The 233,339-nt window shown below is 46.6% G+C and overlaps 3 protein-coding genes and 3 long non-coding RNA genes across 22 annotated transcripts; 2 read left to right on the top strand and 4 right to left on the bottom strand.

Annotated features, from left to right (window-relative positions):
* Positions 1 to 71,843: 71,843 nt before the first annotated feature.
* On the bottom strand, positions 71,844 to 78,294 carry LOC134144742 (uncharacterized). Of its 6 annotated transcripts, none has more exons than XR_009959474.1 (5): positions 78,220 to 78,294; positions 77,272 to 77,567; positions 75,987 to 76,158; positions 75,602 to 75,851; positions 71,844 to 74,629 (listed from the first exon to the last, which is right to left on the bottom strand). It is a non-coding gene; the product is annotated as an uncharacterized LOC134144742 (long non-coding RNA). The 6 variants fall into 6 exon arrangements; XR_009959476.1 differs by having other exon boundaries at positions 71,844 to 73,086; positions 74,536 to 74,629; positions 75,602 to 76,158; XR_009959475.1 differs by having other exon boundaries at positions 71,844 to 73,086; positions 74,440 to 74,629; positions 75,602 to 76,158.
* A 440-nt stretch (positions 78,295 to 78,734) lies between these two features.
* LOC134144862 (uncharacterized) lies at positions 78,735 to 101,949 on the top strand. The gene is made up of 2 exons (XR_009959497.1): positions 78,735 to 78,873; positions 99,210 to 101,949. It is a non-coding gene; the product is annotated as an uncharacterized LOC134144862 (long non-coding RNA).
* Positions 82,191 to 159,178, bottom strand: IQGAP1 (IQ motif containing GTPase activating protein 1). 4 transcript variants are annotated; one of them, XM_062584113.1, is made up of 38 exons: positions 159,160 to 159,178; positions 156,195 to 156,294; positions 131,789 to 131,945; positions 131,311 to 131,388; positions 129,580 to 129,656; positions 127,598 to 127,665; positions 126,441 to 126,554; positions 125,550 to 125,728; positions 124,753 to 124,843; positions 124,186 to 124,349; positions 121,352 to 121,436; positions 120,336 to 120,499; positions 119,801 to 119,961; positions 119,154 to 119,278; positions 112,002 to 112,165; positions 109,250 to 109,340; positions 106,589 to 106,756; positions 106,061 to 106,203; positions 105,514 to 105,684; positions 104,247 to 104,330; positions 103,552 to 103,623; positions 103,392 to 103,461; positions 102,589 to 102,797; positions 101,259 to 101,414; positions 100,935 to 101,098; positions 99,489 to 99,713; positions 98,226 to 98,366; positions 98,047 to 98,131; positions 95,976 to 96,208; positions 95,061 to 95,193; positions 94,613 to 94,715; positions 92,990 to 93,125; positions 91,053 to 91,140; positions 90,392 to 90,604; positions 89,118 to 89,284; positions 87,375 to 87,497; positions 86,339 to 86,447; positions 82,191 to 84,666 (listed from the first exon to the last, which is right to left on the bottom strand). In XM_062584113.1, exons 2-38 carry the CDS (start codon positions 156,257 to 156,259, stop codon positions 84,553 to 84,555), a joined length of 4,890 nt encoding a protein of 1,629 aa, XP_062440097.1. In that variant the 5' UTR covers positions 156,260 to 156,294; positions 159,160 to 159,178; the 3' UTR covers positions 82,191 to 84,552. The 4 variants fall into 4 exon arrangements, with proteins under 4 accessions (XP_062440097.1, XP_062440093.1, XP_062440095.1 ...); XM_062584109.1 differs by lacking the exon at positions 159,160 to 159,178 and adding an exon at positions 158,538 to 158,674; XM_062584111.1 differs by lacking the exon at positions 159,160 to 159,178 and adding an exon at positions 156,482 to 156,500.
* A 7,266-nt stretch (positions 159,179 to 166,444) lies between these two features.
* TUBGCP4 (tubulin gamma complex component 4) lies at positions 166,445 to 180,180 on the top strand. Of its 2 annotated transcripts, XM_062583951.1 has the most exons (18): positions 166,445 to 166,530; positions 166,601 to 166,729; positions 167,655 to 167,777; positions 168,260 to 168,313; positions 168,796 to 168,852; positions 169,446 to 169,525; positions 170,222 to 170,423; positions 172,356 to 172,521; positions 173,788 to 173,912; positions 174,463 to 174,513; positions 174,919 to 175,024; positions 175,366 to 175,473; positions 175,732 to 175,870; positions 176,361 to 176,538; positions 177,445 to 177,579; positions 178,817 to 178,933; positions 179,364 to 179,503; positions 179,793 to 180,180. In XM_062583951.1, the coding sequence occupies exons 1-18, from the start codon at positions 166,453 to 166,455 to the stop codon at positions 179,803 to 179,805; spliced, it is 2,001 nt and encodes a 666-aa protein (XP_062439935.1). In that variant the 5' UTR covers positions 166,445 to 166,452; the 3' UTR covers positions 179,806 to 180,180. The 2 variants fall into 2 exon arrangements, 1 of the variants encoding a protein (XP_062439935.1); XR_009959483.1 differs by lacking the exons at positions 179,364 to 179,503; positions 179,793 to 180,180 and having other exon boundaries at positions 176,361 to 176,557; positions 178,817 to 178,907.
* On the bottom strand, positions 174,740 to 180,158 carry LOC134144769 (uncharacterized). Its single transcript, XR_009959484.1, has 3 exons — positions 179,232 to 180,158; positions 176,383 to 176,532; positions 174,740 to 175,439 (listed from the first exon to the last, which is right to left on the bottom strand). It is a non-coding gene; the product is annotated as an uncharacterized LOC134144769 (long non-coding RNA).
* A 1,797-nt stretch (positions 180,181 to 181,977) lies between the features above and the next one.
* On the bottom strand, positions 181,978 to 215,453 carry TP53BP1 (tumor protein p53 binding protein 1). Of its 8 annotated transcripts, none has more exons than XM_062583944.1 (27): positions 215,301 to 215,453; positions 215,154 to 215,217; positions 215,000 to 215,087; positions 214,745 to 214,818; positions 214,374 to 214,535; positions 213,976 to 214,057; positions 212,940 to 213,070; positions 211,599 to 211,725; positions 209,092 to 209,183; positions 207,832 to 208,046; positions 205,548 to 206,802; positions 198,480 to 198,599; positions 197,668 to 197,904; positions 197,063 to 197,120; positions 195,712 to 195,804; positions 194,198 to 194,708; positions 192,773 to 192,925; positions 191,907 to 192,196; positions 191,401 to 191,577; positions 190,762 to 191,183; positions 190,439 to 190,630; positions 187,666 to 187,869; positions 186,902 to 187,114; positions 186,248 to 186,342; positions 183,973 to 184,172; positions 182,957 to 183,102; positions 181,978 to 182,314 (listed from the first exon to the last, which is right to left on the bottom strand). In XM_062583944.1, exons 1-27 carry the CDS (start codon positions 215,451 to 215,453, stop codon positions 182,130 to 182,132), a joined length of 5,739 nt encoding a protein of 1,912 aa, XP_062439928.1. In that variant the 3' UTR covers positions 181,978 to 182,129. The 8 variants fall into 8 exon arrangements, with proteins under 8 accessions (XP_062439928.1, XP_062439930.1, XP_062439929.1 ...); XM_062583946.1 differs by having other exon boundaries at positions 207,844 to 208,049; XM_062583945.1 differs by having other exon boundaries at positions 186,902 to 187,111; positions 207,832 to 208,049.
* Positions 215,454 to 233,339: the final 17,886 nt, after the last annotated feature.

A 233,339-nucleotide genomic window follows, 5' to 3' on the forward strand; every position in this document is an offset into this window, starting at 1 on the left:
GTGAGAGTGACGGAGCACTGGAACGGGTTGCCCAGAGAAGTGGCGGAATCTCCTTCTCCGGACCTATTCAAAACCCACCTGGGTGCGATCCTGTCTAACGTGCTCTAGGTGACCCTGCTTGAGCAGGGAGGTTGGACTAGGCGATCCCCAGAATTCCCTTCCAACCTTACCCATTCTGTGATTCTGTGACTGCACCGGCGCCTGCAGGCTCTCCGCAGCCCCACGGACGCCCGCAGCTCTCCCAGCTCCAGGCACGCGGGCCCCGGCCCCAGACAGGCCAGTGAACAGGCCGGTGCCCTCACACGGCCCTGGAGGGGGGGCCCCGGCTGCCCCCACGACGATGGGAACCACCCCCAAGAGTCCCGAGGGTCCAGGCCACGCAAGGGCAACTCCCCACAGCCCCGGGAACAGCACCGCGTCCCCTGGGAACTGCAGGCACTCCAAAGTGCAAGGGGCTCGGCCACCAGCTCCCGGCCCCGGGCGCACAACGTGTAACCTTCTCCCCTGGGCGTCATCTTCAGGCAGGGGGGCGTCCGGAACGACAGACACGACCGCAAAGAATAAAGCGGCTGTTTATTGTTTTACTGGGCAGAAACACCACCTGGGAGCGAGCCTGCCATGGAGCTTGGTGCCGGCACGCTTCCCCTTATCCCGTGACACCTGAAGAGTCATCGCCACGCCAGCGTCCGTCTGTCCGACCGTCCGTCCGTCCGTTGGGGAAGGGTCAGCTCCCGCTGCAGCCCCCGAGGCGGCAGGTAAAACCATCTCTGAAAACCATCTCTTAATTTTACAGTTCGTGCACTTTCTCCCTCTCTCTCTTTCTCCCTCTCTTCTTCAGAAACTTTGGCTACTTCAGTATCATTCCCCAAAGATAATAATTTGCAGTCTCATAGCTTTTAAACTAGGATCTTTCACAAACATGTGAAGTCACACGCACAGAAACACACGTACGTAGCATACTTGCTGTAAGGCGGACAGACCTTCGTTATACGTCTGTGATCTATTATTTCGATAGCTACTAACAGTGAGCCTTCCTAGTCAGGAAGGACGGGCTTTTGTTTGCGGGAGATGGAGACGGCTCTTGGCTGGTTCCACGTGGTTTTTGCACCTCAGCTTGCTTACGTTTTTCTGGTCTCTTCAACTTCAGCCGTGGCAATTCGTCTGAAAGTGTAAGTATTGTATCCTTCCCTTTCTATCTGCACACGTAGGATAACAAGACAAAACACAAACAGCCAAAGCAAAACTAAGGTGGATGCAGTTAACGCTATCCACAGGGCAGGAAAGGGTTGCTTAGCCTTCAGTACTGCCTCTGGGAGGCCGAAATAACAAACAGTCGTTACCAACAGTCACCTTACTTGCCCGTGGCAGAACACTTCCTTCTGCAGCAGTTGCTGGGGATATCAGGAGTCTACTGCATTTTTGCTTCCTCGTTTCGTTCACTTCGTCCCTTAGGTATTAATCACAAAAAGACCGCTTGTCCAGCTTTCCTCTCCGTCAGCATTTACTATCGTTGGTTCTAGCTCTGTAACAGAGAGAAGCTGGCATTTTACTCTCAATGAAAGGCAACGAAAGCATTTACGCATGTTCTTTTTTTCTCTTTCCCATGTTCTTCCCCCTTTTTATACTTTTTTTTTCTTCTCCTCTCCCCTCCTTTCTTAAAGGAAAGGTCTCAATACAGCACTTTACATCATACGTTACAGGGTAAACTGTTTGGAAACATTCCGTACAGCAATTAGGGCTAGGTTATTAGACAGGCAGGCACATCACCTAATGCTTACCTACGCCATCTTCCATGAAGCCTTGTTTTTATCCTGCTTCAGTACTATCGTTACTGTCCTGTACCCTTTCTCAAACCTTCGCACGCACCCGCTTAACCAACAATTCCCTCCGTCTTTAACTACATGGAAGAAGGACAGCACTTGATGTGCATGTCTCTGTTTTTGACCTATCACCTTTTCGATTCACCTCCCAGATTCCTCTTAGCTCAGATGCTTGCCTCATAGGTGATCACCAAATAGCTGGTTCGCTACCTGTAGCCACTTCTCTTCAAGATGTCCCCTTTTACAGCTCAGCTCTCTTGGCTGCCAACACCTTCTTTGGGCACCCTCTATCCACATTCATAACAATGGCGCACGCTGCCTTTCTTGTTCTCTCAGTCCTAACACTGACCCGACCCTAACCCTAACCCTCTAACCCTAACCCTCTAATCCCCTAATCTAACCCTAACCATAACATGGCTCTAACCCTAACCCTAAATGGCTCTAACCCTAACCCCAACCATCTAACCCTAACCCCAACCCCTAACCCTAAACGACCCTAACCCAAACCTTACCCTAACCCTAACCCTAAATGACTCTAACCCTAACCCCTAACCCTAACCCTCTAACCCTAACCCTCTAACCCTAACCCCTAACCCTAACCCCTAACCCTAACGGCGTTTCTAACCCTAACCCTAACCCTCTAACCCTAACCCCTAACCCCTAAACCTAACCCCTAACCCTCTAACCCTAACCCTAAACCCTAACCCTAACTCTCTAACCCTAATCCCTAACTCCTAACCCCTAACGCTAACCCCTAACCCTAACCCTAACGGCGTTTCTAACCCTAACCCTCTAACCCTAACCCTAACCCCTAACCCCTAACCCTAACATTAACCCTAACGGCGTTTCTAACCCTAACCCTCTAACCCTAACCCTAACCATAAACCCTAACCCCTAACCCTAACCCTAACCCTAACCCTAACGGCGTTTCTAACCCTAACCCTAACCCTCTAACCCTAACCCCTAACCCTAAACCCTAACCCCCTAACCCTAACCCCCTAACCCTAACCCTGACCTTAACGCCTGACCCCTGACCCTTGACCCCTGATCCCTGAACCCTGACCCTTGAACCCTGACCCCCGACCTTTAAGCCTTGACCCCTGACCCCAGACCCTTGAACCTTGACCCCTGACCTTTGATCCCCGACCTTCGACCCTTGAACCCTGACCTTTGACCCGACCCTCGACCTTTGATCCTGACCCTTGACCCTTGAACCCTGACTCCCGACCCTTGACCCCCTGACCCTTGATCCCTGACCCCTGACCTGCGACCCTTGACCTGCGACCCTTGCCCCCTGACCTTTGACCCCGTGACCTACGACCCCCAACCTCCGACACCCAGACCCTTGATCCCTGACCCCTGACCTTTGACCCCTGATCTTCAACCCTTGAACCCCGACCCCTAGGCCTTTGACCCCCTGACCTTTGACCCCCGACCTTTGACCCCGACCTTCGACCTCTGGCCCCTGACCTTTGACCCTTGAACCCCGACCCCTGACCTTCGACCCCTGACCCCTGACCTTAGACCCTTGAACCCCGACCCCTGACCTTCGACCCTTGACCTTCAACACCCTGACCCTTGATCCCTGACCCCTGACCTTCGACCCCTGACCTTCAACCCTTGAACCCCGACCCCTGACCTTTGACCCCCTGACCTTTGACCCCCGACCTTCGACCCCGACCTTCAACCCATGGCCCCAGACCTTCGGTCCATGACCTTCGACCCCTGACCTTTGACCCTTGACCCCCGACCTTCGACCCCAGACCTTCGACCTCCGGCCCCTGACCTTCGACCCTTGACCCCTGACCTTTTGTCCCTGACCTCTGACCCTTGAACCCCGACCCCTGACCTTCGACCCCCGACCTTCGACCTCCGGCCCCTGACCTTTGACCCTTGAACCTTGACCCTTGACCCCTGACCTTTGACCCTTTGAACCACGACCTTCGACCCTCGAACCCCGACCTTCGACCCCTGACATTTGACCCTTGACCCCTGACCTCGACCCCCGACCTTTGACCCCTGACCTTTGACCCCCGACCTGCGACCTCTGACCTTCGACCCTTGACCTCTGACCCTTGACCCCTGACCTTTTGTCCCTGACCTCTGACCCTTGAACCCCGACCCCTGACCTTCGACCTCCGGCCCCTGACCTATGACCCTTGAACCTTGACCCTTGACCCCTGACCTTTGACCCTTGACCTTTGAACCATGACCTTCGACCCTTGAACCCCGACCTTCGACCCCCGACCTTTGACCCCTGACCTTTGACCCTTGACCCCCGACCTTTGACCCTCGACCCCTGACCTTTGACCCCCGACCTCCGACCTCCGGCCCCTGACCTTCGACCCTTGACCTCTGACCTTTGACCCCTGACCTTTTGTCCCTGACCTCTGACCCTTGAACCCCGACCCCTGACCTTCGACCCCCGACCTTCGACCTCTGGCCCCTGACCTTTGACCCTTGAACCTTGACCCTTGACCCCTGACCTTTGACCCCCCGACCTTTGACCCCTGACCTCTGACCCTTGACCCCTGACCTTTGACCCCCCCGACCTGCGACCTTTGACCCCCCGACCTGCGACCTCTGACCTTCGACCCTTGACCTCTGACCCTTGACCCCTGACCTTTTGTCCCTGACCTCTGACCCTTGAACCCCGACCCCTGACCTTCGACCTCCGGCCCCTGACCTATGACCCTTGAACCTTGACCCTTGACCCCTGACCTTTGACCCTTGACCTTCGAACCATGACCTTCGACCCTTGAACCCCGACCTTCGACCCCCGACCTTTGACCCCTGACCTTTGACCCTTGACCCCCGACCTTTGACCCTCGACCCCTGACCTTTGACCCCCGACCTCCGACCTCCGGCCCCTGACCTTCGACCCTCGACCTCTGACCCTTGACCCCTGACCTTTGACCCCCGACCTGCAACCTCTGACCTTCGACCCTTGACCTCTGACCCTTGACCCCTGACCTTTTGTCCCTGACCTCTGACCCTTGAACCCCGACCCCTGACCTTCGACCTCCGGCCCCTGACCTATGACCCTTGAACCTTGACCCTTGACCCCTGACCTTTGACCCTTGATCTTTGAACCATGACCTTCGACCCTTGAATCCCGACCTTCGACCCCCGACCTTTGACCCCTGACCTTTGACCCTTGACCCCCGACCTTTGACCCTCGACCCCTGACCTTTGACCCCCGACCTCCGACCTCCGGCCCCTGACCTTCGACCCTTGACCTCTGACCTTTGACCCCTGACCTTTTGTCCCTGACCTCTGACCCTTGAACCCCGACCCCTGACCTTCGACCCCCGACCTTCGACCTCCGGCCCCTGACCTTTGACCCTTGAACCTTGACCCTTGACCCCTGACCTTTGACCCCCCGACCTTTGACCCCTGACCTTCGACCTCTGACCTTTGACCCTTGACCCCTGACCTCGACCCCCGACCTTTGACCCCTGACCTTTTGTCCCTGACCTTTGACCCTTGACCCCTGACCTTTGACCCTTGAACCCGACCCCTGACCTTCGACCCCCGACCTTCGACCTCTGGCCCCTGACCTTTGACCCTTGACATTTGATCCATGACCTTCGACCCTTGAACCCCGACCTTCGACCCCTGACCTTTGACCCTTGACCCCTGACCTCTGACCCTTGAACCCCGACCCCTGACCTTTGACCCTTGACCCCTGACCTTTGACCCCCGACCTCCGACCCCTGATCTTTGACCCCCTGACCTTTGACCCTTGACCCCTGATCTTTGACCCTTGATCCCTGACCTTTGACCCTTGAACCCCGACCCCTGACCTTCGACCTCCGGCCCCTGACCTTTGACCCTTGACCTCTGACCTTCGATCCCCGACCTTTGACCTCTGACTTTTTTGTCCCTGACCTTTGACCCTTGACCCCTGACCTTTGGCCCTTGAACCCCGACCCCTGACCTTCGACCCCTGACCTTCGACCTCCAGCACCTGACCTTTGACCCTTGACCTCTGACCTTCGATCCCCGACCTTTGACCCCTGACCTTCGACCCCCGACCTTCGACCTCCGGCCCCTGACCTTTGACCCTTGAACCCTGACCCTTGATCCCTGACCTTTGACCCTTGACCTTTGATCCATGATCTTCGACCCCTGACCTTTAACCCTTGAACCCCGACCTTCGGCCCCATGACCTTCGACCCCTGACCTTTGACCCCCCGACCTTCGACCTCTGACCCCTGACCTTTGAACCTTGACCCCTGAGCTTTGACCCCTGACCTTTTACCCCCGACCTTCGACCTCTGACCCTGGCCTTTTAACCTTGACCCCTGACCTTTGACCCCTGACATTTGACCCTTGAACCATGACCTTCGACCCCTGGCCCCTGACCTTCGACCCTTGAACCCTGAACCTTGACCCCTGACCCTCACTGCTAACCTTCTAACCCTGGCCCTGACTCTAACCCCTAACTGTGACCCCTAAGCCCCCTGATCCTAAGCCTGTAATCCTGGATGTGTCTGCCTTTCTGACTGTATCCCTGGCTGTATGACCCTGACCTCTAACCTCTAATCACTCATCTTTACCTGCTGACCTGGGGCTGACCTCTCTACTCCTAACCTCTGAACCTTGACCCTGTAGCCTGTGACGCTGAATGGTAGTGACTGTATCCCTATACTGTGGCTGTCACCTGGACCCTCATCTGGATGTGGACCTGGGCCTGGAGCTGTAACTCTGGATTCCTGGCCTGTAACCGTAAGCTCTAACTGTGACTGCAAACCTGACCCTAATGCTAAGGCTGTAACTGTAATTGTAGCCCCTAGCCCTGTGACCCCCAGCTCTGTTACCCTGTAGGGTGGACTGTTTGGCTGAAACTGTTGCTGCAATGTCTCTGCCTTACCTGGGTGTGTGACCCCTGACTGTGGTGTAGGTTTGCCTCTACGGCTGGGCCTGGCCTGAGCTGCTGGATCTGCAGGAGGAGGTGTGGAACTGTTAGCTGTGCCTTGTGCCTGTGGTGCTGCTGGTGCTGGTCCTGGCCTGAGGTCTTCTGGCTGTGAGTCCCCAGCTGTGGTGCTGCTGTGTCCTCTGGCTGTGATCTGCTGGTCCTGTGGCTACTGTTGTGATGTCTGACTGCTGGGTCTGTTAATGCTGCTGGCTCTGGCCTGTGGTTCCTTGCTGTTCCCTTATGCTGTGGGCTGTGGTCCTCTGTTGCCTCCTCCTCTGAGCTGTTTGATTGTGGTGGATGCTCTGTGCTGAGATTTCTGCTGGTGGTGTTGGGTGGTTTGGATGCTTGATTGTGCTGCATATAGGTGTTAGGTGCTGTATGTAAGAGGAAAATGAGGGAGAGGGAGGAAGGGATTAGGGAAATATGGGGGGGAGGGGAAGAAAGAAAGGGGGGGAGGGGAAGCAAAAAAAAAAAGTCCCCCAGCTGCTTGGTGTTTTTTTTTAATAAAAAAAAAATATAATTCAGAATGCTAACTACAACCTAGAGGCAAAAAGAAAAGCATACAACATTAGACCCATCCAACTACCAAACAACTGCCCATTCACACTCACTACAGCCATCCATCCCCTGAGCTAACGTAACTATCTGCTACCGTTCTTCTTAAAGGTAACGCTGCATTGGAATGACCACAAAGCCCCCCAAACTGGAAATTCTAACTAATAGTAAGTAAATAAATAAATACCTCTACCTCTTATTAACCCCCCCCCCCCCAGTAACTAGGATAGCTGCATTACTATATTCTACCCACTACCATAACTACATCCACAGGCAAGGCAGCTCCAAACAAAGACACAGACATACATACAGACACAAACACACACCCTAGCATAGATAAAGGGCAGCAAAGACAATGTTGCCAGCCGGTAAGACCTATGACACTACAGTTGTGCAGCTCAGCTGCTCTGGACAATTCCAGAAAAGAGGGGGAAAGGCCACCGCTCACAATGGAAAGGAGCCGGCAAAGCCGGGAACGCCGAGGAAGAAGAGGCTCGCAAGAAAGACCCGAGCCCGTGACAATGCAGGGAAGAGAACCCTGAAAGGGCACCACAAAGATGCGGAACAAGAGCGGCCTCGGAAGAGGAGCGGACGGCCAGGCCGCGACCGTGGCCTCCGAGACGATCGGCCGTGACGCGAAGCCGGAGCGACGGACCGCCCCTTTTAGTAGGCCGCACGGAATGAAACGAGATTCCCTTGGCACAATGCCGATGACTCGTGCCAGGCAAAGGACAACAGATGCCTGCCACACTACTCCTACACAGCGTGGGCTGTGCTCCCTGAGCACAAGAGCGACGTCAAGACCTCAGCAAAACAGAACACAGCCACAACACACAGACGACACCGGAACACAGACGACACCCTGGAGCTGCCCTGCCTAGCACACCCTCACTTTCTGCCACACACACACACCCCACCATCTCTAGCTCACACACAGCACTCATCCTGAGGAGCCCTCCCCACTACAATGAATGTCAGCACACGTGCACACGCACACACACGCACTGAGCCAACACACCCCAACACCCTTTGCCCTTCAGCTTAGCTTTTAGAGTGCAGAGCCTGCGCGTCATCATCTGTCCTCAGGAGGCACCCGCAACAGCGGCCACATCCTCTCCGGTCTTCCTTCGATCACCGCGTTTGCCTCCAGCACCTGCCAAACCACAGCACAAGCGGTCACCTCTGTGCCAGTCAGCTCCTACCTTATCCGCAACAACACCCTTTCCCAAAGCACCACAGATGCTCTGCTCACCTTCACTACAACACTTCCAAACCCCAACACTGCGGCTGGATGGGCCACCCGCAGCATCTGGAAGAAACAAAAAACAAAATTGCTCTTCACCCAGATGGCGCTCGCCAGCACCGTGATGCCAGACACCAAGCTGCTTCCCTGCGATCCGCAGGCACGCCTCGGAAAGGCCTGCACAGTACCTGCAAAAAAGCAGGGCAAGAGACATCATCGAGGGGCAGCCCAACACCACCCACCACACAATAACATTCTGACACAAACAAGATATGCTCTCACCTGCTCAGGCTCTTGCCAGCACTCAACTTCTCTCCACAGCTTTCTGCAAAACCTGCGAGCACAGAGCAATCATGCACTGAGGTGATGTGTGCAAGACCACAGCCCACCTGCATCAAGCATTTGTGCCCACACCTTTACCTGCTCCTATAACCCCTGCTGACTGCCATGCTACGGTCACAGTGCCAAGGCCTGTCTGTAAAACGAGAACGGCGGTGTGCGACACGGACGGCGCCAACAGGACAACAGCCCACAACACACAGATGACACCCGAACACAGACGACACCCTGGAGCTGCCCTGCCTAGCACACCCTCACTTTCTGCCACACACACACCCCACCATCTCTAGCTCACACACAGCACTCATCCTGAGGAGCCCTCCACACTACAATGAATGTCAGCATATATTCTATTCTATTCTATATATATCCTATATAGCCTCCGCTTCATCTCTTGGACCAACGCTCACCTTGCTGTATTCTGCCTGGGTGCGAGCAATCTGGCCTCCGCATCGCTCCTCATCTACAAGTACAAAGCAAGAATTGATCCGGGAACCGTAGCACAACACCACCCCGTTTCCAACGACAAACCCCTAGATCGCCTTCTAAGACCGTGCCCCTTTCTTCCTCCGTCTCCCTTCGGCCCACTGGGAATGCTGCTCTGCACCTGAACCTAAGAGTGGATATGCCTCTCGCTTCCTTCATCTCCCTTGGGCACGTGGGCTGCTGCAGCACATCTGCAAAACAGCATAAAGGGGAGCACACAGGCTGGCGGATCAATGTTCTGAGCCATCCCTGCCACACTCTACATCCTACCATTCCTAACACCCACAGGCAAGGCAGCTCCAGTCCCAAACGGACAGACACAAACATAAAGCAGAGTCCTACACAAAAAGAAACACACAACTTTGCTAGCCAGAAAGTCCTAGGATGCCACAGCTGTGCAGCTCTGGACAAGTCCACAAGAGAGTCAAATACCACCGTCCATGATGCAAAGGTGCCAACAAAGGCAGGAGAGTTGATGCCAAAGCAGCCGGCCACGGAAGACCCCAAGCTGTGGCTGTACAGGGAAGAGACCCCTGAAAGGGTGCCAGTAAGATGCAAAACAAGAGCGGTCCCAGAAGACGAGAGCTGACAAGGCCTCGATGACAACCACGGACACGATTGGCCGCAAATGACCGGGATGCAGAGCTGGAGCGACGGACCGCCCCTTTTAGCTGGCCACACAGAATGAGACAGGATCCCTTGGCAGGATGTCGATGAGTCACGCCAGGCAAAAGACAATGGATGCCTATCGCTCTACTGCTGCACAGTATGGGCCGTGCTCCTTGAGCACAAAGAACAAGAGTGACATCAAGACCTGAGAAAAAAAAGGTATCACAGCTACACACAACACAGACACAAGCTGCAGCTGCCCTGCCTAGCGCACCCTCGCTTTCTCCCGTACACCCTCTGCGGCACTTGCCTCACACAGGAATCACCAGAAGAACCCTCCGCACTACACTGAATGTCAGTGTGCACATATACACCCCACACGCACTCTTGGCCCCTCAATTTCATTTTTGGAGTACTGCGAGTCACCGTCTGTCCTCAGGAGTCATCCTCGATAACGGTCGCATCCTCTCCGATCTTCCTTCGGTCGCCACGTTCGCCTTCGTCGCTCGCCAAACTGGAGCACGAGCGGTCACCCCTGTGCCGGTCAGCTCCGGCCTCTTCTGCGACGGCACCCTCCCCGCAATAGTTAAAATTGCTCTGTTCACCTGCACCGCACTGATTCTACGCTCCATCGTGGCTGTGAGAACACCCATGGCACCTGGAAAAAAACAAGACAACAAAAGTACTCTTCTGCTAGGCGGCATCGACTTAGCTCTAGAACTGTCACACCATTATACTCACCCATTCTACCTAATCTCAAACACTCAAACATTCCTGGGAAAAGCCCACACAGTACCTCGAAAAGAAAAGAAAAAAATAAATTACTGACCAGCAGCCTGGCATTACCCGACCGGACAGGGGAACTCCAGCCTGACAAGTGCCCCCTCTCACCTGCTCAGCCTTCTTGTTGCCGCTCACATTCTCCTCTCCACAACTTCCTGCAAAACCAGAGAAAAGACTACACCTGGAAGTGATGCCAAAAACCACACACCATCTGCAACCATACCTCACTATAACACTTACCTGCTCCGCTTGCCCATCCTGACTGCCAGGCTATGGGTTGCCATGCCAAGGCATGCCACACACCTGTAAAATCAGAACAGCAGTGGGCAACGGGGACAGCATCGACAAGACAACGGCTCTATACTAGGTTCCGCATCCTCCCTCGGACTGATGCTCGCCTCGCCACGCTCCTCCCAGAGGAGAGGGACCCTCGCTGCACATTGTTCCACACCTACAAGCACAAAGCAAAAGTTAACAAGGGAACCGTTGACCACACTGCTCTCCTTCCAAAAACAACTCTAGCTCATCTTCTTATAGCACAACCCTTTCTTCCTCCATCTCTCTTCAGCCCGCCGGGAAAGCCGCTGCATATCTGCCAAAAATCAAAGCAGAGCACAAGGAGGCCAACCGATCGCCGCTCCGGTCCGTCACCGGCACGCTCTGCACACTACCGTTGCTAACACCCACACGCAAGGCAGCTCCAGCACTAAACAGACAGATAAGAAACATTAGACACAAACATGCAGGAAAGCCCTACGCAAAAAGAACTACTCTCACACATAAGATGCTGTGGGCTAGAAAGCTCTACAACATCACGACCGCACAGCTCTGATGCTCTGCACAAGACCAGAAAGGAACCAAGTGCCACCACTTCTGGTGGCGAGAGCTCTGGCAAAGCCAGAAAGATCGACGCGAGAAAGGTCGGCGAGAAAGATCCGACGCGGCGATGACGCAGGGAAGAAAACCCTGAAAGGACGCCACAAAGACGCAAAACAAGAGCGGCCGATGCTGCCTCGACAATGGCAAAGAGGATTGGCCGCAAATGGCTACGACGCAAAGCCGGAGTGACGGACGGCCCCTTTTAGCTGGCCACACGGAATGAGAGGCAATCTGTCGCCGTGATGCCGATGAGTCACGCCAGGCAAAAGACAATGGATGCCTACCACGCTACTGCTGCGCAGTGTGGACTATGCTCCTTGAGCACAAAGGACAAAAGCAACATCAAGAACGGAACAAAAGATAGCAGAGCTAAAACACACAACACAAACTACACAGGAACATAGACATAGGCTGGAGCTGCCCTGACTAGCTCACTCTTGTTTCCTCCCATCCACTCTCCGCCGCACCTGCCTCACACACAGCACGCACCAGAAGAGCCCTCCACACTGCATTGAATGTCAGCGGGCACACACACACAGCCAAGACACGCCAACACTCTTTGCCCCTCAACTTAGCTTTTGGAGTTCTCAGGGTTGCTATCTGTACTGAAGGAACATCCGCAATGGCAGCTACACGCTCTCTGGTCTTCCTTCAGTCACCACATTCACCTTCATCACCTGCCAAATTGGAACACGAGCGGTCACCCCCATGACAGCTGGCTCCGGTCTCGTCCGCAAGAACGCCCTCCGCCAAAGTGCTGTGCGTGCCGCTCACCTGTGCCACGCCGATTCCGAGCTCCCACAACTTCTCTGCGGTGACGTCCACAGTACCTGGAAAACCAACACAACAAATTACTATGCTGCCAGGCAGTGCTGACCAGCCCTAGAACAACTGAAACACCAGTACGATCACCTGTTCTGCCTCACCAGAAATGCTCAGCCATTTCTTGGAAGGGCCACACAGTACCCGTAAAAACAAAGCGGGCAGCCCCTAAAGCCAGAGTAAGGGTCAGAAGCACAGCCGCGAAACAGTATGCGGCAGTGCATTCAGGGGCACAAATATAAGAAAGGTGCTGGAAGGCAACACTGCCAATCGCTTGCTGCTGGTCCAGAAGAGTCCAGCAGTTTCTTCCTGCTCAGCCCTAATGCTTGGGTAGGAAAAGAGGGGAGTTGATTAGCTATATATAGGTTGATTTGTGAGCTCTTGAAGCACGTATGCTTACTTATGCGGGGGTTGTGTTTCCAATGAGATGACTACATTTCTCATCATACTGCAGTGGTAGGGAGGAAGGGTGCTTCCTTCTCTCTTCATATAAAGTCTACACTCTTCTACAAGTCTACATACTACAAGAATCTCAAACAGTATCTCCCTGATAGGGCTGACAATATTTCTGAGGAGCAGCAAAACATCCAGCAAGTAAGCCGTCAGACTAGCTGACGAGAGCAACAGCTCACATACATCTGAATTACTGGAGATGCTACACAACACACCACCACCTAGGCTGTGAAAGAAGGAGAAAATGCTTTTTGAGAACCTCTGCTGTCTCCTTTTGCCTGCAGTCCAAAAGAGCAGCAAATAATTTCTCAGGTCTCATCATCTGGGAAGAACCCAGTGATGAAGTTGGGACTCTTCCACAATAAACACAGAACCACCAGAACCCAATAATGACACTTAACAGAAGAAATACCTGGAGACCTGGAATTCCTTTTCCACTGCTGAGCATGCCATTCCAAAATACTGACCGAAGAGAAAAAACGCGGGGTACGAGTGGTTTTCTGTCGTACTTGCGTCTCTGCATTCAGCCATCCCATTGCTCTTACTTTAAGACGTAACCCTTGCTATTCTAAATGCAGCAATAAATTTTTGCAGGCAGTTTTATTTCCTCAAACACTGTTATTTACAGCATTTGTTATTTTAAGGCAATTCCAGAACATCACTCCCATGAGAGAGCAAAGCCAGAATGCTCTTCCTGGGCTGAGAGCCTGCCTTTATGTAACTCTAGGCCTGCCCACTGCCCTACCCACAAGCACTTGAAAGGGGAGGAGCAATGCAATGGCGGCCATAAATACATAGGGCTAGGCAGGAGCATGTCTTTCTCTTCTGCTCAGTATGTAGCATGGGGATTTCAAAAAGCATCAACAGACCTTTTTGATAAAAAGAGTCATCTACTTTGTTACTGAGACTTCAAATACTATTTCCATGATACTAGGAGGTATGTTGTTAAATTTCTTTTTACTCTAACTAGCACTAGCCTTTGCATTCAAAAGTAGGAACCGGTTCTGCTTATGTTTTGGAAAGAAACAACATTCTGCATAACCTTTAAAGGGAATGTTATACCACAGTCAATTGGTTCAGACCTGCATATAATTCAGCTCTTTAGGCAGGACACCATTTCCCATAGGGCAAACTGAGTTACCAAAATAAACTCCTGGAACAAGCCTGCTTCTGTAATGTGAGTACTTCCAAAGAGGGATGTTTCTTGTGTAGTATCGAGAGTAATTAAGAAAATACAGTTGCTGGGTGTCATAAGTTACTCTCTTGAAGGTTAATTCATACAGAGAGTTTGTTAAATCATGTGAGTAATTTATTTAATTAAGTAAGCAGCCACAAACAAAACAGCGCTGGGCAGCCGGGGAGTCTTAGCTCCGCCAACAGCACGCGCCTCCTTCACATACAGTCCCCTTTTATAGTCTGCTAGTTTTGGGACGCGTTGTAATATCCTGGTGCGTTTTGCGCATGTGTGAGTTGCTAGGGGGGTCGTCTGAAGCTCTCTGGTGGTCGTGGAGAGGAAGGCCGTAGTCTTCCTCCATCTCTCTATCTTGGCTTGTCTCCTTGTGAGTGATCACAGGTGTTTGCTTATCTGTTGTGTTGACTCCCTTTCGGGATGCTGTCCTGTGAGTAATTACAGGCGCCTGCTTATCTTTTCTTCTTTATCCTTTTGCCTTCAAAGGAATTCCTTCTTGGTGACCTCTAAGCAGCTTGTTGCTTACTTCAGCTCTTTATAGTCCTGCAAGATAGCTAAGGCCCCGACACTGGTTCCACAAGGGGTCATATAAGCTTTTTGTGCTAACCATAGTTTATTTGCCTAACACCATGTCTCAACCCTGGTTGTTGTAAAACCTCATCCTCCCCCTCCACCGGCTTATTCCTCCTTTTAAACAATGAACAAATAGTTACAATTTATTACACTGGGTAGAATAGGTAGGTCCCCAGGGGAATACTAGCTCTGTATCTCAAAGTGGAGGACTCACAGGACACAAGAAAAGTACTAGGAGGGCTGCAAAACTGACATAATGCTCTGGGGCACAACAAAGGGTTCAAGAGGCAGTTCTAAAGGGACTAGAGGAGTCCTACAAGGGCTGAAAGCTCAAAACAGAGTTTGGGGGGAAAAAAAGCTGAAAGAGTAGTCCAGAGTAAAATAAAGGGGTTCCTAAGGGCTTTGCAGGGCCAACAGAGGTGCACGCAGCACAGTAAAGCTCTGAAGAGGAATGCAGAGCACATTACACATCTCTTACGGGGACTAGCAAACAACTAAAAAATGCCAAAAAAGACGAACCAAGGCCTCCCAAAGGGTTCAGAGGAAAAAAGGGGACTCAAGCAGCTGAAGGATAAAAAGATTTCTCTAGGGCATAAGAAGAACCTCTGTAACAGTTTGGAGAACACTGCAGAAACTCTAAAGAAGCAAGAGTGCCAAAAGACAGCTCTAGGGAGGAAGTAAGGCCAACAGTCCAAAGTGCGCTAGGGAGGCCCTAAGGGACCTGCATAGATTAAAAAATGACTCTGGTGCACAGGGAAGATAACTGGAGGGCTACTGAGGAGACTAGACAGTTCCTAAGGTGGCTGGAGGGACAGAGAGAATCTCTGGAGCACAATAAGCACCCCAGCACATGTTCACAGCAGACCAGACAGCTTGTAAGGGGACTAGCTAGCCAAAAATTAACAACTAGCTAACAAGAGCTCTCTAGAGGTGCTCCAAGGGGACAGGAAACATTTTTATGAGATCTCTAGGGTTAAAGGCCTCAGGAGGCCATTTTGACAACTAGACAGCTCTTAAGCAATTTTGAGGGCCAGAACACAGCTGTGGAGCATGAAAAAAGCCTTTAAAAGGGTTTCCAGGGCAGCAGCATGGTGCTGGGGGGGGGTCTAAGCAGACAACGCAAGTCTGTGGGTGGAAAACAAAAGGCCAAAATAGGAGGCCAAAGCAAAGCAGTGGGCTGCTAAAGGGGCTGGACTGCAAAGAGGGCTCCACAGCAGTACGAGCACTCCAGACGGATTCTGAAGGGAATACAGGATCCTAAGGAAGGGGAGGAGGGCCAGACAACAGCTCTGGCAAACAACAAAGGGAAACCACTAGTCTAAAATGTACAACAGAAGTTCAAAAGGAGCCTACGTGGGCAAACAAATGACTGGGGAATACAGAAGAAACCTGAATGGGCTGTCAGAAAATTAAATGCATTATAAGGGGATTCCAGATGACACGTAAAGACCACAAGGAAAACGGAGTCATCCAGAGCAAATTACAACTGCTAAACAGTTGACACAGCAAAAAGAATGACTCTGCGGAACAAGGAAGACAGCTACAGCAAATTCTGAGGAGATTCTGAGTGCTTCAGGGTACAGAAGGCGAGAAGAGAGCTCTGGGGCAGAAGAAAGGCTGGAAGAGTAGTCCAGAGGGCACTGGGGCGAGCCCAAGCTGCCCAGTGGGCCCCCAAAAGACTCTTGGGAACAAGGTAGGAATCCGGAGGGGTTCTGAGAAGACCGGGTGGTTCTGAAGGGGTCCGCAAAGGCAGAAGCCTGCTCTCGGGCCACCATTCCATCCAAAAGGGGTGTCCAGAGAGCACAAGAGGGGTCCCTGGGGCCCTCGGTGCTCTAAAAGGTGCTAAAGCTGAAAGAGTAATCCCAAGTGCGCTAGAGGGTTTCTGAGGGGACACCTAGAGCCAAAGATGACTCTGGAGAAAAAGGAAGATAGCTGGAGGCATTCTGGGGAGACTAGAGGGTTCCTGAGGGAGCTGGGGAGGCCAGAAGACAGCTGTGGGGCACACAGAAGGCTGCAAGGGTAGTGCAGAGCACATGAGAGAGGTGCTAAGGGGTCTAGAAGGACAACAGAGGTCAGCAGATGGAAAATAGAAGGCTAAACCAGAGCAGCAGGCTGCTACAGGGGCCAGAGCAGCAACTGAGGGCTGCAGGGCAAGAAGAAGGGCTCCTGGGGGATTCTAAGCAGGCAAGAGGGAGGCTAATGGGTCTAGAGGGCACCAGGACAAACCCCTGGGGCAGCAGGAAAGCTGAAAGAGTAGTCCCGAGTGCTGTGCAGGGTTTCTGAGGGGACTGCAAGAGGCAAAGATGACTGTGGGGAAGAAGGAAGATAGCTGGAGGCATTCGGAGGAGACTGGAGAGTTCCTGAGGAGTCTGAGGGGGGCCAGAAGACAGCTGTGGGGCACACAGAAGGCTGCAAGGGTAGTGCAGAGTGCACTAGAGTAGTGCTAAGGGGTCTGGAGGGCCAACAGAGGTCTGAGTGTAGAAAATAAATGGCCAAAAGAGGTTGCTAAAGGGCAGCAGCGGGCTGCTGAAGGGACTGGAGCACAAGCAAGGAGGCCCCAAGGCCAGAAGATGACCTCCAGTGGGCTTCTGAGCACATTCCAGGAGTGCTTCAGGGTGCAGAAGACGAGAAGAGAGCTCTGGGGCAGAAGAAAGGCTGGAAGAGTAGTCCAGAGGGCACTGGGGCGAGCCCAAGCTGCCCAGTGGGCCCCCAAAAGACTCTTGGGAACAAGGTAGGAATCCGGAGGGGTTCTGAGAAGACCGGGTGGTTCTGAAGGGGTCCGCAAAGGCAGAAGCCTGCTCTCGGGCCACCATTCCATCCAAAAGGGGTGTCCAGAGAGCACAAGAGGGGTCCTCGGGGCTCTAGAGGGCCAAAGGAAGACTCTGGGGCACCGTGGAGGTCAGAAGAGGGGTGCGGAGCAGAGCAGAGGGTCACAGAGAGGGCTGGAGGACCAAAGGAGTCCTCCGGGGCAGAAGGAAGGCCTGCGGAGGAGCTCTGAGGGAAGTCGAGGGCTGCTAAAGAGGCTGAGGGACTAGGAGACAGCTGTGGGGCCCAAGGAAGGCTGCAAGGGTAGCGCAGAGCGCACGAGAGAGGTGCTAAGGGGTCTAGAGGGACAACAGAGGTCAGCAGATGGAAAATAGAAGGCTAAACCAGAGCAGCAGGCTGCTACAGGGGCCAGAGCAGCAACTGAGGGCTGCAGGGCAAGAAGAAGGGCTCCTGGGGGATTCTAAGCGGGCAAGAGGCAGGCTAATGGGTCTAGAGGGCACCAGGACAAACCCCTGGGGCAGCAGGAAAGCTGAAAGAGTAGTCCCGAGTGCTGTGCAGGGTTTCTGAGGGGACTGCAAGAGGCAAAGATGACTCTGGGGAAGAAGGAAGATAGCTGGAGGCATTCGGAGGAGACTAGAGGGTTCCTGAGGGAGCTGGGGAGGCCAGAAGACAGCTGTGGGGCACACAGAAGGCTGCAAGGGAAGTCCAGAGTGCACTAGAGTGGAGCTAAGGGTTCTGGAGGGCCGACACAGGTCGGTCGATGGAAAATGAAAGGCCAAAGGGGGCTTCTAAAGCAGAGCAGCGGGCTGCTGAAGGGACTGGAGCACCGATCAGAGGGCTCCAGGGCAGGAAGAAGGTGTCGTGGAGGATTCTGAGGGGACTCCAAGTGTGCTCAGTGGTGCAGAAGGCGAGAAGAGAGCTCTGGGGCAGAAGAAAGGCTGGAAGAGTAGTCCAGAGTGCACTAGGGAGAGCCCAAGGTGTCTAGAGGGCCCCCAAAAGACTCTTGGGAACAAGGTAGGAAGAAGGAAGATAGCTGGAGGCATTCTGGGGAGACTAGAGGGTTCCTGAGGGAGCTGGGGAGGCCAGAAGACAGCTGTGGGGCACACAGAAGGCTGAAGGGGAAGTCCAGAGTGCACGAGAGTGGAGCTAAGGGGTCTAGAGGGCCAACACAGGTCAGCAGATGGAAAACAGAAGGCGAAAGGGGCAGGCCAAAGCAGAGCAGGGGGCTGCTGAAGCGGCTAGAGTGCCAACAGAAGGCTCAGGACAGGAGAAGGGTCTTGGGGATTCTGAGGGGACAAGAGCGGGCCTAATGGGTCCAGAGGGCACCGGGACAAACTTCTGGGGCAGCAGGAAAGCTGAAAGAGCAGTCCCGAGTGCTGTGCAGGGTTTCCGAGGGGACACCTAGAGCCAAAGATGACTCTGGAGAAAAAGGAAGATAGCTGGAGGCATTCTGGGGAGACTAGAGGGTTCCTGAGGGAGCTGGGGAGGCCACGAGACAGCTCTGGGGCACACAGAAGGCTGCAAGGGGAAGTCCAGAGTGCCCTAGAGCGGTGCTGAGGGGTCTGGAGGGCCAACAGAGGTGTGCAGATGTGAAGTAATAGGCCAAAGGGGGCTTCTAAAGCAGAGCAGCGGGCTGCTGAAGGGACTGGAGCACCGATCAGAGGGCTCCAGGGCGGGAAGAAGGTGTCATGGGGGATTCTGAGGGGACTCCAAGTGTGCTCAGTGGTGCAGAAGGCGAGAAGAGAGCTCTGGGGCAGAAGAAAGGCTGGAAGAGTAGTCCGGAGGGCACTGGGGCGAGCCCAAGGTGCCCAGAGGGCCCCCAAAAGACTCTTGGGAACAAGGTAGGAATCCGGAGGGGTTCTGAGAAGACCGGGTGGTTCTGAAGGGGTCCGCAAAGGCAGAAGCCTGCTCTCGGGCCACCGTTCCATCCAAAAGGGGTGTCCAGAGAGCACAAGAGGGGTCCTCGGGGCTCTAGAGGGCCAAGGGAAGACTCTGGGGCACCGTGGAGGTCAGAAGAGGGGTGCGGAGCAGAGCAGAGGGTCACAGAGAGGGCTGGAGGACCAAAGGAGTCCTCCGGGACAGAAGGAAGGCCTGCGGAGGAGCTCTGAGGGAAGTCGAGGGCTGCTAAAGAGGCTGAGGGACTAGGAGACAGCTGTGGGGCCCAAGGAAGGCTGCAAGGGTAGCGCAGAGCGCACGAGAGAGGTGCTAAGGGGTCTAGAGGGACAACAGAGGTCAGCAGATGGAAAATAGAAGGCTAAACCAGAGCAGCAGGCTGCTACAGGGGCCAGAGCAGCAACTGAGGGCTGCAGGGCAAGAAGAAGGGCTCCTGGGGGATTCTAAGCGGGCAAGAGGCAGGCTAATGGGTCTAGAGGGCACCAGGACAAACCCCTGGGGCAGCAGGAAAGCTGAAAGAGTAGTCCCGAGTGCTGTGCAGGGTTTCTGAGGGGACTGCAAGAGGCAAAGATGACTCTGGGGAAGAAGGAAGATAGCTGGAGGCATTCGGAGGAGACTAGAGGGTTCCTGAGGGAGCTGGGGAGGCCAGAAGACAGCTGTGGGGCACACAGAAGGCTGAAGGGGAAGTCCAGAGTGCACGAGAGTGGAGCTAAGGGGTCTAGAGGGCCAACACAGGTCAGCAGATGGAAAACAGAAGGCGAAAGGGGCAGGCCAAAGCAGAGCAGGGGGCTGCTGAAGCGGCTAGAGTGCCAACAGAAGGCTCAGGACAGGAAGAAGGGTCTTGGGGATTCTGAGGGGACAAGAGCGGGCCTAATGGGTCCAGAGGGCACCGGGACAAACTTCTGGGGCAGCAGGAAAGCTGAAAGAGCAGTCCCGAGTGCTGTGCAGGGTTTCCGAGGGGACACCTAGAGCAAAAGATGACTCTGGAGAAAAAGGAAGATAGCTGGAGGCATTCTGGGGAGACTAGAGGGTTCCTGAGGGAGCTGGGGAGGCCACGAGACAGCTCTGGGGCACACAGAAGGCTGCAAGGGGAAGTCCAGAGTGCCCTAGAGCGGTGCTGAGGGGTCTGGAGGGCCAACAGAGGTGTGCAGATGTGAAGTAATAGGCCAAAGGGGGCTTCTAAAGCAGAGCAGCGGGCTGCTGAAGGGACTGGAGCACCGATCAGAGGGCTCCAGGGCGGGAAGAAGGTGTCGTGGGGGATTCTGAGGGGACTCCAAGTGTGCTCAGTGGTGCAGAAGGCGAGAAGAGAGCTCTGGGGCAGAAGAAAGGCTGGAAGAGTAGTCCGGAGGGCACTGGGGCGAGCCCAAGGTGCCCAGAGGGCCCCCAAAAGACTCTTGGGAACAAGGTAGGAATCCGGAGGGGTTCTGAGAAGACCGGGTGGTTCTGAAGGGGTCCGCAAAGGCAGAAGCCTGCTCTCGGGCCACCATTCCATCCAAAAGGGGTGTCCAGAGAGCACAAGAGGGGTCCTCGGGGCTCTAGAGGGCCAAGGGAAGACTCTGGGGCACCGTGGAGGTCAGAAGAGGGGTGCGGAGCAGAGCAGAGGGTCACAGAGAGGGCTGGAGGACCAAAGGAGTCCTCCGGGGCAGAAGGAAGGCCTGCGGAGGAGCTCTGAGGGAAGTCGAGGGCTGCTAAAGAGGCTGAGGGACTAGGAGACAGCTGTGGGGCCCAAGGAAGGCTGCAAGGGTAGCGCAGAGCGCACGAGAGAGGTGCTAAGGGGTCTAGAGGGACAACAGAGGTCAGCAGATGGAAAATAGAAGGCTAAACCAGAGCAGCAGGCTGCTACAGGGGCCAGAGCAGCAACTGAGGGCTGCAGGGCAAGAAGAAGGGCTCCTGGGGGATTCTAAGCGGGCAAGAGGCAGGCTAATGGGTCTAGAGGGCACCAGGACAAACCCCTGGGGCAGCAGGAAAGCTGAAAGAGTAGTCCCGAGTGCTGTGCAGGGTTTCTGAGGGGACTGCAAGAGGCAAAGATGACTCTGGGGAAGAAGGAAGATAGCTGGAGGCATTCGGAGGAGACTAGAGGGTTCCTGAGGGAGCTGGGGAGGCCAGAAGACAGCTGTGGGGCACACAGAAGGCTGAAGGGGAAGTCCAGAGTGCACGAGAGTGGAGCTAAGGGGTCTAGAGGGCCAACACAGGTCAGCAGATGGAAAACAGAAGGCGAAAGGGGCAGGCCAAAGCAGAGCAGGGGGCTGCTGAAGCGGCTAGAGTGCCAACAGAAGGCTCAGGACAGGAAGAAGGGTCTTGGGGATTCTGAGGGGACAAGAGCGGGCCTAATGGGTCCAGAGGGCACCGGGACAAACTTCTGGGGCAGCAGGAAAGCTGAAAGAGCAGTCCCGAGTGCTGTGCAGGGTTTCCGAGGGGACACCTAGAGCCAAAGATGACTCTGGAGAAAAAGGAAGATAGCTGGAGGCATTCTGGGGAGACTAGAGGGTTCCTGAGGGAGCTGGGGAGGCCACGAGACAGCTCTGGGGCACACAGAAGGCTGCAAGGGGAAGTCCAGAGTGCCCTAGAGCGGTGCTGAGGGGTCTGGAGGGCCAACAGAGGTGTGCAGATGTGAAGTAATAGGCCAAAGGGGGCTTCTAAAGCAGAGCAGCGGGCTGCTGAAGGGACTGGAGCACCGATCAGAGGGCTCCAGGGCGGGAAGAAGGTGTCGTGGGGGATTCTGAGGGGACTCCAAGTGTGCTCAGTGGTGCAGAAGGCGAGAAGAGAGCTCTGGGGCAGAAGAAAGGCTGGAAGAGTAGTCCGGAGGGCACTGGGGCGAGCCCAAGGTGCCCAGAGGGCCCCCAAAAGACTCTTGGGAACAAGGTAGGAATCCGGAGGGGTTCTGAGAAGACCGGGTGGTTCTGAAGGGGTCCGCAAAGGCAGAAGCCTGCTCTCGGGCCACCATTCCATCCAAAAGGGGTGTCCAGAGAGCACAAGAGGGGTCCCTGGGGCCCTCGGTGCTCTATAAGGTGCTAAAGCTGAAAGAGTAATCCCAAGTGCGCTAGAGGGTTTCTGAGGGGACACCAAGGGGCAAAGATGACTCTGGGGAAGAAGGAAGATAGCTGGAGGCATTCGGAGGAGACTGGAGAGTTCCTGAGGAGTCTGAGGGGGGCCAGAAGACAGCTGTGGGGCACACAGAAGGCTGCAAGGGTAGTGCAGAGTGCACTAGAGTAGTGCTAAGGGGTCTGGAGGGCCAACAGAGGTCTGAGTGTAGAAAATAAATGGCCAAAAGAGGTTGCTAAAGGGCAGCAGCGGGCTGCTGAAGGGACTGGAGCACAAGCAAGGAGGCCCCAAGGCCAGAAGATGACCTCCAGTGGGCTTCTGAGCACATTCCAGGAGTGCTTCAGGGTGCAGAAGGCAAGAAGAGAGCTCTGGGGCAGAAGAAAGGCTGGAAGAGTAGTCCAGAGGGCACTGGGGCGAGCCCAAGCTGCCCAGTGGGCCCCCAAAAGACTCTTGGGAACAAGGTAGGAATCCGGAGGGGTTCTGAGAAGACCGGGTGGTTCTGAAGGGGTCCGCAAAGGCAGAAGCCTGCTCTCGGGCCACCATTCCATCCAAAAGGGGTGTCCAGAGAGCACAAGAGGGGTCCTCGGGGCTCTAGAGGGCCAAGGGAAGACTCTGGGGCACCGTGGAGGTCAGAAGAGGGGTGCGGAGCAGAGCAGAGGGTCACAGAGAGGGCTGGAGGACCAAAGGAGTCCTCCGGGACAGAAGGAAGGCCTGCGGAGGAGCTCTGAGGGAAGTCGAGGGCTGCTAAAGAGGCTGAGGGACTAGGAGACAGCTGTGGGGCCCAAGGAAGGCTGCGAGGGTAGCGCAGAGCGCACGAGAGAGGTGCTAAGGGGTCTAGAGGGACAACAGAGGTCAGCAGATGGAAAATAGAAGGCTAAACCAGAGCAGCAGGCTGCTACAGGGGCCAGAGCAGCAACTGAGGGCTGCAGGGCAAGAAGAAGGGCTCCTGGGGGATTCTAAGCGGGCAAGAGGGAGGCTAATGGGTCTAGAGGGCACCAGGACAAAACCCTGGGGCAGCAGGAAAGCTGAAAGAGTAGTCCCGAGTGCTGTGCAGGGTTTCTGAGGGGACTGCAAGAGGCAAAGATGACTCTGGGGAAGAAGGAAGATAGCTGGAGGCATTCGGAGGAGACTAGAGGGTTCCTGAGGGAGCTGGGGAGGCCAGAAGACAGCTGTGGGGCACACAGAAGGCTGCAAGGGAAGTCCAGAGTGCACTAGAGTGGAGCTAAGGGTTCTGGAGGGCCGACACAGGTCGGTCGATGGAAAATGAAAGGCCAAAGGGGGCTTCTAAAGCAGAGCAGCGGGCTGCTGAAGGGACTGGAGCACCGATCAGAGGGCTCCAGGGCAGGAAGAAGGTGTCGTGGGGGATTCTGAGGGGACTCCAAGTGTGCTCAGTGGTGCAGAAGGCGAGAAGAGAGCTCTGGGGCAGAAGAAAGGCTGGAAGAGTAGTCCAGAGTGCACTAGGGAGAGCCCAAGGTGTCTAGAGGGCCCCCAAAAGACTCTTGGGAACAAGGTAGGAAGAAGGAAGATAGCTGGAGGCATTCTGGGGAGACTAGAGGGTTCCTGAGGGAGCTGGGGAGGCCAGAAGACAGCTGTGGGGCACACAGAAGGCTGAAGGGGAAGTCCAGAGTGCACGAGAGTGGAGCTAAGGGGTCTAGAGGGCCAACACAGGTCAGCAGATGGAAAACAGAAGGCGAAAGGGGCAGGCCAAAGCAGAGCAGGGGGCTGCTGAAGCGGCTAGAGTGCCAACAGAAGGCTCAGGGCAGGAAGAAGGGTCTTGGGGATTCTGAGGGGACAAGAGCGGGCCTAATGGGTCCAGAGGGCACCGGGACAAACTTCTGGGGCAGCAGGAAAGCTGAAAGAGCAGTCCCGAGTGCTGTGCAGGGTTTCCGAGGGGACACCTAGAGCCAAAGATGACTCTGGAGAAAAAGGAAGATAGCTGGAGGCATTCTGGGGAGACTAGAGGGTTCCTGAGGGAGCTGGGGAGGCCACGAGACAGCTCTGGGGCACACAGAATGCTGCAAGGGGAAGTCCAGAGTGCCCTAGAGCGGTGCTGAGGGGTCTGGAGGGCCAACAGAGGTGTGCAGATGTGAAGTAATAGGCCAAAGGGGGCTTCTAAAGCAGAGCAGCGGGCTGCTGAAGGGACTGGAGCACCGATCAGAGGGCTCCAGGGCGGGAAGAAGGTGTCGTGGGGGATTCTGAGGGGACTCCAAGTGTGCTCAGTGGTGCAGAAGGCGAGAAGAGAGCTCTGGGGCAGAAGAAAGGCTGGAAGAGTAGTCCGGAGGGCACTGGGGCGAGCCCAAGCTGCCCAGTGGGCCCCCAAAAGACTCTTGGGAACAAGGTAGGAATCCGGAGGGGTTCTGAGAAGACCGGGTGGTTCTGAAGGGGTCCGCAAAGGCAGAAGCCTGCTCTCGGGCCACCGTTCCATCCAAAAGGGGTGTCCAGAGAGCACAAGAGGGGTCCTCGGGGCTCTAGAGGGCCAAGGGAAGACTCTGGGGCACCGTGGAGGTCAGAAGAGGGGTGCGGAGCAGAGCAGAGGGTCACAGAGAGGGCTGGAGGACCAAAGGAGTCCTCCGGGACAGAAGGAAGGCCTGCGGAGGAGCTCTGAGGGAAGTCGAGGGCTGCTAAAGAGGCTGAGGGACTAGGAGACAGCTGTGGGGCCCAAGGAAGGCTGCGAGGGTAGCGCAGAGCGCACGAGAGAGGTGCTAAGGGGTCTAGAGGGACAACAGAGGTCAGCAGATGGAAAATAGAAGGCTAAACCAGAGCAGCAGGCTGCTACAGGGGCCAGAGCAGCAACTGAGGGCTGCAGGGCAAGAAGAAGGGCTCCTGGGGGATTCTAAGCGGGCAAGAGGCAGGCTAATGGGTCTAGAGGGCACCAGGACAAACCCCTGGGGCAGCAGGAAAGCTGAAAGAGTAGTCCCGAGTGCTGTGCAGGGTTTCTGAGGGGACTGCAAGAGGCAAAGATGACTCTGGGGAAGAAGGAAGATAGCTGGAGGCATTCGGAGGAGACTAGAGGGTTCCTGAGGGAGCTGGGGAGGCCAGAAGACAGCTGTGGGGCACACAGAAGGCTGCAAGGGAAGTCCAGAGTGCACTAGAGTGGAGCTAAGGGTTCTGGAGGGCCGACACAGGTCGGTCGATGGAAAATGAAAGGCCAAAGGGGGCTTCTAAAGCAGAGCAGCGGGCTGCTGAAGGGACTGGAGCACCGATCAGAGGGCTCCAGGGCAGGAAGAAGGTGTCGTGGGGGATTCTGAGGGGACTCCAAGTGTGCTCAGTGGTGCAGAAGGCGAGAAGAGAGCTCTGGGGCAGAAGAAAGGCTGGAAGAGTAGTCCAGAGTGCACTAGGGAGAGCCCAAGGTGTCTAGAGGGCCCCCAAAAGACTCTTGGGAACAAGGTAGGAAGAAGGAAGATAGCTGGAGGCATTCTGGGGAGACTAGAGGGTTCCTGAGGGAGCTGGGGAGGCCAGAAGACAGCTGTGGGGCACACAGAAGGCTGAAGGGGAAGTCCAGAGTGCACGAGAGTGGAGCTAAGGGGTCTAGAGGGCCAACACAGGTCAGCAGATGGAAAACAGAAGGCGAAAGGGGCAGGCCAAAGCAGAGCAGGGGGCTGCTGAAGCGGCTAGAGTGCCAACAGAAGGCTCAGGGCAGGAAGAAGGGTCTTGGGGATTCTGAGGGGACAAGAGCGGGCCTAATGGGTCCAGAGGGCACCGGGACAAACTTCTGGGGCAGCAGAAAAGCTGAAAGAGCAGTCCCGAGTGCTGTGCAGGGTTTCCGAGGGGACACCTAGAGCCAAAGATGACTCTGGAGAAAAAGGAAGATAGCTGGAGGCATTCTGGGGAGACTAGAGGGTTCCTGAGGGAGCTGGGGAGGCCACGAGACAGCTCTGGGGCACACAGAAGGCTGCAAGGGGAAGTCCAGAGTGCCCTAGAGCGGTGCTGAGGGGTCTGGAGGGCCAACAGAGGTGTGCAGATGTGAAGTAATAGGCCAAAGGGGGGCTTCTAAAGCAGAGCAGCGGGCTGCTGAAGGGACTGGAGCACCGATCAGAGGGCTCCAGGGCGGGAAGAAGGTGTCGTGGGGGATTCTGAGGGGACTCCAAGTGTGCTCAGTGGTGCAGAAGGCGAGAAGAGAGCTCTGGGGCAGAAGAAAGGCTGGAAGAGTAGTCCGGAGGGCACTGGGGCGAGCCCAAGGTGCCCAGAGGGCCCCCAAAAGACTCTTGGGAACAAGGTAGGAATCCGGAGGGGTTCTGAGAAGACCGGGTGGTTCTGAAGGGGTCCGCAAAGGCAGAAGCCTGCTCTCGGGCCACCGTTCCATCCAAAAGGGGTGTCCAGAGAGCACAAGAGGGGTCCTCGGGGCTCTAGAGGGCCAAGGGAAGACTCTGGGGCACCGTGGAGGTCAGAAGAGGAGTGCGGAGCAGAGCAGAGGGTCACAGAGAGGGCTGGAGGACCAAAGGAGTCCTCCGGGACAGAAGGAAGGCCTGCGGAGGAGCTCTGAGGGAAGTCGAGGGCTGCTAAAGAGGCTGAGGGACTAGGAGACAGCTGTGGGGCCCAAGGAAGGCTGCGAGGGTAGCGCAGAGCGCACGAGAGAGGTGCTAAGGGGTCTAGAGGGACAACAGAGGTCAGCAGATGGAAAATAGAAGGCTAAACCAGAGCAGCAGGCTGCTACAGGGGCCAGAGCAGCAACTGAGGGCTGCAGGGCAAGAAGAAGGGCTCCTGGGGGATTCTAAGCGGGCAAGAGGGAGGCTAATGGGTCTAGAGGGCACCAGGACAAACCCCTGGGGCAGCAGGAAAGCTGAAAGAGTAGTCCCGAGTGCTGTGCAGGGTTTCTGAGGGGACTGCAAGAGGCAAAGATGACTCTGGGGAAGAAGGAAGATAGCTGGAGGCATTCGGAGGAGACTAGAGGGTTCCTGAGGGAGCTGGGGAGGCCAGAAGACAGCTGTGGGGCACACAGAAGGCTGAAGGGGAAGTCCAGAGTGCACGAGAGTGGAGCTAAGGGGTCTAGAGGGCCAACACAGGTCAGCAGATGGAAAACAGAAGGCGAAAGGGGCAGGCCAAAGCAGAGCAGGGGGCTGCTGAAGCGGCTAGAGTGCCAACAGAAGGCTCAGGACAGGAAGAAGGGTCTTGGGGATTCTGAGGGGACAAGAGCGGGCCTAATGGGTCCAGAGGGCACCGGGACAAACTTCTGGGGCAGCAGGAAAGCTGAAAGAGCAGTCCCGAGTGCTGTGCAGGGTTTCCGAGGGGACACCTAGAGCCAAAGATGACTCTGGAGAAAAAGGAAGATAGCTGGAGGCATTCTGGGGAGACTAGAGGGTTCCTGAGGGAGCTGGGGAGGCCACGAGACAGCTCTGGGGCACACAGAAGGCTGCAAGGGGAAGTCCAGAGTGCCCTAGAGCGGTGCTGAGGGGTCTGGAGGGCCAACAGAGGTGTGCAGATGTGAAGTAATAGGCCAAAGGGGGCTTCTAAAGCAGAGCAGCGGGCTGCTGAAGGGACTGGAGCACCGATCAGAGGGCTCCAGGGCGGGAAGAAGGTGTCGTGGGGGATTCTGAGGGGACTCCAAGTGTGCTCAGTGGTGCAGAAGGCGAGAAGAGAGCTCTGGGGCAGAAGAAAGGCTGGAAGAGTAGTCCGGAGGGCACTGGGGCGAGCCCAAGGTGCCCAGAGGGCCCCCAAAAGACTCTTGGGAACAAGGTAGGAATCCGGAGGGGTTCTGAGAAGACCGGGTGGTTCTGAAGGGGTCCGCAAAGGCAGAAGCCTGCTCTCGGGCCACCATTCCATCCAAAAGGGGTGTCCAGAGAGCACAAGAGGGGTCCTCGGGGCTCTAGAGGGCCAAGGGAAGACTCTGGGGCACCGTGGAGGTCAGAAGAGGGGTGCGGAGCAGAGCAGAGGGTCACAGAGAGGGCTGGAGGACCAAAGGAGTCCTCCGGGGCAGAAGGAAGGCCTGCGGAGGAGCTCTGAGGGAAGTCGAGGGCTGCTAAAGAGGCTGAGGGACTAGGAGACAGCTGTGGGGCCCAAGGAAGGCTGCAAGGGTAGCGCAGAGCGCACGAGAGAGGTGCTAAGGGGTCTAGAGGGACAACAGAGGTCAGCAGATGGAAAATAGAAGGCTAAACCAGAGCAGCAGGCTGCTACAGGGGCCAGAGCAGCAACTGAGGGCTGCAGGGCAAGAAGAAGGGCTCCTGGGGGATTCTAAGCGGGCAAGAGGCAGGCTAATGGGTCTAGAGGGCACCAGGACAAACCCCTGGGGCAGCAGGAAAGCTGAAAGAGTAGTCCCGAGTGCTGTGCAGGGTTTCTGAGGGGACTGCAAGAGGCAAAGATGACTCTGGGGAAGAAGGAAGATAGCTGGAGGCATTCGGAGGAGACTAGAGGGTTCCTGAGGGAGCTGGGGAGGCCAGAAGACAGCTGTGGGGCACACAGAAGGCTGCAAGGGAAGTCCAGAGTGCACTAGAGTGGAGCTAAGGGTTCTGGAGGGCCGACACAGGTCGGTCGATGGAAAATGAAAGGCCAAAGGGGGCTTCTAAAGCAGAGCAGCGGGCTGCTGAAGGGACTGGAGCACCGATCAGAGGGCTCCAGGGCAGGAAGAAGGTGTCGTGGAGGATTCTGAGGGGACTCCAAGTGTGCTCAGTGGTGCAGAAGGCGAGAAGAGAGCTCTGGGGCAGAAGAAAGGCTGGAAGAGTAGTCCAGAGTGCACTAGGGAGAGCCCAAGGTGTCTAGAGGGCCCCCAAAAGACTCTTGGGAACAAGGTAGGAAGAAGGAAGATAGCTGGAGGCATTCTGGGGAGACTAGAGGGTTCCTGAGGGAGCTGGGGAGGCCAGAAGACAGCTGTGGGGCACACAGAAGGCTGAAGGGGAAGTCCAGAGTGCACGAGAGTGGAGCTAAGGGGTCTAGAGGGCCAACACAGGTCAGCAGATGGAAAACAGAAGGCGAAAGGGGCAGGCCAAAGCAGAGCAGGGGGCTGCTGAAGCGGCTAGAGTGCCAACAGAAGGCTCAGGACAGGAGAAGGGTCTTGGGGATTCTGAGGGGACAAGAGCGGGCCTAATGGGTCCAGAGGGCACCGGGACAAACTTCTGGGGCAGCAGGAAAGCTGAAAGAGCAGTCCCGAGTGCTGTGCAGGGTTTCCGAGGGGACACCTAGAGCCAAAGATGACTCTGGAGAAAAAGGAAGATAGCTGGAGGCATTCTGGGGAGACTAGAGGGTTCCTGAGGGAGCTGGGGAGGCCACGAGACAGCTCTGGGGCACACAGAAGGCTGCAAGGGGAAGTCCAGAGTGCCCTAGAGCGGTGCTGAGGGGTCTGGAGGGCCAACAGAGGTGTGCAGATGTGAAGTAATAGGCCAAAGGGGGCTTCTAAAGCAGAGCAGCGGGCTGCTGAAGGGACTGGAGCACCGATCAGAGGGCTCCAGGGCGGGAAGAAGGTGTCATGGGGGATTCTGAGGGGACTCCAAGTGTGCTCAGTGGTGCAGAAGGCGAGAAGAGAGCTCTGGGGCAGAAGAAAGGCTGGAAGAGTAGTCCGGAGGGCACTGGGGCGAGCCCAAGGTGCCCAGAGGGCCCCCAAAAGACTCTTGGGAACAAGGTAGGAATCCGGAGGGGTTCTGAGAAGACCGGGTGGTTCTGAAGGGGTCCGCAAAGGCAGAAGCCTGCTCTCGGGCCACCGTTCCATCCAAAAGGGGTGTCCAGAGAGCACAAGAGGGGTCCTCGGGGCTCTAGAGGGCCAAGGGAAGACTCTGGGGCACCGTGGAGGTCAGAAGAGGGGTGCGGAGCAGAGCAGAGGGTCACAGAGAGGGCTGGAGGACCAAAGGAGTCCTCCGGGACAGAAGGAAGGCCTGCGGAGGAGCTCTGAGGGAAGTCGAGGGCTGCTAAAGAGGCTGAGGGACTAGGAGACAGCTGTGGGGCCCAAGGAAGGCTGCAAGGGTAGCGCAGAGCGCACGAGAGAGGTGCTAAGGGGTCTAGAGGGACAACAGAGGTCAGCAGATGGAAAATAGAAGGCTAAACCAGAGCAGCAGGCTGCTACAGGGGCCAGAGCAGCAACTGAGGGCTGCAGGGCAAGAAGAAGGGCTCCTGGGGGATTCTAAGCGGGCAAGAGGCAGGCTAATGGGTCTAGAGGGCACCAGGACAAACCCCTGGGGCAGCAGGAAAGCTGAAAGAGTAGTCCCGAGTGCTGTGCAGGGTTTCTGAGGGGACTGCAAGAGGCAAAGATGACTCTGGGGAAGAAGGAAGATAGCTGGAGGCATTCGGAGGAGACTAGAGGGTTCCTGAGGGAGCTGGGGAGGCCAGAAGACAGCTGTGGGGCACACAGAAGGCTGAAGGGGAAGTCCAGAGTGCACGAGAGTGGAGCTAAGGGGTCTAGAGGGCCAACACAGGTCAGCAGATGGAAAACAGAAGGCGAAAGGGGCAGGCCAAAGCAGAGCAGGGGGCTGCTGAAGCGGCTAGAGTGCCAACAGAAGGCTCAGGACAGGAAGAAGGGTCTTGGGGATTCTGAGGGGACAAGAGCGGGCCTAATGGGTCCAGAGGGCACCGGGACAAACTTCTGGGGCAGCAGGAAAGCTGAAAGAGCAGTCCCGAGTGCTGTGCAGGGTTTCCGAGGGGACACCTAGAGCAAAAGATGACTCTGGAGAAAAAGGAAGATAGCTGGAGGCATTCTGGGGAGACTAGAGGGTTCCTGAGGGAGCTGGGGAGGCCACGAGACAGCTCTGGGGCACACAGAAGGCTGCAAGGGGAAGTCCAGAGTGCCCTAGAGCGGTGCTGAGGGGTCTGGAGGGCCAACAGAGGTGTGCAGATGTGAAGTAATAGGCCAAAGGGGGCTTCTAAAGCAGAGCAGCGGGCTGCTGAAGGGACTGGAGCACCGATCAGAGGGCTCCAGGGCGGGAAGAAGGTGTCGTGGGGGATTCTGAGGGGACTCCAAGTGTGCTCAGTGGTGCAGAAGGCGAGAAGAGAGCTCTGGGGCAGAAGAAAGGCTGGAAGAGTAGTCCGGAGGGCACTGGGGCGAGCCCAAGGTGCCCAGAGGGCCCCCAAAAGACTCTTGGGAACAAGGTAGGAATCCGGAGGGGTTCTGAGAAGACCGGGTGGTTCTGAAGGGGTCCGCAAAGGCAGAAGCCTGCTCTCGGGCCACCATTCCATCCAAAAGGGGTGTCCAGAGAGCACAAGAGGGGTCCTCGGGGCTCTAGAGGGCCAAGGGAAGACTCTGGGGCACCGTGGAGGTCAGAAGAGGGGTGCGGAGCAGAGCAGAGGGTCACAGAGAGGGCTGGAGGACCAAAGGAGTCCTCCGGGGCAGAAGGAAGGCCTGCGGAGGAGCTCTGAGGGAAGTCGAGGGCTGCTAAAGAGGCTGAGGGACTAGGAGACAGCTGTGGGGCCCAAGGAAGGCTGCAAGGGTAGCGCAGAGCGCACGAGAGAGGTGCTAAGGGGTCTAGAGGGACAACAGAGGTCAGCAGATGGAAAATAGAAGGCTAAACCAGAGCAGCAGGCTGCTACAGGGGCCAGAGCAGCAACTGAGGGCTGCAGGGCAAGAAGAAGGGCTCCTGGGGGATTCTAAGCGGGCAAGAGGCAGGCTAATGGGTCTAGAGGGCACCAGGACAAACCCCTGGGGCAGCAGGAAAGCTGAAAGAGTAGTCCCGAGTGCTGTGCAGGGTTTCTGAGGGGACTGCAAGAGGCAAAGATGACTCTGGGGAAGAAGGAAGATAGCTGGAGGCATTCGGAGGAGACTAGAGGGTTCCTGAGGGAGCTGGGGAGGCCAGAAGACAGCTGTGGGGCACACAGAAGGCTGAAGGGGAAGTCCAGAGTGCACGAGAGTGGAGCTAAGGGGTCTAGAGGGCCAACACAGGTCAGCAGATGGAAAACAGAAGGCGAAAGGGGCAGGCCAAAGCAGAGCAGGGGGCTGCTGAAGCGGCTAGAGTGCCAACAGAAGGCTCAGGACAGGAAGAAGGGTCTTGGGGATTCTGAGGGGACAAGAGCGGGCCTAATGGGTCCAGAGGGCACCGGGACAAACTTCTGGGGCAGCAGGAAAGCTGAAAGAGCAGTCCCGAGTGCTGTGCAGGGTTTCCGAGGGGACACCTAGAGCCAAAGATGACTCTGGAGAAAAAGGAAGATAGCTGGAGGCATTCTGGGGAGACTAGAGGGTTCCTGAGGGAGCTGGGGAGGCCACGAGACAGCTCTGGGGCACACAGAAGGCTGCAAGGGGAAGTCCAGAGTGCCCTAGAGCGGTGCTGAGGGGTCTGGAGGGCCAACAGAGGTGTGCAGATGTGAAGTAATAGGCCAAAGGGGGCTTCTAAAGCAGAGCAGCGGGCTGCTGAAGGGACTGGAGCACCGATCAGAGGGCTCCAGGGCGGGAAGAAGGTGTCGTGGGGGATTCTGAGGGGACTCCAAGTGTGCTCAGTGGTGCAGAAGGCGAGAAGAGAGCTCTGGGGCAGAAGAAAGGCTGGAAGAGTAGTCCGGAGGGCACTGGGGCGAGCCCAAGGTGCCCAGAGGGCCCCCAAAAGACTCTTGGGAACAAGGTAGGAATCCGGAGGGGTTCTGAGAAGACCGGGTGGTTCTGAAGGGGTCCGCAAAGGCAGAAGCCTGCTCTCGGGCCACCATTCCATCCAAAAGGGGTGTCCAGAGAGCACAAGAGGGGTCCCTGGGGCCCTCGGTGCTCTATAAGGTGCTAAAGCTGAAAGAGTAATCCCAAGTGCGCTAGAGGGTTTCTGAGGGGACACCAAGGGGCAAAGATGACTCTGGGGAAGAAGGAAGATAGCTGGAGGCATTCGGAGGAGACTGGAGAGTTCCTGAGGAGTCTGAGGGGGGCCAGAAGACAGCTGTGGGGCACACAGAAGGCTGCAAGGGTAGTGCAGAGTGCACTAGAGTAGTGCTAAGGGGTCTGGAGGGCCAACAGAGGTCTGAGTGTAGAAAATAAATGGCCAAAAGAGGTTGCTAAAGGGCAGCAGCGGGCTGCTGAAGGGACTGGAGCACAAGCAAGGAGGCCCCAAGGCCAGAAGATGACCTCCAGTGGGCTTCTGAGCACATTCCAGGAGTGCTTCAGGGTGCAGAAGGCGAGAAGAGAGCTCTGGGGCAGAAGAAAGGCTGGAAGAGTAGTCCAGAGGGCACTGGGGCGAGCCCAAGCTGCCCAGTGGGCCCCCAAAAGACTCTTGGGAACAAGGTAGGAATCCGGAGGGGTTCTGAGAAGACCGGGTGGTTCTGAAGGGGTCCGCAAAGGCAGAAGCCTGCTCTCGGGCCACCGTTCCATCCAAAAGGGGTGTCCAGAGAGCACAAGAGGGGTCCTCGGGGCTCTAGAGGGCCAAGGGAAGACTCTGGGGCACCGTGGAGGTCAGAAGAGGGGTGCGGAGCAGAGCAGAGGGTCACAGAGAGGGCTGGAGGACCAAAGGAGTCCTCCGGGACAGAAGGAAGGCCTGCGGAGGAGCTCTGAGGGAAGTCGAGGGCTGCTAAAGAGGCTGAGGGACTAGGAGACAGCTGTGGGGCCCAAGGAAGGCTGCGAGGGTAGCGCAGAGCGCACGAGAGAGGTGCTAAGGGGTCTAGAGGGACAACAGAGGTCAGCAGATGGAAAATAGAAGGCTAAACCAGAGCAGCAGGCTGCTACAGGGGCCAGAGCAGCAACTGAGGGCTGCAGGGCAAGAAGAAGGGCTCCTGGGGGATTCTAAGCGGGCAAGAGGGAGGCTAATGGGTCTAGAGGGCACCAGGACAAACCCCTGGGGCAGCAGGAAAGCTGAAAGAGTAGTCCCGAGTGCTGTGCAGGGTTTCTGAGGGGACTGCAAGAGGCAAAGATGACTCTGGGGAAGAAGGAAGATAGCTGGAGGCATTCGGAGGAGACTAGAGGGTTCCTGAGGGAGCTGGGGAGGCCAGAAGACAGCTGTGGGGCACACAGAAGGCTGAAGGGGAAGTCCAGAGTGCACTAGAGTGGAGCTAAGGGTTCTGGAGGGCCGACACAGGTCGGTCGATGGAAAATGAAAGGCCAAAGGGGGCTTCTAAAGCAGAGCAGCGGGCTGCTGAAGGGACTGGAGCACCGATCAGAGGGCTCCAGGGCAGGAAGAAGGTGTCGTGGAGGATTCTGAGGGGACTCCAAGTGTGCTCAGTGGTGCAGAAGGCGAGAAGAGAGCTCTGGGGCAGAAGAAAGGCTGGAAGAGTAGTCCAGAGTGCACTAGGGAGAGCCCAAGGTGTCTAGAGGGCCCCCAAAAGACTCTTGGGAACAAGGTAGGAAGAAGGAAGATAGCTGGAGGCATTCTGGGGAGACTAGAGGGTTCCTGAGGGAGCTGGGGAGGCCAGAAGACAGCTGTGGGGCACACAGAAGGCTGAAGGGGAAGTCCAGAGTGCACGAGAGTGGAGCTAAGGGGTCTAGAGGGCCAACACAGGTCAGCAGATGGAAAACAGAAGGCGAAAGGGGCAGGCCAAAGCAGAGCAGGGGGCTGCTGAAGCGGCTAGAGTGCCAACAGAAGGCTCAGGACAGGAAGAAGGGTCTTGGGGATTCTGAGGGGACAAGAGCGGGCCTAATGGGTCCAGAGGGCACCGGGACAAACTTCTGGGGCAGCAGGAAAGCTGAAAGAGCAGTCCCGAGTGCTGTGCAGGGTTTCCGAGGGGACACCTAGAGCCAAAGATGACTCTGGAGAAAAAGGAAGATAGCTGGAGGCATTCTGGGGAGACTAGAGGGTTCCTGAGGGAGCTGGGGAGGCCACGAGACAGCTCTGGGGCACACAGAAGGCTGCAAGGGGAAGTCCAGAGTGCCCTAGAGCGGTGCTGAGGGGTCTGGAGGGCCAACAGAGGTGTGCAGATGTGAAGTAATAGGCCAAAGGGGGCTTCTAAAGCAGAGCAGCGGGCTGCTGAAGGGACTGGAGCACCGATCAGAGGGCTCCAGGGCGGGAAGAAGGTGTCGTGGGGGATTCTGAGGGGACTCCAAGTGTACTCAGTGGTGCAGAAGGCGAGAAGAGAGCTCTGGGGCAGAAGAAAGGCTGGAAGAGTAGTCCGGAGGGCACTGGGGCGAGCCCAAGGTGCCCAGAGGGCCCCCAAAAGACTCTTGGGAACAAGGTAGGAATCCGGAGGGGTTCTGAGAAGACCGGGTGGTTCTGAAGGGGTCCGCAAAGGCAGAAGCCTGCTCTCGGGCCACCATTCCATCCAAAAGGGGTGTCCAGAGAGCACAAGAGGGGTCCTCGGGGCTCTAGAGGGCCAAGGGAAGACTCTGGGGCACCGTGGAGGTCAGAAGAGGGGTGCGGAGCAGAGCAGAGGGTCACAGAGAGGGCTGGAGGACCAAAGGAGTCCTCCGGGACAGAAGGAAGGCCTGCGGAGGAGCTCTGAGGGAAGTCGAGGGCTGCTAAAGAGGCTGAGGGACTAGGAGACAGCTGTGGGGCCCAAGGAAGGCTGCAAGGGTAGCGCAGAGCGCACGAGAGAGGTGCTAAGGGGTCTAGAGGGACAACAGAGGTCAGCAGATGGAAAATAGAAGGCTAAACCAGAGCAGCAGGCTGCTACAGGGGCCAGAGCAGCAACTGAGGGCTGCAGGGCAAGAAGAAGGGCTCCTGGGGGATTCTAAGCGGGCAAGAGGGAGGCTAATGGGTCTAGAGGGCACCAGGACAAACCCCTGGGGCAGCAGGAAAGCTGAAAGAGTAGTCCCGAGTGCTGTGCAGGGTTTCTGAGGGGACTGCAAGAGGCAAAGATGACTCTGGGGAAGAAGGAAGATAGCTGGAGGCATTCGGAGGAGACTAGAGGGTTCCTGAGGGAGCTGGGGAGGCCAGAAGACAGCTGTGGGGCACACAGAAGGCTGAAGGGGAAGTCCAGAGTGCACGAGAGTGGAGCTAAGGGGTCTAGAGGGCCAACACAGGTCAGCAGATGGAAAACAGAAGGCGAAAGGGGCAGGCCAAAGCAGAGCAGGGGGCTGCTGAAGCGGCTAGAGTGCCAACAGAAGGCTCAGGACAGGAAGAAGGGTCTTGGGGATTCTGAGGGGACAAGAGCGGGCCTAATGGGTCCAGAGGGCACCGGGACAAACTTCTGGGGCAGCAGGAAAGCTGAAAGAGCAGTCCCGAGTGCTGTGCAGGGTTTCCGAGGGGACACCTAGAGCCAAAGATGACTCTGGAGAAAAAGGAAGATAGCTGGAGGCATTCTGGGGAGACTAGAGGGTTCCTGAGGGAGCTGGGGAGGCCACGAGACAGCTCTGGGGCACACAGAAGGCTGCAAGGGGAAGTCCAGAGTGCCCTAGAGCGGTGCTGAGGGGTCTGGAGGGCCAACAGAGGTGTGCAGATGTGAAGTAATAGGCCAAAGGGGGCTTCTAAAGCAGAGCAGCGGGCTGCTGAAGGGACTGGAGCACCGATCAGAGGGCTCCAGGGTGGGAAGAAGGTGTCGTGGGGGATTCTGAGGGGACTCCAAGTGTGCTCAGTGGTGCAGAAGGCGAGAAGAGAGCTCTGGGGCAGAAGAAAGGCTGGAAGAGTAGTCCGGAGGGCACTGGGGCGAGCCCAAGGTGCCCAGAGGGCCCCCAAAAGACTCTTGGGAACAAGGTAGGAATCCGGAGGGGTTCTGAGAAGACCGGGTGGTTCTGAAGGGGTCCGCAAAGGCAGAAGCCTGCTCTCGGGCCACCATTCCATCCAAAAGGGGTGTCCAGAGAGCACAAGAGGGGTCCCTGGGGCCCTCGGTGCTCTATAAGGTGCTAAAGCTGAAAGAGTAATCCCAAGTGCGCTAGAGGGTTTCTGAGGGGACACCAAGGGGCAAAGATGACTCTGGGGAAGAAGGAAGATAGCTGGAGGCATTCGGAGGAGACTGGAGAGTTCCTGAGGAGTCTGAGGGGGGCCAGAAGACAGCTGTGGGGCACACAGAAGGCTGCAAGGGTAGTGCAGAGTGCACTAGAGTAGTGCTAAGGGGTCTGGAGGGCCAACAGAGGTCTGAGTGTAGAAAATAAATGGCCAAAAGAGGTTGCTAAAGGGCAGCAGCGGGCTGCTGAAGGGACTGGAGCACAAGCAAGGAGGCCCCAAGGCCAGAAGATGACCTCCAGTGGGCTTCTGAGCACATTCCAGGAGTGCTTCAGGGTGCAGAAGGCGAGAAGAGAGCTCTGGGGCAGAAGAAAGGCTGGAAGAGTAGTCCAGAGGGCACTGGGGCGAGCCCAAGCTGCCCAGTGGGCCCCCAAAAGACTCTTGGGAACAAGGTAGGAATCCGGAGGGGTTCTGAGAAGACCGGGTGGTTCTGAAGGGGTCCGCAAAGGCAGAAGCCTGCTCTCGGGCCACCATTCCATCCAAAAGGGGTGTCCAGAGAGCACAAGAGGGGTCCTCGGGGCTCTAGAGGGCCAAGGGAAGACTCTGGGGCACCGTGGAGGTCAGAAGAGGGGTGCGGAGCAGAGCAGAGGGTCACAGAGAGGGCTGGAGGACCAAAGGAGTCCTCCGGGGCAGAAGGAAGGCCTGCGGAGGAGCTCTGAGGGAAGTCGAGGGCTGCTAAAGAGGCTGAGGGACTAGGAGACAGCTGTGGGGCCCAAGGAAGGCTGCAAGGGTAGCGCAGAGCGCACGAGAGAGGTGCTAAGGGGTCTAGAGGGACAACAGAGGTCAGCAGATGGAAAATAGAAGGCTAAACCAGAGCAGCAGGCTGCTACAGGGGCCAGAGCAGCAACTGAGGGCTGCAGGGCAAGAAGAAGGGCTCCTGGGGGATTCTAAGCGGGCAAGAGGCAGGCTAATGGGTCTAGAGGGCACCAGGACAAACCCCTGGGGCAGCAGGAAAGCTGAAAGAGTAGTCCCGAGTGCTGTGCAGGGTTTCTGAGGGGACTGCAAGAGGCAAAGATGACTCTGGGGAAGAAGGAAGATAGCTGGAGGCATTCGGAGGAGACTAGAGGGTTCCTGAGGGAGCTGGGGAGGCCAGAAGACAGCTGTGGGGCACACAGAAGGCTGCAAGGGAAGTCCAGAGTGCACTAGAGTGGAGCTAAGGGTTCTGGAGGGCCGACACAGGTCGGTCGATGGAAAATGAAAGGCCAAAGGGGGCTTCTAAAGCAGAGCAGCGGGCTGCTGAAGGGACTGGAGCACCGATCAGAGGGCTCCAGGGCAGGAAGAAGGTGTCGTGGGGGATTCTGAGGGGACTCCAAGTGTGCTCAGTGGTGCAGAAGGCGAGAAGAGAGCTCTGGGGCAGAAGAAAGGCTGGAAGAGTAGTCCAGAGTGCACTAGGGAGAGCCCAAGGTGTCTAGAGGGCCCCCAAAAGACTCTTGGGAACAAGGTAGGAAGAAGGAAGATAGCTGGAGGCATTCTGGGGAGACTAGAGGGTTCCTGAGGGAGCTGGGGAGGCCAGAAGAGAGCTGTGGGGCACACAGAAGGCTGAAGGGGAAGTCCAGAGTGCACGAGAGTGGAGCTAAGGGGTCTAGAGGGCCAACACAGGTCAGCAGATGGAAAACAGAAGGCGAAAGGGGCAGGCCAAAGCAGAGCAGGGGGCTGCTGAAGCGGCTAGAGTGCCAACAGAAGGCTCAGGGCAGGAAGAAGGGTGTTGGGGATTCTGAGGGGACAAGAGCGGGCCTAATGGGTCCAGAGGGCACCGGGACAAACTTCTGGGGCAGCAGAAAAGCTGAAAGAGCAGTCCCGAGTGCTGTGCAGGGTTTCCGAGGGGACACCTAGAGCCAAAGATGACTCTGGAGAAAAAGGAAGATAGCTGGAGGCATTCTGGGGAGACTAGAGGGTTCCTGAGGGAGCTGGGGAGGCCACGAGACAGCTCTGGGGCACACAGAAGGCTGCAAGGGGAAGTCCAGAGTGCCCTAGAGCGGTGCTGAGGGGTCTGGAGGGCCAACAGAGGTGTGCAGATGTGAAGTAATAGGCCAAAGGGGGGCTTCTAAAGCAGAGCAGCGGGCTGCTGAAGGGACTGGAGCACCGATCAGAGGGCTCCAGGGCGGGAAGAAGGTGTCGTGGGGGATTCTGAGGGGACTCCAAGTGTGCTCAGTGGTGCAGAAGGCGAGAAGAGAGCTCTGGGGCAGAAGAAAGGCTGGAAGAGTAGTCCGGAGGGCACTGGGGCGAGCCCAAGGTGCCCAGAGGGCCCCCAAAAGACTCTTGGGAACAAGGTAGGAATCCGGAGGGGTTCTGAGAAGACCGGGTGGTTCTGAAGGGGTCCGCAAAGGCAGAAGCCTGCTCTCGGGCCACCGTTCCATCCAAAAGGGGTGTCCAGAGAGCACAAGAGGGGTCCTCGGGGCTCTAGAGGGCCAAGGGAAGACTCTGGGGCACCGTGGAGGTCAGAAGAGGAGTGCGGAGCAGAGCAGAGGGTCACAGAGAGGGCTGGAGGACCAAAGGAGTCCTCCGGGACAGAAGGAAGGCCTGCGGAGGAGCTCTGAGGGAAGTCGAGGGCTGCTAAAGAGGCTGAGGGACTAGGAGACAGCTGTGGGGCCCAAGGAAGGCTGCGAGGGTAGCGCAGAGCGCACGAGAGAGGTGCTAAGGGGTCTAGAGGGACAACAGAGGTCAGCAGATGGAAAATAGAAGGCTAAACCAGAGCAGCAGGCTGCTACAGGGGCCAGAGCAGCAACTGAGGGCTGCAGGGCAAGAAGAAGGGCTCCTGGGGGATTCTAAGCGGGCAAGAGGGAGGCTAATGGGTCTAGAGGGCACCAGGACAAACCCCTGGGGCAGCAGGAAAGCTGAAAGAGTAGTCCCGAGTGCTGTGCAGGGTTTCTGAGGGGACTGCAAGAGGCAAAGATGACTCTGGGGAAGAAGGAAGATAGCTGGAGGCATTCGGAGGAGACTAGAGGGTTCCTGAGGGAGCTGGGGAGGCCAGAAGACAGCTGTGGGGCACACAGAAGGCTGAAGGGGAAGTCCAGAGTGCACGAGAGTGGAGCTAAGGGGTCTAGAGGGCCAACACAGGTCAGCAGATGGAAAACAGAAGGCGAAAGGGGCAGGCCAAAGCAGAGCAGGGGGCTGCTGAAGCGGCTAGAGTGCCAACAGAAGGCTCAGGACAGGAAGAAGGGTCTTGGGGATTCTGAGGGGACAAGAGCGGGCCTAATGGGTCCAGAGGGCACCGGGACAAACTTCTGGGGCAGCAGGAAAGCTGAAAGAGCAGTCCCGAGTGCTGTGCAGGGTTTCCGAGGGGACACCTAGAGCCAAAGATGACTCTGGAGAAAAAGGAAGATAGCTGGAGGCATTCTGGGGAGACTAGAGGGTTCCTGAGGGAGCTGGGGAGGCCACGAGACAGCTCTGGGGCACACAGAAGGCTGCAAGGGGAAGTCCAGAGTGCCCTAGAGCGGTGCTGAGGGGTCTGGAGGGCCAACAGAGGTGTGCAGATGTGAAGTAATAGGCCAAAGGGGGCTTCTAAAGCAGAGCAGCGGGCTGCTGAAGGGACTGGAGCACCGATCAGAGGGCTCCAGGGCGGGAAGAAGGTGTCGTGGGGGATTCTGAGGGGACTCCAAGTGTGCTCAGTGGTGCAGAAGGCGAGAAGAGAGCTCTGGGGCAGAAGAAAGGCTGGAAGAGTAGTCCGGAGGGCACTGGGGCGAGCCCAAGGTGCCCAGAGGGCCCCCAAAAGACTCTTGGGAACAAGGTAGGAATCCGGAGGGGTTCTGAGAAGACCGGGTGGTTCTGAAGGGGTCCGCAAAGGCAGAAGCCTGCTCTCGGGCCACCATTCCATCCAAAAGGGGTGTCCAGAGAGCACAAGAGGGGTCCTCGGGGCTCTAGAGGGCCAAGGGAAGACTCTGGGGCACCGTGGAGGTCAGAAGAGGGGTGCGGAGCAGAGCAGAGGGTCACAGAGAGGGCTGGAGGACCAAAGGAGTCCTCCGGGGCAGAAGGAAGGCCTGCGGAGGAGCTCTGAGGGAAGTCGAGGGCTGCTAAAGAGGCTGAGGGACTAGGAGACAGCTGTGGGGCCCAAGGAAGGCTGCAAGGGTAGCGCAGAGCGCACGAGAGAGGTGCTAAGGGGTCTAGAGGGACAACAGAGGTCAGCAGATGGAAAATAGAAGGCTAAACCAGAGCAGCAGGCTGCTACAGGGGCCAGAGCAGCAACTGAGGGCTGCAGGGCAAGAAGAAGGGCTCCTGGGGGATTCTAAGCGGGCAAGAGGCAGGCTAATGGGTCTAGAGGGCACCAGGACAAACCCCTGGGGCAGCAGGAAAGCTGAAAGAGTAGTCCCGAGTGCTGTGCAGGGTTTCTGAGGGGACTGCAAGAGGCAAAGATGACTCTGGGGAAGAAGGAAGATAGCTGGAGGCATTCGGAGGAGACTAGAGGGTTCCTGAGGGAGCTGGGGAGGCCAGAAGACAGCTGTGGGGCACACAGAAGGCTGAAGGGGAAGTCCAGAGTGCACGAGAGTGGAGCTAAGGGGTCTAGAGGGCCAACACAGGTCAGCAGATGGAAAACAGAAGGCGAAAGGGGCAGGCCAAAGCAGAGCAGGGGGCTGCTGAAGCGGCTAGAGTGCCAACAGAAGGCTCAGGACAGGAAGAAGGGTCTTGGGGATTCTGAGGGGACAAGAGCGGGCCTAATGGGTCCAGAGGGCACCGGGACAAACTTCTGGGGCAGCAGGAAAGCTGAAAGAGCAGTCCCGAGTGCTGTGCAGGGTTTCCGAGGGGACACCTAGAGCCAAAGATGACTCTGGAGAAAAAGGAAGATAGCTGGAGGCATTCTGGGGAGACTAGAGGGTTCCTGAGGGAGCTGGGGAGGCCACGAGACAGCTCTGGGGCACACAGAAGGCTGCAAGGGGAAGTCCAGAGTGCCCTAGAGCGGTGCTGAGGGGTCTGGAGGGCCAACAGAGGTGTGCAGATGTGAAGTAATAGGCCAAAGGGGGCTTCTAAAGCAGAGCAGCGGGCTGCTGAAGGGACTGGAGCACCGATCAGAGGGCTCCAGGGCGGGAAGAAGGTGTCGTGGGGGATTCTGAGGGGACTCCAAGTGTGCTCAGTGGTGCAGAAGGCGAGAAGAGAGCTCTGGGGCAGAAGAAAGGCTGGAAGAGTAGTCCGGAGGGCACTGGGGCGAGCCCAAGGTGCCCAGAGGGCCCCCAAAAGACTCTTGGGAACAAGGTAGGAATCCGGAGGGGTTCTGAGAAGACCGGGTGGTTCTGAAGGGGTCCGCAAAGGCAGAAGCCTGCTCTCGGGCCACCATTCCATCCAAAAGGGGTGTCCAGAGAGCACAAGAGGGGTCCCTGGGGCCCTCGGTGCTCTATAAGGTGCTAAAGCTGAAAGAGTAATCCCAAGTGCGCTAGAGGGTTTCTGAGGGGACACCAAGGGGCAAAGATGACTCTGGGGAAGAAGGAAGATAGCTGGAGGCATTCGGAGGAGACTGGAGAGTTCCTGAGGAGTCTGAGGGGGGCCAGAAGACAGCTGTGGGGCACACAGAAGGCTGCAAGGGTAGTGCAGAGTGCACTAGAGTAGTGCTAAGGGGTCTGGAGGGCCAACAGAGGTCTGAGTGTAGAAAATAAATGGCCAAAAGAGGTTGCTAAAGGGCAGCAGCGGGCTGCTGAAGGGACTGGAGCACAAGCAAGGAGGCCCCAAGGCCAGAAGATGACCTCCAGTGGGCTTCTGAGCACATTCCAGGAGTGCTTCAGGGTGCAGAAGGCAAGAAGAGAGCTCTGGGGCAGAAGAAAGGCTGGAAGAGTAGTCCAGAGGGCACTGGGGCGAGCCCAAGCTGCCCAGTGGGCCCCCAAAAGACTCTTGGGAACAAGGTAGGAATCCGGAGGGGTTCTGAGAAGACCGGGTGGTTCTGAAGGGGTCCGCAAAGGCAGAAGCCTGCTCTCGGGCCACCATTCCATCCAAAAGGGGTGTCCAGAGAGCACAAGAGGGGTCCTCGGGGCTCTAGAGGGCCAAGGGAAGACTCTGGGGCACCGTGGAGGTCAGAAGAGGGGTGCGGAGCAGAGCAGAGGGTCACAGAGAGGGCTGGAGGACCAAAGGAGTCCTCCGGGACAGAAGGAAGGCCTGCGGAGGAGCTCTGAGGGAAGTCGAGGGCTGCTAAAGAGGCTGAGGGACTAGGAGACAGCTGTGGGGCCCAAGGAAGGCTGCGAGGGTAGCGCAGAGCGCACGAGAGAGGTGCTAAGGGGTCTAGAGGGACAACAGAGGTCAGCAGATGGAAAATAGAAGGCTAAACCAGAGCAGCAGGCTGCTACAGGGGCCAGAGCAGCAACTGAGGGCTGCAGGGCAAGAAGAAGGGCTCCTGGGGGATTCTAAGCGGGCAAGAGGGAGGCTAATGGGTCTAGAGGGCACCAGGACAAAACCCTGGGGCAGCAGGAAAGCTGAAAGAGTAGTCCCGAGTGCTGTGCAGGGTTTCTGAGGGGACTGCAAGAGGCAAAGATGACTCTGGGGAAGAAGGAAGATAGCTGGAGGCATTCGGAGGAGACTAGAGGGTTCCTGAGGGAGCTGGGGAGGCCAGAAGACAGCTGTGGGGCACACAGAAGGCTGCAAGGGAAGTCCAGAGTGCACTAGAGTGGAGCTAAGGGTTCTGGAGGGCCGACACAGGTCGGTCGATGGAAAATGAAAGGCCAAAGGGGGCTTCTAAAGCAGAGCAGCGGGCTGCTGAAGGGACTGGAGCACCGATCAGAGGGCTCCAGGGCAGGAAGAAGGTGTCGTGGGGGATTCTGAGGGGACTCCAAGTGTGCTCAGTGGTGCAGAAGGCGAGAAGAGAGCTCTGGGGCAGAAGAAAGGCTGGAAGAGTAGTCCAGAGTGCACTAGGGAGAGCCCAAGGTGTCTAGAGGGCCCCCAAAAGACTCTTGGGAACAAGGTAGGAAGAAGGAAGATAGCTGGAGGCATTCTGGGGAGACTAGAGGGTTCCTGAGGGAGCTGGGGAGGCCAGAAGACAGCTGTGGGGCACACAGAAGGCTGAAGGGGAAGTCCAGAGTGCACGAGAGTGGAGCTAAGGGGTCTAGAGGGCCAACACAGGTCAGCAGATGGAAAACAGAAGGCGAAAGGGGCAGGCCAAAGCAGAGCAGGGGGCTGCTGAAGCGGCTAGAGTGCCAACAGAAGGCTCAGGGCAGGAAGAAGGGTCTTGGGGATTCTGAGGGGACAAGAGCGGGCCTAATGGGTCCAGAGGGCACCGGGACAAACTTCTGGGGCAGCAGGAAAGCTGAAAGAGCAGTCCCGAGTGCTGTGCAGGGTTTCCGAGGGGACACCTAGAGCCAAAGATGACTCTGGAGAAAAAGGAAGATAGCTGGAGGCATTCTGGGGAGACTAGAGGGTTCCTGAGGGAGCTGGGGAGGCCACGAGACAGCTCTGGGGCACACAGAATGCTGCAAGGGGAAGTCCAGAGTGCCCTAGAGCGGTGCTGAGGGGTCTGGAGGGCCAACAGAGGTGTGCAGATGTGAAGTAATAGGCCAAAGGGGGCTTCTAAAGCAGAGCAGCGGGCTGCTGAAGGGACTGGAGCACCGATCAGAGGGCTCCAGGGCGGGAAGAAGGTGTCGTGGGGGATTCTGAGGGGACTCCAAGTGTGCTCAGTGGTGCAGAAGGCGAGAAGAGAGCTCTGGGGCAGAAGAAAGGCTGGAAGAGTAGTCCGGAGGGCACTGGGGCGAGCCCAAGCTGCCCAGTGGGCCCCCAAAAGACTCTTGGGAACAAGGTAGGAATCCGGAGGGGTTCTGAGAAGACCGGGTGGTTCTGAAGGGGTCCGCAAAGGCAGAAGCCTGCTCTCGGGCCACCGTTCCATCCAAAAGGGGTGTCCAGAGAGCACAAGAGGGGTCCTCGGGGCTCTAGAGGGCCAAGGGAAGACTCTGGGGCACCGTGGAGGTCAGAAGAGGGGTGCGGAGCAGAGCAGAGGGTCACAGAGAGGGCTGGAGGACCAAAGGAGTCCTCCGGGACAGAAGGAAGGCCTGCGGAGGAGCTCTGAGGGAAGTCGAGGGCTGCTAAAGAGGCTGAGGGACTAGGAGACAGCTGTGGGGCCCAAGGAAGGCTGCGAGGGTAGCGCAGAGCGCACGAGAGAGGTGCTAAGGGGTCTAGAGGGACAACAGAGGTCAGCAGATGGAAAATAGAAGGCTAAACCAGAGCAGCAGGCTGCTACAGGGGCCAGAGCAGCAACTGAGGGCTGCAGGGCAAGAAGAAGGGCTCCTGGGGGATTCTAAGCGGGCAAGAGGCAGGCTAATGGGTCTAGAGGGCACCAGGACAAACCCCTGGGGCAGCAGGAAAGCTGAAAGAGTAGTCCCGAGTGCTGTGCAGGGTTTCTGAGGGGACTGCAAGAGGCAAAGATGACTCTGGGGAAGAAGGAAGATAGCTGGAGGCATTCGGAGGAGACTAGAGGGTTCCTGAGGGAGCTGGGGAGGCCAGAAGACAGCTGTGGGGCACACAGAAGGCTGCAAGGGAAGTCCAGAGTGCACTAGAGTGGAGCTAAGGGTTCTGGAGGGCCGACACAGGTCGGTCGATGGAAAATGAAAGGCCAAAGGGGGCTTCTAAAGCAGAGCAGCGGGCTGCTGAAGGGACTGGAGCACCGATCAGAGGGCTCCAGGGCAGGAAGAAGGTGTCGTGGGGGATTCTGAGGGGACTCCAAGTGTGCTCAGTGGTGCAGAAGGCGAGAAGAGAGCTCTGGGGCAGAAGAAAGGCTGGAAGAGTAGTCCAGAGTGCACTAGGGAGAGCCCAAGGTGTCTAGAGGGCCCCCAAAAGACTCTTGGGAACAAGGTAGGAAGAAGGAAGATAGCTGGAGGCATTCTGGGGAGACTAGAGGGTTCCTGAGGGAGCTGGGGAGGCCAGAAGACAGCTGTGGGGCACACAGAAGGCTGAAGGGGAAGTCCAGAGTGCACGAGAGTGGAGCTAAGGGGTCTAGAGGGCCAACACAGGTCAGCAGATGGAAAACAGAAGGCGAAAGGGGCAGGCCAAAGCAGAGCAGGGGGCTGCTGAAGCGGCTAGAGTGCCAACAGAAGGCTCAGGGCAGGAAGAAGGGTCTTGGGGATTCTGAGGGGACAAGAGCGGGCCTAATGGGTCCAGAGGGCACCGGGACAAACTTCTGGGGCAGCAGGAAAGCTGAAAGAGCAGTCCCGAGTGCTGTGCAGGGTTTCCGAGGGGACACCTAGAGCCAAAGATGACTCTGGAGAAAAAGGAAGATAGCTGGAGGCATTCTGGGGAGACTAGAGGGTTCCTGAGGGAGCTGGGGAGGCCACGAGACAGCTCTGGGGCACACAGAATGCTGCAAGGGGAAGTCCAGAGTGCCCTAGAGCGGTGCTGAGGGGTCTGGAGGGCCAACAGAGGTGTGCAGATGTGAAGTAATAGGCCAAAGGGGGCTTCTAAAGCAGAGCAGCGGGCTGCTGAAGGGACTGGAGCACCGATCAGAGGGCTCCAGGGCGGGAAGAAGGTGTCGTGGGGGATTCTGAGGGGACTCCAAGTGTGCTCAGTGGTGCAGAAGGCGAGAAGAGAGCTCTGGGGCAGAAGAAAGGCTGGAAGAGTAGTCCGGAGGGCACTGGGGCGAGCCCAAGGTGCCCAGAGGGCCCCCAAAAGACTCTTGGGAACAAGGTAGGAATCCGGAGGGGTTCTGAGAAGACCGGGTGGTTCTGAAGGGGTCCGCAAAGGCAGAAGCCTGCTCTCGGGCCACCGTTCCATCCAAAAGGGGTGTCCAGAGAGCACAAGAGGGGTCCTCGGGGCTCTAGAGGGCCAAGGGAAGACTCTGGGGCACCGTGGAGGTCAGAAGAGGGGTGCGGAGCAGAGCAGAGGGTCACAGAGAGGGCTGGAGGACCAAAGGAGTCCTCCGGGACAGAAGGAAGGCCTGCGGAGGAGCTCTGAGGGAAGTCGAGGGCTGCTAAAGAGGCTGAGGGACTAGGAGACAGCTGTGGGGCCCAAGGAAGGCTGCAAGGGTAGCGCAGAGCGCACGAGAGAGGTGCTAAGGGGTCTAGAGGGACAACAGAGGTCAGCAGATGGAAAATAGAAGGCTAAACCAGAGCAGCAGGCTGCTACAGGGGCCAGAGCAGCAACTGAGGGCTGCAGGGCAAGAAGAAGGGCTCCTGGGGGATTCTAAGCGGGCAAGAGGGAGGCTAATGGGTCTAGAGGGCACCAGGACAAACCCCTGGGGCAGCAGGAAAGCTGAAAGAGTAGTCCCGAGTGCTGTGCAGGGTTTCTGAGGGGACTGCAAGAGGCAAAGATGACTCTGGGGAAGAAGGAAGATAGCTGGAGGCATTCGGAGGAGACTAGAGGGTTCCTGAGGGAGCTGGGGAGGCCAGAAGACAGCTGTGGGGCACACAGAAGGCTGAAGGGGAAGTCCAGAGTGCACGAGAGTGGAGCTAAGGGGTCTAGAGGGCCAACACAGGTCAGCAGATGGAAAACAGAAGGCGAAAGGGGCAGGCCAAAGCAGAGCAGGGGGCTGCTGAAGCGGCTAGAGTGCCAACAGAAGGCTCAGGACAGGAAGAAGGGTCTTGGGGATTCTGAGGGGACAAGAGCGGGCCTAATGGGTCCAGAGGGCACCGGGACAAACTTCTGGGGCAGCAGGAAAGCTGAAAGAGCAGTCCCGAGTGCTGTGCAGGGTTTCCGAGGGGACACCTAGAGCCAAAGATGACTCTGGAGAAAAAGGAAGATAGCTGGAGGCATTCTGGGGAGACTAGAGGGTTCCTGAGGGAGCTGGGGAGGCCACGAGACAGCTCTGGGGCACACAGAAGGCTGCAAGGGGAAGTCCAGAGTGCCCTAGAGCGGTGCTGAGGGGTCTGGAGGGCCAACAGAGGTGTGCAGATGTGAAGTAATAGGCCAAAGGGGGCTTCTAAAGCAGAGCAGCGGGCTGCTGAAGGGACTGGAGCACCGATCAGAGGGCTCCAGGGCGGGAAGAAGGTGTCGTGGGGGATTCTGAGGGGACTCCAAGTGTGCTCAGTGGTGCAGAAGGCGAGAAGAGAGCTCTGGGGCAGAAGAAAGGCTGGAAGAGTAGTCCGGAGGGCACTGGGGCGAGCCCAAGGTGCCCAGAGGGCCCCCAAAAGACTCTTGGGAACAAGGTAGGAATCCGGAGGGGTTCTGAGAAGACCGGGTGGTTCTGAAGGGGTCCGCAAAGGCAGAAGCCTGCTCTCGGGCCACCATTCCATCCAAAAGGGGTGTCCAGAGAGCACAAGAGGGGTCCTCGGGGCTCTAGAGGGCCAAGGGAAGACTCTGGGGCACCGTGGAGGTCAGAAGAGGGGTGCGGAGCAGAGCAGAGGGTCACAGAGAGGGCTGGAGGACCAAAGGAGTCCTCCGGGACAGAAGGAAGGCCTGCGGAGGAGCTCTGAGGGAAGTCGAGGGCTGCTAAAGAGGCTGAGGGACTAGGAGACAGCTGTGGGGCCCAAGGAAGGCTGCAAGGGTAGCGCAGAGCGCACGAGAGAGGTGCTAAGGGGTCTAGAGGGACAACAGAGGTCAGCAGATGGAAAATAGAAGGCTAAACCAGAGCAGCAGGCTGCTACAGGGGCCAGAGCAGCAACTGAGGGCTGCAGGGCAAGAAGAAGGGCTCCTGGGGGATTCTAAGCGGGCAAGAGGCAGGCTAATGGGTCTAGAGGGCACCAGGACAAACCCCTGGGGCAGCAGGAAAGCTGAAAGAGTAGTCCCGAGTGCTGTGCAGGGTTTCTGAGGGGACTGCAAGAGGCAAAGATGACTCTGGGGAAGAAGGAAGATAGCTGGAGGCATTCGGAGGAGACTAGAGGGTTCCTGAGGGAGCTGGGGAGGCCAGAAGACAGCTGTGGGGCACACAGAAGGCTGCAAGGGAAGTCCAGAGTGCACTAGAGTGGAGCTAAGGGTTCTGGAGGGCCGACACAGGTCGGTCGATGGAAAATGAAAGGCCAAAGGGGGCTTCTAAAGCAGAGCAGCGGGCTGCTGAAGGGACTGGAGCACCGATCAGAGGGCTCCAGGGCAGGAAGAAGGTGTCGTGGGGGATTCTGAGGGGACTCCAAGTGTGCTCAGTGGTGCAGAAGGCGAGAAGAGAGCTCTGGGGCAGAAGAAAGGCTGGAAGAGTAGTCCAGAGTGCACTAGGGAGAGCCCAAGGTGTCTAGAGGGCCCCCAAAAGACTCTTGGGAACAAGGTAGGAAGAAGGAAGATAGCTGGAGGCATTCTGGGGAGACTAGAGGGTTCCTGAGGGAGCTGGGGAGGCCAGAAGACAGCTGTGGGGCACACAGAAGGCTGAAGGGGAAGTCCAGAGTGCACGAGAGTGGAGCTAAGGGGTCTAGAGGGCCAACACAGGTCAGCAGATGGAAAACAGAAGGCGAAAGGGGCAGGCCAAAGCAGAGCAGGGGGCTGCTGAAGCGGCTAGAGTGCCAACAGAAGGCTCAGGGCAGGAAGAAGGGTCTTGGGGATTCTGAGGGGACAAGAGCGGGCCTAATGGGTCCAGAGGGCACCGGGACAAACTTCTGGGGCAGCAGGAAAGCTGAAAGAGCAGTCCCGAGTGCTGTGCAGGGTTTCCGAGGGGACACCTAGAGCCAAAGATGACTCTGGAGAAAAAGGAAGATAGCTGGAGGCATTCTGGGGAGACTAGAGGGTTCCTGAGGGAGCTGGGGAGGCCACGAGACAGCTCTGGGGCACACAGAATGCTGCAAGGGGAAGTCCAGAGTGCCCTAGAGCGGTGCTGAGGGGTCTGGAGGGCCAACAGAGGTGTGCAGATGTGAAGTAATAGGCCAAAGGGGGCTTCTAAAGCAGAGCAGCGGGCTGCTGAAGGGACTGGAGCACCGATCAGAGGGCTCCAGGGCGGGAAGAAGGTGTCGTGGGGGATTCTGAGGGGACTCCAAGTGTGCTCAGTGGTGCAGAAGGCGAGAAGAGAGCTCTGGGGCAGAAGAAAGGCTGGAAGAGTAGTCCGGAGGGCACTGGGGCGAGCCCAAGCTGCCCAGTGGGCCCCCAAAAGACTCTTGGGAACAAGGTAGGAATCCGGAGGGGTTCTGAGAAGACCGGGTGGTTCTGAAGGGGTCCGCAAAGGCAGAAGCCTGCTCTCGGGCCACCGTTCCATCCAAAAGGGGTGTCCAGAGAGCACAAGAGGGGTCCTCGGGGCTCTAGAGGGCCAAGGGAAGACTCTGGGGCACCGTGGAGGTCAGAAGAGGGGTGCGGAGCAGAGCAGAGGGTCACAGAGAGGGCTGGAGGACCAAAGGAGTCCTCCGGGACAGAAGGAAGGCCTGCGGAGGAGCTCTGAGGGAAGTCGAGGGCTGCTAAAGAGGCTGAGGGACTAGGAGACAGCTGTGGGGCCCAAGGAAGGCTGCGAGGGTAGCGCAGAGCGCACGAGAGAGGTGCTAAGGGGTCTAGAGGGACAACAGAGGTCAGCAGATGGAAAATAGAAGGCTAAACCAGAGCAGCAGGCTGCTACAGGGGCCAGAGCAGCAACTGAGGGCTGCAGGGCAAGAAGAAGGGCTCCTGGGGGATTCTAAGCGGGCAAGAGGCAGGCTAATGGGTCTAGAGGGCACCAGGACAAACCCCTGGGGCAGCAGGAAAGCTGAAAGAGTAGTCCCGAGTGCTGTGCAGGGTTTCTGAGGGGACTGCAAGAGGCAAAGATGACTCTGGGGAAGAAGGAAGATAGCTGGAGGCATTCGGAGGAGACTAGAGGGTTCCTGAGGGAGCTGGGGAGGCCAGAAGACAGCTGTGGGGCACACAGAAGGCTGCAAGGGAAGTCCAGAGTGCACTAGAGTGGAGCTAAGGGTTCTGGAGGGCCGACACAGGTCGGTCGATGGAAAATGAAAGGCCAAAGGGGGCTTCTAAAGCAGAGCAGCGGGCTGCTGAAGGGACTGGAGCACCGATCAGAGGGCTCCAGGGCAGGAAGAAGGTGTCGTGGGGGATTCTGAGGGGACTCCAAGTGTGCTCAGTGGTGCAGAAGGCGAGAAGAGAGCTCTGGGGCAGAAGAAAGGCTGGAAGAGTAGTCCAGAGTGCACTAGGGAGAGCCCAAGGTGTCTAGAGGGCCCCCAAAAGACTCTTGGGAACAAGGTAGGAAGAAGGAAGATAGCTGGAGGCATTCTGGGGAGACTAGAGGGTTCCTGAGGGAGCTGGGGAGGCCAGAAGACAGCTGTGGGGCACACAGAAGGCTGAAGGGGAAGTCCAGAGTGCACGAGAGTGGAGCTAAGGGGTCTAGAGGGCCAACACAGGTCAGCAGATGGAAAACAGAAGGCGAAAGGGGCAGGCCAAAGCAGAGCAGGGGGCTGCTGAAGCGGCTAGAGTGCCAACAGAAGGCTCAGGGCAGGAAGAAGGGTCTTGGGGATTCTGAGGGGACAAGAGCGGGCCTAATGGGTCCAGAGGGCACCGGGACAAACTTCTGGGGCAGCAGGAAAGCTGAAAGAGCAGTCCCGAGTGCTGTGCAGGGTTTCCGAGGGGACACCTAGAGCCAAAGATGACTCTGGAGAAAAAGGAAGATAGCTGGAGGCATTCTGGGGAGACTAGAGGGTTCCTGAGGGAGCTGGGGAGGCCACGAGACAGCTCTGGGGCACACAGAATGCTGCAAGGGGAAGTCCAGAGTGCCCTAGAGCGGTGCTGAGGGGTCTGGAGGGCCAACAGAGGTGTGCAGATGTGAAGTAATAGGCCAAAGGGGGCTTCTAAAGCAGAGCAGCGGGCTGCTGAAGGGACTGGAGCACCGATCAGAGGGCTCCAGGGCGGGAAGAAGGTGTCGTGGGGGATTCTGAGGGGACTCCAAGTGTGCTCAGTGGTGCAGAAGGCGAGAAGAGAGCTCTGGGGCAGAAGAAAGGCTGGAAGAGTAGTCCGGAGGGCACTGGGGCGAGCCCAAGGTGCCCAGAGGGCCCCCAAAAGACTCTTGGGAACAAGGTAGGAATCCGGAGGGGTTCTGAGAAGACCGGGTGGTTCTGAAGGGGTCCGCAAAGGCAGAAGCCTGCTCTCGGGCCACCGTTCCATCCAAAAGGGGTGTCCAGAGAGCACAAGAGGGGTCCTCGGGGCTCTAGAGGGCCAAGGGAAGACTCTGGGGCACCGTGGAGGTCAGAAGAGGGGTGCGGAGCAGAGCAGAGGGTCACAGAGAGGGCTGGAGGACCAAAGGAGTCCTCCGGGACAGAAGGAAGGCCTGCGGAGGAGCTCTGAGGGAAGTCGAGGGCTGCTAAAGAGGCTGAGGGACTAGGAGACAGCTGTGGGGCCCAAGGAAGGCTGCAAGGGTAGCGCAGAGCGCACGAGAGAGGTGCTAAGGGGTCTAGAGGGACAACAGAGGTCAGCAGATGGAAAATAGAAGGCTAAACCAGAGCAGCAGGCTGCTACAGGGGCCAGAGCAGCAACTGAGGGCTGCAGGGCAAGAAGAAGGGCTCCTGGGGGATTCTAAGCGGGCAAGAGGCAGGCTAATGGGTCTAGAGGGCACCAGGACAAACCCCTGGGGCAGCAGGAAAGCTGAAAGAGTAGTCCCGAGTGCTGTGCAGGGTTTCTGAGGGGACTGCAAGAGGCAAAGATGACTCTGGGGAAGAAGGAAGATAGCTGGAGGCATTCGGAGGAGACTAGAGGGTTCCTGAGGGAGCTGGGGAGGCCAGAAGACAGCTGTGGGGCACACAGAAGGCTGCAAGGGAAGTCCAGAGTGCACTAGAGTGGAGCTAAGGGTTCTGGAGGGCCGACACAGGTCGGTCGATGGAAAATGAAAGGCCAAAGGGGGCTTCTAAAGCAGAGCAGCGGGCTGCTGAAGGGACTGGAGCACCGATCAGAGGGCTCCAGGGCAGGAAGAAGGTGTCGTGGGGGATTCTGAGGGGACTCCAAGTGTGCTCAGTGGTGCAGAAGGCGAGAAGAGAGCTCTGGGGCAGAAGAAAGGCTGGAAGAGTAGTCCAGAGTGCACTAGGGAGAGCCCAAGGTGTCTAGAGGGCCCCCAAAAGACTCTTGGGAACAAGGTAGGAAGAAGGAAGATAGCTGGAGGCATTCTGGGGAGACTAGAGGGTTCCTGAGGGAGCTGGGGAGGCCAGAAGACAGCTGTGGGGCACACAGAAGGCTGAAGGGGAAGTCCAGAGTGCACGAGAGTGGAGCTAAGGGGTCTAGAGGGCCAACACAGGTCAGCAGATGGAAAACAGAAGGCGAAAGGGGCAGGCCAAAGCAGAGCAGGGGGCTGCTGAAGCGGCTAGAGTGCCAACAGAAGGCTCAGGGCAGGAAGAAGGGTCTTGGGGATTCTGAGGGGACAAGAGCGGGCCTAATGGGTCCAGAGGGCACCGGGACAAACTTCTGGGGCAGCAGGAAAGCTGAAAGAGCAGTCCCGAGTGCTGTGCAGGGTTTCCGAGGGGACACCTAGAGCCAAAGATGACTCTGGAGAAAAAGGAAGATAGCTGGAGGCATTCTGGGGAGACTAGAGGGTTCCTGAGGGAGCTGGGGAGGCCACGAGACAGCTCTGGGGCACACAGAAGGCTGCAAGGGGAAGTCCAGAGTGCCCTAGAGCGGTGCTGAGGGGTCTGGAGGGCCAACAGAGGTGTGCAGATGTGAAGTAATAGGCCAAAGGGGGGCTTCTAAAGCAGAGCAGCGGGCTGCTGAAGGGACTGGAGCACCGATCAGAGGGCTCCAGGGTGGGAAGAAGGTGTCGTGGGGGATTCTGAGGGGACTCCAAGTGTGCTCAGTGGTGCAGAAGGCGAGAAGAGAGCTCTGGGGCAGAAGAAAGGCTGGAAGAGTAGTCCGGAGGGCACTGGGGCGAGCCCAAGGTGCCCAGAGGGCCCCCAAAAGACTCTTGGGAACAAGGTAGGAATCCGGAGGGGTTCTGAGAAGACCGGGTGGTTCTGAAGGGGTCCGCAAAGGCAGAAGCCTGCTCTCGGGCCACCGTTCCATCCAAAAGGGGTGTCCAGAGAGCACAAGAGGGGTCCTCGGGGCTCTAGAGGGCCAAGGGAAGACTCTGGGGCACCGTGGAGGTCAGAAGAGGGGTGCGGAGCAGAGCAGAGGGTCACAGAGAGGGCTGGAGGACCAAAGGAGTCCTCCGGGACAGAAGGAAGGCCTGCGGAGGAGCTCTGAGGGAAGTCGAGGGCTGCTAAAGAGGCTGAGGGACTAGGAGACAGCTGTGGGGCCCAAGGAAGGCTGCAAGGGTAGCGCAGAGCGCACGAGAGAGGTGCTAAGGGGTCTAGAGGGACAACAGAGGTCAGCAGATGGAAAATAGAAGGCTAAACCAGAGCAGCAGGCTGCTACAGGGGCCAGAGCAGCAACTGAGGGCTGCAGGGCAAGAAGAAGGGCTCCTGGGGGATTCTAAGCGGGCAAGAGGGAGGCTAATGGGTCTAGAGGGCACCAGGACAAACCCCTGGGGCAGCAGGAAAGCTGAAAGAGTAGTCCCGAGTGCTGTGCAGGGTTTCTGAGGGGACTGCAAGAGGCAAAGATGACTCTGGGGAAGAAGGAAGATAGCTGGAGGCATTCGGAGGAGACTAGAGGGTTCCTGAGGGAGCTGGGGAGGCCAGAAGACAGCTGTGGGGCACACAGAAGGCTGAAGGGGAAGTCCAGAGTGCACGAGAGTGGAGCTAAGGGGTCTAGAGGGCCAACACAGGTCAGCAGATGGAAAACAGAAGGCGAAAGGGGCAGGCCAAAGCAGAGCAGGGGGCTGCTGAAGCGGCTAGAGTGCCAACAGAAGGCTCAGGACAGGAAGAAGGGTCTTGGGGATTCTGAGGGGACAAGAGCGGGCCTAATGGGTCCAGAGGGCACCGGGACAAACTTCTGGGGCAGCAGGAAAGCTGAAAGAGCAGTCCCGAGTGCTGTGCAGGGTTTCCGAGGGGACACCTAGAGCCAAAGATGACTCTGGAGAAAAAGGAAGATAGCTGGAGGCATTCTGGGGAGACTAGAGGGTTCCTGAGGGAGCTGGGGAGGCCACGAGACAGCTCTGGGGCACACAGAAGGCTGCAAGGGGAAGTCCAGAGTGCCCTAGAGCGGTGCTGAGGGGTCTGGAGGGCCAACAGAGGTGTGCAGATGTGAAGTAATAGGCCAAAGGGGGCTTCTAAAGCAGAGCAGCGGGCTGCTGAAGGGACTGGAGCACCGATCAGAGGGCTCCAGGGCGGGAAGAAGGTGTCGTGGGGGATTCTGAGGGGACTCCAAGTGTGCTCAGTGGTGCAGAAGGCGAGAAGAGAGCTCTGGGGCAGAAGAAAGGCTGGAAGAGTAGTCCGGAGGGCACTGGGGCGAGCCCAAGGTGCCCAGAGGGCCCCCAAAAGACTCTTGGGAACAAGGTAGGAATCCGGAGGGGTTCTGAGAAGACCGGGTGGTTCTGAAGGGGTCCGCAAAGGCAGAAGCCTGCTCTCGGGCCACCATTCCATCCAAAAGGGGTGTCCAGAGAGCACAAGAGGGGTCCCTGGGGCCCTCGGTGCTCTATAAGGTGCTAAAGCTGAAAGAGTAATCCCAAGTGCGCTAGAGGGTTTCTGAGGGGACACCAAGGGGCAAAGATGACTCTGGGGAAGAAGGAAGATAGCTGGAGGCATTCGGAGGAGACTGGAGAGTTCCTGAGGAGTCTGAGGGGGGCCAGAAGACAGCTGTGGGGCACACAGAAGGCTGCAAGGGTAGTGCAGAGTGCACTAGAGTAGTGCTAAGGGGTCTGGAGGGCCAACAGAGGTCTGAGTGTAGAAAATAAATGGCCAAAAGAGGTTGCTAAAGGGCAGCAGCGGGCTGCTGAAGGGACTGGAGCACAAGCAAGGAGGCCCCAAGGCCAGAAGATGACCTCCAGTGGGCTTCTGAGCACATTCCAGGAGTGCTTCAGGGTGCAGAAGGCGAGAAGAGAGCTCTGGGGCAGAAGAAAGGCTGGAAGAGTAGTCCAGAGGGCACTGGGGCGAGCCCAAGCTGCCCAGTGGGCCCCCAAAAGACTCTTGGGAACAAGGTAGGAATCCGGAGGGGTTCTGAGAAGACCGGGTGGTTCTGAAGGGGTCCGCAAAGGCAGAAGCCTGCTCTCGGGCCACCGTTCCATCCAAAAGGGGTGTCCAGAGAGCACAAGAGGGGTCCTCGGGGCTCTAGAGGGCCAAGGGAAGACTCTGGGGCACCGTGGAGGTCAGAAGAGGGGTGCGGAGCAGAGCAGAGGGTCACAGAGAGGGCTGGAGGACCAAAGGAGTCCTCCGGGGCAGAAGGAAGGCCTGCGGAGGAGCTCTGAGGGAAGTCGAGGGCTGCTAAAGAGGCTGAGGGACTAGGAGACAGCTGTGGGGCCCAAGGAAGGCTGCGAGGGTAGCGCAGAGCGCACGAGAGAGGTGCTAAGGGGTCTAGAGGGACAACAGAGGTCAGCAGATGGAAAATAGAAGGCTAAACCAGAGCAGCAGGCTGCTACAGGGGCCAGAGCAGCAACTGAGGGCTGCAGGGCAAGAAGAAGGGCTCCTGGGGGATTCTAAGCGGGCAAGAGGGAGGCTAATGGGTCTAGAGGGCACCAGGACAAAACCCTGGGGCAGCAGGAAAGCTGAAAGAGTAGTCCCGAGTGCTGTGCAGGGTTTCTGAGGGGACTGCAAGAGGCAAAGATGACTCTGGGGAAGAAGGAAGATAGCTGGAGGCATTCGGAGGAGACTAGAGGGTTCCTGAGGGAGCTGGGGAGGCCAGAAGACAGCTGTGGGGCACACAGAAGGCTGCAAGGGAAGTCCAGAGTGCACTAGAGTGGAGCTAAGGGTTCTGGAGGGCCGACACAGGTCGGTCGATGGAAAATGAAAGGCCAAAGGGGGCTTCTAAAGCAGAGCAGCGGGCTGCTGAAGGGACTGGAGCACCGATCAGAGGGCTCCAGGGCAGGAAGAAGGTGTCGTGGGGGATTCTGAGGGGACTCCAAGTGTGCTCAGTGGTGCAGAAGGCGAGAAGAGAGCTCTGGGGCAGAAGAAAGGCTGGAAGAGTAGTCCAGAGTGCACTAGGGAGAGCCCAAGGTGTCTAGAGGGCCCCCAAAAGACTCTTGGGAACAAGGTAGGAAGAAGGAAGATAGCTGGAGGCATTCTGGGGAGACTAGAGGGTTCCTGAGGGAGCTGGGGAGGCCAGAAGACAGCTGTGGGGCACACAGAAGGCTGAAGGGGAAGTCCAGAGTGCACGAGAGTGGAGCTAAGGGGTCTAGAGGGCCAACACAGGTCAGCAGATGGAAAACAGAAGGCGAAAGGGGCAGGCCAAAGCAGAGCAGGGGGCTGCTGAAGCGGCTAGAGTGCCAACAGAAGGCTCAGGGCAGGAAGAAGGGTCTTGGGGATTCTGAGGGGACAAGAGCGGGCCTAATGGGTCCAGAGGGCACCGGGACAAACTTCTGGGGCAGCAGGAAAGCTGAAAGAGCAGTCCCGAGTGCTGTGCAGGGTTTCCGAGGGGACACCTAGAGCCAAAGATGACTCTGGAGAAAAAGGAAGATAGCTGGAGGCATTCTGGGGAGACTAGAGGGTTCCTGAGGGAGCTGGGGAGGCCACGAGACAGCTCTGGGGCACACAGAAGGCTGCAAGGGGAAGTCCAGAGTGCCCTAGAGCGGTGCTGAGGGGTCTGGAGGGCCAACAGAGGTGTGCAGATGTGAAGTAATAGGCCAAAGGGGGCTTCTAAAGCAGAGCAGCGGGCTGCTGAAGGGACTGGAGCACCGATCAGAGGGCTCCAGGGCGGGAAGAAGGTGTCGTGGGGGATTCTGAGGGGACTCCAAGTGTGCTCAGTGGTGCAGAAGGCGAGAAGAGAGCTCTGGGGCAGAAGAAAGGCTGGAAGAGTAGTCCGGAGGGCACTGGGGCGAGCCCAAGGTGCCCAGAGGGCCCCCAAAAGACTCTTGGGAACAAGGTAGGAATCCGGAGGGGTTCTGAGAAGACCGGGTGGTTCTGAAGGGGTCCGCAAAGGCAGAAGCCTGCTCTCGGGCCACCGTTCCATCCAAAAGGGGTGTCCAGAGAGCACAAGAGGGGTCCTCGGGGCTCTAGAGGGCCAAGGGAAGACTCTGGGGCACCGTGGAGGTCAGAAGAGGGGTGCGGAGCAGAGCAGAGGGTCACAGAGAGGGCTGGAGGACCAAAGGAGTCCTCCGGGACAGAAGGAAGGCCTGCGGAGGAGCTCTGAGGGAAGTCGAGGGCTGCTAAAGAGGCTGAGGGACTAGGAGACAGCTGTGGGGCCCAAGGAAGGCTGCAAGGGTAGCGCAGAGCGCACGAGAGAGGTGCTAAGGGGTCTAGAGGGACAACAGAGGTCAGCAGATGGAAAATAGAAGGCTAAACCAGAGCAGCAGGCTGCTACAGGGGCCAGAGCAGCAACTGAGGGCTGCAGGGCAAGAAGAAGGGCTCCTGGGGGATTCTAAGTGGGCAAGAGGCAGGCTAATGGGTCTAGAGGGCACCAGGACAAACCCCTGGGGCAGCAGGAAAGCTGAAAGAGTAGTCCCGAGTGCTGTGCAGGGTTTCTGAGGGGACTGCAAGAGGCAAAGATGACTCTGGGGAAGAAGGAAGATAGCTGGAGGCATTCGGAGGAGACTAGAGGGTTCCTGAGGGAGCTGGGGAGGCCAGAAGACAGCTGTGGGGCACACAGAAGGCTGCAAGGGAAGTCCAGAGTGCACTAGAGTGGAGCTAAGGGTTCTGGAGGGCCGACACAGGTCGGTCGATGGAAAATGAAAGGCCAAAGGGGGCTTCTAAAGCAGAGCAGCGGGCTGCTGAAGGGACTGGAGCACCGATCAGAGGGCTCCAGGGCAGGAAGAAGGTGTCGTGGAGGATTCTGAGGGGACTCCAAGTGTGCTCAGTGGTGCAGAAGGCGAGAAGAGAGCTCTGGGGCAGAAGAAAGGCTGGAAGAGTAGTCCCGAGTGCACTAGGGAGAGCCCAAGGTGTCTAGAGGGCCCCCAAAAGACTCTTGGGAACAAGGTAGGAAGAAGGAAGATAGCTGGAGGCATTCTGGGGAGACTAGAGGGTTCCTGAGGGAGCTGGGGAGGCCAGAAGACAGCTGTGGGGCACACAGAAGGCTGAAGGGGAAGTCCAGAGTGCACGAGAGTGGAGCTAAGGGGTCTAGAGGGCCAACACAGGTCAGCAGATGGAAAACAGAAGGCGAAAGGGGCAGGCCAAAGCAGAGCAGGGGGCTGCTGAAGCGGCTAGAGTGCCAACAGAAGGCTCAGGACAGGAAGAAGGGTCTTGGGGATTCTGAGGGGACAAGAGCGGGCCTAATGGGTCCAGAGGGCACCGGGACAAACTTCTGGGGCAGCAGGAAAGCTGAAAGAGCAGTCCCGAGTGCTGTGCAGGGTTTCCGAGGGGACACCTAGAGCAAAAGATGACTCTGGAGAAAAAGGAAGATAGCTGGAGGCATTCTGGGGAGACTAGAGGGTTCCTGAGGGAGCTGGGGAGGCCACGAGACAGCTCTGGGGCACACAGAAGGCTGCAAGGGGAAGTCCAGAGTGCCCTAGAGCGGTGCTGAGGGGTCTGGAGGGCCAACAGAGGTGTGCAGATGTGAAGTAATAGGCCAAAGGGGGCTTCTAAAGCAGAGCAGCGGGCTGCTGAAGGGACTGGAGCACCGATCAGAGGGCTCCAGGGCGGGAAGAAGGTGTCGTGGGGGATTCTGAGGGGACTCCAAGTGTGCTCAGTGGTGCAGAAGGCGAGAAGAGAGCTCTGGGGCAGAAGAAAGGCTGGAAGAGTAGTCCGGAGGGCACTGGGGCGAGCCCAAGGTGCCCAGAGGGCCCCCAAAAGACTCTTGGGAACAAGGTAGGAATCCGGAGGGGTTCTGAGAAGACCGGGTGGTTCTGAAGGGGTCCGCAAAGGCAGAAGCCTGCTCTCGGGCCACCGTTCCATCCAAAAGGGGTGTCCAGAGAGCACAAGAGGGGTCCTCGGGGCTCTAGAGGGCCAAGGGAAGACTCTGGGGCACCGTGGAGGTCAGAAGAGGGGTGCGGAGCAGAGCAGAGGGTCACAGAGAGGGCTGGAGGACCAAAGGAGTCCTCCGGGACAGAAGGAAGGCCTGCGGAGGAGCTCTGAGGGAAGTCGAGGGCTGCTAAAGAGGCTGAGGGACTAGGAGACAGCTGTGGGGCCCAAGGAAGGCTGCAAGGGTAGCGCAGAGCGCACGAGAGAGGTGCTAAGGGGTCTAGAGGGACAACAGAGGTCAGCAGATGGAAAATAGAAGGCTAAACCAGAGCAGCAGGCTGCTACAGGGGCCAGAGCAGCAACTGAGGGCTGCAGGGCAAGAAGAAGGGCTCCTGGGGGATTCTAAGTGGGCAAGAGGCAGGCTAATGGGTCTAGAGGGCACCAGGACAAACCCCTGGGGCAGCAGGAAAGCTGAAAGAGTAGTCCCGAGTGCTGTGCAGGGTTTCTGAGGGGACTGCAAGAGGCAAAGATGACTCTGGGGAAGAAGGAAGATAGCTGGAGGCATTCGGAGGAGACTAGAGGGTTCCTGAGGGAGCTGGGGAGGCCAGAAGACAGCTGTGGGGCACACAGAAGGCTGCAAGGGAAGTCCAGAGTGCACTAGAGTGGAGCTAAGGGTTCTGGAGGGCCGACACAGGTCGGTCGATGGAAAATGAAAGGCCAAAGGGGGCTTCTAAAGCAGAGCAGCGGGCTGCTGAAGGGACTGGAGCACCGATCAGAGGGCTCCAGGGCAGGAAGAAGGTGTCGTGGAGGATTCTGAGGGGACTCCAAGTGTGCTCAGTGGTGCAGAAGGCGAGAAGAGAGCTCTGGGGCAGAAGAAAGGCTGGAAGAGTAGTCCCGAGTGCACTAGGGAGAGCCCAAGGTGTCTAGAGGGCCCCCAAAAGACTCTTGGGAACAAGGTAGGAAGAAGGAAGATAGCTGGAGGCATTCTGGGGAGACTAGAGGGTTCCTGAGGGAGCTGGGGAGGCCAGAAGACAGCTGTGGGGCACACAGAAGGCTGAAGGGGAAGTCCAGAGTGCACGAGAGTGGAGCTAAGGGGTCTAGAGGGCCAACACAGGTCAGCAGATGGAAAACAGAAGGCGAAAGGGGCAGGCCAAAGCAGAGCAGGGGGCTGCTGAAGCGGCTAGAGTGCCAACAGAAGGCTCAGGACAGGAAGAAGGGTCTTGGGGATTCTGAGGGGACAAGAGCGGGCCTAATGGGTCCAGAGGGCACCAGGACAAACTTCTGGGGCAGCAGGAAAGCTGAAAGAGCAGTCCCGAGTGCTGTGCAGGGTTTCCGAGGGGACACCTAGAGCAAAAGATGACTCTGGAGAAAAAGGAAGATAGCTGGAGGCATTCTGGGGAGACTAGAGGGTTCCTGAGGGAGCTGGGGAGGCCACGAGACAGCTCTGGGGCACACAGAAGGCTGCAAGGGGAAGTCCAGAGTGCCCTAGAGCGGTGCTGAGGGGTCTGGAGGGCCAACAGAGGTGTGCAGATGTGAAGTAATAGGCCAAAGGGGGCTTCTAAAGCAGAGCAGCGGGCTGCTGAAGGGACTGGAGCACCGATCAGAGGGCTCCAGGGCGGGAAGAAGGTGTCGTGGGGGATTCTGAGGGGACTCCAAGTGTGCTCAGTGGTGCAGAAGGCGAGAAGAGAGCTCTGGGGCAGAAGAAAGGCTGGAAGAGTAGTCCGGAGGGCACTGGGGCGAGCCCAAGGTGCCCAGAGGGCCCCCAAAAGACTCTTGGGAACAAGGTAGGAATCCGGAGGGGTTCTGAGAAGACCGGGTGCCCAGAGGGCCCCCAAAAGACTCTTGGGAACAAGGTAGGAATCCGGAGGGGTTCTGAGAAGACCGGGTGGTTCTGAAGGGGTCCGCAAAGGCAGAAGCCTGCTCTCGGGCCACCATTCCATCCAAAAGGGGTGTCCAGAGAGCACAAGAGGGGTCCCTGGGGCCCTCGGTGCTCTATAAGGTGCTAAAGCTGAAAGAGTAATCCCAAGTGCGCTAGAGGGTTTCTGAGGGGACACCAAGGGGCAAAGATGACTCTGGGGAAGAAGGAAGATAGCTGGAGGCATTCGGAGGAGACTGGAGAGTTCCTGAGGAGTCTGAGGGGGGCCAGAAGACAGCTGTGGGGCACACAGAAGGCTGCAAGGGTAGTGCAGAGTGCACTAGAGTAGTGCTAAGGGGTCTGGAGGGCCAACAGAGGTCTGAGTGTAGAAAATAAATGGCCAAAAGAGGTTGCTAAAGGGCAGCAGCGGGCTGCTGAAGGGACTGGAGCACAAGCAAGGAGGCCCCAAGGCCAGAAGATGACCTCCAGTGGGCTTCTGAGCACATTCCAGGAGTGCTTCAGGGTGCAGAAGGCGAGAAGAGAGCTCTGGGGCAGAAGAAAGGCTGGAAGAGTAGTCCAGAGGGCACTGGGGCGAGCCCAAGCTGCCCAGTGGGCCCCCAAAAGACTCTTGGGAACAAGGTAGGAATCCGGAGGGGTTCTGAGAAGACCGGGTGGTTCTGAAGGGGTCCGCAAAGGCAGAAGCCTGCTCTCGGGCCACCGTTCCATCCAAAAGGGGTGTCCAGAGAGCACAAGAGGGGTCCTCGGGGCTCTAGAGGGCCAAGGGAAGACTCTGGGGCACCGTGGAGGTCAGAAGAGGGGTGCGGAGCAGAGCAGAGGGTCACAGAGAGGGCTGGAGGACCAAAGGAGTCCTCCGGGGCAGAAGGAAGGCCTGCGGAGGAGCTCTGAGGGAAGTCGAGGGCTGCTAAAGAGGCTGAGGGACTAGGAGACAGCTGTGGGGCCCAAGGAAGGCTGCGAGGGTAGCGCAGAGCGCACGAGAGAGGTGCTAAGGGGTCTAGAGGGACAACAGAGGTCAGCAGATGGAAAATAGAAGGCTAAACCAGAGCAGCAGGCTGCTACAGGGGCCAGAGCAGCAACTGAGGGCTGCAGGGCAAGAAGAAGGGCTCCTGGGGGATTCTAAGCGGGCAAGAGGCAGGCTAATGGGTCTAGAGGGCACCAGGACAAACCCCTGGGGCAGCAGGAAAGCTGAAAGAGTAGTCCCGAGTGCTGTGCAGGGTTTCTGAGGGGACTGCAAGAGGCAAAGATGACTCTGGGGAAGAAGGAAGATAGCTGGAGGCATTCGGAGGAGACTAGAGGGTTCCTGAGGGAGCTGGGGAGGCCAGAAGACAGCTGTGGGGCACACAGAAGGCTGCAAGGGAAGTCCAGAGTGCACTAGAGTGGAGCTAAGGGTTCTGGAGGGCCAACACAGGTGAGTCGCAGGAAAATAAAAGGCCAAAGGGGCAGGCCAAAGCAGAGCAGTGGCCTGCTGAAGCGGCTGGAGTTCCAACAGAAGGCTCAGGACAGGAAGAAGGGTCTTGGGGATTCTGAGGGGACAAGAGCGGGCCTAATGGGTCCAGAGGGCACCGGGACAAACCCCTGGGGCAGCAGGAAAGCTGAAAGAGCAGTCCCGAGTGCTGTGCAGGGTTTCCGAGGGGACACCTAGAGCCAAAGATGACTCTGGAGAAAAAGGAAGATAGCTGGAGGCATTCTGGGGAGACTAGAGGGTTCCTGAGGGAGCTGGGGAGGCCACGAGACAGCTCTGGGGCACACAGAAGGCTGAAGGGGAAGTCCAGAGTGCACTAGAGCAGTGCTAAGGGATCTAGAGGGCCAACAGAGGTGTGCAGATGTGAAGTAATAGGCCAAAGAGGGTTTCTAAAGCAGAGCAGCGGGCTGCTGAAGGGACTGGAGCACCGATCAGAGGGCTGCACGGCAGGAAGAAGGATCCCCCTCATGCAGTATTCTGAGGAGACTCCAAGTGTGCTCAGTGGTGCAGAAGGCGAGAAGAGAGCTCTGGGGCAGAAGAAAGGCTGGAAGAGTAGTCCAGAGTGCACTAGGGTGATCCTAAGTTGTCCAGGGGACCCCCAAGAGACTCTTGGGACTAGAAGACAGCTGTAGGGCACAAGGAAAAGCAGTAGCCCAGAGTGCTTTAAAGGGGTGCTAAGAGGTCTAGATGACCAAAAAAATTGTCTGAGAAACAAGAAAGAGATCTGGAGAGTTTCTTTGGAGACTGGATGGCTCCTAAGGCGGCTGGAGTGGCAGAAGTGAGCTCTGGGAAGCAAGAAATACTGAAAGAGTCATCCAGAGCACTGTGCAGCATTGCTAAGGTATCTAGGGGGCGAACAGAGGTCTGCAGGTGAAAGATGAAATGTGAAAAGAAGAGGCCAAAGCAGAAGAGAAGACTGTTAAAGGGGCTCCAGGGCAGGAAGGGTAGTTCCAGAGGGATTGTGAGGTCACTACAGCTGTCCTAATTGGGCTGGAAGACCTGAAGGCAGTTCTGGGGCACAAAGAAGCCTAAAAGAGTAGTCAAGAGTGCACTAGAGGGGTGCAGTGGTGCCTACATGGTGCAAAAAACTCTAGGGAACAAGCAATAAATCTGGGGAAATTCTGATGAGATTAGATGATGCCTAATAGGGTTGGGGGATCACAGGACAGCTCTGGAGCACAACAAGCACCCAGGAAGTGTTCTGAGTAGACCAGAGGACTCTTAAGGGGAAGAGGAGGCCAAGAAATAAAAAACTGGTTAACGAGACAGAAGTCAGGAGGTGCTCTAAGGGAACAGGAGGGGATCCTATGAGATGCAGATAGCCAACAGAGGGTGCCAGGGCACAAAGGCCTCAGGAGGGCTTCTGAGCAGACTACATGAGTCCTAAGGGGTCTAGAGGACCAAGACAGAGCTCTAGGGCACAAAGTCGACTTGGATAGTCATCCAGAGTGCACTAGAGAGGTGCTAAGGAGTCTAGAGGGTGAGAAAAATGACTCTGGGGAAGAAGAAAGATAGCTGGAAGCGTTCTGAGGAGGCTAGAGGGTTCCTAAGGGGTCTGAGGGGCCAGAAGACAGCTTTGGGGCACACAGAAGGCTGAAAGGGTAGTGCAGAGTGCACAAGAGGGGTGCCAAGGGGTCTAGAGGGCCAACAGAGGTCGGGGGGTCAAAACAGGAGGCCAAAACATAGCAGAGGGCCGCTAAAGTAGCTGGTGCACTAACAGAGGGCTCTAGGGCAGCTTGAAAGGGTTTCTGAGGCAACTACAAGGGTGTTAAGGGGTCTAGAGAGACATAAAAGAGATCTGAGGCACAGGGAAGCCTAAAAGAATAGTTAAGAGCACATTAGAGGGGTACAAAGCAGTCGACTTGGCCGAAAAAGTAACTATAGAGAAGAAGCAACAAATCTAGGGAGGTTCAGAGGAGACTAGATGATTTCTAATGGAGCTGAGGAGTGGGCACAGTACAGCTCCGGGGCACAACAAGCACTCAGAAGGTGTTCTGAGCATACCAGAGGGCTCCTAAGGGAACCTGGAGGCCAAAAAAATATAAACTGGGTAACAAGACAGGATTTGAAGGATCCTATGGGATGTGGATGGCCCAAAAGAAGGCTTCAAGGTATAACAAAGGTCTTAGGAGGGCCTCTGAGCAGACAAGATGAATCTTAAGTGGACTTCAGGCCAGAAGACATCCTTGGGGCATGACAAAGCCCTTTGGAAGGGTTCTGAGGGGGACTAGAAGGGTGCTAAGGGGACTAGAGGTCTGCAGGTGAAAAAGGAAAGGCCAAATAGAAGGACAAAGCACAGCAGAGGACTGCCAAAGGGACTGAAGCACCAACAGAGGTCTCCAGAGCAGAAGAGGAGCTCTGGAGGGATTCTAAGGGAACTACAGGAGTCGTAAGGGGTCTAGAGGGTCAAGACAGAGCTGTAGGGCACAAAGATTCCAGGAAGAGTCATCCAGAGTGCACTAGAGGGGTGCTAAGAGGTCTACCTGGCCAAAAAAAAAAAAAAAAAAATCTGGGGAAGAAGGAAGAAATCTGGGGGATCTGGGGGGATTCTGAGACTGGACAGTTTCTAAGGAGCCCAGGGTCCAAAAGATAACTCTGGAGTACAACAAGTACCTAGATTGTGTTCTGAGCTGAGCAGCGCAGAGGGCTCCTGAGGGGACTAGGCGGCCAAAAAATAAAAACTGGTTACCAAGACAGAAGTCAGTGCTCTGAGGGGCAGAAGAGGGTCCTATGGGATGTGGATGGCCAAAAGAGGGCTCCAGGGCACAATAAAAGCCTCGGGAGGTCTTCTGAGTGGACTAGATGGGTCCTAAGAGGACACAAGGGCCAGAAGACAGCTCTGGTGCACGAAGAACACAGAGAGAGTCATCCAGAGCACACTAGAGAGGTGCTAAGGGGTCTTGAGGGTCAGAAAAATGACTCTGAGGAACAAGGAAGATAGCTAGAGGGGTTCTGAGGAGACTAGGGAGCCAGAAGACAGCTCTGGGGCACAACAAAGGTCTTGAGGGATTTGGAGGTAACTACAGGGTCCTAATGGTTCTAGAGAGCCCAAATAGGCCTCTGGGGCACAAGGAAGGCCAAAAGAGGGGTCCAGGGTTCACTAGAGGTATCCTAAGAAGTTCAGAGGACCAAGAGAAGGCTCTAGGGTATATTGGTCCCAAAGGGTCCTAAGGCAAAAGAGAGGTCTTAAGAGAGCTAGCAGGCCAAAAGAGGGCTCTAGCCACAATTTTGGCCACAAGAGGCATCTAGAGTGGACTAGGGGACTTGTAAGGGGCCTAGGAGGCCAAAAAGAAAAGAAAAGGAGCTATAAGGCACAATGAAGGCAAAAGGAGGGGTCCTGATAGAAGTAGAGGGACTAGCAAAGGGCTTCTGCCTAATGAAGGCCAAAAGAGAGGTATTGAGAGAATTAGATAGGTCCTTCAAGAGGTGTTGGACCAAAAGAGGGCTCTAGAGGCACTAGGAAAGCTGCAGGAGGGCTTCCAAGAGTACTAGAGGGATCCTAAGGATTCTACATGCCCAAGAGAGACTCTGGTGCACAGTGAAGGCCAATGGAGGACTTCTGAGAGGACTGGAGCAGTCCAAGAGAACTAGACATCATAGGCCTGTAGGGCACAGTGAAGACTTTGGGAGCAGTTTTAAGTTCATTTGATTGGAAAATGGAAGAGTCTTGAGAAGATCAGAGGGCACGCATTTGGTTCTAGAATGGCTTTTCTCTAGTACACACCAAAGGCTCATGGCAGGGGTGGAGGAGGGTTGTTAGGGAGCCAAGGGACAAAAGGAAGCATTCTGTAAGGATTAGAGAGCAAATGTGGGAGTCCTGAGGGGAAGAGAGAGCACATAGTGGGCACCAGGGCACACCAAAATGGAAAAGGATGGGTCCTGATAGGATTAGGGTGCAGAGGCCTGGAGCACAACAGGAGAACACAAGGGTTCTGAAGGGAGCAGAGAGCAATTGAGAGGATGTGAGGCACACTGAAAGGAAATGGATATGGTGTGTGCTAAGAGGCAAAACAAAGATATCAGAGAGAAACAGAGAACTCCCAAGTAGGAGCTGAGGTAGGATTTGAGGGCATTTCAGGGGCACTGGAGCACAATGAAGGCCCACCATTTTGAGACTACATGCCACATGGATCAATTCTGACCAGACTAGAGGACATATGGAGTGTTCTGAGGGACAACAAAGGAAGACAGAGGAGTCTTGAAGGGATTAGAAGGAAGGGGGTCCTGATGAGAAAGAAGGCACACAAAATGGTCATAGGGATAGGTCATAGAGAGAACTCTGTAGTCAATGGAAAAGGAGAACTCTAGGGCACACTGAAAGGGTGCAATGAACGCATAGGATTTTGGGGTGTCCCCAATGCAAAACCAGGTGTCCCAAGGGGAGCGTGTAACAATCCGAGGAGTTCTGATGGGACTAAAGGGCAGTGAGATGGGCCCTAAGAGGCTCAGAGAGCAGAGGCATGCTGAGAGGACTAGAGGGAAAAACAAAGGCTCTGGGATGCACCAACAGCAAACAGAGAGGTTTTGAGGGGACTAAAGGAAAAAGAAAGAGGACTTAATAGGACAAGAGGACAAACATAGCAGTCTTGATGCTACTAGAAGGTAAATAGCAGAGTAATCTTGCAGGAACTAGAAAGAAACAAAGCATTTTGAAGGGACAAGAGAACTAATGGAGTGCCTTAGAGCACACCTAAAAGCAAACAGATAGGTGTTGAGGGACGTAGGGAGTAAATGGATGAGTCCTGAGGAGACAAGGGGGAAAATCTGAAGAATCTGGGGCATTAACTCATCTGCTGTAATCTTCCTACTTGAACGCTGCCTCTTACCTCTGAGAAGCTGGCTTTTGCTTTCATTCCACAGGCAGCTGTCAGCTGTTGGGCAGTCTTAGCAGGCAAGTTGGGGCTCGCTGCCCAAGTAGTTGTGACCTGCAACACCACGTGTTGAGAACAGTTCTCAGGGAATCATGCAGATCCATAACCTGAAGGGTAAGAAACAAGTATCTCTTAAGGATAGTTTTTATTTCATCATAGGAACAATTTTTTCCCTCTTTTCTCCACTGTACTGCCTCTAACAACACACCTTGTCATCATTATTTTCTGCTGCTACTTCCACTGCTCTCAGTTGCCCCGCATTTTAGTCCTCTAAAGCGGCTGTTTTTCATCCACATGTATTTTCATATCTGGTCACTGCTGATTCCCCCTTCCATTTGTCCTATAGCAGGCAGCTAAGACACCCTGGCCTAGTTCTTAGCTGCACATCCCTTCTAGTCAGGCCAGCAGCTCTGATAGAGCAGAGGGCAACAAGAAGAGTGGATCTAAATGTAGTAGTCCTGGGCACCAAGCAACACAGAAGCAGCAGCAAAGCATCCAAGAGATCACATCTTTCTAAAGAAAATACATATAGCTCCAAGTGACTGAGGATTCCCTTTATCTGTACCCAGGGCTCCTGCAGGTTCTTTCCACACAGTTAGAAGTACCTGAATGTGGCTGTTCCAGGGTCTCTCAGGCTGTTCAAGGATCCTTGGACAGAAACAGCACTGATCACATTTCCCTGAGGATTTTGCCTTGTGCTTCATAACAGGACAGCTCTGCACCAAGCCTTCCCAGCACCACCGCTGTCTAAGAGGCCCCAATCCTGAGCAAAGCTATGACTACCAGGAGCCCACACCACCCCTTGCACTCCTGCTTGCCTCCCCCACTGCCAAGAGGGAAGGCCTCAGCCCCTGGGACAACCTGCCTGCTTGCACCAGAGATGGAAAACACTTTCTGCCCTGCACCAGGGAAAATAGGAAAATTCCACTGGCCCCAGTGACCTACAGGGACTCTTGTATGAGTAGCACTTATCCAGTAAGGAGTAGACACAGCAGGCTTCTGCTGCAGGGCTGAGAAGGCAGAGGAACCTGGAGCTACAGCTCCTGATTGCCACCAAGCACAACATGGCTGGCTGTTAGGAGCCCCACTGGCAGAGAACCACACCTTCCAGTACCTCGAGAGGCACAACATGATCCCCCAGAAGCCCAGTATGGGAATGTTGTCCCAAAATTGGGTTCTGTTACACAGTGTGCAAGGAACCAAAAGACACACAGGGTTGAGATATTTGTTTATTTCCTTTCCCTGCAGAGATGGGTGCTAAGTGGTAGATCCACAAAGGTAGCACCCCTTCTCCTTTCCTCACTCTTTATTTATATATGTGTTTTTCAGGGAGTACTTTATATGATTTTTGCTATTGGTTACAATTTTATCACATCATCCATTAACTCCATGCTTGCACTTTAACATTCCTGTTAATTAGCATAATACACAGAGAAAAAGACAGTAATATATTAGTATGTTAATAAGCCTTAATGAACTTATAGGTTACTCTCTGTTGTTCTGCTGTTTTTGTCTTGTCGACTCCTCACACTGTTAAGTGTTGTGGTTTCCTTGAGGTTATTCTGCTGGAACCGACTGTCTTTCGCATTACTGTTTTACGATATCCTCTCTTCCTTCTCCCAGGATTTGCACAGCCGCGTTCCAACAGGAAGACTATATCTCCCAGCATGCGTGGCAGACTAAAATGGCCTCCCGGAAGCCCCGTGCCGGAGGAACACACCTCCCGACAGGCCGCGCGAAACAACATGGCTTCCCGGAAGCCCGGTGCCGGAAGACTACCGCTCCCGGCAGGCCGCGCGAAACAAGATGGCCTCCCCGGAAGCCCGGTGCCGGAAGACTACCGCTCCCGGCAGGCCGCGCGAAACAAGATGGCCTCCCCGGAAGCCCGGTGCCGGAAGACTACCGCTCCCGGCAGGCCGCGCGAAAAAAGATGGCCTCCCCGGAAGCCCGGTGCCGGAAGACTACCGCTCCCGGCAGGCCGCGCGAAAAAAGATGGCCTCCCCGGAAGCCCGGTGCCGGAAGACTACCGCTCCCGGCAGGCCGCGCGAAAAAAGATGGCCTCCCCGGAAGCCCGGTGCCGGAAGACTACCGCTCCCGGCAGGCCGCGCGAAAAAAGATGGCCTCCCCGGAAGCCCGGTGCCGGAAGACTACCGCTCCCGGCAGGCCGCGCGAAACAAGATGGCCTCCCCGGAAGCCCGGTGCCGGAAGACTACCGCTCCCGGCAGGCCGCGCGAAACAAGATTCCTCCCCCCCCCCCCCCCCCCGGAAGCCCAGTGCCGGAAGACTACATGCCGGGGGACCGCAGTGCTCGGTGAGGTCTCAACCTGTGACGGCTGCTTTGCCCCCCTCCCCCATCCCAAACACACACCCACACGCACACGACCCGGAAACCGCCGCAGAGCCCAGATCACAGCTTCGCGCTCCCCAGCACCGGCCCCGGCTCCCCAACACCGCCACGACCGGCTCCAGGTCAGCTCTGACACTGCCCCTGCCCCCACACGACCCTCTCTAGAGCTTCTCTGGGGATCTCTCCTGCCCCTCCCTGACACGGCCCCGATCTGACCCCGGACCCCTCCCCGCGCTAATCTGACTGCTCATTAAACTCCACCACAGCCTCAGTGCAACCCCTTCCTCCAGCGCACCCTCAGCCCCGGTGCAAGCCCTTTGTCTTCCTCCTCCAGCCCCAGCACACTGCCTTCCTCCCCCTACTCCACAGCCCTGGTGCACTGCTCTTCCCCACCTTGTCCTTGGTCCCCACTGCATGGCCATCCCCAGCCCCAGTGCAGTTTTCCCTGGCCTAGAGTGCCTCAGTTGTGCCATGTTGCCCAGGATGCTTCTGTCACTGAAACCTCCAGCATGTGCAGGACCTGCAGCCCAGCCCCCTCCCTCCCCCCCAGCCCTGCTCACCTCCTCTGTGGTGCAGCTGCTGTTCCAGTCCCAGTAGGCACTGCTCAGCAGCAGCTCCATTGTGCCAGACTGCCCCCAGCATGAGCTTCTCCCAAATGCACACCCTGCTCCCAGAGTGTGCCCACTTCCTGCCTTTGCAATCAACCCAACACGTCCCACTTGGGACTCGTCCCAGCCTCAGGGTGCACAGCTGCAACCTGTCAGGGACAGCTGGGGTTGCCAGGGCACCAGAGGCACCCTGGCTCCTCAGAGCACTTTCCTGAAAGCTCAATGGAGAGCCCTGGGGTGCACAGAGAGGAAAAGAGTATTCAGAGGACAAGAGAAAAAAAAATGAGAGCTATGGGTGCAATAAAAGTTAAAAAAGGCAATGAAAAAGCAAACAAACAGAGTGACTCTGGGGGCACCAAAAGACAAAGGGAGAGCCCTGGGGCACACTCAGAGGCACCCAGAAAACTCTGGGAGAGAGGGAGAGTAAAAAGCTAAACAGAACGTTGTGGCATGCTGCAAAGCAAATACAGGGCCCAGGGGCACACCATAAGGTACATGGGTGTGTTGGGGGCAACCCAAAACGTGAATTGAGGGGTTCTGAGGGCATCAGAGGATTAACACAGGACTCTGAGGCAAACCAAAATACAAATTGTGTGCACCAGTGGGGCCATAAGGCACATCACAGGGCTCAATGCAGCTGACAGACTGGGACGGTGCCTGCAGGCTCCCCCCATCCACATGGGGACTCCCAGCTCCAAGCAGACAGGCCCCGGCCCCAGGCACACGAGGGATGTTGCAGAGTGCAGAAAGCAAATTTGGGATCAGTCTGGGCACCTTACACAACCCTGAAGGGGCCCTGGCTTCCCCCAGGATGATGGGAATCACACCCAAGTAGTGCAAGGGAAATTCCCCATAGTCCTGTGAACAGCACTGAGTTCCCTGGGAACCACACAGGCACTCCAAAGTACAAGGGACTTGGGCACTAGGTACTGGCCCCAGGCGCAACATGTAGCCTCCTTCCCTGGGTATCATCTTCAGGAAAAGGCACATCCAGAACCAGAGACGCGAGTGCAAAGAATAAAACAACTATTTATTGTTTTACTGTGCAGAAACGTGACCTGGAAGTGAGTCTGCCACGGAGCTGGGTGCCAGCATGCTTCCCCTTACCCTGTGACACCTGAAGAGTCATCACCAGCATCCGTCCGTCCGTCAGGGAAGGGTCAGCTCCTGCTGCTGCCCTTGACGTGGCAGGTGTCTGCGTAGCTGACGGCCTACCCCTTCTGCTTTTTCCTTTTCTGCATTTTCCTTCAGGGATAGGATTCAACTCTGAGAATTTAGAAGACTATGCCTGATCTCACCTGTCTGTGCTTTTGCCTTGCCCCAGATTAGAGCCCTGCAGGACACTTCCACAGCAATCAGCTTGCCTGTCGCATCACCAGTCCCAATGGATGGGCCTGGACCACACGAAACCCAGACCTTGTGTCAGTGCACAGAATTGAACGCTGGGTACAGGGGAAGATGAGAAACCTCGAACGAGGGTTTGCAGCCTTAGGCTGCCTAGGCTTCAGGGCTTACAGGTTATTATCTATGGATTTTTCATTAATCAGTAAGCCCTAAGCCCTGAACCTTAAGTGACAAACTGCACATGTTGGCACCCAAATGGTGGCTGAGGCTGTAAAATCTAGGGATGAGGTTGGATTTTAAATCCTGCACCCTGATCGCTAGATGAGCGACCTGTGAACTGTGACTGCTAAAGGCTAAACCCCACAAAATAAAGTAAGAAACCATAACCCCTGTGTAAGAGACCCTCAACAACAAAATAAATAAACCTCAAGTGAAAAAGTCCAAACCCTTAGCTTTAAGCAAGGAAAGATGTTTCCCCTTCATTTAGAAGGGCAGCAGAACAGGAAGATGTGCACCAGAATCCTGTTACTGTTGCTGTTTATAGGCTAGCTTTTAGCCACTGTTCAAATGTGAGCACGTGCAAGAATCATGTCACTGGACTGCACTAAGCTGTGCTAACACCAAACATACCTAAACACCGCAAGCAATAATTCCTCTCTGTTACAGACCATTAATATTTTTGCTTATCTCAGCTCCATGGGCAACCATCCACAGCCAGTGACAACTGTAACCACTAAGGGCCAAACCACCTGCAGCTTCCCAGCCCTGCTCACATACAGCGCAGCCCCAGGACTTAGCTGTGTCCATGCTGCAAGTCAGGGCTCATCTTCTGCAGCCAGCCACAGATCTCTGTAGAGAGCTCCCAGCTGTGACAATGCTCTTTCAACTGCCAGACAATGCTTCAGCACCTGTAAAGAGGCCAGAACAGTTACTGAGAGGCCAGGCAACTGCACAGCCCTCCTAGAACTACTCCCTAGTCCACAACTAGGGCTGACTGTAACCGACCAATAACCCCTTTAAATGAAAGAAGGCTCAGAGGAGATGAACACAGGCAAGATGCCCTGATGCTCAGGAATGGTATAAGATGCAACTTGGTAATCCCAACTGTTGCACGGAGAATTGACTTGATCTTAGCACAAAGGGGGGCAGAGGATAACCTTTGCTTTAGATAAGTAATCATATATTGGTGAAAACGTTTCTATCTAAATTCAGCAAAGGATGTGAATGTGTCTCTGAGATTAGCCAGACCAGCATGAGAGAAGTGCATACATGGCTCAGCCCAATACAGATCATGAAGCCTGAACAACTAACGAAGAAATTTTTGAAGAGAGCAACTGGCCGGAGCTGGCTTCAACCCACATATTCTTTCCTTGAAAGTGGGGGTGACCAGCGTCATGATGATGAGCACATTGTAGAGACTGGTAATACCAATTACACTTGTATTGTGATTTCAGTTTATTACTTTATCACTCCTCTTAAAAAAAAAATAACATCAAATACCTTTAAATGAAATCTTTATATCAAACATTGTGCTCTCCATATGCATGGAATATCTAAGGGAACCTCGTCAGAGACTACTAGACCCTGACACTGACCCTCTATGTGAATCAAACCACCAAGGTCCCTGGGAGACTCTCAGTTTAGAGATTTTTCCCTCCCAGAGCTTTAATGATAGTTCCCTAACCTGGGCAAATGCAGATCTCTCCCCTCCCCGAAGCACTGTAACAGTTTTTATCCTGGAGTCCCAAGTTGCTATTATGACACAAAGCAGCAAAGCAAGGCAAAGACACGTGAGGTCACAGCTTACTCATCTAGCCACAAAAATTCTTACTTTAGACCTCACTGCTTCCTCCAGGTAAACAAACCTCCAAAGAGGCAGCTGAGGCTTCACACAGACCTGGTGGCCCTGCTAGCAAGAGCAATGCCACAATGACTGGGCTACCCATTGCTATTCCCCCTTTCCTTTCCTGGTCTGTGAATTGTGGCTTATTACCCACAATTCAGGTAAGGACACTGCCAGCCTTACTACTGCCAAAGGCTCCTTTGTCAGCACCTGGCAGAGAACCTTCCAAAATTGGCATTCAGATTCTCCCGGCTGCTCTTGACACACAAGTTACACAGGTCTGAAAGCAGTAGCCTGTAGTTCTTCATGGCAGCATATAGTCGTTCCCAGCTGTTCTGAATGCCAAGGATTAACACAATTTATAAACACAAAAATACTACCACTATACAGCATAAAGCCAAGCTAAAATATCTGCAACCTCTTTGTGTCCAACAGAATGAGCCGCGTGCATCAGCGCCTACAGCTCAAGGCCAGCAACACCTCCCGGGCAACGTTCTTCTGGCAGGCTCTCTACCTGAACGCCTCCGCCTTGCCTAGGAGTCTCCACTGGGACGTTATAACTTTGTCAGCCAGCACTTGTTAATGGAGGCACAGTGAAATCCTTCACCCTACAAAAGTACAGGGTGAATTAAATCAATCAAAGCTCTTCAGAAAACCGTAAGAATCCAAAGTTGTTTATAAGCACAAAAGCAGCTCTAACACACACACACAAGCAAGGTAAACAGGGAATATGCAACTCACAAAAAACGCTTCCCCCAACTCTGCTTTGGAAACGATGACAACACTTAAGTTTGCTGCAAAAGGGAAGTTAGACTAAGCAGCTGCTAGAGAATAATCCTTCAGAAGCCTTCTGCACCTGCATTTTTGGCTCTGCCGTGCTCTGCCCCTCAGTCAGTTCAGACAGGCACAAGATCCCTGTCCCGTAACACTGGCACAGTAACCCCCCGCTTGTTAAGATGAGTGCCCACTGAACCACCTGGATAGATGATCCCCTGCTGTCTATTCCTATGCCTGATGTTACTACTTTAGAAGGACCTGCGCACATTGGATTGCCTCTGTGCTATCAAAGGGAGAAGTCTCAGAGACAGTTACAGCCCAGAGTGCTGCTAAACAGTCTTTCTCATAGCCAGATTCTGGCCCCAAAGGGGATGCGAGGATGATGCTACCGGCTCCCGCTTTCCCTTGCTGCTGTTTTCTAAGGGTGCTACTCCCCTAGAGTCAGCAGATGTGCAAAGCATTACTGAGAAGGCTTGCCTTGTCCTGGGAATTTGAGGGCAGGAAATGTTAATTAATTCCACGAGGCTTTAATGTTTCCTCTATCTGCTGTCTTCCTCTTTCCCCAAATACCACTGCCAGGTAACTAAGTGGGGGCTGCACTAACTGAATGCCTCTGAAAACGATCTCTTAATTTTACAGTTCACATGCTTTCTCCCTCTCTCTCCCCCTCTCCTTCTTCAGTAACTCTGGCCACTTGACTATCATTCTCTTAAGATAATAATTTGCTGCCTTGTAGCTTTTAAAATAGGATCTTTTGTAGGCACGTAAAGTCACACACACAGAAATACACGTACGTAGCTTACTTGTTGTAAGGCAGAGCGACCTTCCGTTATACATCGGTGATCTGTTATTCCGATCGCTCTTAATGGTGAGCCTTCCTAGTCAGGAAGGATGGTCTTTCCTTTGCAGTAGACAGAGACAGCTCTCAGTTGGTTCCATTTGGTTTTCTCACTTCAGCTCGCTTATGTTTTTCTGGTCTCTTCAACTTCAGCCGCGACAATTCGTCTGAAAGGGTAAGTACTGTATCCTTCCCTTTCTATCTACGCGTGTCCGCTAACAAAACAGAACAGCCGAAGCAAAATTAAGGCAGATGCAGTTAACAATATTCACAGGGCAGAAATGGGTTGCTTAGCCCTCAGCACTGCCTCTGGGAGGCCGAAATAACAAACAGTCGTTACCAGCAGTCACCTTACTTGCCCACGGCAGAACACCTCCTTCCGCAGCAGTTGCTGGGGATATCAGAGGTCTGCTGTGCTTTTGATTTCTTGTCTCATTCACTTCATCCCTTAGATATTAATCTCAAAAAGACCGTTTGTCCAGCTTTCCTCTCCGTCAGCAATTGGTATCGTTGGTTCCAGCTCTGTAACAAAGAGAGAAGCTGCATTTTACTCTCAATGAGAGGCAACAAAAGCCTTATACATGTACTTTTTCTCTTCCCCATGTTCTTTTCCCTTTTCCTTCTTTCCTTTTTTTTTTTTCTTCCTCCTCTCCTTTCACTTTACCTCAGACGTTACAGGGTAAACTGTCGAGAAACTCTGCGTACAGCAATTAGGGCTAGGTTATTAGACAGGCAGACGCATCACCTAATGCTTACCTATGCCATCTTCAGCGAAGCCTTGTTTTTATCTTGCTTCGGTACTATCGTTACTGTTCCATACTCTTTCTCAAACCCTTGCACATGCCCGCTTAACTGACAATTCCCTCAGTCTTTAACTACACCGAAGAAGGACAGCACTTGGTGCGCCCATCTCTGTTTCAGACCTATCACCTTTTCAATTCAGCTCCCAGATTCCCCTTACGCTCGGATGCTTGTCTCACGGGTGATGACCAAAGCGAACAGCTGGACCACTAGGTCTAGCCGCTTCTCTTCAAGATGTCCCCTTTCGGGGGACTACCCTGCCAAACAAATCCAAGACAACTCATGAGGCCACTAGGTTTTAGACACAGCCTCCTCGAGGCTTTCTGCATGATGGACAAAACTGCTTCTCTTCATACTGCTCGCAGCTATGCTCATCTATTACTTAGGCTAAACTGGTTCTACTTTAAGAGGGGATTCTTGTTTGTTGCAACTTTGTGTAGAGTCCGTAACTTGCTACACATCCTCTCCAGTCCCTTCTGCTTTCACAAGGCTTTCTGTAACAAAAGGTGGTAATTAGTCGCAGCCATTCTCTCACAGGCTGGATTAAGACATTCCTCCTGCTCTGAGGAGGTGCCTGAAAGCCAGGCTCTTTTCTGTAGCATCCCTGGGGCTTCCCAGGGCCCATCAGTGTTCTTAGGCTTCTCCCAGAGCCTTCTATTTTTTTAAGTGACTCCTTAGCCTGCCATTTTATGTTAGTGTTCCCCTTAAGCATTGGGCACAGCACAGTTATCCCAGACCAGCCACCTCTTGCACGTACAGAGGCTTCTGAGAGTTGGCTCAGAAGAAAAGAGAGAAAGATCGGTTTGCCATCTGTGCCTCCACTCACCAACTTACTTCAGGCTGTGCCTGGCGGCAGAGAACCCTTCAGGGCGTCCGGGGACATCTTTCTTCTATACGTCCGCTCGCTCGGCCTGGCCACACTTCTTAAGGGAACAACTCCGGGCTGCGCTAACCGTACCTGACTGGTACGGTTCTCCTTCAGCTGGTTTGCTCCAGAGGGTAGAAGCTTCCCGTGACTCACCAGCGCTCCAGGCCACACCTGCCGACGCCGTGCAGAACCCCGCTCTGGGACCCCACTCATCCGGGCTGTGTTCGCATGGGCGAGCGCACACCGGGCAGGAGCCAGGGCCCTAAAGGCGAAGCCAAAGTCAGACCCGTGCCGCGGCAAACGGGATGCCGCGCAGGCAGCCTCCATGCAGCGACGGCCTCAGCGGACAGGCGGCAGCCCGCGGCCACACGAAGGGACACGCTCGCCTCACGGCCGCCCCTAGATCCTCCACCTCAGGCGGCCTCGGCCCTCACCCGCCGCCGCCACCGCGGGAAAGCTCCGCCCCTGCTCGCCGCCATACTGCTCCCTGCCGCCGCCCGCGAATGCGGCACAGCCGCAGCAGCAGCAGCCGCCCGGCGGCCGAGCAGCGCGCCGGGCCGAGGGCGCGGCAGGCGAGACCCAGGGGGAGCGGGGCGGGGGGGCAGGCGAGACCTGGGGAGGCGCCCTCGCGTGCTCGCGGCGCGGCGCTGCTTCCGGGCGGCTCCCGCGTGCGAACCGCAGTCCGCTGCGGCCCCGCGGGGCTCGCCCCGAGGCTGCTCTGCCCGTGCCCGAGAGACCGGCGGCGATCAGCGGGCAAGCTCTGGGGCTGCCCCAGAGCGAGAGTCGCGCGGAGCCGCTCCGGGACGGCACTGTCCGTCCCCGCGGCACCCGGGAAGCAGCGATAAGGAAGAGTTCTCTGCGCTACCGGCCCGAGCGCGCCGGGAAAGGGCGAGGAGCAGGGCCCATGCGCTTACCCGTGAGCGAAACAGCGGAGAGGAGCGGTGAACACGGCGAGCGGCGCTGTGCGCGTGTGCGACGGCTGCCGGCCGTATTCTCCGGTCGCGGCCGCAGTACTGGCTAGTGGACACGCGAGGGCAGCAGTGAGCGCGGCGGAGCGAAGTGTGCCTGCGGCAGGCGCGTTCTGGTGCAATACCGCCTGTTGAACACGCGGTGGCAACAAGGAGCACGGCGGAACGCCGTCCGCATGCGCCTGCTGTTTCGGTGGCAGACGACCGAGATGGCCGCCCGGAAGCCCAGTGTGGAAGACTACCGCTCCCGGCATGCCGCGCGAAACAGACATGGCCGCCCGGAAACCCAGTGACGGAAGACTACCGCTCCCGGCATGACGCGCGAAACAGACATGGTCGCCCGGAAGCCCGGTGCCGGAAGACTACCGCTCCCGGCATGCCGCACGAAACAGACATGGCCGCCCGGAAACCCAGTGCCGGAAGACTACCGCTCCCGGCATGCCGCGGGGGTGCTCCGCCGCGCTCGAATTACTTTGACCCTAGGGCGATTCCGTTCCGTCTCGACCCACAATACTGCCCGGGGCCCCTCCCCCGACCAGCCGTCCCGCCGAAGTACTGCTCTGTGGGCATACTGGAGCAGGAGCCTTTTCTGCGATACAGGTTCGTTATCAGGAGAGCAACAGGGAGCATAGCGGGGACCGCGTCCATATTCCAGAACATTGGGTTGTGGTACCGCTTTCTGGTGACACGAGGGCTGTTGTGAGTACTGCGACGCCAGGGCGCTCGCGCGGCACACTTCCTTGCTGTGCGCGTTCACAGGAGGAGGGCAGCCGTAAGCCCGGTGGCGCCACGGCGCATGCGCAGGACGAGTGGCTGTAGTAGCGCACACGGTGTGGTCACACGAGAGCCCACGAAGCCACTGTGCACCCGTAGAATTCTTGCTGCAGCTCTGCACTGTGATCGCAGGAGAGCAGCAGTGAGCAAATAAGCGCTGGGCGCTTGCGCCGGACCCTTCGCTGCAGTACCGCACTGCGATCACGTGAGGGCAGGAGTGACCCCGGTGGAGTCATAGCGCATGCGCGGGACGCCGGGCTGTAGTACCGTGGTTACCACGCGGCAGGAGTATGGACGTGCAAGTGCGCATACGTAGCACTTCTGCAGCAATACCTTTAGAGAACAGGGGCGCAGTGAGGCTTGCGGCGCCATGGCGCATGCCTGCCAACATCACGCACTGGAGTCGGGCTGCGGTACGCAGTGCGGTGCGCTCAAAAAACAATCCCGCCAACCTGGGCGCCATGCGCGGCTCAGCCTTAGCTCCGCGGGGACGCAGGCTTAGCACCCTTTTTTTTTGGCATTGCTGCTTTCTCTGAGGGAAGAAAAGCGCACACAGCAGAGGAAGACGGACTGGAGCCCTTAGGAGCGGGACCCAACCTCTGCCCAGCCCTGCAGCACACAAGGACCCGGGGGGGGGGGGGGAAGACACCGTTATTACCCCCCCCACACACACACAGAACCCCCTGCAGCAGCCCACGTTTATTACTCCCCGAGAAACCCTCGCAGCCCATGAACATCCCCTCCCCAACTGGCTCCAGCACCTGCAGACCAGTCATCCTCCAAGCTCTGACTACTCCAGCCCCATCACTCTCTGGGGTCAGGGTCATAGCAGGTCTGAAGGGATGGGTGGAGAGACAGGGATGGGCAGAGGAAATAAATGGTTGTGGAGAGAGAAAAGGAATGGATAGAGGGGGTGGAGAGAAGGGGGGTTAGAGGGGCATGAGAAGAATGAGCAAAGGGATAGGATCCAGCAAGAGAAATGAATAGAGATGGGTTGGGGAGAGAGATGAAGGAGGCACATGGAACAAGGGGGGGGCTGGAAAGAGAAAGGGATGGGAGACATGCAGAGGCACAGGGAGCTGGGCAGAGTGACGATACAAGAAGGGTAAGGATAAAGAGCTGGACAAAGGAATGGAAAAAGGAAGAGAAGGACAGAGACCTGGACAGAGGAACAAGGAGCTAGACAGAGGGACTGAAAGTTTGTGCTCGAGGAGCAGAATAGAGGAAAAGTGGGATGCAAATGTGACAGAGGAAGAGAAACAGGAAAGGGGAGCTGGACAGAGGAATGGAAAACTCAAAGATGGGGAGATAGACAATGGGTTGGGGAGTGAAGCAAACAAAAAGAGGACTGAAGAGCCAGGTAGATGACAGGAAGGATGCACAAACCCTAGGAGGGAGGGAGGTGCGATGAAGAGAGATGAAGCTGTAAGGGATAGACAACTAGAACCACTGTGAGAGGGATGAGGGAGAAAAGGTGGAGGGATGAAGAGCATGACAGAGATGGAGGCATGGACACGGGGGAGGCAGGTGGGGATGGGGGGAGTGGGAGTGCACTGGGGTGGAAGGATAGAAGGAGGGAGGAGCAGCAGGGAGGGACAAGCAGAGAGAGGGAAGGAGCAACAGAGACTCACCATGGTCTCTGCTCTCCACCATCCAGATGCTGGGTCCCCCTGCTCAGCACCAGTATTCCTCTTTCAGAGCCCCTGGAGGGGGGTGCCCCCTGAGAACCCTGGATCTGCTACTCATCTCCCACCTCTGCCAGCCCTGGGGCTGGGTCTGTTTTGGGGGCCCTGGGCAGGGTTAGGATATCTCAGGTCAAGTTTAGGGGTGCTTGGGGACACCTGGGCATGGCTTGGAGGGTGTTTGGGGACCCTGCAGCAGTTTTGAGAGGAGGCAGTAGGACCTTTGGTGTGGCAGTCAGTGCAGGGTGTTTGGCAGTCAGAGGGAGTTTTGGGGAAGGGTTTGGTGTGCATAAAGACCAGTAGGAATTTTGGGGCACTATTTTGGTGTCCTGGGGCAGGGCTTGAGGATATTTGAGGTTTGTGAGGCCACCACACTCCCAGTGAAAGTGGCAAGGAGGACCCTGGTCCAGTACAATGCCTGTGGGAGTAATGCCAGGGTACAGTAGTGCTGGAACTGAGCAGCCTGCAGGACGATACGACAGGGCCTTGCCTGTTTAATCAAATCTAAAAACATCCGTGCTGATTGAGAATAAAGGGCAGTTGTAGGCTGCCTTGTGCTTTTCTTACTGGGGCAGAGCTGGACAGTGCTGAGAAGGATCTTCTAAGAGTACTATAGGGCTGCAGAGGGGACCTTGGTGGTATCTGAGACTGTGCCAGGTCCATGAGAAGTCTGCAGCTCCACCAGCAGTGCCAGGGCATCTGTCCCGCTCCGCCAGAGCATGGGACATAAGGTATACAAGCCATCCCAGCCAGCACTGGGAGTATTTGTACTGTTCAGGCAGGATGTAGGGGTTCAGTCGCTTTAGGGATGGTGGTGATGGGCAAGGTTATGGAACTGGGGATTTTGGGGGCTGCTTTGCAGGGGACATTCACTGTGCTCTTGGGAGGGTTGGATTTGCACGCAGGAACCTGGGCATTGGGAATTGCATCCCAGTGGGGTGCTAGTGCCTTGGGTACTGTGTGTGGGTCTCCCCATGGGAGACCCCAGAGGAGAAGGAAGCCCTCAGAGACCTTGTCAGGGATGAGGAGCTTATACCTCATATTCCTTCAAAATCTCTTCCGTTATCCTTCTGCCCATATTTGCCACATTGCACTCTTAGGCACCCAGAAAGGGAGATGGAGGGCCACAGGGATTCCGGAGAGGTTCTGCAGGCAGGCAGCTCACACATGTGCACTGCTGCCCACTCTCCTTGCTGCTGGGAGCCCGTGCTCTGGGCACAGGCCATGCAGCCTTGCTGCTGCTCTCCAACATCCTGGGAATGGGCAGTCCAGCCCACCATGGCTGCTGCTCCCTTCAGTTTCCATGGCAGCCACTTAGCCTTCCTGTGATTGCCGGTACTCCCCCGTGCAATGGGGGCAGTTGCCCCTGTCATGCTTCCTGGAGTAGAAGTAGAGCTCTGTGGCTTTTGCTGCCAGGTCACCACTGCCCCCCTGCAATCACAGTTCAAATAATAGCACCCATGGGGACAAATGATTTTTTTTTATTTTGATGTGAGTTACAAAGGCAAATTTTACCAGCAAAGAAAGAAGACATGCCTTCTATTTCTAGTTACTCCCATGGTAAATACAATGGTGCAAGGGAGTAAGCAAAGCTAAACGACCAATAAATTACAAAATACATATATTCAGTGCTGAGACTGCATATTTCATCAGAGCTTTTCTTTTTTAAAAAAACTCCACCATTTCATACTGTTACTCAGCTAAAATGAGTAGACTCCCATTTTTTTTATGATTATTTTCAAACAACCAATTTGGTTTCTTTTTTTAATTTTTGCCAAAAGCCTGATTTTTTGATATGTGTAGACAATAAGGCAAATCTTGTAAAGCAACTGTGAGGATGCTTTCCTCATGGGTACTATACTTGATTAGTAGAAGACCACTACTAACACCTCATTACCTCATCCCATCCTTGGGTTACCTCATCCTCTCTTGCGTTATAGTTTAAAGGGTTTTAGCAGACATTGGAAAGTGTTGTTTTTTATTACTTCCCTCAAAGGGGTAGGGATTAATCTCTTGTGGTTTGAAAGCTTGCAGAGTATAGCTGTATTTCCTTAGTGATCGTTCCATAATGTTCTACTATGATTTTCATCATCCTCAATACGAAGAATTAAAGTTAAGTCCTTCTGTTATACATCAAATTCAGAGACAGCTAAAAATCTATGCAAGACATACTCCTAATTCTCACCTCCTCTTCAGATACCACTGGAAGAGAAATCCAATTCTAAGGTTTCTCTCTTTCAGAAGATGATCTACACAATGTTTCTTGGTTTTGGTATGTAAAAGGAGGAATTTTTGGTATTGGGAGTAACATGCATCAGTATTAAAATATATTTAAATACATTTAGACATTGCCAGGCTGAAATACATATTTAACTCTTAAAGGATTACAGAAAAGTTATCCTCAGACATGCGGCATTTCAAATACTGAGTGGCTTTCATTAGAAAAAGATCTGAACTGGCATTACTAACTCAGTGCAGATCAGAGAGATAAGGCAGCTCAACTAAACCCAGTTATCTGAAAGAATAGCACAAGTGACCTAAGAGTAACTTAAAATTTGCATTTCAGAGAGATCTTTTGCCCTTTTTTCTTTTTATTTCTTCTTCTTCTTTTTTTATTCTTAAAAAGTGGTGGCGTGGAGTGTCTTTCTGGGGCAAGCATCTTTAGCCTACAAGCAATTTTAAGGCCAGATGTTTTTATGAGTCTCTCTGCATTTCTGTTGGATATGGCAGAACAGCCAGCACCACCACCAAAACTGAATTAAAAAAAAAAAATCTAAGTAGTTAAAAAAGGGGGGGGGGGCTTAGGTATAGCTAGCAAATTGAAACTTTTTAACAGCTGACCTACTTAAGACAGTCATCTTCCTTTGACAACTCTACAGGTAGAGCCTAGCGTTTATTGCATCAGATACAGATACATGGAGCATTGTTCTAAATTGGAAAAAAGCAAATTTTTATATTTCAAATGCTGTGCAAGCAACACTGAAAATTAACATCTCATATTTTTTAAATTTCCCTACCATTCTCCAAAAAGCTTTCCCCCTCCCTCCTTATGCACTAGTAAATACGTTCCACAGTCCCTCTATGTAAGGGGCCACCTGTAAATTATTACAGTGTCATTAAGAGAAATAAATTTGAGAAAAATGAGCCACTAAAACTGTTCTATCTGCCTATCGTACGTATATACGAATCATTCAGCGACTATTCTTGACACTTAACAATTCCCTAGTCTCTAATGGTTCTATTTCAGCAATTGGCTGCCACCACCACCACAAGCTCACGTACAAATGGGTAACCTAGACCTTGACCATTTTTTATTTCATTCCTTGCAGTTAAGAGAATAACCAAAACCTGAATACAATCTGTAACCTTTTTTGCTTTTAGAAAGAAGCAGACCGATTGCTCTGTAGTGCCATCTTTCTCTTCATACAAGCAACAAGAATTCAAGCCTTACAAAGCACATGCTTAGGCAAATAAAGCACACAGATGCCCTATGTATACTCTAACACTAGTTTAATCCCCAGTGCTCTGTAAAAATACATTCTAAATTAACCTCCTCTCAAGGAACCTTCAAAGTAGACGATACAGATCATAAAGACAGAAGAAACCAACTCCCTGCAGACTCAGTCAGGGTCAATTCACTGAGGTTCTCATTCTTCCTTCATGATACATATGATATACTCTAGCAGGGCATGGGCATATATTGATACACATAGCTATAGCCTTTCAAGATAATGTCCTCTATTCTGAGAGCTAGAGGAGACGTTAAAAGATGTGCAGATTTTTCTTTTATCTCCCCTTTCACAGACTTGCTGGCAGAGGTTAGTTATTTCCCATAAAATTTCTTATTCAGAAGGAAGATCAGAAGGTTGACATTTACTTTTGCTCTGTCAAACAACTTCATGACTGCAACGCCTTCATACTGCAGCTGCAAAAGATCCTACCAAAGAAAATACATTTATCAGTGAGAAATCCTCCAGGGCTAATCAAGAATCTGTAAGACCCTAGGATACAAGGGGCTTTTGAGGACGATCTCATGAAATATATGGCATAAGTTAGGAAAATGAGTGGCTTAAAGATCTACCAGCACTGCTAAAACCACTCTAAGACAAAAGATCTTCATCTTTTTTAAATGTTTATGAAAACGTTTCATTGAAAACTGTGAAAGAGAGCAGAAAACAGTTCTAAGAAAGCCAAATTTCAAATCTAGACATCTCCAGGCTTTTCACTTCCTCAATTGCCATAAGGTCGTCATAATTTTTAAAGCGCGTTTCTCTATATGCCTAACCATATTAGGTACCCGTGAAACATTATATTCCACAGCATGACTTTATAAAAAGCTGAGCGGCCACAGGCCTTACAGAGGCAGTTTAGGGCACTGCGATCTAAGGCAGTCCTTCACGAGGACTAGAAACAAAATGCTGATTCAGTGATGCATCAGAGAGGGGAACAAAAAGACTCTCCTGATCTGTCTCATCAGTGGACTTATGTCAGCAGCCCCACTCTTGAATACCAAATACTGGAGGAGGCATTCATCCAGTGCTACTGGAGGGAATAATCTGTCTCCTGCTGCTGTCCAGTCTAGGTGACACTGGAATAAGTAATTATAAAACTACTACTCCTGTTTTCCATAAAAATTTTGACAACGACAATGCAACTCTTTTTACTGATGCCATTGTTAATGCTATACTTGGATTAGTGCAGTCAGATTCCCCGCTCTCAGAACATTTGCATTTTCTGCAAAGCAGCGCTACAGAGGAGTAGTGGTACAGCAATCTGTATGTATTAAGGGTGAATGACCTGGGGTAACCAAATGAACCAAGAAGTTCACAAACAGCTCCAACAGATTAGAACTGAAATGAACTAGAAGAGTCCTCTGAGCACTTATAGGGGACATGCACTGCAGCGGTGCCTCCTAGCAGCCAATTAGGGAACATGTGAAGGAGAGGAGATACAGACTTATCACGATGCACAGCGCTCCTGCACATAATCTATTTCAAGACCCCTGAGGCACTAGAGATCAAAAAACCTAGTGATGCCTAGGGAGCAAATTTTGGGGGACACCCAGAAGTAGAAGGAGTGGACAGAGATGTCAGGCATAACAGTACCAGTGTAGGAGGCACAATGGAGACTGTTTGGAAAAAGTTAGGTCTGCGTGCCTTTTCCAGTGGCCTGGAGTAACTAAAAGCTGAGGACTCCCAAGAAGTCGGCAGCTAAAGAAGCCAGTTAACTGCAGGGTGGCAGGAAAAACACCAGTACGCAATGAGTGGCAGAAGCCAACATGCCCAAGCCCAGCTGACCACTGCAGCAGACTCCTGATCTCTTTGCTGTAATGGAAAGTTGTGAAGCGCACACATGCGTGGATGTGTGTAACTATGAACACAGATCGGTATCAGGAAACAAACAAATTAGTCTGAATCTCCCACTTGCATTACATCCGTTTCGCCTGCAAAAGGGTTGTTTTTAAGTGCATTTTTCACACTGCCCAGGCAGAAAAATATGTGATTAATATTACAATAGTGTCTGGCAAGCAGAAAAAGTATTTGCCGGCCGCATGCAGCCACAGAACTTACAGATCATACATTTTCAATGTTAAACAGGACAGTTCTCACCTGGTAATGTAACATAAAGGTTTCCATCTGTACTCCCATGAATTTTGCTTTTACCTCAAAATCTCCTACTTCCTCTGTTGGACTGATTTCAAATATCACATTTTTAAACCTATGAAATTTGAAAAATGGAAACAGTTCATTACTGAACACACAATTCCTAATGAAACAAGAAGGGAATACACCAGGTGAACTCAGAAGAAAAATTTCCAAGAATCTCATTCTTAACTCTAATTCTCTCTCCCTATTTAGAATGAGACCATAAAACCAAACCAGACTCAGGAGAATAATGAACGGAAACACAGTCTATGTCTACCAGAGCACATCTTTATGAAAGCAGTAATATCCTATCATAGGAAACAGGATACTTTAGCACTTGCATATCAACACCCTCTTTAGTGTGCAAAGCACAAAACAGCATTCAGAGTTGGAAAAATTCTTGAAGCAGGTAGCTTTTAAATATTCCACAAAAGACATGACAAATTCTCAAGGCTAACACAATGCAGTTGGACAAATCCAAACTAACAATAAGTTGATTTTTTTTTTTCAACAGTGAGAGTTCTAACTATTGGAGCAATTCACTAATTCACTTGAGGAGGTACCCTTCCCTGACTGCAGGGGTGGGGGGGAGAGAGGGGAAGCGATCATCTTTAAATTTTGCCAAACCTCTCTATCAAAGATCCACTTCAGTTCACCCAGAAATAACAGAACTGAAAAGAGATCACTATGTAAGGTTTCCTGGCCCTTGCTACACAGGGATGCCAGCCTAGATAATTAAAACAATTTGTTCAGCTTTGATAGCTAAGGCTACAAACAATGCTGAATTTCAAGAGTTCAACCGTAAAGCAATCTGTCATGATCTCAGACAAATATCAAGATCAATAGAACACAAACACTACTTGCAGCCCCCCAAAGGGATTATGTTCCTCAAGTCTGTGCAAGTTACAAGTAAGAGACAACAGAATTTAACATACCTGTTTCCCTCTTCCCCCAGAGAGCTTACTTACCTCTTAAGGTTAGATTTTAAAGAGAAACTCACTGGTTAACTTGCAGGTCTTCAATCTCTAATAGCACTCCCTTCTCATGAAGTCGAGCTGCCGTATATTTTAGAGATATCTTTTTACTATTTTTGCCTTTCATCTCTCGAGGTTTCTTAGAGACCCTGTGACAAATAGATGATGAGTCAATGAGTAGGGAAATCCAATTTGGGCAAGTAGCTAGAACCAGTATAGCTAATAAACTGTAACTAACACTGCTGATAAACTGACTAGAAGAAATACATCATCCACCTACATCACATTTGTAGCTTGGATGTTATCTGGGGCAAAAGCCATGTCTTTGTACGCTAGAAAATGAGAACAGGAGCATGTGACTCGCCTAATGCATGAAATCTTTAATTTCCTACTACTTCCCCAAACTCTTACACAACAGGAGGAAAAAAAAAAGAAAAGAAAAGAAAAGACATGGTACTTTATAGGAAGCAGTTCCATTTATCATTAGGCAAAAGTGAATCTTCTTAAGGTTAACAAGGCATTTTATTCGTATTCTGAAAATGGACCAGCAACAGCAATTTCTACACAAACAGAAGTTAAAAAAGTAAGTGTAGCTGATTAATTCGATGATCCAAAATTACACACATCAGATATACTTACGCGTGACCTATGGCCCTGACTGGTTTACACTGTTTAAAATCTTCCTCTTCAATCTCAGTGTTCCTACTGCATGTCCAAGGGGAAAACCATTACAGTTGTCCTCCTTACCCGTTAGACTAATCTCTCCCTCACTGTCCATCCTTAACTGCTGCCCTAGGGTTTGACTTTCTCCATGTCTATTTGAGAAAACACAAAGACCCATTCTATCTTACAGTTCAAGTTCTACTTTAAAGTAGGTCTGCTTATCATGCCAGTAGTTACAGGCTTAAATTCCCCTACATCCCCCTGTTTCACATCTCTATGCTTCACCCTTTCCAGTAACAATTCACAAGGGCCAAAAAGCCACCTCTGAAATCTCTTCAAAACAGAAAATTCTTTCTGCAGCATGTTCAGATGAAAAATGTAACAGAAGAACATCAAAGGAACTGCTGCTTTATATCAGAATGACACAAAGTGGGATTTCTCTCACTTATATCAGCTGTCAGAAAATTAGGAGAATATGCCAAACTTTCTCTATGGCCAATTGCCAGAAATAGGCACCTCCAAGAGGGCACGCAAACCCATTCCCCCCCCCCCCCCCCCAAAAATAATCTCAGCCTAAAATGGACAACAGTTCACTGCCCGTCAAAGCAAAAGGAAGTGATGAATTTAGGAGGAAGATATCACTTTTTGTCAGGAAAACCTCAGCACCTGAATTGGCTTCCATTGAAATAAACAACTCAGGACAAAAAATAAGACAAATCTTAATCAATGCTTGTAAGTAATCAAAATAGAGAACTTAAAAGTTAGATTAGCTTCATTCTCTGCTTTTAGAAAGAACGACAGGACAGACTGAGCAGCAGATGTGTTATTTGGGCACCTCACTTTATTCCCCCTGCTTCTATGTTCCCCTCTCCCAGAAGGACAAAAAATATTTTAATATGTCTTTTTGACCTCATTCAGGGCACTGCCCTCTCCCTGGTATTTTCACACCATTGGTATGATCCTTCTGCAGGATCATTAGTTTGGTAAAGTGCTTAGACCAGAATCTCTGAGCAGATGGCAGTCCCATTCTTCTTAGCATTGACATATAACTTTATTCTTTAAGGAGTGCTTCTAGAGCCACAGCTCCAAGGTCCCAAGATACTTACTTGCCCTTGCTTGCCAGGTTATCCAAGCAGGTTTTGATGTAGCTTTTGTAATAATCCACTTGTTCCCCATAAAAGGTAGCTTTGGAGTTCAAGGCACTGTACGTCTGCTGCAGCTTCACCAGCTCTGCCTTTCTTCTCTGACGGTATCTACGCTGATTTCGGATATCCTACAGCACAGAACGACTTAGCAGCCACTGCTGGATGCTCTCTGGCAGTTGCTCAAGCCCAGCACATTGAGACAGACTATTTGAAATGCACTATTTTGATTTGGCTTAGCCTTGCTTTAGGCTACAAGCTGTAGCGAGATTCCCCAGTCATACTTGCCCCAGTTTAAGCTTCACCACCTCTTCTGTGTGTTGACTATTTATGGAACTAACCAACTCCCTCCCCACAGCAGTTTATTTGAATGCGTTTTTGCTTTCTCCAACTTAGATGCTGCCAGAGCTGCAGTGACTAGAGCGGGCACTAGCAGTAGGGGAATCTAAGGGTTGCGTCAACTTCTACCTTCTCTGAGTAAAAAAGAAATCCTACAAACGCTATAATCATACCAACGCACAAAATTTCCTCATCTTTCTTTGTCAGCCAGCCATTTTAAAGCATATGTTACATTAATAACTGAGCAAAAAAGTGTCACACAGTCAAATCAACTTCCTTTTTCTTTTCTGATGCTTATTAACTACTTGATGATTGATTCCAACATAAATAAATAATCACCTTTAGAAGTCATGTTATGTACATAATCTTTCTCACACATTACCTCGGTGAATTTGTGGTACAAAATACATCCTCGCCATAGTAATGAACAACAGTATGATACCAATTTTGAAAGATTTTTTGTCTCCTGCTTTGCATTTTAGGAATTGTTGGATGGGTATGTTTAAATACAAATACTGCTTAGGATTTCTTTTAAGTTATGTGCAAGGTTTTCTTGTGTGACTAAGTTTGTAGAGGCACTATTTAAACTAGTGAACAGCAATAGGGGGAGGAAAAAAAACCTCAACAGATTAGGGTTTCCCCCAAGCCACAGTATTTTTCCTTATAAAGTGCCCGAGATCCTACCAGCACAAGCATTTGAGAAGATATGAATTTCTCATTAAGATAAATGACTTTCTAAACACAAAGAGGTGAAAACTCAGCAACAAAGAAGTATGTTTCATGTTTCTAAAGTAACTAATGCAAAACTTACTCCTGAAAACTCCATAGACTAGTTTCACAACACTGCAAATTGTGGAAAATCATAATCACGACTACTAGGAAACCACTGATGGAAATACCTTTGCAATATCATTGATTAGTTCCTGGTATTTATTTTCTGCATTCACAGTCCCCAGTTCTGTCAGCTTCTTCAAGCCTGTCTTGATTTTCTCTTTTTTTTCTTGAAGATTTAAATTGCTGTCTTCCTTTACGGATATAGACTTTTTCATCTTATCAGGAGTTTTAGCATCACGAATGGCCCGTTTCTGCATAGCTCTTTGATGCTCTGCTTCCTAGGGAAAAAAAAAAGCAACAAAGCTACAAGTTCACAAACAGATTGATTTTAAGGTGATTGGGAACCACTCTGACTTCCAGCATAACACAGGATAGAAAATTTTGTTCAGATATTCCTTTACTGAAGCCAGTGAATGCATTTTTGGCAAACGCATTCATGTATAGGAACCAGCACTAGCCCACCTGCTGTTTAAAACAGCCTTCTAGATAGACAGACAGACAGACATTTAGCAGCTATCAAAAATGTTAAGTTTATGCATACAATGTATTTCCATTATATTCCCTTCCCATCGTTGTGACACGCATTTCCATCATCAACATGTCACAGCCCCACTGTAATACACAACCTCTAGGCTTCGATGCAGATTCCCAAGTATACCCGCATATGTCTGGATAGACAATAATTTCTCAGTCCAAAAAGAACGTAAGGAAGCAAATTCTTCATACTTGCTCTGAAGTAGCTGGAGTTTCTAAGATTTCAGTCAGGGTTTCTCCTGGTTGGAAGCGGATTACATCAACAATTAAACGCTTTGTACTGCAAAGAAATCAAGGAGAATAGGCGAGAACATTTAAGGCTGAAAGACCTTCAATATTCTTGCTTTGCAACAATGACAAAGCATCACCAATTTCTCTAGTCACATTTTCACTGGATGCACACTTGGCCTATCATAAACCAGACCAGATCCCTGATAACTCAGTGTCAAAAAGTAAATTACTTTTCAGAAACTAGTTCCCTGCGAGGTGCTCTTATGCAGTACACCGGTTTGCTCCCCAGCACCTTCGTAAGCACTGGGAACATTACCCTCTATATTCCAAGGCAGCCCCAGTACTGCTATCTGGACCACAGAGGCTGCAATTCTAAGGTGAAAGGCAGAACAGGTAGCAGCAACAGCAATCTCATGTAGCCAGAAAAAGTCTAAAATAATACCTATCCATAAGTGCACTTTAGTGCTTTGTAATAGGTATCAAACATCTCCATAGGGACTATTTTTTTACGTATAGAGTAATTGAGCCCAACTGGGTATCTGTCTCCAATCTGGAGCAAGACAGTGTTGTTCCTTGACCTCGGTTACGATTTAATCACAATCAGTGCCCAGTCCGATGCAATCTGTCCCTGAAGCAGATGATGAAACCAAAGCGTACTTTCAATACTTTGTAGTGAGGTTGTCATTATTTCTGGCATCACACAAAGTCTGTCAACACCTTTCTTTATCATCAATATCTTTGATTACTACAGGCACAGGCCCAAAATCTTTTCTGTTGTAATCAGTGTTAGATTCTTTTGGTGGGTGGGGAAAATACTGATATATCTTTTGAGAAACCCAGTTAATGTAAGTTATTCTTGGAAGGGTGACTTTTTTTCGGGAGGTCACTGCTCCGGCAAGACCCAGTGTAAACCAACCTGAAGACTTCTCAGTTTAACTATCTAGCATCTGAGTAAGAATGTGTATTCACCAGAGCAGGTGAATATGCAACTGAATGCCAGATAGCTGCTCTACACATCTCAGCAATAGGGGCTTGCTTAAAACTGGCCAAGAGATAGGAAATAGTACTAAGTCCTCCCAGATGAAGAGTTTGGTAATAATGAAATCCTGACTGTTCATTGCTCTCTTTCAATTAGGCTCACATCGCTTCTTTTCCCAAAAAGCTATTAGGCTTCATTGGATAGAGTCAGATTTGAGGAATACAGAATCTAGAGAGAAGGGGACCACATCAATTAAATAAACCAAAAAAAGGACAAGAACAACAGCAAAGATATCTGAAGGAGATACTTTCCCCAATTAGGGGAAAAGCTACATAGAAAGAAGCTAATTCTGTAAGAACTGGCTAATTTAGCAGTACAGTACAATATTACTCATATGTACTAGACTTTTGGTTACTCACAGATTTTCCATATGTTCCTCATTTTGTATTAAAAATATTTGCATAAGGCATTATATAGGCAACACAAATATCAATACATCTAAATTTTAGATCTGCAGACTTCAGGGTTAAATTGTGATAAACACAATGAATTACTTCAGAGAGCCTTTATGAATTATTCACATACAGGTAAATTTGCCTGCTTTGGTCTCACTCACATCCAGAAGCTTTTTCTGACAGTTTTCCCCTCCAGAACCAGCAAAAAACAACAACAAAAGCCAAAACAAAAACTTTTAAAGGAAGCTAAATTCTACTGTGACAGAGAACAAAACAGAACAAATTTAACAGCCACAGAATTTCAAGGACATGGCTATAAGCTCACTGTATTCTGAGTATCAGCCCCACCTTAGCTTAAATTAAATTTCGATTCTTTTATTTTCACATACAGATTAGCTGTAAAGATTCAGCTTCTACCCTGCGCATTGTCTGAGATATGTGCCAGGCAGTTACCCCTCACTTACTTCAGCAGAATTGTCCTTGCATCCATCTCTGCGTTCTCATCACCAGGAACATCAAATTTATTAGTGAGCGTGAGAGAAACTTCAGTCTTTGCTAGCATTTCCTTGCTGGGGTCATTAACATTGCCAGATCCTTCCCCTGCCAAGTAGAAAAAGGTGTTATACATTTGATTGTATTCTTCTCATTCTTGACTGCTAGAGCTTTGTAATTTTTCCTACTTAACAGACCACAGAAAAATAACACTGAGCTTCCCACACTGTTAAAATGATATTTCATATGCCAATAATGGATTTTTAAAACATTATCTTGAATATGTCAGAGGATTTTTCTTCACAAAACTGACAATGAATGGGCCACGAAGAGAAAGGTAGCAAGTAATCTCAAGTCTGTAGACCTTACAAACGGGGTATATCTTGCACACTATATCTCAGCCTCTCTTTCTCTATAATGAGAAGTCTACCTGGCCAGCCAAAAATATGTTAAATAGAAGTATCGGTCTGCTTTATTGCCCGTGTCATCATTAGAATGAATTTTTAAAGCAAAGAGTAAAACGCTTATTAGAAACCAACCTTGTAATCTTCTATTAAACAAACTAAACTATCCTGTCAAAAGGAATTTCAGCTGCTCTAATTGTATCTGAGCTTTCTGTCAGAACACTTGTTAGGATGTGTTTTTCCAAACATTTGTCCCCCTTTTCCAGAGAGCTAGAAAAAGATAAAACTGAAATATTAACCACACCAATACAGTATATAAAGAAAAATGAAATGAAGGGGCACTTTCTAGTTAAACTCAAAATCTAGGTTCTCTCAGATAACACCTTCCTCTGTTGTTCATGAGCGCTTGGAAGAAAACAATCATTCCTTTAAAAGGCTCTAACCTTTCTCATCAATCAATTTATAAGTAAACATTTTGCTGGCAAACCATCTTCTCCAAAACATCCTCACCCCCAAATGGCAGACTTCACGCTCCCAATAGCTGCAACATGAAAAATCAAGGAAGGAGAAAAGCTCATGCGACTTTCCAGTGTTTGTCATCTCATGGAGCAGTGAACTGTAGGGTCAGATCCAGTTTTCAGAAAACTGTCACAGATTAGCAACAGTAGTGTTAGCTTCTTCCTCCTCCATTAGAAGAGGGTAAAATTCTCTCCTTTATCAGATATTCATTAATGTATAGAAATAATTGAATAGGAGGGAAGCAGTTACCCTACCAACCATACCAAAGATCTTTATAGGAACACACGTTCCTTTCAAAGTTCAGTAATATATGTAAGTATTTTACATTACAAATACAGATCTCTAGAATGAAGAACAAATCCTTTCAAGTAAGCTGGGGCAGAGCGGGGAGATCCAATATAAGGGAAGAAATAAAACATTTCAAAATTTATTTCTTCTAGAAATTCAGGGAAGTGGAGGAGAATGGGGCAGAAAGAAATGAGGCTAGTGAGGTTGTTCTTCCAGTGTAACAAATTCTGTTGTGAGAAAGAACAAACGAAAAAATTTGTTGCTGCTCTCTTAGAGCACCTGCTTTCAAATGACCTATGACGACTCCTTATATAGCTTCTTTACTGTATTTCGGATCATTTACGGCAATATCACATATTTCTTAAGTAAAATAAAACAGATCACCTATTAAGGACTCAATTGTAGGAACCTCTCCCAGATCATCCAGCAACTCATGGATCGGATCATTGTGCTCTGGAGCAATTGCATCTTGATGGTCTAAGAGCAACTAGATGAACAGACAGAATTTGTTTATTTTTTTTAACCACAGATCCTTTTCTAGCCAATGAAATGATCTCACTCAGAGCTGGTTTCTTTTAGAAAGAGACCTTATTTCATCCCAGTCCAAAGCAGCAATATCAACATTATCATATACGTTATTATACACTTACACACTTTCAAAACAACTTAGAAAAAATCATAAGGAAATTACTGAATTCTATAAATTGACAAGCTTTTACACACTAATGACAGTTTTTACCTTTAAATTTGGTAACCTGGATTTCAACTCAAAAGTAGAATTTTCTTTGTGAGCATTGCTTATAAAGAGCAAATGTAACCAATGCATACTTACAGTATGTGTATTGATGATTTCACCAATGGAAATATAAATAATTGGTTTAGTGAGAGTAACTAAGTCAGAATATTCATCAATATTAAATTTATCTTGCAATTCAGGGACCTCACAGGCAGCCTGAAAAAAACGTCTTTGAAAAAAGGAGGAGAAAAGAATCAGTATAACTCTATGAGTCACATGACATATCAAGAGCATTAACTCCCTGTGACAATCCCAAGCAAAACCACTGTTCTATAATCTTCTGTACATCACAGCATGCTACAATTTGTCGACTTTAGTGTACCACAAAGTAAACTCAAAAATTTAATTATTGTCATTGAGCATGTTGACATTCGCTCATTTTCAGCATCCACAGCACAGGTCTGTGACTCAAGGGACTCTGTTCACGCATCCTCCTGCCTTCAGTGCAAGAACAACTCCTCCTTCCCCCCTTCCCCCACCCTGCTCCCAGCTGCCTTTGGTTTTCCTTATTACAAAACATGAAAGGTTGAAAACAAGAGTTCTGGAATGAACATTTGATTTTACTACATAAACAGCAAAACACCAACCCTCTTCAATTTCTGAGCACCAGTTAGCTTTTACATGAAGGCAGGGTTCATACAGGAAAAAAGAATGGGGTATGTCCGTATTAGCTGTCTATGTCCATAGTATCACGATAAATACAGAGAAAGTCAACCTTAATATTGACTTGTCATAAATCAGAATACTTGACTTGGCAATCTCATTAATATACTACGCATGGTTTGTGAATTCTGGGTACGCATTGTATTTGCCATTGTCACCGATGTTTATGTAACTCTGGGAGTGCAAACTCTTATTTTCAATAGGCTACTTATTTAACAGAGATGGAAGTTATATTTACAATTTATTATTATCCCTGTCAAACCTCCCGACTTAGTTACGGTCTTCTACCTGAATTTCTGATATGACTGTGAAAGGTATTCATTAATGATGCTTAGATGCGCATTGTCTCCCATGAACATCTTATTGGATGCAGCATGCTGTAACATCTTTGCAATGGAACCAAGGTTTCTGCGTTGATCTGTAGTCAGCTGACCTCCAGCTGAAAGATCAATGATGTCAAACGCATCTGGTGCAACAATGGCCGGATTCATGTAGCGATAATAGAGTAAGTTGCCAACAATCTGGGAAAAGTTGAGTAGAGAAACATGTCAATAAACAGAGGTATAGATCACAACTACATTTTCCTGAAACTATTCTGACTGTGCTTTGATTAATTATTTTTGTGCAAGCTGTAGGCCCATTTCAAGATTAAAGTTCCACTGTCCTGTCAAATACAAGCATATGCTATCCCAAGAATCTACAGCGTAAAGAAGATTAAGATGCAGTAGGATGTTAATCACAAAGAGGGAAAAACGAGCATGACTAGCTACAGGAATATAAGGCTACAGATATGCCTATGTATAAAGATTTAAATTTTTAATCTATAAAATGTATGGACAGGAGATATTATCAAGTTATCAACGCACTACTTACGTGATCATGAGAAAATTTACCATGGGAATTAAACAGAAATGAGTTAGTCTGACAGAGGGCAGAACAATGACTGTACAGACAGAGGAAGCTAAGATTGTAGTCCAAATATAAGACAAGAGCTAGTTCTTGGAGAAGTGTGCAAAACAGGCCGCCATCTCCAATAAAGCAAAAATGGTGAAGCATGGCAAAACAAGGAGCCAAACTGAGAAAACTAGTGGCTGTTTTCCATTCTTTCTCCAAACCCCTTTTCTTTTTCAAAATAACTCAGGAAGCCAGCAACAATTTCAGACACAGTCCCCCAGTTAAAAAGAAGCTAGTGTAACTGAGAAACCATTTAATCCAGAGATAATAAATGCAGAAGCACAAAAGATTAGTGTTATTCACTCGAAACACTGTTGTACTCCCTCAGGTTATGTCACAGGATTACAGCAGTCAAAGCTGTTTCATGGAAGGCAATAAGAAAATGCATCTGTGAGAAAAATCATATTAATAACATCCAAACTTAGGAGATGGGAGAACAGAATAAAAGGTACTACCCAGGTAGCTTTTGTTCCTAAAAATTTACTTGTACTCATTGCACACACTGCAGTTTTGATTTTCCTGTGGACAGTTACACTGTTTCCACAAGGACTAATGAAAAATGCAGTTTTCCACCTAAATTTACAGATGGAAAAAATTAATTCACCTGCATAGAAAGAATCGATGCCTCAGAATGGGAAAGCACAGAACTAGAAGAGAGAAGAAAACAGCATTCAGATTGGTAAATATAATTTAATGAAGTAGAGGGCAGAAAAGTTTAAAGAGACATTGTCAAGTATTCTAAGATAAAAAGTTTATTTAATTAACAAGCAAAGGATTTATGGACATAAAGGCCACAAAAAGCTATTAAAAAAAAAAAAGAAAAAGGAAAAGGAAAGAAATTTCAGTGAAAACCAAAAAGCTATACTCATTTGAGTGCCTACTCTGAGCATACTTCTAGTTCTCCAAACATACTGGAATGCAAAATACAAAATGGACTAGAAATCATGAGCAATTGTTGCTGTTTAAATGTTCAGGACTGTTACAAAGTATGGGAATTAGGAACATCAGAATTTTTAGTACAGAGTTTTTTTACTTGACATTGTCTCTTTAAGAAAAGACCAGCTAGCTGTGATCACTCCAGCAAAAACAAGGTTTACTTCCTAGAAGGAAGAGTACCCCAAGTCCAGAAACCTAAAGGACCAAATATACAAAATATTACAAGCAAAGCAGAAGCAAGAGAATGCGTCCTTTTGAGCACTGTATTACATCTCAGGTGTTGTATATGAAGCTAACAGTCAAACACCCAATGTGAAACATTTTACGTAAGTTAAAAAGTAATATATACAGCTGTACATACACTCCTATACACATGTGTGTGCATGCGCATGTACACAGGCGAAGAACAGGATACCCTTGCCACAGCCAAGCTGCTGGCAGTTATTCCCAAAGGTGCTCAGGTCCTTACCTTCAGAAGTTCATCCTCACCAGCATCAGGGAATTTCTCATGCAGAGAGTCTTTTAGCACTTTGGCAATGAAGCGCATTCCATAACTTTGGAAGAAAGAAAAGGCAAATAAAACTGTTGCTAGCATTTTTATTACATCAGCAATTTCTTCAGAACAGTACTGCAGTACACCAGACTCACGGGATTTTATCCACTGAACTAACAATAGCAGACAGGAATTTGTCCGTCACTGTCCTCATGTTTCTGATTGAGGCATCCAGGCGCGTCCTCACCTCTTCATGAGTTAGCGCTTGTTCAGGTGTAACATCATATGGCAGTTTGCTATTTGAAAAAGATCAAACCTATGAAGTATTTGTCAGGCCAGCATTTTTCAGAAACAGAGCTAGACAGAATTTCTAGGTAGAAACAGAAACAAACTAGCTTACATTCACTTGGTTGCCAAGGGCTGAGCATTGCCTTCAATCCACATTTTAGGCACTAGAAGAGTTGAAGATTTCTTGCTTTTACTTTTGCTGCTTGCCTTGCTCTGGACATTGTTAGAATAAGACTCAGCTAACTCAAAATTGTACCTTTTGTACAGCATAAAGACATACAGTCCAGGCAAAAAAAGGTGCTGTCTGCGGCATGTAGTGTTTCAGGCTACATAAAAGTCAGTGAAACAGCAAACTACTCATTTCAACATTGAGCTGATAAAAACTTGGGTATAAACCACAAGTTAAAGCAATTTCTAGAAAAACTGACATCACCTGCTATCTGCAGGAAGTGGTGCCAAATAAGTGGGTATGTTTTTTCTATAAGCTAAATTTACTTCATTTTGTATGGTTTTTTTTAAGTGCATTTAAAAAAAATTAAAAAAAAAAAAAGAATCCTCAAGATTTAGCACAGTCTCATGCATTGAAGTAAAGAATCCAGAACAACTCTCTTGAACAAATAAGCAAAAATCATCTAGCACACAGAGGTCCTGCAATCTAATTCTCATCAGCAGCTGACATGAATTTGAAAGATGTTATGACTAAGAATTTCAATATTGTGCTTTTGCTCCAATAAAGGAGGCTTTGTATGCTTGCAGATAGTATTTAAAGCTTGCACAGGGTATATAAGAAAAGAACAAGGGCTAATATGGAACTGATTCCCAAGTACTTTTTCTCCCGTGATCTCTTCTAGGTTACACGGCATCTCACAGCTAACTTTCAATTCAGCACAGTTCAGTGCACAAAGAGCATTTTCTCTTCCATTTCCTAATGAGATCTTCCAACACCCTCGGCACCGCTGTCAAAACATGATCTTTCTCACTCTCTGATGAAAGCTGATTCGAGGAGAAAAAGCCAGTATCAGCTGGACAGATGCATGCAGCGAAGCCAAGAATAGTCTGAGAGGATTAGCAGAGCAGCACAAAGGAGCCAAGAAATGTTTAGAAAAACATAATAGTAACGGTTCTCATACCTGGCCTCACCAGTTTGAGACTCCATCTGGTTAACCCAAGACTTGTAAATATCCACAGGATCAGTTTTGATATTGAGTGATTTGTCATCAATGATTTCCTTCACAACCGGTGCCAGGATCTGCCTCAAGGCATTCTGACCACGGGCACCACGGTTGAAACTCACCACCATTTTAATAACGGTAGGATTCCCAGTCACAATCTCATGTATTTGATCTACTTTTGATCTGCAGAAGAAAGAATCTGAATGAAATATGAAGTACACATAATTCTATCTGTTATACATAGACTTCTCAGCATAAAGGAAAGCGTTACAGTGTTACCATCAGGAAACATGCATTTGTACTAAAATCTTTATACAGCAATAATCTGCAACACTGTATAAGAGTAATATTGGAATATTTTTCAAAATAGATGAGATAAGGAACTTATGCCTTTTGCTTGGGAATTGCAACACAGTCTGCCAGTAGCCAGCCTGATGTCAATTAATTATAATCCAATTGTACACTCCATTTGACAATGTGATTCAAAAACACGAAGGTAACAGAGAGTGGTTGATGTAGAGAGAAGAAAAAGAACTGTACGTTTCTTCCAGTACTCAAAATAAGTAAGCTACACCAACAAAAGCCATTCCTAGTATTCCACCCCAGGGAATATAGCAGCAGAGGAAAAAGCATCTGCATTTCCCCAGACCATTCCGAACATGAAGAAAAGAAAAAAAAAAAAAAAAGAAAAAAACACCCTCTTTCAGCAGTTGTTGCTTGCTTCGGGGCATACACTATCTTCATGGTTAAAACACATTCTAAAGAAATGTTAGAAGAATAGTCCTCCCAAATTTTACTACACATTGTTCTTCAGCAAGTTGTGCAACTCCGCATTATAAAGAACTGCAGTCATGTAACATCAAGTTCCTAAGGCTCAACTGACCAAACAAAATGCACCTAAGGATAGCCAGGTTTCCTAAGACTGACATTCAATAAGATGACCAAATAATACAGCTTCTTGGTTTCAGTATCCTCATCATTAGTTTTTGGAAATCTAGTTAAAAAAACAAAAACAAAGACACGCTTACTGTCAGCTTTCTCCCTGGCTGGCAAAGCTTGAGTTGCTCTAGACAAAAGAGCAGTTTATTAGAGGTTTTTATAATCAAACATTAGAGAATTGAGGTTAGACTGAATTTTAGGATGACTTTGCATTATATCAAAGGAAATTGCCTTATTGTGTAGCAAAGTCTTGACTGCAGTGAAGAGCCATCATCCTTAATGGACAGACTCAACTCCTCCCTTCTAGATTGCATTAAGAACAGATATGAAATGGAAAGAGCAGAAAGAATGGTCAGTTCAGTATTACCTGCATACTAGCATGAGACACCATGGGAAATCTGCCTTAGTTCTAGAAATTCCCAGAACTGATTCAACAACAAGGCTATACTATATGCTACCACATACTTGATCTCTTCCTGCAATGCTGTTTGGAAAAGCCTCAACAACAGGTATTCCTCTCTCTGGTTGGATGCATAGTTATACAGTGTGAAGATCACAGAATCCATGAACTTTGTGGATTTGTTCTGAGGCATCTGAAAAATCAGCTTGGCCAAGTAGGTGGGATTAGTCTGCAACAAGAAGGAAAATTCAGTGTGCATTCCCCCACTATCACTGGGAACTAAGATGGCTCAAAAATATAACACATAAGCAAGGACTAGGCCAAAACATATAAGCCTCTAAGACAATAGGTCACTGAATGCTTTAAGAGCAGCATTAAAAGCTGTGTACCTGAAGTAAGTAAAACAGATGTTGATAGGCTTCCAGCTTTTCTCTCTTCTCCTTGCTCAAAGCTTTCAGACCTCCCCTTTGTTTATTCAGCATCATCATGTCAGAGAGCTGTTCCTTGTTCTTCTTGGTAAGCTTTTTGCTATGAGAAACAACATCCTAGAACGAAAGAATACAGGATAGCTTTCACTCTAAATATTTAGTAGCATGCAGTACTGGAGAACAGTTGCATCTGAGAGCCCGCTTTTCTTGCACATGGAAAGGCAGAGTCAAGGTATGCATGATGCCTTTAAAGTGGAGCATGATATGTTAGGTCAGTGATTTCTTTGTACTTTATGTCTGACTTCCTGAATTTGTCATGTGCTCCTAGAAGGGTTAGCCACTCTTGACAGTAATTAGTATCAGAGCTGACAGCATCCTGAAGATGTCTGAAAATGTTTTCTTTTAAATTGGGCTTGAACCCTCAAAATCCTGTCCTACATTCCGCTACCTCACTATCTCTACATACTCTGTGAACAATAGTTCTTTTCACTGCAGACACCTACCCAAAAGGTGCAGCCTCTATCACAAATGAAATTTTACTAAACTAATCCAGATCTTACATGGAGACCAGATTCATGTCATGCCGCCCAGGACCAAATCAAAAGCTGACTAGAACTTCAGCTTGAATAAAGACACTGCTGTATCTGCAAGAGATTGCTTTTCCGTTGTTGTTGTTTTTGTGGGGGAGGGGGGAGAGGGAGGGAAGACTGTTTTCCGCTTTTTCTGTGGAATTAATTACATCAGCCAAGTGATAGACTGGGCCTCCTTTAGCCTAAAAGCAGGCATATGTCTCCTGCCTCGGAAATCATCTCTCTCTCTGTTACAGCATCCCAAAATAAGAGCAACTAAAATGTGCGAGCTTGTGTGTCACTTGTTCAACCACAAAGGAACAACAAAGCAGAGTTCTCAAAGCCTTCAAACACAGAAACTCCTGCTCTCATTAGGTCAAGATAGTCTGATGTGGGTTTTCTTAGTTTATGCTTTTGTTCTGTTTTTAAAGCTTCAGGTCCCTTCTCCTCCCACAGTTTTGTTTCTGGCACTTCGCATTAAATGAGTGGACTGGAATAAGAACTTACAGGAAGATAGTTTTAAGTTGACATCTGGAAAGGCGAATAGAATAGCTAATTAAAAATTATCATATTTGCTTATCTTTGCAGATCTAGGGCAATAGATATGCCCTAGATTAGATAGTCCCAGAGCAACTGAGCAACCAAGGCCAAGAGTTCTCCCTGCTAACTGCCACTCAGCTCAGTTCAATCTGTAGCTGGTCTCTTTCTGGCATATTTCCTACCTGCAATGTAATTTTGTTTTTCACTAGCAGCCCAATTTTGATGTCCATCAGATTGAGGTCATTTTCCAGTTGCTGATTGGATCGGATCAAAGTTACAACTTCCTCGCGCAGTTTCATTAGCTCAAGCTCCTCCTGAAAATCTTGGTCACTTTGATCGAGCAAGTGGACAAACTTCCGTACCACAGCCATAGGTGGGTTTTCAGCATTAACTAAAAATAGGTGAGAAAACATCAGGGGATAGAATCACAGAATGGTTGAGGTTGGAAGGGATCTCTGCAGACTATCTAGCCAACCCCCCCTGCTCAAGCAGGGTCACCTAGAGCACATTGTTGAGGAAGCACTCTGTCCAGATGGCTTTGGATTATCTCCAAGAATGAAGACTTCACAACTTCTCTGGGCAACAGACAACAGAAATTAATATGTGCTTCATCAGTGTTTAAATAGCACATGAGGGAGCAGTCTGGTCAAAACAAAATTAACACCACCAATTCTGAACAACTTCTGGCAACATTTGAAATTTCCTGTTTTGGTTAAATCATGAGAGAAAAGGAACTGCAAAGAATCAAGCAAATATCAACCTAAGATAGTCCACACTGCTGAAGCTGATTAGAAAGTTGCAGTTCTATTTCTCAGCAACAAAAGCAATGTCTGGAATCAAGTTTTCCTTCAGCCTCAAGAGCACCCTACTCATTGCACTCTTGCTGCTTCTTCAAAATTGTCCTGATGTTACAAAATACAATAGCAACATCCCTTGCAAATACAGATGCAAGGCACGTAAGTTTTACTCTTTCGGTAATACTTACTTAGGGTTTTGTAGTCTTCTCGTGCTTTATTTGCTCGAATAAAGGCTTGAATTTTTATAACATCATTTATCTAGGATATAAAAAATATGAGCACTTGAACTCGTTCACGGCACAGTGCAAAAGTCAGATACTGCATTGATTTAACAGAACAGCCTCTTACATGGTCTCTGAAATACTGCAGACGGTCTCTGTAACGCCTTCTGGCTTGGTACATTCTGGTCATTGATTGAATCTATGGAAAAATAACCATATTCTCAGATAAAAACTTTCTACAAAATGTTTTTTACAAAATAAAACAGCAGGGATTCAGAGAAATACAACTATAACAATTAGCGAAGAGTGGGAAAGAGTGAGAAAGAGTTAAGAAAACCAAGGCTAAACAAAACATTAAAGCAACAACTATATACTTTTTGCCTCAAGTACCTGAGTTGTAAACACCTGGTAAATCCCAATAATTTACAAATTTTACAAAAATTAACAATTATAATTTTGAGAGGGTAAATAGATTAGTACAATGAAAGAAGAGGGCAATTCTGAGTGATGGGCTGAACTGTACAGAAAGGAGGTTGTAGTCAAAGTTAGGAAACACTTCTTGAAAAATAGAAGACTATTATATTCCTCTTCCCTCCTATCCACCCTCCTCCCCAAAAAAGGAACAAATGTCTCTCCTAGTAACTTTAATAGACAAAAGTTCTTACACTATCTGGACTGTGATAAGGGATGATTAATAATCCTGATATCTGAAATAATCCAGACAGTGAATAAGTCTGTAGGTCATCTTATATAACCTGAATATTATTTTCTATTAGTAACTGTTTTATGGCATTTGGAATAGGCTCCCCCTCAGAATCATACCTTCACTACTTGGTCCTTGTGTGCTCGTAAGTAATCCAAACGAATTTGATATGCCTTCCTCTGCTTGTAGCCACGCCACTGGGACTGAAAACAAAAAACATGCTCACCTGCTTTGCTTTTCAGAGTAAAGCAAGGTAATTATAATTCTGAGATTCTTTCTGCTCCTCAGTTTTAAAGTTGCCTTTTGGCTGAACGTAAAACGTGACAGAGACATACTTATCTTATCAAACAAACTGTAGGAGACATACAGTGAATCATTAACTACTTATTTCACCAGCTGTAATAATGAGAGACTTCAAATTACCTCATGAAGGGCCCAGACCTCCAGAAGCAGAGTTAGAGAATAAAGGTAGAGCTAAATAGGCAAACTGACATAAACTATTCTACTGGGGCCACATGGTAGATGCTGCTGCTGGAGAGAAGCGATGTAAAATTACAAGTCTTCTGAGCAGACTGGCTGCTACTAATACTTGGAACAAAAGTTAAACAAGTGTTTGGAAAGACCTAATCACTACGCTTAAAGGGAGAGGATGTTATTTTAATCAATCGGAAGGTTTTATTTTTATATATACATATGTATGTATACAAACACATACATGTGTGTGTAACACAAGTGTGTGTGTGTGTTAAATGTACGTGTTACTTAGGCAGGAAAGAAAACACATATACCACTCAGATAATAAAGTCATGATAATGTACAAAGCACATACTTCATTTATACATATTCCAGTCATAACATTGGCAAAAGATTTGTTTGTTGTTCTCCTACAAGCGCCCAACCTCACCCTGAATACCCTACCATCTCCTTTCATCTCCTCAATCCTCCAAATCCCTGGAGGAATTAAAACAGGAGGACAGAAGGGGAATCTTAGTCTGGAATACTGAAAAATATATTGCTTCTTTTCAATTTGTCATGAATCACATTAGTAACTCATCACACTGTATTATCAGCATAAAGACAGGATATAATTGATACCGCCCTATTCTCAAAACACTGAACTGGTTAATAAAACGATGGAAAGATCTTCCTCATTTGTTCTTCTCCCTGCAATTCTGTCTGAGGATAATTTATTCATTTTATATCACATGCAAAAGCAAATCATATGCAAAAACTCATTGGGAAAAGGAAATATCTTTAGAAAACTTGCAAAATGAGGCGGAAATCACTGAGCACTATAATTGAATTGAACAGAAACAGTCAAAATGTGCACGTATAGAGAGCATCTGCAGAGTACAAGCCTCAAACAGAATTAAAGGACATCATTACCTGGATGCAAGTGATTGCTGGGACTTGTTTCTTCAAAAAATTCATTCTTGAGTTGAATTCCTGGCGAACAAGATATCCTCGACAGCAAGCCTGAAGTTTTGTAATCAGATTCTCATTGGCCAGCCACAGTTGTTCTCGGTTGTATGCAGCAGTGACTCCAGAGATAGTGCTCTAGATTAGTATTATGACAGGAAGAAGCAGCAGTTAAAAAAAAGAGAGAGAGAGAGAGAGAGAGAACTGGAACACAAGGAAAGTCGGGTTATATTAGCTTTCTGTACTGGGTACAAGAGAAACTTCCAAGTTGCTTTTTAGTGAACAGCAGCATCATGGTCATTTACCAAAAAGATTAATTTTCTGATATGAGACATGGAATTTTGACACAAAGTCTGATGATGCAAAATGAAAAAAAAATGAGTTACTAAGCTCGCTGACATTACATAGAAGACAATCTATTGCGTTAAAGCATTAGCTTTTCCAAGTTGCATTGAAGACTAGAAGGATGGGAACTTCAACTTTTCAGAGAAAGAATCTGTATTATCTACCCTACCTGTATCTCCTCCCGCAACAGCTGTGTATCATTTTGTACAAATCCGTCTGGTTCATCCCATCCTCCCTCTTTGGTCTGCAGGTTATGGTAATAATGATAGCCTCCTCTCACCCAATGTTTAACCCATTCACTGCTATTGCCCCCTAAGAACAGAAACCGCAGTGTAAGTCTCAAAAACAAATGTATTGTTTTTCCAGCTTACAAATATTACAATTAGGAAGTAAACATATGCAGATGCACCTTTCCCCAAACAAGAGGACATGCGTTTTTCTGAGATCCCAATGAACTAATATGGCAACTACCTAATGCAATACATTCTACAAATGGAAAAGATTCTACTATTTATTACTAGTGATATGTACTAGTAATATCTACTATTATTTTTTACTTTAGCTTACAAAGAAACCCCAATTTCCACCTAAAACACAAGACTTCTCCCAAGAGACTGATTTTTCTCTGGCTCCTGTTCTGCATGCAGTAATCTTGGATTTATTTGCTCTCACCAACAATAAGCTATTTGAGGTTCACCTGCTGCCCTTTTTCTTCTCTTGACTTCTGCCAGCTCTCGATGGTACGTCTCAGCACATTCAGGAGTGACTCCGTATAACCCAACATCCGGTGAGCGCAAAGCACTCAGGGTCAGGCTAATATCACCACGGTCTACTGCTTCATTAATGGCCAGAATTCCTAAGGAAACTGACAACACAAGGAAGCAGGTTACCTTGGCATTCAGGGGCTCAGTGATTCACAGCAAACAAAACAACGGAATGGAGGAAGGCAGTATGCACATGTGCACACACTAACAGTGTGCGTGTGCACTGCTGCATACAGGTGTGCCCGTGTTTGTGTACATGCAAATATAAATAAAATGCACACACACATAAGAGTGAGACATCTTGCAGTATAGAGGCATCTTGAGTATAGTGCATCCAGTCATACACAGCATGGTACCTCTGAGCACATTATTTGTGGGCCCTTCCATGTCCTGGTGTGATGCAAATTTAGCCACAATGTTTTGCTACATTTCATCCTTCCACCTAGCTCTACTCTGACAACAGTTTTAGTTGAGACAGCTTCTCCTGGCAGAGCCAAGCCACATTGCCTAACTGAATAAAAGGGTTTCTTTCAACGACTAGTACCATCCCCAGCAGTAACAGCAGCAGCGTGAATAAGTCGTAGATTGTAAACAAGTCAAAATCTGAAAAACTGGGGGCAGAGAAGGGCAAGAGATGAAGACGTAGGAAAGATGCAGTTTCATGGGTACTCAAGAACTGACTCAAAACCCAATATATTCGCAAGAGAAAAATGAGCAAAGGAATTAAACTATCACAGCAAAGATGAGCTATAGTAACTTTCAACATTAGATAATACTGCAAAAATGCCTGTTCAAGTATGGAAAACTACAGGTATTTGAAGTTTTTATTCAAGTTTAAGGGAACACAAGTAATCCTGCATTTGACCAAATGTTCCTTGGTATGATACTCAAGCTGCTGCCTTGCCCAGGTGCTCATGAGGGTGGGGAAATAGTGCGTTATACTGGTACTGCTGGGAACAAATACTAAGATGAAAAGGTAAAGCTCTGCTCTATCTCTTTTTTAGACAGTTAACAGCAGAATTCACTGACCAAATATTGGCATCAAAAACAAGTGAACCAGGCCATGTAGTAGGATAAAAACTGATAAAAACTAATTACTTTCATTTGAAACACAACATACCCACAGCTTTCTGTGCACCTGTTGTTTTTGCTCCCTTCTAGAACATCTATAAACAAAAAGGGACAAGGCACAAATATAAAAGCAAACTCATTTCTGAGTTAACAGAGTGAGGATGGGAGGAATCAACTGTGTTACAAAACCTACATAACTGACACACTGATGCATGAAGTACTTGGAGGGATCTCGGAGGTACTACAGTCCAACCTTCTGCTCAAAACAGCTAACTACAACACTGGATCAAGTTGCTCAGGGCCTTGCCTGAAAATTTGAATTTTGAAAAATGTCAAAGGACAGAGATTCCACAACTTCTCTGAACCAGCTGTTCAAGAAGGAAGATAGCACCATCTCCAAAACAATTCCAGACTCAGATTAAACTTTTCAGTTTCCAGTACAGTTAGATGCCTAGACGAAGCAAAATTGGAAGGGAATAATCATGCATCTTTGGAAAACTTTAAGCATCAGTGTAATATCAAATTAGAAGTCTAGAAAATGGAAAATAAAGAATCTTATCAACACACCAGAGATGAAGATGCAGAATAAAGAAAAATAAGGTCACTATAAAGAAAGAAAACAATCAGTTCACTAATGCTGCACAAATCAAGCAAAGCAAGCTAGCAGGTACAGATATTAAATGGAACAGCAAATTAGAGATTTAGGATAAATAGAATAATATCATATTGGAAAAACATATAAAAATAAGCTGTCTGAAACAAGTGGTACCCAGCAAACAAACAGCATTCACAGGGAACAGATGAGCAGAAAGAGGGCGGAAATTAAAACCAAACAGACCGCAACAAAAAACCTCATCTTATTACGAAGAAAACTTCCATCAGGAACAACAACAAAATTAGTTTATTGCTTCTGGAGGCAGAAAATAATATTATAATAAGACTAGGATGTAATGATAGGTTGGTCAGTTCACCACAAACTGCAATAAGGAGGAAAGGTGGATATCACTGATGTGTACAGTGGTCTGTATTTTAAAAAGGTCTGATGTAGTCTAGAAACACTTGATAGAACTGAGACAAAACAACAATACACCACACAAATAATAAGCTAATGTGCAGCAGACAATAACATGTAAGTTGTGCACATGCACATTCTCACCACTTAGCTACCAACCCACAGGAGATACACAATTAGCTACAAACACTAATCTTCTTCACAGAGATTTGTCCAATGAGCTAACATGCTCACAGGCAAAACCAGAAAAATGATATATATATTAAAAAAATAAATAAATTAATAAAAAAAAAGAGAGAGAGAGAGAGAGAGAGAGAAGTTGAGTGAGAAATTCAACATATAAAGAATTTGACATCCATTCCTCAAAGAAAAATTACCACATCCAAAGCACAAAAGTGTAATCGACTTCCTTTGCCTATTTACATGGCATTTTTAGCTCTGAACCTTTCCCTAGGTAACTAGTATTTGGTTGATAGCAGGGATGAATTGAAATATTTACTACAATACTTACATCTCTGGGACTCCTCTGTGTCCTTGTTAGCCCTATGAATCCCATCCTGAATTTCATCTAGCCAAAGTACAGCTGTCTCATCCTGAGTGTCCTAAAGAGAATTATGAGGAAAAAAGCAGTCATCTTCACTGTATTTTTGTGAAGTGGAATAATCTATACTCAGTAACAGACAATACATCAGTTTTCAGTATCAAAGGGAAAGAGAAGCATTTCAATATCTTTCTAATTGATTTCACCACAAAGACATCATGTGTTTTTGTGACCAGCAAAGACTACTACAGCATTACCAGACCCAATACCGCCTCTCAGACAAAAACCAGTCCTAAAGCCATATTTACTAATAAGATATGACCTTTCAGGAAAATAAGTTAGCTCTTTTACCAGAACACAGATACAAAGAGTTCTTAGAACAAAAAGGTACCAATTTGTGCGCAGCAGCTGAAAGCTCTGGGTAACTAGTGACACATTAGACTGTTCTGGTCTCTATCCATAAAAATTCACATCATTGTACAAACTGGAGGACCAAAAAGCATTGTACATATTGTGGCTGGATGTAAATATATAACACTAAAAGCTACGCTACAAGTCTGTTTTAACAGATTGCTCATTATGGAATAGTTATTACACAGTATCCTGTATTTTGTCAGAGTGTCGAAGAAACCCAATAAACTAAGCTTACATGCAGAAGTTTGAGAAAAAGAAAAGAGACAAAAGTTTGGCAAGTCCCAAAACATACAAAAAGAACAATGATTCAGCAGTTGCCAAGCATAGCTTGTCTCCACCCATTGTTGCTTCCTGTAGGTAATTACTATAAGAAATCATAATAAGCAACTGCGACCCTCTCTAACAACAGTTGTTGTACAAACAGAACACAGGAAACATTTGCTTCTGGTACGCAGTAATAACCACACAGCATGAAAAAACACTATTTGGAGTATTAAAGAGCTTTAGGGCCAGACTGAACATAAGCATTTCCTAAACACATTCTCTACATTTTTCCCATCATATCTGTGGGTTTGAAATTGATATCCTTAATGATCTTTCATTCAAGAGACGAATGTATCCGATACAGGAAGATTTCATACGAAAGCCCAGATAGTCCCAAGAGAGTATCAGGAAGACAAAATTCTGGGCTGAGGTGGGGTGGGGGGAATCATCAAAGAAACAGCTTTCTCTATTGTAGTCTCTACTCACAGAAGTCAACTCACAGACCATCAAAACCATCCTGTGCTTTTCCACTCTTTTTCTGCTGAAGGCTTTCAGGCAGGTGCACACAGCACATCATATCACAGGGTCTACCTTTTTTGTACTTAGCCCATGAAAAACATGTATCATACAACGCTCCACCGCTCACACAAGGAGCTGAGGAGTGCCTTCACTGCCAACTATAATCCTTCCCAGTCTTGAGGTTCAGAAATTACTAGTTGGTAAGTAACTTAAGATTGACTTAAGGTTGATTCAAGATTGTGACCATTTTCTCCAAAACATCTTTTGGTAAAATAATCTCAGAGTTTCTGAAACTACTGCAATGCTGCTGGGAGGAGCCCTGAATTTAACATATGCCTAAATAAGGTAATTTCACACCAACTGACATTCCCAGCCCCCAGCAAAAACCTGAGTGCACACTTTAAAAAGTTCATTATTTCATTCTGACTCAGCAGGAAGAAATGCTTCAGCACAAAATGGGTTCCTGAGGAACATTAACCCTTTCAAGTCCCTTTTTAAGGAAGCTGCTCAGTGATCTTCATCAGTAATGTATTCAGTTTTCAGCTATTGCCATTATGTGAGTTTACATTTACTGAAAAAAAGAAAGATCAGCCCAAGATAGCTCTTAGTCTAAATGTAGAATTCTGTACAAGCTCAAAGCAGAAAAGGCTACCGAAAGCAGAAAAGTTGGCTACTTCTTTGGAATTAGATGAGTAAAATAAAAATTAGCCTTTCATCCACACTACTCAAAAATTAGCAGTGCATATGTATGCGTGCACACACACACACGATCATCCTCCTTCCTAAATCCAGTAAGATGAGACATGCTCTTCTTTTCCCTATCTCCACCTTAATATTTAGCCAGTTACCCAATAGCAACTCTTTAGAAAAGGATAGCCACTCTCAGCTAACAATATAGACAACTACCACCAAAATTATCCTTATCAAGAAAAGCCTCACCAGGTGAACAGTAAGGATTGGTATACTTTTGGCCAGTAGCACTATATCTGCCTCACTTCTTTCTCCAAACTCATCACTAAATAGATTCTTCATTTTCAGAAACTTACCCCCCCCCCATAAAAGTGTATACAACAATTCCTCCAGACAACATCTTACATAAAGGACTCTCTAAAAAAACAAAACAAAATAAAAAAGTTTTAAGGTTGCAAGGGAGTTATTTTCAGAAGTTCAGATCTACTAGAATTAACATGATCTCCCTGTGAATATAGAAGAGGCAGTCATTAATTACATATTATTTCTCTCCAAACAAGATCTTTCTCTCATTGGGATTGTAGCAAAATATTTCATGCAGTTAATATCCTTACAGTCATCTCCATAGTTCGTGAACATGCACAGAATCTGCCTGCAAATCTCTTTTTCTCTAGCATAGAAAGTTCTAGACTGACTGGGTGAGATCTGTTAAACACATGCAGAAGGCCCAGCTCTCCACTTCCAGTTTTGTTTCCTGGATTTCTGGACTCCTGCTGCGATAATCACACCACATAGATAGCAAGGCTTTTCATGAGATGCATTTAATTTCACTCACCTGTGCTTTCTCTCTCTTGGCTCGAAGTAGTGTATCCTGATAGTGCTGTGCTACTTTTGGGGTTACACCCTCCAATTTTGCTGCAGGAATCTGTAAGGCTTGAATTGTCTTTTTGGTGTCTCCCTCATCTAGAGCTTCATTGATAAGTCCAATTGCCAAAATCCCTGGGGATGAAAGGGTGGGGGGAGAAGTATAAAGATCCATTTCTAGTTAACAAAAAGAATCACAAGCAATGCTCCAAAAAGTGCAATTAAGTCTTTCAAAACCAAATATCAGCCAAGAACTATAACATTGTTAATAGAAAACAATTTTTACTAGTTAAGAAAGCAAGACTATTTTTTCACTTTAAAGTGGCCATTAAATGTATGGGCACTGTAATAAAAACCTAATCACTCAGGGAGACCATATGAAGGGTCATAACAGAGTCCTCAGGCATTCAGCTCAGAATTGTGAGAAGAGACAACTATCAAACCCCCAAATGGCTAAAGTTCACAGGTTACAGGTTTCCAAGATACTGGCTTCTCTGAAGAGAAATCTACACAGCTGAAGACTTGCATGAAATACAATTTAAAAATACAGTAACTTCACATTTTAGAAATCTACTTTACTGACTATATATAGCGTTAATTATGTTACTAGAGATGCAGATACTATTCAAGTACAGTTCCATTCAGCTAAATAAATAGCTTATGGTTAGTTACATGGGAACAGAGTCTACATCATCCATGCCCTATTAACAGCAACTGACAGTAATTTAGGTTGGAACAGACCACTGGAGGTCATCTAGTTCAATTCCCTGCTCACACCAAATCATGGTTTGATCACTGCGAAACAAAGAGGTCTTTAACAGAAAAGAAAGTAAGGAACTCAGCGTGGTGTTTTTCAACTTTCGTCAATTCGTCCAAGGACCATGACTTTGTTCTACACATGGAGAGAGAATCACAGAACTAGCACTTACATGAAAAACAGAACATTTTAGCATAGAATGGCTATTTGGATGGAGATGAGATTAAGAAAAACAATAAATTGAGAACACTACAAGAACCAGGAGTACTAATACACTGGCATGGTTGCCTGTCAAACAGCATCATTTAAACATTTAATCTCCTTCAGATCCCAGGGAAGTGCTTCATGAAAACAAAATTAATTTGAAAGGAATAACAGGAAGACACATAGCCCAGAACTTCACCAACTGTGATATTTTTCATCAGTTCTCACCAAATTTCAGGTAACTTTTTAACTGGATATGACATGCAGCTCATTTGACCACAGACACAAGACGAGATAAATAGAACAGACACAAGATGAGATAAACAGATGTAGGGGGATAAACATTATTGGAGATCCACTGAAACCTTCAGTGCAAGAGTCTAGTCTGACCACTCACACAGCGCAAGTCACGGGTTCTCAGATCTGTCCCCTATCTGGGTATGCTTCTAAGAACTAATCTGAGTGCACTCTTCAGTAAAATTCTGTATGACAGAACTCACTACAGTTCCCAATCAGCTGTCTCAAGTGGTTAACTAACTTCAAAACAAAAAATTCCATCAAGCTTTTTTCTCACTTTAATTTCTCTAGTTTCAGTTTCCAGACTGGTACAAATTTACTTGTGGGAAGACCTCTTTTAGAGAACTGGGACACAAACTTCTAGCACTTACTGCTTCCAAAATGCCTAGCTTTTATGCTAAAACGAGAGCACACTTTGTCATCATCACAATGTGACTATCACCCACTTTTCTCCGATCAGAATTACTTAGAGATGTCAATAATACAGAAAAAGAAGAAATGTTAACTACCTGGTAGCAAACAGAGGCTACCAGTAGAATTCTTTTGCTATTAATTTACTTCATCCCCTTCCAATTACCCTCCACTTCCTTCTTTTGCATACTCTTTTTTAATACACTCTTTTACTTTTCCTGTGAGGCTGGGTTGCTAGTGAAATATTTTTATTTCATTCTCAATTACCCTTATTCTTCTAATTCATTTTGTTCTTTCATGTAAATTATTTGTTTTGTAAAACTCAGCCCTGTAAAAACCCCACATATCCATGCTACCATACTACAGCTAATTCTGTGCTCACAGACATGTTAGTGAACCATAATCATCTGCAAAGACTTCCATGATAAGCTTCTTATTGATCAAGATGAGAAAGATTGCAGACAGAAATCTTTGGTTTTGTTATAGAAAACCATAGGATAGGACTGGATGGAGCATCTACGTATCCTCTGATTTATTCGCTGCTCCACTGTTTTTGGCAGCAAAGTAAGTTAAAAATTCCAAGGACGTCTGAGTAGAGAATAGTACCACAGAGGCCACTTAAAGTGACATCCCTTTCTTCCTCCTCCTCAATTCTATAGTGGATTTCTTCCGTAATTTCTCTACTGTTCTTTATTATGATTTGACTGCCTATCACATATATAAACAAATACCTGATTGTATGCTTTCTCTTGGAGCATCAAATAATATCTATTATTTGCTCTCAAAATTGCTAATAACTCAGATCTTCCAATTACATTTCCATATTACTAACTAGATAAAATTTGTCCAATCTGACCTGTTAACCAGTTTCTCGGAACTGATGCATAGGCCATAACAGAATTTCTTTTCTCTGCATCTCTTGGATATAGCCTCTTCTTTATTCCTCTCTATATTATCTTAGATTTTAAAATGTTTTCATTTTGCTTTCTTTGTTCTTAATTTGACAGCCTTCCAGGTCACGTAGGCAGACAATGGTACAGACTGCTTGCTCCCTCTCACAGCTTGCATACATTCATCTTAAAACATACTCTTCTCCCTAGAAACCCCCAGAAAACCTGGGATTACTTGCTCTGAGGAAGACTAAGGAAGAGCAGATATCATATCTGTTCAACCTAGGAAAGGGAACAGAAGATAAACAGGAATTTTATTTGATTTGTTTGCTAATGTGGGCAAGAGAAGACTACTCCATGATACAGTAATATGTTAGAGCTCCTCACTAGAAAGTAACTACTGAATTTGAAATCATTTACCAGGATAATGGAAGGGGAAAAACATATGCTTGTATGGTTTCAGAACTTTCTCAAATTTATGCATAGACAGGAGATAAAAGTGTCCTTGCATGAGGGTATATACCAAGCACCAAAAGATGAAAGAATTAAGACATTTCCCATGAGAATAGCTTTTGTCATTACAGGACTTCCTGTAACTTTCATTAAAGAATATGGAGTGCTATAAGAAGCAGGATATTGGACTACATGAACTTTTATGCTTCTGCAGTGATCTCTTATATGCACAAAATACTGTAGAGCTACTGTCTTGGTGCGTGCATATGCCTATCTCAGTCTACGTGCATGTGTGGTTTCAACATATCTGCTCACATGACCCAAACAGGAAACCCAGAGCCTATTGGAGATCCAGGAAGCAAGCTAATCAAGACAGCAAGTTCTTAAATTAAAATCTAATTCTCTCTAGATTATAAGAAGTCTTTTCAAAGTGAAACAAAGCTCAGCAACTATGCAACGAGCAATATCAGAAGATACTCGCTTGTCTCAGCATCCACTGATGAGCTTAATCTTCATCTCCACATTCGCGACAAACCTTTTCCCTCCTATCACATAAGGCATTGAGTTAAATATTAAGAAGACAGCTTGAATGTCTAGATTATACTACTTGCATATACAGGATGTTTTCAGGACTAGTTATAATCGAAAATTACAGTTCCTTTATGGAACTCAACAAAAATTAATAGAAAATGACACTAGGTAGTACAGAACCTCACAAGGAGCTACCTGAGAATAGCTTACTTAATTGTGCTAGGACTCCTCTATTTCCATTCTGGATTTCAGTCAACTAAAACTGTCTTGGAGAACAGAAAGTTTACCCCATTTTCTGTTTTGCTGGTATTTTCACCATTATGCCCAATGTCAGTCTTTCATCACTGCTAAAAAGAGAGACACTTAATAGCGTAAGCAGTACCTTAAGTACTTAAACTGAAATTTAAAAAATGTAGAAATAGAAGTAGAAATTAGGTAAACACCAACTCACATTTCTCAGTTTGCAGCAGGAATTCCCTTCTTGATTATTTTAGTTAAGAAATCTAATACTGGCACTTGCTGGTGTGTTTAAAATTGTTATAAAGGTTTTGTTTATACATGCTCTTTCTCTACTCATCAACAGGTCAGTTACCAGGCAATTCAGCTTTTGTAGACCCTAGTTCTAACAACTAGCAGTCATACACAGCTTTAAAACAGAAAATAAAGGCTTCTAAATTTCTTTACAGAACTAGTTGCAAACAAACAACTTTTGAAATGAGCAAAACTTTCCATTTCAATTCTGACTTGAGATTTGAATCCCAACACCTGGAACATAAACTTTTTAGTAAGGACAAAGATTTGAATACATAAGTGAAAAATCAACATTTTAAACCCAACTTTTTTGGTTATTGCTGTTTGAGTTATGACTTAACTAATATGAAAAAACATATTTCTTTGATGCTGTTTTTGCCTCACTGATCTTCAAAGAAGCTGTAGCTTGGAAGCAGTGTTAATACAGCCAGGAGTTAAAGGACTGCAAATAAAACCTGGAAGTGTATTCATTTCTCTGTTGTTTATTCAAGCTCCTTATCCACCATACAAATGCATCTGAAAGACCATTAGATCTAAGAGTCATTGACACAGAGATGACTTGCAGATAGAGTAGGGAAAGAGGAGAGGGGGATCCTGGACTGAGTTTGTGGAACTTTTACTAAATACTGGAGAGGGAAAAAAGGCCCATTCAAAAGAGGGATCAGAAGAGAGAAGAAAACCTGTACAGGGCAGAAATTATAGCCAAAGAGTACAAGATTGCAAGAAAAATAACTTCTACTGAAGGCAGCATATAAAGGCGAAGGAACATGGAGTACTTCAAGATTTGGCTACAATGAACTCATTAGAGATTTTGGCAATACTAGTTTTAATTAAGTTTGAGGGATAGAGGCCAAATTTAAAAATATTTGAGACTAATGCTAGACACTGATGGCAGACAGCAGATGTCTATAGAAAGGATAGCAAAATGCATTGGAGCAATTCATAGGATCAGTACGGTTGGAAGGGACCTCTGGAGATCATCTAGCCCAACCTCCCCGCTCAGCAGAGTCACCTAGAGCATGTTAGACAGGGTCGCGTCCAGGCAGGCCTTGAAGATCTCCAGAGAAGGAGACTCCACATCCTCTCTGGGCAACCTGTGCCAGTGCTCCGTCACTCTCACAGTGAAGAAATTCCCCCTCGCATTCAGGCAGAACTTCCTGTGCTTCAATTTCTGCCCATTGCCTCCTGTCCTGTCACATGGGGCAACTGAAAGGAGTTTGTCCCCATCCTCTTGACACCCTCCCTTCAGGTACTTAGACACATTGATAAGATCCCCCCTCAGTCTTCTCCTCCCCAGGCTGAAGAGGCCCAGCTCTCGCAGCCTTTCCTCGTAGGGCAGGTGCTCCAGCCCTCTGATCATCTTTGTAGCCCTCCGCTAGACTCTCTCCAGTAGATCCAGGTCTCTCTTGTAGTGGGGAGCCCAGAACTGGAGGCAGTACTCGAGATGAGGCCTCAGCAGGGCTGAGTAGAAGGGCAGGATCACCTCCCTCAACCTGCTGGCAACACTCTTCCTAGTGCACCCCAGGATACCGTTGGCCGCCTTGGCCACAAGGGCCCATTGCAGGCTCATGGTCAGCTTGTCCAACAGCACTCCCAGGTCTTTCTCCGCAGAGCTGCTCTCCAGAAGGTCAGCCCCCAGCTTGTACTGGTGCCTAGGGTTATGTTTCCCTAGGTGCAGGACTCTGCACTTGCCCTTGTTGAACCTCGTGAGGTTCGTCTCCGCCCAGCTCTCCAGCCTGTCCAGGTCTCTCTGAAGGGCAGCACAGCCTTCAGGTCTATCAGCCACTCCTTCCAGCTTGGTATCATCAGCAAACTTGCTGAGGAGGCACTCCATCCCCTCATCCAGGTCACTGATGAAAAAGTTGAACAGGATGGGACCCAGCACCGAGCCCTGGGGGATGCCACTAGCCACAGGCCTCCAACTAGACTGCACGCCACTGATGACGACCCTCTGAGCTCCGCCTTTCAGCCAGTTCTCAATCCACCTCACTGGCCACTCGTCTAACCCACACTTCCTGAGCTTACGTAAGAGGATGTTATGGGAGACAGTGTCTAAAGCCTTGCTGAAGTCAAGGTACACAACGTTCACTGCTCTCCCCTCATCTACCCAGCCAGTCATTCCATCATAGAAGGCTATCAGATTGGTTAAGCAGGATTTCCCCTTGGTGAATTCATGTTGGCTACTCCTGATCACCTTCTTTTCCTCCATATGTCTGGAGATGACGTCCAGAATGAGCTGTTCCATCACCTTTCCAGGGATGGAGGTGAGGCTGACCGGCCTGTAGTTGCCTGGGTCTTCCTTCTTGAAGACTGGAGTGACACTGGCTTTCCTCCAGTCCTCAGGCACCTCTGCAGTTCTCCACGACCTTTCAAAGATGATGGAGAGCGGCTTGGCAACAACACCCGCCAGCTCCCTCAGTACCCGTGGGTGCATCCCATCCGGGCCCACGAATTTGTGGATTTCTAGCCTGCCCAGAAGGTCTCTAATCATATCCTCCTCAACCAAAGGAAAGTCTTCCCTTCTCTCGACTTTCTCCCTCACATCCAGGCTGCAGGATTCATGAGGGCTGCCCTTAGCAGTGAAGACTGAAGCAAAGAAGGCATGCAGTAATTCTGCCTTCTCTGCATCCCTTGTCACCAGGGGCCCTGCCCCATTCAGTAGCGGGCCCACATTTTCCCCAGTCCTCCTCTTGCTGCTGATGTATTTGAAGAAGCCCTTCCTATTGTCCTTGACATCCCTTGCCAGATTTAATTCCAACTGGGCCTTAGCCTTCCTCGCAGCAGCTCTACATACTGACGAACATGCTGTTTTAAGATACAGATGGCAACACTAAAAATACTCCTGAATGCTTTATCTATCAACAGTTCTGCTACAGGACTCCGTTAACAACAGACCATCAAATCTTTCTCATACTAGGTTCTTCCCAGATATACAGTGTATGATACAACTGCGAGTCCATCATCAACAACTTTTGGTATTGATGCACCTAGGTTTAACGCTCTTTAAAATCTCAAGTCAATCTAGCATGAATTAAGCAGAACAACTTACTTTCATGTTCTTCGTGCACTACTATGTTCACACGATCAACACATGACTGGATATCATTCCATGTGATAAATTCGTTTCCTTCTATACGTGTCTGAGCTTTTAGCTTCATCAAATCATCAATGTATCTGTCAAAGAAAAAACAAAAACAGCAACAAACATCACACCCGAGCAAGCCGGACAGGGACCACACAATACAGTGTGAAGACCATACACAAAATGGAAGAGGTAACATAAGGGTTGAAATGAAGCAAATGCAAAAAGAGGGAAGAAAACAAAGATGAAAGGCTGTATACAGGATAGGACAGCCCAAACAAATGCAAGAAGAGTGAAATAAGCGACAAAAGCACTAAAACACCAAATGAGGGATCAGGGTAAAGGATTCTGTGGGTTGAACTGGGTGAGTACCAGTGACAACCAAAAAGTATTTGAACACAACTTTAGTGTGAAATCTGAGAGGAGGCTTCACGAGAGAGCAGAGAAATCAGACCAATATGAAGTGATAACAGCAAAAACAAGACAAAAGGACTAAAAAAGATGAAATCAAAGCTGTGACAAATAATGTATAAAGAACCTAAAGGGTAAGAAAAAAAATCAAAAAGTCAGATATTAAAATATTAAAGGCAGATATGACTCTTGGAAATACCCACCTCTGGGAGTTTTCATCCTCAATGTTAGTGAGTCCTGTGACTGGACTGCTCAGCTGTTTCCAGGCTGTATTCACATCCCCTGAATCCAAAGCCCTATTAATGAGGGCCACAGAAGACAGCATCTCTACAGCAACAGATAGTTCTGGATGGGTGAGGTTACCCTGCATACAAAGAGGACAACAAATTCATTATACTCACCTGTCACAAACTACTGCTGTATGTAAAACACAAGAGAGTAGTTGTCAGAATAGGGATGTAAGAGACAAAACAGAAGGACAACCAGTATGATGCTGAAGTGGAAAAGTGAGTATCATGAACAAAACCAGAATGCCAAGCAAGAGAGTAAAACAGAATCTTACAGTGCTGAATAGCTCAAGACATATGGATTAAACACCACATCGAAAAAGACTGAACATCAGTGCAGCTCTATGAATCCTCAAAATGGGTTTGTTCCAGAGAACGTTTAACAAGCCAGACAAGGTGGCCCCTATGATCCACATCTATTTCTAGAAATAAGTGAGAATGTGGTACTTACTTCAGGGCTCTGTTGCTGCAAGGTGGCCAGCTCCTTTTGGTAAAGGTCTGCAGCAAATGGATAAACCTCTGGTAGCTGGGCCTCTGGATTCATTAACTCTGCCACAGTCTTCTCAGCATCACCCGTTCGAATTGCAGAATTAATTCTGGCCACTGCTGCCAGCCCTAGAAGTTCAAAGAAGAGGCAGCACAAAGAATCAGGAAAGCGAATTCCCTAATAATGAGAGTACTTTTACTCCACTTAGTAGTCAGATACCTGATAACAATAATAAAATCCCTTAGCTATAGGAAATGACTGACATTCTTTGATCTGTGCTTCCCAAGTTAGCCTTCCATTGCTGCAGACAAATAGACCACATAATCCTTTCTTTAAATGATTATTTTTTAAAACCTGTTCACCTTTTTGCTTGGCTAATCTATCAGAGGATTGTTTTTCTATTTCAGTCTTCTGATAGTCAGAAGCCTCTGAATTGCCAATATTTTCCATGGACAGTTAATAACAACTTTTCTCTCTCTGTCTTGTGTCTATACTCATCAAAGCTATAAGGGGTACTTTGTAGCATATACACTTTGGCTACCATTAAACTAGCTGAGGTAGGTAAACAAATGCTGAGCAAGTGAGGTATTTCAAAGATAGTTTCCAGTTATTAAACATCCACTATTTTCCTTGTGTAATCTAAACACTGTATCCCTGGATCTCTAATAGCCTTATTTCTACCTATTGCAAATTGAACCAATCACTCTTGGGCAGCCAGAACTGAGATAACTCAACAATTTAGCATACAGAAACAGCTAAAAGTTCTGTAGATCAACCCAAATAATAGCTGGAGAAAAAACACTAAAATAATCATGGAAACTATATCTATTTAATGTTCTTAGTAGCCAAGATACTTGAAGAACATTCATAATGGTCTGAGACCTGATATATCCCCACACAGACACAAATTGTTGTGCTGTCTCATCTTTCTGATCATATCCCATAATTACTTTGCTGCAGCAATTTCTGCTGATGCTTACTTTGCTGATACTGTTGTGCTGCACTGTTAGCAGCATCCACTCCCAACTGCAACTCTTCCTTCTGCAGAGGACCTGTAAGGCCAGCCTGGGAAAAAACAAACCACAGACCAGGGAAGGGAAATGTCAGCTCATTCACACAGGTCAGAGAAAAAGAGAGGGGGGGAAAAAAAGCAGCTTTTCCTTAGAGTACTTTAGTGTCACAGCCTCTGCACAGAATGCCACACATATGCTGGAGACAGAAATTCCACACTAGATACTCTATATAGATACTATAGTGAAAGACCATGTGGCTACAACCTAATGCCATTTAGAGTATTAGAAGTACAGTCCCACAAACACACCAATTGTTAAATGAAAGACCTGACTTCCAAAATTATGGAACATTTAATACAAAGGGGACAACTATGTGAGAAAAGGCTCACTGAAATGAGGTGTGTGCTGGAGAAAAGTTAGCACTTACATAGTTTTGCCATGAATCCAAACATCAGTTAGTGTTCTGTTTTTTCTCTGAGCAAAAGAAGCTATTGTAACATCAAAAACTGACATTGTGTAGTTTTGGCTTTATATATATATATGTATATATGTATGTGTATATATACACACACACACATATACATACATATATACACACACATATATGTGTATGTATATACACAAACACACACACACCCCTTCTTGGACTGTATAGTACCACATGAACACAAACAGAAAACGAGATTGAACAATATAAGAGCAGGAGGACTTTCAGAACCTAAGTACTAGCTGTACAGGCAACAACCTTTTGTAACATAGAGTAAAGATGATTATTCTCCAGAAACAGCAAGAGACCAGATTTATATTTTGAGATATTTCAACTGTTTTTTGAAGAATTTGCAATCTGGCTTTGCAGTTTAGAAAACAGCTGCCTAAACTAAAATGTTTGGTAAAAACATTCACAGTCTTATTTCATGACTAGAGGCATCTTTGAACAACTAGAGAGTGCTTCCTATGTCAAAGCTTGACAGTACATTTAAAAAAGCCCACATTTGTCCTATCTTGTCTGAACTGTAGGTCTCAAGGAACATCACTTTTTAAGACCTTCCTTCAGAGATAAGTGACAAATCTTCTGACTAGCAGGAGCTGCTGAGCTATGTCCATGCTGTACAAAAGGCCGTCACTTAATTGCATTACAGCAACAAACACATCATTCAGCTTCTTCATTAATGTAAAGTCCCAAGTAAGGGACAACCACAAAGCATGGCAGTGGATTCTGGCTGATGAAATCATCATTCCAAAACAACATTATTTTAACAAATTATATTTGAGGAAAATTATTCAGCTATCAATCAACTGAATCTAACATCATTTAAAAAAAAAAAAAAAAAACCCACTCTACACACACACACACAAAAGCATGGTTCTGACTTTGTTTCAGATTCGAGGAGCCTGCTGAACACAAAAGTCAATCTGCACTCTAGTGGAAAAAGCTGTAACATTCTGGGGAAGAAGTGTATCAGACATGCAATAGATTGATCGACTTAAGCAGACACAGATTTTGGGGGGGGGGGGGGGCAAGGAGGAGAACATGTTAAGTTAATTGGGCTGTTCATCTCAATGAGCCCAGTGCAGACCTTCTCCAAAGTCAGTATATGTCAGATCACATGAGGCAGGTACAGTCACACAGCTGTGTAGGTCTCATACCCCTCCTCATCGCAACTGTATCTAGTCCTGTGCTGAAACAAATTCAGAAATTGTATGACAGGAGCTGAATCGACTGAACTGCACCTAAGTTTTCCAACAAAAAGATAGGGACTCTGTCTGAAGGCTGTTGCCTAGGTAAGTATTGCAATCAAGTCCCAGAAACATTAAGGTGGAAAGTTTCTTCCCTTCCCAGGAAAGCTTAAGTTTTAAACAACACTGCCTAAAATCACAGAAAAATTGAGGTTGGAAGGGATCTCTGGAGATCACCTAGTCCAAACCCCCTGCTCAAAGCAGGATCAAGTAGAACATGTCACCCAGGACAATGTCCAGTTGAGTTTTGAATATCTCCAAGGACAGAGACTCTGCAACCTCTCTGGGCAACTTGTTCCAGTGTTTGACTACCCCCACGGTAAAACAAAGTTTCTTCTTATGTTTAAATGGAATTTCCTGAATTTCAGTCTGTGCCAATACTTCCTGTCCTCTCACTGGGCACCACTGACAAGCTGTCTGGTTCCATCTTCTTTATTCCCTTCCATCAGATATTTATACACATCGATAAGATCCCTCCAATGCCCCTCTCCCCAAGCCAGCTCTTCTCAAGGCTGAACACTCCCAGCTTTTTCAGCTTGCCCTTGTGTGTCAGACACTGCAGTCCCTTAATCAGTTTCTCAGCCCTTCAGTAGACTTGCTTCAATATGCCCATGTCTCTCTTGTACTAGGCAGCTCAGCACTGGTCACAGTACTCCAGATGTGGTCTCACTAGTGCCTTGACCTGCTGGCAACATTACCCCTAGTGCAGCCAAGATGCTTTTGGCCTTCTTTGCCACAATGTCACTTTGTTGGCTCACAGTCAACTTGTCCACCAAGTGCCACCAAGTCCTTCTCTGCAAAGTTATTTTCCAGAGGATCAGTCCTCAGTTTGTACTTGTACATATGCATAAGCACTGTATTTGCATTTCATATGCAGAGGTTAAAACTAAATGACAAGTACATTTACTGTATGCTTTTCACTGTTTGCATTACACATTACATTTTTCAAAGTAGCAGTAAATTGTATGCAGATATATTGTGAATAATTATTACACAACGGTATGGTGAAAGGACCAAAAAAAAAAAAAAAATTAGGAATCATGGTGATCAAGACTTTTCCATACCTCCTGTTTCTGCTGTCTATCACTCAAAAATTGCTTGAGATACCAGTCACAGTTTTCTCGTAGTAATCCTCGGAGTCCCAGGGCTGGTGTTGCCAAAGCTTCATATAATGCTAATGCATTTCCTTGTTCCAAAGCTAGACCAATCTTTGATATAGCTGAATGTGCTAGTAACAAAGCAAAGCAGAGTTTTGAGAAAAAAAATTATATAACCTACTGTTCAGAAAAAAAATACGCTTAGACTTGATGGTTGACGAGTTAGCTATGGAACCTGAACAGAAGTCTTCCAAAGTCAATTTCAAACTAGCACTTTAACAAGTGGTTGAAGAACAGAAATAACATGTATTACTCAAGGAAGATAATTTAGTGAAAAATCATTCAGTTCCCCAAAGACTGGGCACCAGAAGTCAAAATGAATTCAGTTTATAACTATGTACGAATAACATATAAAACAAAAAGAACAGGAAAACTGCCTTCCACTTCTGTTAGCATTGTAGCAAGTGAGGAGCAGGAGAGGTTTTGCTTTCAAGTATTCTTTAACTAGGACTATAAATTTAGCATGATACCTACTGTTCACTTTATTGATGTTGCCCTGAATCTCAGCTTGAGTCAGAAGTTCTTCATAGACATCTCTCTCTCTTTCTGAATTTTCAGAGGCAATCTGAAGATAAAATAAAAACTTATCAGTCTGTTTGTACAATTTCTTTGGCATTCATAGGTTTTTTATGGTCCTCTCATGGAAAAAGACAGGGAGTAAAACTCTCTATCTATATAGAGCTGTGACAGGGTGTTTAAGACATGATCTTTACACATGCAAAAAGAAGCCCTAGAAGTAAAAACATATAAAATAAGTATACTTATACTCACTCTCTGATACAGACAGCCAAGAGCCTTATTTCAATGTAATGGTTCTAAAGAAACACGCAGTACAGCTCCAGAACATATAGAGCAGTAGATATAGCTAGGCATTAGAGATGTAGAGTTCTAAAACTGCAATTCCCCCTTCTGAGAGAGTCAGATGGCCTGCTATGCACATCATTTCATTATTTGAAAGAAGTATCGGTACTGTCTGAAAATAAAGGGATACCATTTCTAATAAATAAAGGCTGACGTGAAGGCTGTTCATTAATGAGATCCATATTTTAGACAGCTAAATACAGTAATGTAGTTATGGCTACCTATCTTCTGCTGTAAGGAAACAGGTTACTGGGGGCCACAGTAAAATATCAATAGAAATAAATCCACCCAACACCATACACAGGGGACTGTCCAACACATACACTGTTGATTCCTCAGTTTACTCTGCAGGATAAAAGAATCTACTGCAATGCACACAAATAGATGGATTGAAAGAGGGATGGATTTACCCTATTTTTCGCATTCTCCATCTTGTCTTGCTTTGCTCTGTAGAGTGTGTCTTGGTAAGCAGATGCCAATAGGTCATCGAGATTTACTAGCATGGCATTAGGATTCTTCATTGCCATAAGAGTGTCAGCAGGAATTTGATGGTCAATTGCTTCATTAATGGCAATAACAGCAGCATGTACTGAAAAACAAGTCACATCCTACCAGTTAGTCACCAACACAATAGCTCTAACCGTAACAAGTTTAGAACAGACTGAGGGGGGATCTTATCAATACGTATAAGTATCTGAAAGGAGGGTGTCAAGGGGACGGGGACAAACTCCTTTCATTTGCCCCGTGTGACAGGACAGGAGGCAATGGGCAGAAATTGAAGCACAGGAAGTTCCGCCCGAACAAGAGGGGGGAGCACTGGCACAGGTTGCCCAGAGAGGATGTAGAGTCTCCCTCTCTGGAGATCTTCAAGGCCCTCTAAGGTCACCTCTAGGTGACCCTGCTGAGCAAGGAGGTTGGACTAGATGATCTCCAGAAGTCCCTTCCAACCTTACTGATTCTATGATTATCCGGAAATAACTCCACAGAAAAAGAATCTGATAATAGCTTTGGCAACAACAGAATAATTATCAACACATCTTCCATTCTAGCATGACTTCATATTCTGCACATAAATGGTGGCACATTTCCTAGTACTACTTCTATCTAATAAAATCAAGATGTCCCAGCAAAAATACCCTACCCACCAACCCCACCAAAAAAAAAGCACTCTTCCTCATCTTCCAAAAAGACTATCAAAAGAATTATATTGTCTCACAACAAAGAATACTACAACCAACACACAGTATCTAATCTACCAACATGAAAAGAATCACAGAAAATGAAACTCCATTTTTCCTTACACGCTGCTTCATCCACAGAGAGTTCGTTCGCTAGAATTCCTCCAATCTTGCTGAAGGCAGGCATCTGAATACCATACTTCTCCAGTTCAAGCCTCATATTACTGATTTCCTCCTCTGAAACATACATAAAAACATATACCGTTTCTGCATAAAAACTTAGGACAGTCACATTATGTTACAAATTACTGTTTCATTAATACTTTGAATCTAATCCAGCAAAACTAAATGAGGCTTAAAACAAGTGGAAACTATAGGTATTTCGTATACCTTCCTAAAATCTAAGTTCATCCCAGGAATTCATACAGGAGAATTCCATAGTCTTCCTCACAAGAAAACATCACACAGTTCATGTGAAGAGCCTGAAAGAGACTCCATCATTGTGAGATGTTTTGGTTATGACTGCCAACAGGTCAGGAAAATGTACAGGCAGTATTTCAGCTTTTTAAGAGAGACTATGTTGAAAAGGAGATGGAGAATATGGAGATGTGCTATAGTCTCCATATATTGAGTTGTTAGTTAAACCTCTTAGGTACAATCAATAACTTGTTTGCAGGAAAATAAAATAAAAGTTAGACAGCTTTCAAATCAGGCATCTGCATTTGGGCAGTAACCCTGCTAATGCAAAAAGCAAACAGACAAACAAAAAATTTTGAAAAAAAACACAAGTAACTGAAATTTTGAGGAGTCATGTGGACATAAATAATTCAGTGTTGAGTTCTTCTACAGCAAACCATTTGGTCAACTTTCTTCTTCAGTTGATGGTAACTCTATTTTAAGCAGTTCTGATTTCCCTTAACAGTTTACCAAGTTCCTAACTGATGGGGTGTTCATACGTAACATATGAAATTCCCTCAGATGGATGAAGGGAAGGCTAAAGCACCTTACAACAATGATAGAAAGGTAAAGTATGTTATTAGTGAAAGTAATAATTAGTGAACTGATAACAATGCATCAGCCCTGCTCAGAAGTACCCAAAACAAACCTTTTCCTTAAGCTACTGGAACTCCTCAGAGCCATTAATCTTTAACTACAGTAAAGTCTTTTTTCAGCTGATCATTACAGTGTCTAGCAGAGTATGAGAAAAGACAGCACAAGTATCAACAAAAACAAAAACTGTGTTTCAGAGGTTTTTTCTGTTTTTATTTTTTGGTTTTTACCTGTGAAGTCCACCTTCCCATATAAATCCTGAATTTGTGGGGCAAGTCCCAGTTTAAACAGGTACAGGCTAAAAAAGATGACAAAGATGATAAGCATCAGTATTTTTTCCTTGTGCTCCTGATGATGACCCAGAATTTAGAAAAAATATAGATTCAGGGAGTCATTCAGATTAAAAAAAAAAAAAAAAAAAAAAAAAGCTCATTGCCACCAAAACAGCTGGCTCCCTTCTTCCTCCCGACAGTCATACATTGCTGGCCCACCACTCTCTGAAGTCTTCACTGAGCTGATGATTAGACTCGCTAAAATTACAATAAAGTATTTATTTGGTTATTTTTCCATCATTTCAGTGATTTTTTCTAAAAGGCCACTATTAAAAAAAAATGAAAAACTAGATAACTTGCCCGGAAAAAGAGCATAGAGAATTCCTCCTTTATACATGACCAAAACAGGTCAAATCTAGAGCTCTAGTCTTTAAAGATCTAAGCAGGTTTTTTATTAAATAATAAAATCTTGAGGAGGCTGACTCTGCAGAGGAATCAGTTATGGAATACCTCACCCCAAAACGATAACAACTGAAAAAAACTAAGATGCATTGAAAAGAGATCATTAGATGAAAGCTTGTAACTTCTACAGCTTTAGCATAACTACCTGGACTGTTTGCATCTATTCATTCCCTGAACTCATTTTCTTTACCTAAAATGTAATCGAAAAGGAGTTCAACAACAACAAATTTAATTTTCTTAGAAAATAAGAGTTATTGTCCACATATCAGCCTGCAGTAGGAAAAAAAAAAAAAAAAGAAAACAACCCCCCCCCCCATCCTAAAAACAGGCCATGCTGTCATAAACAATGTAACAAGAATATATCCCAGCCAACTCCAGGCACAGAGTAGCTACAATAACTGTAACAAAGCGGCCACTAAGGTAAGAACTTCGCTATAACCCATATGACAGGGAACATTGCTCTTGGTAGCGCAATGTACCCCACCACTGGTCTACTCCAGACTGCTATATAAATTCCAAATGACCCATTCTCCAGTTATGATTCATTTTGAGATCCAAGTTGGAATCACACTATTTCTATAAATAATAATTTGTTCCAAAACAGTCTGAAATCTTTTAACATTCTGCTAAGTGCCATTCATCTATATGGATTTCGCACTGGCAACAAATTAGAGAGCAGAACAAGCTGTTCTTGAGAACCGATACTGAGCAAGCAACAAAGACACAAATTTATACAATCCAGCATTCAATAAATTCTGCAAAAGGAGTCCTCTTGATATAAAAATCTACACACATTTCAAAAGCCACACTGGAAATTTGCATTCAAACCAGCCTGTCAGGAAAAAAAAAAAAAAAAAAAAAAAAAAAAAAAAAAAAAAAACTCCAGTCTGTGCAACATGCCATCCCATCAGACTGAACACAGCACAAACAAATCCTCCTAGTTTTCTCAAGAACTGAAATTGTCCTACTCAATCTACACAAGATTTTAAGATATTTTTAAAGACCTTTCAGCAATAGTTCCTGCTTGATCATTCTTACTGTGATCATCTCAAGTTATTCATGCTACAGTACATTACAGTGATCACACTGGCTCTCATACAGTGGTAACGCTGATCCCTGGATACACTCACACTTTCTTTCTCATAAGCACTTTCTATGGCTTCAAGATTTTCCTTTGTATTCCAGAGTATTAGCTCTGGCTCAGACAGCAGAGACGAAGGGTGAAAACTGGGATGGCAAGGGAGTATGTGCAACATGCTTCTCTGGTTTCTGTTTCCTCAGCATCTGCTTTGGCCACTGTCCAATACAAAACAGTGGCTAAACGGATCTCTGCTCTGACTTAGTATGACTATTACTCTGTTAGTAAATTCATCCCATCCATCCCTCGGCTCCAAGTCACTCTGTGTACTCCTTTCTTCAGCTTTTAGCTTTCCAGACAGATTTCAGAAGCAATTAGATTTCTGCCTAGCATGCCTTACCTGAGCGCATGAATACAATAGATACAGCGTGGCATGTTCTTGCGATCGTAGATGTCTGTAGTTTCTGGGTAGAAAATCTAAAGATAAAATAAAGTTAGCAGTCTGAACGATACTCACTCTTCATATCCAAATTGGCATAACTGTGGTAAGCCTGAATTTCTGCAGTACTTTTATGAAATGGCCTACAGAACAAAACTCTCCTGTGAGCTTCCCTGCCTTCCTAGTTGAAGTGCCAAACCTTCCTTTTGTGTCTACTACCCAAACCAGGGCTCCCTCTTCCTGCTCTAGTTCTACACACTCGGAAGCAGCCATCCTTTCTTTTGGGCTCCCACTAAGATGCTCAGTCAGGAAGTCTTTGTGGGGACCTCAGGAAAAGCCAAGAGATGCAGAAAAGTATTTACAGCAGAAGAAAGAAAAGATGATTTTGTTCAGACTAAATGGGGATGGAGAGGAAGAGAAGAGATAGTGACAAAAAACGACAGAGAGTAACACTGAGATGATAGGCGGTATGCACATTTTCAGTCACCTAGGCCCAAAAGATCTCAGACAGTCTCAAATGAAAAATTCTTCAAAATGTATCCCAAGGAGTTAATGCTGCAAATGTGTCTTCATTCAGAAGTGCTTGCAAGGTACACTACTTTTAAGTTAATTGTGCATTCCTTGCACAAAATAATATTGCTCTTTCTATAAAGACAAGAACAACTGAAGGATCCTCACAACTTTAAAGCATCTTGGCATCTCCTGGCACTTCTGCATGGAAAGTACTTAAATCACTAATGTCTCATTGTCAACATATTGGGCTCCTGTCCAGTTCCCTCAGCACCTCTTTACACAGTTGTTTCCCCCAAAACCTCATTTATATCTGAAAATCTTAATCCATTTCTCACACTCAACTCTCTCTGCCTAGCACTCTATTTATTTTCCTTTCACCTAACCACCTTCACAGTGTATTTCAGTATCTTCTGCTCCCAAATGTAAACATGTTCCTGTAAGATCATCATAAACCTAAGCAAGGCTCAACTAGTAAATATCATCAGCTGTTTGTAAAACTTAGACAAAAACAGTGTGTCCAATTTGCAAGCATGTATCCAGACAAAACAAACAACAGACTAACTATGCAGCGCTGGTTTTGGTGGTACTGAGCATAATGAGGGTTACATTAACACATGAGGAAAATCTACTTTGGGTACTAATTCATATATGCGACTTGACTATTGGCATAGCACTTCTCATAGTTTCATATACTTTAAGTTCACACTATTTATTAGCTCAGAGGATTTTATCTGGCCATTACTCTAGTGAAGCCAATAATACATGCTTGATTAGAGCACACCATGAACATATTCCAACTCGATGTAAAAACTCCATGTTGTGCTAATCCTTTTATCACAGATGTGTAAAAACTGCGACAAACAAACTATAGCTCAGATATTGCTCAACAGGATGCAGAGTAAAAACTATGTAACACAGACACCATGCAAGATTAGAAATATTAAGCATATGGTACAGAAGGAAGAATTATTTCACTCCTAATCATTCATACACACACGTGCATGAAGCAGAATGAAATATTTCAGCAAATTTTAGGAGAGTATTTCTACCGAGAAGCAACTTTAGGAAATGAGGAATAACTAGATAAAAACTGCTGATTCTTGCACAGCAGCAAATGTTTTCGTGGAGTGCAAAACTTTGAGATTATGTATTTGTTTGCACGTACAACAAAGAAATTACCTTGGGAAGACCAATCTCAGCCATTGCATTCAGCCACTGAATTACATTATCAGTGTGCCGGAAGTGGAGACCAGTTGCCTGAAATAAAGATAGTTAGAAAGAAAGGGAAAGTGGTAAGACAAAATGTAACTGCTGCCCAGATGCTAGGGAGCTTCACTAAGACAGTGAAAACTGTCCTTTTACTGAAAAGATGGTGTCAAAAGTCTTTATATACAATTATATTGTTTATAACAAGGCAAGTTTTGCACTCGTAAGTGCAAGCTTTATCTCACATGAAATAAAGTGGAGAGTCCACCTCTCTCACTCTAAAGCCAAGAAGGAGTTTCTCAGATAACATTAGCATAAATTAACACTGCTTATTCAGATAACATTAGCATAAATTAACACTGCTTATTCACTCATAGTTCCTCTGCGTACACATTTTCTTTCTTATTTTAGGCCTCCACCTACTCCAGTCTCTATAGCCAACAGCTCTCACCTTATATCTAGTCTGTTCCCTATCATAGATTTTCTTCACAGAAACCACTTTAGGGGAGAAAAAGTTTCCAAGTTTGGCCAGATAGACTCCATTTCTCAAGCCTTCTTCCAGCTCTGTTGTGGGAGGCAGTTCCTCATTCAGACAGGCTTCCATCCATCTGGAAGTGCAAGAATAACAAAGCAGGTCACGTAAGTGCATTTCCAATAAGTAAACACAGCCTCCTGCTAAAAAAGTTTCATGTTGCTACTGCTATGCCATTCTTCAGCACAGTATTCAGTTAGCATTAGAGGCTGATAACGGTTACAGCATTATCAGACAATCTGCACCATTAAGACAGTACTCAATAATGCTTCAGATAAAATATTAAACAGAAGTACAGAGTCCAGTAATCAAACTTTCACAAGTTACTAAAATATCATCTCACCACTCTGTTTCTCCTTCAGCCCATGATTTAGCTTGTACTAGTCCAAACACAGTAGCCAACTTGTATTTAAATCTTCCTCTTGACCACAGACTCATCTCACAAGTATCTCTTCATTCTACTTTCATTAAATTTTTCATTAAAAGTTATTTCATGACTTTGTGCCACTGATGCAAGAGCAGTCCACCTCATAGAGATGCCTTAAAATGCCATTGAGTTTACATTCCTTTCCTATATTTTCCCCTCATTCCTGCACAATTTAAACAAAACAAAAAAATGGAATAGACTTTCACTGCCACAGCTTCTACTTTTCCCTCCTCATATTAGCTGATTTTCATTTATATCCTGTCCCTGTCTCATGTAATGGTGTTATTCATTCCTCATGACAAAAATAAAGATTACAGCAGCAAAAAAAATTGAAAAGCCTCTGTCCTCACAACAAAGGTTCACCTAGATATTTCTTCTTTAGCAAAGCTGCCACAAGATGTATACTGCAAGATTGGCTGTACAGCTTGTTCTGGAGGAGATGTGTTCCCTGTCTGTTCTGTTCTCTGCAGGAGCGAGTTCCAATGCCAAAGGCCACTTTCTGAAGAACATCATTCTTACCTCTGGAGACCATGCCTCACTCCCACCTGAACTTCAAAGCACCTAAAGAGCGCATCAGCCCTGAATCAATGAAAGCCATAGAAAAGTGACTTTCAATACAACAGTGACCTAGAACAGCAGCAGCCCATGTTATAACACAGATCTGACACTGTACATGAGCAAGGTTAACAATCTGGGCCACAGAGATGATAGGTCCTCATTACTGGGACCGAGTCTAAAGACAGTCAAGCAAAGGATACTACTGAAACAACTGGGGGGGAGGGTTTATTTTTTAGGAAATCCAGATATTTTAATCCCAGAGAAATTCCACAGAGCCAGAATTCTAATATAAAAATATTGTTTTACATGAATACATAATTGTAGACTATTTAGCTCTATATTAATTCAGGCAAAATAACAGGAAAACATCATGCCCGATGCAAATGATAAAGGATTAAATATGTATTTGTGGTAAATTTACACTGTTTCACAGAAAACAGATCCTGTAAAACACACCTCAAAAAATTATGCAATTCTGCTTACCACTTAAAATAGCAGACATTTCATTTCTGTGAGGGCTTCATGCCTCTCAATATTCTGATTAAAATCTTGCACTGCATATACATACAAAAAAAAAAAAAAAGCTCACACATACTAAGAACTAACAGACACCTCAAAGTAACATTTTTTTTATGTGGAATGACAGTTGAGAGTGCAGCTAACAGAGGCAGCAAACAGATGTAACACTTTGCACAGCAGTGCCTGGGTTCCATTTCAAACAAGGTCCACAAAAGTTCTAAGTTGTGGGGGCTTTCTAATGACCCCCAAGAAACTAGAGTGTGATTGCTGCTAACAGGAAATAGGAACTAGGCAAAGAGAACTACAAGAGGCCTTAACTTCTGGGAGAAGCTTTAGCTAGGCGTAGTTGCCGCTAACAAGCTCTCTTAGTTGCCTCGGGGGGGGGGGGGGGGGGGTGGAGTCTTTGATCCAGGTGGCCCTTGATTAGGGTGCATCAAGCACCCTATGGGTCAGTGCTAGGGAAAGGCCTATATAAAAGCTATGCCTAGAGCACTGTTTACAGAGGCAGTGAATACAGATACAGCAGTTTGTGCAGAAGGGTGCAAGACGACACCTTCATTTCCAGTTCTAGGACTGCAAGCTTCCCCAGATATGGTTGTGACATGCTGCAGAGCACATTCCCCAGTAGCTGTTGGATTTGCTGCATCACCTGTGTCAGAGGCTTCAACCCAGACAGATCCTCTGACAACAGATGCAGCTCTGCAGTTCTCAGGCTGCCGGAAGTGCTCAAGGCCTCTCTGCAAGGCCTAGGCTGATAGTCAGCTCTCCTGCAGAAGGTGGGTTGCTGTTGATGAGTTGTGTCATCAGGTAAAGGAGTTACAGGAGGTAGTCAGTAGGCTGCATAGCATCTGTGAAGATGAGCGAGAGACCATACATCTCCAGAAGTCCCAAGCCCACAGCACTGGAGCTGCTGGAAGTGATGTGTGAAACAGTGCATCATACCACTGTAGAAGGAGGCTGGAAACTGGTCACTTCTCACAAGAGGAGAAAGGCTCTTACTCTTGCTGAAGACTTGCAATTGAGGAACATGTTTGGTGCCCTCCAGACTGAGGAGGAGCTGGGCATGGCTTCAAGGGAAGCGGGGGGGGGGGGGGGGGGGGCTGACAGACCCTGTGCCTTGTGGGAACACCTGACAAGTGGTGAGTGATTGCTGCAGGTGACTCCCTGCTGCAGGGGGACAGAGGCACCTATCTGCTGACCTGACCTCTCGCCTACAGAGGTTTGTTGCCTGCCAGAGGCTTGAATACAAAATGTCACGGAAAAATTGCCAAGGCTGATCCATGCATCAGACTATCACCCTCTTATGCTCTTCCATGCAGGCACTAATGATACTAAAGGCAAATTGGAAACGAAACAGAATTTCAGAGCTTTGAGGATGGTTGTCAAAGGTCTGGGAGCCCAGGTCATTTTCTCCTCTATCCAGCCAAGGAGGAGGAAGGATGAGAGAAGGAATGGACAGATTTTCCAAGTTAAAAACTGGCTGAGCCACAGGTGTTGGCAACAAGGTTTGGGTTTCTGTGATCATGGGACTTTCTTTGAAGATCGACAACTAATGGGGAGAAATGGGATCTGCCTCACTAAGTGGGGCATGTGCATCTTTGCCAACAGGTTGGCCAGCTTGGTAAGGAGAGCTTTAAACTAGAAAAGATAGGGGAAGAGGAGAGTTATAGAGACAAGGTAGTCAGTAAAATGCAGCTCAAGTTGGGATGCCTCCAGCAGGTGCATGCAGCCAAGGAAGCGCACACAGGACATAACTATGGAGGATCCTCTTGCACCCCTCCTGGGAAACCTGCATCTCAATTACCTCTCTGAAGTGCTTGTACACCAATGCACATAGCACAGGGAATCAACAGGAAGAATTAGAGAGCTGTGTGCAGTCGCAGGACCATAATTTCACTGTAATTACAGAGACACAGTGGGACAGCTCGCATAACTGGCATACTGTCATGGATGGCTACATGATTTTTAGGAAAGATAGGCCAGGAAGGTGAGGTGGTGAAGCTGCACTTTATGTGAGAGCAACTGAAAGGTATTGAGCTCTGCCTGTGGATGGAGGAAGAGTGAGTCAAGAGCTTAAGGGTAAGGATTAAAGGGCAGGCTAACATGGGTGACACTGTTGTGGGTGACACTGTTGTGGGTGTTTACTACAGGCCAGGTGGCCTTCATGATCAGAAAGAGGAAGTCAATGAGGCCTTCTACAGACAGCTGGAAGCAGCCTCACAATCACAGGCTCTGGTTCTCATAGGGGCCTTCAGCCATCCCAGTATCTGCTGGAAGGAAAACACAGTTAGGCACAAACAGTCCAGGAGGTTCCTGCAGAGCACTGATAACATGCTGACACAGGTGGTGGAGGAGCCAAGGAGGAGAGGTGTATTGCTGCACTTTGTACTAATAAAGAAGGACTGGTTAGAGATGTGAAGGCTGGAGGCAGCCTTGGTTGCAGTGACCATGAGACAGTAGAGTTCAGGATCCTGCATGGAAGAAGCAGGGCAATAGGTAGGATTGCAACCCTGAACTTCAGGAGAGCAAACTTCAGCCTCCTCAGTGACCTACTTGGAGGAATCCCAGAGGTTAGGGCCCTAGAAAGAAAGGCTGTCCAAGAGAGATGGTTAACATTCAAGCATCATTTCCTCTAAACTCAAGATTAGTGCATCCCTATGAGTAAGAAGTCAAGCAAAGGGGACAAGAAATCTGCACGGATGAGCAAGGAACTCCTGGCAAAACTCAAACAGAAGAAAGTATACAGAATGTGGAAAAAAAGGGACAGAGCTCTTGGGAGGAATATAGGAACATCGTCAGAGTATGCAGGGATGCAATGAGGAAGGTTAAGGCCCTTAAATCTGGCAAGAGATGTCAAGGACAACAAGAAGGACTTCTTCAAATACAGCAGCAGCAAAAGGACAACTAGGGAAAATGCAGGCCTGCTGCTGAATGGAGTGGGTGCCCTACCAATGAAGGATACAGAGAAGGCAGAGTTACTGAATGCCTTTTGCTTCAGTCTTTACTGCTAAGGACAGCTCTCAGGAACCTTAGGGACAGGAGACAAGAGAGGGAGTCTGGAGAAAGGAAGACTTTCTCTTGGTCGAGGATGATTGAGCGAGAGATCATTTAGGCAAACTTGACATTCACAGATCCACGGGCCTCAATGGAATGCGCCTACAAGTGCTGAGGGAGCTGGTGGATGTTGGAAAGCAGCTCTGCAGAGAAGGACCTGGAAGTGCTGGTGGACAACAAGTTGACCATGAGCCTGCAATGGGCCCTTGTGGCCAAGGCGGCCAATGGTATCCTGGGGTGCATTAGGAAGAGTGTTGCCAGCAGGTCGAGGGAGGTGATCCTGCCCCTCTACTCAGACCTGCTGAGGCCTCATCTCGAGTACTGTGCCCAGTTCTGGGCTCCCCACTACAAGAGAGACCTGGATCTACTGGAGAGAGTCCAGTGTAGGGCTACAAAGATGATCAGAGGGTGGAACACCTGCCCTACAAGGAAAGGCTGTGAGAGTGGGGCCTGTTTAGCCTTGAGAAGAGAAGACAGAGGGGATCTTATCAGTATCTACAAGTTTCTTGAGGGGCAGTGCCAAGACGATGGGGCCAGACTTTTTTTAGTGGTGCCCAGCGACAGGACAAGAGGTAACAGGTGAGAACTCAAACACAGGAAGTTCCATCTGAATGGGGAAAAGCTTCTTTCCTGTGAGAGTGACAGAGCACTGGCACAGGTTGCCCAGAGAGGTTGTAGAGTCTCCTTCTCTGGAGATATTCAAAACATGCCTGAATGCAATCCTGTCTAACATGCTCTAGATGAGCCTGCTTGAGCAGGGGGGGTTGAGCTAGATCATCTCCAGAGGTCCCTACCAACCTCAGCCATTCTGTGAGTCTATAATTATTAAATGGGACTATTTCTAATACATTTTGCCACACTATGCCCTACTCTGTTTTCCAGGAAGTTTATATATATTTATATATATAAAATCAAGGCCGACAAAATTAGATTATATCTACGTATCAGATGGTTATAATATGCAGTATGACCATAACTGCAAACTATAAATTAGCACATGTGTGGTCATAGCTCCATTAGAATGGAATTGTTCATATAACCCAGACTTTACTAATTGTTAAGTATTAAGTCACTGATTGAGCATATCTACAGACTGGGGACCATATCCTAAAAAGACAGTCTGTAACAGCAAAAAATATGTAGTGAATACAATACAAATAATGAATTCAAAGTTTAAAGCTTTTAGAAAACCTAATGCTATCCTGGGGTACATACCAAGGGGAACAGTCAAGAAGGTGCTATTTTCCCTTTGTGTCTGATGCTGATGAGTAAATAAATCACTTAAAAAACCACACACGCACACAAATTGGAGAGAAGGAAGACAGCAGGAAAGAAGTTTTTTGATTAGCTGAGATAATTCTTCACAATGAGAAGCTTAAACAGTGCAATGCATTCAGTTTGCAATAAAGTGAGAAGCAGCAGGGTGCTCTGACAGTCATGATAGCAAACTGAAATCAGATGACTGAAGCTACAGTTATCACCAGCAGCCTGCTCCACCATTTTTGGTGAATAGCACCAAAGTAAGGCAAGAACATATGATCCGCATCCACTTCTGAACCACCGATTTTCAGCCCAATACATAAGACTCAGTGGAAAGAACTAAAAGTTTTAGAACCTGCAGTATCTGAGAAGATAAAGTAAATGATCCATCTTTCCGGCCTCAGAAAGAAAATATGATCTGTGACAATTCCATTAATTTAGAAAAGAAACTGCTACACATGCAAAAAAAATTCCCCAAATTGAAGTTTTGGATAATTTACTGTTTATATCAGATACAGAACACTGTAGAAGTAAACTAAGGGGATGAGCTACTTCCAAATTCATCATGGCCAGTTTCTTATCTTTCCCAAGACCACCAGGAAGAGATAGCAAACTGCATTTCTATTCAGAGGAGGCTGGTAGGTGTTGGTGAAAACAAGAATTCTGACAGGCTGTTGTCATTACTATAACGATCAAAGGAAAGACAGCTGTGACTAGTGCAGACACAGTCTTAGAAAATTCTTCTAATGGTCTTGCCTGTGCATAGTTCCAACTATCTCTAGGTTTCTCTTTTTTAACCTGTTACATACCCAATCTGTTGCTCTGTGACAGCTGGGCCATTTTTAAGTGGGTTAACTTAAACAGAACTAAATATACTTCAGAGAATACACAGAAACCATTTCAAATGAACACGAATCTTCATTGCTCAGGGGGACTGCTAGTCAAGTACTGGCATCCAAATCCGTTACTTGTCCATGTATTTCTACTTGGAATGTTGTTAGTACACAGTATGGCCATCTGCCTTTTAAGATAAAAAAAAAAATCCATGTTTCTAAAACAAAAGAGTACAACACTAGTGCTTTCTTGTTTGCCTTAATTCCGCATTTGCTTAAAGGTACAGTTCAAACAAGTCTACTTAGCTTGGCTGCCATTGCTCCTCAGATGGCTTTTTCTATTTACAGTACTTAAAATTATCTGTAGCAAGTCAGTTGCCTATATGCAAGAAGATCTAAAATCTGACTAAGGAGTAAATGCAGCATAAAATTCTCAGCTTTTAAAGCCATCCCTCTTGCATTTTTTTGTGTTTCTTTTTTTAAAAAAAAAAAAAGTTTTCCAATCTGTGGATTTTCTATCAGAGAATTATACTAAACCTCATTTGGAAAAAAGTTACTCAGTAGAGACTTCAGAAAGAGATAGACTTTACTATTGTTTCTTTAGTTGTTCATATTATTTTAGGTATCTGTATTCCTCTCCAGATACCATAGAAAAATATGAAAAATTAAAAAAAAAAGGAAAAGGAAAAAAGGAAAAAAGAAAAAAACCCCACAACTATTCCTTAGCTGCTCATCACAAAGTACCTAGAATTAGCCACTATTACCAGTGCCCAAGTCTCAGTTCTATTGATTTTTCTATCTGAATGCAAACAACTACTCAAATTAAAGGCTCTCTCCCTTTGCACAGGAAAGCCTTTTCCTCACACTTGGCTTCTCTAAAGCCCCAAGCAGCAGAGGCAATACCTCCAAAAAGCTAACAGAGGCAAGAAGGTGCCAAGAAGCTTTTCACTGAGGTTGCCAAAAGTAACTAAACTGCTCACAGAAATGGAACAGTAACCAAGTGCTTCCAGCAGACCTGCATGTAGACATTTTATCAGAGCCTGAAAGGAAGATGAGAAAGAAAGGAAGTTACCTTTGCCAGGAACCAGCATTCATCAAAGGAAAAAAAAAAAAAAAACAAAACAAAAAAAAAAAAAAAAAAAAAAAAAAAAAAAAACCACACACACACAGCTGCAAGAAAGCAGCTGTATGTACCTGGTGACAACCTTCCCTTTCCACAGTAGTCAGCAGTTCGGCTTCTGCCACCTTCTCATTCCCCAGCTTCCTCACTCACCTCTTGCCTTTTCCAGCCCCCCCAAACCTAGAATAAGATTCTTAATTTGCAACTCTCACACAAAACTTTACAAAATGTACAATATGGCAAATGTAGTCTCTGTTCAGAACATCCAGAGTACAAAAAGCTTTGCGTGTACAAACTTTCAATCCAGGGGAAAAAAAAAGAAAAGAAAAGAAAAAGAAAAGAAAAGCTGGTTGGAATGGCTGAGGCAAAGCTCACACAAAAATGACAGCTAGGCTCTAGCACTGTTTGAAGGAAGTTTGAGACAAGTCACTGCAACACCACATCCAGCAGTAAAAGAGTAAGAGCTTTTTTTTTTTTTTTTTAATTGAGTTGAAAAGCTGTAGAAATCAAGAAATAACCTTTGTACTCTGGAGAAAAAGTAAAATAGTATTAGTACTTGCAAAGATATATAAAACAATGACATTTCTTCCAAGTCTCATCTCTCTCACATTCTTTGTGGGTTTTAATCTCCTCAAGCTGTTAAAAGACAGAGGACTGTTTTGCATGCCCTTTGATAGCTCCTGACCAACTGGAAATGATGAATTTCACTGCCTTGTTTATTCATATATGAGAAAGTCACCAGCTAGCCTCCAAACACCAGATGACTTATAACCACGATCTCTCATCTTGCCTTTGAACTCCTCACCATCTGACTTGGGAAAACAAAGGGAGGACTGTTTATGCAGAACCTGTAAGGTACAGAAAACAAATACAAACCAAAGGATATGTTAAGGGAGTAAAGAATTGAGTCAAAGCACAAGCTACAGAAAGCAACGAGCTTTGACAAATTCAAATCATAGATGGTAGTGACTGCATGTCAGAAGAGTTCCAAATAAGCCATAAATCAAAATATCCTGCATTAGAAAAACTCACAATTCAAGTAATTTGGACTAGAGAGACTTAAGAATAAGGGCAATATTAATACCTTAAGGTCTCATGTTCCTTATATTCAGTACTCCATGTACAGTGCACTTGATAAATTACAAGTAACATTCCTGAAGGAGAAAAAAAGAGAAGTATATACAGGAAGTTGCTTAGTTGTGCCTAGTTTACTCTGGAAAGCTACCACATGCAAGCTTCTGAACAAACTCCTGTAGTAAAAGACAGTATCACGCTTTCCTTTCTAACAAGGAATGCAATGTTTTGTGACTTGGACTAACAAATTTTCTCAGATTTATGTAAATAAGGGTGCAAACAAGCTCCCTACTAGAGAGATTAAAAACACATTGATTGCTACAGCTTCTTGAACAGAATGTTCTCAGAGAAGCTTTCAGTCACAAATAAAGAATTGAGGATTATTCTAAAACTAGGAGAGCACTGAAAATTATTTGAAATGCCAATGTAAGAAACCAACACACCACATTTTCTATTTTTATAAGCAGCTACTATCAACTCATATAGATTAAGGCAAGCCACCATACACTCACTCCTCAAATATTACCTCATCGTTCACTTAATCATTATTAAGCCTATTCCTACTCAAATTCTAATTAAAAACCTGCAGTGAAATTAGATCTCAAGTATAGCATCTGCTCTTCATGCTGGCAACAGTAAGTCTAGTCATCCTTCCTAACTAGGATCAACCAATCCTGCCATGACATTTTGGAGTACAGCCTGAGCCCAAGAGAAAGAAGACTTGCAACCATAATAGGATGGGAGAGCCTGGAAAAGCAACAAGAATAGTGTTATCAGAAAGAAAATTTATGGAAACCCCCAGGCAATTTCTGTACATGGAATTACAGCCACAAGAGAGAAACTCATTCCTCTGCAGCTACCATTTTCATGTGCCTAACTGCTTTCTTCTCAAAAACTTTGTTCTTCTTGAACTTCATGTTCTGGGAAATGCAGAAGGGCAACTAAATACGAATGATTGACAGAAAACATTAAATTTAAAAATTCTGGACCATTACCCAAATGAGTCATTAAGCCAAAGATACTGTACAGCAAATGAAATATTACCATTCAAACCACACTCTTTCCATTTGCCAAACCACACGGCTATTCTTTCTGTGCTACTCCTCAACCCAACCTTCTCCCCTATTCCTTCCTAATGGTGCAAGAGCTTTCTGAACTCTTGCCTACATGCCTAAAATCATTACAGCTGAAGACTCTTGAGAAGACCTGAAACTACTCAAACCCTGGAAGACACTCAAATGATAGCAGTAAGGTTAACAATTCCCTTCCCAGCAGCCTTATTAGAGCAACAAAAACACCCACTTTGTTCAGCCCTAGAAAGACCAAAAGTGAAAGTAGAAGGCACATGGAACCGCACCATATAATACCTTACTGAAGGACACAGAGATGGTGAGCTTTGTTTAAGCATCTCCACAGAGTTAAAACACACACACACACACACACACACACACAAATAAATAGAACATAAGCTGTCTCAATGTACTCATACCTGTTTCAACAGGTTCCTAAGTGGGTGTTAATGCAACTACAAAACCAGGGCAATTTAGATACAATAAAACTTCTCCTTCTTGCAGCACAGCATAACTGTTTGCTAGACCAGAGGACAGTCATGTTTTTGAAAGGTATTACACAACAGCTTTTTTATTTAAAACCTTGTGTAAGAAATAGCATAGACTTTCAGTAGCTAAACAGGGGATTTCCAAATGAGAGAGAGGCAAGAATTTCTCAAATCTTACCAAAATCAAACTGAGTCACATGAGCAGCAGCTCCATCACTCAACTGATGATGATGAGCAGCAACTCACTCATTTGCAAATTCCGACCTCTGCATTTGTACCTAACCTAAAGCATCCCTCTAAAGGCCTATCAAACAGAAGGCATTAGAACAATAAGCCATTAATAATATTTCCACAGAAACCCTGAACTTTCTTTTCGTTTTTTGTTTTTGCTATTTAAGGCATAGTTTGACAGTTTTTCAGTGGCATTGCAGGCTCATGCAGCTTCCACTATGCGCTCCCCCTCTCCCTAGCACACAAAGAAAAAGATCATTTTCAACTAGAACTAATTCCCTGACTTTCATGACATGACTGCATAAGCAATATAGGAGACTCCAATTTTACTGAAGCTAGTTCAGATTAAAGAAATAATTTCAACTTTCTAATCAGTCAGTCATATTGCCAAATCAGACACTCACAGATAAGATCTCTGAATATCTACATGCAGCTGGTGCCATCAGTTGCAACTCATAGGATCAGTACAGTTGGAAGGGACCTCTGGAGATCATCTAGCCCAACCTCCCCGCTCAGCAGAGTCACCTAGAGCATGTTAGACAGGGTCGCGTCCAGGCAGGCCTTGAAGATCTCCAGAGAAGGAGACTCCACATCCTCTCTGGGCAACCTGTGCCAGTGCTCCGTCACTCTCACAGTGAAGAAATTCCCCCTCGCATTCAGGCAGAACTTCCTGTGCTTCAATTTCTGCCCATTGCCTCCTGTCCTGTCACATGGGGCAACTGAAAGGAGTTTGTCCCCATCCTCTTGACACCCTCCCTTCAGGTACTTAGACACATTGATAAGATCCCCCCTCAGTCTTCTCCTCCCCAGGCTGAAGAGGCCCAGCTCTCGCAGCCTTTCCTCGTAGGGCAGGTGCTCCAGCCCTCTGATCATCTTTGTAGCCCTCCGCTAGACTCTCTCCAGTAGATCCAGGTCTCTCTTGTAGTGGGGAGCCCAGAACTGGAGGCAGTACTCGAGATGAGGCCTCAGCAGGGCTGAGTAGAAGGGCAGGATCACCTCCCTCAACCTGCTGGCAACACTCTTCCTAGTGCACCCCAGGATACCGTTGGCCGCCTTGGCCACAAGGGCCCATTGCAGGCTCATGGTCAGCTTGTCCAACAGCACTCCCAGGTCTTTCTCCGCAGAGCTGCTCTCCAGAAGGTCAGCCCCCAGCTTGTACTGGTGCCTAGGGTTATGTTTCCCTAGGTGCAGGACTCTGCACTTGCCCTTGTTGAACCTCGTGAGGTTCGTCTCCGCCCAGCTCTCCAGCCTGTCCAGGTCTCTCTGAAGGGCAGCACAGCCCTCAGGTGCATCAGCCACTCCTTCCAGCTTGGTATCATCAGCAAACTTGCTGAGGAGGCACTCCATCCCCTCATCCAGGTCACTGATGAAAAAGTTGAACAGGATGGGACCCAGCACCGAGCCCTGGGGGATGCCACTAGCCACAGGCCTCCAACTAGACTGCACGCCACTGATGACGACCCTCTGAGCTCCGCCTTTCAGCCAGTTCTCAATCCACCTCACTGGCCACTCGTCTAACCCACACTTCCTGAGCTTACGTAAGAGGATGTTATGGGAGACAGTGTCTAAAGCCTTGCTGAAGTCAAGGTACACAACGTTCACTGCTCTCCCCTCATCTACCCAGCCAGTCATTCCATCATAGAAGGCTATCAGATTGGTTAAGCAGGATTTCCCCTTGGTGAATTCATGTTGGCTACTCCTGATCACCTTCTTTTCCTCCATATGTCTGGAGATGACGTCCAGAATGAGCTGTTCCATCACCTTTCCAGGGATGGAGGTGAGGCTGACCGGCCTGTAGTTGCCTGGGTCCTCCTTCTTGAAGACTGGAGTGACACTGGCTTTCCTCCAGTCCTCAGGCACCTCTGCAGTTCTCCACGACCTTTCAAAGATGATGGAGAGCGGCTTGGCAACAACACCCGCCAGCTCCCTCAGTACCCGTGGGTGCATCCCATCCGGGCCCACGAATTTGTGGATGTCTAGCCTGCCCAGAAGGTCTCTAATCATATCCTCCTCAACCAAAGGAAAGTCTTCCCTTCTCTCGACTTTCTCCCTCACATCCAGGCTGCAGGATTCATGAGGGCTGCCCTTAGCAGTGAAGACTGAAGCAAAGAAGGCATGCAGTAATTCTGCCTTCTCTGCATCCCTTGTCACCAGGGGCCCTGCCCCATTCAGTAGCGGGCCCACATTTTCCCCAGTCCTCCTCTTGCTGCTGATGTATTTGAAGAAGCCCTTCCTATTGTCCTTGACATCCCTTGCCAGATTTAATTCCAACTGGGCCTTAGCCTTCCTCGCAGCAGCTCTACATACTCTGACTGCATTCCTATAATTCTCCCAAGTAGCCTGTCCCCTCTTCCACATTCTGTGTATTTTCTTCTTCTGTCTGAATTTGGCCAAGAGCTCCTTGCTGACTCATGAAGGTCTCCTGCCCCTTTTGCTGCACTTCTTACTCACAGGGATGCACCGCTCTTGAGCTTGGAGGATATGATGTTTGAATACTAGCCAGTTCTCCTGGACCCCTCTTCCTTCTAGGGCCTTAACCCATGAGACTCCACCAATTAGGTCTCTGAAGAGCCCTAAGTCCGCTCTCCTAAAGTCATTTAGAAGTAGGCCTTCCTTGAGAAGAAAAGAAAAGAGGAGAAATGGGGGGTGGGTGAAAACACATTAGCAAACATCAGGTTTTGTCAAACTTCTTTTTTGAAGTATTGCTCCATTAGCAACAACAAGGAAAAAAAAAGTCACACCTCAATTATTGGCCTGTTTTTTTCTTCCTCGACATAGCATTATCAAGGACTGTGACAAGTTACCCATAGGTCTATTTTAACCAGAGCAGGAATTCAAAGATGACAGAAATGTAACACTGGTCATATATGCGCACATCTTGCTCTTACTCTCGTGAAAAGGCCTGAAGTCTGGCTAATCTTAGCAATTTCATCCTCTGTTTTTGCCCTGACCTGAAGAAAATGTTCTCCTAACCCCCAAACACTGGAAAAGTGGGGAAAAGAAGAAAAAAAAGTCACTTCTCTCTCTCATACTGATTACTGCTAAGCCTGAGAAATTTAACTACTTACTATATAAACTTCCCAGGAAATTTTTGTAAGGGTATCCAATTTAATACACAAAGACAGTAGAACAGCTGCAAAATTTGAGGGGAAAAAATATATATATATATGCACACACACACATATACATACACACATACATATACTGGATATTTATATATATATAAAAGTGTATATATTGTGTGTACAGAGGGAACACCACTCATTTCAGGATTGGATTACCATACAGGATGTTCGAGCACAAAAACGAAATGGAAAGTTTTATGGAAAACACAGAAGCCAAAATTCAAGTGATATTAACATACAAGAAAACCAGTCCTGATCAGCCAAACATTAAGGAGTGCTATATGTTTCATCATCACTAAGCAGTGGGGCAATTTGAGGGAAAATTAACTAGTTGCAGAGGCCAGAAATACTTTTTCTAACATTTGGCTGACCTAGAATTTCAGAACAACGGCTCTTCCTTTTGTACACAGACCTAGCCAGTGATTTTTTTTTCTGCTTCAAGACTGAACTGTTACATGACACACAGTCTTAGTACACACCTGGAGGTCACTTCCCCTGTTCTGGCCCCAAATGCAGCACTTCAGTACTCTAGCGAGTACTCTGCCCAGAAAACAGAAGGAGACAAAGTACTAGCAGTACTGTGATGAAGAACGACCAGCATCACTCACAGCAGAGTCTGGTACTAATGCTGAGTGTTGGCCGAGGCTCAGCTGTCCACAAAATCACTCCTCATTTCACTCATTACACAACTTCAACAATTTCATTAGTAGAGAAGCTGCAGAGAGAACTTCATTGCAAACTTCCGACCCTTTGTTCTGGGACGCTGACTGCAGAATTCAGTACAATGGGACAGTATGCCAGTCTTGTGTGTATTAACTCATTAGTGCCATTGCACTCCTTGCTTTTTTTCTAGTTGTCCCCTAGCAACTACATTAGGGAAGGGTGTTGGCTCCTTATTCAGGAAGGCTGAGTATGCATTATTTCCTGCTGAAGGAGGTCCAGTCATGGAAAGAAGGGGCAAAGAACTTGTTCCTCTTTCCAGAGGCACATGATGATATCCTCCAGTTTTTGAAACTGTGTCTATATCTATATACTATACCAACGTTTCAATTAGCAAAAAGAAGTCTGTCTAAATTTGTGCTCTACTAAAAAAAGCACAAGTGTTAGCATGCTTATACATTTAGAACCTCTTATCCATCTCCCATTCATGACCAAGGAATAGGAATGCTACTTACCAAAAAAAGAAGTTTTAAGATGTGATCTTCATGTGCATGCTCCCACTGTCGGTACAAATACTAGCAACAGGGATATCTTTTTGCCTTGGAAGCAATTATAGGCTATTCACTCATTGCCTTTTGGTGTACCCATATACAGACAAAAAGAGGGAGAAATGCATCTTATATCGCTGGCCTCTCCAAACCTCAGAATACCCAAAATTAAGCAGAAGAGAAAATAAGCAGGGTGCAGTTCGAGTAGAAACACTGAAAAACTTGAAAAGTTATGTCCAGTAGCTTTTTCTTCTGAGTGATTTCATGCAAATTCTTCTAAAGTGCAAGCAACTCCAAGCAGCACTGTACAGCCTACGCAGAAATACAGAGGGTTATCTGAGTATCATTAGAAGAGTGACTGAAAAGCTGCTCAACTACTAACCATCATCTGGAAGCTATGTAAAAGCTGCATGCAGTGGTTAGTGAAACTGCAGACAAATGTCAGAGAGTCTTTTCACAGAGCCATTTGAGCTCTCAGAAGACATCCATAGCACAATGAATAGCAGCACTCTTGTAGAAGGTTAAGAGTCCACTGTTGAGCCCAACAACTTGTGTGTCAACAGAGCAATATTCTAGGTGCCATCTGCTATGGAAAGAGAGGCAAGGGACTACCCTAAAGCCTTTCAGCCTGTTCAAGACAAAGTATGCGTGCTGCCCAAGAGAATGAACTTGTTTATAAATCCGAACTGCATATAGTTCAGGAAAAAGTGATTAACAGTACTCTGTGTAAAAAACACAGCTTAGAAATGCAGATTTTAAACAGAAAGAGCCTTACAATCCATCCCCTTGTTGAAAGTGACATGTTCTTGACCTCAGACAGAGGCTCCTACTCTGAATCCGCCCAGCACTCATAGTCTGATATGGGACTATCAAAACATCCCCTAAGAATATCAGCTGTCCATCTCCTTGATCTTGAGCAGAGGTGAGTAGTACAACAGAGCATGAATTTGGTGATACACCAAGTTCAGGACCTTTCACGTAACACAATACTCCAGGCTGGGACTCTACACATGCTCTTGTGGGAACAGGCCTTTGAGTGATGGCTGGCAGAGCTAATTCCAGAACATCAGTGGCAAAGGCTGAGATCACTGGAGCTGCAATTGTCTCACAGGGAACCAAAACAGTACTTTAAACACAGTTATCTACAGCAAGACTGTAAAGTCCATCTTCAAAGTAACACAGTATAGTATGTCTTGAAATAAACTCCTGTAATCTCAAGCTCTACACTGAACTTACAGCACTATATTTTGCCACTTTATCAGAATAAAAGAAATAGCTTTCTGCTCACTGCATCTTCAAGAAAATGATTCCTGCAGGAATCATTTTTTGGTTACACCCAAATAACAGCTAGTAAAGAATACCGAATCATAACTCCATTCACTCAGTACAGCTACCACCATGTCAAAATAGGCTTCACCTATTCACTCCTTCCTCTCCTCTCACACTGAAACACACCAGGCAAGCTGTCAAAACTACAAAGCAAGTCAGATGACATACCCAGGCAGTTACTACAGCTTAACATTTTCATGCTCGTAGCGAATTTCCATGGGCGGTGGTGATCTTTGGGATTTGTTTCCATTTGCACTGCATTCCCAATTGCATTACAGAAGTTACAAAACAAATCAAAGCCTGTCAACTGGACACCAGAAATAAAGACCTTAAAAAAAAAAATTCTCAACCCTCCCAAACTGCCTTAGAGTAATTCACCTTTCCTCTATGCAACTGCTCCATGCCTACTAACACAAAACCAAGAAAAACAGAAGCATCTGCCAGAACTTTCTGAAGGCTATCCAGTTTAGGACTCTGGCAAACACAGTTGCTGACAATGCTTTCCAACTACCTCAATCATATTTCAACCAGGAAATTAAGACTGGGGAAAAAAAAAAAAAAAAAAAAAAAAAAAAAAAACACATTCCACTTACTTTGGTTTTGTATTTTTTAAAATAATTACTTTCCTCTGGAAAGTAACAAGTGGTTGGTATAATCACTAAAACATCATGATTGCAAACAAATGGAACTTTTCATTAGATTAGGTAACTTCTTGCTCCATCAAATACGCGATACCTATTCATATTTATCTAAGTTATTATACAGAGCACATAGAGAATTAGCTGATGAAATTTTATTTTGTGATAGAAAGTTTTGAATGTCATATTTGTAAGTTTTTATTTGATGTGCCACAATGTATTTGGGAATCACTGCATTACTAAAAATGCATCAAAAATGGGCTTTAGATTTGCCTTTATTAGCTGTTTCTCACGCTCAGAAAGTCCATAGAGCTTAACAAGTAGATTTTGCACTAAAATCCAGGCAACAGTAGTATTAACCCTAGTGAACAAGCCAATGGATTGGTTTTAGTAACCCTAAATCAGACTTAACTGAAGTTATGTGACCAAAGATGTCCATAAGTATCTAGCAAAACCTTCAGAAGTACTTAAGCACACTAACTTCTAACTCCTACAAAAATCAATGAATATAAGCTGTTAACTTGCAAGCATACTTCTTAAATAATACTAGACCTTTATGTACATCTTTGAAGCTGCCACTCTATGTCATTTTTAATGGAAAAAAAAATCTTATTCTTCCCCTCCTGGACTTAAACATCAGCTTTCTTGGCTTCCCCACCACACCAAACTCTGTATCATTTATACAACTCTGAACATAGCATTCCAAGCAAAGACCATATCCTGTACACTGCTGGCTGAGTTTAAGTGAAAAGCAATTAAAGCAAAACTTCTTCTACCCAAATGAAACAAAGTTAGATATCTGTCTCCTGAATCAAAGTTTAAAACACAATTAAAAAAGAAAAAGCAGCAGCTTAAAACAGATCTTATCAATGCAGTATATTTTGTCTTAAGTGTTTTCAATAGACTACAAAGAGCAAAGGCTAGAAAGACAGCTGATCGCTGATAAGATTTAATTTCATATTGGTATACTTAGAAAGAAGAAAAGCTTAGATAATTTTAAGACTTACTTTTAAACTTTTTTAAAGCTGTTAGCCATATACTCTTAAATTTCACTCTGAAACTGACAGCCAGGGCACATGAAGTAGCACTAGAAGTTGAGGCTTCAAGTGAAGTGTACTGCAGTAATTCAAAAAAGGAGCAGCGTTCCTTCATTTCTGTAGACACAGACAACACACAACAAACAGAATCCAATCTTGCTTTTCTATTCTGCCTTTAGCACTCTATCCAGATGCAAAATAAGCCTAGTGCATCCAGACAGGGCAATTATCCTAGTACATTCAGACTGCTGCATAAGCACACAATGTATTCACATATATGCAAATAACTTGTTCAGTTTTGAGAGAGATTCTCTATGTACCAGTACAGGTGAGCCTAATAAGAGCCTTAATATCCCCTCCAGCCAGGAAAAGCCTAGTGTCCTTGTATGACATGCCTACACAGGAAAAGAACCTTCTTTGAAGCCCCCTCTCACACATTAGGCGTATGAAGTGGTCCTTCAGAGCAGCCAGACAAGGAAATTTACTGTAGTACAGAGAAACCTCAGTTATGCACAAAACATTCTCCATACTGAAGCACACTACTGTTTAAGTCAGCACTTGCCCCAGAGCTTAAAAATGACATACAGCATGCAACAGAACAGAAAACAAGGATAAGCACTGGATGAAGAAATTAGTGCATACTCAAAAACATGACTCATTCTATCCTCAGAGCTTTTCCAGGACACAGTAGTGACCATCAATTATCAAAAAGGGGACTATTATAATCCATTAGTCCTATGGATTAAATACAGATGCAAGCTGACCTGTATCATGCAAAACAATATTAACATAACTACAGGACACATTTCATTTCTTCTTTGTGTACAGCTTAACAACTACTGCATTTTCTTCTCATTCTTTTCCTTTTATTTGCAAAGTTGCATATTCACAATAATTTCCTGTGCTTTTGAGGTAATACAATAAATTGCTCATAAATCACTGAAGTACACCATAAACTGTAGTTGGGCTGCATACCTCTGGACATTAGAATGCAAACAAATAGAAATATTTTTAGATCTAAAACAGTCAGATTTGCATAGAGCTGAAAGATGAGCTCAGAAATACAAACGTAAAACAACCCTCAGCCTTCTTCTGATTTGAAGGGCTCTTAAGGTATGTTGTGTGTCATGTTCTCTTGAGATTTACTCTGAAGCAAAGAGACCTAAAACCTTCAGCTGTAACTGTGGTCCACTCCACCAGGCTTCCAGCACTCCAAGCTGGATTCCTTATACTGCTGTTACCATTGTCTTCAGAATCCTCCACAAGGTAGTGAGCTAACTCTACAGCTTCAAAGCTCATTGTAAACTTTCTTAAACTTACTAATTTGCAGATTAACCTAAACGGAATTTAAATCAGAATCCGCACACATCTTGCTTATTTTAGAATGTATTTGCTACAGAATACATGCAACAGAAAGACAAGTCACTCAGAACTGTACAAAAATAGGTGAGGAAAAACTAATTCTGCTTTTCTCAAACCACCTTCCTAGTATAGCTCTCCTGTGGTGTCTCACTGTTTAATGAAGGCTCATAAGCCACATATTCTACCTGAACTGCCTCAACTTTTCAAAATTCAGGTTGATGATCTGAAACAATGCAAAACGCTATCATCTTTCTGAAAACCTCCAATTTGCAATGGAGAAACATCCTGAGACTAATTCACCATGTAAAAGAGTAACTACTGTACTTCTTCCAGAAGATTTAAGCTGCAGTGTAATATTTTAATACTGTATCTGCAGACAAAAGCTCCCTCAACACCGGGTATCTTCACCTTCACAGGCATTGTTGAGCCAGCTTTACAAAGTTATACACAAAATAAGCACGAAGAGAGCTTCTCATTTAGCAATAGCTCTATATTTATTCAATCTTTATGGAAACCAATGCCTTCTATACTTCTCTCTATTCCTTGCTTTTGGTACTCTGTCTCCAGGGAGAGGGGTAAAAAGTTCTCACAGGTTGCTTCTATTTTGGATAAAAATCTTTTTACACTTCTGTGAGCATGCACTGTCACATCATGATAGAATAGGGTATTTCTTTACTCAGTTTCATCTGACCCGCTACAGTTTTTCTGTATAGACTACAGTGATTTGGGAACAGAAAGTAAATATAAATGCAAAAGACAGTTATTCAGGAAGCTATTTTTATTCATGAAACACATATTTGGTCCAAGTATAGTACTGCAACTCCTTCATTCATAATCTTTAGCTTAGCACCAGTGCTTGTCTCAATTTCCTTCATGATTTCAGGCAATGTCTTTGTTGCTTACTGTGTCCCTTTCTTCAAGGGGCAAAACAACCCTTGTCTCAGAAGACTATTGCAAATTATTAGCTGAGGTCAAAAAGTGCTAAAAGTGCTAATTACAATGGAAGAACGCTGACTTCAAGAAAGAATAAAGGCAAAAGAGAGTGGAGTACCATTAAATAACTATAAGCTACTCATATTCAGTTAATGTCTCTGGTATATGCTCCTTAGGAAATAGCTACTCAAAGCAACATTTTGTCAAACATTCAAAGCTGTTGTGCATACACTGTTGTGTTTCAGTTCAGAAACCCTGAGCTTCTACTTTAGCATGAAACTGAACACTAGCCAATTTTCACATTACCCTTTTTTAATATTTAGAGGAAAAAAATAGTTTCTACTTCTAGGTACAGTATCCGTTGGTTACAGGGACAGCAAACCCATGATAATGTTGATGCAATGCAAATTAACATGGCATTCAAATAATTTTAGTTGCCCTTTAGATGCACTCCTGTTCTAGAAACTTCCTATTCTAGTTTGAATATAAGCTACAGTATCTGAGTAGTATATCATGATGTATAGCATATGATAGAAGGGAGGAGAAGGGGATTTGTACTTCAGGTGCTTACTATTCCACACCCAGTGCTGTCAACTTTACAAAACTCACCTTTTCGACTTCCAAAAGAGAATCATCAAATATCTTGCTCTGCTAATAGGTCTTCTTCCTCTTCTTACAGATATAGCTCCCAACTCCCAATCTGAAAATCTCTCACTATGCACAGACGAGGAACTCCCCTATCCATACCCATAGCTCTGAGGCACTGTCATCAATAGCACAAGCAAGATGCTACAGTACTTAGTTCACATGTTACGTATCAATTACCTTACTGGTAAAGAAGTTGAATACAGAGAACCCCAGACCAACAGCATTAACAAAAGCAACTAAAACAGAACTCTAAGAGATCATTACTTTTGAAAGTAAACAAACTCCCTGCCAACAATGTAGCTGAAAGCCCTTTTCTGCCTGTACTTATAGTAAGAGATAAAACAAGCAAACAAAAAAAAGAAAGCTAAAAAGCAAAAGAACAATTTACACACCAGCTGCTTAGTGAGGAAGAAAAGTTAACACGTATAGACCATGAACCCAAGCATTTTTGCTCTCATGAGAGTCTCTAATGATTAAACTAATGAAGTTGCTCTCCTCCTTTTGGTCACTTAATCCTTGTCTTAGCATATCTCAGCAGTCAGAGCACTTGTCTGGTGAGTGGAAGCTCTGCTCAAAGAGGTTCAAATACCATTTCCCAGTCCCCAAACAATGTTTGATTAGTGGCCTGTAAGCTACTTGTACTTACTTGAAAGGGAATTTCTGATTCTCAAAGCTGAAGCTGTGCACAGGAGTTAAAGATTAACTCCTGTTACAGGATACACAGTGATACAAAGGATACAGGTGATACAAAGGCTGTATCACCACTAGTGTTTTAAAGACACAATTCATTCTTCAGAAAACATACTGGCAATTACTAGGCATTGTCTCAAATATCTGAAGACTTGTTTTGAAAACAATGAGGAAACACATCTTGCCTCTGACAAAGAGCAGGGAAATCTAATGCCTAGCCTTGTCAATACTGAGGCAATATTCAGCAGCAAACATGAGGTGGCCAAGAAATTTTATTGTCAAAGATTAGTTACCTAAGACTTGAAATCTCCAGGACTAACTAATAGCTGAATGAATATATTAAACCTGTTGCCACTTTAGACATTTTTGCCCAAACCCTCCTGCAAATTTGAACATAGAATCATAGAATAGAATCATAGAATCAGTAAGGTTGGAAGGGACCTCTGGAGATCACCTAGTCCAACCTCCCTGCTCAGCAGGGTCACCTAGAGCATGTTAGACAGCATTGCGTCCAGGCAGGCCTTGATATTTCATGATATTTCACAGAGTATGAATGCTTCAGAAAGCATTTATTCTGAAGTCAATAACCAAAAGAGTCCATAATAGATGCCTTTGGCCCTTCAAGCACCAAAGGTGACTATAATGGAACTCACTTCTCCCTGCTGCCAAACATTAGATCCTGAAGATTCAAAGGGAAGGAGTGGAGGAGGGAAGGAGGATTCAAAGGAGGATTCTGAGATGAATCTGGATCTTTCTCAGTACTTCAAACCTCATCCAAATCTGTATGAATAGTTATTAGCAGACAGTAACTTCCTTAGTGTCCTCTCTGAGGTGATAGTAGTGACAACTGTTATGAAGCACCTAAGCAGAGGGATTCAGTTTATGGCATAGTTTCTTACCTCCTTCAAAAATATGCTATACATTCTTGGTAATAAAGCATAAGCTATTAGAATTTTGGAATGAAATACTGCAAAAGAGTCCCTTAAGCTCTGCCAACAGCGATTTTGTACAAATGCTCCATTTCCTCCTCCGTAACATCACTTCAGTAAAACATGTCCGTCTTCTTGGGGCAAACTTATAGAAATGCTCAGAAATTTATCATCAGTTAATTAAGAAACAAAATTTTTTGGTTCTTACTCCACATCATCTTTTGAAGGATAAAGGCAGACTCGAGTATTCAGTGAACCTTGACAAAGCATGTTGTTGACTTCTTAGAACTTTTTTAAACACATCCTCCTTATTTTTCTACTGCATCGGAAGTTCTTTTCTGTGGCATACCTCTTGACCAGTTTGCTGGAGTCTAAGCTAATGATCAGTGTCATTACTAATTACAAAACGCAAACAACCCAAACGCAGGCATTATTTTAAAAAGTGTATGTGTGTGACATATCACCTATAACATCACTTCTTCAATCTTATTCTTTAAAGTTTGTCTCTGTTGAAGCTGCTCTGTCGAAGCATGCAAGATTTCAAGTAAAAGCTCAAGTTGTGCTAAGTTGTGAGAAGAGATGACTGCCATGAATGGAAGCACTAAACAAACTAATCCATTTCATTCTTGTTCTTCACTTACAGCATATAAAACTGGTTATCCTCAAAAGATTTAAAACTAGCAACAATAAGAGTTTACACATTCACTTTTAATAATTCCCTTTTCCTGACATAGCAGATATAGGAATCTGCCCCCATACACTGCATGTTCAGATCATACTTTCATCATTGTCTGAATGAAGAAATACAACATGCTTTCACACTGTATAAATATGGAGATAACACAGAAGGAGGAGGGGGCTACATGTATGCTGGAAGACAGGAATAAATTCAAAATTATTTCAATACATTAAACAAAAAGGTCATGAAAAACAGAGTAATATTCAGAGTCAAGTAAGTGGTAATACATTTAAGAAAATGTAATTGGCTGCACAAACATAGAACGAGGAACAAACTTCAGCAGCATACCTTCAAGGAAAAGGATGGCAAGTCAGCAAAACTCTACCACATCATGCCATTATGAAAACAGAGATACCATGCTGGAATGTATGAATAACAGCATACCTAGCAGGATACACGAAATAATCCTTATGCTCTTATCAGCATGTTAATGCCCCAGGTGGAAAACTTCTTCCTGTTTTGGCAGTGCACTTCCAGAAAGACATGGAGTAAGTGGAGAGATGTCAAAACAATCCAGGAACAATGACCTCATCTATTAAATAGGACCCACAGGGAAACATGAAAGAATTGGGTTTTTTTAGTCTAAGAGAAAAGAGCAAGGAAATACGTTGTAACAATTCAGATTTTTAAAAGGCTGCAGTTACAAGAATAACCTGTTTTCCACGTCTGTCAGTAAGAATGCGGTAATACTGCAGCAAGATATACACAAGTTGGATACCAGGGGATCCTTCCAGTGTTAAGAATACTGACGCACCAGAACAATTGCTGAGGAGTAGCTATGGAATCCCTGTCACAGAAGTCCTTAAGAAGGTTTTATGCAAGTGCACCAGGAAAAAGCTAGGCAAAGCTTCATTTCCTCTGTCAGGCAGAAAAGTAGAGGTAGCTGCTAAAGGTCCCTACAAACTTTCTTTTTTCTTTTTTTTTTTTTTTTAATTAATCTATATAGCTGCTCAGAAACACAGTCAAAAAATAAATTACATAGAAATTATTCCATTTACAAAGTATCACAACTCCCTTTAATACATCAGCAGTTTCAAACCCACATAGTCTTACCTCTTGGCTTCCTCCAAATGACAAAGATATTCATAAGCCACGTTCTGGCGCCGTCTTTCATCCATCTCCTCTGCTGTTAACCTCTCATTATCCAGGACAGCTGCAAACAATCAAACAGATTCTCAGGTTCTTGAGGACTGAATTCAACCGAACAGACAAACCAAAATCAGACCCAGCCTTTCCCATAGGAGTTCACTCTTATTTGATTCAGAAAAATGAAGAATCAAATAGACCTGTTCTTCACAAAAAATAGAAAAAGTAAAGTTGAAGTTATCCCATTTCCTTACCCTTCCTCCCTTGTCACATATATTTGTCTCTTTCATTCTTTGATTTCTCCATTTGCTTCTGACTTCTTTTAAAAAAAAATCTTCTACTTTCTTATAAACAGTCCCTTATTTTCTTCTAGCTTTGCCTTTCTCTTCAAGCATCACTGACCATGTCCCTCCCTCTAGCTTCTGATTTTGGTAAATAAAGATTAAAGGACAATAATACATCATCACAATATAAAATCCCTTTTATATAGTTACACTTCATCTTTTAGGGACCCTAAAAGAGTCAGAAATGGTACTCATAATTCTCACATGGAAAGGAACTGTTCAGACCCACAACCTGCACATCATGTTTAGATCAGCCTGAGGATCTGTAAAGGAACATACCCCGAAGTCTTTCAGACTATGTTCAGAATCTCACTGATGCAACCTTTTCTTTTCCACTCTTAGAACTAAATACCTCAACCACGCTCTTAGGGTGTGGGGGGCGGGGGGAAGGGAGGAAGGAGGAGAAAAAAAAAAGCGCATTCTTCAGGTTTCAAGCAGTAGTTTGACAAATAGGAAATGTTTCATACCATCATTAATCAAAGGTTAACTTGCCCCTATAATACCTTCATGAAATAAGTATAGCAAAAAAGGCATCAACTGCAGTACTGGGTATCAAACAAGATTTTGCTTCAAAACGCCACAGGTCTCAGAACTGGCTCAGAGTATCTCAGAAGATTATTATTACTTCAACCTTTCCCAAAGTTACAAGAGCTGAAAGCTGTGACAAATCACTTAGTAAAGCCCACCAGTAGGGAAATTTCTCTCTCCTCTGGACTCTCCCACCTCAATACTTCCTCCTCACTTCAAGCCAACAGCACGGAGCACATGGTCCTTCCTGCAGGTCCCACCTGCCGCAAGCCGCCTGCACGGCGGCCAACACGCAGCCCCACGCTGCCGCCGCTGCGTCCACAAAACGCATCACCGCGGCACTGCAGTCTCTCCCCTTGCTTATTTTTGACGTGACATCAGAGCACAAACTCAAATGTTCGTCGCAAACTCCAAACGCGAGCTTAAACTGGGGCTTCCCTCACAAACCCTATTTCCTAGGGGGTGAATTCCTCCAGTCGCCCACAGGTCTGAACACGTTTCACCCGGGAACCGCAGATGCCTCGGCCCACAGGCACCGCAGGGGAAGAGGAAGGGCCGCCCCGCGGCAGCAGGACGCCCGCGCCCTCCTGGGGCTTCCCTCCTCCGCCGCACCCCCACGCCGGGAGCATCCCCACGCCCCGCCGCGCCGCCCCTCCCGTGGCCGGGGGGGGGGGGGGGATCCACCCCCCGCCGCGCCGCCCCTCCCGTGGCCGGGGGGGGGGGGGGGGAACCACCCCCCGCCGCGCCGCCCCTCCCGTGGCCGGGGGGGGGGGGGGGGAACCACCCCCCGCCGCGCCGCCCCTCCCGTGGCCGGGGGGGGGGGGGGGGGAACCACCCCCCGCCGCGCCGCCCCTCCCGTGGCCGGGGGGGGGGGGGGGGGGGAACCACCCCCCGCCGCGCCGCCCCTCCCGTGGCCGGGGGGGGGGGGGGGGGGAACCACCCCCCGCCGCGCCGCCCCTCCCGTGGCCGGGGGGGGGGGGGGGGATCCACCCCCCGCCGCGCCGCCCCTCCCGTGGCCGGGGGGGGGGGGGATCCACCCCCCGCCGCGCCGCCCCTCCCGGGCGGCCGCGCGCCACCTCCCCGCCGCGCCCGGCCGCGCCCGCCCATCGCGGCGGACATCTTGGGCGCGGCCCGCGCCCCGCGAGGCGGCGGCGCGGGAGCGGTGGCGGCTGCCCCGCGCCTGCTGCCCGCGCTCTTCGCTAGCACCAGGGACGCCGGGCTCGGCGGAGCTCCCGTGCGGGCCGGACCGGCCGCCCCCGCAGCCCTGCCCGCGGACGAAGCCCCGCGGCGCCCTCTGTGCCCGCCGCGTCCCGGCCTCCGCTTTCAGCATCGGCCCCAGGGCACAGACAAGCAGCGCGGGCCGGCGGGGCGTCGCCGGGCAGGATACTCCTTGGCGGCCGCCTGGCTCCGCCGGACGCGGCCGCCGCTCCGTACTCACAGCCGTAGTGGGGCCGGGACATGGCGAGCCCGTCTACCTCCTCGGCCGCCGCCATGGTGCTGCGCTGGGCCGCGGCCGCCCGGAGCTGGGTGCGGGCGCGGCGGTTCCTCTTCCTGCCGCGCCGGGTGTGGCGGAGGAGGAGCCGCCGCTCCGCGCTCGCTCCCCGCCCCACCCCGGCCGCGCCCGGCCGCCTCCGCCGCCGCGGGGGCGAGGCTCCGCCGCGCCCGGCCTTTCCGCGACACAGCTCGGCCTCGGGGCGCCGCCGGGCAGTTTCTCCCGCCCGCCCCAGCCCCGCGGCGCTGGCCGCACTCAGCGCCCGGCTCCGCACCGTCCCGCTTCCCTCAGCCCGGCCGCGCACAGCGCGCCGCCAGCCTCGGGCACAGGGCCCTTCCCCACGCGGGGCGCTGTCATCGCCCGCCCCGCCCCACGCGGGGCGCTGCTGCTGCCCCTCCACCTCCACCTCACGCGAGGCGCTTCCAGCGTCCCCCCCGCACCGCCCCTTCCCGTCACACCGCCCCACGTGAGGCGCTGCCGCCGTCCACCCCCACCTTGCACCGCCCCACGCGCAGCGCTTCCAGCACCCCCCCGCACTGCCCCACGCGGGGCGCTGCACCCCCTGCACCTGGTGCCACCTGCACTCTGTGTCTGTCACACGTGCTGGATCCCGCATCCCGAACACCCAGGGGAGCTCTGACCCTGCCCTGCCCACTGCCTCCGTCCAGCCCCACGCAGGGCCTCACGCAGCTCCCGCAGGGGGGAAGCAGCCAGGCCCAGCCCTTACAGGCGTCCTGCAGCAGTGCACTCCTGCAGCCCTCTGCTCTTGGCAGGCTTCCCAAGCGTGTCCATCCTCCTCTATCACAGACCCCAGCCCTGCTGGACATGGCCATGCCCTTCCTCTCTGCAGCCAGCCCAGCTATGCCGACCACACCACTGTCACTCACCCAAAACACCAGCCGCAAGCTGAAGCAGGCTGCTCCGCAACACCAGCCTGCTGCCAACAGCCACGCGCACCAGCGTGGTCACGGAGCCAGCCATGCCCCAACAGTCCCTTTCTCTTCACATGTGTTAGGCTCTGCTATTACTGTTCTTACAGAACTTGTTCAAGAGTCAGACTGTAGAAGATGCCACTAGATGTCCATTTTGATTTGTCCCATGAATTTTGCTGCCAGGACATAAGCTTACTAAGTAAGAAAAATTAAATATGCCAGTAACATCTTGGGCTGTATTAGGAAGAGCATCACAAGTAGGTCAAGGGAGGTGAAATTCAGGAAATTCCACTTAAACATAAGAAGAAACTTTCTTTTACCGTGGGGGCAGTCAAACACTGGAACAAGTGGCCCAGAGGGGTTGCGGAGTCTCCGTCCTTGGAGATATTCAAAATTCAACTGGACATGGTCCTGGGTGACATGTTCTACCTGATCCTGCTTTAAGCAGGGGGTTTGGACTAGATGATCTCTAGAGATCCCTTCCAATCACAACTTTTCTGTGATTCTTTGAAAAAGTATATTTACATAAAAGTTTAAAAGTGTCTCTGTGAAAGGGAGACTAAGTGAAAAAGGGTTTTGCCAATAGTAAGGGTTAAAAATGCCATGGCTGAACAATTACAGAAGTGATGACAAAGGTGAATGTCAGACATCAATTACAAAACCTTCAACTTTTCTATGAAAGCAGCATTACAAAGTTGTTCTTCACAGGCACTGGAGCAAGCAATATGCCCGGGGAATTACAGAGAAGTCTGATTTTCACTTTCAGGTTCCTAATTTAGTTGAACATAATTACTTTACTGTCTGTAGCACGCTACCTCTAAAAAGCCCCAAAGCTATGGACTATTTTTTAATGAAAAAGATGCCAGCTAGTATGTGGATTAGATAGAAAGAATAATGTTTCCTTGTTTCTGTTTTCCCTCTGTACCTTCTTGATTTTACCCCAAGCTTCCTTCATCTCTTAATCACTCTATTTTTTTTTCTTGGTTGTAATTGTTCTTGCATATATCAGCTAGAATCCATTTGCATCAGGACTGGTGTCTCATAGTGCTGGGTACTGTAGAAAAGTGAAAAAGGAGACAGTTCTTATGTTAGAAAGTTTGTGCTCTTTGTTAGAAAAAGTGTGCTCCAGTATACTAATATAAATGGAACTGTTTATTGTAATTGTACTCTGGAGACTCGTGGGAGGACTTCTTAAGGCAAGATCATTCCTACTAATTTTGAATCAGCTTTAAAATTGAACATGCCACAGTAAGTCAGTAAAGGAAGGAAGGTAGACAGTTGTGAATCTGTGGGGTAAAAAAGGAGAGACTGAATGGCAAGGAACCATTTGCCAGTTCCTCTTGCTGCCAAGAGCCACTTTGCAGTACGAGGGAGGAAAAAAGCAGGAAGAAGCAATCCCTCTCCAGCTAAGCCAGATCCAATCTGTTGGTTGCACATGCACCTGCAGAAGTACATGACTGACAAACAACTCACAGAGATGGAGAAGGATATCACAGTATTAAGTAATTTGTCCATAAAACAACAAATGGAAATCAATGTTAAAGCAACATAGTGAACATTAGCAAAACAGTACTGGCTGTATGTATACAATGACAGGTTCTAATTTACCAGTAGCAGACCCTGGAGCTGAAAACTTCAACTCAGTGCTTAGGAATTTCCAAAGCCAAAGATAATCTTGGAAACTATTAATAGTAGTATCTTGCAGCTAAGATGGTCTAACGATATTCATGTGGTAAAATTACTTGCCTGACCAGTTATATCAGTTGGTCTCCCTGCAGTCATTCTCCCTGCAAGCCTTATTGCATAGTATTAAGAAAGAAAAGCAGTAGTACAGACTACGAAACTTCATTAAGCCAGTGCATTCTGAATTCTGACTGAGCCACTTGAATAGAGATGTACCCACAACGTGAATTATACCTCACCTTCAGTCATCCCTTCTTAAAAAAGGGATATAATCGAACAAAAATAGGTACAGATAAAGGCAACAATGATTATCAGAACTACAGAAAGACTTTAATGTGAGAAGAGACTAACCGAACTTGGACACTCAGTTAACAAGAGAGAAAAGGGGGTTGATAGAGGGGTATAGGACATGAGAAGGAAACTAGGGAATGTTTTCATTCCTTCTGACAAAACACAAGTCTCAAATTTAACCATAAGCACTTTTAATCCAAACAAAAGGAAATGCCTTTTTGTAAAGCATAACACTAAAGTACAGAAATTGATATGACATTATTTTGAAGACCAGAAGAATATACACACTCAAAAAGGAGTTAGATAAATTCAGAGAAGTTCATCAAAGGCTACTAAACAAATAGTTCTAGATGAAAACTCAGGAAGATTACACATCACTGGATATTAGCGTAAGAAGTGTTCTCTTTCTATGCACGCCTTATTTGTGCTCTCTATCTATTAGTATTCTCAACTGATCAATATCAGACACAGGGCCCCAGACTAAAGGGATCTGTGACCTGTGATTTGATTCTGTGAGGCTGTTTTGTTTCTTTTTTTCCTAATGAAAACACACACAGCTAGTCATCCAGAGGAAAAACAAATTTTCCCATTAAGTAATGTTGAAAGAGACAGTAACGAATGTAAGTAGTGGCTATAATGATGATAACAGTAATAATATACGATGCCAACAATTTTGTAAGACCATAACATCTGTCAGCTCTAAGTCAAAATGCTTGATAGCAGTTATAATTCTAACTATTAATATTTATTTACATTACTTAATACGGGACCACTCTGCAGTTATACAATGAGAAGATATTTTAAACAATGTTTATATATAGACTGTGGAGTGCAGAACTGGTTTTGTTCCCCTAAAATCCCAAATAATTTTTGCACAGCCCCATAATCCTAGTGAAAAAAAAAATCATAAACTTAGTATTTTTCTATAGGACCCATTCCAGTAAGAATAAAACATGATTATCACACATTTGTAGTTTCAGTGTTTGTGGTTGGACCTCTTCAAGGTTATAATTGGATGGTTGCTGCTGTAATGGCCCCACTGATCATTGTCTCAAAAATTTCTGGTCTTTGTTACTGTCTCTACTAACTGCTGCTTGTTAAGGTTTGTGTATCTGTCTGTTTAATTTATTACCTCTCCTGTTTCTTGTCTTTTTTTTTTTTTTTAATGTTGAATAGCCACTAGCCAGATAGTCTTACACAAAGCACTACAGAGATACCTATTTTTCTCTAGTTTCACAGTTTTAGTTTGTAATTCTGTACAAAATTTAAGTATTCTTTATTTGGCCTTCACTGCCTAATCACCAGGCTTCCCTGAGAAAACAAGAGCTGCATACTCAATCTTTTATTTAAACCACTACTATTTGTTTCTTTGCAAGTATTCATTGGCCACTTTCTTTATCAAGAAAAAAATATTTCTGTGAATGGTGCTGGAAAAAAAAAAAAAAAAAAAAAAAAGATTACTGGAAGATTCTGAAACTGCCATTCTGCACTCACTTCAAAATAGCCTAGCTGCAGGCCATCCCTGAGGCAGAGAGAATTTTTCATCTCTTCTATCCTCCTCCAAATATTATAGTATATACAACTACTCTGCCTAGCTTTCCAAAAAATCACATAGTCTCTCAGTCCAAAAAAAATATTTTGAAATAATAGCATATTCAAACAACCTTACAGTGAAGGATTTTTCATGTGCATCCTCTTTTCTGCTGAAGTAAAAGCTGCAGTAGAATCTGCTCTAGGGCCCATTTAGCACTAAAAACTCCAAGCTGTCACTTATCCTATGACGCACACAAAACCCTTGGAAAGCTGAGATAACAGACGTCTACTGCCATTCTACACTTAACATACTTCATTCTCATGACTCACTTCATCCCTAACAGTCATTCCTTAACAATGTTCTTTGCAGTTCAAGTATTCATAGACAATTGAGACCTTTCCCTTTAGATCTTTATCCAGAATAGGTTTATTCAGGTCCGTAACAAGATTTATATCCCTATTCGTTTCTATTGTCTTCTCTAATTACCCAGTTTAGCTACATGTTCTGCGTTAATGAGCCCAGACTGGCCTGTAGGAATCCAGATGCAGTTGCCTCCATTGAAAATCTCTACGACTCCTACCCCTCACAGATTCCATGATACTGTTTTGTATACGGTCACATGTTAGGCTGTGGCTTGCCGAAAGTGAAAGCTTGCTTTCTGTCTCCCAACACTAGATCAGAAACATAGTGGTCAAATGAGACAGGTTACTGACATGGTCTAGAAATGCAGCGCTGTTTCAAAACTATGATCTTCTCTCAGCCCTGACCCTCCCACCCTTGTGGCAGGGAACTTCATAAGAGGCTCTGGGAAAGCTGCAGAGGAAATGTCTCCACACCTGGGAAAAGAGAATATAGCCAGCCCCATACCACTTGCTCCTGCAGTGCCAGGCAAGGCAGGGTAGTCTGGCTTACGATACGGGATCTCCCACATCCCCTTTGCTTCCAGACTTCCTTTTGCATCCTGACCTCGCTTCACATGGCCCAGCAGCTACCTGCGACACAGCCCTGCATGCTTACTCTTGCTGCAGGACTCTACAGGGTAGCCTGGAAGTAATATAACATAAAAGCACGGTGCCCAAGAACACTGCCCACAGTCACAGCACAGAGCTAGGATAAAGCCAGAGGCTGCTGGGATGGCAGAGGAGCCCTTACTCTTCGGAGGTAAGGGAGATACCTCTGATCCCATCATAGAACATTCTCCTTTTTCCCTGAAGCAGTACAAGATCAGCAAGCTTTGTACTGGAAAAAGACTTCCTGAATTGTAATACTGTGCACTTACCCCCAAGCAGAGGTACACTTTCTTTCTCTTGAAGTGTTTGTAATATCCACGGAAGCTTCAAAGTTACAAGAGAAAACAACCCCCATTGGACAATTCTCAGATACATTTGTCTGTGTGTGGTACAGACTCCATGTCTTTGTATCTACTTTGCTTCCTCTATATTGGTTCTCACACAGGACTACCTATAAAGACATTTGGATTAAAATCTTGAGCAGACCGCAATATCTAGCTGCAAGTAAACAAGTAGGAGTGGGCTGCAGATTTACAGATTGTAAAGAGAAAAGAGACAGTGAGGCATCTAGTTTGACCTGTTCTGCAACACTAGCCATAGTACCTTACCAAACACTGTATCAAATCTGTAACTGTTGGCATTCAAAAGGACTCCAATGATTAAAAAAACTCAACACTGTATCTCTATTCTATTCACATTCCTTTAATGGCAATGTGAATCTTATCTCAAGTATGATTCATTTCCAACAATACACTAGCTTCATGGCACAAGTGGCACAAGTGTTAGTGCTTTTTCACACCTTTACTAAAGGAAAGTTCCTTCTGCTTTTATACCAGTTTACTTTTATATCCAGTTTACTTCTCCCCTGTCTCACAGAAGACTCTTAGAAGATTATCACTTTTTGTGGAGGAATGCTACTGTAAGCTTAGTTTCTGTCCGTATAAGATTGCTATATTTAGATTCAAGATTTCTGTATCAGATTACAAACCTAATATCTGCATAAATAAAACATAAGCATCATGTTAACAGTACTGCACAAACACACTAGATAATGTATTTAACATTTACAGGCACACTATTTTGGGGTAAATTAGCTCTCTATGAATTAAACTATCTATAAACTATCCACAGCATGTTTAGCTTCACAATCTTTGAAAACTATTTATATTTAGTACTGATCAAATCGCACCTGTTAGTGCAGAAGTTTTGGCCAGCAGCATGGGATTGAACCAAAGCCTGCTATACATGAAGGAAAGACTGCCACTAATTGCAAGACTGATGTTGGCAAAGCTAAACCTCAGATATAACTTCCTAAAGGCAGGAGCACCGTGTAGTTTTACCAGCCCAATTGTATACTGTTACTGATATCAATGATAAAAAACAAATGCCTAGCCAAATCCATCCTTGGTCAGACAAGGGATAGTTTGTCAATGTAACAAAGAATTATTTTCTTATACCGATAGGTGAGAGACTGATACTCTCTGGGGGCTCTTAAGTTATGCACGAAGACAGGTATAGGAATATATATGCATACATGTCAGAGAGACAGGATTAAAAGACAAAATCCTATTCCTTAAATGATGGGGTTGGATATGTACTAGGAATTTATTCTCCCCACAAGCTTTGCTACCTATGTTTTAGACCTTATAAGGACAAATAAATCAATGATGAACCAACTACATGTTTTTTTAAAAGGAGAGTTAACAGACACCAGTTCCAAGCCACAAAATCTATGCTTAACACTGATTTTCCCTAGATGAAGAAGTAATGAAAAAAACTGCACAAAAAGACACAGCCAAAAATAAGAAAATGAAAAAAAATCATTAAAGAAGAATTTATTAGACAATGCAAATCTGAAAGAGGGTAGTTTTAGTTGAAATATTACCTGGCTTAAGAGACAAAGTGAAGGAAAGCAATATATAATACACGAGAAATAGAGAACTATGAAGGTAAAGCTGATAAAGAAAATATTGATTAAAAAAACCTGAGGAACTGATAAAAAATCTGATAAAGAACACTAAAAATAAAGACAAGAATGAAACTGGAGAACTGAAGGAGTGTTTTTTTTTTTTGTTAACTATCTTAGACGAGACCTTCCGGATCAGCTTTTGCCATCGCAGGCGCCGCGTTACTCAGCCCTCCTCCCGCCGAACCAACCAACCAACCAACCAACCGCCGAGGCGGCGCGGCGCGGCGCAGCCTGCCGCTTCCCCCGGTGCCCGGCCCGGCCCGGCCCAGCGCTCCTCCTCACGGCCCGGCCGCTGACGACACGAGGAGCCGCACCCACCCCAGCGGCCGACTCGTCCCCGCGCCCGGCGACGACCCACGCCTGCGCGGTGGGGGAGCGGCGCGCGCTTCCCGGCGGCCCCCGCGCGCGCTTCCCGGCAGCCCTGGCGGCGGCGCGCAGCAGGATGATCCACGAGCTGCTGCTGGCGCTGAGCGGGTACCCGGGGGCCGCCTTCACCTGGAGCAAGCGCAGCGGCCTGCAGGTGCGGCCCGGCCCGGCCCGGCCCGGCCCCCGGCCCGCCCCCCCCGCCCTCACGCTGTCTCCTGCTGCAGGTGTCCCAGGAACTGCCGTTCCTCCACCCCAGCGAGACCAGCGTCCTGAACCGGCTCTGCCGCCTCGGCACCGACTACATCCGCTTCGCCGAGTTCGTGGAGCAGTACACGGGGCACGTGCAGCAGCAGGTGGGAGCCGCAGCCGGACCGCGGCGGGGGCAGCTGGGCCCCGGCGGTGCGGGTGTCCTGCAGCACCGATCTGTGCTGGCACAAGCAAATGCGCTGCCCTGAGCAGAGCTCCAGAAAACGCTGTGTGATTCTGACAAGGTCTAGGGCAGTGAATATTAAAAGATGCTAAGCTTATTCTTGCACGTGCAAGTTGTAGTAATTTGTGGTCACTGCAGAGCGGCCTGTTTGTGAACCATGCAGGAAGTTCAGCCCTTGAGTGCTGTGAGCATTTGTTGTGGTCTGTGAAGAGGTTTGAGACCAAAGAGATGTGCATAATCACAAAGAAACACTAGTGCTCACTTGTACTTGGATAGCTATTTGTGAAACACTTAGCCCTTGCATGTGTCCACGGAAGGGCTAAATATGACTTTGCTCAAGCAACTCTCCTTGTGAATGAACAGTGTTTGTTGTTGTTGTTTTTTCTTTTCCCTGGGTGCTTTCCAGTGGTTTAAGGTGTATTTCAGGATGTTTGGACTGTTGACTGCTGGTGTACTGCTCTTAGAATCATAGAATCAGTAAGGTTGGAAGGGACCTCTGGAGATGATCTAGTCCAACCTCCCTGTTCAGCAGGGTCACCTAGAGCATGTTAGACAAGGTTGCAGCCAGGCGGGCCTTGAAGATCTCCAGAGAAGGAGACTCCACATCCTCTCTGGGCAACCTGTGCCAGTGCTCCGTCACTCTCACAGTGAAGAAATTCCCCCTCACGGTCAGGCGGAACTTCCTGTGCTTCAGTTTCTGCCCATTGCCTCTTGTCCTGTCACACGGGGCAACTGAAAGGAGTTTGTCCCCATCCTCTTGACACCCTCCCTTCAGGTGCTTATACACAGGGTCCGTTATTCTAGGTCTATGCTCAGGAGCTGATGTAGACTTTATTGTTTGGTTTCAGGACCATCATCCATCTCAGCAAAACCAGGGTGGATTACATGGGATTTATTTGCGAGCCTTCTGCACAGGTCTTGATTCAGTTCTGCAGCCATATCGACAGGCACTACTTGATCTTGAGCAAGAGGTAAAGAGAGACTTGAAGGAAGAGGCTCTCCTGTTGCTGACAGTCTGTGGAAACTTGTAATTTCTGCAATTATTAAGTGATGATGCCTAAAAAAGTGACAGAATATTTTTCTTTCCTCTTCAGGGACATCTTCCAAATTATTCCTATGAGGGACCACTGTAAATGACCTTTCATCCTAAGTAATAAGTCTCTGCTATATTAAATCCAGTGGGTGTCCCATCTGCTTCGGAACCCTGTGTTTTCTCAGGCTATTTTGACTTCTCTTTTCAGCTGTGAACATTCTGAATTACACCTGGCATATTAGTAGCTGTTGTGTCTTCGGTACTATCACTGTCCAATAGTTTCTTTGTAAGCTATAGGCTAAAATGAGATATGACCCAAAAATCTACCTTCTAAAGGTAGAGGGTGTAGAGCCAAACCTGCTTTTTTACTTACCTGTATCCTTATATTAATTTTTATTAACTGTTTTGTTGTTGTTACAGTTTCTGGCTGACCCTCATCTTTCTATCTCCCATGTTAATTATTCACTGGATCAGGTATGTCATGGTGGTTAACAGGTTAGTGTTCTTTGGTGGCTTTTATTCTCTGATCTTTAAATTGCTCTTTTGAGTCTCTTGAGAAAATATATGGAATATATATTTGTTTTGAACTCCTCTGAAACTGTAGACACTTAATCATGCTGAGAGGATTACTTGCATGTTGACCAAAAGCTTGGGTCCTCCACCTTTTACTGTTGCACCTTCCTCACTAAATACTGAGGAAGTAAACTGTTGTTTAGCCTGAACAGCTACTAGGATATAGTAACTTCATGCATCTTGACCCAGTGGAAGGAGAACATTCTTTCCAGAGATCTCCAAGTCACTGAACAAGAATAGTTTTCATTTATGGGGAAAGTGAGATGGGATGATGGTTTGATTAAACTATTGTACTCAGCTACTGTCTACACTGGCCCAAGCATAGTTTGCATCTTCCCCGTGCACAGCAACCTCATTCAACATTTTTACTCCTTGTTCTGTAGTTCCAGTTACTCTTCCCCTCTGTGATGGTTGTGGTGGAACAGATCAAGACTCAGAAGGTACAATGAAATTGCAGTTAGTTTCTCTTAACAAGATTATTCTTTAGCTGATAAAGTATTCTCTGCTCTCACCCCAGAACTGGATGTTAGGAAATAATCTGCCTTCAATAACATATGTCCTATTCCTAGTACTATTTTAAATATTGAATAACTTTATTTCATAAATCCGTTTACACTGAATTTGACTTCCTGTTCTTTTTCATTATAATATGATCTTTGATTTGCCTTTTGTAATTGCAATACACTTCATTAATTACCATATGCTGCCTGTTGGATTCTTTTTTTTTTGAATCTGATTTCTCCCATCCTGCCCTGAAAGAAAAAGGCCAAAGCTAATGTTTTCAGAATCCAGAGTTATTTCCTAATTGCTAAGCAAGATTTTTGAGAGAAGCTTGGGTGTAGAACTGCACATAGGCATTTTTCTCCACTCATAGAGTATGTTTCATCTCCCTTTCTGCGGGCATTGTAGAGCTTGCAAGGGCATTTCTTATTAGCTGAATGTGTAGTGTTTCAGTGCCTGAAAAAATCAGTTCAAATGACAGACCTAGTCTGACCACTTTTTTCTTTTCTTTCTTTCTTTTTTTTCCTTGTAGATTCACGGATGTCAGATCCTGGAGACCGTTCACAAGCACAGCTGTGGAGGGTTGCCTCCTGTTCGCAGTGCTCTTGAGAAGTATGTGGATGCATTAATATTATTATTTCATTCTTATGTAACAACTAGTGTTAGTGTCAAACTGTTTTACTTATGAGAGCAGGTAATGTCTTTGAGTAGGAGTGTCATGGAGGGCAAACTGTACCCATTGTTTATCTCTAGAGGTTTACAGCAGCCATTCAGGCTTTCTCCATGCTTTGGATTGCAAAGGTCTTACTAGACTTGTGAGGCATCTCTAGCCTTATGAGGCTGAGTAAATTTCAGATCCTATGGTTTCTCTTCTTGTTGAGGTCCACCTGACAGTTTTGGATATCTGAGGCCTACTAATGTTTCTTAATTTCCTCAGAAAGATAAATTTGAGTGGGTGAATGTTACTAAGTTTGTATGTCCATGGGGAGAAACACAGACCACTGGATCTTAAAAGATAATTTATGGTCATGCTGAAATGGTAATTAAGTAGAAACAGTAGGACTGGGAAGTCACTGCAAACGTATACCTCTGGTATGCTAGCAGATCTCCCTGGAGAAGCCACAGAATCATTGGCTATGTTAAGTTTGGTCTTGCAAGTGGTTTATGTGCTTTTTCTCTGTAAGTAAATTCCTCATTAGCTATTTAGTTGTCACCACACTGGCTGGATGACTTACTGAACTTTCCAGAATGATGTACGTTGAGGTTACTACATGCAGATGCCCCACTGTCTGTTTCTCTTGAACTCAGGATTTTGGCTGTGTGTCATGGAGTCATGTATAAGCAGCTCTCCGCCTGGATGCTACATGGATTGCTACTAGATCAGCATGAAGAGTTCTTTATCAAACAGGGCCCATCCTCTGGGAATGTCCCTGGCCAGCCTGAAGAAGACGATGATGACCTAGGAATTGGGGGACTAACAGGAAAACAGCTACGAGAGCTGCAGGACCTGGTAAGACTGCCAGTCATCACTTGGCATCCTCTGGTCCTTACAGAACCAAAGAAGAAATACTTTGTCTTCTGCTTCAGTGAAAGCTATGCTAGACTGGACATTACTGAGCCCTGGTAGGATGGCACATCAATGGAATATTGCAATAGGTTGCAGCTAGGCATAAAGAACAAAGCCATAAAGCTGGGCACAGCTGGATAATTTTGGGGTAGAAAGGCCTACTGATAAAATCCATTTAGATGCTTATGTCAAATAGTAGTACCAACTGAGCAGCTTCAGGATTTGCAGTGATATACTCACCCTGCTCTTGACTGTCTTCCAACTCCTAACAGTCACCACTGCAACCTGCTCAACATGGACATACATAGTGGCATCAGCAGTTGCAGGGGAAAAGGTGTGGGGAGCTTGGGTGTTGACTTGATTTGTACTTCTTCCATTGGTAGTTCAGCTGGTTACCTTTCTTGCACAATCCTTGGTGCGGATTAGAATGCAAATATTACTAACAGGGTAATAGGGTAATACTACTGACTTTTTCATTGGGGAGGAATGTGTTATGGGGGAGTCGAGAGACTGCAAGGGAGCAACATGCCAATATATTGGCTAAGTGTATTAATTCTTCATGTAGACAGTATACCATTAGAGTGCCTTTGTGCAAATCAGCTTTCTCAGTGGAGTACATTTCAACACTTTGTGCATCTGAAAAGTGTTCACCTCAGGGATTAGTGAGGAACAACTGCAACACTGTTAGGTTCACATTGTAGCTGACTGTGAGGAAACACTTCTTGTGCATTAATGGTGTTAGTTACATGGTGTTACATAACTCCAGCTCTGAATACACGGAAAATTTGCACTCAAAAGACCCCATGTTGTACACCAAGTGCCCTGTATAACCACGCTGTGCTGAGGATAGGTTACACGTGGGCAAAAACATAGACGATGTTCTAAAGGCAGTTAAGGAAAAAAACTTATTTCAATACATTGGATGTAGGCAGTCTGTAAAAATTGGTACGTCTTCTAGATCCCTAGTGGAAAATTCAGGCATTAAGAAGATTAGGATGCTGAGAAAGCCTAATTAAATCCATTCTTCAATTATATTGACTAACAACATTGGCAATAGTTTTATCAGACTCATCAAACTTTATCAAACTCTTAATGAACTTTAGTATTAAATTGAAGAATTCTGCAGATAACATTCTCAGAAATTTGGTAGCATGGTTTTTGGATAATGGACCAATGAACCTAATTCTTCAATAACAAGAAAACAGGATTAAAACATCAGTATTGCTTCTCTGAAAGAAAATCTTGCCTCTCTACTTGGAGTTCTTTTCTTTATTAATACATCAAGAATAAAGTTAATAACTTATGGTATTTTTGAAAAAAACATTCACAGGAATTAACCAAGGAAAAGCGGTATTTGCTAATTGATGTCATCAAACCTTCAGATCTTTAAACTAGTTGCTCACTAGTAGAGGTGTTTACATCTGACCTGCACCACAAGTACTCTAGCTGTGCTAAAACACATAGAATGAAGGTAGGGGGAAGATTATGTTTGGTACTGCTAATTAACATTGTTATGGCAGTGAAAACTAATGTGACGTAGTTGCAACAAAAAACTTCTTTTGCTGGTATGATATTTTCCTTTGGGAGAGCTAATTTGCCACTACTCCACAAATGCTTACCCTGTCTGTCTTTTCCCTCTATCCCCTTCCTGGTGAAAGCAACATCTTAGGTAGGTTTGTTAGCAAGCCAGACCTATAAATAAATTTGGAGGCTTGCTTAAATGATGCAAATCAGGTTTGCTATCTCTCCACTTACTTTTAATGTTGCGTTTTGATTTTTTGCCCCTTGTTATACCTCTTTTTGTCTGTTTTTCTTAGTTACTTATTTATTTTTTAATCTTGTGTTGTCTTTCTTTTCCATGGGGTCTCTTGACAGCGCTTGATTGAGGAGGAGAACATGTTAGCTCCATCTCTAAAACAGTTTTCTTTGCGAGTAGAAATGCTGCCATCGTACATTCCTGTGCGGGTTGCTGAGAAAATCCTTTTTGTGGGAGAATCTGTACAGATGTTTGAGAATCAAAATGTTAACCTGACCAGGAAAGGTAAGAAACATCTTTCTTGCGGCCTTTGCTCAGTTACGAGTGACTGACAAGTATCTTCCAAAATGCTGCATTACGAATTCTTCAACAGGCATTGCCGGCCAGCTGATGTTCTTCAGAACTATAGATGACTGTGCCAGCTCAGACCAATGGTCCCAGTATTCTGTTTCTGAATAATTCCTAGGGAAGAGTGTAAGAGCAGAATGAATAAATAATACTTTCCAAACACAGCCTCCAAGTTTTCAGCAACAAATCACGGTGTGATTTACTCTTGGATAAGTGAAGCTATCAGATAGGTCGTGTGTGGCATGTGCAGCTTTTTCTTTCTTTTTTCCAGTTTGCATCCTTGTCCCTGAAAGGTGCAAATGGACACAAGGGCAAATCTTGCTCTGAGTCTGTATTTTGAATAATAGTGTCATGGGATTAGAATGCATCCATCAACAGGAGAGATTCAGTACAAGGCAGTCCCAAAGATGGCTGTGAAAGATAAATGATCAAGGTGGAGCCCTGAAGACAGCAAAGCAAAGATAATTTCAGCTGATGGTGCTGAGTGCCTGTTACATTTACACTGTAGGTAGTTTTGGAAGTCTATACCTAAGCCAATTGGTTAAGACTGCCGTAGAGACTGGTAGAGACTGCGTGTTGAGCTTGTTAATGTGTAAACCACTCGAATGACTTGCATGACATTGCACAGAACAAAGGACCAGTTAAACTGGACTGTTTTCTCCCCCTTGGAGAAAGGGAGAGAAGAAAAACCTGTCTTTCAGCTTAGTTTTTTTTAAAAACAACTAAACAAAAACCCCCACGTTCAAGTTTAAGAAGTATGATAGATTTGAGGATGGGGTGGAGAAGGGAACCCAACCTAAACCTGAACCAACAACTAGTTAAGTGGGCAGAAAAGTTGAAAAGTTGTGGGTTCAATCTAACAGCACAGTGCTAATCCTGTGCTGTTTAGTGCTAAGCCTAGGAGAAAGCTGTTATTAGTGATAATTTACTTTTTAAATTTGTGATGCCTATTGTTGTTTAGTCTATTAGTGGCAAACAGCAAACTAATACCAAGGCATTATCATGTTAGGTGTCTATACTGTCATGGTATTTGCAATACGAATCTTGTACCTACTTTGAGGCTTTAAGTTCACACTTCTCTTGTCAGACCTGAGATGCTGCTCCCTGGATGACCGTCTGCCCCACTGTGTTGGAAGTGGGCTGCACTTCTCCTAATGGTATTCCTTGTTATTCTTCCCAAATGCTTTTCTCCTTGCTGCATAGGCTCCATTTTAAAAAACCAGGAGGACACTTTTGCAGCAGAGCTACATCGACTCAAGCAACAACCACTCTTTAGTTTGGTGGACTTTGAATCTGTGGTTGACTGGATACGGAGCACTGTTGCGGAGGTAAGGATCCAAAGAAGGATAAGGATATGGACTGAGAAGCTTTTGAGTTTTGTAAATGGCCAGGACAAGAGGCAGGCTCTTCAGAATCCATGTTTAAACAGGAGAGTGAAGGCCACAGATTGCATTCATGTTGTTGTGGGACTCAGAGCTTCATGTTACCTCAACTTCTAACATCATACAGACATTAATGAATACTGTCATCCTCTATGGATGCTTTAGAAGAGTCTTGTTTATTACTTGAAGAAAATCAGACTGGCACTTGATGAAAGAGGTAAGGAAAGGTTACAGAAGTGAACAAAGGTAGAGTGGAGTTAATTTGGATATTTTTTTCTCAAGGGTCTTCATTGCTGCTATAGTTCAAGAATGTTCTAACTAATGGCATGGACTGCCTGCACACAGGAGTTACTGTGTGCCTCCTATGCTGTATATAGCATTTTCTGTAGATTCTCTGTAAACATGTTGACAGCTACATAATACAGCTACTGTTCTGACTGAATGAGCTTAATGAAGCTTGAGGAGAGGTTTATTTTGTTTTTTGTTTCCTCTCCAGCATCTTTGGAAGTTGATGGTGGAAGAATCTGACTTACTAGGACAACTGAAGGTAATGCAACTGCTAGCTTGTTTTCTCTAAAGAAGATTAAAGAGATTTTCTTTTTTATTTTTTTGGTAATGTCTCTTTCCTGTTAAATGCTTCATTGTCTTAGGATCTGTATTTTCTTCTTTTAGGTAAAACTATTTTCATTTTTCCAGATCTCAAGAAAGAACACAAAGTGTTAGAATTTGTCAGACACAGAGGGGTGTGTGTGTGTGTGTAGCTTGGTGGTTGTATTCTGAAGCAAGGCATCACAGATGTTCTGGGTGCAGGATGAAATTATGAGCTTTCCAGATATGTTTTGAAGTAGCACAAGTTGTCTAAGCAGTAATAAAAATGGATGTTGTAAACTAGGATGCATAAGATTTCTGCTCAGTTTTTGACATGCTTATATCCAAAAACTTACTTCCACAGATTATTAAAGATTTTTACCTTTTGGGAAGAGGTGAGCTGTTTCAAGCCTTCATTGACACTGCACAGCACATGTTAAAAACACCACCTACAGCTGTAACTGAACATGGTGAGTGTTCCTCAGTCACTCATGAAATTGTCCTTACTCTGCTATGGCAGGAAGATGGTTAACGATGTTCAGTACAGAAGAGCTCTAGCTTATGTATCTTCATTAATCTTGAAAGAGCAGCACATATGGATTAGAATCACTCACAGCATGGGTGAAAACATCTTCCAGAAACTTGCAGATGACAGGTTTTTCTCCATATTCAAGACAGGGATTAAATAAAAATGGTGGAAATGGTGTGCCAATTTTGTCTTGAATTGTCCAGCATAAATAAGTAGTGGGTGCCAAATTGTCATTAATGTAGCATCTTCAGTAATCTGACATCTGTGCTCTCTCCTTGTCAGATGTCAATGTTGCATTTCAGCAGTCTGCTCATAAGGTACTGTTAGATGATGACAATCTTCTCCCTCTGCTCCACCTGACCATTGAGTACCATGGAAAGGACCACAAAGGTATTTACTTACATTTTTTTGTATACATACTTGTATTTATATATATATATATATATATATATAGCGAGGTAAGAAGGGGAGAGATTTTGGCCTTATTTTAAAATCCTATTACTTCTCCTTTTCTAGAGTGAAGAAATACTAACTTGGCTCCCTTCCTAGCCCTGTGCCTCATTTGGCTGTTCTCATTCTATTTCCTCTTTTCTTTCTTACCATGTGACTGAGAGGATGACTGAATTCAGCACCCTAATTTTTTTTCAGATACTTCTCAGATTCGTGAAGGGCCCTCCCGAGAGTTATCTCCTCGTGAAGCTCCTGCATCTGGATGGGCAGCTCTGGGCCTGTCTTACAAAGTTCAATGGCCACTGCACATTCTCTTTACTCCTGCTGTTTTGGAAAAGTAAGTACAAGGTAGGGTCATTGTCTGTCTGCCTGTATGCTCCTAGATCTCAGACACTCACTGATTTTTATTTTGTTACTTTTTAATCTTTTTTCCCCTCCTTTGAAGAGGAAGGGTAGAGCTATAATAATTTAGCTGACTCCCTGAACCATAAAATTATTCTTTCTCCTTATTCATATTGAGGGCACTTGTTGCTAATGACAGTGTAAGGCCTGTAAGAGGCTGACAGATCTCCCCTGTTTTATCAACAGTACTTAGACAAAACACTGTAAGCTCCTCCCTCCTTACAGTGAAATGACTTAATATTTTTCAGGTCAACTCCCAGTAAAAGCAGAAACCAGTTACTCAGATGGGCTTTCAACTGACCTACCCTGTCTGTTGGCAAACAGCCACCTCCTGTTTCTCCCCCTCACCCAGTCTTACATTGTTACTAGGTTCTGGGGTACCTGTACCCAAGGAACATTTGCATCCTATTATTTTTTGACTGTAGGTACAATGTCGTGTTTAAGTACCTCCTGAGCGTACGGCGGGTTCAAGCTGAGCTACAACACTGCTGGGCTCTCCAGATGCAGCGGAAGCACCTGAAATCTAACAGAACTGATGCTATCAAGTGGCGTCTGAGGGATCACATGGCTTTCCTTGTGGACAATCTTCAGTATTACCTGCAGGTCAGGATTATAGAGAAAGGTAAACTGCATCAATTAATCAGGCTGGTAGAAATTCATGGCAGGAGCGCTAAATTCGTGTCTCTCAAGATCCAGATTCTTTATACCTTAGGGAAATTAGCCTAGAGAACTTGGAACAAGTGTCTAGAACTTTCCGAGTTCCTAGACTCAGCACTACAGTTTATAATGCTTTTGGACATGTGAAGCAGCAGTTTTGAGTGCTGTTGGAAATGAAGAAGTTCTGTCTCTCTAGTATTACTAAGCCTTCATGAGAAGCCACAGTCATCCCTGAAGTAACATCATTAGGATACCATTCTGTCTTCCTCCCTTGCCCCTTCAAGTGAGCTCCAATTTGAGTCTAGTAAGAAGTTACTTTCTAGAAACTGCAAGAAGCCATAATCTGACCATTTTAAGTTAAAAAAAAAATCAAATGTAAACATGAGTTACTAGTAGCATAATTTTGTGAGAATTAGAGATCAATCTGGTAATAGCCATAGCAGCTGAACTGAGAGGGCCTGGTTTGCTGGCTTTCTAGGTTCTCTTAGAGTAATCTGGCTGGAGCTTTTGCACTGCAGCTTTGCCTGAGACTCCAGACAGCATCTCCCAGTGTAAAATTCAGAGGTGGCTACAGTCACTTTGTTTACATCTTAGCTCTATACTTTATTTTTAGTTATTCTTAAAGGCAGTGAACCACTTGCCTTTCTACTTAGGCATCAACAACTGTTTCTTTTCCCTATATTACATAGTGCTGTTATATATAGTTACCCATTCAGGAGGCAGAAAGAAAGTGATGCTCAGCTTCTAAGGTAGGAGTAGCAATAGGGAAGGTAACTTTCCTACATGAAACTTCTAGCTATTTCTGTCCCTCACGAAGAAAATACTAGTAAGATTTGTTTACATACTCCTCAGGTGGATGTACTGGAATCTCAGTTCTCACAGCTTCTGCAGCAGATAAACTCCACCCGAGATTTTGAAAGTATACGTTTGGCTCATGATCATTTCTTAAGCAATCTGTTGGCTCAGTCTTTCATCCTCCTAAAACCTGTAAGTATGTCTTGTTTTCATGCTTCCACAAATTTTCCAACTGCCCTGAGATTATACAGAGCTTTGGAACAGCTATGATAATCACTGATCTATTTCAGAAGAAATTGTTTATCTCCAGCACAGCATAGGCTACAATTCCAGGAATAAAATAGGAGTATAAAGTAGAGCAGATCAGTTAAGTTATCAGTAAGGGGGATGCATGCTGCATTTCTGGCAATTTTTAAATGAGGTTTGCTCTAGTCATTATCTGTGGTGTTAGTTAGAAAATTTGTTACTGTGTTTTTCTCCCAGTCAATTTATTAAGAAGTACGAACTAGCATAGAGTTAGGAACGCTGTTCTCAGGGACACATTCAGAAATGCATTAGTTTAGTAAAAATTCCTTCAATTATAATTTGAGGATAAGCGTAGTTGAGGTACTTCAGAGTTGCTTTAGTATTGTTGTTTTTGTCAAAAGTATGTTAAATGATTGCTGTTAGCTTTATCAAACACGTAGCCTCAAAAAACACTTAGCAAGAAGGTTGGTATCAATGAAACAGTGATATCATGGGTCCTGTCTGTTCCATTATTTTGCTCAGTCTATGAGGCTGCAGCATAAAGGCAGTAAAATACTAACTTTACAGTCTGGAACCTTCCAAGCATTCCAGTATTTGTGTCTGTGACATATCTGGGCAGCTCTGTTAACGTTCTTGAGTGCAAATTACCTTGATCAATTGATCCTCCCAAAATCCCAAGTTTTGTGAACAGAACAACTGAAACCTTGAACCTTATCTCTGCAGCTGTGGCCTGCTGGTTGGATAGGAAAGCCAGTTCTCACCTTCTGTGCCTATGTTGACAGCTGGTCAGCTGATGCTAGTCAGTGTTTCAGATGAGCGTTTTCTGCTTTTCTGTGCGAGGGAGGCATACTGCAGGATCTGTCCTGCTTAGCCTTTGATCCTTTTTTTAGTGAAACTTGCGGAATGTTCATTTCCTTAAAGCTTCTACTCCCCTTCAAAATAATGTCCTTGGAATTTTGGGGTGGGGGGATGCAGAATGCAGCATAATCTTTTAAGTCCTATCTTAGAAAACCCTACCAAAAATGCTACAGATACTTTAACATCTTCCTTACTAATTGTTGGAAAACATGATGTCAGCAATACCTTGATATATGAATGCTACAACTTCTCTGATTCTAGAAAGTCTTTCTCTGTGGTTGATTGCTCTATTTGTTAACTACAATCTTTTTTTAATTTAATGCAGGTTTTCCACTGCTTGAATGAAATTCTGGATCTTTGTCATAGCTTTTGTTCTCTGGTCAGTCAAAATCTGGGTCCACTAGATGAGCGGGGAGCTGCACAACTCAGTATTTTGGTCAAGGTGAATCTTTGTTTAAACAGACCTTTTCATCTCCCATGCAAATAACTGCTGTAGCAGTCATATTGGTTTTTAACAGCTGTAGAGCAGGAATGAGATTAAACTGAGATGAGACCTTCTATATGAGCGCTTGCAATGATTTTAATTATTCTGCAGCTACACAGAGGGCAGGAAGAATGTGGTGAGATGCAGAAACTACTTCACTGGTATAAGAAAGGTTGTAGAAGTAGACATCAGTTTGTGCTTCTAACTATACTTTCACATACCTAACATCAACTAATTATTGTGGCTGACAGCTTACCTTATCATGAGTCATAAGCATCGCTTCTCTTGCAGTGATTCTCTTCTTCAGGTTGTTAAAGGATTGTTTAGGCAGGAACTGATGAAAGTGTTTTACTGAGAGAGCCTAAAGCTGACTTCCTCTACTTTGTAGGGATTCAGTCGACAGTCATCACTTCTCTTCAAGATTCTCTCTAGTGTTCGCAACCATCAGATAAACTCTGACTTAGCTCAGCTGCTGCTACGTTTGGATTATAACAAATACTACACTCAGGCTGGAGGAACCTTGGGCAGGTAGGAGTATCTTCAGGGTTGCTTGTAGCAGTATCCCGAGGTACTTGAAACAGGGAATTATCAAAATGATCTGAAGTGACTTTAGTAATTGTGTAAGCCAAAATTGTTTATTAGAAGCAGAATGCTAATACTATGACAGAAGAGTAACAAAACCAGCATGATTATTTTTGGTTTTCGTATACTCTCTCCTCTCGAAGATTGCTGCTAGTTAATGTTGGTTGAAAAAGTTGATGTGTGTTGGTAGAAGTTCCTCTTAACATGTAGTTAATAGTGTATTCTTCTCTTGCAGTTTTGGAGTTTGAGCACTAAAGCCTTTTCTTCAGGTTATGGCTGACAGCACTGCAAATAGCAAAGACTGGTGCTTTGAGAGAATTTGCACTCATGTGAGTTCTTTGTAGCTGGCTCTGCCTGATGAACCACTGTTTCAGAAAGAAGGGACAGCAAGTGCATCTTATGTGAGACCGCTTAAGTAATTTGTGGAAAGCTACTCCATTTACTCTGAACAATTGTGAACATGCTTTCTGCAGCACTGTATATACTTCTAAGCACTTCTTGGAAGGAGGTCTATGCCTCTTCTGAAAGTGAAAAAAATACAAGGATTACGATGTCTTGGCTCTTCACCTGGACTATAACCCTTTACAAGCTGGAGTATGGAATAAATGGTCCATTATTTTTGACTATGGCTCAAGTTCTGGCAGTGTCTGAAACTTCTACTTAACTGATTTACAGTTAACTATGTCTGCTACTCAGTTGTTTCATGTACCTATAGGTGTATTTGAGTTTTTAATAGCAACATGATGTATGTGGGCGGGGGGGGGAAGACAGGATAAATTGTCATAAAGTCATAAAATGCACTAGTTGTCCACATGAGGATAGGTAAGGAATCCACTAAATGTCACATACTTTTTGTATATTAACTTAATACATCTTATTTCCTCAATAAGGCAGAGCTCTTTCTGTCTTAAAGTAAATAAATTCAAAGCGTGAAGTCTGTTATGTGGGAGAAAAACATGCTAGAACTAAAGTAAGGCAAAACTCAGCTATGGTGTCTACTGTAGCTATACCCTGTTTTCATTCAAGACTATTTATAATGACACTAGCGACTATCATACCGAATCAAAATAAATACATAGTGCAGACACAATATGTAAAATACTGTCAATGTCTGCACTAAAGAGCAAGAGGTGCTAGAGTGGCACAGTGTAGGATTTCAGTGGAAAGCAATAGCTGGAAGAAACTTTTTGCAGGTAAGAAAAACAGATTTACTAGCTTTAGCATAATAGAGAGACTATCTTGACTAAAATCTGCTTGGGCCAGTGGCACAAAAGAACAATCCAGGCAGGTAATATGTTTTCTGATTTTGAACACGAAGGGACACAGAAACAGGTTTTCCTCTCAAGGAGTTGGTATTTTCACAATAGCTTCAGAAAAGCCAGGTGCCCTTGAGGGAAAATCAACTATGCTCATTAGAAAGAAGCAGTAACAGAAAGTCAAATAAAAGGTCTGTCAGCTTCCCTACGCTATAATCGTTCATGATAGGACTGTACACTCATAGGCTTTTGTATAAAGTTTAAAATCCTAAGGCCATGAAAAAATCTTAAAATTGGAGAAAGGATGTTGAAGTTAAGAGGCAGAAAAAAAAATCACACTGGATTTACAGGCCTGCTTACTGAAAAAGTCAGTCACTCAAATGATGACAGATCTGGGAAGTGATTGGAGGAGCCTAGATCAAGAAAATCTAGCCTTTTGAAATAGAGGAATAAAGGTTGTGTTCAAGGCTGGATAGAGGCCTGAGTACACCTCTAGCAACAGTACCCGTAGGATGAAGAGTTCTCAGACTGAGCTCTTGCCTTACAACAATTGACTGATGTTTATCTTAAATGCTTGACTCTGAATGCAGCAGCTCAAAATCAGACAGTTTACCCCATTACCTACACCCATTGTAACAAATACACATGGCACTTACGCTTAAATACTTTTTGACCTCAGTCTCCCATCAGTTTAGTTGTTCTGGGTCACTGTGTTTATATCTCCACTTAGTGCCAGTCTGCACTCAGACAGGTTAATACCTATAAAGCCAGGATAGGAAAAAAGAAAGGTAGCCAGATGAAATAGCACTTTGTCCTAGAAATTCCTACCAGTCACTTCAGTAAAATCTTGCTGAAATTACTGGAAAATAACAAAACATAAGCTGGAGGAGTTACTAAACATACCACTCTTTCAACCAAGAAAGAGAAGTGCTGCTGTTGCCCCACACTTGGTCATAGGTACACACTTCTGCACAAACAGCCTGTCAGATAAGACCATCTTTCCTTCCATTCATAATTGCTTTTGTGTTGCTGTCTACCTTTGTAGAAAATAGTAGAATATTTGTGTTATTCAGCCCAGAAGAATGTAAAGTGCTTCTTTCCCCCTGCCTCCTCCTCTGGGCAAGACCCTGGGACAAGTTCAGATAAGTCAGGAGGCCCAGCAGCTACCACAAGAGATTCAACATTTATTTCATCATAAAAGTCCAGCAAATAAAACTATATACAGTAATCCATGCACATCGTTCAATTACACAAACATTTAAAACCTGATTAAAACACAGTCTGCACAACAGAGGGTGGGCAGGGCAAAGGGCAGTTTAGTGGGGGACATAGTCATGTTTATATTTTGGATGCTTGTAGCCTACTCTCTCCCCAGCAATAAGGCTCTGGATCACCCACTCTTGCGACACAACTGGCAGCCGTAATGCTTCTGCACACTTCAGGAGACCAGCTGGGCAGGAAAAATCAGTCACCACCACATCATAAACACCCAGAGCAATATCTGCACAGGAGGAAACACAAGCATCTGTCAGGTGAGAAAAAGAAAAGGACCTTCCCAGCTGCAGATGATCAGTTACTTCACTTCTCTGAATCTCTAGTCATCTCCTCTCATTCCAGTGAATTCTCTTTGTCCAGACATGCTCTACAGCAAAACTGCACCTTGTAATTAAAGGACTCCCTCTAGTCCAGATAGAAATTGCCCAACAGAAATCCAGTAGCCAACGTTACAGGCAGTAGATAATGAGCCTGACCTCAGGCTATGAGTACCAGGAACTACATAACATATGGAGAGGGAGAGAGCGTTGAATGTGCACACAGGCAAGAGAAATTCTAGGGCCTACAGAAAGTCTGGAAGCAATTCATGACTAAGTTTCCCCCTTTTAACATAGACTGGAGGCTGACTGCTCATGTCCTGAATTACTGCAGCATACGTTTATCTGGAAGAAGAAGCATCTCCTAGATGACATTCAAGCAGAGAACTAGTATATGCCCTTTGTTCCACACTTTGTCTTCCTTTATTCTTAAAGACATCCTCACAAGCCATTCTAAATGGTTTCAGAATTATACTAGAGACCACAGCGATACAGGATTCCCAGCTACTATGCATGAGACTGGGAGAGGGGGGAGACTGGCCAATGAGTACCTTTGTTGTGAGCATTTGAGTAATGCTGTTTAACAGATGCTGCTCCCCCTGTCATGAGGATTTCAGACCACAGGTCAAGGAAGTTCTGCTGCTGGTCTGACACCAGGAGAACCTTCAAGTTATGGAATGGGTTTTCTCGGGGGTGCCTGGAAAAAGACGAAAAAGAGAGACCACTAGGAACTTGGATAATCTGGAACTTCATTTAGGGACCATTATCTCATCGGTTGATTGGCTCCCATATGGTTTCTTGAATATTTTGCAGACGATGACTTGTCTTCCTACCAAGCCCCTGAAATATCTGGAACAACTATCCTCTGTTTATAGATAGGAAAACACAGCTAGACCCAAAATACATATGGAGGGGATGCAGGGACCAAAAATTCAGTTAGGCTAAGCTCCTCTCCAAATCCTGAGTGACCTTTTCTATATGTATCCAGAATGCCTTAGCTTTGACAGGGCTGAGCAGGCAGGCATCAGTCTCTGCACAAAACCCCACGGGGATTTACAAACTTTGCAAACTTCCCTTACCTTGCCTCCTGAGCTTGCCTGCTTGATCATAGAATCATAGAACTGATGTGACAAATGTTCTCCCAGAGCAAACCTGCTGGATTAGATTCCATGGAAAATGCAGAAACTGGTTTCAAAATATGCAAGAGGAGAAGGAAGTGACATCTCCTCTGTTCCAAATCAGAGCAATTAGAAGAGTCAGGCAAGGATGTGGCAAGTCTTGCCTGAATTAAGTCTTTCTCATGAGGAGATTGAAATCCCCCTCTCATATGCCCTAGGAGATTGCCTTATTTGTATATGGCACCCAATTCTACCTTTGCATTAGCTGTCACTATAATACCAAGAAAGAGGTGGCAGTGCTGTTCCCATATGGAAAAGAAAATACGGGGAGCAGTACGAGAGACACCTTCAGTCCTTGCAAGTATTCAAGAGACTTCCAAGCTAACAGCTCTCTCTCCTTACTTAAATCCTCAGCCTGTGCACTCAGATCATGGTCATCTGGCACTTACCATTCTAGCAACTTTTGCTCCTGGAGGCTATAACCAGCTGGCAAAAGGTAATTCCGATAGTTCTGAAGCTGGTTAGCATGACAGCTGTCATGGACCCAGATATGAGACACACAAGGGATCCCTCTGGCAAGGCACAGTAAATACTTCCGAGTTCGACAATGCTGGTCCGCAATTAAAAGACACTGATATGCTGCATTACACTAGAGGAGAGAGAAAAGACATGTAAACAGGAGACAGTGCTTGCACTTAAAGTATTCTGCCAGTAAACCCTTTAAAGAAGAAAATTATCAAAATTAGTTTTACAGTCATATTACGTGAAAAAAAATGAATTAGATTAACAGATCCTGAAATCAGAAGCAACTGTAATGACCACCTATTCTAAGCCATGCAGTACACAGGCAAAAAACTCTGCCTAGTAATTTTTGTTTCAGGTCTATCTCTTCCAGGTGAAAGAGAGGAGGAGATTCGTCTTTTACGCTGGGACTAATCACTAGAGAATCTTTTATATCCTCAGGCAAGTTGCCCTGAGGGTAATTTATTCTGTTAAAAATTTGAATCTTACCTTCCGATTTGGAGACAAAAGCGAAAAAAAAACCCAAAACACGCCCCCCCCCCCCCAAAAAAAAAAAAAACCCACAAAACTTAAATCTGTCATCTGCATTGCAGTCTGTAGGATGTTGTTCTGGTTCTGCCTGCTGTTATATACCTTCTTTATATAGCTAGAGTAAAAGAAAGCCATCATCTTTACTTGTAAATTTGAAGCCATCAATCATTACTTGTAAATTCTTGCATCATATGGAGTTTCTGTACATCTGTGCCTATATTCTTCACATCTCCATGCATCATATTCTATCTAATCTGTTACCTTGTATTTCAAATGAGCATAGAGAATCAAACTATCTAGATTTGTCCATAACAATGAGAACATACTTTAGTATTTTCCTGTTCTATATTACTTCCAAATGTTATTGACTACCTTAAATTCCTTATGGTATTTTCTCTAGGTTTTGACTATTTTTTTTTTTTTTAAAAAAAAAAGTCCACACAGAGCCATGAATGAATGTTTGTATATTTGCAGATAGAACTTTTCACCTACCAGATTTATTTGGACCCAATAATTTCATTTAGTGTCACTTTTACTTAAATTTACAATTTTGCCAAAGACTAGGTCAAATTATTTGTATACACTTAAGGATCGTCGATTCCAGTTATTAGACAAATTGGATTGTTCTTACAAAGACAGCAGCCCATTTGAAAAAACTTGTTTTATAGAAAACAATATTATTGATTGCAGCTGGTGAAGAATTTAATGATGATATTTTAGTTACACCAATGTGGCTCAGTCTTCTATCAGAGTTATTTGGGATCTTTCAGATTAACTGGCTCATATTCTTTTTAAAATCTTTTTAATAGAGGTCATTTGAGTTTATCGCAAATATATCTTCTTCACTGCCGTTTTGTATGACAATTAACTACTGGGTTAGGCAGGCCCCCCACAAGTTGCAAAAGCAGCTGAAATTAAATTTTGATAGTAAATTGCCATATCATATATGTATATGTATGTATGTGTATAGGTATGTGTGAGTGGGCATGTATGTGTATCCACCAAGTCCTCATAGATGACCAGTTGACCACAAGCCTGCAAAACGCTGTTGTAGCAGAGAAGGCCAAAGCATCCTGGGCTGCATTAGGAAGAGTGCTTACAGCAGGTCAAGGGAGGTGATCTCTCCCCTCTGCACAGCACTGGTGAGACCACATCTGGAGTACTGCATTATTCTACGGGAAAACCCAGAGCGAAAGACAGGTCCAGCAAAGGGCCACTGAGATGATTAAGGGATTTGAGCATCTGGCATGTGAGAAGTAGCTGAGAGCACCAGGATTTTTGAGTCTCGAGAAGAGAAAGCCAAAGGGAATCTTATCAATGCATGTAAACATCTGATGGGAGGACACAGAGAAGATGGATCCATACTCTTCTCAGTGGTATCCAGTAAAAGGACAAGAAGCAATAGGCACAGATTGAAATACAAAAAACCCATTCAAACATAATAAAAAACCTTCTTACTGAGGATGATCAAACACTGAGACAAGCTGCCCAGAGAGGCTGCGGAGCCCTCATTCCTGGGCATACTCAAAAAAATGGTTGGAAAAGGTCCTGAGCAACTTGTTCTAAAAAACTCTGCTTTGAGCAGGGGTGTTGGACTAGATCTCCAGAAGTTCCATCTAACCTCTACTAATCTGTGATTCTATGACTCTAAGTCACTCTGCAAGCTCTTACCTGTGTTTCATTGAAGTCTTCCAGGATATAGCCAGCTCCTGCTCGCAGTTGCTGTGCTATGTAATGTTTGTTGTATGGAGTCATCTCTAAAAATTCTAGAGCAGAAATAGAAAGTTAAGTCTGTGGTTGTAAGATGCTCATACCCATACCAAGACGGACTCCAGCCTTTTCATCTTGATGAAACCCTCAGGAGAATCCAGAAAAGGCAGCAGCAAGGGGAGCACAACACCGGCCAAGCTAGCCAAGTGAATGTGTTGTGGCTTTTATCATGCTGCAGTTCATTGCATGAAACACCATCGTAGCAAAATCAAACTAGAACTACCTATCCATTTTAAGTCCTGTGGTTCTTAGCTCTTAGCATTATCTTGTATCTCTGATAACCTTCCTTCTCATATTATACTACTCCAAGTCTTCTTATCTCACTAATTTTCACTTTTTTTTTTTTTTAACTTCCTGAACAGCCCTGTGATCATCATCAATGCTTGCTACATTTTAATCTGAGTTTTAGTTCCTTTCTTCAAAGTGCCTAATATATCTTGGACTAAGCAGCATGAAAAACCAGCACTCACAGAAATGCCTGATCAGACAGAATCCAGCCTTTTTCCTAAAGCCACATGGTTCCACTTCGAAATGCAATGGGGAGACTGATCTCACCTTCTTCCTCTTCACTACTCCCTGCAGGACCATCTGATGGCTTCTGGCGATCAACCAATTTGTCGCTCGGTGTTGCCATGGTGAGAAGAAAGGCATAGCCCAAAAAGAGGGTCTTGTTGTGAGGCAATGGGCCATGATGGTCCTCCAGTACTGGAGGATCTATAGCATCTACACTTTCACAGGTGCTCACAAACTCTGCTGCTCTCACAGCTACTGTGGAGAGAGAGAGAAAAGGACCATGAGTCCCAAAAGCCAGGCTCAACAGAAAGACCCTGGGAAAAATTAGATTATGTTCAATTTTGGTTATTTCACTAGCAGAAACAGAGAGAGACAAAATCAAGTCAGCCTTAAGCTAGGTCAGGTGGGGATCTTTTACCCTTATGGTTGTAAAGAATCTTCAAATCATAGTCTGAATGACTAACGGGACAGTGTTTGCCAGGCCCTTCCGACCAGTAAATGTTAGAAGTCTGACTAAACAGATAAACAAGGAGAGAGGCAAATCACACATCAAAGTCAGAACAATGTGTCGCAAAGCACACTTCCAAAAGACAAAACTGAGAACACTGCAGATTAATATTCAAACTACGATAAAAGTAACTCTGGTTGTTGAATGCATCCAAGGAGAATCAGTCTCAAACCCTGCCAAGCAAAGAGGTAATCTCACCTGCTTTTTGCTTATGGTAAGTGGAAAGATCAATTACAGAAATATCAGGGAGGAAATAAAGGCTGATGGCAAGTTTAAAAGCAGAAAACGAGGTTCTCACCAGGCTTTACTATTGCTGACTTGCGCCCACGTTTAGCTGGGGATCTCTCATCTTCAGAAGCAACAAGTTTCCTCTTCCCAGATAGCATTCCCAGTGGGATGCGCGGACTCTCCAGTCCTTTACGAGTAGGAGTTGTGCTAATGCTGGAAGTGCTGGGAGACCCAAGGTTACTACGTCGCTTCCGCTTCCCCTCCACGAGGTTATCTATAACACAGTATGTCAGAGACTAGTCACCAGCTGTCACATAACTCCATAATCTTTCATGCTACATATCAGTCCAGAGATGGACAAATTTAAAAAGTACCTAGAAGGTATGTACTATCACCCTCTGACAGAAAAGAGCAAAAAAACTCTTGCATGGACATCCTTCTTCTCAGGTTCCATGTCTTACCAGTCTCTCTTCCTCCCAATACTGCCAAACAGTCAGTCAGTATCACAGCAGCCACCAACCAACTGTAAGCGAGCACAGCAACCACCATCTTGGAAGTACACCACTCTCAGTCATCTATCTGCAAGCATCTGTGTTCCCTCTTAAAGAAAATACCCACACTTCTTACTCATAGTTTCACTTAAAAAGCAGCCATACACAGCACGTGGCCTATGACACAATTTGCTTGACTTACACGGCCAGCCATTTGATAGAGACACAAGCAAACATCTACACATCGGTTGCTCCAAGAAAACTATCAACATAAGTATTTTCATTAGCAGCAAACCCAACGCAGTTCAATTATTTAACGAACAAGGACTAAACTGAATAATGTTGACTTCAAGGTAAGAGCTTGAATGTGGGAAAGAATTACAGTGCAACCAACATCCTAAAACTTGCTTCTGTGGCTTTCACTCTTAGTGAGGCACCTGCCTGTGGCTCCTCAAGCTCAGCAACTCTCTGTATAGAGGCTGAATGAGTGACATTATATGAATTTGTGAGTGAGAACACAGGAAAAGTTAAGTTGAAACAGGAAGTCAAGAAAGTCTAGGTGATATTTTAGAAAGCCAAAGCTGACTCTGCTGTGATGTCACAGAAATCAGGCCAGGAAAACTTAGCTACAAGAAGTTTGGCTAACCTGCTGTATCAGTAGACCGATATGTAGAAAATACTTCATTATCCAGAATGATTGTTAATGTCACTTCTTTTTTCCTGCTTTTGTTCCTGTCTTGATTTGCTCCTGTTTGAGCAAATCTTTGACTTCCTTTAACACTCTAGATTTCTTTCAGCCCAGTCACATTAATGTGACAGAACAATTTCAATCTAAACTGCTAAGAGATGTGCTAAGAGAGGTGTGAAGTTGAGAAATGTGGGAGTAGGGGAAGAAGATGGAGGAATAGAAGACTTGAATTGGAAAGGGGATTTAGAGTCGAAGAAAACAGGGACTAGAACTGTGCTTAAAGTAACTACAAAGCTGTGGTGGTTATACATGGAGAGGAATTTGAGGCTAAGGACACTTCAGTATTATCAGACACCAAGAACTGCAGGATCAAAGTATTTGTCACAAAATAACCCATAACAGTGCATGAAGGCACTGGTGCCAGCACTTGGGAAGAAGTACCCGTTGACCACCCCCTACTGGCGGTGGTGGATATTAGCCAGTCAAAATTTCAGCTCCAATGCAATCCAGGATCCTTCACACAGACTGTAGATAGAAGAAAGGCCCAGTCTGTCTTCAGGGACACATTATTATTGCGTTTGACAGTATTCTAGTAACACATACAAATGACAACATGTAGTTTTCAGTCAAAAGCTGATTCAGCAGTTGCACTGCTCAGTGCACTAGAGTGCCCTAAAGACTTAATGAAACAAAGTTTGTATGTCACAACGTATGGCACATGGATTACCACACACACCAAAAGATTTTAAGGATCTGCAGAAGAGGTAAGCAGGAAAAGGGCCAGGCCCTGAAATAAACAATCACATTAAGCTTTCCTGTGGGAAGGCAACACAGGCAGTATAACCCCGGAAAGAACCAGCAGTGAAGAAGAAACAACCTCAAGTATAATGCAAAGGCACAACTCATGGCTTAAATCTAGAGGAAGAGCCTGAAGACTGTATGATAAGTTTGAAGAAGAAAGAGTAAAACCCCAAGTAAGGTGGTAAGGTTGCATGTGAAAACTAAGTCAACACCACAAGCTAGCCAACACCATTAACTCTCTGGGCAAGACAAACAATAAGGAAAGGATCTCAAAGATCTCATTATGAAGTCTAGACTACACAGCACATTAGATTTTGTTTTGCTCTCAATTTTGTATTTATACTCACCTGAGTTTTTCCCTTAAAATTTATTTTATTTTATTTTATTTTAGAGCACAGAAGAGTCCAACTAAGGCTTAGCTCAGCTGGTTAGAGTGTGGGAGTGTGGTGCTGCTAATGCCAAGGTCGCGAGTTCAATCCCCGTACGGGCCACGCTGAGGGTTGGACTAGATGATCTCCAGAGGTCCCTTCCAACCTTACCCTTATGATTAGAATCATAGAATTCTATGATTCTAATGAGCCATAGCCAGAGGAACTAGGTTTCCCTGTGCTCTCTGTTCAATCTCCCCCAGTAACCTCAGAAAAGCTGTGGTCTGAGGCAGTGTGCAGAGCTAGATGGACCTTTGATCTGGCTCAGCTCAATTCTTAAGTAGTTCCCACTCAACTCTGAAAGCATTACTGAACACCCAGAAAGATCTAGATATGAATAATTCAGACCAGGAAACAGAAATATCTCAGAGGCATAAGATGCAGAACGGGAGGTCTTCAAATCACATACAGGAGCTCACTGCAGTCTCCCCTTACCGAGGCTGATGTCAGCTGCCTTGGTCAGGGGGGTGACAGGTTCATAAGGACCTAGCCCAAACTGCTCCCGGAGCTTATTTCCTTGTTCCAGAGACAGGATAACAGCCATCCTCTTGTACCACTTCCTCTGGCCTTCCTTTTCAATGCAATAATACAGCTCACCAGATTCCTTCCGATGTCCTTTCACTACACCTGACAAGACAGCAAATGACAGTTGTTAACCAACTGTATCCAGGCTTCTCATCCTCCTGGACAAGCACGCATCTCCCATTAGATCCAGCAGCTTAGAGATGCCAAGGATTGAGCTTCAGTACTGCTCTTACCTGCACTGAAGTACTCATCCTCTGAAAGTGCAGTCACCTCAGTCTCCAGTGGGATAGGGTCACAGAGTAAAATATCTTTTCCTAGCACATCACATTCATACCCATCATCAAAGAGCAGCTTGTACTTTCCTGCCCCAACATCTTGGGTAATCATCCCAGAATAGAAGTAACCATTTGAGGACCACTTTGCTACAACCCTGAGGCCCACAAAGCTGCTTCCAGAGGATGAGTCTGTGCAGTCTGAAGGACCAGCCAGCACTTGTAATGGAATTTCTGGAGAGTCACTTCGACGTAAGGCACAAAAGCCAGCAGTGTCAGATTTCTCCCCTCCATCTGGCAGGCGAACTGTACGAATAAACGATTTCTCCTCAGGTGATGCTGTAGTAGAGAGATCCTCCACACCAGGCAATCCAGTTAAATCTCTGTAGGAAAGAGAAAAGTAGCCCCAGAAAGATCAAGAAAAGCAGCTACTAGGCATAGAACATCTGGGTGAGATGTGTGCAGCTGCTATATGCTACTTCTGAAAACTAGCTCTTGAAATACTCTGTACTCCTTTTTTTCCTGTCACATTAAGACAACAGCTCCCTATTCTCTTCCTTGACAATACAGTTTAGATTACAGTCTCCTTTTTTGGGGTACCTTGTTCCAGTTGCTCGAGATGGTGGACGGCCTCTTCTTCCTCGCCCACGAGGTGTCACAGGTGCTCTTCCACCCTGACGAGCGCCAAGCATAGAGTCCTCATCTTCCTCACAAGGAAGTGCTCCCATCTGGCTTACCCTGAGAGGAGATGCTGGCTGACCAGCTCCTTTCCTAGGACTAGAGAATTAATTAGTTCAGTTAATTGTTTGAAAAAGAGCTGCCAGCTCGTTAGATCCCCACAGTTTTAATTGCAGTTTGACAACTGGACAAAAAATTTGCCTCATCACGGCTAAATTGTCAAGAACTTAAGAGAAGCAATGCATCACAAGGAAACAACCCTACCCCTTCAGGAAGAAGAGACAAGAAAACAAAGACTATTTCCTCATTTCTTCATATCAAGCCAAAAAATTCTTGGTTTAAGGTCTACCCTGCTTCACATTCAACCCAAGTCAGCTGTTCACTTCTACAAAATATCTACTCTTCTTTTCCCAAAGCTCTGCTGGTACCTTAGTTTTCCTAAGATGCCTCTGCCCATGGGTAAAGCAAACTCTCCAGTTTCCATCCCGCATGCTTTCCCTTTAATAATTCCAGTTCCTCGCACTGAGCTGCTGCTGCTGTGTGTGGCAGAGTGACCACTACTTGCTCCACTGGATGTACGGTGGAGGCTTGAAGCCTTGGATGAGAAGGAGCTGACATCACCAAGATCCCCTGATGTCAGTGATGAGCCCACTGCAGTTCTAGAGGAGGATGTGTCAGTCTCGCACTCCTGGCACTCCACTACAGGCTCCTCAGTCTCCTAATGAGAAAAGAGAGGGACAAATGGTTGCTAGATGGAGGCACTATAATCACCATGCAACAAAATGGAGAAGTTGAAACCACATTCATGAAATAGAAGATAATCACCCAGAGAGTGTCTAGGCTGATCAAACGTAGAGAGGGCATTCTCAGTGCCACAGAGTTGTGGAACAGGCTAGGAGGCAAAATTACCTTACATAGCTTGATTAAAAAGGTGGAAGTGATTTTTGCTGACCAAACGGAATTTCTGCTATTTCTGAAATCTCTTTTCTGACAACCTCCCCAAGAATTTTAAAATAACTAGAAGAGGATAAAGTCTTCTTCAAGAAGAAAAAAAGACAACAGAATGTCTTCTGAATACAGTAACAAGTAAACAAGAAATACATCAGCAACATATACATAGCTTTCAACATGCACTACACACTCTACATGTTCACTGATGGAGAAGTTACCCCCTCAGCAGGTTGACTTGTTCACTCAATTCTTGTTTTCTGCAGCCACAACACATTCTCATTTGAATTCATTTTGTTTTTCAGCTAATATATCTTTACATTTAGCCCTGGGAACAAGAACCTACCTCAACTACCTTTCGTTCAACCTCTGCACCATTTATGTAGTAAACGTCTGTGATGACGCGCGTAACAACAGTGCGTACTTCTCGAATAGTTCGTATGTGGCGATGTTGAACTCGGCCTCTGGGTGGATGAAGAAGGTTAAATTCCTCCTCTCCCTGTAACAACAGGATAAATCAAGAACAGACCATAAACAAAAGCAAAATTTCCTCTGGGTAGAGATACCTTTGCAACACAGTTTTTTTCCATGATGTATTATCAAGAGATAGCTACATTCAAACAGGATCTGCCTGGTAGTCCAGTTCTCATACGACAATTTCTTTTAGTTTCTCACATATAAAATGTTACCATTCCTAAACTCCAATTACTTTTGGAAAAATTGTGCAGAAACACCTACACTGGATGTCAAAGGAAACAGATTTAAGTCAGCAAGCACTAGATACTAGATACAAACAGTTCAAACGGTACTGCTAAAGTACTGCGGCAAAGAACCTTTCAGCATCTGCATTTTGTTGCACATTAAAAGCAACAAAATGAAAGACCCTGAATGGGGGAAAAACTGTTTAAAGTTTACCAGACAACACATTTTGATGACTACCTTGGGGAGGAGGGGAGAAAACGAGGTTGGAAGAGGGGAGAAAAAAAATCTCAATTGTCTAAGGAGGAAACAGCAAAGTTGCTTAGTATGGCTTCTGATACTGCTTTCACTCAGTAGACCCTCAGACATATCACACCACTGTTGCAGTGTACATCAGCTGCCCTGCTAATCTCAAATTTTCCAAAGAATGCACTATTCCTAATTCAAGTTTAAAAACAACTATTTTTCTTGTCCTTATGGTTACATGGAAATATGCAAATTGCAACTTTGAAGCAGTGATTTTTCTCAAGCATGCAAACTTTCTGACATATTAACTTGAAGTTATTCTCCTTGTTAGAATGCTCTGTATTTTTTTCAAGATGACAATTTATTATGGACACTTTCAAGTGATTTCTCTGGAAGAGCTCTTCCCTAGTGTGTTTATTCATCAGATGGAGTGACAGAATAAGGTGCCAAAAGTTGGTTGGTGCAAAGTAAGAGACATCAAATCCTTCATTCAAAATCTCCTGCAACTTCTACCTCCATTCAACAGAAGGTGACTTTTTTTAAAAAAAATTCATAGCTTTAACCATATCTGGACCTCCCCCCAAAAAAATCACCTACCACGTTTCTCCAGAAAACAAATACAGAGACTTTTACCTCCCAAACTCACTATCTTAGCATTTGTGTAAAGTTCACACAGAAAAGCTTGTGACACTAACATTTTTAAGTGGCATTGTTGCTTTTTGTTTTTTTCTTGTCAGAAAAAAACAACCCAAAGTGATTTACTGACTGAAGGAATATTCAACTGGTCTAAAGCAGTAAAATTAAACACAAGCAGCCTTCATCCCACCTGACTGTGCAGAGAGTCTGTGTCCTCTCCAGAGGCATTCACGAGCTTTTCCCCATTCTCCTCAGTTTGGATGCTTGCATCTTGTCGGTCAGGTCTTTGTCCAGACATACTAGTTCCCACTTCCACCTGACCATAAAGCTCTTGTGCTGTTTGTGTGGCTGTTGTAACAGTTGTCGGGGCAAAAATACAATCTGCTGCAGTTTGAATCCCTTTATTATTGGTGTTTGCCCACTTCTCTTGGCCTTCGGCCCTCTCTTCAGTTGTCACAGCCTTACTTGATTTCTTTGGCATTCTTTCCCCTTCTTCGGTCTGACTCCTTATAGTGCCAGTCTCCACAAATTCAACTTCCTCTGCATGAGAAGACTGTTGATTGCAGTCCTGCTGCAACCGCTGAGGAACTTGGACCTGTCCAGCACTGTCCTCTGCCTTGTGCTGCTGGCATTGCCAGTCACCAGGATTTTTACACAGTTCCTTATCTTCTTGTGTGCCAGGAAAACTGAACAGATTCCCCCTGCAAATCAGTTACATACAGATCAACATTAATGATCAAAAAGGGAAGAATTCCAATATTCTGCCACTCAAGTGAAAACATTTTTTTAAAAAATGGCAGTCATTCAAATGCTTTGTAGAACTGTACTGAACTCACTTGGTGAGCTTTCAAAGTATAAAATAAACTTTTGACATCTCTCAACTGATTCAGCCGCCTGCAAGGAGAATGGCTGACACCTATACAGAACTAGGAATTCTAAAGCTTTTGCAAACATTATTAAAGCAACCCAAGCTCCACATATCAGGCACCAACTACGCAAAATGCTTCTGGAAGTCGTGCCATCCTTGAAGCTGCTACAGTCTGCTCCACCATTCCATTGGCTTGAAGCAATGATAACCAGACCTGGGGAAAAAAGGCAGGAGCATAAACATGAATGCCACCTCATGTTTTCACTAGAATTTCTCTGCCCAGTCACAGCATTATCAGATATTACACGGGATCATATAATGAGCCTTACTAAGAAGCATCCATTTGGCTTCCCTCACGTACTTAAGAGACTTGGACGAGTCTGAAGATTCCTGCACCTAATACTCCAGCCAGCAACCTTATCCCCATCAGCTATGCAACAGTACAGTCCTTTTAAAAGCAACCATACACAGTGAAAACAGACAGACTTGGAGAAGAGACAACAGCAGAAATAGCAACAAGTAGAACAAGTCAGAAGATCTGGGGACAGGAGCAAGAGAAGGCATGGAAGGAGCTCTATATATGCTGTCAAGCTCTTTCAAGACCCAGATTTCACCTAAGCACGTTAACTAGCTGCAGTCATGTCACCTCTCAGTCAAAAAGATGAGTCTGATTACCATATGAGGTAAACATACAGCACTTATTCTACTTACCGTATTGTCTCCAACCTTCTAAGTCACTGAAATGCTGTGACCTAGCAGAGCTTCTTTGACATAGGAAATGCACATGTGCATTTAAGTCCTATCAGGACTGGCAGGCAAAGATTAAGAGTAGTTACCTAAATGGAGAAGTGGAAAGACCATGGCCTCTGGCCTCATCCTCTCGTCGAACTTCACAAACACGATTAAACACAGATGATGACTTCTGGGAGCTAGTAGTGCAGATTAAGAAAGCAAACAAACAAAAACCACACAAATCAGGGAAGAGAAAAATTCCTTGACAGAAAAATAAAATTCTCTAGCCACTTGGAAAAAAAGAAATCCAACTGGTACTAAAATTGAGTTTGGTGACCTATACAGCCACGGAATAAAGACTGAGATGGTCAGTCTCAAAGGTCAAGAAACAATTTGCAATTACATAAGCATTTCTGTCATTTCTTCAGAAACCCTCACAGCCAAAAGCAACTGAGCAATTCCAGGAAATGTAGGGTGGAAAATGTCAGCATTTTCATAAATTTCACCAATCACTACCTTTCATAACCATCAGGAAACACCATTAAATCATTTATGGCTTGTCAGGATCCTCATGACACTGCAAAAATATTGTGAATGACAGCTATAAAGCAGACCCCGAGAGATCAAATTCAACCTGCACCTACAAAGGCCATCCATTTTCAACAGTGAGGCATGATTACCACCCAGCATGCAATCCTGTGACAAAAGATATTGAGTTTATTTCAGAATGTTATCATTGCTTCAAACCATTATATTTCAGTCAGATGACTATAGGTCCCTATCTTCTGACTCAAATTATTAGTACTTACAAACCATATTTCTCAAAACCAGCAGTTTTCTGCACTGTATTTGCACAATGCCTTGCAATCAGCCTGTCCCCAAAACCTTATTTCTTAAGTGCAATGTAACAGATACAAAAATACACATGAAAAGAACAAGGGAAACACTTAAATGTTGGTCAATACGTTAACCGTGATTTCAGTATACCACTGACTTGGTTAGTTATGTTTCTATCAGCCTCACATCAGAAAGAATATTTTCTTTCAAAACCCTCCTCAACAGTTGAGATTCTTTCCATAATATTGTGCAGCACAGAAAGAAAGAAAAAAAACCACTTATTTGAAATTTAAGGTGCGTAGTGTGGATTGCATTTTGGACCGAATGAGACATGACTTTCTGCTTTGACTATAGATCAAAAGGGGCAAAATAAAGGTGTTAGTAGGAAGGCACAAAGTCTATAGCAGAACAGCATGCGTGGCACTAACCTCATATCCATGCCCATGTATACAAAACACACTGCAAGAGCTAAGGAGTGAATGCCATGGCTACTGTTAAAAGAGCTCCCTGCTTACATGTCTCGTTTTATTTTTTTCCCCTGCTGTTGGTAATGAGCAGAGAAAGATCTACAAAGACCTTTGTATTCAACCTTTCTGCATAGCAACAAGCCTCAGTTACCTGGCAACAGCCCCAGCAACAGCAGAGGACCCACTTTTCCTTTCACTGGCTGTAGGCTCTGAAACAAGAGGGGGAAGGGAGGAAGAATTCAGTGTCACCCCTGAACAGCCTCCTCTTCCCATTTTCAGACCCCCCATGTACTTCCAGCAACTAGAGAGGCTGACTGTCATGGGAAGAAAGGTATCTACGCTTCCCCTCCCAACTTCTCATCATTGTCCTGGGCTTGTACAAGTTTTAGAATACTACACTGAATGTTACTCTTCACTATCAAAACTTTTTTTCTCCAGATTATATTTTTCATGTCTTTTCCCTCCTCAATATAGACAAACTCAGTTCCTGTCCAGGAATGCTGCCAGCCACTGTACATCATAATCTTTCGTCTACTGGAAATACCTTTCCTCACAATAGAGGCCTCCTCCCACTCCATGCTTGCTTAGAGCATTGCAGAAACAGAGAAACAAACTTAAGTGACACTGCCCAGAAAGAAAAACGAGAAAGATTTCAGAAGCTGATTCTGAGACAGTCTCAGGGAATGCCACTGAACGATTTTCAGTCACGGCTGAGATATGGCAAAATGTCTATGTTCCCAGGTTCCATTCTCTTACTTTCCAAGCTGAATGGCAGGGACTCCTCACTCTCATCATTCAAAGGGGTTATAAGGTTCATTCGCAGAGAGAGTTTCCCATCAGCATCAGGAGCTACATCGGAATCTCCTTTCTCGCACACTTCCAACACATCTGCTGATACTATTGCACTTTCTACTGTGACACTGTTGGTCCCCATTGTGCCCTCTGCTGTTACATCACTAGTTGCTATAGTGCTGTCTGGACAACTATCATCCACTGAAAACAGAAAAAAGTAAAAATGAGAGTAGCTGTTGTAGCCCACCACACCAGGGTTCAGGTCCCAATTGTGTTTTGAAGATGCTTCACTGTATGCATTACTAGCAATGGTGCAGTAGTGGATATCATTTTTAGCTTGTAACCAGCATATATTACTATTACTAAAGCAAAAATATACAGCTTCTTTTATTCAGCAAGCCCAGACTGCTGTTCTGGGAACCTGACAAGGTCCTGCAAAAAGATAATGAGTACTGGAAACAATCATCTTTTAATTTAAAACTCTTTCTTTTCACTAATCACAGAGGTCTTTTGCATTGTTTAATAGAGGTGTATTTGGGAGTGCAATGAGTTCAAGGGAGACATGTTCCATACTATCCTATTACTCAGGGAGCAAACCCCTTCACTAGACAACAAGGAGTGAACATGAAGAGGAAACAGTGGAAAATGACAACCCCCTTCTCAAAGGACAGCAATGTTTTCTGCCTAGCTAGGTTTAAGTTATCCTCCTGCATCAAGAATCAAAAGTTTCCAAACAGGCTTCCACTGCAGAACAGGGCCATTTAGGTCAAACTCACCAATTGGTGTGCTGTGTCTTCTGGGGCCCATTTTAAGCTGGCCAATAAGAGGTGGTGTTATGCTCATCAAGGGCTGAATGACATCACCCTCCTTTGGCAAAGTAAAATGAAACGGGGTTCCTAAAAGACAGGGAGAGCCAGGATTAGTAATCTGATGGGAGCCCCCTCCACAAATACCAAAAACACAGGGCTCACTGGAAATGGTGAGAAACATAACCCCAGTGCTGCACTACAGTAGAACCAGAAGAGCTACTAGTCTCAGGATGGCTTCTCTAACTGATCTTGCTCACATTTTTGTGACGTGCATCGTAAATTATCTCAGGAACTCTCTTAGTGAAATTCAGGCTGTGGTCAACTTGATGCAGTTGTCCCCAGGTGCTAAATAAATTAAGGCTAAATGTCCTGACATGGATAAGTCCCACTTCCCTTTTTGCACACAACTCTGATGCTTCTAGGATACGACCACTACAACAATGGCCAGTCTGCAGCTCTCAAGCAGTTCAAGTGCAGCTCCCTCTACTCCACCTCTTCTCCCTATCCATTCCCTCTACTAGAGGTGTGCCACATGTAACTGGGGCTCTTGTAACACAACACATACAGAGTTTCCCAAACAAAACAAGAATTGTAAAACTGCCTTCCCAAGTAAACAAAGTTTAGAGAGAGCTATGGCTCCACAAACTGTGTCAAAAGTACTGTGGTTTGCACGGATTTCAGTGGTGAAAACACAGGCCCTAAAAAGGGAGCTCTGAACAACTTAATGTTCAGAGGTAATCTCAAAAGCAAAACAAATATTAATAATTATCAGGAAAGTAAAACAAAACCTGAGTTTTGAATACAGAGTACACTTCTTCTCAGAAGACACAAAGAATATTAGAGTCTCAAGGGAAGGACGAACAGAATGATTGCAGCTATGGAACACACTCTGCACAAGGAACAATTAATAAAGCCTAGACTCTTCGGCTCAAAAAAAAATAAAGTGACTGAGAGGAGATATAACAGAAGCCTGTAACATAGGAGCACCATGAAGAGGAGTTATGGCCAATTACCTTTTCACTGAGTTCCACTGTCAGAATTAGGAGGCATCAAATAAAACACCTCAAGACAAGTTCAGATCAAAAGAAGATAATACATCTACAAGCAACACACAACGAAACTAGAATTCTTTGCCCTAGGATGATGCAAATGCTAGAAGTTAATACAGCTGCAAGAGGAAACTGAATAGATTAATTGTTAAGAAATCATTTACTGTAAACTAAAAAGGTACTTGGGAAAAAGTTGATTATGTGCTTGCCTATTCTTACGCTATTCTTAAGCTTCTGCTTTCGACTATGCTGAGGAAATTGGGATGCGATAGATCTTTAGTCTGTCCCAACATGGCTACTCTTAAGTTCAGAACAGTCATTCTAACAACAGCATTAACAGGTAATCAAATTTGTGCTGACAAAAGTAAACTCAGAAAATGTTCCCTCTGTTTTTAAGACTCTTTACAGTTAATACAAACTGTCAAAATGCCTTAAGTCCAAACACAGTAAAACTCACAGCAAGTAATGGAGAAAGGTTGCACAACCTTCTGCTGCACTTGACATCTTACCTGAGACAAAGCTACTGGATATGAACACAGAAATAGACTAATTATTTTCTCAACAAGACACCTTCATATTGCCAGAAGCTATTTCTCTGGCTGAAGCAAAACATTTCATAGTTTTGCAAAATGGGATAAATAAGAGAAACAGCTGTTTCTCTCATGTGGAAGCTGCAAGACAAATAGAGACTCTACTTAGACCAAGAATCTAAAATTTGAAAGATTCTGAAGTTCAATGAAACATTCAGAAAAAGAAAAATGTACATCAGTATTGGTTAGCTCAAACAGCACCAACATTATTTCCTAATTGCCAGTGGAAGGAAGGAGCTTGTGAACCTCTGACAGAAAATAACTGCTCCTTAAGAAAGAAAGGCCAGTAGTAGTCAACTTTCTGTATTACTCTCACAAAAAAAAAAAAAAAAAAAAAAAAAAAAAAAAAAAAAAGCCTGAGCTCAGAGACAGTTTTGCTATGGACCTCCGACCACAAATCCACCCTGACTCCATCAGAGACCCTTCATGCTGATTAAGATATTTATAAGAGACTATCAAGAAAGTCCAGATGGTGGCTGGTTACCAGTGGCATTTCTCAGGGGCTGATATTGGGGAAAATACTGCTTAATATCTTCATTCATGACCTGAATGATAATATAGAATGCAACCTCAGCAAGTTCATGGATGATACCAATTTAGGAGAAGCAATCCATATGCTGGAGAGTAAAAATGCTATTCTGACTGATTTCAACAAACTAAATAAATGGTCTGATGGAAACCTCATAAAGTTCAAAGGCAAATATAAAACTCAGTATAAGATAGATGCTGACATAATGAACTGAGTCCAGCGGAGAGCTGTCAGAATAATTACGGGTCTGAAGCACACAGTGTATAAGTAGTGGCTAATATGTTCCATCTTCAAATGAGAAATTAAGTAAGTGGAAGTATCAGGAGGGTACAGAGAAGAACCAGACTTTCCTCAGAGATGTGCAGTGATAAGGTGAAAAGCAACAGATGGAAAATTCATATAAAATTCCAATTAAATGCTAAGGAAAAAAAAACTTGTGTAATCTCCATCTTTGGAGATACGTAAAACTTGACTGGATAAAGCCCTGACCAATCTTCTAAGTTGGTTTTGCTTTGAACAGAGAGCTGGGCCCAAATGACCTACAGAGTTTCCCTCCAATCTGAATTATTCCACAATTCTATGATTCCAAGAACTATCCAAGAACTAAAACATTTTAGAAGAGAAGAGCAAAAAATACACTTGTTTTGTCCATCTACTGTGCGGAATGAATTCACCATGGGATAATATAGTTTTGAGATCTGAACACTTCAAGTCCACTGCGCTAAGTATCACTGGCAAGGGTACATATATAATTCATTTATCTCAACTGAATAGTCATACTTTCCTTCTGAAATGCTGGGTGGTTGGTTGGGGATTTTTCTTTTTTTCTTTTTAAGATTTAAGAAGTTTTAACTAAAACTAACACTAAGTCAAAATGAAAACTTAACAAATTCCTTTTCAGTATCATGGCTGGCAAAATGGAACCAGAACATAACAATTACTTGCTATTTTAAACTGTCAAATGTGAACAAAAGGAACAAAACTGCATCCATGATCCTGAAATACACTGGTATGCAAACAGTCTCCAGTCCCCACTTTCTAATCACAGAGTAGATAGGAACTACAAAACAGCTAGCATTATGCAATGGATGTCCCTAATACATTTCATGCAATGTAAAATGTACTTGGGTAAAATGTATCCCAAAAGAATGACTATTTCATAAACAGATGCTTTGCCAGGCAGTAGAAAATATAGGGTACCTGCAACAGTTCCTAAAAATTAAAGGAAAGATCATTTTGCACTCAGATACTTCAAATGGGACTTCAGCAAGGAATGGTAAGAGCAGATCTAGCAGAGGAAATAACAGAGTTTGACACTGTTTTAATGGATCTTAACAGTACCATGTATCTTGGTTAGTATCAATTCCAGAGCCTGATGAGTTTCAAGAGAACATGAAGAATTCAAATAAGAATATGCTAAAAGCTACCTTTCTGATACAATGGTGAAACTCATTTATTTGCTTTTCTTTTTTTCTTTTTCTTTCTTCTTCTTCTTTTTTTTTTTTTTTTTTTTTTTTTTTTTTTTTTTTTTTCTTAAGAGGGGAGGAGGGGAATTCAAACATGTCTGGGAGGGGGAAGGAGGAGGAGGAGGAGGAGGAGGGTGGAAGGTATCTTCCATAAAAATATACTCCTTAATTAATGCTTTAATAGTATATACTTTATCTAGTCAATTTTATTTCATTTCTGTGCAGTATCATGCTTTTTACTACATGCTACTTTCTTTCCCAATTCAACTTCACGTTAAGTAATATTTGAACTCCTGGCATTTCTGGCCAACTTAATACTTAATATCTCAACATCTAAAGAGTTTGCTTTAAGATTCAGAACTAAACTGATGGTCACTAGTTATGGGATGTGAAAAAAAAAAAAAAAAGAAAGAAAATCCCAAACATTTGACCTGTCCTGCCACATTCAGAAGAACAGGTTTAATTATTTGTATAGGTATGAATAAACACACTGGGAAAGTGGAATTTTTAAATCTAAAGCAAGGAGGAATCAGATCCACTAACGCAAGGGAATTTTTTATAAGGCTAAATCTATGCTTAGCTCAAAATGAAGACTCTATGGCCACAAGGCTCCACACTTCTTGACAATAATTTGAGCTTTGTTTGTTTTTTTTAAAAAAAAGATCATGAGGTACTGACAAAGTCTAGCTTGAAAACTGCTATTATCTTGTGCTGGAAGTCCTTCCAAAACTGATTACCTGCATAAGCATTCAAATTTCTTTTCCATACCTCACTGTAATCTAACTTCTACAGAAATCAATATTTACCTGTCATTCTTGTCTCACTAAACAAGATATCCTCATCCTGCTTTTGAATACTTCAAGTTTCCTCTCATTAGCCAGCTCCATACTATTAATATTTATGTTTCTCAAACTTGCCAGAAAATTTGGTATCAAAAACACACACAAGTACTGTACTCATACCCTTTTCATCCAAATCTCCATCTAGCACTTCAAATTCATCTCACCTACTTCTGTTCAGACATAAAGAAGAAAGCTCTTCCTCTTGCTCCTTTTTGAAATCTGCCATTTTGACCTTTCCAAACAGGATCACATGTTCCAGAAGTCAGGACGGTTCAAGGTCATAAGAACTGAAGAAAAGGGGAGGGAATCAAGTAAGAATGAGCTCAAAAGCTATCAGAAAGAAACAGCCAAAGCTGCCATAAACAGCAGTGAAGATCAGTTCATAACTGCAAAAAGTAAATAAGTAGTTCAGAAAACAGAAATAAAAATATCAGATGAGTGAGGCTGATCAGAGAAGTTCTGAAGAACTCCACAGCTCTTAAAAAATGCCAGAAGAAACAAGAGAGATGTCCCTCACTGAGAAAGAGCAGGAAATTTTTCAGGGTAGTTAGCAACTAGGAGCATGTAAAGGGAAAAATTAGACTGAGCATGAGGGTATGTTTTTAAACAGTATTTCTTACACTAATTTCTCAAATGGAAAACTAGAAAACAGGATCACTTGTACAACGCTCTACAGAATGGACTATAGGACTATGTAACAATGTTATAACCTTCAAGTGAAAAGAGAAATTCTACTTAGCCTATGACTTTTTAGATTCCACAAACCAAAATCCCAGACTGGAGATTTTGTATCTGCTAGTTGGTCCAAGAGCATCTTCCCTGCTAAACATCTCATTTAATTCTAACAGCACTGCGCAACTCTGTTGATCTTCCATATTACTCTAACTGAAGGTCCCAAATAACTCATAGTGAACAGAATACCCAGCAAATCAGTGTAATGGGTTAAATGAGCCTCTAATAGCATACTAGTCAGTTCAGAGAACATAAAGACAACAATTACTTATTGACAACTAGCGTTGCCAGACTCAACTGTCGTGTTCTCCTACTTCAGAGACAGGAAGTTGCCTACTGCCATCACAAGAAGGGGGAACACATTCAATCTATCTGCAAATACAGAACAAACTCATTGCTTTTATGAACTTAAAAAGACAAAACTTAATAGCCGGTTGAAAGAAAATTTGCACCAGGACACACTAAGATTCACTCCCTCCCTTCTGTAAAAACCATCTACGTTATCAGAACGGCCTCTCTCTCTGCCTATATTCTTATACGTATAAATTTCCACAAACGGAGGCAAGAACTATGTGGAATGTTCATAGTTAATTAATTCCTCATCTTCTGTCAAATTTCTGTTAGAAAAAAAAAATCACACATTATGCCAACTCTGCAAAACTCCAAAGTATCATTTCTAATAGAAAGATTGCTTACATCTCAGAAGTTTGTATGCTACAATACAAAGTTCTAATGAAACTTTGTTTTATGATACTTTTTCATTTGAGTTCCACATTCTATGTTTTAAAACACCACCAACTAAGAGGCAAAATCTTCACAAAATTCAGAGACAGCATCCTAGTTTTCTTATTTAACTACACAATAGCATGTTAAAAAGGATTTTAACACTGAAGTACAATCACAGTAACAATACATAGAGCTGATGCACATAGGCATAAGGCTCTAGTCAGATCAACATTTTAAGGCAGCATTGTTGGGATCATTCCTAGAGCGGTCCCATTCTTTCCTTCTATCATCACTTCTAGCCACTTATTTCTGATCCTTGGCCAGCAGAGCTACCCAGAGAGGCACGGTAAATGAGCTTGGGGAAATGATCCAGAAAGACAATCTTTTTTTTTAATTTGTTGTTGGTTAAGATTCAGCCAGAACCTTTCCTTATTTTAACTCACTGCATAAAATCTCATCCCAGCTCAAGAAAAGGGGTGTAAAAGGACAGACTGAGAAAGGGCTGGTCTGCTTCTTTCCATGTTGCCTTCTGCTTCCTAGAAAGTTTGTTGAACTTTTAAGTTCAAGTTTAAGCACGAGTGCAAAGCCATTCAATTTAAAAACAATCTCAAGATAAATTTGCTAGACAAGTGTCTGGCTCAAAGATGCTCTAAACCCCCACCAAGAAAATTCACCCTCTGAAAATACAGAAAAGAAAGAGTATGGAACCTGAAAGAGGGAAAGTAGACTACCACATACACATTGTCCTTCAAGGACACTACTGTTGTTACTTCTCACAAAAATAAGTAAATAAATAAATAAATTCTTGAGCATTGTCAAGGTCAGAATATTCTGCGTTTTTAAAGTTGCTCTGTCAGAGTCCTGCCATAAAATAGTGAGAGGGTGTTAGGAAAAAGAACTACCTATCACACTTGCCTGTTGTAGTGTTACAGAGGGGGAAAAAAAGAGTAAAAGCATAGTACACATGCAGTGCTGCTCTTATATACAGTAGTCAACATACATCCTAGATCAGTGCTTCTGAAAACATTGAGGATTGTACACTGCTGTCCTTGACATTATTCAAAATATACACCTCTGAACTACTAACCTGAATTCACTTACCACTGGAAGGACTAGGGGACTTAGCAGCTGCCTTCTCCTGTGGCTGCATCTGCTCTTCCTGCTCCAGATTCCTTGCCATAACAGTATCTTCTGTACTCTTTGACACTTGATTCTCTTGCTGAGTCACCAGCATATCAGCCCCTTCCTCCTGAAGCAGTGGCCGATTCCCTTTTACCATTATCTGGCTTAATCCTGAACCATCACAATGGTTTTTGGCACACAGTGCCACTTCTGAGGAAATGTCTGTCTTTAACTTAGGAGATAAATTGTTGTGCTGTTCCAATAACTCTCCTACAGAAGGTGGAGATAAAAGTTTACTGAACTTTGGCATGTTTTCTGAAGCAGCCCTAAAGGACAGTTTTTCCATGTTTGTCACCACTACATTGCCCGAAGTGCAACCTTTTGAAGTTTCTTTTGCCCAGTTTTCTGGTCCAGCCTTTTCTAATTCTTGAGTCTGATCTGGTAAGTTTTTGCTTTTTTTACATGAATCATCAGCAAATTCCACTTCCATACCTTCATGACACTGTATTTTCTTTTCAAGAATAAACTTCTGAGTATGTGTTATGTTGATAAGAGACTCATCTTCATTTACTTGCTTCACTTTTACCTGCAGCTTTTCTTGTTCTTCACACTGAGTCTCAGGAACTGCCTCAGGTTCAGAATTCTCTTCTAATGGATTATCCTCCAACTGTGCTTCTTTACCCGAAGTATATAACAAAATCTCAGGCTGCTCAGACAGATCTGCAGCAGCCTGACTTCCAGAATTACAGTCATGACCACTGTAAACTGTAGGGGCCAATGACCCATCACCTGCTATGCCTTCCACAACTAACTGCATTACAGGCTTTCTTGCAGCCTGAACATCCTCCTTTTTTGCTTTTTCACAGTTCTCAACAGAGAAGGCTTGGTGGTCTGCATTCAGCTTCAGTGGTACATTGTCATTCTCCATGGAACTCGGTCTCAAGTCTGAGGTCTTGCATTCAGAAACCATCTCTATCTGTGTGGTTTCACCATCTCGGTCAGTCTTCAGAGAGCCTGAACTGTCTTCTGCATTCGTGGGCTGGCTACATTCACTGACAGAAAGCATCAGCTTAGAGGAATCAGAAGGCTGTGACACAGAGTCCCCTGCAGGCATCTTTGACAAAGCACCTGTGGGTCTGGAGAGATCTCCAGGCAAGCATGAATGGGATAAAACAGCAGCTTTTTCTTCTCCCTTATGCCTCTCCTCTGGACTCGGAGTTGGAATAAAGATATCCTAAAATGAAAAAAGTGGGAAATAAGAGTTCCATGAACTACCTTCTGGGAATGTCATGTGCCCCATCAAGCAACAAGGTGTCCAGAGTAGGGCTAGTTTTAGTCATAGAACATGACATTGGATTCCAGAACACAGCAAGTTCAGCACAAAACTACTTTAAGAAAACCTTTTCCCTCATTTACATGCGTCACAACTGCCACCTTCTTGCAGAGGAAAAGTGATCATCATCCATTATTTCTTAGCATCTCTGTGGCAGAATCAGAAATGATCCTCGGTTAGCCCCTCCAAATACCAAATCGTGAAGTATGAGGCAAGTATTGCAATTCTGTTGCTGTTATCAATCAAACAACCAAGGGTTCTGTAAAGAGTCTCTGGAAGATCTATTACATTAACATGAAAGCCACTTTTAGCTAAGAGGAGGCTACTTGCTTCTACTACTGCAGTCTCCAGTAAAACCTTTCTCCTCTGCCTTGACCTTATGAAATTCATTATTTTAAGCTTTAACATCACCAGCTGGCTGTTCAATCCCTTTGAATAGTAACTACCATAATCAAGAAACAAAAGAAACAACCAATAATAAGACCACCTAACTTAACAGAAAAATGTGCTGAGTCAATTTCTTTTACTACCAAACAGTTATCACAGAGAAAGTGAAGATGATGCTAAGGTCTACCCTAGTAAAAATCTAACTTACAACATGGTTTGAGACACAGGATGCATATGTGTATCTGGAAACAACAGCCTTTCAAAAAAACAAAGAAAGAGCACAAAAAAATTCTAGTATAAATTAAAAGACAACAAATCATATATTGAATAACTCATTGTGCCCTCTTAAGTTGTTCTGCATTTTCTCTCTACGAATAAACTGCTATGCTTAGAGAAGAGTATGATCAACACATAAAAGGGACCAGTGGGAACAGGGAAGCTCACGAGAATCAGCTTAGTTGGGAAGCCCAACACAGAAGCACAGAGACCAACTTAAAACATCTTCTGCAACAGCCATACAAAAACCTCAGAAAAAATATTTACATGAACCCTCACATGAGAGAACTCTGGTTGTGATGGTATAGGTAAAGACCCAGGAATGAAGGCTGGGGCACTCAGGGATACTGGAGTTGAAGCCTGTGGCAGGACAGGAGGTTCTGGTAGGATACTTGGCATGGTGATCTCCACTAGCACATCTCCTCTCTGCTTCTCCTTTATCAAATCTCTTCCTTCTTCTGGGAGAGATATATCCATCTGTTCTTCTAGTTTGAAAGAGAAGAGAATAAACTACTGGCAGATTCCTTTGTAGTACTTAAAAGTTTCCACCATTCTATTAAAAGATCTTTGTCTTCAGTGGCTTATAAAAACTTTCTGATACTTTAACTGGTGAACCTACAATCTTCTCTCTAAGTGAATTATTTTAGAAAGAATCAACAGAAATATCTGTATCCTTAGTTTTAGGCTGGGAGAAAATGTTTTGTTAAAGAATTCCTGTAACCATTTTGCTACATAAGTTCTAGAACTTCCACAATTAGAAAAAGAGGTCTGAGATCTACTAAAAGTTTTTCTATGAGATCATTTTTTTTTCCTTTAGCTGCCTCTATTAAAACACAGTCAAATTCAGAATTAAAAAATCTCATTGACTAAACATTTGTTTTAAAGGTACCTTGCCTTTTGTGCAGTGAATGAGACAGGAATCTTGCAGAAAGGAATAGTGATTTTGTGCAATAGTAAAGGTCTGCATGGATATCTTCTCTCTGACACGAATAGCATTAGGTGCTTAGAGGAAATGCACAAGAGGCAAGGTATGGTATAGAACAAACCCTCTCTTGGCATAACCTTTCAGAATATACATATAATACATGAACTTTGTTTGTTTAACATAGTGTAAGGCATCTAAGTCAAGGCAGAGAATTGTTAACAATGCAATTTTCTGTCCCTACTATTATCCTAATAGCACATATTTAATACAAGGATCACCTCTAGCAAAAGAATGGCTTGCCTCCAAGAAAGGAGGACAATTGCAAGTATTTCTGTATCTGATACAAAGTACATCTACCACCTTTCATCCCAGGGAGACCTAGCCAACAGTACCGATTTTATTATGATAGCCAAGCAGAAAATGTCAATAGCACACCAGGATCTGAGTCAAATACATATCTTCCCATGTCTACCTCTTTCAGTGCTCTCAATAATGTTTTATTCCTTAAGCATAACTTAAGTAGGGTTTGAGAAAAGACAGCATACTCAGACTGAAGAACAGAGCATAGAAAAACTACCACAGGCTAGTATGCAGACATTTACCTTTTGCTTCCTCCTGTTCAGTAGGACTGCCAGGGACAAGACTGTTGGATCCAAAGGCATCAGGAGAAGGAACAACTAGGCCTGAAGAACCACTGCGGACCCAGAAAAAGGAACATGGAAAAGGACTTATCTGCAGAAAATTTATTAGCTTCTCCCCAAATGTAGCTCCAGCTTATCACTGCAACTCTTCTCACACAGAGTGTCAGGTGTTTGCTAGCAAGAGACTTGAAACATAGTTATTAATCACATGAGCACTGTTCATTCCATTGCAAAAATAGTCATGCTCCTCCAACAGTGCAAAATGAAAACATTGTCTACTTAAGCTGAAACAAAATCAGCCCTTTCACAAGGTCAGTTATGATGTCCCAGTAAGAAGAAAGGGTAAGGGCAGCACCTTCTTAGACAACTGTGTGCTTCTGCAAACAGACTGAGTACGAATAGACTGAGTACACATTAAAAGAACCAAGATACTCAGCCCAAACCTCTCAAAGGTCAATAGATCGGCACAGAGCACCAACAACTCAGCTCCTTGGAGGCACATGCCTGCAGATCACAATGAGAAGCCATGAAGCAGCAACAACCTAGCCAGCTTAGGATACTTTTATGGCCAATAACAGTAACAAGCAAGTAAACAAATGTACTACCAAAAAAAAAAACCCCCCAAAAAAAATACAACTCCCCCCCACACACACATTTTCAGATGTTTTGGGAATCCCTCATTCAAGTACCCAATACATTAAGTTTTGATTTAATAAACGGCACCATAGCTATGGAAATCTCAAAAAATAATGAGATTTATCATATAAACCTTTGCAGATTACTGTTTAAGTACTGTCTCTGAACTACTGTCCTCCTATAAGTGAGACACAGCTTTCTTATTCTTCACTCTTCCATATGCCTCTGTCTTACATCAAAAGGATGACGTACTGGTTTTTGAGCCCTGGCTGGGAAAACATGACTGGGAACTCCTCTGACAACACAGATTTAACTGGAAATTAAGGAGACCATAGCACATTCTTCACTGCCTCCAGGTGCACTAAGTGAGCTGGTCACAACTACACCCAGCCCTGTTATTTTGACAGCACCTCCTTGCTTTCCACATTACAGAGAGTGAAATGAAAGAGCTAATTACAGACAGTTGATACAGTATAGTCAATCAGCTTAAAGATAAATAGTGAATTAGATGAGAAAAGTAAAAGGCTCAAGGGTATGGTATTAAGATGGGAGACATAAAAACATACATTGATAAAAAAGAGAGTGACAGGGAAATCAAAAGATGAGGATCCCTCATCAGAGTGGGCAGGGGTAGAAAACATGGGGCTTCTGTGTTGTTGGTGGAGGGGGAAGGAACCAGGAAACAGTGTTCAGAACAGTCTTCTCTAAAGCATAGTAAGCAAGTCAGGCTCAAAGAATCAGAGAATCCTTGCTAGAACAAAAGCAGAACTGGAGAAAAAAGAACCTGCAGCCGAGAAACCTATTCTACTTTCAGAATTTCTATCTAAAACAACCTAAAGCAAGTAGAGGAAGTAGACAACAAAAAGAACTAGTATGAACTGTGAGACTACATGAAAAGAGTCACAAGTGGGATAAAGCACATAGCATCCAGGATCATTAAAAGACAAAGAAAAGGCAAGAGCCATCACAACATCAAAAGTCAGAAAACGACCTATCAGTAAATAAACTGTGCTGGAAGAGACCTGATAAGCTCAAAAGGAGCTTTGTTTAGACAAAACCAGCTAAATAAACACCTCTTTATGAGAGCTAGCCCAAGTTTACAGACTAGAATCAGCAACCTAATTCCCTATGCAGCTGTATTTATCCTTTTATCAAAGGACATTATCAAGGACACCCCAATAATGATCTCTGAATTCTCTCCTAAATTATATACTAGCCAAAAGATCCTTATGCCACCCCCACCCTCCCCAGCAAAAATCCCTCTGAATTATAACAAAGAACACACCATCATTCACTATACCATAAATACAGTGGTTCTTTAAATAACATGGAGCCTCCTCCCTTTGTATACAATCTCCTCTCAAACACATCTTCTCTGTGAAATAAGTAAGATCTGCTTCTTTACACTAAAATTTTCCTACGTGAAGCATCCCTTGCTTAGAAAAGGTGTATATGCACGTATACACATTTTTTGTCAGAAAGATGCTAGGAGTCTAAGAAGCTGGTGCAAGCCAAACATTCTTTGCTCTAAAGACTCAGACAAGGGGTCTTAAAAATCCTGTCAGTCCCTAATTTAATACCATCCTAAATAAAGCAAAGATATAATGTGTAATTCCCATTCAAACCGTGTGAATGGAAGTTCACATTTAATTCAGTGGTTATTCCAAATTCTAAGATACAAAACATGAATGGGTGGAGCCCAAACTAAGATAACTTGTGCTGATTGTATGAGCAAAGGTGAATAGATACCATCAGGAATCCTTGAATAAAGAAAGATGGTGGAAATGGTACAGAAACTATTAAAATACAGAGTTTGGGAACTCTGTGCTTACATGGAGTGACTTTCTGGCACAAGGGATCCCTGTCCAGAGAGCTGTAGGAGGTGCAGACTGCGAGCAGGGGTGCATGCCAGAGATCTTTCTTCTTCCGCTCTGGTTATGATGCAGCCATTCCCAGAAGCTATTTTAAACAAAAGAAAACATTAATAGGAATTTGGCCATAAGACAAGTTGATCAGAAACTATGAGGCATGATATTCACACTACTGCAAAATTTTTGATTTTCACACAGAGCCGGAAAAGGACAGCAAAGTCTAGTGTGCAGAATTTGAACATGATACAGTTAAGATGAAAAGGTAAGTTTGTAACCATAGAATGGACTTGTTAATAAGGCCAAACAATAGAAGCCTTTGCGCTTGGGAATTTTTTCAAGAAAACTCTCTAATGATGCCACAATCAGCTCATTTGATCCAGCACTACAATGCAAATATAGGCAAGGCTCTTACAAGCAAATACACATTGCAAGGACCACTGTCTCAGTTTTAGTAAGACATTATTTAACTTTATGGTTACAGAGTGTTCACATGCAAGAGCATATTGGTGCACAAATTAAAACTAAACGAAGTGAGTGACAAAAAACATACTAAGTGAGACTTCATCTAGCTCATGCTTTGTAGACCAATCAAGCTGCCTTTCAAAATGTTATTTTTCAGAAGTTTATTTTCTAGACCTCTCAGTATTAATTTTTCAAGAACCTCTGCAGTTCTTCATTAGACTTTTTACTTGCAGACACCAAAACCAGACAGACATCTTCCCAGCATCATGTATAGATATAACCTCTTTCCTGATCCTATTTCATGCAACCTCCTCTCTTATAGGGAAGGAAAGCTACCCTAGATGGCAAACAAGGCCAAATGAAATTGTAGTAAAGAGATTTTGGTTGCACGATCCTGTCCCTTCCCTAACATGAATGTCAACTCAGATGACTAAACTGGAATGTTTTGCCCAAGTTAACCACCATAAGCAAGCCTACAATATTTATCCACACTTTAGGCTGTGCATCACAAGAAAGCATCAGCATTATTATTACCAGTTTCAGAAGCAGGAAGCAAGTTTATTTTTGTTTTTCAATGGACAGAGAAAGAAAAAAAAATGTATTTAACAAACCAGTCTCACTGTACAATCAAGAACTGCCATTTGGCATTGCTCCAAAGTATAGTAAAAGAGGTTGTAGCTTTTTGTTTCCAAAGTGCTTTCAATTTTAGCAGCAATTATGTGAAAAATAATCAAATACTCTGCACACCCCAGGATATTAAATGTCTGTTCATACTAAAAGATCAAACAGAGATAGTTATGACCACTGGCATGGACATTTTGGCCGTTTGTCTATTGTTACCTGTTGCATTATCCTCAGGAAACATCTCTTCCTGAGTTGAGAAGATTTGATGACCAGAGGATTTCTCAGTTTTAAGCAGATCAGAGACATGCATTTGTTTCCTGATAACCTCTGGTCCCTCCTGAAGAGTTCTAGAAAAGCAAGACATAGCCACTGACTTGAGAAATTCAATGCATCAAACAGTACCACAAAACTGTAAAGAAAATTTATCAGTGCAGACATAATCTATTCGCTTGTGTATACCACAGTAAGGAAAGCTGGGGTGTGAGGAGGGAACAGATTCTCTCATTTGACAAAAAATATGTTCATCCTGTTGTTTTGTAAGTTTTCTACTAATAAACATGAGGCTTGAAACCGTGCAGATTGTTCTACTGACTTCTACTCAATGTGGTGTCTAAGGATTTTGTTTCACCTGCTTTTAAATACTACTTCGTGAGAGTTTGACAATATGAGATAAACTAAAAATTTCACATAAAAGAAAGATTCAAACTATAAACCTTACAAGAGCAAGTACTCAACAATATCCAACATATAACTCCTTACATCAGAATTAACAGAGTCCTGTGATAAACATCATTTAGCACCAAGGTTTCTCCCGTAGCGAAAGGCCTATACTGCAGCAGTTAAGATTTTGACATAGCTTCAACTAAAGGTTCAATATAAACTGAAACTTTATATATTTACCTAGATATATTTGACTTTCTAAACTTTGAGAAAATCATTAGTATATTTTTCTATAATCCAATGCACTCACAATTTAAAAATAAACTTTTTGGTATCTTTAGCTTTGTAACACCTTGACACCTCTTTTCTCAACCAGGAAGGATGAAAGCACTTCTCCTTCTCTGTCAGTATTGCTGTATCAATCCCTTCAGCACTTTTCCTGCAGAAATGTCTCATTGGTACATCACCCTTCTCTTCACTTTTCTCTTTTGCTTTGAAGCCTGGTCCCTCCTACTCCTAAAAATCTAGTAATAAATCACAAAATCAACTTACAGAATTTCAGTAAGAGATCTACTAAGGGGGACTGTTTTACCTTTCAGACTCCTCTGGCTGGCACTCCAAAGCAGTATGTGTTTCCCTGCTGGAGACTGTTTCACTGCTACCTACATTTAGTTCTAGCAAGATAGAGGAAAAAAATATTTTTTTGTTACTGAGATCATCTGGATTACTATGTAGTCAGAAGCATATGCAGCTCTGTAAGTTATACAAATACCAAGACGAGCCTTATGTTTAAAAATTTAGTCTCAAAGCATCAAAGAGGCCCAAAGGAAAGAGAAGGTAAAATTCATTTCAACTACCAATGCCCTGTAAACTCATTTCTAAAAGCTGCTAATCCTGCCCTTCTTGCCAACAGAAGGTAACATCTACAAGTCAAAGAAAGCAGAGAATTAACAGAGCAACAAAAGAATATCTAAGCTCATTTTCACATACCATCTTTAGTATCATTCTTCACAAGTCTGAGAGAAGAAGGGACAGCATCTCCAGGCTGAAACCGATGCCCATCATCTCCTTCATTGGGCACAAAGTCACTCTCAAAATCCTGGCTCTGTGAGAGCTCTAAAGCTCCAAACTGCAGCTGTGATGTGCCTGTATCTAATAGAAAATATCTATAACTAGTATATACATGAAAAAAAAGGTCACCTTTGCAAGCAAAAATACACTCACTAACAAAAGAAAAAGTATCACAGCAATTGATGAAAGTTTGAACAAACCAGACTCTCTTCTCAGCCTCACTAATGGAAAACACAATAACAGTACAGACACAGTGGACACTATGTCAGACACCTGAACCAGAAAGTTACCTTCTATGCATGGGGAAGCAGTGCAGTCCTCGACATCACCCCCATCTCCTCCTCCTCCGGTCTTTCCAAGGACGCTGCAACAGAGTTATTCTCACTGCTCCCAGCCGCCGCCTCACAATTCGCTTTGCACCGAGCAGTGGCGCCCAAGCCCTCCCCGGGACTGCCGCGGGCCAGGGCCGGCCCGGAGCCCGCCGCGCCCCACCGCTCCAGAGGGGCCCGGGCGCCCGTGGAGGCCCCGCCGCGCCCGCCGCGCACCTGCTCTCCCCGCCGGGCGGGGGCTCCTCCTCAGCGACGCAGCTGCGCGGGCCCGCGGCCTCCGGGCGGGCGGCGGTCGCCATGGGCCCTGCAAGCAGAGCGGCGTTAGCGCGGCTGCGGCCCGCGCGCCGCGGCCCCCACGCCCAGCTCTTACCTGTGCGCTGCGCCCGGTCCGCGCCGCCGCCCGCGCGGCTCCCGCGGCGGCCGCACACGAGCTCCTGCAAGACACAGGCACGGGCGCGTGAGGGGAGGGGAGCGCCGCGCCGCGCCGCCGCGGGCCGCCCCGGCGCCGGGCACCCACCAGCACGGGGCTCGGGCTCCGCGGCGCCGGCAGCCGACGGCGCAGCAGGGCGAGGCAGGCCGCCTCCGCCGCGCCCTGGGAGTCCTCCACGATCAGGCAGGGAGTATCCTGCTGCGAAAAGCCGGGCTCCAGCTGGCTGCCGCCCGGCTCCATGCGGCCCCGGCGGGGGGCGGCGCGCTCGGCCGCGCCCCAGCCGCCGCGGCCTACGGCGCCGGCCCCGGCGGGCGGGCGGCCGCCGCGCCGCCCCGCGCTTCCCGCGGCCGCCATGTTGCGGCGCGCGGATGGCGGCGCGGCGCCGCCCGGGCCCGCCCCGCGGGGGGGGGGCGGTGCCGCGGGAGGCCGCTCCGCGGCGGCTGCGCGGCCCGGCGCGAGCGGCCGGGGCGGCAGATGCGCTTCGCTTAACGGAGGACGGAGAACCGCCCGCTTGGCTTCGCCAGGCGGAAGAGGAAGGGGCGCGGCGGGCTCGCCGCGCCGCCGTCGAGGCCGCAGCCGGGCTCGCTTCGAGCCCCTTTCACAGGCTGTGTAAAGTGACTCTCACAGATTTGCACAGAAAATACGCAAAGGCATTTCCGCATTTTGCAAACTCCATCGGAAAAGAGGAGTGCTGCTTCCCGCTGGAATACAGTATCTCACCCTGCCCTCGGCCCCTTTTTGATTACACACGCACAGAGAGCACTAGCTCAGTCTCTGGAGCTGAAACAAACATTGCTTACCCTGGCAATCACAGTATTGTAGGTAAACTTTAGGTATCATAGGAAATGTGATTAATTGCCTTGTGTTCATATGCATAAATGGCAGCTGCTGAAGGCGGCTTCGGCCGAATTTGTGGCGGAGTTGTTGTAGTTCAGCATGAGATTTAAATTTTTAGCCTGAAAACTAGTAAGTTTAAATCCTCTTTTGCAACTTCTCTTTGTATTTTATACATGAGAACTCTTCGTATTTTATTTTAAAGGCTGCTGTAGAACCAAAATGACAGAAGACTGTAAAATTATACTTGGTGTGGAAAAACAATAGTTACAGGCAAAAAGTTGTACACGATAAAGACTTGCAATTAAGACTTTGTGTGTAACAAGTTTTGTGTGTGAAGTCTAAGTTTGCACATGCATGTTAAGAACATTAAACAGGCTATAAATATTTACAATTCCTACATTGAAAGGATGCTTTAGTGCTAGTCCACCTCCAAAAGATGCTCCTTCAGCACATATTAAATTGTATTATTAAAGGTCTTTCTAGTATACTAGTTGCAAAAATAGGTAAAACTTTGTATATTTTGTGAAATTTGCTCCAATACTAAAGAACAACATAAGGCCTATGATTACTAAATCTTTTTTTTTTTTTTTTTTTTTTGAAAGCTTAAATTGTTCACAGACTTTTGCTAGCCACCTGGAGAAGCCAGAGTTCATCTTCATAAAATATTTTATTCCTGAGAGCTGAGAAGGACTCTGAGATCCTAAAGAGGCAGTTGGCCGTCTACGACCCCCAAGTAGCTCAGAAGTTTCAGAGCTGGCTCTTCCGGTCTGTTCAATTCTCTTCAAGCAGAATTCTGCTTCGTTCAGAATGAAAGCATTTCAGATGGTCTTCCCTTATGCTTACTCTCAAAATTAAATGAAATTTTAAAATTCCCCAATTTTTTGATAAAATAGAAAGTAAATTTGCCTTTTAAGCACAGGTATTTAGTATGAGCCAGCATTTTTGGAACAAGTTTATAGTGTTCCATTACTAATCATCACTGGACTTACTAGTGTGTTTCCAAGCTTGCTACTATCTTTCCCTCTCTTTATTTTCACATAGAGTGTATGAGAATAAAGTAATTTTTCTTACAGGCAGAACACTACACAACTATATCCTTCCTCACCTCGTCTATCATACTTATGCCAGCAGCACCTTTTCTTTTCATTAGTTTGTTCTAGTTACTACATGTTCTTCTTTACTGCTGTTGAAATATCTACTGCTAAACAAAGCAGTTCTTCAAAATCCAGATTTTCATCTGAAGGTGTTTCTGTAATAAATCCAGTTAACTAAGCTATGTATTTTTTACTTCACATAGCTCACTTTATAATAAAGAGAGCAACACTATTATCTTACTGAATTCAACAAACATCTCTTTGTCTCTCAACTGTTACAACTGTTCTAAAATTCTGTTTTAAAAAACTGTTTTAAAATTTTGAGGCACTTGTTGCATCTTTCTGTACTAGAAGATGTCTGCATGCTCAAATGCAGTGAAAAGCTATGATAATGCATATCTCAGGCTGCAGGTTTCACACTATATGGGTGAAAAAAGGCAAAAGATTATCTTTATAGCAACATGACAGATACAGGCAAGCAGGCAGATGCTGGCCATGCATAATGTAGTTCATGATCTTTCGAAAGAAAGTAAGAGAGAGAACAAAAACAACTGTGCTTTGAGAAGAAGGTTTCAATAAACTCTGATAATTGGCAGGTAAGATCTTATGCAGCAAAAGGAGTTAGAAAAAGATAGAAACATTACTTGCTGTTTATGCGAAGAAGGCCAAGGCATTTAATGGTCTCTTTGTGGTCTTCTCTAAAAAGATTAACAGAAAACAGGAACTAGCGCAATTAAATAACAATGCCAAATGCCAAGATTTCAGCCTTGAAACAGGTTAAAGAGTGCTTATCTAAGCCAGATGTTTTAGTATCTGTTGAGTCTAGACTTCACCGTAGAAAACTTATGTAACTGGCTGATGGTCTTTTACACGTGTTAACAGTTACCTTTGAAAACTCATGGAGGACAAGGAGTGTCCTACGAGTGGCAGATGTGCCAATCGCTCAAAATTCCCTTGAATTCCCTCAAAACTTCTATAACAAATAATCAAACAAATTACTAGTTTGTACCTAGAACATAACAAGGAGATGAGTTAGCAGCAACACAGATTTGTAAACACAAGTAACATTAAATTGTTCTGATTTCTTTTCACATCAGAGTAATAGGCCTTATAGACAGAAGAAAAGTCGCAGATACAGCCTGGCTACAGTAAGACTTTTAGCAATACCTACAGAGCATTCTCATAAGCAAACAGGAAGCATGGCTGTAATGAAATTTCAATAAGATAGGTATAAAACCTGTTGAATAACTATCCCCATAAAGTAGTCATTGGCAGCTCTATGTCAAAACAAAGTATGTTTGAGTGAGGGTTCAAACATAAATGTCCTAGGTCCTGTTCTGCTCAATATTTTCTTTAATCACCTTGTTTACAAAATAGGGAGTATACTTATTAAAACCACAAACAATGTGAAGCAGAGAGGGACTATAAGTAGTAGAAGACAAATTCAAAAATAGTCTGAAAAACAGACAAAATTCAATGCAGATTAAGAACAAAGTTCTACAAAGAGAATTCTCTGCATAAATTCAGGATAGGGCTGCTAGGCTATGCAGCATTACTGTAGCACCAAGCTATCGGGGGTCAGAGTGCCTGATAATCTCATCACAAGTCAGTGTCATGCTGCTGCCAAAAAAAGGTGCAAGACACACATTACACCCCTGTACGATGTGCATGTATGTAAGATGCATGAAATAGTTCTCATACTCTACACTGATAAGGCCTAAGCTAAGCACTACATCCAGTGAGAAGATGGGAAAGGAAATGGTTATCATAAATGCCTTCAAATAGAATAAAGTCTGTGGGAAATAATTTGTTTTGCACATTCGCAGTGTAGAGGTCACTTGTAGATAGGTTTAAATTAAGTAAGAAAGATTCAAAGCAGAAATAAGTAAAATGTTTTAAAAAGGTAAGGATAACATTTCAGATTTTTAGAAATGGTAACACAGAGATCTAGTTGATCCTGGTTTGAAATAGGAGATTGGTCTAGACGTCCAAGATTCCCTTCCAGTCTCTTTTTTTTCTATAATTCAATGTATTTGTATGAACCAGGATGGGAGAAAATTCAGTTCAGGTGGTCAAGTCAGTAAATGCCAAATCTAAGTGTAACAACATTTTTTTTGCATTAAATCTGAAATCTCATTTTTCTGAAATTTTTCTGAATATTTTTTATGCTATGAAACAGCATGCTTTATTTATAATATAGAAATCTTTCATCTAAATATCCCTCCTCATTCTGCAAACAGTCGTTTTCTGAATCATATCACAAATTATGGCTAGGGTATAAGGACAACTTTAGGACAAGTTTACAACAAAAGTCACGCCAATTTTATTTAAGCAAAGAGGATAAAAGAACAAAATTAATCTTTGCTTATGTTCCCTCCAAACAAAACATGTCTAGCACCAGACTCTCTGTGAATGAAGGTATGAAGGCTGTCTGATTTTTCATTTTTGGAGTATTTTCTCTGAAGTGTTGTATCTTACAGAATTTGCAATATATAGTGAAACTATAATTTATTTTGTTCTGAACAGCCCTTTCTAATGTAGTCAAATATTAGGATGGGCAACTGGGAATCAGGACTCCTCATACTCATCCTCATTTCTTCCACTGTGAATCCATTTTTCTGTGTCTTAGTGCAGCCCAAGTCCTATCTTTGAAATGAGAATTCAACATATAAGATAACATTCATATAAAAGGCACCACATTCTGGATCCTGTTTTCAAGTGGGAATTAGATACCTGAATAGAAGTAGGGTTGTCACCAGTTTTTGAGAATCTAGTTTTAAGTATTCTACTGTTTTAATACAACTTCTATTATTTACAGGGGAGGCACATCCAAAAGCTACCTGGTTGATTTCTGTATGCATTGTCTTCTGCACCTACTCGTTTGGGAATAAATGCTGCATAGCATTAACCATTCCCAGGGCCTGTGAGTCCAGTGGCAAATAAGAATGCCTAGTATGCTACAGATTGAAGGTCGTTATAAGCTGATGTGCTTTATAAAATGGAAAGTGCACAGAGATAACTGAGAACAGTTGTCCTTGCTTGTGCTTACAGCGGTCCTGAGACAGCAGCAGACTTGGCGTGACCACAGCGATCCGTATTTGCACATCTGAAACTTTGCTACCGACAGTGAGGAAGAAAGCCCTGGTTCTCACGAAGAGAAGAGGCATTTGCATAGCTCAGTCACCCCCGGGCCGCTTCACCGGCGGCCTGCGGTCTCCCTCGGGGGACGCCCCGTCTGCGCTCCCACCTCACCGTGTTCTTGCCCCCGAGCCGCCGCTGCAGCCGCTCGGCCCCGCCGCCAAGGCGGCGGGCGGGAGCGCCCCAGGCGGGTCTGCGCCAGGCAGAGCCGCTCCCGCTCCCGCCCGCCGCCTGCGCGCCGCCCCGGCCGTCGCTCCCGCGGGCCCCGCGGGCGGGCCGGGGCCGGGCCGGGGCCGGGGCCGGCAGGGGCGGGCCGGGGCCGGGGCCGGCAGGGGCCGCCCGGCCGGTTCCCGTGGGCGGGCCTGGGCCGGGGCCGGGGCCGCCCGGCCGGTTCCCGCGATCGGTCTGCGCCGAGCGGAGCACAAAGGACAACGTGGCCGCATGCGGGGGAGGCGGCGGAAGAGGGAGCCCGCGGCCCCGGCGCGCTTTACCTGGTCTCAGGCGGGAGCCGGCGAGCAGAGCCGGCGTCGGCGCTCGGGGCTGGGGCCGCGGCGCTACGGCGACACCCCCGCCCCCGCCGCTCGCTGACATCAGGCGGGCGGCAGCGGCCCGGGCCCGCCCGCCGGCCGCGGAGGCGCGGCTGCCGCGGGGCCGCTCCGCCCAGGCCCCGGGCGGCGCGGGGGGCGGCGGCGGCGCGGGCAGGCCTGGCCCGCCGAGGGCTCTGCTGCACCAGAGCCCGGGCGAGCGGCGGGGCCGGGGCCCTCCCTGAGCTCCAGCGGAGGTCGCCAAGCTGGCACAGGCTGCCTGCGGCGCAGGCGGCCCTGCCGACCCTCGCCTCGGCCACGAGGCAGGCAGCCCTGTCACCTCCGCCCGCAAGCAGGCCCAGGTGCGGGGGCCACAGCTGCACGCGGCAGGGCGCCTGCTGGGCCGCTGGGACTGCCGCGGTGCCAGGGTGCCCGGGCTGCTGGGGCTGCCGGACTGCCGGGGTGCCAGGGTGCCAGGGTGCCCGGGCTCCTGGGGTGCTGCGCTGTCAGGGTGCCCAGGCTGCTGGGGCTGCCGGACTGCCGGGACTGCCGGGGTGCCAGGGTGCCCGGGCTCCTGGGGTGCTGGGCTGCCAGGGTGCCCAGGCTGCTGGGTCTGCCCAGGCTGCTGGGGCTGCCGGACTGCCGGGACTGCCGGGGTGCCAGGGTGCCCGGGCTGCTGGGGTGCTGCGCTGTCAGGGTGCCCAGGCTGCTGGGGCTGCCGGACTGCCGGGACTGCCGGGGTGCCAGGGTGCCCGGGCTCCTGGGGTGCTGGGCTGCCAGGGTGCCCAGGCTGCTGGGTCTGCCCAGGCTGCTGGGGCTGCCGGACTGCCGGGACTGCCGGGGTGCCAGGGTGCCCGGGCTGCTGGGGTGCTGCGCTGTCAGGGTGCCCGGGCTGCTGGGGCTGCCGGACTGCCGGGGTGCCAGGGTGCCCGGGCTGCTGGGGTGCTGCGCTGTCAGGGTGCCCAGGCTGCTGGGTCTGCCCAGGCTGCAAGGGCTGCCAGGGGTGCTGGACTGCCAGGATGCCCGGGTTGCCGGGGTGCCATGGTGCAGGGCGCAGGCCTGCAGCACAGCGCCACAAACAGCACCCCCCCTCCTGTAAGGCCTAGCACCATCCTGCCTGGTGCTGGCTCTCCCCTCCACATGGCACTATGCTCAACCTCCTTGTAATCTGCTAGGAGAGAAGGGAAGGACCAGATCCTGCATTTCTCTCGTTACCTTGCTTGAGACATTGTTAAGTCAGCTGGCTTTTGATCAACTGAGATACCTAGGGCTTCTGCCTCCTCAGTCACTTCCAGGTGATTAGCCCCAAATGGTAACAGAAATTCTTGTTCTTAGTCACCAAATACACAATCATACTCTCTGTAATATTAGATTTCATCCTGCTTTCATTTTTTCTCGTCCTCAAGGTCATTCAATTATTGCTGTATAGCATTCGCCTTCTCCTCTGTAATGGCAATACTTTTACCTGTATTCTTATGACATAACAGCTAATGATGGATAATCTGAAGTTAAAATTCAGCAAAAGCAAATCCCTTGTACTCATAAGAAAAAGTCAGAATTAAAGTCGCAAAGCTTTGGGGAACCTCAGCTTACTCAAGCCGGCTAACTCTTGTTAAAACTGCCTGCTTTGCATGAAGATTTTTCTTTGTACTGACTACCAAGTGCTGACGGAGACATTGTACTTCACTGTGACAGGAATACAACTTTTCCCTAAAGTAGAACAGCTTTGTAGCATTGTCTATGGGCTATCTCCACAGCCCTTTCAAAGCAATCACAACAGCCTCTCTATTTTTAAATAAATACCCATTTGATTTCTAGTACAAGAGGCGATACTCTGAAGAAGTTTTTTGAAGCAACTTCCAGCAGATGCAAACTACCTGGAACTTTAACTGTTAGTTTTAACATGAACAGACAGAATGAAAACAGAATGAATGGACACCTGCAAAAGTTGTTTTTCCTATCTTGAAGAAAGCATGAGAGACAGCAGGACTAACAGAGGGAACCAGCCACAGTTTTAAGAAAAGGAAAACAAGAAAATAGGCATCACATTTTTAAAAGATTTTTAAAAATAAGTGCATTACACTTATTTATCAATTGTTTTACTTCATTTTTGTTATCTTGATAAGATGTGGAAGTTCAGACATGGTTTATTAGATTCCTGTTTGACATAAACACAAAGTATATTTTTATTTTTATTGGACTTGAGAACATTTGGGGTTTACCCAGTATGGAACATAGAAACATTTTCTGCTTCTCATTCACAGTATCATTAAACCATTTTCAGAAGTCGTCAGTATATAAACAATTACCCTATGGCCCCTAGAGGGTGTCCAGATGACATTGATATGTTTTTCTTAGAAAAAGATAAATTGTGGATGCTGGGAAACAACTTGTAAAGCTCCACTAAGCTGACCTAAGAATAATATATATGCAACTGACACTGTGTTTCTATCATAGTTTAAAGGTAAACTAAGAAATTTTTTAATAAGCAGTGTACAGATGCATGCGTAAGTATAGGGTATAAAGGTATAGGGTACTGTGCATCATGCTATAGAAAAAATACATTTAAGTAGGAGATTTGCTTATTTTACCCCTTGAAACATGAAGGTGGAGGTGTCTGTTTCTCTTGATGCAGCTGGTAATATCACAGACTCCTTAAGTAGCAGAGCAGAGGCTTCTTAGGTGACAGTAATGCCAGCTCCTGCAGGACAAACACATTTATAAATCAGTTCTACAGAGCAAGTGAAACAGCATTTTTTTTTAATACAGTGTTCTAAAACTCTGGTTCTAATGTCTAAGTACACTTCTTTGTTAAATCTTTTAGTCAGACAGTCATCTGAAAGTTGATTTTTCATTAATGTTGAATTTTAGTGCAAACAAAGGATTGAAATATTACAAGATTTGTAAATTATTTGTTCACTTAGCCATTATTCAGAGACTACAGTGTGTTCCAGAAGTGTTAGAACGCTGAAAAACATACTAGCATCAAACATGGAAGACAATGTAATTTATTAATCTCTTGTGACCTTCATATAAAGGCTCTTGAAGTTTTCTGTCCACTGATGTAATACAGCGATATCTTGATTTATGATAGAGTGACCACAAATAAGCAGTCAATATATGCCCAAAAGCAGATAAACGTAACCAAAAAGGGACAGATATTTAATTGTGCAGCCTTACATTTGCCACAGCAAATAAACTTTCTTCTTGGGCATACTTTTCACTTACTGGCTTATATGTCATTTCTTCGAACACTCTTAACATATTCAGTAACAAAATGCACTAAGTAACATTCAATTTAATTATAAGCCGGGATCACATAGTGTGTCTGTGCTTTGGAGAAATCTGAAAATTACTTCATGGCTTTATTGAGCAAGGAAAGACATGATAGACATGCACACAGTTACGGTGGAAAGTGTAAATTTGTAGCCTCTTTGAACTGTTCAGTGGGGTTGCTGGCAACCTGTACAGTTCAGATTGCAAAATTCTTCATAATATTCAAATTTTTTGCTCATTTTTATGCTTGTGCTTTGCCTGAAATTATTGCACATAATGACTATGCGTGATAATCCTTAGATCCTATTCTTGATCAGAACTGCAACTATCCCAAATTTCACAGGAGACATTTAGTATCTTGCAAAGCCTTCTCTAAGATAGTGGAAAGAGTGCTGCTGTGATAGATCATCGGCAGGTTACAGAACAAAATAATAAAAAAAAAGAAGTGGTTTGGTCAAACTGAATGCCTTAGCCTTCTGTTTCTCTTTCTTTGAATATTTTACAATGCACCCTAAAAACTGCAGTATAAATGGCAACATAACTCCAACTATCTCTACATGGAAGCATTATCAAAGTTGATGCCACAAGTGAGGATGGGTGTGATCTCACCACAATGTTTATCAAGGACATGTGTGTGAAAAGAACAAAGTCAATTTAGAAATTCACCTATTTTTCTCATCGACTTAGCAAGTGTCACAACCAAAATGAAATTATGTTTTACTTCGATTAAAGGCCTCTTTACTTTATTCAGATACTGGCATAGGCTGCTAGTTTCCAAAATGAAATTTATTCATAAGGATGTTTGTATTTTCTTTTAGTTAAGAAGGACAGAATGTCACCATTCCAAGCAGAAGGACTGAGAAATTGAAATTGTGTAATTGATCTTCCTCTGATATTCTGAATATCTTTTTCCTTCTATTTTGAGCCTACTTGTTTAATCCAATTTTATGATGGTTGTTTACCTGTGATTCATAGCTTCTCACTGTTGAGAGGTACTCCTTTTGTCTACTTTTGCAGCCTCTCTTCCTGTAACGTTTGTCAGAACCAGTAATGCCTGTACTCAGCCCAGTCAGCTCATGATACTTCATGAAGGTGCTCGCTACTGCTGCAATGCATGGAAGCAGAAATTTGCACAGTAATTGCTGTAAAGATCTATCATATAGATCCAAAGTATGGATTTATATGGGAAAGGAGGAACTCAGCAGGCTGAAAATCCCTCCTTTCGCCAGTGCACACATTCTAGGACTTATGAAATATAACAAACTCATGGCTGCACAGCTATCCCATTCCTTCTGTGACCACAGATAAACCTGAACACATCAGCAAACAATAGAAATTTAATGATTCTGCCATTTGCTGGTACTGTAGAGGAGCACAAGCTATCAAAATAAGACATTTCTAATTGCAAACAGTCTTCCCTAGAGGTTCTAGTCCCTATGGAACAAAACCAGGCTGGGATATTCTTTTAAAGCTTCCACTCCAGTTTGCATGCATCCTGTTTCTTTTTCCCATGGCAGAAAGCCAGCTGGAAGAGCCTCTCTGCACTGCAGTGAAAAGCTGCAGCTCTGGGAAGCTATGATGTCAAAAATAAGCAGCAAGTATTAAGAATGAATCATCTGAAAACACAAGGTATTTCTACCAGCTGGTATGAAAAAATTGAAAATCTTTTATCTTCATGTTTTCCATCCACAATCTGCAATCCTACTTTCAAGCTAGAATTTATCAAACACTGGTATTTATCTGCAGCTTCACCTCTTTATTCATGTATTTACCTGTTTCAAAGCAGTCCCTTGAGATAAACTAAATAAATGCAAATTTAAACTCACAAAAATAAATTAAACTCTTTTTCAACCCTAGTTCTCTGTGTTTATAAGATTTATTTCATAAAGATCATACCCAGTGTTGTCACCACCATTTTAAATGAGACCTATTGTATCACATCCTATTTTGTCTATTTAGAGTTAGGGTACCTTCTGATTATGGCTCTGAGGTTCAGAATGCTCTATAAGCTAGTAACATCAGTAGTAGCCTGCAGAGAAAATTATTCTAGATTGTTCCCCCTTTCTGTGGTTGTTTTCTTTTCCTTGATTATCTTACTGTCAGAGTCTCATGATACTACAGATTTTCAGATTCATATATGCCTGCCAAAATGCTGACTCTCTGAACCTCCTGAGGTTTCAATCGTGTCCTCGCTGCAGGCTTGGTAGGTCACAACAAAACAAAACAAAACAAAAACAAGACAAGTGCCCCCCTCCGCCATAAGTGAAGACACTGGTTTCTCCACCCATCATGCATCCTAAACTGTAACTCATCTCCATGGGAATCTTGCAGACTGCAGGGGCAGAACCTGACATTGTTTCAGGAAATACTGCAGATTATTATGGACTTAGATCTTATTACACAATAGCTGTAGAGCTTTTTCTCTTAGCTGCATCAACACAGAACAGATCTCCATTTCTTTTTCAGAATAAACCTGGATTTTTCTGTTTGAAACTATGCCTTGATGGATTTCCCTTGTTCAGCATTCAGAAGGCCGATGCTATGGGCTTGCTCAGCTATTCCAGATGCTGCATTGAAGTATTTGAAGATGTGGATAGCTAAACTGTTGGTGGTACAGGCTTGTGGCTTGAATTAAGGCTCTGGCACCTTTTCTGTTTTTAGCTTCTCTGGTTATCCTGAATGTTAAGAACTTCTGTCTACACAGCAGTTGACAGCTCACAACAGTTTTATACTGGATACTAGCCAAGATCAGAGATTTTTCCTGTATATCATGTTTCTGGAATCTAGGAAGTATCAGCACTTACCATTGGAAAATCCAGAATATTTTGGCTAGACAGATAAATCACTTCCAAGTTCTTTTCACAGGATGGTTGAGGTTGGAAGGGACCCCTGGAGATTATCTAGCCTAACCCCCCCTGCTCAAGCAGGGTCACTTAGAACATATTGCACAGGATCACAATCACATCCAGGTGGGTTTTAAACATCTCCAGGGATGGAGACTCCACAACCACCCTGGGCAACCTGCTCAGTCACCCCCAAAGGCTGCGATGAGAGTGGGATCATTACACTTCTTTTTAATTCAACAGAGAAAAGAACAGTCAGGAAGAGATGAACATTTAATTGTTCTGCTTACTACAAAGTGATAGAGAAGGAAGATGAAACTTCAGTGATGACTCCAAATCTCAGCATCTTTCAGCATTGCCAGTTTCTATGATTTTAAGGCAGATATTGCAATAACCTGATATCAGACACTAAAAAATCTCTGTGGATTTCTATGTTTAAGTAATTCCTAGCAATTTTGGTGACCGGGGGAAAAAAAAAAGTCCAAGACAATCTGGTGGCTCAAATTCAGGAAGGTAAACTACCCACACCTCCAAATTATTCTTTTAAAGCCCTAGGGCCTGGCTCACGGTTTTGAGCATCTGAGCTGGCAGCTGCGCTGCCGTTTCTCCTCCTGTTGAAAGGAGGGAGGGCAACTCCCGCCGGGGACCCGAGCCGAGCTCTGCTCTCCAGCCTCGCTGGTCTAAGGCCGGCTGGAGCTCCCTGGCAGCCGGCTGGCCGCGCTCCGCGCCTGAGAGCAGCTCACTGCCCGCCAGGCCGCGCAGCCGGCACCGGGACCCCCCGAGCCGCGGCGGTGTGGAGCCGAGACCGGGCGCGGGCGCCGCCTCTCAGCCCCCCGGCCCGGCGGCGCCAGGCGCGCAGCGGCTCGGCGGGGGCGGGACTGCCGCCCGGAGACCCCGCCCCGCCGCGTCGCGTCGCCTCCGCAGTCGCGCGGGACCACGTGCCGGCGCAGCCAATCGAGGAGGAGCCCAGGGCTCTTTAAGAGCCGTGCGCCAGTCGCCGCGCGCTGCAGCGGCGGCAGCCGGAGGTTGCCATGGAGACGGCGGCCGGGCCGGTTGCCATGGAGACGGCAGCGCCCTGGCTGCCGGGCGGGCGGCGCGGCCGGGAGCCGCGGAGACACGCGCTGCTCGTGGTGATCGGGGAGATCGGGACGGAGCCGGAGCGAGGGGCGCTGCGCAGCGCCCTGGAGCGCGGTAAGCGGCGGCGGGGCGGCGCGGGGCGCCCGCTGCCGCGGCCCGGAGCGGGGAAGGAGCGCGTGAGGCAAGGGCCGCCCGCGCGGGCGGTGTTTGCCTCCCGCCGCAGCGAGTGCTGCGGCCGCGCCGCAGGGCTGGGGGGCCGCGAGCCCGCGCGCCGCGCCGCGCCCGCTCCCGGCCCGAGAGGCCCGGGCAGGGGCGTTGCTGCCGCCCGCCCGCCGCTCTCCCCGGCCGCGGGCAGGGCCGGTGCTCTGCCCAGGTGTCTGCGCCGAGGAGCGTGTGGGCGAGGGAGCTGGTGGCTCTTCCGAGAGCGGGTCATGGAACCGGGGGCATAGCGACGGGTGGAGGTCTCTCGGGCTGATGAAGATGATCCCTGCTTGGTCAAGAAACCTGTTGGACGTTGGGCAGCCCCCTGAGGAGCTGGCTGCAGAGTTAACGTGAGAGAGTTACTGATCCCTTGCAGCGGCTGGAGTCTCAAGGGAGGAAGACCCCAATGAAAGATGGCATGATTAAATGTTAATTGTGGTTCTGTTCTTGGAGGTTGGCATACCTGCAAACATTCAGGGCATAAATTACTGTGTCTCTCCCCCCCCCCAACCCCCCAAGATTCCTTTATTACCATTTGTGGGATGCAGTTAACACTGGTTTTGAATGTCAAAGCTTGAAGACATTTTATGGTTCAAAACTGAGATTCTCATCTTATCACTAGGATTGTTTGTCTGGTGAAACTGGTTACTGCAGCACTAAGGAACAGCTGCAAACAGGCCTACCCGTGTCTGAGGAGCTAGCTGTGTGGACCAGAGAGGTTGAGGGAGGGCAAAACAGAACAGTGACTTTAACTGCTTCAGGAATGACAGAGCAAGAAGTGACTGCCATAACATTTCGCCTTTTTGTTATTGTCTGTGTTGTGGTAGTGCCCAGAGGCCTTCGTAAAGAATCTCTCTGTGCATACTAAATGCAGTGCAACCTAAAATGAGATGGAGAGGGAAAGAAGGGCAGTTCTTACTTTCTGGCAATTTCTGATATTTCCTAAGGAAAATGATAAAGCAGATTACATCAGCTGCATCGGGACCTTAAGGAAATTTCTGTCCTAGTAAGCAATTTAGTACACCTCTGAGATATAAGACAACAACTCTGCAACTGTGCATGCCCTCAAATTTTTTGCTGTTTCCAAAATATGCTGGCTTAAAAGACGGCCATGATAACAGTTGTAAGCATTGTCCAAATGGCATTTTTGGGAGATGCTTTTGTGACTATTTTCCTCTCAAGCATCAACAGTGCTAAGGAACACATGGACAATGAAATTATAAGGAGGGAATGTAAAAAGGTTAAATTTTGTGTGGTTTTCCACACCAGCATCTTCTCCATCCATCTTTGCTGGTAGGTCACTTAATAGCTACTATGATAGCAGTGTTTCATCCTGTTTTCAGTAGGGATAGATCAGATATAGGCCATCTGGCCACCGAAAGTTCTGTTTTGAAGGACTGCTGCTGCTGTCTGCACAACAGACTTTGCAACACGTGTACAAGTGCAGCAGCAAAAGTGAATTCCAGTTAGTTGTCTGTCCAAAAGCTTACTGAAATTCTGTCAAGTGCAGGCATCTCTTTACATAAGAGCCACTTGAGCAGGAGTGTTGTTAAGTTACTAACTAGTAGAAGCAAACTGCTGAAGGAGCTAGCTTCCTCTGTCACGGACTTGGAGTATAATTTCCAGCAAGCCATACAGCTGGCTTCTCCATTATGAAATGAGAGAATGAGATGATCTTGAAATAGCTTGAGATCTCAAAGTTAAGATTATTATTAATATTTATAATCTTTAGATTCTTAGGAATACTAGGAACCTGAGGTCTTGATCAATGTACAGTCCATATATTATCCTTATGCTTGAGACAGCTATACTTTTAACTCTGGGAGGTCTAGAAATGTGAAATAGTACAAACATTATATCTCCCACCTCTAAGGGGATAGCTTGTTGGAGAGGTTTCACATGAGATTTGTGTAATGGTAGAGGTGCTTGCTGAGCAGGGGATTTGGTTTCCTTGGGAGACAAAGAAGTATGAATAACAAAATGTTTATGCCCCTCAAAAATGTTTTTTTCTCTAACTTGGTCAGCATAGTAAGAGGCTTTCAGCTGTGATCAAAATCAGATAAACAAAGTTTGCGAAGTTGGTGCAAAATGTTACATGCTATACATCTGAGCTAAATAGTATCATTTTTTTAAAAGGACAAAAATGTTAGTGTTTGCTTTGTATCATTTTTCTGGTGGCTGTCATGTTCTATCTGCACAAAGACATACCAGGGAGAGATTACCAAAAAGTAAGTTAGTCTCTTGCCCTGGTTATTCCAGAAATTATGCTTTTCCAAGATTCTTCCTGTATTACTTGGTTCAGGGGAATGGAATAGTGAGTATAGAATTTTGTGGGAAGCTGCTTGTTCCCATGTTCAGTGCTGCTTAGGTGGTAGCATTGCCTGTTTGTGGGAGACTTGAACAAAATATTAATCTTTCTGTTCCAGTTTGACTTTTTGCAGTTTTAAAACTGCAAAATATCAGGAAGACTAGGTCTGCCATTAAAGGAAATGTCAAATTTTATAAGCCTATTATCTCAGCAGGAAATAAAAAATGTACAAGGGCATAAGGAAAAAGATGAGAAACTGGTAAGTCATATGGTACCTGATCCGAGCTGCGCATGTGTGAAGAAAGTGAGCCTTTAGAAACTTTGGTATGGTATTGTCTGCACTTTTGTATGAGGAGGTTGTAGAGGATGATAATTGGCACAGACGATATTCTGGGTCTTGTGCTGTTGGATGAGAAAGTAAATTGTGGCAAGGGGGGAGAGATTAGGAGTGACTTCAGACTATGTGGGGAGGGGGAGCTGTATAAATCACTGTAAGTAGGATAATGAGTGAGATGAGAAATTTGTTCCTCCCTTTCCTAGCTCTGAAAGAAGATCTTTCTGCATTCTAAATGTAGCAGTACCTCATAGTGTCTATTGCTGCAGTAGGACACCATGACTCTGACACAGCAGCTAGCATCAGCAGGATGTGCCCTGCAGAGTGCCACCTTGTTCCCTTCCAGGTTTGAATGCTGATCAGCACTGCATTAGGAAGCACTTACATTAAACACTTTTGTACAAAACATTGTGCTTTCCAAAAGTATTAAATAGAAAACTAATTTTGTCTTCCTCTCTTGTCTCTCTCCTTTATCATGTGATTTATTTTATTTTTTCCTGTCCCATGCCCAAACTCGAAGGAATAGATATTCTGTGACATTGAAGATGGTGGTAAGCTTTTCTGATATTCAGTGTTCACTGTTTTTATACACTCTGCAGTGCAAGCTGTCGTGTAATAGATAAGCTGTATTACTCTGTGGTTTCTTCTTTGACCAGAGATGAACTAAGAATAATGTTATCTTGAGCTGCTCTGGATTTTGCAGGTCTTGAGATTACTGAACTGTGTGATGAGACAGTTACTAACTCCTCTTTTAAGTATAGAGAACTGGAGCTTGTATCCTAGAAGATACCATTTCCCACTGCTTGTCAGCACTAACTATTGTACTACGTTGAGTTACTGTGCTGGAGAACTAGAAATGGAGTAACTACGAATGATATCTCCATGAAAAGACAACAGACTTTACTTGGAAAGAAGGCAGGTATAAAGTTTTATTGGTTGTGCAGCTAATGTTTTATGCAAGAGAGAAAATGTCTCCAGAAGATGGCAGGAGAACTCTTGGCAAGAGCACTGTTAACAAACACAGGAGTTTAAATTTTTGTTTCCATTGACTCTTAGAACTCTGTGGCATTGGCCTTCAACAGCTGTACTACTGCAGGCAGCAGCATGAGAGACCATAGTAGTAATTCATGCTGATATTCTGTTTTTGTTGGTAGTACTAAGGTATCTCCTTGCAAGGATATGAAGATCAGTGATATGTAGTGTTTTGTGTCATCTAGAATATACACCAGTTCACACTGAGATGTGAAGGTGACTTGCATGGCATGGTGCCACTTGCTCTGGGAGCAGACACTGCTTCCTGCTGTGATATGAAGGCGATTAGCTTACAAAGATTATGTAGATTAAAGAACAAACTCGGAGGGTCTCCGGGGGATCAGGGCCTTTGAAGGAGTGATTAGGTAGAGGGAGTTGGGGGTGGGGTGGGCTTTTGTGACTTGGAGGAGGCACAGGCTATAATAACATAGAAGCTGGTGTGTCTGAGCTGATTAGTAGTCTGACCATCCAGTAGCCCACCTCTACTAGTGGCCAGTGCTGGATACTGCAGAAGTTGTAAAACTAGCATAATGTGTTCGCTTGCTTAGTCAGTCATGTAATTCATTTAGCCATCATTCCTTGCAGTTTGTTAGTATTACTTAGGTGAAATTTTACTTGAATGAAGATTTGCTTATTACATTCAGAGATAGATGGCTTATGACAGGTAAGTATCTTATGGTCCTCCACTTCTGAAGACTTTCTCAGTCCTAAACATGCTCTTTAGGATGTGCAGGGAACAATGAAGCTCTTCCTGTTGATTCTACCATCTCCACTTCTGGTTATGGAGTAAATGTAATAATGACTCATTATTCTCTCTTGTTGGGCAGGAATTCGTTCTTGGAATATTAATCTTCAGTTTTGTGACCTGAATGAGCAGCTCCAACTCTTCGTAACCCGGCACCTGGCCCAGTTTTCTTCAGAAGTCAAAGGTCAGTTTTTTTTTTTTAGTTTATCAGCATTAATTTTTAATTTTTCTGGATTTGAAAAGATACAGAACAAAGCTGAATCCAATTTAGAATACCAGATTCAGTTAGTGAGTTGTCTGTGAGGATTCTGTGGAAAAGAACACTAAAGGAGAAAGTAATTTTAAGGGTCTATGAGATCGAAGGAATTTAACTTTTACTACTTCCTAGATACTGGCTATTATTACTGCGAATCGAGTGAATAGAAACGTGTTGTTTAAAAGCCTGTTAGCCTATTAAGTTAGAATGTGTCTATCTGTCTTCTATACTTTATTCAGACAGCACAATATAGTTTTACTTAAGCCATTTATCACCAGTCTCTTTCTACCTTTGAAGTTTTAGAGTGCACTCTGTGTGCATAAAGCATGTGGAGAGTGGTGTTTAAGACTAATCAAATGACTTTCAGAATCACTTTTTGGAAGGTCTATTTCCGCTTTCTAAGAGGAAGAATGATGAGTAGGAGCATTGTAAAAATGCTGCTAACTCTTAGAAAACATGCT

This window comes from Rhea pennata, chromosome 10 (genome assembly GCF_028389875.1).
Source record: "Rhea pennata isolate bPtePen1 chromosome 10, bPtePen1.pri, whole genome shotgun sequence".
Classification (NCBI taxonomy): Eukaryota; Metazoa; Chordata; class Aves; order Rheiformes; family Rheidae; genus Rhea; species Rhea pennata.

What these genes read in the sequence shown, in the direction of transcription:
- TUBGCP4 (XM_062583951.1), top strand. Translation starts at nt 166,453, where the DNA reads ATGATCCACGAGCTGCTGCTGGCGCTGAGCGGGTACCCGGGGGCCGCC. An exon ending in TACTTGATCTTGAGCAAGAG is followed by an intron (nt 167,778 to 168,259) that starts GTAAAGAGAGAC and finishes TTGTTGTTACAG; the next exon opens with TTTCTGGCTGACCCTCATCT. An exon ending in AACAGATCAAGACTCAGAAG is followed by an intron (nt 168,853 to 169,445) that starts GTACAATGAAAT and finishes TTTTCCTTGTAG; the next exon opens with ATTCACGGATGTCAGATCCT.
- IQGAP1 (XM_062584109.1), bottom strand. Translation starts at nt 158,592, where the DNA reads ATGGCGGCGGCCGAGGAGGTAGACGGGCTCGCCATGTCCCGGCCCCAC. An exon ending in GAGGATGAAAACTCCCAGAG is followed by an intron (nt 119,279 to 119,800) that starts GTGGGTATTTCC and finishes TTTCTTTGACAG; the next exon opens with ATACATTGATGATTTGATGA. An exon ending in CTCCAGCTACTTCAGAGCAA is followed by an intron (nt 90,605 to 91,052) that starts GTATGAAGAATT and finishes TTTTTTCCCTAG; the next exon opens with GAAGCAGAGCATCAAAGAGC.
- TP53BP1 (XM_062583943.1), bottom strand. Translation starts at nt 215,453, where the DNA reads ATGGAGCCGGGCGGCAGCCAGCTGGAGCCCGGCTTTTCGCAGCAGGAT. An exon ending in CCTGCCATTCAGCTTGGAAA is followed by an intron (nt 197,121 to 197,667) that starts GTAAGAGAATGG and finishes CTCTTGTTTCAG; the next exon opens with AGCCTACAGCCAGTGAAAGG. An exon ending in GAGTAGTGAAGAGGAAGAAG is followed by an intron (nt 186,343 to 186,901) that starts GTGAGATCAGTC and finishes TTTCTGCTCTAG; the next exon opens with AATTTTTAGAGATGACTCCA.